The sequence below is a fragment of the Giraffa tippelskirchi genome, chromosome 5 (assembly GCF_054371585.1).
Source record: "Giraffa tippelskirchi isolate mGirTip1 chromosome 5, T2T-mGirTip1v1.2.pri, whole genome shotgun sequence".
NCBI classification, from domain to species: Eukaryota; Metazoa; Chordata; class Mammalia; order Artiodactyla; family Giraffidae; genus Giraffa; species Giraffa tippelskirchi.
This window is the reverse complement of record NC_137279.1, coordinates 105,209,585-105,487,572: the sequence shown is the minus strand read 5'-3', so window position 1 is coordinate 105,487,572 and position 277,988 is coordinate 105,209,585. Positions and strand designations below refer to the sequence as shown.

Below are 277,988 nucleotides of genomic sequence, written 5' to 3'. Positions count from 1 at the left end.
TTGCTTGTAGTTCTCCATTGTTGTTGTTTAGTTACTCAGTCGTGCCCAAGTCCTTTGCGACCCAATGGACTGTAGCCCACCAGGCTTCTCTGTCCATGGAATTCTCCAGGCAAGAATACTGGAGTGGGTTGCCATTTCCTTCTTCAGGGGATCTTCCTGACTCAGGGATTGAACCTGCATCTCCTGCATTGGCAGGCAGATTCTTTACCACTGAACCACCTGGGAAGCCCATAGTTCCCGGTGGGAATGGACAAATCCAGCATACCTGGCAGGCTGCTCAAACCACAGGGGAGAGACCTGGAGGGCTCCAGGGCATGGCCAGGGGCTGTGAGCATGCACAGAGGGAAGAATGGCTCAGGTGCTTGGCTTGCAGTGTTGGGTGAGGAGGTGAACACCGGTCCAGCACCAGCTCAGACGATCTGGTATAAGAATGTGGCCCCTGACCTGAAAGAGAGTTTGGTTCTGTTCTTTCTCAGCCAGTCAGGCAGCCACAAATGATGTGCCCAAGACTGGGATCTGGCCTGCAGTGACTGATGGGGCCCATGAGGGCTTCATTGTGGTTGAAAACTCTTTGAAATGCTGCCCAACCAGTGCTTTGGGTGATACTTAAATTCCCAGCAAGGATGGAAAGGAATTTGGAAAGAGATGCTGGGAATTCCCTGATGGTCTGGTAGTTAGGACTCTGTGCTTTCACTGCAGAGGTCATGGGCCAATCCCTGGTTGGGGAACTGTTAATAAGATTCCACAAGCTGGGCCCTGTGGCCAAAATATTTTTTTTAAAAGAAAAGAAAGAGATGCTGTGGTACTTGATATTCGTGGTGCTTGGTATCTGAGGGTCTTAGTCCCCTTGTAGAAATGCAAATTTGCCTCTGCTCACTGAAGACTGGGAGCTGGATCTCTTCAGAGCATAGAAAAGCTGCTCAAGTGAGCAGGGCTTCATGACTTCACAGGGCATAGTCCACAGTGGGTACGGCTAGGATGCAGGAACCCAGCACATGAAACACTCAGGCAGGAAGGATGGAAACATTGAAAATAGCCTTGACAGGATTAACTCTCTTTTGAAGAGATTTTTTAAAATGTCCTAAAAGTTATTTTGCTTAACACTATCTGCATAAACCAGAGGTCATTGAAATGATAGATAGTCCCCTACCTCTCAGGCAACAGATAAGGACTATTTTAAAGATGCCCCATTCTGTGGACACTACTGTCTTGAATATTTTATAAATTCCTGATGAATTGTATATTGGAAAAGTGCTTCTATTTCCAGTTCCTTTCACAGACATGGAAGAAAATAGATCAAGAGGAAGGATTTAATATTTATGCAGTACCTAGTATCCCCCTTTTTTTTCTTCTAGAAAATATATGCACCCTCATTTTTTTCTCCCAAATCCAATTCTTTTGTCAGTGCCATAAAAGAATTCATTATTTATAGGAGTTACAGGGAAGCATGCTGTAACATAGTTCTAAGAGGTGATATTGTGTGGTTGTTCAATTGCCAGGTTTTAGAGTCAAAGAGAACAGAGTTTCAGATCTTACCTCACCACGCCGTAGATGTGAACTTGGGCAAATCGCTGAACCTTTCCAAGCTTAGTTTTTCACAGCTATAAAATGAAGCTAATATGAGGCTTTACCTCAGAAGACTGTTCTAAAAATCAAATGAGTTAATGGACATAAAATACTTAGTGAGTGCATATTAAGTGCAAGAGTTGGACACGACTTAGCAACTAAACTACTACTATTAAGTGTTAAACCAACGTGTGTGCAAAGTTGCTTTAGTAGTGTATGACTCTTTTCAACCCTATGGACTGTATGTAGCCCACACCAAGCTCCTCTGTCCATGGGATTCTTCAGGCAAGAACACTGGAGTGGGTTGCCATGCCCTCCTCCAGGGGATCTTCCCAACCCAACAATCGAAGCCACATCTCTTATGTCTCCTGCATTGGCAGGCAAATTAATGTTAGCTGTTGTTAAAATTTCCTCCAATTTAACTCTTTAAAAAAAAAATCCACATTTTAAAAAGTGGCATTTCCTTAAAGTGGTATGCCTTACTGAAGATGTGCTTCAGTTTCTGGAGGAAGAACATGGAAGAGGTAAATCATTCTTACTACTTTACAAGGCTCGTGTATTGGGGCTTCCCCTAAAAGCATCACAGGGAAGGCGTCCGAAGACTCAAGGGAGTTTCAGATTCGGATTGACCTGCAGGGTTTCCTGAGTTGGAGCAAAGTGACAGGAGCTTTACACTTGCTACTGATCAGTCACTGGTTGTGAGCTAACCCCAGAAAGGGGCTCTCCTGAGTGGGGAGACTCATTGCAGGGGTGCAAGAGAGGGTGACCAGCCAATAGCATCTCCAGCAGCCAGCCAGCCATCCACTGAAAGGGAAGGGGCACCTGATGGCAAATCCCAGTTTCCACTACAACTCAGTTGGACTCTTTCTGTCTTTAAAAAAACAAAAAAAAAGCTGTAATTTTCTTCTAAAGAGCTCTCAGCACTTCACAAACTAGCGTATTTTTCTCATCCATTTGCAGATGGCTCTTGAAAAAGTGAGGGGCTCCCTGCCCTGCTCAGGCCATTTTCACAAAATGAGAAGTGACCATGGCAAGCCAGGAACAGTGATATCAAATGACACACCGGAGTCCCGCCGTTCAACAAGGGTTCGGCTACTGCATCATTGCTTGCTTCTTATTTTGCTGCCATATCCAGTTGCCATTAAGGCCCAATCTGAATGTTATTTGGGGTTTCTTTCATGGAGAATGATGACTTCTCAGGGCTCCACCCCGTTTTAAGAGCATCATGAACTTTCTTAAGCATCTTCCACGGCTGTAACTCAGTTTCAGGACTAGGAAAGTGGGAGCGGATGAGGATGCCTGGGACTCCTGCCAATCAAATGAAACAGGGGAGTCTAAGAGAAACAGAACTTCTTGCCCAGACACCCAGGAGCCAGGCCTTCCTACACCTTGCCCCTCACCCTGCTCTCTCAGCTATGTTAGGAATCCGGCTATCTTAAATCACAGTATGCACCAGGGACAGCTTCCAAGAGGGTCAATTACACCGTTCAGGGTGTAACCACCTGGGAAGAGTCTTGATGTCTGAACACCACAGGACATTTCTAAGCTAGCTGACAGGTATGCAATTTCTGGCCCTAGAAAAACTGCGATTTCAGCATTCCTGCAGGATTCACCAATATATCCTTTTTTCCTACATGATAGCAGTTTGAAACATAGTGCATTAATTCCCCTTGGAGTTCAGACGGTCCTTAAGGCTTTGTTTTTATCTTTTGCTATACATCAGGAAAGGAGCTCCTGGAGCCATCAGAGGTTCTCAGATTCTGTCTTCAGAAAAAAAACCGAGTAGCTTGTTTCAGACAAATAGGATTCATGTCAAAAAGCATCAAATGAGTCAAAGAATAACATTTTATACTCAACAAAGGTACATTCTACACTAAAGATCTCATCACTGAAAGCTTTCTATAACAATAACAAAGTATGCTAGAAACATAAGGGGAAAAATACTTGAAATACAGTATTTGTAGGAGACTTTTAAACACACATATCTCAAATTTTGACAGCTGAAATAAACAAAAGTTGTCAAAAACATAGAAAAAAAATCTGAATCATAGATAGAATTTTTCTTTTACAAAGAGAAAATATGACATCTTTATAAGCTTCTGTGGAACATTTACAAAGAGTGATCATAAATAAGACACAAAGATGAACTCAATAAGTTTCAAAGCATAAAATTTATATGAGCCATTTTATCATATCAGAAAGTGGTAAAATAGAAATTAAACAAACAAATAAAACATCCACTTGAGGTGAAGGGCAAACTCCCCAATAGTTATTATGACAAAGTGAAATGAAAGTGACACATATAGGCTATTTTTATTTATTAATTTTTAAATAAAAAGTCAAATTGAGGTATAACTGACATAACATGACATTATGCTATTTTTAAAATAATGAAATGAGAATATTTTTCGTGCACTCATGTAATGAACACTTGAAAGTGAAAGTCGCTGGGTTGTGTTCAATTCTTTGTGACCCCATGGACTGTAGCCTGCCAGACTCTTCTGTCCCTGGAATTCTCCAGGCCAGCATACTGGAGTGGGTAGCCATTTCCTTCCCCAGGGGATCTTCCCAACCCATGGATCAAGCCCAGGTCTCCTACATTACAGGCAGATTCTTTACCATCTGAGTCACCAGGGAAGCCCCAGTTAACACTTAGTGATCACCTATTAGATGCTAGACATTGTCTCATAGCAGGATACACAGCACTGAGGAGACAACTCTGTTCTCATGGGCTTATATTTTACCAGAGTAGGGGAAGATAGCTGATAAAGAAGTACACCAACAAAACAAGAAAATATCAGGGCTGACACTTGCTTTAACACAAGGAAACGGAATGATATGACTGGGAGTGCCTGGCATGGGGGTGGGGAGGATGGTAGTACTTTTGGCTGGGAAAACCCCTCTGAGATGGCATTTAAGCTGAGCTCTGAATGTCAGGAAGAATTTGCCATGTCAGGATCTGGGAAAAGAACATTCCTTTAGAGAGGAATACCTACACACTATGTATCAAAGTTAGGAAATTGGATGCAGCCAATGCAAAAATTGATAACTTTTAAGTTTCCTCATTATTGAAGAAAGAATGAAAATAATTGCATTATTGATTCAATTCAAGAAGTTAGAATAAGGATAAAAAATCCTTTTAAAAGGAGAAGGAAAAATAAAGATAACAAGCAAAATAATTAATGCAAAAACAAAAAAAGCAGAATTTGAGGTGGGAGGGAAGTTTAAGAGGGAGGGGACATATGTATATCTATGGCTGATTCATGTTGACATATAGCAGAAACCAACACAATATTGTAAAGCAATTGTCCTTCAAATAAAAATAAATATATTTTTTAAAAAGCAGTATTGATTTTTTAAATCCAAGACTTATTTATTTTGGATGTGAAGTATAAAAGATAACCATCCAATCAAGTTTTTAAAAATATAAATATAGAAAGTTATCCAATTTTTTAATAGAACTGAGACAACTTTGTGACCCCATGGACCATGTACAGTCCATGGAATTCTCCAGGCCAGAATACTGGAGTGGGTAACTGCTCCCTTCTCCAGGGGGTCTTCCAACCCAGGGATTGAACCCAGGACTCCTGCATTGAAGGCAGATTCTTTACCAGCTGAGCCATTAGGGAAGCCCAAGAATGCTGGAGTGGGTAGCCTATCCCTTCTCCATCGGATCTTTCCAACCCAGAAATTGAACCAGGGTCTCCTGCATTGCAGACAGATTCCTTACTAGCTGAGCTACTAGGAAAGCCCATCTAAAATGCAAATGTATATTAAATGACTCATCCTTCACAACCAAGAAACTTTCATTTTAGAAATTCAAGTATAACTTGAAATCAGAAAATAATGTAGCGTGGGATGTCCTTTTTTTTCCAGTAATTCAACAATTTTTCTGATTAAGAGTTTCCCTGGCAACTTGGAAGAATACGCTAACTTGGATCTCTTCCTTCCTTCAACATGGAGAAATAATAGATAATAGTAGTGGTGTCAGTTTAGACATTGAGTCATGTTCAACTCCTTTGCGACCCCATGGACTGTAACCTGCCAGGCTCCTCTGTCTATGAGATTTCCCCAAGCAAGAATACTGGAGTGGGTTGCCATTTCCTTCTCCAGGGGATTTTCCTGATCCAGGGATCAAACCTGCGTCTCCTGCACTGCCAGGTGGATTCTTTCTGCTGAGCCACAAAGGAAGCCCCAGAATATTTACTACCTGGCTTTTTGTATAAAAAACTTAACAGCCTCTGATCTAGAGCACAATGAAAGCTCCCAAAGGGGAAATATCCCTCACTAAACATCAGCTTATGATAAAAAATTAATGTGTGGCAAAGCTAGCCACAATTTAGGAAAGTCAGTAGACTCGACAATAGTAGATTAAGCAACCTTGCAAATGTGAAATAATGCAAACTGAAGAGACTACACAATGAATATTTTTTAAAAGATTAAGAAATAAAAGGAGGTAGATTTTAAAAGAACTTCTATAAAAGAAAAATCAGTAACTTAAATTAAAATTCAAAGGAAAAATTAAACAGCAGATTTAAAGACAACTGAAGAAGCAACTGTGGAGTGGAAGGTAAATCTAAGAAAATCAAGCAGAATGTAACAAAGTGTTAAAGGAATAGAAAATATGAAAAAGACTTAAAGAGTCAAGAGCAGACTGAGAGCAATTAGCTGTAGTTCCAAAAGAAAATGTTAAAGAAAATGACAGAGAATAAATATTTGAAGAAAAACATTTCTGTGCAATTTTCAGAATTATTAAAAAACATAAACCTTAAATTCAAGAAGCACATTAAGTCTTCAGTGGGAATACACACACACACATACATGCAAAACTACACACATTGTGATAAATTATAAACCACAAAGAAGAAAGAGAAACATAAAAGTAAGCAGAGAGAAGACACAAATTACCACTGTGGCAAAGTGTTTATCTCTAGTTGTATATAATCTAAGAACAAAAAAAATTACATAAAAAATTTTAAACTATTTACGATAATTGTATTATTAGTGGCAGCAATGCTGTTACTGTGTGTGCATTGTGGGAAAAGCAACAAAGTAATTATACTACTGCATTAGTCTGCTAAGACTGCCTTAACAAATACCATAGACTGGGTAGCTTAACAGAAGTTTATTTTCTCAAGGTTCTAGAGGCTGTTAGTACAAGGTCAAGACGCCATTATGATGATGAGGCCTCTCTTTCTGACTTGTGGACAGCTGCCGTCTTGCTGTGTCCACACATGGGCTTTCCTCTGTGCACAATCACTATGAACAAAGCTAGTGGAGGTGATACAATTCCAGCTGAGCTATTTCAAATCCTGAAAGATGATGCTGTGAAAGTGCTGCACTCAATATGTCAGCAAATTTGGAAAACTCAGCAGTGGCCGCAGGACTGAAAGGTCAGTTTTCATTCCAATGTCAAAGAAAGAAAATGACAAAGAATGCTTAAACTACTGCACAGTTGCACTCATCTCATATGCTGGCAAAGTAATGATCAAAATTCTCTAAGCCAGGCTTCAACAGTATGTGAACTGTGAACTTCCAGATGTCCAAGCTGGTTTTAGGAAAGGCAGAGAAACCAGAGATCAAATTGCCAACATCTGCTGGATCATCGATAAAGCAAGAGAGTTCCAGAAAAACATCTACCTTTGCTTTATTGACTATGCCAAAGCCTTTGACTGTGTGGGTCACAATAAACTGTGGAAAATTCTGAAAGAGATGGGAATACCAGACCACCTGACCTGCCTCCTGAGAAATCTGTATGCAGGTCAGGAAGCAACAGTTAGAACTGGACATGGAACAACAGACTGGTTCCAAATAGGAAAAGGAGTATGTCATGACTGTGTCTTGTCACCCAGCTTATTTAACTTATATGCAGAGTACATTATGAGAAATGCTGGGCTGGATGAAGTGCAAGCTGGAATCAAGATTGCCGGGAGAAATATCAATAAGCTCAGATATGCAGATGACACCACCCTTATGGCAGAAAGTGAAGAAGAACTAAAGAGCCTCTTGATGAAAGTGAAAGAGGAGAGTGAAAAAGTTGGCTTAAAGCTCAACATTCAGAAAACTAAGATCATGGCATCCGGTCCCATCACTTCATGGCAAGTAGATGGGGAAACAGTGGAAACAGTGGCTGACTTTATTTTGGGGGGTTCCAAAATCACTGTAGATATTGACTGCAGCCATGAAATTAAAAGACGCTTACTCCTTGGAAGGAAAGTTATGACCAACCTAGATAGCATATTAAAAAGTAGAGACATTACTTTGCCAACAAAGGTCCGTCTAGTCAAGGCTATGGTTTTTCCAGTGGTCATGTATGGATGTGAGAGTTGGACTATAAAGAAAGCTGAGCACCAAAGAATTGATGCTTTTGAACTGTGGTGTTGGAGAAGACTCTTGAGAGTCCCTTGGACTGCAAGGAGATCCAACCAGTCCACCCTAAAGGAGATCAGTCCTGAGTGTTCATTGGAAGGACTGATGTTGAAGCTGAAACGCCAATACTTTGGCCGCCTGATGTGAAAAACTGACTCATTAGCAAACACCTTGATGCTGGCAAAGATTGAAAGCAGGAGGAGAAGGGGACGACAGAGGATGAGATGGTTGGATGGCATCACCGACTCAATGGAGATGAGTTTGAGTGAACTCCAGGAGTTGGTGATGGACATGGAAGCCTGGTGTGCTCATGGGGAATGGGGTCATGAAGAGCCGGACATGACTGAGCAACTGAACTGAACTGTGCATAAGGAGAGAGCGCGCCCTCTTTTATCTCCTACTTTTCTTACAAGTGCCACTCTTATGACCTTCTTTAAGCTTAATTACCTCCCTATGGGTCTTATCTCTAAATACAGGCTCATTGACATTGAGACTTCAACATATAAATTTGGGAGGGACACAATTCAGTCCCTAATAGGTATCCTTGAGAAGTAAAATTTCAGATATGGGAGAAAAGAAATATGGATGTAAGATGATGATAACACCAAATAAAAACTCTGTAGTCCTGAATTCAAATGAAACTCTCAGTATCAGCTCATAATGTATTTTAATGAATAACTTATTTATAATTAGTATTAATTTAATATAAATATGTTATATAACATATATTATTTATTGTATACAATATAATATATATTACATAAATATGTATTCTGTATCCACCCATTGAAAAGACATAGAAACAATCTACTAACAATGAGACCGCTAGTTCCCCAGATTATATCCTCTAAATATCATTTCTCATTAAATTGAACCAGAGCTCCTTAGAGAATGTTGGATTCCAGGCCTGAGAGGGAAATGTACAAGCTGGGCATAGAGTATCTTGTCATTCAGGTAGCAAGAAAGTTGTTAAAGTTATTTCAAAGGCCTCAGGAACAGACTTGAGGGGTCCTCCCTTAGACTAAGATGAGATTATTTGATTTTGAAATTGATTTTGACTACAGAATGTCTGAGCCTGGTTGCCCAATCTTATGCAATTTTATGAAGCATCCAATGTGGCTTTAAGACAGTAATTTGACTCTCTCTCTCTCTCTCTCTATATATATATATATATATCATAGAATACACAATTAGGACAAAAATTTCCTGACAACTTTCCTCTTCAGCTTTAAAACATAGATCAGAATTACTTTTGTTACTTACAACTAAAGAAACCCAACAGATAGTCCAGGGAAACTTTCTTAGCCCAATGTAGGGCATAATAGATATTCAGGAAATGTTGGCCTTCTTCATAGAAGTCAAAAACCTGCAATGACTTCTTTTCAGATGTTAGAAGCTGTACGGGAAATTTCCTCTCTATGCATGAGGGAATTCTGCCTCTGACTACACCCTCTGTAGCTCTCATCAATTCCCCCAACTCAAAGGAAGAATATCTATAAACTTATTTTCTGTCCCGGGTTTTGATTAGAGCCAGTTATTAGGAGGGAGGGTCACTATGTTGACAAGTCAGTACTCATGCCCTGTTCTTTTGTACTTTCTATTTCTTATCTCTCTTTAATGTGCAGCCCTGAGATCTCTTATCTCTCCCTCAACATTGTGCTAGGAAGATATGTGAATTTAATACTCCTCTCTGGGCCTGGAGCTCTCTATCTACCAATATGCCAAAGATTTGGAGACTGTGGTCCAAATGGTCAGAAAGAGTAGGACACGACTGAGCGATTAAGCACACACGCACAAAAGACCCCAACACAGACTTGGAGGCTTAAGCCACAGGCTCAAGCTCCGTCCGTCTTTTATCAGAAAGCCCCTCATTAAGAATTACCAGGTGCTGGCTCAGCAACTGATTCTCATTTGTTGCTCTTCCTTGCCTTGCAGAGATCTCCCTTGGGAAACTAATGGCCAGAAGGGACACTGAAAGAGCAGGGTTCAGGTATTTCTGGGTTCCCTGCATGGAGGGGGAAGAGAAGCAACACCATCAAGTAACACCAAACCCCTCTCTCGTTCTTCCAGTACCACCAAGAGATAGGAAGCAGAAAATGCAAGAGAACACAGTGTGAGTGCTGACATTCAACACAGAACTCTCAAATTTGTAACTAGGGGCTCTGACAAGAGGGAATAGGGTAGATGGAAGGTGAGGAGGAGGCAGGTGGGAGGGGAAAGAAGGGGAATAAGAAAATAGTCTCCTCTATGTTCCCCACTCCTTTCTCCTTACCTCACTTCCCTCCCCCCATTAATTCCCACCCACATATCCAAGCAAGAGAGTGATAAAAAGGTAATGAGGATGAGTCAAGTTCATAGGTATTTTTATTGGCCCCATCATTCTTTTGAGTGTACATGTATTGGAAACTTCTTTTTTGTACCCCTGGTGTGCTAAGAAGGCTTATATTCAGTAGCTTACAATATCTCACTTCCAGATCTTTTGGAAGAAATTTGTTTCTCTCTCCTTTCCTTAACATGCTTCTCCTTGGATTGATCTTTTCTTGCCATCAGAAAGTTAAAATATAGAAGCCCAAAGAGGTATAAACACAGAGGGAAATGTGCCAAGGAGGTCTTTGTTGTTGTTGTTGTCATTTAGTCACTCAGTCATGTCTGACTCTTTGTGACCCCATGGACTGCAGCATGCCAGACTTCCCTGTCCTTCACCATCTCCCAGAGCTTGCTCAAACTCATGTCCATTGAGTCGGTGATGCCATTCAACCACCTCATCCTCATCGTCCCCTTCTCCTCCTGCCTTCAATCTGTCCCAGCATCAGGCTCTTTTCTATTGAGTCACCTCTTCACATCAGGTGGCCAAAATATTGAAGCTTCAGTTTCAGCATCAGTCCCTCCAGTGAATATTCAGGACTGATATCCTTTAGGATGGACTGGTTTGATCTCCTTGCAGTCCAAGAGACTCTCAAGAGTCTTCTCCAATACCACAGTTCGAAAGCATCAATTCTTTGGCGCTCAGCCTTCTTTATGAGCCAACTCTCACATCCATACATGACTACTGGAAAAACCAAGGAAGTCTTGGTCTACTTTTAATGTTGAATTTTGCTTTTCAATTAGGCAAGAAGAACCCTGGCTTCTCAATGGCCTAGAGTAGTGTTTGAGGCCACAATGCCATAAAAAATTTATGTGATTGCCTCGCTCTGTCCTCTGAGCATGATATCCTCCTTGTGAACCACATAGGCAATGAGCATCACTTGGACAAGAGTGGATTTGGTTTTCAGAACCTTGTGCCCAAGGCTGACACCACTCCAAAAGAATGCCATGTCATCCCAAACAAGCATCACAGGTGATGACAGAGCTGCCATTCTAAGACCACTGTGGCCAATGCCCTGGAAAGTGACTCCTCTCATCTGAGCCCAGCTGAGCAGTGGCTGCTCATAGGGATTGGAGGGAACAAACACACAACAGTGAGGAAACCCTAGGTCCTGAGCATTGTTGCTGTGACCTCCTTCCCTGGCCGTGCCTGTTTTCTGCTGTCTCTACCTGTCTCTTCCTGATGGATCTCCTGGTGCTCCCCAACTTTAAGGAAACCTGTTCCCTACAGAAACTCTGAGAAAGGCATAATGATGAAAGGTGATGGCTTCCAACACTGGGACCCCATGCTCTGCCAATGGTGTGGTTGAAATGTGAATGGATCACTTTGCGTTGGAGCTGATCCTCTCAGTACAGACTCCTGGACGGTTGCTGCCTTGTCTTAGGTTTGTTCCCAAGTCTGGACTGGGACCTCGGATACCATCCCAGGTCCTCTGCTTCCCTCTTCTGGTCAATTGGAAGGACTCCTTATGGCCATGTAGAGTTCAGGGAAAAGGTTAACCTGTTAGTCACTAAGTCATATCCAATTCTTGTGACCTCATGGACTGTAGCCTGCCAGGTTCCTCGGTCCATGTGATTTCCCAGGCAAGAATGCTGGAATGGGTTGCCATTTCCTTCTCCAGGGGATCTTCCCTACCCAAGGATCGAACTTGCATCTCCTGCATTGGCAGGTGGATTCTTTACCACAGAGCCACCAGGAAAGCCCCATTGGTAACTAGTAATGATACCAAATCATAATCTCCACATAAACTTCAGACTTTCAATTCACAAAAAGCTTCACCCCAAAAGTGGAGAAATTAAAGATAATATGATTGCAGTTTAAATACGGTCACATTAAGGCAATTGTGACATCTACTCTACAGAGTAGACCTAGAGAGAAGATATAAAATCTGTGGTTCCCACATATAACGAGCAATATGCATTTTTCTCAAAAAGACAAATGATCTGTGATCAAATAAGTATGGAAAATCCTAGGGTAAAGAAAGTTTCACAGGGTTGTGTACTGAAAACATTCTCAGGGCCTTTAAACTAGAAGTTGTGAATCCTTGAGGGAGATAACACATACAGGTTTTGAATAATAGATCCTTTACGGAGGAACATTCCAAGAACTAGTGTCCCATCCCGTAGACGAGTCTGACAATGCGACACTAGACATTCATGAGATGAACTAAGAAGAAGAGGTCCCCTTCCACGTTATGAAATGACAGGTGTTATCTCACTCAAGCCAATACCAGAACCAGTGATGCAAATGACCTCCAATATCTCACGAGTTAACATTATACTCAGTTTCAAACACTAAGCTCAGAGCTGGAAGAGACCCTAAGATCCTAAATATCTCTGGCAATCCAGTCCTTTGATTTTGTAAACAAGGCTGGAGACTCAGAGAGCTATAAAGAAAGTACATATGATCCAGAAATCCCATGGCTTGGCAAACACCCTGAGAAAATGATAATTCAAAAAGACACATGTACCCCAATGTCCATTGCAGCATTATTTACAGCCAGGACATGGAAGCAACCTAAATGTTCATTGATAGATGAATGGATAAAGAAGATGTGGCACATATATACAATGGAATATCACTCAGCCATAAAAGGAACAATATTGAGTCATTTATAGAAATGTGGATGGACCTAGAGTATCTGTTATACAGAGTGGAGCAGTCAGAAAGAGAAAAACAAATATTGTCTATTAATACTGGAATGTGGAATCTAGAAAAATGGTACAAATGAACCCACTTGCAGGGCAGGAATAGAGACGCAGATGTGGAAATTGTTGTGTGAACATGGGTTGGGAGGGAATTGGAATGAACTGGGGGATTGGGATTGACATGTGTACACTGCCGTGTATAAAACAGATGGCCAGTGGGATCCCACTGTAGGGCACAGGGAGCTTGGCTTGGTGCTCTGTTATGACTCTGATGGGTGGGTTGGAGGGAGTAGTTGGGAGGGAGGTCCAAGAGAGAGGGGATATGTGTTTATATACAGCTGATTCATGCCACTGTACAACACTGAAACTAACACAACATTGTAAAGCAGCAATACCTCAATTAAAAAATAAACCAAAAGGAAAAAAAAAATCTCTGCAGCTGCAAAAAAAAAGTATAGTCTCAAAACCCAATGAATAAATACAACCATAAAACCTCCCTGTGGGAGCCCAGGACTTAAGAACATGTTCCCCAGAGGAGCTATCCCTTGTAAAGTGTACACATTTTGAAAAACTAGATCAGCAGGTAGAAAAAAATGCTTAGTTCAAAAGAGTGTAAATCAGGCCATCCCCTTCATTGGAAAGTTGAACACAAGATGTTGCAGCATTTGACAAAACAAGACCAGGCATTATTCATTTATAAACCCACAGAGGGCACTTTTATAAAAGTCATCATCTTCATTCATTCATCAAATGGAAAGTCAAGAAATACAGTGTGTGTTAAACTCTAAAGTGTTCTGATGCTTCTTCATAAATGTTAATACATTTGGGAGAGTGCCACCGCCTTCTGTTTTAGCTAAGACTATTCTGGTAGCTAGTGACAAGAACCAGACTGAACTAACTTAGACTAAGAAGGAGTGAAGGGAATAGCTCTTTGGAAAGCTGTCATTCCGAAAGAAAGAGCTGGGTGTGAGTGAAAGAGACACTGGGATTCTCAATCTTTCTCTCTTTTGTGCTTTTCTCTGTCAGTCAGCATCACTCTGCTTCTGCGATGGGTCAGCCACGCCATGGGGGTTACGGCTGTCATGGGCTCAGAGCCTCATGTGTCCCCCACCAGAAAGGAACAGACTCAAGTTTAAAAAGTCCTTCAAAACAGAAAAAGACTCTGGTGAGCTTCTCTTGTTGAGGTGTTCCTTTCTGAGAAAAGGGATATAGGGTCTTAGGAGAGGCAGATAGCATGGCAGGCAAAAGGTCCAAATATGACTTCCTTACCTGCTAGCTTGTATGATTTGGGAAAGTTCTTTAAGCTCATTTACCTCAGTTTCCTTACATGTAAAATGGGTATAATAATACTGTCTGCTTTAACAGGTTTCATGTGATGATTTAAAAGAGATGAAACATGTACAAATAATTTTATGTATTACTCGCCACAAAGTAAATCATCAATAATCACTAGCTATTATTACTGGTTTAGCTGGCAGGATTAGAAGGCCATACTTAGATCAATCACTGGAAATTTAATGGAGAGATTAAAGTCATCAACTCTGAGGTCCAATGATTTGGTTTCAAATTCTAACTGCCACACTTACCAGCTATACTTTATGCAAGTTATTCAACTATTTTATGCCTTTGGCTTCTTCATCTCTAAATGGCAGTAATAATGGTTCCTATCTTGTGAGATAGTTTCAAGGAGTAAATGAGATGATAAATGTCAATCAGTTAGCATCTTGCCTAGCACAAAGTAAGCATGCAACTAAAGTTATCATTAACATTATCATGAAGGCTGTGTAGGTGGTCTGTGAAAAGATGATAGCTCTCTTTTGAACTATGATTTAGAAAGAGTATTTCATTTATTCATTCAACAGATATTTATTGAGTGCTTCTGCTGTGCTAGGTATTAATACTATGCCAAATGTGGAAAACAAGACCATCAGTGCCTGGTCTCATGAAGCAAACATTCTATTAAGATTTTTAGAGGAGGCCTATCATTCTGACCATGAAAAACAATAGATATCCACCACAATTACCAACTGTTAGACTCCTGACCTCTCTGTCAATAACCAGTCCTTCAGATTTCCTATCTTTGGCCTTTTCTCAAAACATTGTAACCTGCGTCATCGTATCTTTCCATCTCCTTGTAAAGGGCACATCTTCTCATTCTTGATAATTGTTATTTTTATTTTTTGTATATATATGTGTATTGCATATATAAATACTATTATACATAATATATATTTTATGTATAGCTGTATATAGTATCTATTATACATTCTTTTCTATATTTTAAGGACCTGGTAGATTATTACTCTGTTAAGATATTTGGTAGACTTGCCACTTAGATTAACCTCAAATTTAGGATATGTAGAACCAAACATACAGAAGCTCAACATCACCAAAAGAGATGAATCATTTAAGACCAATTAACAAACTCTTATATTAACACTATATACAGATATCATTTCCAGGTAGATCATAAATCAAATGAGAAAAGCAAAACAGTAAAGCTTCTAATAGGTAATATGGGAGAATATCTTTACAAATCCTCTATCAGGAAAAATTTCTTAAACAGGATACCAAAACACTTGCCAGTAAATAAAAGTTTGAAACAGAAGATTGCATTAAAATTAAGAACATCTGTTCATTAAAACATCCCACTAAAAGAGGGAAAAGTCAAGGCTCAAATTGGGAACACTTTGCAATAAGTTTAACCAACAAGGAATTTAACCAAGAGACTATGTAAAGAATTCCCATAAATCTGTAAATCAAAAAGAAGACAAAAATAAACAACACAATAAAAAGTGACTAGGCGACTTGAACAGGCACTCCACAAGAGAGAAACTGAATAAACAACAAGTCCCCAAAATGCTTAACTTCTTTAATTAGCAGGAAAATGCAACTGAAACCACACTGTTATACACTCACTAGAGAGCCATCAACAAGTGTTGCTATGATACTGAGTGCCAAGAACTCTGATAGGCTGCTGGTAGAACCATAAACTGGCACTTTACTATGGAAAAGATTGACATCATCTTGTAAAACAGAAGATATGCATAATTTATGACCCAGCAATTCCCCTCCGAGTCATATGTCCCCATAAAACATATGCTCATGTGCACCAGTATACATATTTAAGAATGCTCATAGCAGTATTGAATAATAGCTCCAAGCTGAAACAACCTAAGTGTCTATAGAGAGTGGAGTAAATAAAAGTTATGGTATATTCATATTATAAAATGCTACACAATGAAAAACTGGGGTGGTGGAGTATAGCTACATGACGCATAGAAGATGAATCTTAAAAACGTGATATTAATTGAAAAGAGCCAAACAATACAGGGCACATACTGTATGGTATAAATTATATTAAAATTTTATAAAGGCAAAATTAAATAAATTTTAGGACAAATTATAAAGAAAAATAAGGAAGTAAACACTGTGAAAATCAAGAAAGTATATACCTCTTGGGAGAGAAAGGGGTTATAATTAGGAAAGGTTTGGGAGTCCTAGCAATATTCTGTGTCATTACACAGGGGTTTGTTTTACAAATTGCTAAATCATATCTTTTAAAAAAAAATACTTTTTTGTACGTTTGTTATATAACACAGGCATGCATGAGTAAGTATACTACAGACATACTGGAGAGAGATAGAAGTTAATACAGCAGGATAAAGAGTAGCAGTGTTCAAGTTCAAAGTCACAGCTATCTAGGAGGGGGCAGAAGGTCAACCATTTAAAGATGATCACCATTCTAGAGCAAGCACTGATGTGAATGGGGCAAATGGTGTCTTGCCCAACCACATTACATATTCTACCTGTGTAACCTGTAGAAAGAAGTTTAGTTATAGAGAAAATATATAGCAAACATTAAATCCATAGGTTACAAATCATAAAGGCTAACAGCCTCCCAGAATCCCCATCTCAGAGTGGATATGCAGCGCCATAAATTTACAGTTGGTGGAGGGGAACTCAGATGATGGATGAAGAGTGCCAGGCATCAGGGCCTCTGCTGCCAACATCCCCTGCTCCCAGCATGGCCCTTCCTTACTGCTTCCTAGGCAGCTGACTGGCTTCTCAGCGGCAACTGCTGCACCAGCAGGGACCACATTCATTTCTGCCTTGACCCTCACCCTTCACAACCTTGTGATGCTGCTGTTTTGTATCCTTTCTATCTTCCCCACAACATTTATGCTCTGAGAGGAGGGTGGAGGAGGCTTATTGGGAAGCTTGTTTGGCTTTCACTGGAAAGGGATAAGTCCCTCTCATGAACATGTTCCCACATCTTCCCCCTAATGGTTCATCCAGGACGCTTCCTACATCACACTCCTTCTGCTCCCACACCCTTCCAGTGCCAGTAGTAGGGCCGTTTCCAAAACTGATTCAGCTTATACAACTTTTAGTCTTTATTATGACCTACACGATGAATGCATTTTTATCCCCAAGTTGGTTAGTATCTCATATTCACATCTCTGCTTCCTTGCCCCTCTGTCCAACAATTTTGAAAATGTCTAGTTTTAATTTTCACTGAAATAATATCATAAAAATATTAAAGGTAATTTTGAAAGTGAATTGAATCTCCAATTAAGAAGCCAGAAACAAAAGAATACATATTCTATAAAGTTAAAAACAGGCAAAAATAACTTATGATGTTGTATATCAATATGCTAGTTATCTTTAGGGAGGAGTTCGTGATGCAAAAGTGTACAAGGTGGGCTCCTGAGTTGCTGGTCTGTAGACCCAGATGATTACATGGATGTGTCCACCTGGTGATAATTCACCAAGCTGTACACTTAGGGATGGTGTAAGGATTTTGAATTTTTCTGCATGTATCTTAGGCTTCAATAAAAGTTAAATTTAAAAAATAGTGATAAGAATAATGAACTCAAGATCTCATTGTGATATCAATAATTATACTTATCAATTAAAAATAATAATACAGGATTGGAGCTAGCCTGAAGTGGTAGGTAGTGAGTTCAGTTTGAATATATTGAAATTGATATGTTGGGAGGATACGGAGGTGAAAATGTTCAGCAAACAGTTGTATATATGGCTCCAGGGCTCAAGAGCAAGAGCCAGGCTGAAGAGGGATGTTTGGGAGTCATAGGTATATTGATAGTAATTGAAACCATGGGAGTGGATGAGATTAACCACAGGTGAGCACAAAGCAATCTGATGAGAGAACTTTGGAGGATCACCAAGACTTAGAGGGAAAAAAGCTCATAATAGAGGTGAAGAGAGAGAGAGAAGAGAGAGAAGACCTAGTAGAGAGCAGTGGTAGGAGCACCAGGGGAGGAGGAAGTTTTCAGAGGAGGGTATGGCCAACAGGGTCAAATGTCAGACACAGAAAAAGGTATTTAGGGACTGAGGGGTCTCCATCAGGTATAATAGCTTGGTCACAAGTGCCTTTGGTGAAAGTAGAATCCGTGGCATCATCAGATCTGAGATGATTTGTCTACAGAGATTATCATTTAGGAAGATGACAGAGTTTGGAGAAGAGTGTGTGTGTTAGTTGCTCAACCGTACCTGACTCTTTGCGACCCCATGGACTGTAGCCCTCCAGGCTCCTCTGCCCATGGATTCTCCAGGCAAGAATACTGGTGGGTTGCCATGCCGTCCTCCAGGGGATCTTCCCAAGCCAGGGGTCCAATTCGTGTCTCATGTGTCCTGCATTGGCAGGTGGGTTCTTTACCACTAACACCATCTGGGAAATCCATCATGAAGGTAGTTCAGCTTGAAATTGAAAAACAAACAGTTCTCTCCACTTGACTGCCTAAGATTTACCTCTTGAGTCTGAATGGTTGTCTTTGTGTGCACAATTATCCTGTGTCCTTAGACAAGAGATTACCCTCTTGTTCCACTCTGAGAACTTTCCCTGTCCGTGGTTATCCAATAACTCTATACTCTGTTTATTGCCAATTTTTTTCTAAACTAAACATTTTTTTCCTCCAGCCCCAAACTTCAGTTTCCTCTTGGACTTCCTATTATATTCTAGAGCCAAATCCAGTTTATCTCTCCTGGGTGAGATTAAGGTATGGTCTATTGACTTATGGACTTATCAACTACATGGCAGAAGTCTGAAGAGACAGAAGCTGCCCCAGGCTCATGGGAAAATTGGAATTCTTGATTGGTCATTGGGGTCCTGACTCCAGACGTGCACTGTATGTCCATGACCATCTATCTCAGAGGTTCCTCTGTTCATGGGACTTATCCTTTCATGCAAATAGAATGTGAATGGGTAGGGGCACAGAAGGAATGGGAGTCAATGTTCTAGTCCTTCTCCTTAAGGCTTTGATTTTATCCTCCACCTTCTGAGCAAAAGAAAAACAATCCCAAAACAACTTCTCACTTCCTCTTTTACTTGGTCACCTTGTTCTCATTCCATTCCTCTTTTTGGGGCTCATTCCAGTAGGTGGCACAAGCTACAGGGAGAATACAGCAAGTCAGAGTGTGGGGAAAGCATAGGACAGTGTCTAACATGACCTATATGTTGGTTTCCTTCTTCCTGAAGCAGAAAATCTGGTATGAGGTCCTATCCAATCATTCGTATGGGCTTATCCTTTGAAGTTTTTGGCTCATTCTAATAAATGATTGACTAAATTAAAGAATCATTTATAACCTATGAAACAGAAACAGAATCATAGACATAGATAATAGACTGGTGGTTGCCAAGGGAGAGGGAGGTAGGAGAGGGGAGAATCTGGGAGTTTAGGATTATCAGATACAAACTATTAAATATAGAATAGATAAACAAAGTCCTACTGTATAGCACAGGGAACTATATTCAATATCCTGTGATAAACCATAATGGAAAAGAATATGAAAAATAATGTATATGCGTGTATAACCAAATCACCTTGCTATACAGCAGTAATTAACACAGCATTGCAAATTTAACAAAAGAAGCATTTATAAAGCAACACTCTTGAGAGTCCCTTGGACTGCAAGGAGATCCAACCAGTCCATCCTAAAGGAGATCAGTCCTGGGTGTTCATTGGAAGGGCTGATGCTGAAGCTGAAACTCCAATACTTTGGCCACCTGATGCGAAGAGTTGACTCACTGGAAAAGACTCTGATGCTGGGAAAGATTGAGGGCAGGAGGAGAAGCAGATGACAGAGGATAAGATGGTTGGATGGCATCATCGACACTATGGACATGGGTTTGGGTGGACTCCAGGAGCTGGTGATGGACAGGGAGGCCTGGTGTGCTGTGGTTCATGGGGTTGCAAAGAGTCGGGCATGACTGAGTGACTGACCTGAACCGATTGTATATATACAACAACATAGGAAATACACAGAAGCAAGTATAGTAGGCTGAATAACATTCCCCAAGATATCAGGAACTGGCAATATTAACTTATTCTTGGTAGATGTGATTAAATTAAGGATTTTGTGAAGAAGAAATTATCCTGAATTATCTGAGTGGATCCTAAATGCAATCACATGTATCCTTCTACATGTACAATCTTATACAGGGAAGATGAGGAAGATTAGACACAGACACACAGAGGAGAAGGCAGTGTGAAGATGCAGCACAGAGATTTGAAGATACTGGCCTTGAAAACTGGATGATGCAACCACAAGCCAAGGAACGCTCCCAGCAGCCACCAGAAGCTGGAAGAGGCAAGGAATAGATACTTCCTGAGAGCCTACGAGGGAGCATGCCCCTGCTCACACCTTGAGTTTGGGCTTGTGGTACTGATTTCAGACTTCCGGCTCCAGACTGGGAGATAATACATTTCTGTTGCGTTAAGTCACCAAGTTCCTAGTATTCAATAATTTGTTACAGCAGCCACAGGAACTAAGACATCTAATAACAGTTCGGAAATAGTTCAATTATCTAGAACAGAGATGAGAATGTTGCTGTTCAATTGTTCAGTTGTGTCTGACTCTTTGTGACCCCGTGGACTGCAGCACGCCAGGCTTCCCTGTCCTTCCCTATCTCCCAGAGTTTGCTCAAACTTATGTCTATTGAGTTGATGATGCCATCCAACCATCTCATCCTCTGTCGTCCCCTTCTCCTCCTGCCCTCAATCTTTCCCAGCATCAGGGTCTTCTCCAATGAGTCGGCTCTTCACATCAGGTGGCCAAAGTATTGGAAGTTCAGCTTCAGCTTCAACTTCAGTCCTTCCAATGAATATTCAGGGCCGATTTCTTTTAGGATTGACTGGTTTGACCTCCTTGCTATCCAAGGGACTCTCAAGCGTCTTCTCCAGCACTACAATGCAAAAGCATCAATTCTTTGGTGTTCATCCTTCTTTATGGTCCAACTCTCATATCTGTAAATGACTACTGGAAAAACCATAGCTCTGACTATACAGATCTTTGTTGGCCAAGTGATGTCTCTACTTTTTAATATGCTGTCTAGGTTTGTCATTGCTTTTCTTCCAAGGAGCAAGTGTCTTTTAATTTCATGGCTGCAGTCACCATCTGCACTGATTTTGGAACCCAAGATGAAAATAGGGTGTGCTGATTTACGCACACACACAAATCAAACCAACAATACAGGGTGAAATCTAATGTCAAATTACTTTAGCATCTTATGGTGCAGATGGTTCAGTTCCTGTGAAATCCTTGATGGTCATTTGCTGGCTCTAACTCAGCACTTGCTTAAAGACTCACCTCACATGTGACACCACTTGTGGTGACAAGGGGCAGCACAGGACCAAGAAGAACCTCAAGCTTAACAAAGACAAGAGTTGTTTTGGGGCTTTGGGAAGGAAATCATTCTCAGAAACATTGCTGGGACCGGAGCTCTTGCCAGGAGTGAACAGAAAAGGAATAAAACTGACTTTTTGTTTGAAAAGCCTACCTGGACAATGTACAATGGCAAGGACTTCAGTAATTTGCTGGCCTTGGGTAGAGCTGGAGGTAACCCAGCAACAGAGAGGCAAGTGGACTCCAGGGGAATGGGCAAGAGACAGGAATTTTGCTGAATGCTGGCAGGTCGTAGTTCTCTAGTTATCATCAGAGCCCTGAGGATAGTGATGACCTATTGCATCTTTAAAAGGTAAGTATTATTCAATTGCAGAAAAGAAAGACTAGATTTAATTTCATTGACACTGTTAGTAAGGATATGAGAAATGCTACACTAGGTCATGAGAATGAATGAATCCTCCCAGCATCACAGATGGAGATGACTGACAAAGGCATCAATGGAAGCTTGTGGACGAACAGTCTCAAATGTTTAGAGATATGTACTTCTCCCCCCAGACACCTCTACCTCTCCTAGAAAACGATCCATTAACACCATTAGCATCCATTCATCTCATGATCTTTTGATTTTCAGATTTAGGACAAGAACTCTGACTATTGTATTTTCTCTTTTGATGTTGCAAAAAGCCAGGCTTCCATTCAAAACTCAAGAATGGCCCATGGTACCTTCATAAAATACTTCAAGCAGGTCCCAGAATAAGGTCTCTCTTAGCACCAGCCCTGTCTCCATGTTGGCTTATTTCCTGTTGCCTTCTGCTATTGAGAACAATGTGAGCTGTTCCGTGACCAGTATATTACACCACCTCTGCTTGTGACCATGCAGCCTGAATTAACCTCCCTGTGATTTAAAAGCTGTTGGGTCTGAATTTCATTATAGATATGATTTCCACACTCTTCTTCTCTGCTGAGGCACAGGGATTCACTTGGAGGCGTGCTATAATTACTATGTAGATTGCTTTCCTATCGTTTGATTGAACCTTCAGGAAGAAAGAAGGTCATTAATGTAACTTCTTCCTCAATTTCTCATTTGAGAAAACCTGAAAGCAGAGCCAGGCATAATTCAGCGTAATTCAGCCCACTGAGCCACTGTCCTCGGAAAGCATAAATAGAGCATGGGAGTTCTGAAATGCATTGCAACCACAGAGTCAGAGAAATTCTCAAAAGACCCATTTCTTGGAAATAAGTTTGCCAAGTGGAGCAGAATCCACAGCTGCTCCTCAAGGTCTGTATTCATCAGGGGACTGTTCTCACAACCTCACCTGCTTTGTCATTCAGCCAGGGGTGTTAGGTACAAGGAGATCTTTCTCCATCTCATCGTTGGTGAGAGGGTGAGCACAGCAGAGGTGAGTTCATGGGTCCCTCTATGGTTCTCCTTAAAAAGAGAGCTGCTGTCTGTGTTAGACCCATGGGGAGAAAAACAGGCATTTCTAATGCACTGCCCACATACTTCTCTCCCCAAGCCCCACTCAGCATCAGCCACCAACAGTAAGTCAAGTCTGTAGAAGACTAGAGATGTGTCAGGTCAACTTCTCCACTGCAGCTTTTGGTTTCAATGTCCTGAAGTGGACATGACACTGTGATTCCATGTCATTCTCCTTACCTAACTAATATATCAAGAGGGATTTTAAAGACATTTACTGAAATATCAAAATGGTAAGAGATCAGAAATTGGACTTCCCTGGTGGCCCAGTGGTTAGGAATCTACCTGCCAGTGCTCTAGACCCAGCAAGGTGCAACTGCTGAGCCCTCGTGCTGCAACTACTGAAGCCCATGCACCCTAGAGCCTGTGCTCTGCAACAAGAAAAGCCACCACAGTGAGAAGCTTGCACACCACAATGAAGAGTAGCCCCCACTCACCGAAACTAGAGAAATCTTGCATGCAGCAACAAAGACCCAGCACAACCAAAAAATTAAAATAAATAAATCACTAGCTCTAAAAAAAAGAGAGAGAGAGAAAAAGGAAGAAAGAAAGAATCTAAATATCCAATAACAAAAACTGGCTGAACAGAATGCATCTATGTCATGGGATACCATATAGCCAGTAAAATAAGAAGATGGTTAAGCTACACTGATATTAAATTACTTCAAAATACATTAAGTCAAAAATGTAAGGTGCAAAAAGTATGTGTTATAGGGACACTTTATGTAACTACTACACATGCTAGTACATTCATAAAAATTTTTTTAGAATGTTCAAGAAAGTGTTGATGGTGGTTTCTTTTGGTGAGATAAGAGATTTTTACTTTTATTTCTTTTCCTTATATTTTTTAATACTAAGAATATATTGCTCTTAACTTTATAATGTTTCCCCAGCCATCCCCCAGAGGATCTTTCCAGACTCCTTCTGTCGACTCCAGGGCAACCTTCCAGGGTTGTACAGTCTGTATCCTGAACACAAGCACTCAGTCCAGGGGACAAATAAGGGCTGAAATCCAGCCTGGGGTATGTTTGTCTGGCTGCAAACCCCAGCACCAGGTTGCATATACACAGAGACTCATCTTTCCTTAAATTCTAAAATGCACCATACGTGCTGGTGGCAACTCTGCACAGCTCTTTATTTTACCTTTCATTGCTGGTGACTCTTTGCAGCACAGTTTGATTTGGTTCTCGCTTCCAACCTGTCCCCCTCAACTTACCTCTTCAGACCATCTTTCACATCCCAGCCACCTACTGCCTAGTCTAGGGCTCAGTCTAACTCCAGAACTACCCACTGCTATGCCCAGCCTGAACTCAAGTAGCATTCAGGGCTGTAAACCTAGCTATGTACACAGAATGTTCTAGGGAGAAAGCTACTCCAAGCACATGCATATCTGAGCACAGTGGGAGCAGAGGTCTGGGGCTTAAGGTGGGACCGAGTGTGGCAGGCAAGGGTACGCATGTGAGGACATACAGGGGAAGGGCTTGGGAGGTGGCAGAAACATTGCTGGGGCCACCTGAAGGCTTCGAGCAGCTTGGATGGGTGGTCTCTTGACTTACCTGAAATGAAGTCAGCGAACAATTTCATGTTGCCCCAACTTCTGCATGTGAGTGTGTCAATATTTATTATGCACAGAGTCAGTTCTTAATCAGCCACACAAACGGCAGTGAGCATTGGCACGAATCATTCAAAATAGCACAAAATTAGGGCTTTGAAGAGCTGTTGTTGGAATGTAATTGTTGATTCTTTTTAATGTAGATGTTTTCCCACCATAGATTTGCTTGAATTACCATTAATGTGTATTCCCTGTTTTATATCTACTGAATATAGTAGGACTGAAGGAAGTTAGAGCAAACCTACCAGAGATTAAAGATTTGTTTTGGATAATCTGCATGAAAGGGCTGAGTTCTCTCTATTAAAAACATACTTAGGTTTCTCTCTCTATTATAACATAGCAGCCTTTCTGCAAAACTAAATATTCAACCCAAGGGCAAAATAACATTTCTTCGAAATGTTTTTTTGTTTGTTTGTGTTTGGGCTGTGCCCTGTGGCTTGCAAGATGTTTTTTTAAAACAGCACTTTTCATTTCTTTTTTTTTTTAATTTATTTTTAATTGGAGGATAACTGCTTTATAATATTGTATTGGTTTTTGCCATACATCAACATGAATTAGTCATAGGTATACATCTGTCCCCTCCCTCTTGAACTTCCCTCCCACCTACCACCCTATCCCATCTGTCTAGGTTGTCACCAAGCACCAGGTTTGAGCTCCCTGCTTGAAGGATCTTAGTTCCCCGACCAAGGGATCAAACCTGTGCCTCTATGGTGAAAATGCAGAGTCTGAACCACTGGACCACCAAGGAAGACCCTCTCCAAACCGTTTTCTTATCTTTAATAAAATTCTTTTGTGTGTGTGGTATTAGTAAATATGATTTTACAAAGCATCCCAAACCTTCTCTTATTTTAGCTGTATCCACTTGAATTTCTAAGTCTCGTGGAATCTCAAGCCACTTTCTCCGGTCTAATCTTCAGAGGGAAGCATCACTAGCTTATGAATTTTTCAGAATGTTGGCACCAGATACCACTAAGTAAGACTTGCTGCATTGTCATAACTAAATATAAACAAAACTTCACATTTTACCTGTGGATTTTCAGGCTTAGGGTGTCAGAAGAGTGGGATTTTCCAATATATTGATTGTGTGCACTAGCTCTGTGTATGTGTGTGTGTGTGTGTGTGTGTGTTTACTCATCTTTTGTGAAAGTTATGTCTGACCTAGAAGATCGGCATATTTTCTCAGGTAACATACCCACAGACCAATAACTGTTCCTCACATGACAAAATAAGTTCACATATGAATGAACGGGCCTATCAGTATGACCCCTCCTCTAAAAGTATAAAAGCTCATTGCTCTCTAACTATCAGAGTATTACTGCAAGTGTTAATTGCTCAGTTGTGTCCAATTCTTTGCAACCCCATGGAATGTAGCCCACCAGGCTCCTCTATCTATGGAATTCCCCAGGCAACAATACTGGATGGATAGCCATTTCCTTCTCCAGGGGATTTTCTCAACCCAGGGTTCAAACCTGTGTCTCCTGCATTGCAGGCAGATTCTTTATCCTCTGAGCCACCAAGGAAGTCCATCAGAGCATTGAGAAGCAGTAAGTTTTCCTTCTTTCTCTCTCATATTTTCATGGGGCTTCCACTGCTCCATACCCAGCAGTCTATTTACTACAAGTGACCCCAGGGCTTATACCTCAGGAAGGGATAGGTAGTGTCAGCCTAGCCCAGATACAGGCACATGACTTGAACACAAGCTGCAGCTTGGGGCTCACCAGATGAGTTTCTCAGGATAGAAATGTCAATTTGAGCAGATGTGTTTTCTGTTTTCATAAGACAATTTAGAGAAATGGAATGATTGTCATAGTGTAGGAGTTTTAGTGAGAGTTTTAAATTCAACAGAGAAGGAACCAAGAGGTACCTACACAAGCAAGGAATGAGAAAGGCATTGCAGAATTTAGCAAGAAATTGATGCTTCTCCCTCATTCTTCACTGCGTGAATTTGTAAGAAGCAGTGATAATCAATTCAATTGTTAACAGCAAATGCCTTGCAGAGGTGACCAGAGTTGCTTTTTGATTAGAGGAGATTGGCTTTTTACCAGCTTACTATTTCATAATTGAGGCTACGAGTGGCCAGGTCAAGTTTGGCTGGGTTTAGAGCCAGAATTGGCTACTTACTGGATATGTGATCTTGGACAAGAGTCCATTTCCTTGCCTATAAAATGGGACTAATAATAGTGCCTATCTAATAAGGTGTCTAAGAGGATTAGGGATAATAATGCATGTAAAGAGTTTTGCATGGTGCCTAAACGCATAGAAAATGCTCAATAAAAATTTGCTTATCAATATGCGTATTTGAGGGCTTCCCAGGCAGTGCTAATGATAAAGAACCCACCTGCCAACTCAGGTAGACGGAAAAGATGCAGGCTCAATCCCGGGGTCAGGAAGATCCCCTGGAGGAGGGCACAATAACCCACTCCAGTGTTCTTGCCTGGAGAAACCCTTGGACAGAGAAGCCTGGCAGGCTGCAGTCCATAGGGTCGCAAAGAGTCGGACGTGACTGAAGCTACTTAGCACACACGTGCATGCGTGCATTTTGAAGAGAGTACTTCCTCTTAAGTAGGTTAATCCACCTTGAATCTTTTTCATCATATGCTGTCTTCATAGAATATACACAAGTAAACTCCAATCAATCCCAGGTGAAATGATCATAAATTCCATGTTAGTGGTGGCTTACATAACTGTGGTGTCGCTGTTTTCTATTATCTGTGTTAACACTTCCCTCTATTTGTACAGATAATTGAGAGCTGAATGCAGTCTCAATAAAATGTTAAAGCTGTAATGCCCAAGTGGAACTTATTTAAGGAGTGCTTATGGCTTGAAAATGGCCTGTAAAAATAGCTCTCGTCCTTACATCACATCACTTGTTTCCAGCAGCGCCTTCAAGCCTGTCTGACAAACAGGCCTGCCCTCCTGCAGACCCGGGATTCTATTCTGCCTCACACATCCCCAACACAACTGCCAGCTGAGTTCTAATTGCAGAATCTTCATTACCAGGGATGATTGAAACTATAAAAAGAACCCAGCTGAATTTTTCACATCCTGCTGGGTGAGCACAAGGACCGGCCCTCTGGTTTCTGCCTCCTCCTCCCCCCAGCAATTATCCTTGGTACATGTGTGGTCCTGACTGCAGGAAGCTCCTAGCAGTTGATAGATGTTACCTCCCTTCTGCTCTGAACCTCCCTCCACAGAATGCAAGCTGATGACCATGATAGATACGCCTGGCTATCCTTCACAGCTGCAGACAGGATCTTCATTTCTTAGCCTTCGCACCTAAGTATCTTGCTTGCGTGCATGCATGCTCAATCACTAAGTCATGTCTGACTCTTTGTGACCCTATGGACTATAGCCTGTTAAGCTCCTCTGTCCATGGGATTTTCCAGGCAAGAAAACTGGAGTGGGTTGCCATTTTCTTCTCCAGGGGATCTTCTCAACTCAGGGAATGAACCGGCATCTCCTGCATTGGCAGATGGATTCTTTACCACTGAGCCACCAGGGAAGCCCAAGTATATCGCTTAAAGTCACCTAGAAGTGTCAGACCAGAGGGAGATGAGGCATTTCTCCTGTCTCCATAGAGCTTTGTGACAACATATCAGTAACTCTATCTGTAAACGAACATTTTCCAATTATATCCTTTCTTTCTGTTAGTCTATCAACAAGCATGCACAAGGCTCCAACTCAGGGCTCAGTACTGAGTTACTTGCAATATGAAGGGAGATATTCAGAATCAAGAGGCCACCAGGGAATTTTAAATCTAGTTAGAAGGCAGAACTAGACAGGACTGCTCCTGCTTCTGTAGCTAATAACTTCAAGAATCAAGGGAGTGATGTTTGCAAATTTTATATGAAGTTGATGCAAAACTTTCTATCTACATGAGTGTGTGTCTGAGACAGAGAGAGTGGGAGGGAGAGAGATGACAGAGCACCTGTATCTGTATACCGAGAAACAGAAAGACAGAAAAAGAAACATCTGCAAGGATGTTGACCAAAACATTAAGTTGCATCTCTAAGACCTGAGTAGTGAAATACTTCAGAGTGTAGTCTCTGAAGACACAAGTTATGTTTAAATTGACATCCTGCCACTGACTGTTACCTTGTCCACGTTCTATTTAGCCGCTCTGAGTTTCTGTTTTCTTAAAGCCAGATGATAATTGTTGTCTCTCATAGGGTTCTCCTCAGGATTAACTAGAGAGTTGCCTGGCATTTAACTAGAAGTGCTCAATAAATGTAATTGTTTACAGGAGAGGATGGGAGGGGGTCTTAGAAAATGAAAGACTTAACAGGTCCTGGAGAACAATGAAGATGTGGTGAGCTAGAAGATAGGGCTGGGAGTGTTAAAGGTTAGGGAAACATTCTGAGCAGAGGCAGAGGCAGGAAGGAGTCTTGTTTGTTCTCCAAGAAAGAAGAAGATTGTGTGAAGTGAGAAACAAGGCTGCAAAAGAAGGGGACCTGATCACAATAGTGTGATCACTCTCCTAGAGCCAGACATCCTGAAATGTGAAGTCAAGTGGGCCTTAGGAAGCATCACTACAAACAAAGCTAGTGGAGGTGATGGAATTCCAGTTGAGCTATTTCAAATCCTAAAAGATGATGTTGTGAAAGTGCTGCACTCAATATGCCAGCAAATTTGGAAAACTCAGCAGTGGCCATAACACTGGAAAAGGTCAGTTTTTATTCCAATCCCAAAGAAAGGCAATGCCAAAAAATGCTCAAACTACCACACAATTACACTCATTTCACATACTAGCAAAGTAATGCTCAAAATTCTCCAAGCCAGGTTTCAACAGTATGTGAACCATGAACGTCCAGATGTTCAAGCTGGATTTAGAAAAGGCAGAGGAACCAGAGATCTAATTGCCAACATCCGTTGGATCATTGAAAAAAAGAGAGAGTTCCAGAAAAACAACTACTTCTGCTTTATTGACTATCCCAAAGCATTTGTGTGGACCACAACAAACCGTGGAAAATTCTGAAAGAGATGGGAATACCAGACCACCTGACCTGCCTCCTGAGAAATCTGTGTGCAGGTCAAGAAACCACAGAACAGGACATGAAACAACAGACTAATTCCAAATTAGGAAGTAAGTACGTCAAGGCTGTATATTGTCACCCTGCTTATTTAACTTATATGCAGAGTACATCATGAGAAATGCTGGGCTGGATGAAGTGCAATCTGGAATCAAGATTGCCAAGAGAAATATCAATAACCTCAGATATGCAGATGACACCATACTTATGGCAGAAAGCGAAGAAGAACTAAAGAGCCTCTTGATGAAAGTGAAAGAGGAGAGTGAAAAAGTTGGCTTAAAACTCAACATTCAGAAAACTAAGATCATGGCATCTGGCCACTACTGAGTTTTCCAAATTTGCTGGCATGTTGAGTGCAGCACTTTCACAGCATCATCTTTTAGGATTTGAAATAGCTCAACTGGAATTCCATCACCTCCGCTAGCTTTCTTTGTAGTGATGCTTCTTAGATGGGGAAACAGTGGAAACAGTGACAGACTTCATTTTGGGGGGCTCCAAAATCACTGCAGATGGTGACTGCAGGCATAAAATTAAGAGACGCTTGCTCCTTGGAAAAAAAGTTATGACCAACCTAGACAGCATATTAAAAAGCAGAGATATTACTTTGCCAACAAAGTTCCGTCTAGTCAAAGCTATGGTTTTTCCAGGAGTCATGTATGGATGTAAGAGTTGGACTATAAAGAAAGCTGAGCACTGAAGAATTGCTGCTTTTGAACTGTGGTGTTGGAGGAGACTCTTGAGAGTTTCTTGGACTGCAAGGAGATCTAACCAGTCCATCCTAAAGGAAACCAGTCCTGAATATTCATTGGAAGGACTGATGGTGAAGCTGAAACTCCAATACTTTGGCCACCTGATGCAAAGAACTGACTCATTAGAAAAGACCCTGATGCTGAGAAAGATTGAAGGCAGGAGGAGAAGGGGACGACAGAGGATGAGATGGTTGGATGGTATGAGTTTGAGTAAACTCTGGGAGCTGTGAAGGACAGGGAAGCCTGGCATGCTACAGTCCATGGGGTCTCAAGGAGTCGGACACAACTGAGCGACTGAACTGAACTGAACTGAACTGAGATACTGGAGGGCCTCGGGGATTTTGGGTGTTGTCCAATAAGAAAAAGAAAGCTAAACTCTTGAATGTATTTGAGCCAGAAAAAATCTCATCAGTTTAGTGTATCAGAAAATTGCCCTGTCATTGAGATGAAAAAGTGAAGCTAGAAGTGGACTAGAGGCAAGATGGCGGCTAAGATGATGTGATCTTTAATTTTCCTGACTATCCCCCCACAACAAAAATAGAGATGACCTCTAGATAGCAAAACAGACACACTACCAGAATGGAAGGCAGCAGAGGGAAGACAGTTCTAAGAGCCAGAAAACCTAGAGATTACTAATAAGTACCCATCTTCACCAGGAGGGGATTTCACAAAGGTGTTAAGTTTGACAGACCTGTGAGGGGAGCTTTCAGACTCCAAATGCCAGCATAGATGGCATGTGGCCAACTCTCCCTCAAGAGGAAGAATCAAAGTGAAGAAAATTTTCCAAAAGATTTCAAAAGAGAAGAGCTTTACTGGATTGTTGCTCACCCCAACATTATTGAGAGACAGGAAAATAGAATCTCAGGCCAGCAGAGGTTTGGGGAATTAACATTATGTGAGTCTAGAAGCCTGGTGTGAGAAGGAGGGAATGGATGGCCATGGGAGAAAAGTTTAGACCAAAGGGTCCATTCTTCCTGCCCTCCTGTCGAGAAAGTAAAACTCCTGTTAAAGCAAAAACAAAGAAACAAACAAACAAACCAGTGCCAAGGACAGAAGCGTGAGGACTCAGACTATGGGGACAAGATCACCTTATTAGAAGGCAGCAGTCAAAAATAGTCAAACCCAGGCTCCAATCCACTGATTCTCTTCCCTAGGGGGCCATCTCATCCTCCTTTAAATCTGCAGGAATGACATAAATGAGAGGCTGAGTTTAGGCTTCTCTCTACTAAGGGCACATAAATGAAGAGCTGATACCTAGAAGGTAAATGAAAAGTACCCAGATAGACAAGGAATGCATCCACTAATCAAAGAAAAATAATAAACTAAATTATTCATACTAGATGAGATAGATTTTAAAAATTGAAGAGAGTATAATATATACAAAGAGGGACAAATAATATAATAACATGAAGTGAATACGGTAATTTTTTTAAGATCAAGTAAAAATACCAGGTAGGAAATTAATACCAAGTAGTTTAATTAAGAACTCAAAGAGATTAAAAAAGAGAATGGATACAGACAAAATTGAACAAGTGAACAAAAGATAAGGTTGAGCAACTATCTCACAAGGCATTAGGAAGAAATGAAATGAGGAAAAATAAGTTAGAAAAGGTAAGAATAATGGAAGCAAGAAGTGAGGATTTTAACTGAGTTCCAGAAGGAAAGAAAAAAGTGAATAGAAGGAGATGTGGTAGGTTGTGGGCCTCCCCACTGGTTCAGCAGAAAAGAATCTGACTACAATAGAAGAGGTGTAGGAGGTGTGGGTTCGGTCCCTGGATTGTGAAGATCCCCTGGAGGAGAGCATGGCAACCCACTCGAGTATTCTTGCCTGGAGAATCCCATGAACTGAGGGGCATGGCAGGCTACAGTCTGTGGGGTTGCAAAGAGTTAGACATGACTGAAGTAACTGAGCGTACATGCACACGTGGTAGGTTGTAACACTGTGGCCCTGATTGAACCACACCTCCCACAATGTAGAATTAGTTTCCTGTCACATGGATGCTGAGCTTGATCATGGGCTTTACTTTGACAAATCGGATATCAGTAAAGCAAGTAGAGATGTAAGAACCTGTGCTAGAGCACATGTGATCATGTGACTTACCCTGATTTACTTTGACTAATTAACATCAGTACACTTGAAGGAAGAGGAGACTTAAGAAGTGCTTGTGCATACTGCCCAGACTGTGTGAGGAAGCCTAGCTGAGCCTCCTTAAGGATGAAAGATCCCATGATGAGAGAAGCCTAGTCAGCACGGCTGACCAGAGGAGCCTTGTCCACTGGATTGCCTTCAGTTGAAGGCAGACACAGGAGTATGATCCATAAAACCAATAGAACCACCTAGACAACTCAGAACCTTAAGAAATCATTGTTGTTCCTTTAAGCCACTATGTTTGAGGGTAATTTATTGTACAACAATGGATAACTTGTATAGGAAGTATAAGTAAACAGTGATTGAAAATTCCCAGGGTAAAAGATTTTAGACTGAAATAAAAAATATTTCAGACTGAAAGGCTAGTAGAGTGCCAAAAGGATAAGGAAAAAAAATTATCATCTAAGAATTATAGCGAGATGTAGTAACTTCAAATTCCAAAAGGCAATTCTAAGAGCATATAGCAAGAGAATATATATCTTACAAAATAACTTGAATTCACTTGAAATAATGCTATTTGTGGAAACATGGATGACCTAGAGATTTAGATATTAAGTGAAGTCAGTCAGTCAGAGAAAAACAGATATCATATGTTATCACTTATATGTGGATTCTAAAAAAATAAAAGATACAAATGAACTTATTTACAAAACAGAAATAAACTCACAGACATAGAAAACAAACATGCTTACCAAAGGGGGAAGAGGTGGGAGGGATAAATTAGGAGTTTGGGATTAACAGATACACACTACTATATATAAAATAGATAACCAATAAGGTTCTACTATATGAGACAGGAAACTATATTCAAAATCTTGTAATAACCCATAATGGAAAAGAATCTGAAAAAGAATAAATACATATATGTGTCTGTGTATATAACTGAATCACTTTGCTATATACCAGAAACCAACACAACATTGTAAATCAATTATATTTCAATAAAAATAATTTTAAAAAAGCTATAACAGTAAATACATGGATACACTGAAAAAAGAAACCTCAGTGAAGGTAGACTGAGAACAGTGAGATCAGCTGCAATCTCGGGTGATTGCAAGAGAGCAGGGAAAGAATGATGAGGGTTGGCAATATCCTGCTGGAACAGCAGTGGGAACAGCATAGCAGGGTGGCTATGAGGTATATGTTGTAAACATGTCAGGAGGAATTTCTGACTGGATGGATGGATTTGGGGGTTAAGGAGAAGAGAAGAATGAGTTGTGATGGGAATAGAGGCTGGCCAGATGGATCAGGGATCAACTGTGTAGATCCTTTATGAGTTAATCTCTGGTTAAGTGTAGGGGCAGCAGAAAGGATGATGAATCATAATAGAAGGAGACCAGTTAGGCTAACTGGAGAAGCACCCATTAAACTATTATGATAGTCAGGTGGAAGGACTGAACTAAGATGGTCGGAACTGGAAGGGGAAGGGAGAACTAAAACGTTGAATCTGAATGTATTGGTAGTTAGTTGAAAGTGGATGGTGAAGGAAGGGAGGGATTTAAGGAAACTGAGTTTTCTAGTTTTGTTAGGAGGTAAGTGGCAGCAGTGTTAACCAAAACAGGAAACTCAAGAGGCACTGTTTTCGCTAGAAATATCTAATTTTGAATCAGTAAGTATGTATGCTTCCAATTACGCATGTCTAGTAGGTAATTAGAAATATAGGCCTGGAACTTAGAGAGAGGTTAGGGCTAAGGATATAGAATTGAGAATCACTAGAGTTTAGGGATGTAATTAAAGCCATGGATATGCCTAAGATTTCACAGAAAGTGAATATAGAAAGCAAATGTCAGGTGGTCAAGTTCTCTGAGTGTCTGTGGTCCAAAGACAGAAATTAGTTCTGTCTTTGAGAGGCGCAGGGAATGCTGGGAACAGTGAGAGCCACATTTGGCAACTGTCAGATCACATCTGCTTTCTGTGGCGTGGTTTCCTCACTGACTGACAATCAGAACACAAAAATATATGCAACACATCAAATAGACAAATCCACTCTGCATGGATCTGCCTAAATATTTAGACACAGCCAGGAAGTGACAGAAATTATTAAGAAATTGAAATTCCAATCACTAAAGATGATCAGTGAAACAGAAAACATCTCTCATTGCATCCCGACTCTCCTCATCAGACCAGTGGTTGATTTGTCACATGGAGAATGGGGAAAGGACAATTCAGCAAACAGGGAAGGCTCTCTATTGAACTAATACCTCATCCCTTAATTTTTCCTTTGGTGAATTTTCTTCTTAAGACACCCCTACATGAGAAGGTAGCCTGAGAAAGTGAATATAGGTAGAGTTAAAAGGATATTGAATTTGGCATCAGAAGGTTGAGTTCAAGTTCCAGCTCCGCTGGTTACTACCTGTGTGACCCAGCCTGCCTGAACCTTATCACGAAAAGAAGAATATTAATTCCTGACATATTTACTTTATAGGGCACATGATAGTCAAGAGCTAATGTAAGCCAATTTTTAAATTTCATTCTTCTGGGTTCCAGGCTTCCTGAGTGGTCCCTCAGAAGCTATGGTTTAATAGGAGGATGGGGCAGTTGGAAGGGAGGAATTATCCTCAGGGAGAGAGCTCTAGTGTCTTGAGGTCTGGCTCACCAGAGCAGCTCCACTTTTATCTGCTTTATATTATGAGATGCTAGAGGAGATTTTGCTTGATACTATATATCTGCTGCTAAAAACATCTTTGAAACACACTCATACCTATGATATATGACAGGTCACACATAAACATGAACTATTATCACTAGAGAGTAAATTCACTGCCCTGGATAAATGTTGGATGATAAAGAACATGTATCTGAAATTAGCTTTTTGGATTATCTGTGCTTTGCAGTTCTGGTATCCTCTCTTGAACTTCATTATCAGATAATTAAGAATTCACTGTGTGTGAATTTTTATTGTAATAATTATAACTTGGCTCCTACTACTACCCCGAATTACATCTCCTATAAGACCCCTGACTTACTTATCTTGATTACATCTGTGGACTTCTGAGCAGCCAGGCAAGGACTGCTACCGTCTTCTATGTTCCTGGTTTAATCACAATCCTCCATCCTGCAGCCCAGGAATTGTTGGGAAGAGGCAGTGTGTCAGCCTTTCTCAGCTGCAGGCACCACTCAGGAGAGAAAACCTCCCCCCACAGCTCAGAGCTCCTGTAGGAGAACTCAATTTCCCCCCAAGATCTGGCACATCATTGCACACCATTAGACAAGGCTCTATCCCAAAGGAGGGTATCAGGGATGAGAAGCAGAACTTAGGTTTTCTGCAGGCAGTTCATTAATGACTTCCCTCTGGTGTGTCTTAATAGAATTCCCAGGAGCTCAGAATCTGAATGGTCTGTAGTGCTGATCTGCCGAGAAAAGGGAAATGGGTTAACAAAGGAAAATTTTCAGAGCTTCTCTGGTTTTCAAAAGAGTGTTATAAATCCTGGTTGGGTATAGTGACCCTGGAAGCCAGAGGTAGTTAATTATTATTCATGGATAAGAATATTGTTACCCACAAGTCCCCTCCTTTTCAGCAATAACATCCAAGAAATGCCAGTCAGAAATAAAGGGAACATTTAATTTAAGAACGCTCTTAAATTCTTAATTATCTTAGCCTCTGAAGACTGCAGGTCTTTCAATCAACACCTCTCTAGGCAGCAACTTTTGTAGTCAACTTTTTCCAAAATCTGCTTCCGCCATCTCGAGGATGTGTCACACAGCATCTTGTCTCTCTCTAAGTGTTGCTTTCTCTAATGGTACCTGGACATCCAGTCAAGACACTAGGAGGAAGGATTGCAGAAAGCTGAGCACTGAAGAATTGATGCTTTTGAACTGTGGTGCTAGAGAAGACTTTTGAGAGTCCCTTGGACTGCAAGGAAATCAAACCAGTCCATCCTAAAGGAAATCAGTCCTGAATATTCATTGGAAGGAATGATGCTGAAGCTGAAACTCCAATACTTTGGAGTGATGTGAAGAAATGACTCACTGAAAAAGATCTGATGTTGTGGGAAAGATTGAAGGCAGGAGGAGAAGGGGACAACAGAGGATGAGATGGTTGGATGGCATCACTAACTCGATGACATGAGTTTGAGCAAGCTCTGGGAGTTGGTGATGGACAGGGAAGTCTGGTGTGCTACAGTCCATGGGGTTGCAAAGAGTCGGACACTACTGAGGAACTTAACTGAGCTGAGAGAAAGGGCAGGATTGGAACAGTGTTTCCTACAGTTGTGTTTAAGGGCTACGTGACCTCTGCCATGGTAGGAAAATGAGAAAAATTTGGAGTCTCTAAATGGGAAGCAGAGAGATCTTATGTGGACTGAAGGGAAATCCAGAATTCTTCACTGTAGGAAAGAGACACAGAGCCCTGTTGGGCCCTAGGAGAGCCATAGGATCCCAGCTCCATCAGCTTCTATCATAGAGGTGAGAACAATGTTAACTGAATTCTGGGACCAAAGAAATATGGTCCACACTGTCAGAACTCATTTGGGAACTTTCAGGCCTTTACCAGGAACTGCTGATTGCTTCCTTAGATAGCTTAAGAACTGCCACCTGAACCCCAAACATGGTCTGCCCAGCCTGGAAGTTGCTTTATCATCAAAACTCCAGAGATGTATATTAGGGGAGAACATGTGGCCCCAAAGCCTTTAACCCCAGTGTTTTCAGTGTCCAGCATGAGTATCTCTAAGAGCTAAGTCTCCATAATTCAGAAGAGCTCTTGTGCAGTGTAGGTTGAGGAAACAAGAAGGAAGTAGGGGAGAAAATCAGTCTTTGTACAAAGCCCTCTGATAGGTGCTTTAACACTAAGCACCTTAAAGGCTCCCAACAACCTTACAGATTAGGTATTACTACTCCCAATTTTCTAAATGAGGAAACTGAGAATTGGGATGGTCACGTACTGTATCCAAGGTCATGTCAGTAACATGGGATGGAGCGGAGTTTCTCTCTCTCACTCATTACATTCAATTACTAATTCTTAAATCCTATTGGTTCTGCTTCTTAAATGAATCTCAGATCAGTGTCCTCTGACCAGGCTTATAACCATGAGTCTAGTTCAGTCTGGACCATTGCAATGACTGCTTAACGGGTTTTCCTATTTGTTTTGTAGGAAACAAGACCCTTACCAGGAATCAGCAGTTCCTGGTAAGGGTCTGGAAGTTCCCAAATAAGTTCTGACAGTGCAGAGCATATTCTTTGGTCTCGTCTGCCTGTTCCCCTGTCCCCACCTCCAGCCAGCCCCCAACATTGTCCTCCACTGGCCATGTTTTACTTTCTAACCTACAGAGCTGGTCTTATTACTCTATGCCAGCTCCTCCAGTCTCTTCTCTGGCCACGCCTATTCTAACTTTAAACTCTACATATGTTAAACCCTCTTGCAATTCTCCAACGTTCTGTTTCCCGTCTTGGTATATGTCCTTGAATTTTGGTGCCCATCTACCCGAGACTGTCTTAGTAAAATCATTTTTCTCCTTTCAATTCCAACTTGGGAGATCACATTCTTTGTGAAGCCTGCTGTGATACTTAGCCATAGATGCTCCTCCTCCAGGGCAGTAACTTGTAAATTAGTCCTTTATAGCAATGGTGACATTATATCATATCATAATTGGCTTTTTAAGGATATGTCTGTATCCTCACCAGCCTAAGCTTTTTGTGGACAGAGATTATGTCTTTTCATCCATTTACTGCTTGCATTTAACAGTGTCTTGCCCATAGTAGGCACTAAATAAGAACTTATTGAATACAATGAATTGATTAAGTAATAAGTGAAATTTTAAAAAACTCAATGAGTGAAATAAGTGAATAGGTGGAATTAAAACAGGTATCTCTGACTCAAAAGCTGCACTAATAAAGGAATTCTGAATCATTACTAGAATGTTTGACTTCTTTTATAAACATAAAAGGAACAAGAAAAATAATTATTGAATAAACTTGATATGTAAATTTTGAATTTAGAATAGACAAGATAATATTATTACTTATTTCAGTTCACACAGAGTATACACAGGACTATGATAAATTATATCATGTAAGATTTCATAGTCTTCAAAGGATACTTTAATATTCTACTTTATTTGAACTTAATGGCAACCCATGGGGTAAAATAGAGGAGGTATTTTTCAGGTGAGGAAACCAAGAATCAAAGAAGAACTAAGGACACACCTAGAGTTGTATAGAGCCAGAGAGAGGACAGAATCCAAGAATTCTGAGTGCAAGTTCAGGGTTCCTCCCTCTCTATGGGTGACGTCTGATAGCAGGCTTCAATTATTTGACTGACAGTGAAAATGTACTATGAGTTTTATTTCCTGTCTGATAGACTTCCTAAATCCCTTTCTGACAACAGGTAGTAGGGTCCCAGGTCTCTCAAGACCCAAAGCAAGTAACCCCCTTCAGACTCAAGATTCCATTTCCTTAATCTTCCTAACAAACAATTGGCCCAAAAGATTGATTCAGAGACCTCACTGTCTCAAGTTTTACAGTCACTTTTCCGAAGACTGTAGCCAGAGAGGGTTTAGGCAGGGTGGGGACAAAGCAGGGTGGGGAGAGAGATAGTGTGAAGGGGTACAGACAGAGGCAGACAGACCTAGGGTCAAATTCTAGCTCTGCCTACTCACTTTTCCAAACAGATGTCCAGTTATTCCAGCATCAACCATTGAAAACAATTCTCTTTCCTCACTGGACTGTTATAGTGCCTTTACTGAAAATCATTTGACTGTATAAATGGTCTTATTCTTGGGCACTCTGTTTGGTTCCATTGATTTATTTTTCTCTCTTAATAGTACTCTGTCTTGATAGTGTAGCTTTATTCTAAGTATTGAAGCCAGTGTTAAGTCCTTGAACTTTTTCTTTTTCAGCGTTTCTTTGGCAATCTAGGTACTTTATATACAAATTTGAGCTAGTTTGAGAATTTCTATGAAAAACAGCCTTGGTGGGGTTATGAGTGGAATTGCTTTGAATCGATAAATCAATATGGGGAGAACTGACATCTTAATATTAAATCTCCAATTCTTAAACATGGTACAGCTATCCATTTATTTAGGTCCTTTAAAATTTCTCCTAGCAATGTTTTGTAGTTTATATTGCAGAAATCTGACACATCTTTTGTTAAATTTACTCCTAAGTATTACATTACAAAAGCTAAGTATTACAGCTTTTGCTGTTATTGAAAATGGAACTACAAGTTTTTAGTTTTTTTCATTTCCCAGTTCTACATACTAAGAATAAATGTGAATTTACCTTGGGGTTAATTACAGCTAAGCTTCAGAGTCCTCCCTTACAAAGATACTTAGACTTTTGGAGGTACCTTAGCAGTTTAGTTTCATAATTATAATTTGTATATTTTTCTTAAATAGGGTACTTTCTTAACTTTTAAAAAATTCAGACTGCACAAAACTTAGATTCACCCCCTGTCTGATGGCAATTTCCTTGATTTCTCTTAGCACCTCAGTCTTCTTATCTGTTAAGTTGGGATAATGAAACCTACCTCCTAAGGCTATATATGTTTTTTATTGTGATAAATGACATGTAACAAAATGTACCATTTAAACCAGTTTAAAGTGTATAGTCCAATGGCATTAAGTACACAATGTTGTGCAACCATTACCACTATCTATTTCCAAGAATTTTTCATCACCCTAAAAGTAAACTGTATCCATTAAGCAATCACTCCCCATTCTTTCCTCTTTTTAGCTTCTGGTAACCACCAGTCAGTTTTCTGTCTCTATGGATTTGCCTGACTTCTTTCACTTACTGTAATGTTTTTAAGGTTTATCCACGTTGTAGCACATATCAGTATTTTATTCCTTTTTATTGCTGAGTAATATTCCATTATAATAGACCACATTTTGTTTCACTGTCCATCTGTTTATATACACTTGGGTTGTTCCCACCTTTTGGCTATTGTGATGGTGTTGCTATGAACATTTGTGTACAAATTTTTATTTAAGCACCTGTTCCCAGTTCTTTTGGGTATGTACCCAGGAATGGAATTTCTGGGGCATATGGTAATTCCAAGTTAAACTTGTTGAGGAAACACCAAACTATTTTCCCTTGAAGGGTTATTTTCAGGATCAAATGAGCCAACACATTTGTAAAGTTTTTAGTATAGTGCCTGGCACATAGGACTCAATAAATCACCGCTAAAAGATGAAATTCAAATTGTTAACAAGTTATTGGCAATAGAGTACATCTGTTGTAAAATATGTTATGTGTTGGAACAATTAGTCCCTGCTCTTCATCTTTTTTGTGTGGAGGGACTGCCATAAGGATAACATACCAAGTCTTTGCTCCATCCCTTTTCTTACCCCTTCCAGGAAAATAGGCTTAACTTTCTATCTGGCAGACCAAACCGGGTGTGCTTAGGTCAGTCCTTTTCCCTCTTCCTAGGGATCTACATGTCTGCAGAGAGCAGGCACTCAGGCTCCTGTAGTCTGCCATAAATTTTAAGGGGCAGGCCCCTGTGACAGAGATCTGAGGCTGTTCGGTTTTGACTAAGGCTGTCATAGTAGGGTGATGGGCAAACTTAATCTGGGGCATAGTCTCAGCAAGCACACTTGTTAACCGACCTAAGTACCTTTTCCAAACACCTTCCTCATGAGTAATAAAGATTTTATTTTTGACTACTTGGCCATAAAAAGGAATGAAATAATGCCCTTTGCAGCAACATGGAAGGACCTAGAGATTAGCACACTAAGTGAAGTCAGACAGAGAAAGACAACCACCACATAATATAACTTATATGTGGAATCTAAAATAAGACATAAATGAGTTATTTATGAAACAGAAACAGACTCACAGACAAAGAAAACAAACTTCTGGTTACCAAAGGGGGAAGGGAGTGGATGGAGGATAGATTAGGAGTTTGGGATTAGCAGATAAAAGCTACTATATATAAAATAGATAAACAACAAGGTCTTACCATATACATAGGAAACTATGTATAGCTGAATCACTTTGCTGCATACCAGAAACCAACGCAACACTGTAAATCAACTATACTTCAGTAAAGATAAGTAAATAAATACAGATTTTATTTTTTATTTACATTTGCCTGACCCTCGTGTGTCTCACACAATTTGTTCTTATGTCAGTGAAAAGGATAAGGGTTTTATATATTTCTCACCAAAAAAAAAAAAAAAAACTTGAACATATCCAGAAAAATTAACAAGCCTATTTCTAATTCCTGTGTTCTTCTACCTCAAACATAAGTAGGTTAAAAGACAAACTTTAAATTGAGATCAAATATAATGAGTGAATATTTGTGCTTTTCAGAGAGTTTTTATTCTTTGATCTTGGAAAATTGAGAATTAAAATGGAAAGCCTTTGGACTATTCTGTGGTATTGTTATAGTAAACCTTGATATAGAAAATGCTTTGCAAGTAATTCTCCATTGTGGAGAGGTTTCATTTCAGAGTCCCCACATTCTTAAATTAACAACCTTGAGATGGTATTTGTTTTCATTTTTGCACTTAATAGAGCATAACATCACATTTATTCTTTTTTCTCTGGGGGTGAGTATGGAATTGATAAGTAATGAATGTTTTTTTTAATTCAATTCAATAAGCATTTATTGAGCACCTGCTATGTGCCAGGCAATGTGCCAGGCATTTAGCAGGAGACCAAGATGAGTAACCTTCAGTGTTATATGCAAGGAGCTTTTAATCTAATGGCAAATGAAGGAAGATGCTTACATAAACAAACATGAGGCAAAATTTAGCTGATCTGGCTTTCAATGGGTTTCAGCCATTTGGTTTAGATGATTAAAATCTAATACATCTTACCAAGGGAAATTGGATTCAGAATTTTTATTTTATTACCTATTCCCATGTTGGTTATCCTCCCTTCTGTCAGGCTACATTTCTCTCTCCCTTTGGAAAATGACATATTTCCTATAGCTGCAGACATACCATGAACAGTTCAACAAACAGTTTATCATTATGAGCCATCCTTTAAGTAGCTTAATTGTTTAGTTTTTGCTGCTGCTTCTCAAGGAGGTCAGAGGCAACATCAGGCTGATGAACGAACAAACTAATAAATAAATGGAATCCTGAACTGAGACTCAGAGACTGTGAATTTTAATTTCATCTCATCTATATCCCTTACAAATTTCTTTCTTGAAAGCCACTTCCCAGCCCATACTGCCTAACTTCACACAATGGAAAGGAAGAGAGAGCAATGACATCCAGAACATCTATGTCCAGGCAAAGCTATGCGTGAATGTATCCTGAAGGACAGACATAGGTAAAGTTAAGGTCCCAGAGAGAGGCAGCTGAATGATTTAGGATGAGGTTTTGAAGCCAGACTGCTCAGCCTTAATGCTTGGCTTCTTTGCCTATTAGCTGTGTGATCTTGGGCAGGTGAGATGACTTGATTTTTTTCATCTGGAAAATAAGGATAATCATAGTGTTTACTTTATAGGTTTGTTGTGGGGGATAAAAATGAGTTAATATTTGTATGCATGGGGATTGGCTCCTGGCACAAGGTAAGGACCCAGAGAGATTACCTGAAACACAGTCACATGTGTGGAACCCAGGAGGAGGGATGAAAACAGAGCCCCCAAAGGACACCGAGAGGGCAGAATGAGGTGGAATGAAGTGAAACAAAAGAGTGGGCAAGATGAAGGGAAAGTTTTAAGACGGAAAAGAATATGAGACAAAGACAGGGTCAGAGTGAGGTGATGACCCCATTGCGGAGTGGAGAAAGAAAAAATGTCACCCTTCTGCTTCCTGTTCCATGGCATCTTGTACAACTCAACCTTGCTACACTTCTGACTTTTTCTCCGCAAAACATATGAGAGGCAGTGCTACCCTGGTGGCTCAGATGGTAAAGAGTTTGCCTGCAATGCAGGAGACCCGAGTTCAATCCCTGAGTCAGGAAGATACCCTGGAGAAGGGAATGGCTACCCACTCCAGTGTTCTTGCCTGGAGAATCCCATGGACAGAGGAGCCTGGTGGGTTGCAGAGAGTCAGACACGACTGAATAACTAAACACGATAGTGATTAAATGCCAGTATCAGCACTGACCAGCTATGTCAGGAGTCCTCACCCCCAGGGTCATGGACCAGTACTGAGGACACACAGCAGGAGGTAAGCAGCAGGTGAGCAAGTAAAGCTTCATCTGTATTTACAACCATTCCCCATCACTCAAATTACTGCCTGAGCTCCCTCTCCTGTCAGATCAACCATACCATTAGATTCTCATAGGAACATAACCCTAATCCTAAAGTCAAAGCAGAATATCCTGAGATTGCCACAAAATCAAATAAAGTGCACAATAAATGTAATGCCATTGACTCGTCCTGAAACCATCTCGCCAACCCTGGTCCAGGCAAAAGTTATCTCCACGAAACTGGTCCCTGGAGCTAGAATGATTAGGGATCGCTCAGCTATGGAAACTTGGGCAAGTCACTTAATCTCTCTAGGCCTTAGTTTCAACTGTTCCATGAGGATACTAATAGTTCCTACCTTTACAGGTACTATGGGATTGGGAAGTGTGTGTTTAACTCGAGGTCTCAGGATATGTTTGTATGTAAAGGCATTTTATAAACTTCAAAAGAGCTCATCCCCATAAGTGTTAGGAATTATGATGGCCTTCAAATTTACTTCCTAGTTCTCATTTTGAAAGCTCTATGGTCTAAATTTTCTTTCTCTCTTCATCCAAGTGATTTTTTAAACTAGTTGAGAATCTTGGTCAGTAGAGAGATTTCATAGCTTCCTTCTCCTCTCTGTGGGCTGACTTCCTAGCTAATTCTCTCCCTCTGGATAGCTGTAAAAGCAAGAAGTACTGCCAGGACAGCTCTTATCAAAATATTTTAGCACTTCTGCATCTGGTCCTGGCCATGAAATAGAAGTGAAGAAACACTTATGTAAAGCTTTCAGAGCTGTGAAGGAAGAAGAGAGCTCTTACTTTATTGGCTTTGGTTCATATATCTTCAGGACAAGAAAGAAAAAAAACAACTTAAAGATTTAAAGCAAAAAGGCAATCAGTGAAAGAAACTTAAAGATATGACATGAGCACTAGTAGCTAAGATAAACAAGAAAGGAAAAAAGAATGAATGCTATTGAGTGAATTATCTTTCCCCTGGGCTCTGTTCAGCTTTGTGTACCAAGTAAACTAATGAGCTGGGCCCCGTGGGAAAACTCAGCAATCCATATGCTAACAAATCAGCTTTCCATGCCAGCCTTCCCACCCTTGCCCACCTGCTGCACTGGCGGCCCACATCCATCCCAACCAGTCTCCTCGGCCCCAAACCTTTTCCTCCTATTTTCTTCTGCAGCCCAATACTTTCTCTCCCAGCTCTTCCCATGATCAAATAGGAAATGGGTAAGAAAGACAGTATTCATTTAATGTTTATTAGGCATCTACCATGTTCCAGACACTGAGCCAGAATCTGGGGTATGAAGATGAATAAGGCAAAGCCCTACAGTCAGAGTTCCCTAAGTGATTGGAGAGACATGTGCAATGTTCATGGCAAGAACTAGCCCTGGGGGCTGGGCGATGCCCTCGGGCACATTGGGGTATTAACACTCTCTCTGCCGACCTAGGAAAGACAAAAGCTTTCACTTGGCATTTCTCATATCAGTTGTCTTGTATAGTCCTCATATCCATTTTGTGGGAGGCACAGGTTTTGTTTTTTTGTTGTTGTTGTTCTATATTACTTTATAGATTAGAGAACCAAGGCTCCATGTAATTAAGTAACTTATTCAAGGTCACAAGTGACTAAAACTAAACACAACACCAAAACCTCTGTTCCTTCCAATAACCTTATGTCATTGGCATCAAACAGGATGATAAGGCTGTTGAGATTTGGAGAACGGGGAGGAAACCCTAGGTGAACTTGTGGGTAACACGTGGCAGAGAGGGAAGCTAATTGCACAAAAGAGGGAGGGAGGGAGACTGTACGCAGGAAGAGAGAGGAAAGCGATGGTGTACTGAAGCCTGGTCTTACTGACTCTCACGTTCAGGAATTTTGCTGGCAGAATCTGCCATAGTGGGAGGATTTATAGAACAGAAATTGCCAAGTGTTACAAATGAGTTCTTTTTTTCCCCAAAGAAGCCAGTTTACCAGCATATCACTGGAAGGAAATCATGAGAGAAAGAGTGACTGGTCATTGGAGAATTTACTGTAAATGTCTTTGTCACAGAAACTGAAGTCTCAAATGATACACATCCCATCTGTTCGCATACCCTATTTCTAGTGAGAAAGCCTGGAGAATGTGTGTAAATGTCAACAGACTTTCCTTTCCCCTCTTTAATATACTGTAAGAGCCAGGATGGGCTTCCCTGGTGGCTCAGTGGTAAAGAATTCACCAGGAGACTCAGGTTCGATCCCTGGGTTGGGAAGATCCCCTGGAGAAGGAAATGGCAACCCACTCTGGTATTCTTGCCTGAGAAATCCCACGGGCAGAGGAACCTTAGCAACTAAATAACAATAACAACAGTAGTCAGAATTTTTTGGTTTGCGAGTGACAGAAACCAAATTCAAACTACTTTGAGCAAAAAAGAGACATTTATTTGATCAGGCCCTCCAACCAGGAAGTCTAGGAAGAAGTTGGCCTCTGAGATAGTTAGGAAGTGAGGAAGTGTGTCAGTTGCAAGCTCTAAATCTTTTTCTCCCTCTCCATTTTCAGCTTAATTCTGTGTGTTCACTTTATTCTTTCCAATTACATAAGTGAGTCTATGCAGAGGAGGTGAGAATAGGAGAAATCTTGAGTAGGAGAGGGAGGAAGTGGTCACAGACGTTGTCAAGCCTGCATCATCCCTGTTTGGTGACCCCAGAGGATGGAGACAGTTTTTCCCATCCAGCATCCACCTGTATTAGGGAACAAATGTGATAGTTCTAGCTGAAATCATATACCCCTGCCTGGGCCAGTTCCTGTGGCCAGAGGAAGGGGACCCTGGTCGGCCTGACCTAGGTAATATGTGCATACCTGAGGCCAGAGAGAGTGAGGTTCTGTTTAGTAGATGTCCCTGGTTTGGGGTAGGCCAAGAGGCTACAGTTACCAGAAGAAATGGGAAAGGTTAGTTACGTGGATCGAACAAGAATATGTCCTCTCTACTTGCTAATTTTTTTTTAACTTTTATTGGAGTGTAGTTGCTAAACAGTGTTGTGTTAATTTCTATTGTACAGCAAAGTGAATCAGATATACATATTACTTGCTAATCTTATTTCCAGGCCCTTACGCTACATGAGGCAAAGGCACAATCATTTGATTTCAGGCTTATTTCTCTATCAAAGTTGACTTCCAACTACACTTAGAACAAAATTCAAAATCCTGTACGGACCTATAAAATTAGGCCACCTGCTCACATCTGCGTGTCTAATTTTCTCCCCTATCATCCACTGCTGCTGCTGCTGCTAAGTCGCTTCAGTTGTGACTGACTCTGTGCGACCCCACCAGGCTCCACCATCCGTGAGATTCTCCAGGCAAGAACACTGGAGTGGGTTGCTGTTTCCTTCTCCAATTGGAGTGGCACTAGCCACTCCAACCTCTTCTTCATCTACTCCATTCCAGTCACATGAACTTTCTTTCTGCTTCTAGAGAAAGCTAAGTTCATTCCCATCTCCCAGATTTCTAAGTGCTGTTCTTTCTGCCAAAAATGCTCATCCCCTATGCTGGCTCCTTCTCCAAATATCACCTTTCAGAAGGACTTACTTTAACTATCATAGGTAAACTAACTTTCCCCCCAGTTTAAACAATATCTACCTCTATTCTGTCTAATTTAACTCACATCCATCACCACCTCACACTTTTTTCTTTTTTCTTTTTTTGATGACTTGTTTCCTTGTTAAGCAACTGTCTCTCTAGTAAAAGGTAAGCTTAATGAGAGCAGGAAACATGTCTGTCTTATTCACTGCTATGTTCCCATGCCCTGGCACAGTGCCTCATATATAATAGTGCTAAATAAATACCTGTGGAATGAGAAAATGAATGAAATTATTTTTGTATTATTGTATTCTAACCAGCAGAAAGAACACAGAGCAAGAAAAGAGGTTCAGGCTTTGTGTGGTGTTAACTCCATTTCCTTGGTACAATCCCCACCCATCACTTCTTCTATCCTTATTTCTGCTCCACTTAAACTGCTCAAAAGTAAATGATGCTCACTTTCTGATGAAATCTAATGATGTCTCTTTGATTCATTCATCTTGTTCTTTCTGCTGCCTTTGGCACCATTGCCCAACGACTCACTTGATTTTTCTCTTTCTAATTTAGACTCCACAGCTTGATTTTACTTTCCTTTCCTTCCTGCCTCTTCTGCCCTTCCTCATCTCTCATTTGCTGAATGCAAGTCTTCCCATTAAATCTGAACATCCATCAAATCTCAGTCTGTTTTATTTGCATATTCATCATCATGTGACACAATTCAGTCCAAAAGAGACTTCCAGAAGCCAAAAGATTTACAGGAACCAAAGCTCAGTAAACCAAGTAAGAGCAGGAACCGGAATCCACCAGTGTCATTGACATGAGCCTGTAACAATTCTTCCAGGAACTTTAATATTGAAATCATTTATATACTGACTAGAATAGATTTAGGAGTATTACTAAGAGAATGTCAATCTAGTCACAAAATCTGACATCAGAAAATACGACCTTAACACAAAGAAAAAAAATCAGAGATGAGCACAAGTATTTATGCCTAAAATTCTGCATAAAAATCTTATTCATAATAAGAAAACACTTGTAAGAAAAGTCAGTATTCAAAAAAAGGGGGAAGTAATAAAAATGTTTTTAAAATCGAAATTGTTTAAAAACATGCAATGCATGGGAAAATAATCATGTTATATTATTGAGTGCAAATGGACACAAAAAATGTAAAAATATATATGTACTTATTCTTATATTTGGTATATGTATGTATACATCTATCTATATATATATACACACATCTATATGTATTATATATAGAGAAAACAATGAAGGGTAGATTTATTTACGGGTGATTTTCAGGTATGTTATTAGATTTTTAACTTTTAACATATTTCTAAACTGTCTATAATAAGTAAGTGTGATTTTATGATACCATTAATTTTTGAAAGAACAAATCAGTTTTCTGTAAATACCTTATATACATTTTTTCATATACAATATATTTCTCAATGTAATTTTTAAAACCTTGACTTTGGCTCATTTGAGAGAACTGCTTTTCCTTTTTTTGTTTTTTAAAAATGAAACACACGTAAAGTTTTGCAGGACTGTGGCCAACACAGAGGTCAGGGGGTTGTCTGTGCTCATGTAAACAGGGTAGAGTAGCTATAAGGACACTAAGGCATAGGCATCAAATGTCCAGGTATAGGAGGAAATAGCAGGGTTAACAGAGAATCAACTTCTGTTTCCATCAGTGAAGACCGGCCTTGTTTAATTAGTGAAGGAAATTGTTTGTCAATAGTAGTTTCCTGAGTCTCATAAGCAAGCCTCATGATTAGAAAACAACTAAAATTACAGATGATGGGATGAATATTTAAAAGACAAGAAGAGCTGATATGTAGAAAATGAGATGCTGATTCATAAGTTGAAATGAATAGTTTAATTATTAGAGATAATCAGTAAATCTATATCCACTAATGGAATAAAATACGAATTACATAGTCAGTACAACTGAGTGCTTACAAGCTATGAGGATAATGCAAAACAATAAAGAACAGCTGCTAAGTTAATTGACCATTTCCATTTTTATTAATTGGAGAACTATATGGTAATCATTTAAATGGAAAAGAACTGTGTTTTGTGGATAATACGTTTAACCATTCCGGATACTTTCTTCAGTGCATTATTTATTTTCATCCTGTTATCAGATTATTTTTATTTTGGGGATATTTCATGTTAAAAGCCCAAGCAGTTTTACACAACACCTATAGGCCTTCATTTCCTTATTAGAAAAACAAGGGTGTTGGACATTGGTTCTAATACTTCATTCTATGGCAGTGGCGCTACAGGGGCTACAGAAGTTAACACTGCATGGAAGTTGATGCTACCTAAGAATGTGATGATCATCCATATCTTTGGAGTTCTAATTTTTCTTAATCAAGCATCCTGAGTGAGAAAGTGAAAGTCGCTCAGTCGTGTCCGACTCTTTGAGACCCCATGGACTGTAGCCCACCAGGCTCCTCCATCTATGGGATTCACCAGGCAAGAATACTGGAGTGGACCATTACCCAGAGGATCTTCCCGACTCAGGGATTGAACCTCGGTCACTTGCATTGCAGGCAGATTCTTTGCTGTCTGAGCTACCAGGTCAAGCAGCCTTAGTGATCTCATTTACTCTGATGTTTTAAAATTGTTTTACTTACTGGGTAGAGATCCACATAAGATTTTGTTGGGGGAAAACATGGATTTACTGTTTTAACAATTTTGAAAACTTATGAGCTAGAAGAGTTCAAGATTATATGTAAGAGCATCCCAGCCTTCTGGTTTCAGAAAGTATTATTAACAGATCCAGGCCTTGCCCTAACCTACCTCACCACCTAGCACTAATACCCTTGCAGGACCAGGGTCCATTCCCTACACTACTTTTCACTTTAGAAAAATCACTCAAACAATCTTCTGGTCTCTTTGCACTTTTAAAACTTTCACACAAGGAAAGAAGTTCATGTAATGTCATTAAATGAAATAAAACAAGCTACAAAGAAAGAGGAACACTTCCTTCTCACTTAATAAAAATAGATAGCTGAATCTAGATAGATAAATGCTAATTAAAAATGAGAAATATTATTTTTTACAGATCTTACCATGCAACATCACTATTCAAAGCACTTTGTGTATATTAACTCACATTTTGCCCTCACTGTATGAGGTAGATCATATTACTGTTATCTTCATTTTACAGGTGAGGGAACTGACATACAGCAATGAATTACATTACCTATTTGAGATTATACAAACACAGAGAAAGAAATTTCTGAAAGTATTTGCTTTAAAAGTTGTAAGACTATGGGTAATGTTTGCACTTTTGCCTGTGTGTAATTTCTAAAAAAGAATTTGTATTATTTATGTAACAAAATAAGAGACTGTCAGAGTTCCCATGCTCATTTTTCTTGGAGAAGCTCGCATTTGGAGTCTGGGTGGTAGCAGAAACCCCGAGATCATAGACCTGCTCTATTTGGGAATGGGGCAATGATGGATTAGGATCTGCAGACAGCTCTTTGTTCTGCATATACAGAATGGTAGCAATTTTTATTTAGTTGGCAGGAAACGGTTATGATAAAACGTCCTTGGAAAGAAAAGTTACTCTTACAGGCTGTCTCCCTTTCAGTAAGAGGGAGTCTTCAACCTGCGCTACCAGGCTTCAGTGCCAGCCCCAGATAAACCAACTAGGCTTGCAGAAATGATGTCTTCATACACTTGGCTCCATGAAAATCGGGCATCTGGCGCCAGCTTGCACCAGAACTGTGTTGAACTGCTTATTTTTAAATTGTATTTATTGGTTTTAAGTCTCTGTGTTTAATTTCCCCAGTGAGACTGTGAACTCTTGAATGTCAGTGATGCTCTGGGAAATACTTTCTTATTTTTCCCAGAATGCATTACGTGCAGAAAATGTTTGATAAATGGTAGCTGAATGAAATAGAGTCAAATATATTAATCTATATGTATATATGTGTGTAGATTTTTGGCATCCTAGAATATTTATTTTCTATTTTGAACCAATGGGCAGCACATTCTTAAGTAAATTCATCATTTCAAATAATACCCCATTCAAAAAAGGTCACTTGGATATGTGTCCTAAAAAACAACACAAAGCCCTGGTTGAACTGACTGGGCTATGCCAGGTCACACTGTAGTGCTGTCAGCTCTCTTGTTGGTGTGTGTGTCTGCTCAGTCACTCAGTCGTGTCTGACTCTTTGTGACCCTATGGACTATAGCCCGCCAGGCTCCTCTGTCCTTGGGAATCCAACTGCAAAGGTGGATCACTCTGATGCACACTCAGTAAACAAACAGAAATAAATAAACAGAAAGGTCTTTTCTCCTTTTCCTTTCCTCTTCTTCTTCTTCCTTTCCCTTTTCTGAATAATTCAGTCCTAAAGCCATCATATGGGGCAAAGCAAGGTAGACATCGATTCAGATGTACAGCCTGTTGTTAGGTATCAGAACTCAAGTAGGATGAGAAGGGCTCCATTCAGAGAAAGGAATAGCCAACATACTGTGAAGTTGATCAAATAAATAAATATATCAAAAATAGTGAAAAAAAAATAATGAGAGCCGTTTCTCAGTGTCATATGAGAGACTTAAAGATAAGGTAAAGGAGAAAGAAAATAAACACTGTGGTGTTGAATTGATATTGGAGGTATCAGCATTAACTCACAGATTTCAATAAATATATAGATATGGAAATCAATTTAAATGTGTATATTCATATACCTTGGGGGCCTCCCGGGTGGCTCAGTGGTGAAGAGTCCGCCTGCCAATGGACGTGGGTTTGATTCCTGCATTGGGCTGATCCCCTGGAGGAGGAAATGGCAATCCACTCCAGTACTTGCTGGGATAACCCTATGGACAGAGGAGCCTCGTGGGCTAGAGTCCATGGGGTTGCAAAGAGTTGGACATGACTGAGCAACTGAACATACACACACCCATTCATATACATATGTGCATGTGTACTAAGTTGCTTTAGTCGTGTCCAACTTTTTGCAACCCTATGGTCTATAGCCTGCCAGGCTCCCTCTGTCCAGGGGATTCTCCAGGCAAGAATACTGGAGTAGGTTGTCATACCCTCCCCCAGGGAATCTTTCTGACCCAGGGATCTAATCCACGTCTCTCTATGTCTCCTGCATTGACAGGTGGGTTCTTTACCACTAGTGCCACCTGGGAAGCCCTCATACACAGCTATGTAAAAGACCCTAATGTTGGGAAAGATTGAGGGCAGGAGGAGAAGGGGACAACAGAGGATGAGATGGTTGGATGGCATCACCAACTCAATGGACACGGGTTTGGGTGGACTCTGAGAGTTGGTGATGGACAGGGAGGCCTGGAGTGCTGCAGTTCATGGGGTCGCAAAGAGTAGGACACGACTGAGCAACTGAACTGAAATGAACTGATGCTTATATACATACGTATTCCTTATCTAAATATTTTTCTGACGTTTTTATATTTTCAATTTCACATTTGCTTTATCTGAAATTTATTTTTGAATACAGTGTGAGATGGGGTGCCACATTTTTTTGACCATATAGCCAGCCAGTTTTATCAACAATATATATTGAATAATTCATCTTTCCTCATTGATCTGAGATACTTCCATTTCTATATTTTATGTTGACTGTAAACATCTTAGAAAAGCGACTTTGATCATCTCATTAATGAAGGAGGAATACTGATGCATCTCTACTTCTTCTGACATCTTCTTGGATATCAATGCCCTATTTCCAACTGAGTGTCCAGAAGACATCCTTAAATTCAACACTTCCCTGACCAAACTGACCCTGTTTGTCTTCCTGTATTTCTGACCTCAGGAAACATCACTTAACTGCCTAACAAACTCTCAACTATTCTGTGCTCCCATCACTTTTCATCTCTTCCTACTTCCCCATTCCTTGGCAGCTCTTGAGTTTAGACTGTGAGGACATCTCCCCTGAGTTATTACAACAGCTTTTAAAATGCTTACTCCTACTAATTCATCTTTGCACCGATTTCTGAATAATGAACACAAATAATGAATAAGTAAACTTAATAATAATCTGTCCCTATGACTCAGCAACTTTAAAACCTTCAAGTATGTGAACTGTCAAACACTACAGTGGAACACTCAAGGTCGCCATGACTGACCTTCTGCCGGGAGCCAGCTCACGAGATCCCACCCATGACAGAGTCATGAGAAAGAGGACTGATTGAGCACTGCTTCTCAGGCCTCAGGGATTCTCGGAAGGCTGCCTCAGCACTCACCTTAAAGATGGTATCTGTCTTTCTGATGTTTGCTACAATAAACCTCTTCTTATTTTCTGTGACTTAGAAAAAAGGCTTTTCCTGATTCTCTTGTAAAATAGATCAATCTGAAAACTCAATCAACAAGGCCCCTGAACGGTAGCACCCTAAATAAAATTATCTGGGATATAGAGTATGCTGATCTAAATTCCTTTTGCTAACATATTGGTTTGTTTAATAAATGTACCTGTGCCTTTGGAGCTAATGTGCATAACTGCTCCTTAATAATAAAACAGCATTGAGAGCCTCCGCACAGAAAGCCCCTATGGGCACAAAACCCTTAGCAGGAAAAAAGACTTGTTAGGAAACATAAGAAATATTGCTTTATGAAACTGTTACTTAGTCTATATTTACTCACTATGTTTTTACTCTTAACGTATTTAGCCTATATAATGAAAGCATAATAGTTAAAAATTTATATAAAAAAAGTTTAGCTTTAATACAAATAATAAGACAATTGTTGATTTAACTGATGATTCTTACTTAGAGCTGACCTTCAGCTTGCTGTTCTATGACTTTATGGGACCACATTCTTTTCTGTTAAGCTCAAGGTGTAGAGTAAATTACCAAAAACAGGTTTTACCTTAAAACTTTCTATTGATAAATTCTTTCCTGCTGTGCCTGATACAAAAGTGTTCTGACTGACCAACCCTTATCAATGGAGAGTCACAAGATGTTAGCGGGCCCCCAGGCTGGAAGATGATGTAAACAAAATGAGGCTTTTTGTAACTAAAGACATGCAAACGGTTTCGATGAGGGTCAAAACTGCTGGCCCATTAAGCTGAATTCATATGCCCATTAAGCTAAATTGGTATGCCCACTAAGCTGAATTGGTATGACTCTATACTTTACATTTGTTTCTATGTACCACTAAAAATATAAAAGCTGTCTTAAAAATAATAAAGTTGGAAAACACTTGGAAACACTGAGACTCGCTGTGTCTTCTCATTCGCATCGCAGACGCCGTCCATCCTGAGGGAACCCCTGGACCTGCTGGAGCTGGACTCCGGCAACCTTCCAGACACTCTTTCTTCTACCAGACTTGCACTCTCATTACACTAAGCTCTGGTCCTGGAATATGCCAAACACTTACCTCATTTTGTGTTTTACTTTCCCCCTAGCCTAGAAAATCAAATCTCTTTTTTAAAAAAATCTATTTTCTTTTAGGGTCCAACACAAACACAGCCCTCTTCCATGAAATAGTTCCCTAAACCTCCAGTTGAAATTCATTATTTCCTACTTGCCTCCAAAGCACTTTGTTGCTTCCCTGATAGCTCAGTTGGTAAAGAATCTACCTGCAATGCAGACCTTGGCTTGATTCCTGGGTTGGGAAGATCCGCTGGCGAAAGGATAGGCTACCCACTATAGTATTCCAGGGCTTCCCTTGTGACTCAGCTGATAAAGAATCCGCCTGCAAAGCGGGAGACCTGGGTTCGATTCCTGGGTTGGGAAGATCCCCTGGAGAAGGGAAAGGCTACCCACTCCAGTATTCTGGCCTGGGGACTCCATGGATAGAGAAACCTGGCAGGCTACACTCCATGGGGTCACAAAGAGTCTGACACAACTGAATGACTTTCACTGCACTTCACATGTGATATCGTGCATTTTGTTATGTTTCATCAGTTCAGTTCAGTTCAGTCGCTCAGTCGTGTCTGACTCTTTGCGACCCCATGAATTGCAGCACGCCAGGCCTCTCTGTCCATCACCAACTCCCGGAGTCTACCCAAACCCATGCCCATCGAGTCGGTGATGCCATCCAACCATCTCATCCTCTGTTGTCCCCTTCTCCTCTTGCCCCCAATCCTACCCAGCATTAGGGTCTTTTCCAATGAGTTAACTCTTCTCATGAGGTGGCCAAAGTATTGGAGTTTCAGCTTCAACATCAGTCCTTCCAATGAACACCCAGGATTGATTTCCTTTAGGATGGATTGATTGGATCTCCTTGCAGTCCAAGGGACTCCCAAGAGTCTTCTCCAACACCACAGTTCAAAAGCATCAATTCCGCGGTGCTCAGCTTTCTTCACCATCTAACTCTCACATCCATACATGACCACTGGAAAAAACATAGCCTTGACTAGATGGACTTTTGTTGGCAAAGTAATGTCTCTGCTTTTAAATATGCTGTCTAGGTTGGCCATAACCTTCCTTCCAAGGAGTAAGCGTCTTTTAATTTCATGGCTGCAATCACCTTCCGCAGTGATTTTGGAGCCCAGAAAAATAAAGTCTGACACTGTTTTCACTGTTTCCCCATCTATTTCCCATGAAGTGATGGGACCAGATGCCATGATCTTAGTTTTCTGAACGTTGAACTTATATATGCTTCATATATAAGTGCTATACACCTTAGCTTTTAGATCCAGATTCTAACCTCAGAAGGCAGGACCACATTTTTATTACCTTTGACCTCCACTTAGAGCTAACAGTTTTAGCTACTTGCTAATTGCTCTTACTCCTTTCCTTCCATCCATCCATCCTTTCTTCCTTCCTTCTATACTGATTTAATAAGTGGCAGTTGCACACCAAGCACTGTCCTGGCATTGGGGATAGATACTGTGATTAATAAGACAAAGTTCTTGTCCTCATGGAGCTTGCAATACACAAGGATCCATAGGGGCTGTCATTCTCCCCCTTTAAGTTATTCCTCAAGAAAGTTCATGTACTTGGTAAGTGGAAGAACTAGAATTCAAACTCACGTCTGCGTGGTACCAGTTGTCCCAAACACCATAACTTGCTGAAATATTTGGGGAACCAAAAAGGTGAAGCTTGATACCTCAAGAGGATTAAATAAGATACCTGAAGAATCCACCTGCAATGTGGGAGACCTGGGTTCGATCCCTGGGTTGGGAAGATCCCCTGGAGAAGGGAAAGGTTACCCACTCCAGTATCCTGGCCTGGAGAATTCCATGGACTGTAGTCCATGGGGTTGCAAATAGTCGGACGCAAATGAGCGACTTTCACTTTCTTAAGCACTGACCAGAAAGGAAAACAATTACATGTCATTGTTGAAAAAGCCATGACCCTTTTGCCACGACTATGTGCTCAGGAACTAAAGAGAAACCAAATCTAAGACCCCAATCTGATGCTTGTTCTGAGGGCCCACATTGCTTTATTGTAGAAAATTGAACGGAAAGAAATTCTGATTTATCCATAGAAGCATCTACATATTTTGCACTTAAAATCTTCACAAGACTGGTGCAAGGTAATGTTGTCTTGATTTTTATAGGTGCGGAAACAGACTGAGGAGGAGCATTTAAACAACTGTCCACAACCACATAGCTGTTTTGGACATTATGTTTTAAAAAAGAACTTTTATAAATGCGTATATAGAGCTTATATAAATTGAATCATATTAAAATGTACATGGAGAAGTTTGCTATTTAAAGGACTTCTTTAAAAGGTAGATTATTCAATAAATGGTAATCGGATTGAATGACTTGCCATTTTGGGTGGGTGGGACAAGTAAAACTGGGTCCCTATCTGAGTTCTTATACCAAAATAAGTTCCAGATGGATCAAAGATATACATGTAAAACAAAATCACAGACATCCTATAAGAACACATGGATGCATATTTTTGTGATTCTAGGATGGGCAAGATTTTTAAAAATATAACACAAATCCCAGAAGTTACAAAGGAAAGATTGATACATTTGATTACATAAAACTTAGAGTTTTATATAGCAAACTTGGGTCCCTTAAAAGAAGGCAAAACACAGATCTCATCAAGGAACTGCAACAGCATTTGAAGCCCAAATCTGCTATAAATACAGGACTGCATGGCCTGGCATGTCTTCTGTACATCAGTCTTGCTTGACAGCCTCAAGTGATGGGGAATCAAATTTGGCCCACAGCAGTGAAAGTGCTGAATCTTAGCCACTAGACTACCAGGGAACTATATCTACACACTTATAACAAGGACTAAATTTCCCTTCTAAGAACTAGACGGAACTAGATGGAATTGGTAATTGGAAATGGCAATGACTTTGCAGGAGATCTCAGTAGGTGTGCATTCTCTGTTTGTTTGTGAGTGCCAGTGAGTAGTGAGAAAGTTGACATTAAAAATACCTGACATTAAAAATGCCCATCTTCTTTAAGGATCCTGGAAAGGGATAAAGTACTTGGCAAGTTTCTCAGAAAGGAAGAGGAAGTAAATGTAGCTTTGCTCGAGCTTAATTATTTTGCACCCCTTGGAGAGATAAATGTTGGAAAGTAGTCTTTCAGTCCTCTCCTCTCTACTTTAAATACTGAATTTCTGTAGAGATTGAGCTTATTCCTGGATCAAGACATGCAGTAGATGTCAGACATGACCAGAGTCTTTGGATAGAAAGTTGACCAATGGATTTAAAACCCAGTAGGACCACCTCCCACCATATGTGTATAACCTCATGTTCTGGGACAGACAGTGATGGAGTCCATGGGGAATGGGGACAAAAGGTGGCATGTTCCTCAAGAGTATTACCATTGCACTGGGGAAAAAAAAAATAGACTCTGGCTAGGGAAAACCATTTAGACACTGCAAAAATGGCAGGTGTCAGAAGTGAAACAGTAAGAGCACCAAATACAGTAAATGTGACAATAGCTCACATTTACTGATTACTTATTAAGTGTCAGGCATTGTGCAAAGCACTTTACAAGCATTACCTCATTTAGGAAATTGAGTAACGTTAACAGAGAGCATTCAAAGTTTGACAGTTGAAGTTCATAGACAAATTAAGTCATGTGGTACTTTGGTAAGACTGCCTAATGTTTGAGAACTTGAGCAGGTATTTGGGAGTGTTATCAACTGTCGAGTTATGCAGGCAAAATTGCTAAATTATCGGTGAGCCAGAAAGGGGGGAAAAAAGCTTACTTATTAAAATTGGAGACCCTATGACAGTAATAAAGAAGATATAGATCAGGCTCTCTGTGAACAAGTAATTATTTGGGCTGCCTTGAAAAGACTGCATCAGTCAAAACTCCAGCTGCCAGTCTAAGAACAAGCTTCTAATTCCCTCCAGCTGCCAAGAGTAAGGACAGGAATCCAGGGATCACCCAAATCAACTGGGACAGATACTGAACTGCCAGGAAAGGAAAGTCTTGACCTCAGATCTAAGGCTTCTGAGAAGACCTATAGGTGGCCCTTTGCCAGTCACAAGGCTCAGTCTTCAAAGAAAAAATGCAAGAAACGGTGCTCAGAAATCTACAAAACATAGTTGCCCTTTAAAGGACTATCACTGTAGGGAGTGAGGCTACACTGCAAAGACTGTGATCAGGAAGAAAACCCATCTTTAGTATTCCCAAGGTAAAAGCATCAGAGAGAGTCAGACATGGCAAAGCAGCTAAAATGAGAACTGGCCCTACCCCTCACCAGAGCAGTCATTAGACGTGCAGAGATTTAAAGATATCAGAGTAGACGCAAAAGAACAAGGATGGATTTGGTATCAAGTGGTGTGGGACAGTGGACCACAAGTAATTATTACCTTGCAATCACTCCATGACCTACACCCGACCCATTTCCTTTTACAAGAATTAGGTGGATTATGGTTTTAACATAAAGGTTTGACCTGTACCTACTTTGGAACTGTGAGGGCAAGGCCTGCCTTTTTTGGGAGAAAGGAAAAGGTGGGTGTGGATGGCAGGGACTCTGTGCCTGAAATGAGAAGGTGGGACAAGGAGCAGCTGCATAGATGCCAATCTGGTCTGGTTTATTAAGAGAGCTTACTCTACACTGGGCAGCAGGTTGGAATGGAGATAGGGAAGTTCTCTCCCAATGTCTGCAGATTGAAGCCCACCTAGATATTTTCAGGGGGTGCCAAAGGCCTCTGCTCTTGAGGATGGTCCAACTGGACCTCCAAGAATAAACTTAGACATCTTAGAGAGTTTTTCTGCTGGGTGAAAAGAGAGGTGGAGGAGAACATTATTCTCTAAGACCAAAATTTTCCTTTCTGTAGATGAGATTGAGTAGTCTTCAAAAGACACACAACCCTTTTCTCTTTAGAAACACTGCAGAGTTTGCATTGCTTGGGATTAGTGAGATCACTGTGAAGAATTCTTAATAAATGTCAAAGTCTTAAAGTCCTATGGCTTTATCTTCTGCCTCATGGCAGAAGAGGAAAGATGGTTTGTTTTTTTTTAATAAGTACAAATTGTAGCACTCTGAATAGATTAATTAAACCAGAATATTTGCCCTAGTCTGCCAAATGGAACATCAGTGATTTTCAGTGTCTATTTGAAGAGGAGCTTGTCAAAACCCTATGACTAAAGGGAACGTGAAGTCAAGTGGGCCTTAGAAAGCATCACTACGAACAAAGCTAGTGGAGGTGATGGAATTCCAGTTGAGCTATTTCAAATCCTGAAAGATGATGCTGTGAAAGTGCTGCACTCGATATGCCAGCAAATCTGGAAAACTCAGCAGTGGCCACAGGACTGGAAAAGGTCAGTTTTCATTCCAATCCCAAAGAAAGGCAATGCCAAAGAATGCTCAAACTACCACACAATTGCACTCATCTCACACGCTAATAAAGTAATGCTCATCTCAATAGAACCAATTCAAATGTATTTTTTTTAATGGCTGAGTAATATTCCATTGTGTATATGATGAAACTGGAGCCCATTACACAGAGTGAAGTAAGCCAGAAAGAAAAACACCAATACAGTATACTAATGCATATATATGGAATTTGAAAGATGGTAACGATAACCTTATATGCAAGACAGAATAAGAGACACAGATGCATAGAACGGTCTTATGGACTCTGAGGGAGAAGGTGAGGGTGGGACGTACTGGGACAATAGCATTGAAACATGTATATTATCATATGTGAAACAGAACACCATTCCATGTTCGATGCATGAGACAAATGCTCAGGGCTGGGGCACTGGGATGACCCAGAGGGATGGGATGGGGAGGGAGGTGGAAGAGGGGTTCAGGATGGGGAACACATGTAAACCCATGGCTGATTCATGTCAATGTATGGCAAAAACTACTACAATATTGTAAAGTAATTAGCCCCCAACTAAAATAAATAAATTTATTAAAAAAAAAAAAAGTAATGCTCAAAATTCATCAAGCCAGGCTTCAGCAATACGTGAACCATGAACTTCCAGATGTTCAAGCTAGTTTTAGACAAGGCAAAAGAACCAGAGATCAAATTGCCAACATCCGCTGGATTATCGAAAAAGCAAGAGAGTTCCAGAAAAACATCTACCTCTGCTTTATTGACTACGCCAAAGTCTTTGACTGTGTGGATCACAATAAACTGTGGAAAATTCTGAAAGAGATGAGCATACCAGACTACCTGACCTGCCTCTTGAGAAACCTGTATGTAGGTCAGGAAGCAACAGTTAGAACTGGGCATGGAACAACAGACTGGTTCCAAATAGGAAAAGGAGTATGTCAAGGCTGTATATTGTGACCCTGCTTATTTAACTTATATGCAGAGTACATCATGAGAAATGCTGGGCTGGAAGAAACACAAGCTGGAATCAAGATTGCCAGGAGAAATATCAATAATCTCAGATATGCAGATGACACCACTCTTATGGCAGAAAGTGAAGAGGAACTAAAAAGCTTCTTGATGAAAGTGAGAGAGGAGAGTAAAAAGTTGGCTTAAAGCTCAACATTCAGAAAACTAAGATCATGGCATCTGGTCCCATCACTTCATGGGAAATAGATGAGGAAACAGTGTCAGACTTTATTTTGGGGGGCTCCAAAATCACTGCTGATGGTGATTGCAGTCATGAAATTAAAAGACACTTACTCCTTGGAAAGAAAGTTATGACAAACCTAGACAGAATATTAAAAAGCAGAGACATTACTTTGCCAAAAAGGTCTGTCTAGTCAAGGCTATGGTTTTTCCAGTAGTCATGTATGGATGTGAGAGTTGGACGGTGAAGAAAGCTGAGCACTGAAGAATTGATGCTTTTGAACTGTGGTGTTGGAGAAGACTCTTGAGAGTCCCTTGAACTGCAAGGAGATCCAACCAGTCCATCCTAAAGGAGATCAGTTCTGGGTGTTCATTGGAAGGACTGATGTTGAAGCTGAAACTCCAATACTTTGACCACCTGATGCAAAGAGTTGACTCATTGGAAAAGACCCTGATGCTGGGAAGGATTGGGGGCAGGAGGAAAAGGGGACAACAGAAGACAAGATGATTGGATGGCATCACCAACTCGATGGACATGAGTTTGGGTAACCTCCGGGAGTTGGTGATGGACAGGGAGGACTGGCGTGCTGCGATTCATGGGGTCGCAAAGAGTCAGACACGACTGAGCGACTGAACTGAACTGAAATGAAAGGGAGTTAAAAGAGACCATGATGTAATCAGTGTATAATTTCAATTGGAGAAATTCAGAAGTAGAATGATTTGTGTCTAGACCTTGATATTATTAAGAAGTATGCTTTGAAAACGAACTATAATTCTGTAAAGCAAGAAAAAAGTAACAAATGTTAATGGAGTGATTCTAAGCCATTATCTCCCCAACTTTAATTGTTCCCATGCTACCACCCTTAATATTTTTTTCCATTTCTTTGTGCTTACTTCATTTAATGTTTTTCTTTCAACCATTCTGCACTTTAAACTTACATATACTCTTTAAAGGGCTTCCCTGGTGGCTCAACAGTAAAGAATCCGCCTACAATGCAGGAGATGTGGGTTCAGTCCCTGGGTTGGGAAGATCCCCTGGAGAAATGCATGGCAACCCACTTAGTAGTCTTGCCTGGAGAATCCCATGGACAGAGGAGCCTGGTGGGCTATAGTTCATGGGGTCGCAAAGAGTCGACTGAAGCGACTGAACGTGCACACATACTCTTTTAAAGAAGAGACTTTATATCATGAATGTAAAAAATAAAAAACAAAATTTGCCATAAATAGGAGGTAACAAGAAGAACAAGTACATATTTATGTAATTAAAAACCAAAACAGTCCTTAAAAAAAAAAACTCTAGCTAGGTACTATCGCATGCCACAGGCTTTCAGCCAGAGGCTTGCTCTCTCTTAAAATGGGAGATTAGGAAATGATAGATGGACAGAGACCGAATGGAAACTTTTCCCTTGAAGTAATCAGCAAGACTAAGAGAGAACTGGAAAGGGAACAACTTGGTCACTGTGTGACTCAGTGTCACTGAATGTCCACGTCCGGGTATGACTGATCGTTGTCTCCAGGGCCACTTAAGCCCACATAGAGTTTGTGTGCCGTGTGCTTTGGGAAACACAGTTCTTGACCCTCCCAAGATGACGTAAACCACATCCACCTTGAATGGAGTAGAAATTAGATAGGGAATCAGAGAAAGAAGGTATAAAAACGGTCTAGGAAGCAGATTAGGAAAATTATGAAGCAGAAACAAAGCAGAAGCAAAAAATGAACAACCTTAAGGCAAAGGATAAAAGAAACTGGGAGGATAAACTCATTTGAACGCAAGCAAAGACAACTAACAAAAGGAAGATGGAAAACTCTTTGAAGACTGAAAGCAGCTACCAAGTGACATCACATCTAACCAACATCCAACCAAGATGAGCAAGAGAAGAAATTATCCAAATAAGCCTGGGGACTGACTCTGTTGGCCACATCAACTGTCATCCGTTGCCCTCCTTTCTAGTTTTTTCTAGATTAATTAACTACTATTATTCTATTTTTATTTTTTGTTGGGGGTATAGCAGCTTTACAATGTAGTGTTAGTTTCTTCTGTTTAACAGAGTGAATCAGTTCTATGTATACATCCCCTCCCTCTTGAACCTCCCTGCCACACCCTCTTCTCACTCCTCTAAGTCGTCACAGAGCACCAAGCTGAGCTCCCTTTGCTATACAGCAGGTTCCCACCAGCTCTCTATTTTATACATGGTATTGTATATATGTCAATGCTACTATCCCAGTTCTTGCTACCCTCCCTTCCCACCCTGTGTCCACAAGTCCATTCTCTCTATCTGTGTCTCTATTCCTGCCCTGCAAATAGGTTCATCTGTATCATTTTCCAGATTCCATATATATATGTTAATATAGGATGTTTGTTTTTGTCTTTCTGACTTATTTCACTTGCTCTCTTTTCTTGAAAGGGAATGGAGGTGATATTGGTGAGATGGCCCACATACCACTCTGACTGTCCACTGGTATTTTTTCTTTTCTGGCTGTGCAACATGGCTTGTGGGATCTTAGTTCCCTAACCAGGGACTGAACCTGGGTGTCAGGGGTAAAAGCACTGAGTCCTAGCCACTGGACTGCCAGAGAATTCCCTGCCCACTGCTACATCATCTCAAGTAACAGGACCAACTGGTAAGTCAGTTATTTCAGCTACTTCAAAACAAACACATTCTTCATCCCTCTCCCCCTTCTCCCCACTTCCATTGGTGGGAAAAATGGGAATTTGTCCAGCTGAGTCTTACTTCTCAGTTTAGACATTTTGCATATGGAATGTGAATTGCCCATCAGTTAATTTGTTTTTTTAGAAGATAATAAAATGTAATTTATAACTGGTAGGCCCAATGGCCAGAGAAAGTGATTAAATTCCAAACCCAAAACATTGGTATTCAGTACCTTTAGCTATTCTGCTATATAATCAAGTTTACAGCAAAGCAAAGATGGGTCAGTTGGGGCTCCTGTAGTTGTCATTTATGCCTCAGAAAATAATTTCTAATGATTTGGGCAGGGTAAATAAATAGAAGACCAATAAAGCTCAAGGTAAAAGATATGTTTCTATCAGATCAGAAGCTGCACGTATGCTAACTAACATAAAACTGTGTTTTGTTGCCTAAAAATTCCATTTGGGTTATAACAGTGACTCAACATAATAACCATAAATATGTAATAATATACTTAATATATACATAAGAAGATGTAAATATGTGTATAGTTTTAAAGCTTCAAAACAGCGTTTCTCAAGTATTATTCCAAATGTGATTTTCTGAATTTTCAAAGTTCCTTTTAAAGTTGGTTTGACCTCACACTGACAGAATGAAGCAGAATGATAAGAATTCCTAGATTTTAATGTAAATTTTTAAAAAGTAATCAATTACACTTATACAGTGCACTGCAGTCTATGGAATGTTTTCACCACTGATCTTCACTGTGACCCTGTGAGGTAGGTAGACTGTGCAGAGAAGGTAACTGGTCCAACAAGGTTTAGTGACTTACTCAAGCCCACACAGCCAGTAAATGAAACTGCCATTCAAAATGAGCATGGATTGAAGCGGGTGCATTCCCTAGGGAGAAGAGTCTGTCTGTCTCCTTAGAGACCTCACAGGTGTCCTGACTCCATTGAGTCAGCAAGTTGTAAGATCTGTCCCTACCTTGTCAATGTCCCAGAATTGTGCTCTCAAAGTCAACTGAAGTGCCTGGACCAAACCCATGAGGGACCAAAATCTACACCAAAGGGCTGATCTATTATTGTGAGGAATGTTACTACCATGTGAACCAAATAGAATGCAGTTGCTGGCAAACTACCATATCCTCTCCCTGTGGCAGCATCACATGGGGTGACAAACTGCAGCCGTGAGGTTCGATGATGGGCATGAAGGGAGGGGAGGATGTTGAGAAATGGGCAAGGAGAAACATATACCCACATGTCCTGACACAGTGTGCCTAGCATTATTTCTAGTTTCATCATTACCAGTATTTATTATCATCAACTGTTCCATTCTAGGAAGGGGGAAGTTTAGACACGGGTTAATTAACCTGCCCATAGTCACACAACTATTATGAGAGACAGGTTCAAACCCAGGTCTATTTGCTTTCAAGACTCTCAGACTTTCTAGAAGGGAATGTGGTAGTGATGATAGGATGGTGGTGATGGTGTAGGAGGCAGAAGAAGAAGGAGAGGAGGTAAAGGAAGAATGAGAAAGGAGGTGAAGGGAAGGAAAGTGGGGAGAAGGGGGAAAGGGAGGAGAGAGAGAGAAAGAAAGGGGATCAAGAAAGAAAGTGGACTAAGAAGAGACAGAAGGGAAAGAGAGGAAGGCCAGGATACAGCCTCTAATGGATGTAAATATCAACATTTCCAGTGGCATCTCACAGTAACCCAAGTGTGAGCAATTGGCTGGACAGGATGGAGAGAGTATACCTCTGTTAGTCTAGGGAGCATGGCTGTTCTTCTGGGGGCTGAGATGGGTGAGGGGATTAGGGGAGAGAGGCAGGTAAGCATTGCAGGAGGTGATGCCAGTGTGCAGACCTTCCTCCCATTTGGAGAGAAGACTGGACTAATCAGCCATTTAGGGATGTGCAGAACAACCAGCGACAAGAACCAAATTGTAGACCATCTCCCTTAGAAGTAACTGTACTATATCTCTATACTACTAATATGAGATTCTTGCCTCATTATTTTCTAACTTAAATACATCATCACTTCAACTCTCTTAGCCTCAGTTTCCCCATCTGTAAAATGGAACTAAAACTATTTGCCCAGTTGTACTTATTGTACCTAGCATTTCAGAAGCCCTCACCGGGGCCAGCACTACACTCAGTGCTCTCTCTACAGGCATCACTGTTCTAAATACTTGGAACAATCTAGTGATTCATAAAATAAATTATGATTTACTTGTTTTATAAATGATTAAAATGAGGCTTAGTGAGGCTAAGGATCTTGACGAAGGTAGGATTAGGGTATCTTTGTTAGGAAAATCTCAAAGATTTAGCCTGAATGATTTTCTTTACTTTTAAGCATAACTTAAAAAAATTCTAGGACTTCCCTGGTGATCCAGTGGTTAATACTCCACACTTCTACTGCAGAGGGCACAGGTTCAATGCTTGGTCAAGGAAGTCCTGCATGCCTCATTGTACCGCCAAAAACTAAACAACAACAACAACAAAATTCTAGTTCATGGGACCACTGGAACCTCATGAAGAATAAGACATTTGTTTGATCTCGATTCTAGGTACTGCCTCTCCAGATGGTGTTGTCATACTGGAGCCAGAAGCACTTTCTCTGAACTGCAGCAGAAAAAAGTCAGGAAAGGGCTTTTCCTAGAGCAGGTTGGGGCCTACAAGCTTGCAAGGAGTAGGTCTGTCTATGGGTAAAACCCCCCATGTTAAGGGCCAGGTTTATTCCCTTTGACTCTCGACTCTTTGACTTGGAGCATCCTTGGATTTTTTTAGTAGAACTCTTCATACAAAGGGCTTCCACAAGTAGCTCAGTGATAAAGAATCTGCCTGGCAGTGCAGGAGATGCTAGAGGTGTGGGCTCAATCCCTGGGTCGGGAAGATCCCCTGGAGGAGGAAATGGCAATCCGCCCCAGTATTCTTGTCTGGGAAATTCCACAGACAGAGAAGCCTGGTGGGCTACGGTCCATAGGGTCACAAAGAGCCGCACACGACTGGACAACTGAGCGCGAGCACACTTCACAGAAAGCTGGACGCTTACATGATGCCCCCCGATGCGGCGCTCTCTGGGAGGGCCCGTCGGCAGTGAGGCAGGCAAGAAGAGGTTCAGGATTTGGATTTAAAGTTTTAAGAAAAACTTCTTGACATTCCTTTTTAAAGAATGACATCAATACCTTATTACCAACATAAAATTTGATGAGCAGTAGTAGGGAACTCTGATCCCTTCTCCTTTTGTAATTTTATAGCTTCCACATTGTTTTCAAGAAGTTTAAATATATCATCACTTCGAGACTCTGTAGACTTTAATTATCAAAGCAGCTACATCCAGTTTTTGCCAAAAGCAGAGTGACCTTATTTTATAATGGAAACAAAGTCCATAGCCTGGTCCCAGCAGCAGGCAGTTAATAGGTCATTCCATAAAGATTTATATATACTTTGTGGACAGAGAAGAATTTCAAATAGGTAAGTCAAACTTCTGGACTCACTTATATTTAATCACTTTAGGCAAGTTAGATTTACTTCAGTTAGAGTCTTACAGCTTGGCTAAATGAGGTTTGTTTTGTTAAAGACTCCCCAAAACACTTGCCATTAAACAATTTAGAGAATAGGAAATTCAGCAACTAATTTTAATATAACTACGGGGAAACAAAAACAACAGTCACATTTGTTGTTGTTGTTGTTGTTTTAGTATGGAGATAGCCCCACTGTGGGTTACAGAAATGGGTAGTGTTTCATAGGTGGATTTATACACCTGCCATAACAGTTAGAACCGGGCATGGAACAACAGACTGGTCCCAAATCGGGGAAGGAGTACATCAAGGCTGTGTATTGTCACCCTGCTTATTTAACTTATATGCAGAGTACATCATGTGAAATGCCAGGCTGGATGAAGCAAAAGCTGGAATCAAGATTGCCAGGAGAAATATCAATAACCTCAGATATGTAGATGACACCATACTTAGGGCAGAAAGCGAAGAAGAACTAAAGAGCCTCTTGATGAAAGTGAAAGAGGAGAGTGAAAAAGTTGGCTTAAATCTCAACATTCAGAAAACTAAGACCATGAGCATCTGGCCCAATCACTTCATGGCAAATAGATGGGGAAACAATGGAAACAGTGACAGACTTTATTTTCTTGAGCTCCAAAATCACTGCAAATGGTGACTGCAGCCATGAAATTAAAAGATGCCTGCTCCTTGGAAGAAAAGCTATGATCAAGCTAGACAGCATATTAAAAAGCAGAGACCTTACTTTGCCAACAAAAGTCTGTCTAGTCAAAGCTTTGGTTTTTCCAGTAGTCACGTATGGATGTGAGAGTTGGACTTTAAAGAAAGCTGAGCGCCGAAGAATGATGCTTTTGAACTGTGGTGTTGAGGAGACTCTTGAGAGTCCCTTGGAATGCAAGAAGATCCAACCAGTCCATCCTAAAGGAAATCAGTCCTGAATATTCATTGGAAGGACTGATGCTGAAGCTGAAACTCCAATACTTTGGCCACCTGATGCAAAGAATTGACTCATTAGAAAAGACCCTGATGCTGGGAAAGATTGAAGGCAGGAGGAGAAGGGGACGACAGAGGATGAGATGGTTGGATGGCATCACCGATTCAATGGACATGAGTTTGAGTAAGCTCTGGGAGTTGGTGCTGGACAGGGAAATCAGAGATATAAAAGATGCAGGTTTGATCCCTGGGTTGGGAAGATCCCTAGAGGAGGGCATGGCAACCCACTCCAGTATCCTTGCCTGAAAAATCCCATGGACAGAGGAGACTGGTGGGCCACGGTCCATAGGGTCGCAAAGAGTCAGGCACGACTGGTGACTAAGCTGGCACACACATATGTAAGAAAATGCTCCTCCAAAGTGAAAGCAAAAACTTGAACAGAAATAGTTGGAGGGAGGTGGGTATGTGTGTAAGAGAGGGTGAGGGCACGCTTTTATTACCTTCTGGATTCAACAATGTCAACCTATCTTTCTGCTCACTTTAATGCTGTGAAATTCTGGAAAAAAAATTTAAAATCTGTGTTTCAAATCCTCAATCTCCGCATCCTTATTCTCACACCTGCTATCCTCTTTTCTTAAAAAAAAAAAAAGAAAAACGACTGCCAGTGCTTTTGCTGTGATCCTTTCTTGTGTGGGTGTTCTCTCTGGAATAGCAGCTAAATCAAGAAAGGTCTTGGCCACAGCTCACTGCACTGGTGACTACCTTGAGGCCAGCCAGGGACTGACAGTCTCAGACTCTGGCCAACTGCTACAGATGCAATTGCTTTGAGAAGCAAGGCTCATCAACACTAACCTCATGCAGAAAAATGAAAATGGGAAACACAGTGATATTTTATTCAGCTTCCTCCCGCTCATTCTAGGAAATAGAACCAAGGCAACGTAGGATTGGAATGAAAAGAGGTTTTTCTTAGCAAAGAAACAATCCACATGCAGAATCAGTACAAAAATGTGGCTTAGAGAGTTTTCTCAAAAATATTAAATGACCGTTCTTCATCTTCCTATCAGTGAAGGTGGGGGTGGGGTGAGGTGAGGGTTGAGCATGGGTCTTAAGTGGTTGACACTTAGAGAATAAGCCACGTTAATCTTGTTTTTGAAAATAGCAAGTCAAATGCATATAAGCTTTACAAATTATAATGTAGTTATTACAGATAAAAGTATCCTATAAACATGATTTGGGTGAGACATGAGGAAATGTGGTTGTTATGATATTTTGAGATCTCTTAATTAAGACTATTAGAACTTTTTGCAAAACAGAATATTCTTCATGTGCAATGTGAAGCCTGGAGCAAGGTCAAGAGTCACTGGGCCTCTAAGTGAGAAAGACACCCAGTGCAAATATGATGGAAGTGACAGTTTGCTACCAACTACAGTCCACAGTCTTGTAGCACTGACTCAGTGAATGCATGTCCCTAACAACCTTATTCCTGGCTCTCTTTCTCCCCTAGAGCTCATGGTGTTGGTTAATAGACTCTTTCATCTACCTGAGTGGCTGTGTCCCCTCAGTAGGGGAGCATGCTGGAGACTGCTTGCCTAAATAAATAAGCAGAGAGAGGAGTTACCCAGTGGATCCTGCTATGAAATCACAGCATTCTCTTCATCATGGGAAGGGTAAGGGCCAGTCTTCCTACAATTCAGATGTGTCATGAACCTGCAGTAAATATCAGACAGATTCGTCAGACTAAGAGAGATATTACTAAGCTCAGGGACCAGAAGAGCTCAGCCTCAGGAAGACAGACACCAGAATGAGATAGGAAATCAAAATGGGGACCAGACCTGCCCGGCCAGTTGTGGAGAAGGCTAGTTTCTGATAGGGCAGTTCAGTGCAGTAGGTAAGAGTCTAGGCTGTGTGTGTGTGGAGGGGGGTGTGGGGACAGGCTGGTTCCTATTAACCAAACAATCTTGGGCACATTTCTAAACCTCTACACTTTCAACAGCGGCCCTGAGCTTCCTTATCTCTAACATGGAAATAACTGTGTTCCGACAGTTATAAGAGAGAACATATAAAAATAGTCTGTAGTAAGCACTCATTAAATGCTAGATATTATTATTATCAAAGGCAAAATGGATTTGCAATATCCAATAGTCAAACCGTTATACCATACACCTTAAACTTACACAGTGATGAGTGTTGATTATAACTCAGTAAAAATGGGGGGAAACTGAATAAATAAATAATGATGCATTATTTAAAAAAAAAAAAAAAGCAAAACAGATAAAGATTTTTCAAATGACATCTGATGTGTGATTGATGATTCTTTTGTCCCTGACCCCAGATTCTTGAATGGGGAAGAGAGACAAATTCAGCTGAGCTTTAAATTATGTCTTATAGTTGAGTTTTGCAAATGTTGATTTTCTGTTGGATTAATTTCTGTGCAGAGGAGCTGGCATGAAAGTAGGCTGAGCTCTCAGTTGGCCATTTTCCTTTTATGCTCTACCTGGTCTCTACAAGTTGTTTAATGAATATTAATGAATCAGAATTCATGAGTGTCTACTTGAGAGAATTGCAGAGCAGTAACCTCTGACCTTTCATCCTGTCTCCCCTGTTTTTTGGGGTTTTGATGGTGACAATTATGGTTGTAACATCCATTTTTATTAAATAAGGAAAGAGACAAAATAAGGAAAATAAAAGCCTTGGGTGCACTTGGCTGTGCTGCTTTTCTAAATATGTATTAACTATTAATATTAACTTTGGTCTGGGCACTGTGCCAGCTGCTTTTCTTATGCTCTATCCTTTAGTCATTGCAAGAACCTACAAGGAAGTAATCTTAGCTTGACTTTCCTGAGGATCAGAGAAGTCAAATAGCCTGCTCCAAGTTTCACAGTAGCAAGTGGCAGAGTTCTAAACCGTCAATACTGGAGTGGGTTGCCATGCCCTCCTCCAGGGGATCTTCCTAACCCAGGGATCAAACCCAGGTCTCCCACATTGCGGGTGGATTCTTTACTGTCAGAGCCACCAGGGAAACCCAAACCATCAATAGCTAGATTTAACTATCTATTTCCTCCTCAAATTTTTTGGAGTGTTTGCTGTATAAATTCTGGAAGATAAGCCATGGCTTCATTCTCTGGCAATATATAGAATAAAACCGTTTATAGACAATTTTGTAAATAAATTACCACCACCCACCCCACCCTGAATGCTTTTGACTCATATACCCTACACCTTCATCAAATAATAGGGCATTTGTAAAGCTTGTACTTTCAGAGCAGCAGTAACCACCCAAAACTTGGCTCCTCAGAAGTGAAAGGTGTCTGCAAGAGTGTGTCTTTTGCACCCAACCTGGAATCCTGGTTCCTCCTCAGGAGCTCCAGAAATCCTCAGTCTAAGGCGAATGGCAGTGTTGCAGGAAAGACCCAATTCTGACTCCTTATTGGATCTGTTTCTTTGACTTCAACCTTTGCTTTTCATTCCTTTCGTTATTATAATCATACATAATGCCTTGCTTCAGGGAACCCTGTCCTTCTGGCTGACTGTTAAACTAAAAGTGCTTTTGTTCAGCTCACAGGGAGATAATCTGACCCTGCCCACCTGTGAATGACTGCAAGAAAGAAGAGATTAACACATCCCCTCCCTGAGGTTGGCCATTCCAGGAGATATTTGCAAGATAATGGCCTTTTCACTTTACTTCCTCAACTCTTCCCCCTTTCTGTTCTATAAAAGAACCCAGCATACAGACCTCAACAAGATGGCTATTTTGAGACATCAGTCTGCCATCCTCTCAGTCAGTTGGCTTTCCAAATAAAGTTGTATTCCTTGCCTCAATATCTCATCTCTGATTTTACTGGCCTGTCATAGCAGAGCAAGCTTGGACTCAGTAACAGCAGGGATGCTGCAAAAGACTTTTGTTCCAGGGAAGTGTTTTAGTGTTCATTACATGACCATGTCCTGCCCTCAAGCAATTCTCATTTAGTGGCTCAGGGAAGGAGGGCCTTGCAGATTAAAATCACCTCTATCAGTGATTATGACCTACAACTAGAATTGAGAACCCATGGAATTGCTTAATAAAATGGGAGTCATTAATCTCTCTGGTTAAAAGAAAAAGGTGAAGAATGCTTGACACTAGTGATGGTGAGGATGATAATAATAATAGAATTAGTTGAATGAATGAATGCTTCAGTGATATCTTGGGATTTAAGTGCTCCCAGACTATTTGGTTATTTCATTAGAAATAAACATAGTTCCCTACCTTTACTGTGCCACAGTCTTGCCAAGAAACCCATCTCATTTTCAGAAAGTTACAACTTGGGGCTTCTGTGTCTCTTACCCATAATTGACTTGCAGCTCTATGCCCTTTGGTCCATCTTCCCTCCAGGTCTTATTTAGATTGCTCTCTGCTATTCTTTTTGCTATATTTGTGCAGTACTCAGTTTGATTGCTTGGGGTTAATGGTTACTCCCCAGCTCTGCTTTTATCTCTATGAGGAATTTCCACTTCTTGTTACATCAACCTAAATGAACCTGATACCCGAGAGATGCTGTGACTATCATTTTCCCCATGGCCTATAGGAATCCCTGGTAGAGAAGTTAAGACAGGAAAGAATTTCAAGTTAGATGCACAGAACAGTTTTGTAAAAAAGCAAGACAGCCATTTGAGGGGTCTTCATTTTCTTCTGATTCATGAAAATCAGACAGTCAATGTCTTATGGGGACACTGTACATATTTTGCTGAAAAATGAGAGAAAGTACTAAAGACTTTTTTCAGGTTCTTTGTCATTACGTTAATATAATGATTAACATTGCTACTGTGAGAATGACACAGTTAGTTTTTGTCCTGTTAGGTTCTGATACTATCTTCAAATCTTGATGTAGTTGTAGAGGTAGTAGTAATTGTTGTGGTCTGGGCCTGGGTGGAAAAGAATTTCCAGACATGAGACAGAATGAGAGGAAAATTAAGTTTATTAGAATGGGAGATGCTGTTAGAACAGTAGGCCAGCTCAAAGGAGAACCGATCTTGAACAGGGTCCTTAGTCCACTTTAATACCAAGGGTACAAGGAACGGGGTAGGGGTCTTGTGGGTCATTTGCTGATTGGATGAGGCATGTATACTGGGTGGGGGAAGAGTAAGGCAAATATCTTCTCCCTATGTGGTAGGAGGGGAGAAAGATTATACTGCTCAGGAGGATCTGAAATCTGTTAATAGTTACAACATGGAGGAGGGAAAGACGATAGGTGTCTGGTTTTTCCATTCCTGCATTCCAAGACTCTCCTTGGTTTTATCTGCTTTTTAGTCCTTGGGTCACCACATTCCTCCCTCTCTTTATTTTTAGGGCCAATTCTTTGGCCCCTATTGATATCCTGCTCATGTTTAACTATCTACCTATTTCCCTTCTCAGGTATTTGGGAATCCAGTCTCAGGGGAAAGGGCGCACTGACCGCTCTGGCTTCATCAGGCTGTACAGGGGCATCGTGGGGCTCTGGGTTCCCTTTGCCTGCTCTCTGTCACGGTGCATTTAAGCAGGGAGATGAGAGTCCATGGAATGATAAGGTGACTTGTTTCAGCATCCTCTAAGTGTTGGTCAGGGAATATCCTTGTTGTACTACCACTTGGAGATTTGTTGTATTCTAGAAGAAACAAACTTAACAAGAAAGTTAAAGGTTCAGTTCAGTTCAATTGCTCAGTCGTGTCCAACTGGAATTCCATCACCTCCACTAGCTTTGTTTGTAGTGATGCTTCCTAAGGTCCACTTGACTTCACATTCCAGGATGTCTGGCTCTAGCTGAGTGATAACACCATCGTGATTATCTGGGTCATGAAAATCTTTTTTGTACAGTTCTTCTGTGTATTCTTGCCACTTCTTCTTAATGTCTTCTGCTTCTGTTAGGTCTACACCATTTCTGTCCTTTATTGAGCTCATCTTTGCAAGAAATCTTCCCTTGGTATCTCTAATATTCTTGAAGAGATCTCCAGTCTTTCCCATTCTATTGTTTGCTCTATTTCTTTGCACTGATCACTGAGGAAGGCATTCTTATCTCTCCTTGCAATTCTTTGGAACTCTGCATTCAAATGCGAATATCTTTCCATTTCTCCTTTGCTTTTCGCTTCTCTTCTTTTCACAGCTATTTGCAAGTCCTCCTCAGTCATTTTGCTTTTTCCTATTTCTTTTTCTGGGGATGGTCTTGATCCCTGTCTCCTGTACAATGTCATGAACCTCTGTCCATAGTTCATCAGGCACTCTGTCTATCAGATCTAGTCCCTTAAATCTATTTCTCACTTCCACTGTATAATTGTAAGGGATTTGATTTAGGTCATACCTGAATGGTCTAGTGGTTTTCCTATTTTCTTCAATTTAAGTCAGAATTTGGCAATAAGGAGTTCATGATCTGAGCCACAGTCAGCTCCCAGTCTTGTTTTTGCTGACTGTATACAACTTCTCCATCTTTGGCTGCAAAGAATATAATCAATCTGATTTCGGTGTTGACTATCTGGTGATGTCCATGTGTAGAGTCTTCTTTTGTGTTGTTGGAAGAGGGTGTTTGCTATGACAAGTGCGTTCTCTTGGCAAAACTCTATTAGCCTTTGCCCTGCTTCATTCTGTACTCTAAGGCCAAATTTACCTGTTACTCCAAGTGTTTCTTGACTTCCTACTTTTGCATTCCAGTCCCCCATAATGAAAAGGACATCTTTTTTGGATGTTAGTTCTAAAAGGTCTTGTAGGTCTTCATAGAACCGTTCAACATCAGCTTCTTCAGCATTACTGGTCAGGACATAGACTTGGATTACTGTGATATTGAATGGTTTGCCTTGGAAATGAACAGAGATCATTCTGTCGTTTTTGAGATTGCATCCAAGTACTACCTTTTGGACTCTTTTGCTGACTATGAGGGCTACTCCATTTCTTCCAAGGGATTCTTGCCCACAGCAGTAGATATAATGGTCATCTGAGTTAAATTCACACATTCCAGTCCATTTTAGTTTGCTGATTCCTAAAATGTTGATGTTCACTCTTGCCATCTTCTGCTTGACCACTTCCAATCTGCCTTGATTCATGGACCTATCATTCCAGGTTCTTATGCAATATTGCTCTTTACAGCATCAGACCTTGTTTCCATCACCAGTCACATCACAACTGGGTGTTGTATTTGCTTTGGCTCCGTCTCTTCATTCTTTCTGGAGTTATTTCTCCACTGATCTTCAGTAGCATATTGGGCACCTACAGACCTGGGGAGTTCATCTTTCAGTGTCCTATCTTTTTGCCTTTTCATACTGTTCATGGGGTTCTCAAGGCAAGAATACTGAAGTGGTTTGCCATTCCCTTCTCCAGTGGACCACATTTTGTCAGAACTCATCACCGTGACCCGTCCGTCTTGGGTGGCCCTACACAGCATGGCTCATAGTTTCATTGAGTTAGATAAGGATGTGGTCGATGTGATTAGATTGGTTAGTTTTCTGTGATTGTGGTTTTCAGTCTGTCTGTCCTCTGATGGAGAAGGATAAGAGGCTTATGTAAGCTTCTTGATGGGAGAGACTGACTGAGGGGGAAACTGGGTCTTGTTCTGATGGGTGGGACCGTGTTCAGTAAATTTTAATCCGATTTTTCTATTGATGGGTGGAGCTCTGTTCCCTCCCTGCTATTTCAGTTCAGTTCAGTTGAGTTGCTCATTCGTGTCCAACTCTTTGCAGCCCCATGAATTGCAGCATGCCAGGCCTCCCTGTCCATCACCAACTCCCAGAGTTTACCCAAACTCATGTCCATTGAGTTGGTGATGCCATCCAGCCATCTCATTCTCTGTCGTCCCCTTCTCCTCCTGCCCTGAATCCTTCCCAGCATCAGGGTCTTTTCAAATGAGTCAGCCCTTCGCATCAGGTGGCCAAAGTATTGGAGTTTCAGCTTCAACATCAGTCCATCCAATGAACATTCAGGACTGATCTCCCTTAGGATGGACGGGTTGGATCTTCTTGCAGTCCAAGGGACTCTCAAGAGTCTTCAACACCACAGTTCAAAAGCATCAATTCTTCAGTGCTCAGCTTTCTTTATAGTCCAACTCTCACATCCTTACATGAATACTGGAAAAACTATAGCCTTGACTAGACAGACCTTTGTTGGCAAAGTAATGTCTCTGCTTTTTAATATGCTGTCTAGGTTGGTTATAACTTTCCTTCCAAGGAGTAAGTGTCTTTTAATTTCATGGCTGCAATCACCATCTGCAGTGATTTTGGAACCCAAAAAAATAAAGTCTGCCATTGTTTCCACTGTTTCCCCATCTATTTGTCATGAAGTGATGGGACCAGATGCCATGATCTTAGTTTTCTGAATGTTGAGCTTTAAACCAACTTTTTCACTCTCCTCTTTCACTTTCATCAAGAGGCTCTTTAGTTCTTCTTCACTTTCTGCCATAAGAGTGGTGTCATCTGCATATCTGAGCTTATTGATATTTCTCCCTGCAATCTTAATTCCAGCTTGTGCTTCCTCCAGCCCAGCGTTTCTCATGATGTACTCTGTATATAAGTTAAATAAGCAGGGTCACAATATACAGCCTTGACATACTCCTTTTCCTATTTGGAACCAGTCTGTGGTTCCATGTCCAGTTCTAACTGCTGCTTCCTGACCTGCATACAGATTTCTCAAGAGGCAGGTCAGGTGGTCTGGTATTCCCATCTCTTTCAGAATTTTCCACAGTTTATTGTGATCTGCACAGTCAAAGGCTTTGGCATAGTCAATAAGGCAGAGGTAGATGTTTTTCTGGAATTCTCTTGCTTTTTCGATGATCCATCGGATGTTGGCAATTTGATCTCTGGTTCCTCTGCCTTTTCTAAAACCAGTGGTGGCCAGGGGAAAATGGTCTCTTTTGCTTCAACCACTGACACGGTGTACAGAAGTTGTATTGCTAGGGGCAAGACAAGCCCTTTGGCCTGATCCGTTCCGAGTCCCCCTCATCCTCACACGGGAGTCGTCAAGTGGCAGGCGCCCTAATGGATTTTCAGTGCCTGACCCATGCCCAGAAAATATTGGTTGGCCTAGTCCTCAGCTGGAAAGAAGTCAAAAGGCGAGACCCTCACCCATTCAGATGGTAGCTACTGGGGTGCAATGAGCAGTGGGGCCTTTGGAACACAGTAGATGGTAACCCTGGCCAGAGTTCCTCAGTTGCTTCCACAGCACTTGCCTTTTTGCAGAGGGTCCCTATGAAAAAGGAGAAGTGAAAAGGTGGGGGAAGAGACCCCAAGTTCCCTTCATGGGCCACCAAAAATGTCATGGTCCAGGCGTGGGATGGAAAAGAATTTCCTGACATGAGACAGAATGAGAGGGAAATAAAGTTTATTAGAGTGGGAAACGCTGTTAGAACAGCAGGCCAGCTCAAGGAAGAACCGATCTTGAACATGGTCCTTAGTCCACTTTTATACGCAGGGTACAAGGAGTAGGGGTCTTGTGGGTCATTTGCTGATTGGATAAGGCACATATACTGGGTGGAGGAAGAATAAGGCAAATACCTTTTCCCTATGGGGTAGTCAAGGCTATGGTTTTTCCAGTATTCATGTATGGATGTGAGAGTTGGACTATAAAGAAAGCTGAGCACTGAAGAATTGATGCTTTTGAACTGTGGTGTTGGAGAAGACTCTTGAGAGTCCCTTGGACGGCAAGGAGATCCAACAAGTCCATCCTAAAGAAAATCAGTCCTGAATATTCATTGGAAGGACTGATGTTGAAGCTGAAACTCCAATACTTTGGCCATCTGATTTGAAGAACTGACTCATTTGAAAAGACCCTGATGCTGGGAAAGATTGATGGCAGGAGGAGAAGGGGACAACAGAGGATGTGATGGTTGGATGGCATCACCGACTGAATGGATATGAGTTTGAGTAAACTTCAGGAGTTGGTGATGGACAGGGAGGCTTGGTGTGCTGCAGTCCCTGGGGTCGCAAAGAGTCGGACACGACTGAGCGACTGAACTGAACTGAATTGATGGGGTAGAAGGGGAGACAGGTTATACTGTTCAGGAGGTCCTGAAATCCGTTAATAGTTACAACATAGGGGAGGGAAAGATGATAAGGGTCTGATTTTTCCGTTCCTGCATTCCAAGACCCTCCTTGGTTTTATCTACTCTTTAGTCCTTGGGTTACCTCAGTGATTTCTGTGTACCACGTTTAAATCTCCAGCATTATTCACATCTACTGGTGCATGAATTCTTTCCCTCTCTCCTACCTTGCATATGCATTTCCAGGAAGTATAAAGGTTAAAAAAATTACCACTAACACAATAACAGAAATGAAAACTCCATTTAATTTTAGTACATATCTGGCTCAGCTAGAAATATAAAGAGTTATAATTTTATTGATGTGGCGCCTAATTTTTTATACTGTTTAAAACTAACAAGTTACTATAATTTTAAATAATATTAGGAAAGCATAATACATTTGTTCTTTCAACTTCCATGATAGGGAAGAAACTTATAACATCTTGCTAGTGGAATCTCTGATTATAGCATTCCTCCATCAAGATAGAGATGTCTATATAGCATGATGGTAACCAAATTATGTTTTAAGTAGAGTGATACAGCAATTGGCCCAAAAGGAGAAGAGCCTAGTTCACTGTTTTGCTTGCACTGCCCCTGAATGCAGAGTGCTGCAACTGAAGAAGCAATGTGGTCTGAACTGAAACTAAAATGATAATGGCTCAGAATAAGCAGCAGAATCTATGTGTGAAATTTAATTCAATATTAGCATTAATTAGCTCAAATAAGTGTTAACTTTAAAAACCAGACACAAAAAGGGTTTTGTCTTTTCAAAATACATCCTTGCCATCACTTAAGAGGCAATACTGGAATCACATATCTCCTTATGGGTCTAGTCCTACCAGGAATCTTCCAGTCTGCAGACTTTCAGGCAGATTTCCTGTAAGGATCCAAAGCGTTTCTCAACAGTTCTAATAGTCCTGTTTCTGTATTATAGGCTCACACTTCACTCCATGCATTAGAACACTACGCTGAAATTGCATAGCACATTTGGAGCTCTGAACTTTATTTGCACTTGGAATGACTGTAGAAGAAATACAAAACCTTAAAATTCATAATTGGAAATCTGTAAGTTCTTTAAACTTTTTCATGCTTGTAGATACTGAATAAAGTGCCTTTGGAAAAATAGCTCCTTAATTTCCAGCATTTCTAAGTAACCTCAGTTTGGCTGTATAATATGTACACCCTTCCCAGCTTCAGTCAGTGAAGAATCATTGTTCTCTGAAGGATAAACACACACTGTAAACTTGGAATTAGTTTAAGGTAATTAAGAACAACCAGGAAAAGAAAAGGAGTTATGTGCCATGAAATCTATGACTCTGTAAAAATTCACAGGTCAACAGATTGGAATTCCTTGTTTATAATACCAGCTGCACACTAAGGAAAGCCCTATCAACTGTATAATACTGTGATAGTTGGGCAAGTTAAAGTCTATTATGTACAGAAAAGCATGAAAATCTGCAATAAAAATATAAATAATCTTAAAGGACTATTATTATTTGAAAAATGATTATTTCAAATATACACATAGTTTTCTAATATTGTTAAAGTATAATTTTTGCCCAGATTAGTGAAACATTCCATAAGCACCAATAATTCAAAATAGTATATTTTTGGTAGACACCTTTTAAAATCAACTTGTATACTGCTTGTATATTGAATATAATTTACCCCTCCCCCCTTTTTTTTTGTCCCCATGCAGCCTGCAGAATCTTCCCCAATCAGGGATCAAACCTGTGGCCCCGGCACTGACAGTGCAGAGTCTTAACCACTAGACAGCCAGGGAAATCCATAATTTAACTTTTTAAAAAAATTTATTTATTTTGTTTATTTTTGGCTGTGCTGGGTCTTTGTTGCTGCACATGGGTTTTCTCTAGTGGCAGAGATGGGGGCGCTACTCTCTAGTTGTGGTGCTCAGGCTTTCTCTTGTTGCAAAGGCTGTAGGGTATTCAGGCAGTGCAGGGGCTTAGTTGCCCTGTGGCATGTGGAATCTTCCCAGACTAGGGATCGAACCCGTGTCCCCTGCATTGGCAGGTGGATTCTTAACCACTGGTCCACCAGGGAAGTCTCTAAAATTTAACTTTTTAATGAACCAGTTTGAATGTCAAAATTGACAGACTGAGAGTTAAGCAGCATAATCAAAAACAAGGACACAATATCTCCACCTTTCCCTACCACCCCCACTTCCTCCCTCTCCCCCTGGTAAAACCCTGCTCCTCCTCTTCCTTGCTATGTATCAGGTTTTGTAGAACACAGATACAGATGTTGTCTTTGATCCTCCTCCTCTGCCATTTGATCAACAATGCCATCTGAATGTCCCTTGAAATGTCTGGGACATTTCACCAATGACTTTTTCCTTCACCAATGAGTCTATTATAGTTCAGGTTAATATCTCTTGGCTAGAGGGTAGGAAGAGTTTTCTAAAATAGTCCTCTTGTCTTTATGTAGTCTGATCATCCTGAAGTCCATTCTCCATTTTATAGCCAGAGTGATCCTTCTAAAAAAGGACATCTGATGTAATCATTACTCTGTTTAAAATCCTTTAATGGCCTCCTATTGCTCTCAGAATAAAACCCAACTCCTTAATGCAGCCTCTTAGAGGCCCTTCATGATTCAATCCCTTTTACCTCTGGTTTTTTTTTTTGGTCCGCTTGATCTATTAGGTTGGTGCAAAAGTAATTGCAGTTTTGCATTGTTGAACTTTGGCATTTCATATTGGAATACATTCTTAAATAAATGTGCTTATGTTAGACATAAATTTTAATGTACATTTCTCGCTTTTTTTTTTTGCTAGTGATATTACTTACTATTTATTTTATATTTATTTTAGACTAGGGAAATGATGTTGGGCAAAAGCAAATTTGAGCGATTTTGTTATTCAAATTCAAAATAGATCGTAAAGCAGCCGAGATGACTCGCAACATCAACAATGCATTTGGCCCAGGAACTGCTAATGAACATTTAGTGCACTGGTGGTTCAAAAAGTTTTGCAGAGGAGACAAGAATCTTGAAGATAAGGAGTGCCATGGCTGGTCATCAGAAGTTGACAACCTCAGAGAGGATCATAGAAGCTGATCCTCTTACAATAACATGAGAAGTTGTTGCAGAACTCAATGTTGACCGTTCTATGGTTGTTTGGCATATGAAGCAAATTGGAAAGGTGAAAAAGCTCAATAAGTGGGTGCCTCATGTGCTGACCCAAATCAAGAAAATTGCTGAAGTGTCATTTTTGTTTATTGTATACAACAACAAACCATTTCTCAATCAGTTTGAGCAATGAAAAGTGGATTTTATATGACAGCTGGTATTCCAGCTCAGCGGTTGGACCGAGAAGAAGCTCCAAAGCACTTCCCAAAGCCAATGTTGCACCAAAAAAGACCAGGGTCACTGTTTGGTGCTCTGCTGCTGGTCTGTTCCTCTACAGCTTTCTGAATCACAGTGAAACCATTACATCTGTGAAGTATGCTCAGCAAATTGATGAGGTGCACCAAAAACTTCAACACCTGCAGCTGGCATTGGTCAACAGAAAGGACCCAATTCTTCTCCATGACAATGCCCGACCACACGTCACACACCAATGCTTCAAAAGTTTTACAAATTGGGCTACGAAGTTTGGCCTCATCTTCCATATTCACCTGACCTCTCATCAACCGACTATCACTTCTTCAAGCATCTTGACAACTTTCTGCGGGGAAAATGCTTTCACAATAAGCAGAGGCAAAAAATACTTTCCAAGAGTTCATGGAATGCTGTAGCATGGATTTTTATGCTACAGGAATAAGCAAACTTAATTTCTTGTTGGCAAAAATGTGTTGATTATAATGGTTCCTATTTTGATTAATAAAGATGTATTTAGGTCTAGTTATAATGATTTAAAATTCACGGTCCAAAATTGCAATTATGTTTGCACCAACAAAATAGTTGTGTCTGATAGATTAAAATCTCCCACTCAGACAGTGGACTTGTCAATTTCTCTTTGCAATTCTGGTGGTTTTGCTTTCTATAACTGGAAACTGTGCTAGGTACATTCAACTTCTTGGTACTGATACTCTTAATTAATACATATGATCCAAAATACTTTTTTGTCTCATATTAATAATGCTTCATCAACTTTCTTTTTGACAGTATTTTGATAGCTTCTTTTTTTAAATCTCTTTTTATGTAACATTTCTGTGGTTTAGTTTTGTGTTTTTTTCACTAGTGTTATATGTCTGAATAATATTCCAAACAATCTGATAATCAGTCTTTTAATAAGTAACTTAAATCTGTTTAGTTATTGTACTTGCTGATAATAGGATTTAATTCTACTATTCTATTTAATTTGTGGGTTTTGTTTGACATGCTTTTTTCTTCTTTTCTGCCTTCTATAATGATCAGTTTTCCTTATTAAATCTCCCCATCCCTTGCTACTCTTTTTTCTTTGCAGGTTTAGAAGCTCTAGATCAGTTTTTTATTAATATAAAATATCTTATAGACAAAGTATTCAAACACAATAATTTATATTCCTCTTCCAAACATGACAAAGGCCTTAGCATGTTTTAACTACCCATTGAAAACATTTCTTCCCTTCTTTTTCAATACTAAAGTATCATTTTTAATTACAGTATAGCTGATTCACAATATTGTGTTAGTTTCAGCAAAGTGATTCAGTTATACATATGTATTTTTTCAGATTATTTTCCATTATTGGTTTTTATAAGATATTGGATATAGTTCCCTGTGTTATATAGTAAATCCTTGTTGCTTATCTATTTTATGTGTAGTAGTCTGTGTCTGTTAATACCATACTCTTAAAGTAGTTATTTTCAATTCTACCATCACATTTTATTAATTTCTTCCCTCACTAGAATTTTCTGTATCCTATGTTTTCCCTCTGGGCTTAATTTTCTCATTGGGGGAAGTACATTCTTTAGTAGTTCTTTTAGTTTAGGTCTGTGGGTGGAAAACCCCCTAGTCTTTTATGATTGAAAATGTCTTTGTTCTGCCCTCTCCTGAAATGGTAGTTTATCTGGAAATCAAATTCTTGGTTGATAGTGTTCTATTCAATACTTCTAAGATACTCAATTGTTTTCTTTTTTCTGTTGTTGCTTTGGAGAACTCTATAGACTCTTTGAAGGTAATCAGTATTTTCCTCTTGGTAACTTAAGATTTTATCTTTATCCTTAGTTCTCTGTAGTTTCACTATAATGTGACAGAAGTGGTCATTTACTTTTATTTATCTTGCTCAGTACACATGGTGTTCTGATGTTTTGATTAGAAAACCCTCAGTCTTCATTTTTAAAGTATAACTTGTCCACTCTTCCCTTCAGTTTTTAGTTTTTCCTTCTGGAATTCTTAAGAGACATATGTGGAAGCCATTCAATATGATCCCATGAATACCAATTTTTTTCACATTTTTAAATAACTCTATTTTTCTATATAATGTTCTGGGTGAATTCTTCTCTACTATGTTCTGGGTGAATTACTTTTTCTCTTCAATGTTGGCCAGCTCCAGGGTTAACCTGTCCATTGATTTTTTTTAAAATCTCAATGATCATATACTTCTTTTCAAGATTTCTATTGTCTTTTCCCCCCATATTTACCTCATTTACCTGTTCTTCATGGACCTTGTATCTGTTTCCTAATTTATTTTCCTTTTAAAATGAGTGCTGGGCCTTCATTTATCACTTTGATAATGCAAAATATTAATTTAAAAAATCTTTGTCACACAATATCATAGTGTAATTTTATTTGGAGTAAGTTCATATTCTGAGTGTTCATTCTGTTGGCCATCTTTCTTAGAATGAGACTTCTGTATATCTTTGGAATTTGGTGGTCAGGCTCATTTTGAGTGAAGTTTTTATTTGCTTTTTTCTGTCTTATTTTAATTTAGTATGCTTCCCCCTCCCCTGCCCTCTTTGTGCTCACTCCTTCAGGCTCAGTGATTTTTGCTTCCAGATGCCTTCCTGAACTTTTGTTCTAGAATCAGGATTACTGTTGGCATTTTGTACTCCTACCCCATAGTGGTGTTGGGGATATTGCAGAACTAATCACTTGGCCACCCTCTTGGCTTAGCTCCTGATTCCAAGACTGTGTCTTTTTTTTCCTTCTGCTTCCCTAGGCAGTGGGCTGGCAGCAGTTTATTTTCAGTATCCTCTCACAAGTTCCTGACTTCAACAACTAAGACTGTCCTCCACCTTGTTTGGAGCCTATTTAGTTGCTGTCACTTCACAAGAGACACAAATTTTGGGTTTCAAATTTTCTACCTCAGTGGGTCTGTAGCTTCAGACTTGCTAAGTGCTTTCTGTTTCAGTTCCATTTCTGACCTAAGAAAAGAATTATTTTGTTATGGAGCTTGGTTACATCATTTTGGCTTCCTCTTTCTATATTTTCACTATCATTACTATTTGTGTGAAGTAAAGTTTGTAGATCAAAGCACGACTTTACTGTACCAACTTGAGCAGAAATCTTTCCAATATTTAACCTTCTGGCTTTCAGTTCAGTCCAGTTTAGTTCAGTCATGTCTGACTCATTGTGACTCCATGGACTGCAGCACACCAGGCTTCCCTGTCCATCACCAACTCCCAGAGCTTGCTCAAACTCATATCCATCCAGTCGGTGATGCCATCCAAACATTTCATTCTGTGTTGTCCCCTTCTCCTCCTGCCTTCAATCTTTCCAGCATCAGGGTCTTTTCCAATGAGTCAGTTCTTCGCATCAGGTGGCCAAAGTATTGGAGTTTCAGCTTCAACAGCAGTGCTTCCAATGAACACCAAAGCAGAAAAGAAAGAAAGAAAGAAAGTGAAGTTGCTCAGTCGTGTCCAACTCTTTGCGACCCAATGGACTGTAGCCTGTCAGGCTCCTCCATCCATGGGATTTTCCAGGCAAGAGTACTGGAGTGGGTTGCCATTTCCTTCTCCAGGGGATCTTCCCGACCCAGGGATCGAACCCTGGTCTCCCGCATTGTAGGCAGACGCTTTTACCATCTGAGTTCGATTCAGTCGCTCAGTCGTGTCTGACTCTTTGCAACCCCATGAACCGCAGCACACCAGGCCTCCCTGTCCATCACCAACTCCTGGAGTCTACCCAAACCCATGTCCATCGAGTCAGTGATGCCATCCAACAATCTCGTCCCCTTCTCCTCCTGCCCTCAATCTTTCCCAGCATCAGGGTCTTTTCCAATGAGTCAACTCTTTGCATCAGGTAGCCAAAGTATTGGAGTTTCAGCTTCAACATCAGTCCTTCCAATGAACACCCAGGACTGATCTCCCCCAGGATGGACTGGTTGGATCTCCTTGCAGTCCAAGGGACTCTAAAGAGTCTTCTCCAACACCACAGTTCAAAAGCATCAATTCTTCTGCTCTCAGCTTTCTTTATAGTCCAACGCTCACATCCATACATGACCACTGGAAAAACCATAGCCTTGACTAGATGGACTTTTGTTGGCAAAGTATTACCATCTGAGCCACCAGGGAATTCAGTAAAGCAGAAGTAGGTGTTTTTCTGGAACTCTCTTGCTTTTTTGATGATCCAATGGATGTTTGCAATTTGATCTCTGGTTTCTCTGTCTTTTCTAAATCCAGCTTGAACATCTGGAAGTTCACAGTTTATGTACTGTTGAAGCCTGGTTTGAAGGATTTTGAGCATTACTTTGATAGCGTGTGAGATGACTGCAAATGTGCAGTAGTGTGAATATTCTTTGGCATTGCCCTTCTTTAAGACTGGAATGAAAACTGACCTTTTCCAGTCCCGTGTCTGCTGCTGACTTTTCTAAATTTGCTGGCACATTGAGTGTAGCACTTTAACAGTATCACCTTTTAGGATTTGAAATAGCTCAACTGGAATTCCATCACCTCCACCAGCTTTGTTCGTAGTGATGCTTCCTAAGGCCCACATGACTTCGTATTCTAGGATATCTGGCTCTAGGTGAGTGATCACACCATCGTGGTTATCTGGGTCATTAAGATCTTTTTTTGTATAGTTCTTCGGTGTGTTCTTGCCAGCTCTTCTTAGTATCTTCTGCTTCTGTTAGACCCACACCATATCTGTCCTTTATTGTGCCCATCTTTGCATGAAAAGTTCCCTTGGTATCTCTAATTTTCTTGAAGAGATCGTCTTTCCCCTTCTATTTTCTCTATTTCTTTGCATTGATCACTGAGGAAGGCTTTCTTATCTCTTCTTGATATTCTTTGGAACTCTGCATTCAGATGGGTGTATCTTTCCTTTTCTCCTTTGCCTTTAGCTTCTCTTTTCTCAGTTGTTTGTAAGGCTTCCTCAGACAACCATTTTAACCTTTTGCATTTTTCTTGGAAATGGTCTTGATCACTGCCTCCTGTACAATGTCACGAACTTCTGTCCATAGTTCTTCAGGCACTCTATCAGATCTAATCCCTTCAATCTATTTCTCACTTCCTCTATATAATCATAAGGGATTTCGTTTAGGTCATACCTGAATGATCTGGTGGTTTTCCCTATTTTTTCAATATGTCTGAATTTTGCAATAAGGAGATCATGATCTGAGCCACAATCAGCTCCCAGTCTTTTTTTTTGCTGACTGTATAGAGCCTCTCCATCTTCAGCTAGAAAGAATATAATTAATCTGATTTTGGTATTGGCCATCTGGTGATGTCCATTTGTAGAATAGTCTCTTGTGTTGTTGGAAGAGGGTGTTTGCTATGACCAGTGCATTCTCTTGGCAAAACTCTGTTAGCCTTTGCCCTGCTTCATTTTGTACTTCAAGGCCAAATTTGCCTGTTACTCCAGGTATCTCTTGACTTCCTACTTTTGCATTCCAGTCCCCTATGATGAAAAGGACATCTTTTTTGGGTGTTAGTTCTAGAAGGTCTTGTAGATCTTCATAGAGCTGTTAGACTTCAGCTTCTTCAGCATTACTGGTTGGGGCATAGACTTGGATTATTGTGATATTGAATGATTTGCCTTGGAAATGAACAGAGATCATTCTGTCATTTTTGAGATTGCACCCAAGTGCATTTCAGACTCTTTTGTTGACTATGAGGGCTACTCTATTTCTTCTAAGGGATTCTTGCCCACAGTAGTAGATATAATACTTTTATCTGTGGCTTGATTTCTCACCAACCCTCCCTCTACCATCTATGTTATAGCCATAATTAATTATTTGAGAGGATCAGTAAATTGCATGTCCCACCCCTTTCCCCCACTGATTTCAAATGAAGACATACAGGATAGTCAAGTGGAGGGTTGTTTTTTTTTTTAATGTCAGCTCTATTATAATTATCTATATTTTAGATTATCTATAATCCAAAAAAGCTTCAGACACTCTCAGCTGACCCCTCACTCCTACAAAACTTGGCCTCAGGACAGCCCACCAAAGGGGAATGCTGGGTCTGCCAAGCAGATACGTTCACAAAAGATCATTGCACTAGTTCCAGGGCAAAAAGGGAACAAAAGAATGAATCCTCAGTAACTGGGACTTTTTAATAGATTAGTTTCATTCAGTCAAAGCCTGTGAGTCAATGAACGTAAGAGTACTCACCAGTCAGGTAGCTTACTCCTGAATGTGAAGGGGTGTGATATAAGTACCCAGGTGGTGGCAGTGGTTTAGTCTCCAAGTCGTGTCTGACTTGCGACCCCATGGACTGTAGCCTGCCTGACTCCTCTGTCCATGGGATTTCCCAGGCAAGAATACTGGAGTGGGTTGCTATTTCCTTCTCCAGGGGATCTTCCTGACCCGGGAATTGAACCCATGGCTCCTGCATCTCCTGTGTTGGCAAGTGGATTCTTTACCACTGAACCACAGTTTTGCTCAAAGTTTTCACTTTTGTCTCAGGTTCAAAGATTCTGTTAACAAAATAAGCCCCTCATTGTGTGCCGTGTGCTTAGTCGCTCAGTCGTGTCTGACACTTGTGAGCCCATAACTGTAGCCTGCCAGGCTCCTATGCCCATTGGATTCTCCAGGCAAGAATACTGGAGTGGGTTGCCATTTCCTTCTCCAGGGGATCTTCCTGACCCAGGAATCGAAACTGGGTCTCCTGCATTGCAGGCAGACTCTTTACCAACTGAGCTATGAGGGAAGCCCAAGCCACTCATTACATATATTAAATAATCCAAATACTTATTAGAGAATTATCTAGCTTACTTTCAATATACTAACATTAAAAGAGAAAATAGAAAGAGCAGAGGATACATCACCAAATCAGGTTTTGACCAACATCCAGATTTAAACAGCACTGGGAAGTCCTGTGTCATAGCACATCCAGAGTCCAACTGGGAAAAGGTCCCAGGCAGCACATCCACTCCCTGGGTGAGACTTCAAAGATTGCAGTTTGGGGTTCCCACTTATAGTCCCACAAATTAATATAATCATCAGTCTGTGATCAAATTGCAAGCCTGGTTTCATGTTAATGCTGTTTGTTTTGTCTTGTGAAAACAAGGCTCTTCCCTGGTGGCTCAGATGGTAAAGAATTCACCTGCAATGGGGGAGACCTGGGTTTGATCCCTGGGTTGGGAAGATCCCTTGGAGAAGGAAATGCTCCAGTATTTTGGCCTGAGGAATTTCATGGACTGTACAGTCCATGGGGTCACAAAATTCAGACAAGACTGAGCAACTTTCATTTGTCTTGTAAAACTTGGAATGTTGCTAAGCCTGGGGCTTGCTTGACCAGACCCTGTCCAGGGGCTAAACAATCTCAAAATGAGTTCCCTATCTTTTCTATGGTGCTGCCAGTCTTAAACTCACAGCAGGCAGTCACCCACAGTCACTCACAGTTGGAGCAATGTCCAGGCAGGTTAGAAGCAAGATCAGAGGCCTACTCTGCTTTGTTTTTGAAGCTTAAACAAGACTATTTATTTAATTTCTCTAACAAGCAACAAGGAAGCCCAGGAGCTCCTATGGAGATAGTCCTATCCATCTTTATAAAGAGCAATCTGATGCCAAAGGAGGTTAAGCGTTCTTTGTAAAGCCTCATATTAAAGCTGTTTTTAATCCACTCAAGGCAGTTATCTTGAAAATATATGTCACTGATTTATATATTCACTCATTAAATAGTATTGCACATCCACTGTCAGTGCTATACTACATTCTAGATATCAAAAGATAAAGGAAATATGGAAAGCAGCTGCATATAATGAAAAAAATCCAGGCTCTGGAACTGGAGAATCTTGGACCTAATCCTGCCTTTGCCATTGACCTGTGTGAACCTGGAAACATAGGAAAACTTTATTCTTATTTCTTCATTTGTAAGATTAAAATAAAAATACATACCTCATAGGGTTGTTACGGAGAGGGCAATGGCACCCCACTCCAGTACTCTTGCCTGGAAAATCCCATGGATGGAGGAGCCTGGTAGGCCGCAGGCCATGGGGTCGCTAAGGGTCGGACACGACTGAGCGACTTCACTTTCATGCATTGGAGAAGGAAATGGCAACCCACTCCAGTGTTCTTGCCTGGAGAATCCCAGGGACGGGGGAGCCTGGTGGGCTGCCATCTATTGGGTCGCACAGAGTTGGACATGACTGAAGCGACTTAGCAGCAGCAGCAGCATAGGGTTGTTATGAGAATTAAATGAGATCATGTATCTCATAGTGCTTCCCCCCATAGCTGGGAATCAGTAAATATGAGTGAGTTTTTACTATAGGCATCAGGATGAGTAGGAGTTGGCAGGTGAAAAAAAGTGGGAAGAACCTGTGAAAAGGTTGGAGGAAGGAGAAAGAACATGACATGTGCTAGGGGCAACTCCCTTCCTTTGGCCCCACTTTTCCCATGGTAGGGGAAGGGTGGGTAGGAGTGTTTCATTAGAATACAACTCCCTGGTGTACAACACCCTGCAGTACTCTTGCCTGGGAAATCCCATGGATAGAGGAGCCTGGCGGGTTACAGTCCATGCGGCTGAAAAAGAGTCAGACACAACTTAGTGACTAAACAACAACAATAGGGGCTGCTAGGTTTGAGATACCTTCGCTGTCACTTGTGTTCAGCCCTTTCCATTTTAGGCCTCCTCCCCACTTTCATCCCTGACCCAAGTCTGATGGTTGCCTAAGAGTGATTTCCTTCTGGTCCCTTATCCTTTATACTTGTGGAACTATTGATGCTTCACATACTAGAGAGAGCCACAGCACCTCCATGCAAAGACCTCCTGGGTATTCTTTACATTGTGCATCACAGAAACTAATCATGACTGTAAAAGAAATTTACAGGCTTGTGTAACTCAGAAGTTCAAAGGATGAACTAGTCTTAGGTATAGCTGGGTTCACAGAAGAAGCAGATTTACTATGTGGCCAGTGATGCTGAAATGTCTGGCTTCCTCATTGCTTGGCCCTGACTTAGGCACCAGCAGAGGCCCTAGTCGTGTGTTTACATAGTCACATGTTTTTCTAAAATTTGAAAATTTCATTTTCCCTCTTCAAGAGTATTGGGCTTCCCAGGTGGCTCAGTGGTAAAGAATCCACCTGCCAATGCAGGAGACACAGGTTCAATCCCTGTGTCAGGAAGATCCCCTGGAGAAGCAACCCATTCCAGTATTCTTGCCTGGGAAATCCCATGGACAGAGGAGCCCGGTGGGCTATAGTTCATGGGGTTGCAAAGAGTTGGACATGACTGAAGTGATGGAGCAAGTATGCATGGTTCGAGAGTATTGAGTGTTTAAGTCAAGCAACATATTTACTGCAATAAAGCAGGGAAGTTTCTGGTTAAACAGTAGTAACAAGCAACTCTAGATGCCTGTGCATGTTCTGCTTCCTATGTTGGAACACGAGCCTTCTTCCCTGCTGGTTAAAGGCTCAGCTCAAACATTTGATCTAGAAACCATACTTGACATACTTCCAGTCTCCCTCCCCTCACTTTGGTGCCCTTTCAGTGAACCCATGACCCCTTGAGGCTTTAGTTTGTCAGGTAATTGTCAATGCTCACCTATCTCCCCACACTGCACTGTGTGCTCATTGAGACAGGGATTCCAAGTTAATTCTCCAAACCTCTAGCACCTAGTAGAGGCTATATAACATGCTAGTCCTTCAACAAATGTGTCTTTCATAAGCAAATGTGCCTCAAGTATTTTGGCTCAGACAGGTGAAGTTTTTTGGGCTTTCCTGACTTGTTTAGTCACCAGGTTGTGCCCAACTCATCTGCGACCACTTGGACTGTAACCCACCAGACTCTTTTGTCTGTGGGATTTCCCAGGCAAGAATGGGAGTGCGCTGACATTTCCTTCTCCAGGAGATCTTCCCAACCCAGGGATGGGATCCAATTCACGTCCCCTGTATTGGCAGGCGGATCGTTTACCACTGAGCCAGCAAGGAAGCCCCTAACCTGACTTATAGAGAGCTAACCAGAGTTTCATAACCTTGAACTTCAGCTTATCCTTGACCTCTAGGAAAAAAACTTAACAGAAGAATGTTAAGAGTGGAACGAACTGGCCAAAACTTGGTAATTCTTCTACACATTTAATGGTGATGTCGTAATTTCTCCTATAACATCTTCCTTGGGAACCAGTTGAAACTAAGAAGGAACAGGTTATATAAGTAAATCAAAAGCCTCTTTTTGCATTTCAGCTATATTTTTTCTCTCTAGTATGTGACTTCAGTTTCACTGAAAACAGAGCTAGATAATGTATGCATGTGTGCTAATAGATATATGTGTCAATAGATGTCAAATTGTTACAATAATGGAAAAGGTATGATTGAACAAACAGCTGTTCCACTGTAATACATAAGTGGATCTCAGTAATAGTCCTATAAATCTGAACTGTTGGGATAAATTTTGTTTTATTATGAACTTGATAATTCCTATTTCCTAAAATATTAATTTATATGGATTTATAAAAGGGAAATTCATCTGCCATTTTGGAATCTTGTCTATGTCTGGGTGCATGCTCAGTCATGTCTGACTCTTTTTGACTCCATGAATTGTAGCCTGCCAGGCTCCTCTGTCCATGTGATTTCCCAGGCAAGAATACTGGAGCGGGTTGCCATCTCCTTTTCCAGGGGAATCTTCCTGACTCAGGGATTGAACCCGGGTCTCCTGCACTGCAGGCAGATTCTTTACCATCTGAGCTATAGGAAAATGCCACCTGGAAAGCCTATATGTATTTCATGTAGGCTCTGCTTCCTGTTGATTGCCCTCAGATGTGTGTCCATCTTGATACAACTGTGTCCGCTTATTTGAAATTTGACCTTAACTTTCTCAAAATCAGTCTATTTAAAAAATTTTATTTAATTATAAAAGTAACACAAACAGCACATGTGGAAAAACCACATATAATACCATCTTAACACAACAGCTATAGTCTTTTTCACATACTCCCTTTAAATTTTTTATACACATAATTTTATATACTTGTAGTCATAATTTATGAATATATTTTGACTTGCTTTTAAAGGTCAACAAAACAAAACAATACTGATTCTTTTAAAAATCATTTCAGGGACTAGTCTCTAGAATGAACACACACACACTTTTGGATGCTTGTGTAGGATTACAGTAAGATAATCAACAGCATCATCAATGGCCTTAGAATTGCAGACTGTATTTGCAATAACCTCTAATTTAAGTAATGATGTTTTCACTCTCCTGAAGGAAAAGTGAATTTTGCAAAACAGGCAAGGGCAAGAGAGAGGGACACAGATAAGTCTTCTCCATCAGCTATGAGTCATACTTGTCTACTAGGTTAAAGCAGGTGTCATGATTGATATGTCTGTGGTTAACAATTTGGTGTTGATCTAGATAATATTTATCCTTCAAGGATTATATAACTTGCTATTTCATTTAGAAATCATTTATTTCCCCTGATCTTTCCATGGAAAATAATGACCTCAACAGTTGGAAACCCAGGTGTTTCTTTTCCTTTGGCTTACAGAGAGGCTCAGCATTAGAAACTTATTCATAAAATTGGCACACTTTATAAAGACACATTGGGAAGGCAGGGAATTTCTTACATCTACTTTTCACAACTGTCCAACACAAATCTCACTTTGGATTGGGCTGCCAGCCTGAATGGGTGAGAGGTGGCACATAACATTTTTATGTCTTTCATTTTGTGAATCAATGACAATGACTTCTTTTGTCATATGGTAGGTAGTTAGATATGCAGAACTTCTGGAAATAGTGCAGACTGGAATGTACTTTGAATTGTGCCAGTGAATGAGCATTTTTTGTTTGATTTTTAGCTAAAGCTGACATTTTGTCCCTGCTACTTAAGGGACTCCTTTCCAATTCCCAGTTATCACTAAGGATGTGTAGAGGGAATGACATCTTAATATCAAACACAATCTCAAAGTTGGAAGTAAGAGTATTTGTGTATCATAGAAATTTTTTGTTCTTAATCACAACAAGGGGGCTTCCCTCATAGCTCAGTTGGTAAAGAATCTGCCTGCAATGCAGGTGACCAGGTTCAATTCCTGTGTCGGGAAGACCCCCCTGGAGAAGGAAACGGCAACCCACTCCAGTATTCTTGCCTGGAGAAACTCATGTACAGAGGAGTCTCGCAGGCTACTGTCCATGGGGTCGCAAGTCGGACACGACTTGGCGACTAAACCACCATCACCAATCACAACATGGTTCTTAACACTATGGATAACAGAAATCAACTTAGGTTGCTTTTCAGGCTTGATTTAAACAATATTGTTGTCTTTTGGGGTTCTAGCCCCTCCTCCTTCATACTTATTATCTGTTTTGCAGGAGCGGTGGTGGTGAGGAGTGTGAAAGAGATGATGGGAGAATGTCTTCCAGAAACTGAACGACGACGAGGCTGCTGTCCTGTGGGGTCATATGGACTGCTGCTGGAGACTCCTAAACCAGGACACCTAAACGAAAGGTCGCCATTTTAAACACAGAGCCAAGCACTTGGTTGATGCTCAACAGAGATGACTCGAGCCTCGGGTGCCCAACGACGTGCACAGGGGCTGCAAAGAAGTTGAAGACCCAGTCTTTGGGCCCTAAGGGATTCAACGGTCCACAACTGAAGACATGATTTCCACAGAGCAAGATTAAATGTTAACCTTGGCCGTCAGATCCTTTGAGTCCCAGTAACTTGATTGCAGCGAAGCCTTGGTGACCTGAACACTCCCCACCCCCGCCCCAAACGCTAGGTCAGTCCCACGAGTGACGATGGCAAAGCCCGGCACGGGTGAAGTTATCACTGAAGCGCGGACGGGAGACCTTCTACAAAGCGCCCAGACGGCGGCGGTAGGAGGCTTCCAGGGGGCGCGCCGGCGGCTGGCGGGAGGGCGGCGCTGGAGCCCGCAGCGGCGCGAGGCCGGAGCGCGGGCCGGGCGGGGCGGGGCGGGGGAGGGGCGGCGACGGGGCCGGGAGCGTGCGCGCGCACCTCACACTCCGCCGCCCGGGGACGCCCACTCGCGAGTCCGGGCCGGAGGCCGGCCCGTGCCATCTGTCCCACCCCCACACGCCGGCTCCTCTCAGGCGTGTGCCCAACGGTGAAGGCCCCGGTTGCTCCGCACCCTCGGGGCCTAGAGTGCCACAGGGCGAGGACCGGGCCGCAGCCCCGCACCGCGTGGACGCGCTGCCTCTCCCGCAGCCGCCGCCACCGCCACAGAGAGTAGCTGCGAACGACCCGAGGCTGCGCGGCGAAGGCCCTCACGGCGGCCGGCGGTCGGAGAGGAAGGAGACGGAACTGACCTCTGCCCGCCTGAGGCGCGGCTGCTCCCGCGCGCCCGGGGCCGCCGCCGCCCCCGGGCAGAGGGAGGAATGAGCAGGCGCCTGCCCTGGGCTCTCGGACCTGGGGGCTGCGGCTCGGCTGCTTCTTACGCCTCCGGACCGCGGAGGCGCGGTCGCCGAGCCCGGGTGCGGCGGGGTCAGCGGTGGCCTCTCTCGGGGAGTCGGCGCCGGGGTTAACTTAACCGGCCGCCGAGAGGAGGAGGAGCCGGGCGAGGGCGGGCGACGCACCTCCCCTCCCCCAGCACACGCCGGGGCTTCTCAGTGGCCGCGGAGGAGGAAGTTCCGCTCGCTGACAGACCCGAGCGATAGCAACAGCGGCCGCGGCTGGGAGGGCGCAGGTATTTTGGACGCGAATGCCCTTCGCGCCGACTGTCGAGGGGGCAGCATCGGAGCTGTCCCCTGCCCTCGGAGCCGGGGGACAGGGTCGGGAGGCGCGGGCGTAGGAGCCCTCTTTCCTGCTTTTCACCCAGCGTCGCTCTTTTGGCTTCGCCCTGAGGCGGGAGACCCCTCCTCTCGGCTGGCCGACTTCTGAAGAGCCCCTTGGTTTTTCACCACTGAGATTAAGAAATTCTCCAATCGAAGCATCAGAGGAGCCCAAGTGAACCTTCTACAATTCCTCGGATCACGTCAGTCTCCCTTTTGGGGCGGAAGACCACGTTGGAGCGTCTCCCAGAGGTGCAGGGATGGAAGAGCCCACCTTGCATCCTTTCTGCGGTGTTGCTTGCCTGATCTACCCTTGGGAATGAAGAGGAGACTTGTAATCACCCGGTGAGGTACCGAAAGCCAGATGGCAAAGAAAATATCACAGGACTTAAACTAGTGATCGTTTGGGGGCCACACGCGTTTCTGCATGTAATTGAATGAGCGTGAAAGAGGTGCCCTGTTGAAAAGCACAACAGTCCTTTAAGAGGAGAAAAATTGAATTTCCCCATTTTTGCCAAGATTCCGAAGCCGGTTCAATGTATCATACGTTTGATACAAGATGAGAACTTTATAAAATATTTTGCCCAAGAGCTTAAACGATGACTACCCCAGCGCTGCTACCCCTCTCTGGACGAAGGATACCACCTCTGAACCTGGGGCCGCCTTCCTTCCCGCATCACAGGGCTACCTTGAGACTTTCTGAGAAGTTTATCCTCCTCCTTATTCTAAGTGCCTTCATCACCCTGTGTTTTGGGGCATTCTTCTTTCTTCCAGACTCTTCAAAACACAAACGCTTTGATCTGGGTTTGGAAGATGTGTTAATTCCTCATGTAGATGCCGGCAAAGGGGCGAAACACCCTGGAATCTTCCTGATCCATGGACCAGATGAACATAGACACAGGTTTGTTTATTTCAGAAGTTCTGGTATTAATGCTTGGCAGAGCGAGGTATGGTTTATTGCATCAGATCTGTTATTTTTTGGCAGTGAAATGTATCTTTCCCTGAGTTGTGAGAGCTGTATTGTGATTTCACAACTAGTTAAATAGAGAACCACAAACTGGAAGGACTCCAGAGACCCATCCAAAGTCCAGCTCCTTCGTTTTATGTAGGAGGAACATTTGTGTTCAGGGGTGTTGGGTCTGATGTGAGCAATTGGGAATGGAGGTATGAAAACTTAACCTGAAGAAGTAGTGAAATAGGCCGTGCCTTCATTTATTAAGAAGGTGTTGCTTTATGTCATTGTGCCACCCTGTGAAATAGATCCATGGAATCCTGACATCTATGGATTTGTTGTCTCTCAAAGGGCCCTGGTTCTCTGGCTGGTAGTTAACGTCAGTAGTGAAACTTAGCATTTTAGCAGGATAAGCACAGGCACAGTGGATGTATTTTGGTGCTCTGTGTGGAATCAGTTAAGTTAAAGAACTCAGTGAATCTTAAATCACTCACTTTGTGAGTCTTGTAGACAAGATTTGGTTATGTTTTTAAATATAATTTTGTTCTTTTTTTTTTTCCCATGTGGAAGGTGGTGTGTGTCAAGTAACTCTTGAAATTTGCTTAATTAAAGGGTTCACATTCTTTCCAGTCACTAAATCTGAAGTGAGCTCTTGGGAGAATGTATCCAAATTAGGATAAAATGGGAGCTCTAGCTCTCTTTAAATCTTTTATTATATCAAAAGAAGAATCTGGGAAAGTAGTTTGCTTTCTTCAGACCTACAGTTTTGTTCTTTTTTCCCCTGCTCCATCTTTCCCCCTTTTGCTCCATTTCTTAAATTAATTTTTGAGTATGTTAAAAAAAAAAAAGGCTTATAGTCTGTTCTCAACTGATGCTAGTTTTAACTTTTCCTCAAGCACAAAGTTTTTGAAAAAGCTTGTGTTCAAATGTTATCCGAAGTTAAATACTTTAGGAAAATGGACTGTTGTAATGAGAGCTGATTTTTCCTTTTTCTCAGTCTAGTTCTTTGCTTGCTGTTTCTTTGACTTTTGGCTGAACCTTATGGAGTAGTTACTTCTAAAATTGTTTCATACCATTGGTCTGTAACCAAATTAATTTGAAATTTTTGCCATCATCTTCAACTTTTGTATTCTTTTCATTTGTTTCTTTTATTTTGTCCTTTGCTCTTCGTGACTTCGAGAAAAATCTAATGTGATCTGTGAAATACGTTGCTCAAAAATTAACACTGAAAGTACTGCTTTCCTTGAAAATCTTATTTCCCATGGTATTTATAATGATAAGTATTTTTTTTTTAAAAGATGCTAAGACTGACTTCAGAGCTCTTTGAAGCCACAAATTAACATTATTTAACTCTCTTATAGTTGTCTGTCATATACTTAACAGTTTCCTTTATATTTTAAATTGATTTAAAGGTTAAGAAATGTGGCACATTCTAGTTTAAAAATGTTCACATAGAAAAATTCTGTTAAGTGGAATTTAAATTTCAAATTTGAATGAAAATACATATATGTGCAATATGTGCATTTTCCCCACATTTAAAAAACCTATTTAAATCTCTTAAAACAAGAACTCTTAAATTTATATAGCCCTTCAATACATATGCTTTTTGATTCACTGTACAAAACTTGGATTTCTGAGTTTGGAGTGAGAGATTGGTTATTGAATTCTCTTAACAAGGTATGGCGAGTGAGCCAAATCTTAGATTTTGGGTAGTAAGAGTCTGGACAACAAATCATTTATGTGAGACACTCAAATATGTTGGTTCTTGAGTTTTGGAAAGCACGAATTGGAATAGAGTTCAGGTGTTGAGGGATCCCTTTATTATCTCTGAGCATATTTTATGTGGTAAATCAGTTTATTTTTATATTGATTGTCACCGTATCTGAAAACAGTTTATAGTTATAAGTAATTTTTCTCATTTGAGCAGCAAAATACATTCCAAATAATATATCATTCAAATCATCAGATTTCAATGTAAAATATGAAACATTAATGTATAAACATTAACGTTGTCGTTTGGTGACTCAATTGTGTCCGACTCTTTGCCACCCCATCGACTACAGCACCAGGCTTTTCTGTCCTTCACTGTCTCCCACAGTTTGCCCAAACTCATGTCCGTTGAGTCGATGATGCCATCCAACCATCTCATCCTCTGTCTGTTAAAATGCTGTCTTTCTGAATTAACATTAACATATTTAAAAGTAATTCAGGAAGATGACATTTTAACAGATACATTTGGTACTAAGTTCATGCCTATTTTGGATGTGGTCAAAGTATCATCTTTCTTAGTTGAGGAAATACAAATGATGACTTATCTTAATTTTGGGTGTATGGAGAAGAGTGTAGGATAGAGGGATGAGGAGCCTTACTTTAATGGAGAAGTAATGAAAAATAAATCTTGGCCATTATTTCTTATTCACAGTACTTAACGGATACTTGTTGAATTGGCTTTTCTTACTTAGTTTAGTGTGGTGGTTAGGTGCTTAAGCTCTGGAGTCAGACTGAGCATGGATTCATATCCTAGTTTGTCAGTGATTAGATATGTGATTTGGAACAGATTTGCAAACTCTGTGCCTTAGTTGCTTCCTCTGGATTACAGATTGTTATATTGAACGAGATGCAGTGCGTGCAAAGTGCTTAGTGTGGTTCCTAGCATTTAGTAAATGCTCAGTAAATATTAGCAATTATTATTAATAATTATATTTTGAACATTTTAATTCTGAGTCTACTTACATGTACCTTTAAATATTGTACATGTTGCTGCAAAGTTGGGTGCAGATTAATTTTTAAAAGTGCACCAGAACCTTATTATCTAAAAGAATATTATATCATCAAATTATTTAGCAATAAATGTGTATTGCATGTCTGCTGTGTATTGGGCCCTGCTTTTATGGCACTTCCTACCTAGGGGGAGGGGTGGGAAGGGATGACAGACATTAAATGAACAAGTTTATTTTTTGGGTGTGATGAGTGTTACGAGATGTATTCAGTGCTGTCAGAGCACGTAATGATGTGAGTTAGCCTGTGGAGTGGGGGACAGACAGTGGGAGGAGAGAAGGCTTTTTGAGGAAACAACTGCTCAGAAGCTTACAAGTAGGAGATTGCTAAGTCAGGTAGAGTTGAGGGGAAAAAAAAGATCGAAGCAGAGAACATGACATGTGCAAGAGCCCTAAGTAGTGTGAGAGCCCTAAGTAGTATCACTCTCAAACCCAAGTTCATGTGCCTGATGCACTATGAGGCCGAACAAACTTTGGAGTGGAGAAAAGTTTATTGCAAGGGCCAAGAAAAGAGAATGGGACAACTCATGCTCCAAAGACTCAAACTGCCTGGTAATTTTCAGGGAAGAGTTTTTATAGGCAAAAGTTCTGGGGAGAGGGCTGCAGGGTGTGTGACTTCCTCTTAATCTATTGGTGGTGAGGTAACAGGGTGGTGTTCTAGGAATCTCAGTCATCAGCCTTCTGATTCCAACCAGTTAGGGTTGGAGCCAGAACATGCTTGTGTTCAGCCTGAAGGTACTGTCTTCCACCTGGATGGAGACCCTAGTTCCTGTCAGAACTGGGAGATATGTGTCATATTGTTATGCACCTCCCTGAGGAGGATCACTGCTGTGTTGTTTCTTTCTGCTGTTCCCTCACTTCCCTGGTTAGTAACTGAATCTGCCCTGTGGACTTAGGAAAGGTTTTGGAGGTGGAAAGCCTTTTTGCTACAAACAAGGAATGGGACACAGAAAAGAGTTTTGTGCCCTGGAGGGCTATGCAGGATTGTGGTTGGTTTCAGCATTGTTGAGGATCTGAGAAATACTCAGTGTGGCTGGTATGGCTCGTATAGAGATTAGTGGTGTGGGGCTAGATGAAGAGACGAGGTGAGGAGTCATATTCGGCTTCCTTATTGTTTGAAAAGTTTGAATGAGTTGCTAGCATTGACGTATCAGGGAAATTTCACACGAAGTCTGGATTTCGAATTTCTCTTGAAAAAGTAGAGGATATAGCAACATCCACGTCTGTATTTTCAGATGGCAGTGCTCAGCTGGATCCAGGCAGCTGCTACTCCCTCTAGAGGGGCGTTGGCTCCTCGTTTTGTGCCACTCAATTAAGTTGCCAGATAAGTGAATTTAATGAATCAATATTTAACCTGGTTGTTGTTGAGCTCGGAATCCCTAGGCAGAATTCTGTAGAGTTTTTAGTCAAGTATTTTGATCTTAAGTACTGTGGGAGGTCATTGAAGAGTTTTCTTTGAAGCAAGGGAGTGTCATAATCATTTAGTATTTAAAAAATATAAATAATCACTTTGGTTGCAGTGTAAACACTGGGTTTGAGGGGAACAGGAGGAAATGTAGTGAAATCAGTTAGGAGAGCATAGGTCACAGAGGATATTGGCTTAGACCACAGTGGTGAAAGTGGAGGAGAGAAATTAGTGGAGAAAAGTACTTGATTCAAGAGACGTTCAAACTGTTAAGTTGCATGGAAGTTGGTGGTTGGTTGAATATGGAGTCTAAAGGAGGACGAGGAGGTAGTCTAGGATAACTCAGTTTCTGAGTGACATGGTTATGGATTGCTAAGAAATATACACTATATTTAACTAATACTTTATATAATTGATATTACATGAATTTAAGATAAAGTGTTTTCCTGAGAAAACCTATATGTTCCCTCCCATTAAATGGTTCATAAATAATACAGTTTTCGAACAATACTTTCCAGATGACAATGACATAGAATGTATCACTTGATGTTCATGATACATGTTTAGCATCTGTGATTTTAGTCATGTTTAGCATCTGTGATTTTAAAGTAACCAAAACATTTAGCTAGTGGTTATAGTATACATGAAATATGATAAATATACACTGATATACATAAAGTATCATGTTCATAATTTGTGTACATAACAGGCCTATCTAATAAGAATTTTACTTATTAATTTTCACTTTTGACACTGACATTTGTTTTATATGTTGGCATTATATAAATGGGCTTTGTGTTTTTGTTTTTTGAAATATTTCTTTGAACAACGAATAAATTTCAACCTCCAGTCAAAATTTTGCAAGTATAAATTGAATTCTTGGGGTTGAGTGTATGTTAACTTCTGATAGTTTGCTCAAAAGGAAAGAACACAAGATCTGGAGTCAGAAGGACTTAAAGTTGCATCTTGGTTTTACTAACTAGCTGTGTGACATTGTACTAGACAGAATCACTTTAATCCTGTGTTGGACAGTATCGTAGTCACTAGTGTCATGTGGCTTTTGAACGTGACATATGGCTAGTCCAGATTGTAGCATGCTGTAGTGAGAGTTCCTCAAGTTTTTCATCTTATGTTTGAAGTTTTGGCTTGATTCACTTTTCTTTTCTGTTGCAGGAGTAGAGATTTTATATCTCACCATTAAGAGTTTAGCTTTCTTATTACCTTTCCTCATCTCCCATGCCTCCTCTCCCTGCATCCTGTTCTTTATTTAGGGCTTACTTGCTTCTGTTTTAGAGAGGTTGCACATTTATTTTATCCTGTAAGTCTGCTGGGTTTCCCCTTGTAATATATTTCCCTAATTGTCTTGTGTTTATTTTTTCTACTGCCCTTTTTTTTTAGCTGTTGTTCAGTCACTCAGTTGTGTCTGACTCTTTGTGACCCCGTGAACTGCAGCACGCCAGGCTTCCCTGTCCATCACCAGATCCCTGAGCTTGCTCAGACTCTTGTCCATTGAGTCAGTGATGCCATCCAACCATCTCGTCTCCTTCTTTTGCCTTCAATCTTTCCCAGCATTAGGGTCTTCTCTAATGAATCGGCTCTTCAGATCAGGTGGCCAAAGTATTGGAGCTTCAGCTTCAGCATCAGTCCTTCTAATGAATATTCAGGACTGATTTTGTATAGGATTGACTGGTTGGATCTTCTTGCGGTCCAAGGGACTCTCAAGAGTCTTCTCCAACACCACAGTTCAAAAGCATCAATTCTTCGGCGCTCAGCTTTCTTTATAGTCCAACTCTCACATCCATACATGACCACTGGAAAAACAATAGCCTTGACTAGACAGACCTTTGCTGGCAAAGTAATGTCTCTGCTTTTTGATATGCTGTCTAGGTTGGTCATAACTTTCCTTCCAAGGAGCAAGCGTCTTTTAATTTCATGACAGCAGTCACCATCTGCAGTGATTTTGGAGCCCAAGAAAATAGTCTGTCACTGTTTGCATTGTTTCTCCATGTATTTGCCATGAGATGATGGGACTGGCTGCCATGATCTTCATGTTTTAATTGTTGAGTTATAAGCCAGCTTTTTCACTCTCTTTCACATTGATCAAGAGGCTCGTTAGTTCCTCTTTGCTTTCTGTCATAAAGGTGGCATATCTGCATATCTGAGGTTATTGATATTTCTCTCGGCAATATTAATTCCAGCTTCTGCTTCATCCAGCCCAGCATTTCACCTTATGCACTCTGCATATAAGTTAAATAAGCAGGGTGACAATATATAGCCTTGATGTATTCTTTTCCCACTTTGGAACCAGTCTTTTGTTCCGTGTCTGGTTCTAACTGTTGCTTCTTGAGCAGCATACAGGTTTCTCAGGCAGGTCAGGTGGTCTGGTATTCCCATCTTTTTAAGAATTTTCCACAATTTGTTGTGATCCACACAGTCAAAGGCTTTAGCATAGTCAATGAAGCAGAAGTAGATGTTCTTCTGGAATTCTCTTGGTTTTTCTGTGATCCAACAGTTGTTGGCAATTTGATCTTTGGTTCTTCTGTCTTTCCTAAATCCAGCTTGAACATCTGGAAGTTCACAGTTCACCTACTGTTGAAGCCTGGCTTGGATAATTTTGAGCATTACTTTACTAGTGTGTGAGATGAGTGCAATTGTGTGGTAATTTGAACATTCTTTGGCAGTGCCTTTCTTTGGGATTGGAATGAATTCTGACTTTTCCCAGTCCTGTGGCCAGTGGCTGAATTTTCTAAATTTGCTAGCATATTGAATGTAACACTTTAATAGCATCCAGCATCATCTCTTAGGGTTTGAAGTAGCTCAGCTGGAATTCCATCACCTCCAGTAGCTTTGTTTGTAGTGATGCTTCCTAAGGCCCACTTCCCTTTACTCAGATGTGAATAAGGTAAAATCAGTTTATACTTGACATTTATCAATAATCTGTGGTGTAGATGTCTTTGATGCTTTTTTTGTTTTTAGATCTGCTTATATATTGAGTGAATACCTGTTTCAGCTCCATAGTTGGAGGACAGAGTGATTTATATAGCTTTCAGTCTCTTTTCTTCTGTTCTGATATCTTTAGTCCTCTCAACTTGTAGCACTAGAGTAGATTTCACAATTTTGGGTACAGTTGACATCATAGACAGCTACTGAGATTCTTCTTGTTCTCTTACCAGCTAGAATATAGAATACAGTTTTTCATTCTGCTTCCCTTATCCTCCAGAAGTTGTTCTCTGATGTAGCTAGCTAGTTAGATAATAAGGAAAGAATTGGGAAGATACTGCGGGGAAGGCAAGTTGAACAGTGCTCTGACGACATGAAAGTTTCTATCCCATTTTATGGTTAGGTCTCTGAGATAAGTTACAGTTGCGGTAGTGTAGTTTGGACATTTTTTGTATAATGAGTAAGATATGGTTATAAGTTTCTGAAGAATTCTTCCAGATTCTGACATGATGGCTCTTATTTCTTTGATAGCCTGAGTTTTATTCTTTTCTGCATCTTTCATAAGTATTAATAGTAATTTGGAAGAGACTGTATTTGGGGGCTGCTTACCAGATGACATTTGTGTACTCTTATTTAGAGTCTAATTTTGATCCTAAGCAAAGTGACAGTGACTTTGCTTTTGCATTATAAAGTCACTGTTATAAAATCAGTATGTTTTTCATTTTTCTCAGAAATGAATGAAGAACTAGTATGGTATGATTAAAATGCAGAATGCCAAGGTGTAAGTCCTGATTTTCTTTTTTTTTTTTTTTTTTTATAAATTTATTTATTTTACTTGGGGGCTAATTACTTTACAATATTGTAATAGTTTTTGCCATACATTGACAAGAATCAGCCATGGGTTTAAAGTCCTGATTTTCATGTTGGTCAGCATGTACTAGAAATTGCTTGCTGTTCAGTGCCCCAGAAGTTGAATGTTAATAGGTAAGCATTATTTATTAGATGAAGTTAAATGTTTTAAGGAAATACAATTTGTTCAAATATAGTTTATTTGCTTTAAGCTATAATAACCGTTCCAAAGTTTCTTTTGGGTTTTATAACAAGTGTTTTAGGGTTATGAAATGTTTATTTACTCTTATTTATTAATATTTCTTTTGATTTTTCTTACTAATGGATCAAACATACAATCTCAGAATATTCCTTCCGTATTATTAATATTTACATAGACTTATGTAGCATCTATAATATTAATATGTAGTGTAAGGTTAGATTTTGTCATCATTATTTAGTATTATAAATATGTGCTTGAATTACTTTGATTTGCATTTAATCTTATTTCATAATAATGCTCTCTGATCTATAGCTTTCTGGTTAATATTAATTTACCCATTAACATCTGAGATTGCCAACACCCAAGACTGAGTGACTTTCACTTTCACAGACAAATTGATTCCTTTACTTTTCCTGTCTTAGGTAGTCTTTTCCCCATGTACTTTTATCTTTCTCATATATTGTCTGTGATTGCATATTTACAGTCATTTGCTTACTTGTTGCTCCCAACGGAACATGGGTTCCTTGTGAATAGATGATTGTCTTTTAATTATTTTTGTCTCTCCAATGCTTAATGTTCATTTGACCCTTAATGAAAGTATATATATATATTTTAAAAATTGAATTGTAGTTGTGTTAGTTTAGTTTCTGGTGTACAGCAAAGTGACTCAGTTTTTTATATATGTATTCTTTTCTATTATGGTTTATTACAGTATATTGAACATAGGTCCCTGTGCTAGACAGTGGGGCCATTTTGTTTATCTATTTTATGTATAGTAGTTTGTATCTGCTAATCCCAAACTTCTAATTTATCCCTTCCTCACCCACTTTCCCCTTTGGTAATGGTAAGTTTGTTTTCCATGTCTGTGAGTCTGTTTCTGTTTCATATATAAGTTCATTTGTATCATATTTTAGATTCCACATATAAGTGATATCATATCTTTCTCTGACTTACTTCACTTGGTATGGTAATCTCTAGGTCCATCCATGTTGCTGCAGATGGCATTGTTTCACTCTGTATTTTATGGTTTAGTAATACTCCACTGTGTAAATACACCACGTCTTTTTTATCCCTTCAACTTTTGATGGACAGTTTAGGTTTCCATGTTTGGCTTTTGTAAACAGTGTTAGTGTAAGCACAGGGGTGTGTGTATCTTTTCCAGTTAGAGTTTTATACATGCCTGGGAACGGGATTGCTGAGTCATATGGCAGCTCTAAGTTTAGTTTTTTAAGGGACCTCCATACTGGAGAAGGCAGTGGCACCCCACTCCAGTACTCTTGCCTGGGAAACCCCATGGACGGAGGAGCCTGGTAGGCTGCAGTCCATGGGATCGCGAAGAGTCGGACACGACTGAGTGGCTTCACTTTCACTTTTCACTTTCATGCACTGGAGAAGGAAATGGCAACCCACTCCAGTATTCTTGCCTGGAGAATCCCAGGGTCGGAGGAGCCTGTTAGGCTGCCGTCTATGGGGTTGCACAGAGTCGGACACTACTGATGCGACTTAGCAGCAGCAGCAGCAGCATACTGTTCTTCATAATGGCTGCATCAGTTTACATACCCACTGACAGGGTAGGAAGTTTCCCTTTTCTCTCTTTCCAGCATTTGTTATTTGTAGATTTTTAAATGATGGCCATTCTGACCAGTGTGAGGTGCTACATCATTGTAGTTTTGATTTGCATTTCTCTAATAATTAGTGATGTTGAGCTGTTTTTCATATGTCTGTTGGCATCTGTATGTCTTTTGGAGAAATGTCTGTTTAGGTCATCAACCCATTTTTTGATTGGGTTGTTTGATTCTGAGTTATATAAACTGTATATTTTGAAATTGAAGCCCTTGTCCATTGCGTCATATGCAAATATTTTCTCCTAGTCAGTAAGTTGTCTTTTTGTTTTGTTGAAGGTTTCCTTTGCTCTGCAAAAGTTTGTTAGTTTGATTGGGTCCCATTTATTTTTATTTTTATTTCTATTGCCTTGGGAGACTGACTTAAGAAAACTTTGGTACAATTTATGTCAGAAAATGCTTTGCCTGTGTCCTTTTATAGGGGTTTTATGGTGTTATGTGTTAAGTCTTTAAGCCATTTTGAGTTTGTATGGTGTGAAGATATGTTCAAACTTGATTGATTTACATGCAGTTGTACATCTTTTCCAGTATCGCTTCCTGAAGAGACTATCTTCTCTGTTGTATTTTCTTGTCTCCTTTGTTGAAAATTAATTGACCAAAGGTGTGTGGGTTTATTTCTGGGCTTTCTATTCTGTTCCATTGATCCGTATGTCTGTTTTTTGTGCCAACACTGTGCTTTTTTCCCGCCTTTTTGGCCACACCACCTGGCGTGTGGGATCTTAGTTCTCCAACTAGGGGTTGAACCCTGTCACAGGAGTAAAAGCACTGAGTCCTAACTGGACTGCCAGGAAATTTCCAATACCACACTATTTTGATTGCTATAGTTTTGTAGAATCGTTAGAAGTCTGGGAGACTTATGCCTTCAGCTTTATTCTTTTTCCTCAGGATTGCCTTGGCAATTCTGGGTCTTTTATGGTTCCATATAAGATTTTAGGATTATTTGTTCTAATTCCATGAAAAAGTCATGGATAATTTGATAGGGATCATATTAAATCTGTAGATTGCTTTGGGTAGTATGGCCGTTTTAACAGTACTAATTCTTCCAATCCAAAAGCATGGGATAGTTTTCCATTTTTTTTTTAATCATCTTCAGTTTCCTTTATCAGTGTTTTATAGTTCTCAGCATATAAATCTTTCTCCAGTTTGGTCAGGCTTAAGAAATTCTTGTGTATATACGTATATATAGATGTAATTTTAAAAGGTATTGGTTTTTACTTTTCCTTTCTGATATTTCATTGTTAGTATAAAGAAACTGATTTCTATATATTAATGTTACATCCTGTTCCCTTGCTGAATTTATTAGTTAGTGCTAGTAGTTTTATTGTTGAGTCTGTAAGATTTTCTGTATATAATATCATCTCATCTGCATATAATGACAATTTTACCTGTTCTCTTCCAATTTGGATACCTTTCTTTCTTTTTATTGTCTGATTGCTATGACTAGGACTTCTGATACTGGAAGTGGGCATCTTTGTTTTATCCTGGATTTTAGCAGGAAGGCTTTCAGCTTTTCACTATTGAATATTATGTTAACTGTAGATTTGTCATAGAAGAAAGTTTTAGTCGCTCAGTCATGTCTGACTCTTTGTGATCCCATGGTCTATCCATGGAATTCTCCAGACAAGAATACTGGAGTGGGTTGCCATTTCCTTCTCCAGGGGATCTTCCCGATCCAGGGATCAAACCCAGGTCTCCTGCACTGTAACCAGATTCTTTACCATCTGAGCTACTAGGGAAGTCCAGATTTGTCATAAATATGTTGAGAATGTATCTCAACATAATAAATGCTATTTATGACAAATCTAAATAGCATTTATGTTGAGATACATTCTCTTTATACTCACTTTGGTAAGAGTTTTTATTTATAAATGAATGTTGAATTTAACAAATGCTTTTTCTGCATCTGTTGAGATGACCATGTGATTTTTGTCTTTTCTTTTATTGATGTGGTGTATCTATTGTTTGATTTGTGTATTTTGAACCATCCTCATGACCCTGGAATGAATCCAGTGTGTTCGTGGTGTATGATCTTTTTTATGTCTTACTGAATTTGGTTTGCTAATATTTTGTTGAGAATTTTTGATTTTTGCATCTATATTCATCAAAGATACTGTCCTGTAGTTTTCTTTTTTAGTGGCGTCTTTGTCAGGTTTTGGTATCAGGGTGATGATGGTGGCCACATAGAATGACTTTGGGAGTGTTTCCTCCTCCTCTTCAGTCAAGAAGTAGAGAAAGATCAGTATAAGTTCTTCTTTGTATGTTTGGTAGAATTCTCCATTGAAGCCATCCAGAATAGTATGTATCTTGAATAAATGATGTCCATGGCAAAGTGACAAATTCCACAAAAGGAGATATAAACAATGTAAGACAATATTGAGAGATAAGATGCAAAAGTAGGATGAATAATGTCTTAAAGTGAGGATACAGTGTTTAATAAAGGCCCTTTATTAAAAATAATTTTAAAAAACTTGCAAATTATTCACTTTGGCCCTCTCTAGAAAATACTTACCCATACACATGTATCTAAGTTATTTTGCATGTCCTTACATTGAATTTTTCCTTCTTTAGGGAAAAAAGATAAAATAATAGAGAGTATATGATGAATATTTTCACATATTTAGCATTTATTCTTTACATCAGACCTGTAAGTTAGGTATTACTAACCCTATTTTTACAGATATAGATACTTTAAAATTTAGATCATGACAGGGTTGGAAAGTTGGTATCACAGAAACTAAACATCTGTATGAAATCTATAGTACATGGTAAACATTAATTGATTAACTGGGCAAATATTATGTTTACTATTGTTTGAAAGTTATGAAAAGTATTTAAATTATGGTTCAGGCTGACTATATAGTATTGGCTAGGTAAATCATTTTGCTATTTTATTTTTCATAACTGTGCATATTGTGTCAAAAAAGTTTTTTTTTAACTTCAAATATCTTTTATTTATTTATTTTTTAATTTTAAATTAGTTTATTTATCTATTTTTTAACTTTACAATATTGTATTTGTTTTGCCATACATTGACTTGAATCCACCATTGGTGTACATGTTTTCCCCTTCCAGAACCCCCCTCCCACCGAATCTCCTGTCAGAAAAGTTTATTTAGATTACCACTAAATTTTTGCTGGAATTTTTTCCTTTTGGAACATAGTTAAAATGAAGCATAGATGGAGATTTATATACAGATTGGCTTTTAGGATTTATTATAAAGGAAAAATCTCCTTTAAAGGCATTCGTTCCAATATCTATCTTGGAATTTTATGTAGTCCAGAATGAAGACATCATTGTATATTTAAAAGGGCATTGGGCTCAGTGTTAAGAGATAGGGGCTTTAGTTTCAGTGTTGTCCTTACTTATTGAATGCATTTCTTTAAGCTGTTTAACTTCTTTGTACCTTGTTTATGAAATAAAGGAATTGATTGAACCTTCAAAGATTCCTTCCAGCTCATGCATATGAAATACCAGTAATTTTATGAAGTGGGGACTGAAGAATGTGTAGTAATTTAGTTCAAGGCATGACAAATACTTTGAAAATAAAGTGCATTCTAAGTAGGAATTAGTGTCATTTCTATATATAAAAAAGGTTTGAAAAATAATTTTATAAATGACTAATTCATTTATAGATATTATGGTTATTTTTATAATGAAATGTGTGCCAGTTTAAAGAGTGTAAATGACTGAAATGGTGTTTTTATGCATTATTTCTCATAAGTTTAAAAGTATGACTTACTGAACATTTTTTTACACCAGCTTGAAGGTAATAGATGTGTTTACAAAAGTATTTCCAGGTGTCGTTTTTGAGCTCAGTTAACAGTTACATATAAAGTTTTATATAACAGTTTAATTTGTTACATAAAACTTTAAGATAGAGTCTGTGGAAAACCAGAGTTCTTGAATAATTCAGGCCTCAGACCCTGTAGGGCTCTTATTACCCTAGTGCAGAATTTTCTTTGAGATAATAATTTCCTAACCTTAATATGGAAAGATGCCATTGAAAGTGTCTGTTCTTTTGTCTTCCATATCAGTAAGAACTTTAGAGATAAGTTATATAGTTTTAAAAAAGAAAGGATATGATGTAATCTGGAGACTGCAAAGAACAATGTGTGTCTCGTTTTTCCTTTTCCTTTTTGACATTTACATATTTATGATATTAACCTCTATTACTTGTGCAGATCTCTTGGCCTCTTCATAGTGATAATACATTCATTTATTCAGCAAGTGGTTTTTTTGAGTATTTATGATGTGCCAAGCATTACACTAAGTATTGGGGTTATTGGAGAATATTATAGAAGATAAACTTTTAGTTGGACACTACTGAAAATGTTCAACTTGAGAAGATTAAAATCTTAACATTGTCTTCAAGCATAAATTATCATCTCTGGAGTCAGATTCTAGGGATCTTAGGATACTTTTTCACCTAGGTGAGGCTCAGGTATGCATTTAGGTCATTGGTATTTTTTGAGAGTTCAGATAAGTTGTTGTCTTTCTTCCTTTCTTTTTTCTTGTAATAAACATTTGTGTCATTAATTTTTGCATTTCTGGCATATGGACTGGGTTATCTGGAAGTGAGGTCCAGTGTTCTGAAGCTTTTTTCAATAAGGAACCAGACCCTGGCATCTAAAAAAGTATGCCAATCATTGTGCAAAATTGGGATCTCACATGATTATATGTCTTCAGGTATCTAAAACTATTTATATATAGCTGTATAGATTTATATTCATAAGTTTATTTAAAAAGTTTTTGTATGTACATGACTTCTTCCATAACTTTGCAGTAAGGTGGCATCTGATATAAAGTTTATATCTTTTTGGCGTGTATAATAAATATAAATTATTTTTCTATTAATTTGTGATACTATTAATCAACATTTACCTTTTCATGACCTAGGTTTTTTTTCCTCTACTTAAAAAGATTGTTTATACCTAGGGGCAGTGTATATTGAGCAGCTGGCTCCACTTGCGCTTACACTGTTGGTGCAGGTGTAAAGTAATAGAATTTTTGTAATGAACAATTTAGTAATCAATTAATTTAATAAATACCAACCAATTTAATGTACATATTCTTTGATTTAGAAATTCTTCTAAGAACTTATCCTAGTAAATCTTTACATCAGTGCACAAAGAAATGTTTAAGAATGTCCCTGGAAGCTATAACATGACATGGTGAATGATCCAAATGTCTGTCCTCAGGGAATTAGTTAAATAAAAAATCATATATCCCAAGGACTTCCTTGGTGGTCTGGTGTCTGGGACTCTGTGCTCCCAATGCGGGGTCCAGGGTTTGATCCCTGGTCAGGGAACTATAATAGATCCCACATGCTGCAATTAAGAGTTCACATGCTACAACTAAAAAATCCTGAGTGCTGCAACTAAGATCCAGCAACCTCATTAAGTAAATGAACAAATACTAAAAAAATTAAAAATATAATAAAAGATAATATATCCCAGAGTATACAGAGTTCTTTTTTTTCTTTAAACCCCATGGATCTTTCTGATTACTCCCCAAAGTAACCACCATTTGAAGTCTTATAGTATGTTTTGATATCAGGTATAAGTCCTCTCATTCTTTTTTGTTTGTTTGTTATAAGCATACATAAAAGTCTTTTAACAGCTAACATTGTCACTGTATCCACTATTTCAGATCTTAACATTTTTCTGTTTTAGCTGAAGATTTCCCTTCTTGAGATAAACGTCTATTCTGAGTTTGATACTGTCTTTTTCAAAACATGGTTTTATACGTATGCTCCATATATATTGATATGTTATATATACAAAAAATTGTAAAATATATAATTATATTCTGCATGCTCTTAAACATTGTATATCTCATTCAGCAAGTTTTTTTTTTTTTTTTTTTTTTTTAATTTTTTTTTTTATTTTTTTTTTTATAAATTTATTTATTTTACTTGGGGGCTAATTACTTTACAATATTGTAATAGTTTTTGCCATACTCAGCAAGTTTTTTTAATTCAACATTTTAAAAGTGATTTATATATATTATCATATCGGATATATTATCATATTGGGCTCTCGTTTAGTTACTCATGTAGATATTCTATTGTATGATTAAACCTCAGGTTATTTATATATGCCCCTGTTGATAGATTTTTTTTTTATGTTAATTCCATATTCTAACTGCAAAAGCATTCTTGTACATGTGTACTTGGGCACATGTGTTTTTTTCTCCAAGGTAAAAGCTTAGTAATACAATTATTGAGTTGTAAATTATATGCATCATTGACTGCATGTTTTGCTGCTAAGTTAGTCTCTAGAGGGGTTGTACCAATTTACCTCCCACTTGCATCTTTGTAAACCATGGCATCGTTAAATTTTAGAAATCTTTAGCAATTTGATACAAATTTTAGTTTTTATTTCTTGATTACTAGTAAGATGGAATTTTTCTTAAACATATTTATTGGTTGCTTCAGTTTCCTAGTCTTTGAGTTGCTTGTTCACTTTTTTTTTTTTGGCCAATTTTTCTTTGAGATTGTTCTTTTTCTTATTCATTTGTAGGAATTATTTATATATTCTAGATGAATTCTTCATTACTTATATGCATTAAAGATAAATTCTTGCAATGGATGTCTGATTTTCATGCTTCATTTATTTTTATACTCCAGTTTTATAGAAGTTTTAAATTTTAATGTGATAATATTTTCCTTTATGATATTTTGCTTTTTGGATTTTTATGTAGTTGGTGTTGCTCAGTTGCGCAGTCGTGTCCAACTCTTTGCAACCCCATGGATTGCAGCACACCAGGCTTCCCTGTCCTTCATCATCTCCTGGAGCTTGCTCACACTCATGTCCATTGAGTCAATGATACCATCCTACCCTCTCACTGATAATAATTTTTCATATTATTATCTTTGTTTCTGGTTTCTCTATGTCCTTCTGTATATTTGTTTAACTAGCATAGCATACTGTTTAAATAATAGAAACCAACGTGGCTGCATAGCAGGAGGTAAGGAGCTGGCAAGCAAGTGAAGCTTCATCTGCAGCTCCCTATTGCTTTTGGCATTACCACCTGAACCATCCTTCCCCCTCTCCCCTGCACCGCCCCAGTCCATGGAAAAATTGTCTTCCATGGAACTGATCCCTGGTGCCAAAAAGATTGGGGACTGCATTTAAGAGGCTGTCTTTGCTCCTTCTCCACTCTGCACACTATACTCTAGTGGTCATACCAACTCCATAAAAAAAAATCTATCAACAGGGGCATATATAAATAACCTGAGGTTACTTCATTCTTTCCTGGCATCAGAGTCTTTTCCAGTGAGTTGGCTCTTTGCATCAGGTGGCCAAAGTATTGGAGCTCTAACAGTAGCCCTTCCAATGAATATTCAGGATTGATTTCCTTCAGGATTGACTGATTTGATCTCCCTGCCATCCAGGGGACTCTCAAGAGTCTTCTCCAGCAACACAATTTGAAAGCATCAATTCTTCGGTGCTCAGCCCTCTTTATGATCCAACTCTCACATCTGTGCATGATTACTGGACCATAGTTTTGACTATATGGACCTTTATTGGCAAAGTGATATCTCTGTTTTTAATACACTGTCTATGTTTGTCATAGCTTTTCTTCCAAGGAGCAAGCATCTTTTAATTTGATGGCTGCAGCCTCTGTCCACAGTGATTTTGGAGTTCAAGACATTAAAATCTTGCTGCTTTCACTTTCTACCCTTCCATTTGCCATTAAATGATGGAACCAAATGACATGATCTTCGTGTTTTGAATGATGAGTTTTAAGCCAGCTTTTTCACTCTCCTTTTCACCCTCCTCAAGAGGCTCTTTAGTTCTTCTTCACTTTCTTCACACCTTAGGTTGTTGATATTTCTCCTGGCAATCTTGATTCCTACTTGTGATTTATCCAGCCTGGCATTTTGCATAATATACTCGGCATATAACTTAAATAAGCAGGGTGACAGTATACAGCCTTGTCTTACTCCTGTTTCAAATTTGAACCAGTCAGTTGTTCCATGACTGGTTTTAGCTGTTGCTTCTTGACCCACATACAGGTTTCTCAGGTGATAGATAAGGTGGTTTGGTAGTCCCATCTCTTGAAGAGTTTTCTAGTTTGTTATGATCCGCACAGTCAAAGGCTTTAGGGTAGTCAATGAAGCAGATGTAGATGTTTTTCTGGAATTCCCTTGCTTTCTCCATAATCCAGCAAATGTTGGCAATTTGATCTCTGGTTTCTCTGCCTATTCTAAATCCAGCTTGTACATCTGGAAGTTCTTAGTTCATGTACTGCTGAAGCCTTGCTTGAAGAATTTTGAGCATAACCTTGTTGGCATGTAAAATGAGCACATTTGTACAGTAGTTTGAAATGTGTGCTTATTAGCAAATGCCTGTACTTTTCTGTGGCTGTCTTACCTCTTTTATCTAACCTATGGTCCCCTGGTACTCCACCTGTAGTTATTTAGTTCCTCTGCTGTGATCTACCTGTTTTGTGCTTGTTTTGTTTATGTATTTATTAGATTGTGAACTCCTGTGGGCAAATAATTTGTCTTCTTTTTCTATATTCCCTGCACCTAGCTCAATGCCCCTCACATTTGGTAAATATTTTTTGATTATCAGTGAGTTAAGCTGAAGTTAATTCAATGACCAATAACTCTTTAACCTGTGGGTTGTGGCTCAGATGCTCTGTTGTGTCCAACTCTTTGTGACCCCATGGACTGTAGCCAGCCAGGCTCCTCTATCCATGAGATTTTCCTGGCAAGAATACAGGAGTGCATTGCCATTTCTTCCTCCAGGAGATCTTCCTGATCCAGGGATCGAACTCTTGTCTCTTATGTCTCCTACATTGGGAGGTGGATTCTTTACCACTAGCACTAGCTGGGAAGCCCATTTAACCTGTAATTGGGCTTCCCTTGTAGCTCAGTCAGTAAACAAGCTGTCTGCAGTGCAGGTGATCCAGGTTCTATCCCTGGGTTGGGACGATCCCCTGGAGAAGGAAATGGCAACCCACTCCAGTATTCTTGCCTGGAAAATCTCATGGACAGAGAAGCCTGGTGGGCTGCAGTCCATGGGGTTGTGAAGAGTCTGGCACAACTGAGCAGCTAACACTTAACATTTTACCATAATTTAAACTAAAATCCCCTAAAACCCAAGTTAGATTTATCTAGAGCAACTCTCTATGTAAATAAAACCTTTTTAATACCCATATAAATGACCTGTATCTAACTAAAATTAAGGTAAAGGCAGTGAGTTTGTGTTGATGATTCATGAACTGCTGTATTAAAATGATAACACTAAAGAAGTTGGTATTTTGTGGGAGCCACACGATAAAGTAATTGATTTGGTATAGAAACTAGAGGATCAGTAAGTTTCACCATGCTATGCTTTGAATTGCTTTCATCCTCTTTCAGGTGGCTAACAGTTACTCATATTGAGAAACAGCTGGACTTTTCCATTAATATGTTTTCTTAAGAATGGGATTCACTCTTAAAGAATTTGTGAGCCCAAATGTGAGCGAATTTGTCCTATTTGGTTCTTACCTATAAATCAGTATACCAGAAGAATACACGGTTTAGCTTAAAAGAGTAACATTCAGAAAGTTCTTTGTCATATATATGACAGTGTTATTCTGTTCAAATAGAATATATTAATTTGCTGTTGTAGATCACCTTAGATTGTATTTGTGAACAATTCTCTTAAAAATAGTTGGTGCCTGCTCAGATGATAAAGCGTCTGTCTGCAACGTGGGAGACCCGAGTTTGATCCCTGGGTGGGGAAGATCTCCTGGAGAAGGAAATGGCAACCCACTCAAGTATTCTTGCCTGGAAAATCCCATGGACGGAGGAGCCTGGTAGGCTACAGTCCATGGGGTCGCAAAGAGTCAGACACGACTGAGCGACTTCACTTTTACTTGGTTACTTTGAGTTTAAAGAGTTCTTCATGATGTTGAAGGAGTGGCGTTTCTCTTAATTCCTTTAGGCACTTGCCACTGACCTCTGTTGAATACTGTTAACTTCAGTATTTTCTGTACTAGTTTCTGACCCTCCTATGTTGTTTCCTAAAATTATTTTTAGCCTGTACTTGTACATAAGTAGCTATTTGCATAATTGCTTCAGCTGTTTTTGTTGTGCTTGCCTGGATCCTCTGAAATATTTTTGAGTATTATTAAAATATATGGTGTTTGAAGATGTTGCTTAGTATCTAACTTTGTACTAAAAACAAGGGCCACTATATATTTTGTCTTTTATCTTTTAAAAGGTTGAATTACAGTGTTGATTTACTCAGCAGTTTTTAAAAAAATTGGTTCATAAGGGCTTTGGTGAGTTTTCATAAAATTTGGAGATTAGTTAGGGTCAATTTAGTAAAATTCCCTTATAAATGGTTTGAGGGTAGTTATATGCCAAAATTTTTAAGGGCTCTCATGTTTCTTAAATTTAAGTCAGAAGAACAGAGCCTGGAAATCTTAGCAGTGAAATAATGGATATGAATGAAAGCTGATGTAAATAATGCTACTATTAGTATTAGTAAAGAATGTATGAGCAGAAGTTTAAATGCTTGTAGTCTAGAAAGATGGATCCAATGAATAGGAAGAGAAGGAAATTACTGAGTACCTTCTGTCTGTTAGGTTCTTGCCCTTCCCTGTTGCACTTTTATTTATAATAACTTGTAGCTTGTTTGGATTTTATATAGACATTTTGGGGGAAGTCTAATTTTTTCTTATATTTTAATCTTATTTTCATCTTATTTTACTTTGCTGGCTAGTGTGCGTGTGCTTAGTCACTCAGTCGTGTCTGACTCTTTGTGACCCCATGGACTGTAGCCCGCCAGGATCCTCTGTCCTTGGGAATTCTCCAGGCAAGAATACTGGAGTGGGTTGCCATGCCCTCTTCCAGGGGATCTTCTCAACTCAGGGATGGAACCCAAGTCTCCTGCGTTGCATGCTGATTCTTTACTATCTGAGCCACCAGGGAAGCCCAAAGCTAGACATGCAATCAAATAGAAGTGTGATAGTGAGCATCCTTATTTGTTTCTCTCATTTTGAAGGGAATGCTTCTTAAGTTTCACTGTGAAGAATGATATTTGTTGGAGATATTGGGAGATATTTTTTATGAAATTGAAGTTCTCTTTTATTCCTTTGCTGTAAAGTTTTGAGGATGGGTGTTGAATTTTGTCAGTTTTCTATTTCTACTTTATACAAGTTCTCCTTAATAGTAAATTACATGGATAGAATTATCTGATATTAAATTATTTTCACTTCTCGGGTAAGTCCAATTAGTTATGATGAATTTTTTTTTTCTATTTTTAAAATTAAAAAAATTTTCAATTTATGTATTTTAATATTGGCTGTACTGAGTCTTTGTTGATTTGCATGGGCTTTCTCTAGTTGCAGCAAATGGGGGCTTTTCTTTGTTGCAGTGCATGGACTTCTCATTATGGTGGCTTCTCTTATTGTGGAGCACAGGCTCTGGGTGCATGAGCTTCAGTAGTTGCAGCATATGAGCTCAGTAGTTGTGGCTTGAGAGCCCTAGAGTGCATGGGCTTTAGTAGTTATGGCATACAGGCTTAGTAGCTCCGCAGCATGTGGAATCTTCTTGGACAAGGGATTGAACCCGTGTCCCCTACATTAGCAGGTGGATTCTTTTATCCACTATACCAACTATTTTTCAAAATGTTGCTAACTTTGCTAATATTAAAAACACTCTGTGTTCATGAATGAGCTTAGCCTCTGATTGTCCTTTTACCATGGTAATCCTTTAGTTCTGTTTTGGACATGTTAAATCAGAGGTATTTGGCAAGTGTCTTATATAATGTTAGAAATTTGGATCTGGAGTACTTAGTCATGTGGAAAAGGCTGATCATATATGTTGCTGTTTAGTTGCTAAGTCATGTGCCACTCTTTTGTGACCCCATGGACTGTAGCCCACCAGGCTCCTCTGTCGTTGGAATTTCCTGGGCAAGAATACTGGCGTGGGTTGCCATTTCCTTTTCCAGAGGTCAAACCTGCATCTCCTGCATTGGTAGGTGGATTCCTTACCACTGAGCCACCAGGGAAGCCCTGACCATATATATTTTGATATTTAGTTGAAGAAATACAGATGGATAATGTTGAATAGGAAGAGTATATAATAAGAACAGAAGTGAAAATGGAACACAACATTTTGGGGGTGCATTGATGGTGGTAAAGCCAGTGATTAGAGACTTGTTGGAAAGGCAGGTGGGATAAAGAAGGAGTTTAAAGGAAGGAAAAACTTAGCTATCAGTTTTTAATTTTGGTGGCTAGAAGGGTGATCTGAGATTAGGGAAAGTGGAAATAGCAAGTGTGGTGCTCTTTGAAAAAGTGTAGTGGTAAAAGGAAGGAGGTGGGGACACCAATGAAGGTAGAGGTGGAGGCAGTTTTGAAGGAAGTTTTTATTTAATTTTTTAAGGTGGATAAGACTTGATGTTTGTAGGTAAAGAGTAAAACTCTAGTAAAGAGGGATGCAATGAATATAAAAGGAAAATGTATAGCTACTAAATCTTTGCTGAACAAGATTTCAGTGTAATTTTCTCTGTTCTTCTGTAATCTAGGATTGTATTTGTCCTTCAGAATGTTTCCAAACATGATTTATTTAAACACTCTAATTGGAGAAGGAAACCAATTATTTGGTTTTAGTGAGTTTTGTGAGTCACAAAACTTGGGTAGTTAGTTTATTTATGGCAAGTCAGCCCTCAGATACTAATGAGTATCTCAGGGAAGGAGAACATCGAGGACAGAGAGTGGCTCAACAAAGACTAGGTCATTTACCAGCCATAAAAATCATGAAATAACAGTGGCTTAAGCAAGACAATACTGAAGTGGTTTGCCATGCCCTTCTCCAGTAGACCACATTCTGTCAGACCTCTCCACTATGACCCATCTGTCTTGGGTGGTCCCACACGGCATGGCTTAGTTTCATTGAGATAGAAAAGGCTGTGGTCCATGTGATCAGATTAGCTAGTTTTCTGTGATTATAGTTTCAGTGTGTCTGCCCTCTGATGTCCTCTCACAACACCTAAGATCATGGCATCTGGTCCCATCGCTTCATGGGAAATAGATGGGGAAACAGTGTCAGACTTTATTTTTGGGGGCTCCAAAATCACTGCTGATGGTGATTGCAGCCATGAAATGAAAGATGCTTACTCCTTGGAAGGAAGGTTATGACCAACCTAGATAGCATATTTAAAAGCAGAGACATTACTTTGCCAACAAAGGTTCGTCTAGTCAAGGCTATGGTTTTTCCAGTAGTCATGTATGGATGTGAGAGTTGGATGGTGAAGAAAGCTGAGCACCAAAGAATTAGTGCTTTTGAACTGTGGTGTTGGAGAAGACTCTTGAGAGTCCCTTGGACTGCAAGGAGATCAAACCAGTCAGTCCTCAAGGAAATCAGCCCTGAATATTCTTTTGAGGGACTGATGCTGAAGCTGAAACTCCAATACTTTGGTCACTTAATCTGAACTGACTCATTTGAAAAGACCCTGATGCTGGGAAAGATTGAAGGCAGAAAGAGAAGGGGATGACAGGATGAGATGGTTGGATGGTATCATCGACTTGATGGACATGAGTTTGAGCAAGCTTTGGGAGTTGGTGATGGACAGGGAAGCCTGGCATGCTGCAGTCCTTGGGGTCACAGAGTCGGACATGACTGAACTACTGAACTGAAGAGGAACTAAAGAACAAACAGAGATAAACAATACAATAACTGAAATGGAAAATACACTAGAAGGAATCAACAGTAGAATAACTGAAGCAGAACAGGTAATTGACCTGGAAGACAGAATGTTGAAAATCACTGCTGAGGAACAGAATAACAGAAAAAAGAATGAAAAGAAATGAAGACAGTATAAGTGACCTCTGGGACAGCATTAAGTGTACTACCATTTGCATTATAGAAGTCCCAGAAGGAGAGGAGAGAAAGGATCTGAGAAAATATTTGAAGAGAAAATAGCTGAAAATTCACCAGCTGGTAAATGATCCGCCTGCAATGCAGGAGACCCCAGTTCAATTCCTAGGTTGGGAAGATGCCCTGGAGAAGAGATAGGCTACCCTTCCAGTATTCTTGGGCTTCTCTGGTGGCTCAGATGGTAAAGAATTTGCCCACAATGCGGGAGACTTGGATTTGATCCCTGGGTTGGGAAGACCCCCTGGAGGAGGGCATGGCAACCCACTCCAGTATCCTTGCCTGTAGAATCCTCATGGACAGAGGAGCCTGGTGGGCTATAGTCTAGGGGTTGTGAAGAGTCGTACATGATTGAGTGACTAAGCAAAGTACAACGTTTGAAAGGAAACAACCACCCAAGTTCAGAAGGCGCAGAGAGTCCCAGGTAGGATAAACCCAAGGAGGAACATGCCGAGAGACACATAGCAATCACATTGACAAAAATTAAAGACAGACTTAATAAAAGCAAGGAAGGAAAAACAACAGCATACAAAGGAACTCCCATAAGGTTATCAGTTGATTTCTCTGCTGAAACTCTTCAGGCCAGAAGGGAGCGGCTCAGTGTATTTAAATGATGGAAGTGAAGAACCTACAATGAAGAATACTCTACCCAGCAAGGCTCTCATCCAGGTTTGATATAGAAATCAAAAACTTTCAGACAACAGGAGATGAGGTAGCTCACCACCAACAAAATCACCTTTGCGGCAAACGCTAAAGGAGCTCTTTAGCAGGAAAGAGACCAGCAACTTAAAACAGCCTTGTGCTACATATATAGATTGCTATATCAAAACCTCACATAAACAGCAAACCCAAAAACTATATACACACAAAAAAGAAAAAGCAGCCCAAATACAACACTAAAGATGGTTATCAAACCACAAGGGAAGAGAACATTCTTCTGCATTTTAAAACAGAGATGAAAAGATTTGGTATAATTAATGGCTTACATTTGTATAGAAAATTACAATTTACTAAGTCCTTATACTTACCTTGGATATCACTAGCCAAGTGTTCAGTTCAGTTCAGTCGCTCAATCATGTCCGACTCTTTGCGACCCCATGAACCGCAGCACACCAGGCCTCCCTGTCCATCACCAACTCCCGGCGTCTACCCAAACTCATGTCCATCGAGTCAGTGATGCCATCCAACCATCTCATCCTCTGTCGTCCCCTTCTCCACATGCCCTCAATCTTTCCCAGCATCAGGGTCTTTTCAGATGAGTCAGCTCTTCACATCAGGTGGCCAAAGTATTGGAATTTCGGCTTCAACATCAGTCCTTCCAATGAACACCCAGGACTGATCTCCCTTAGGATGGACTGGTTGGATCTCCTTGCAGTCCAAGGGACTCTCAAGAGTCTTCTCCAACACCACCGTTCAAAAGCATCAATTCTTTGGCGTTCAGCTTTCTTTATAGTCCAACTCTCACATCCATACATGACTACTGGAAAAACCACAGCCTTGACTAGACGGACCTTTGTTGACAAAGTAATGTCTCTGCTTTTTAATATGCTGTCTAGGTTGGTCATAACTTTCCTTCCAAGGAGTAAGCGTCTTTTAATTTCATGGTTGCAGTCACCATCAGCAGTGATTTTGGAGCCCCCCAAAATAAAGTCAGCCACTGTTCCACTGTTTTCCCATCTATTTCCCATGAAGTGATGGGACCGGATGCCATGATCTTAGTTTCCTGAATGTTGAGCTTTAAGCCAACTTTTTCACTCTCCTCTTTCATTTTCATCAAGAGGCTCTTTAATTCTTCTTCACTTTCTGCCAAGTGTATTAGGATAGTATTACCTGTCTTGCTATCTTTATTGAGGAAAGTACTGGTCTTGGAGGTTTTTGAGTGATGTATGTCAGGTTACAGAGTGAGTTGAGGGCAGAGATGGAACCAGAATCCTTGTCTCCTGACTTTTTGCTTAAGTGCTTTTACTGCAGGTAACTTTTTTCCAACTGCATAATGATTGGATCTGTTCTCTAGGCCTAGGCACAATGTCTTCTGTTGGTAAGGAGAGGGAGAGGGATTGGAAGGCAGTTTGGTGGTGCCTGCATATTTACCATAGTTATCTTATCTTTGGAGAAGAGAATGGCAGCTCACTCCAGGATTCCTGCCTGAGAAATCCCACAGACAGAGGAGCCTGGTGGGCTACAGTCCATGGGGTCCCAAGAGTCAGGACAGACTGGAGCGACTATCACTATCTTATCTAAGATTTCATTCAGTGTTTATCTGCTGCTGATGCCCTCATTTGCCTGAGACTCCTAAACAGATCAGCCCAGAATTACCCTTGGATGCATACTGGGGCCAACCTTGTTTCTTCTCTGCCATACTTTTCCTGTATCTAGTCCGTCTGCAGATGGATTTTTTTTCTTGCTACCCGGATGACCTTGTTTGTTCCCGATTGTCTGGCTCTGCTGTGATTCCTCCTTTTTTCTCTGTTTTTCTCATTAGCCATTTTTCATAGTGAGTTATCCAATTTTATTTTTCTCTAAACGTTTAACATTTTATTTTTAATACTAGGCTGTGAATTGTTTTTTTTTCCTCTCAATATACAGTTCTGTGGTTTTCAACACATGTTCACATTTGTGTAAGCACAGAAATTAGAGTATGTAACAGTGCTACAATCCAGAAAAACTGTCCTGTATTATTCCTTTATAGTTAACCTCTCCCCTTTCCATAACTCCTGTCATCCACTGATATATATAAATATACATATTCATTATTCCTCTGTTTTTGTCTTTTTGAGAATGTCATGTAAAAGGAATCATATAGAATGTAACTTTTGATACTAGCTTCTTTCACTCACATACTACCTTTGAAATTCATTCAAGTTGTATGTTTGAATAGTTTATTTCTTTTTTATTGCTGAGTAGTATTCCCATAGTGTGACTATACCACAGTATAAACAGTGGTTTGTTTAACCATTTACTTTTTGAAAGACATGAGGGTTATTTCCAGTTTTTGCCTGTTACAAATAAAGCTGCTATAAACATTTGTGTATAGGATTCCACCCTCCCCCCAATTTTTGAAATTGTGGTAAAATATGCATAACATAGGGGCTTCACAGGTGGCATTAGTGGTAAAGAACCCCCTTGCCAATGTAGGAGACATAAGAGATGCAGGTTCAATCCTGGGCTGTGAAGATACCCTGTAGGAGGACATGGCAACCCAGTCCAGTATTCTTGCCTGGAGAATCTCAGGGACAGAGGAGCCTGACAGGCTACAGTCCATGGGGTCGCAAAGAGTCAGACACAACTGAAGTGACTTGGCACACACATACATACGCATAACATAAAATTTACTACCTTAACTATTTTCACATGTACAGTGCAGTGGTATTAATACATTCATATTACCATGCAACCATCACCACCACCCATCTCCAGAAATCTTTTCATCTTGCAGAACTGAAACTGCTTATCAATTAAATAATAACTTCCCATTTTTTCCTTTCCCCAAGCCTCTCCTAACCATCATTCTGCTGTTTTTCTGTTTTTAACCTACCCTAAGACTCTGACATAAGTGGAATTAAACAATATTTTTCTCTTTGTGACTGGCTTGTGTATAGGTTTTTATATGAACATAAGCCTTAATTTCTCTGGGTTAAATGTCCAGGGAATTGCAGGATTCTATGATAGTTACATGTTTAATTTTTAAAGAAACTGCTAAAGTTTTCCAAAGTGGCTGTACCATTTATTTTACTTTCTCATCAGCAGTGTTGTAAGTCTAGGGTTTGAATTAAATTTCTAGAGAGATAACTCTGGTGACCCCTTAGAGTAGTCATCATTGGATGATTTGGAAAATAGTAACTGACACTCCTATGTTCATTCATGTGAATTGTGGTGGAGGTGGAGAAAAGATTCAGAACTGGGTAGAAACCCAGTAGGTATCTACTGCAGTAGTGGTTTCTAAACTTGTATGCATACCAGAATCATCAGGGGAACTCTTTATAATTCAAATTCATGGATCTCATACAGAGGTGCTAAATTGGAATCTGTATTTTTAACAAGGGTTAAAGCGAATTTTAAGCGGTCATGCCCACATTAGTTGGACCATTGTGTTATAAGGTCTATGGAATTTCTAAAATGTAAAAATTTCGGAAGCCTATGGGGCTTCCCTGGTGGCTCATTGGTGGAAGAATCACCTGCCAATTCAGGAGATGTGTGTTTGATCCCTGGGTTGAGAAGATCACTTGGAGGAGGAAATGGCAACCCAGTCCAGTATTCTTGCCTGGAAAATTCCATGGACAGAGGAGCCTGGTGGGCTACAGTACTCCAAGGGGTCACAAAGAGTTGAACATGACTTAGTGACTAAACAACAACAACGTAATGTATATTTAACAAATAAAAAATTTCCAACCCTCTTATTATCTTTTTTCCTTATCTCTCTTTGACCCTATGTTTATATCTCCTTGTCTCTTTTTCACATCAGTTTATGAAGTGCTCTTATCTATTTAAAATTTTTTAAAAATTGAAGTAACGTTGATTTACAGTGTTCTGTTAATTTCCAGTGTACAGCAAAGTGATTCAGTTATACACATATGTATTTTTCATATTCTTTTCCACTATGGTTTATTATAGGGTGTTGAATATTGAGACGCCTGGTGTGCTGCAGTCCATTGGGTTGCGAAGAGTTAGATGCCACCTGGTGACTGAACAGCAGCAACAATTGAATATAATTCCCTGTGCTATACAATAGGACCTTGTTTATTATATGGTCTCCTCTGATTAATTCTATTTTTTCAGTTACAAATAATGTCACCTTGGATAAACCTAATTGGCTGTGATACTACCACTGTGCAAAGCTTAATTCTATATTTTATTTTCTCTTCCCCCATCTAGTTTTTCACTGGTCTTTCTTTTTTTTTTCAGTGTGTCTACCAATAGGTTATTGATTGCTACTTTCTCTGTTTTCACTTGGCCCTTAAATTGAAACTTACTAGGTTCCCTCTTCCTACTGTGGAAAGTGTTTGCTGCTCAGCATCTGGGGCTTATTTTCTTTCTCATACAAAGATATATTTATCCTACTCTTGGGGCTTCCGTCATAGCTCAGTTGGTAAAGAATCTGCCTGCAATGCAGGAGACCCCTGTATGATTCCTGGGTCAGGAAGATCTGCTGGAGAAAGGATAGGCTACCCACTCCAGTATTCTTGGGGTTCCCTTGAGGCTCAGCTGGTTAAGAATCTGCCTGCAATGCAGGAGACCTGGGTTCGATCCCTGAGTTGGGAAGATCGCCTGGAGAAGGGAAAGGCTACCCACTCCAGTATTCTGGCCTGGAGAATCCCATGGACTGTATAGTTCTGCTGCTGCTGCTAAGTCGCTTCAGTCGTGTCCGACTCTGTGTGACCCCATAGATGGCAGCCCACCAGGCTCCTCTGTCCCTGGGGTTCTCCAGGCAAGAATACTGGAGTGGGTTGTCATTTCCTTCTCCAGTGCATTCATGCATGCTAAGTCGCTTCAGTCGTGTCTGACTCTGTGCAGCCCCAACGACAGCAGCCCATCAGGCTCCTCTATCCACGGGATTCTCTAGGCAAGAATACTGGAGTGAGTTGCCATTTCCTTTTCCAACTGTATAGTTCATGGGGTCTCAAAGAATCAGACACAACTGAGCAATTTGCACTTTCACTTGGGTAGGTAGATCCAAGTCTCTCTCATGGGTTGTTCTTTCTTTTCAATGGCAGGAGTAGAAAACAACTATCAAGGTTTGGTGAAGGAAGCTTTTAAGTTTTGTATTTATTTTTCTCCTCTGCTTACAGGGAAGAAGAAGAACGTTTGAGAAATAAAATTCGAGCTGATCACGAGAAGGCTCTAGAAGAAGCAAAAGAAAAATTGAAAAAGTCAAGAGAGGAAATCCGAGCAGAAATACAGACAGAGAAAAATAAGGTAGTCCAAGAAATGAAGATAAGAGAGAAAAAGCCACTGCCAGCAGTTCCTATACCAAACCTTATAGGAACACATGGTGGAGACCCAGAAGATAATGACCTAAGAGAGAAAAGGGAAAAAATTAAAGAGGTAATAAGCTGAGATTTGTGATATGGGGTGGTTAGGGATATGGATATGCATTTGACTGGGTGTAAATTTATTTGTCTATCTGTATTTATGCCATCTGTGGTACAAACTTTGCCATACTTTGATCAAATTGTTTGTTTTGAGGTCAGAATTGTAGTTCAGTTTGCAAGATGGCAGCAAGTACTAAAACTCTCTCTTAATATCAATCATAATTATAGGATACTTACAATTTTTGATATGATGTTGTTTGGATAGTTATGCTGCTAATCTTGTGTTCAGAGAACTTTTGATACTCAGTATTTTATAAATAATGTAGAATAGACCCATAAACAATTTATCTTTTAATAAGAAATTTCATAAGTACCTGTTTTCAAGGACCTCTGCTAGTTACTAGTTTCTGAAAAGTTAGCAAGTTTCTGAAGAGCTAGCTTTATATGTACCATCTTTCAAGGAACCCATCGTGATACCACTTAACCATATTGCAGATTAAGAACACATCATTCCAAAGAGTCTCAATGGATTAAATAGGGAAGGATTGATTTCAACATTTTTGAAATTTGTTTGGTCTCAGGAGTCTTTCAGGTTTGTTGTTCTAGGGGTTCTTTGGAGATAAAATACCAAACTGAGAAGAAATCTAGTGAATGTTTCAGTAGAACTTTGTTAATTAGAAATCCTGCTAATGCTGAGTAGAATTTTAGTTTTACTGTTGTGAAGAGACAGATTTTGTAACAGCATAAACAGTATTCCATCCTAAAGGAGATCAGTCCTGGCTATTCATTGGAAGGACTGATGTTGAAGCTGAAACTCCAGTACTTTGGCCACCTCATGCAAAGAGTTGACTCATTGGAAAAGACCCTGATACTGGGAAAGATTGAGGGCAGGAGGAGAAGGGGACAACAGAGGATGAGATGGTGGATGGCATCACCGACTCGATGGACATGGGTTTTGGTGGACTCTGGGAGTTGGTGATGGACAGGGAGGCCTAGCGTGCTGTGGTTCATGGGGTCTCAAAGAGTCGGACATGACTGAGTGACTGAACTGACTGAACTGAAACAGTATTTCAAACTGATTATTTATCATAATATAAGACAATAAGTTTAGTTCAAATAGATATCTATTAGGATATATTCTAGTAATGAATATGCAAGATTTGCAGGTATTTTAAGCATCCTTTATGAATGAGTATAAGATATGTACTCTGATTTTACCTTACTCTGGATTCTATGTTTTGTGCTCAGGCTGCTTGAGGCACTTTCTTTGGGCAGTGTTGAGGAAACTTTGATAATTTTTTTTTTTTATGTTATTAGAATTTATTGAAATACTTTTTGATGTACATAATAATTCACATAGATAACACTGTGTGTTTCAGTTCAGTTCAGTGGCTCAGTTGTGTCCGACTCTCTGTGACCCCATGGACTGCAACAAGTCAGGCTTCCCTGGGGACCCAATACAACCCACAAGCTCAGTGATTCACTGGAAGTACTCACAGAATGTAGCAAACTGTTATATTCATGGTTTATTCATCAAAAGCATACAGATTAAAATCAATAGAAAAGACATATAGGACAAAGTCCAGTAGCGAGCAGGCAAAAGCTTCTCACTGTCCTCTCACAGTGGAGTGTTATGGACAGTGCTTGATTCTCCCAGAAATGATGTGTGGCAGTGTGTGTGATGTATTACCAACTGGGGAAGTAAACCTGAGCCTTGGTGTCTAGGTTTTTGGTTTCTTTTATAATTATTTTTTTATTCAGTTCAGTCACTTAGTTGTGTCCGACTCTTTTTGACACCATGGATTGCAGCATGCCAGGCTTCCCTGTCCACCACCAACTCCCAAAGCTTGCTCAAGCTCATGTCCATCGAGTCAGTGATGCCATCCAGCCATCTCATCCTCTGTCATCCCCTTCTCTTTCTGCCTTCAATCTTTCCCAGCATCAGGGTCTTTTCCCGTGAGTCAGTTCTTCGCATCAGGTGGCCAAAGTATTGGAGTTTCAGCATCAGTCCCTCAAATGCATACTCAGAACTGATTTCCTTAAGGACTGACTGGTTTGATCTCCTTGCAGTCCAAGGGACTCTCTCAAGAGTCTTCTCCAATGCCACAGTTCAAGAGCATCAATTCTTTGGCTCTCAGCTTTCTTTATAGTACAACTCTCACATCCATACATGACTACTGGAAAAAACATAGCTTTGACTAGACGGACCTTTGTTGGCAAAGTAATATCTCTGCTTGTTAATATGCAGTCTAGGTTGGTCATAGCTTTTCTTCAGGGAACAAGCATCTTTTAATTTCATGGCTGGAGTCACCACCTGCAGTGATTCTGGAGCCCTAAAAAATAAAGTCTGTCACTGTTTCCATTGTTTCCCCATCTATTTGCCATGAAGTGATGGGACCATATGCCATAATCTTCGTTTTTTGAATGATGAGTTTTAAGCCAGCTTTTTCACTCTCCTCTTTCACTTTCATCAAGAGGCTCTTTCGTTCTTCTTCACTTTCTGCCATAAGGGTGGTGTCATCTGCATATCTGAGGTTACTGATATTTCTCCTGGCATTCTTTAACCCAGCTTGTGCTTCATCCAGCCCAGCATTTCTCATGATGTACTCTGTATATAAGTTAAATAAAGAGGGTGACAATATACAACGTTGACATACTCCTTCCCCAATTTGGAACCAGTCTGTTGTTCCGTGTCCGGTTCTAGCTGTTCCTTCTTGAGCTGCATACAGATTTCTCAGGAGGCAGGTCAGGTGGTCTGGTATTCCCATATCTTTAAGAATTTTCCAGTTTGTTGTGATCTACACAGTCAAAGGCTTTGGTGTAGTCAATAAAGCAGTAGATGTTTTTCTAGAACTCTCTTGCTTTTTCTATGATCCAGTGGAAATTGGCAATTTGATCTCTGGTTCTTCTGCACATTCTAAATCCAGCTTGAACATCTGGAAGTTCACAGTTCACATACTGTTGAAGCATGGCTTGGAGAATTTTGAGCATTACTTTGCTAGCGTGTGAGATGAGTGCAATTGTGCAGTAGTTTGAACATTCTTTGGCATTGCTCTTCTTTGGGATTGGAATGAAAACTGACCTTTTCCAGTCCTGTGGCTACTGCTGACTTCCAAATTTGCTGGCATATTGAGTGCAGCACTTGCCCAGCATCATCTTTTAGGATTTGAAGTAGCTCAACTGGAATTCCATCACCTCCATCAGCTTTGTTCGTAGTGATGCTTCCTAAGGCCCACTTAACTTTGTACTCCAGGATGTATGGCTCTAGGTGAGTGATCACACCATCGTGGTTATCTGGGTCATGAAGATCTTTTTTGTATAGTTCTTCTGTGTATTCTTGCCACCTCTTCTCAGTATCTTCTGCTTCTGTTAGGTCCATACCATTTCTGTCCTTTATTGTGCCCATCTATGCATGAAATGTTCCCTTGGTATCTCTAATTCTCTTGAAGAGATCTCTGGTCTTTTCCATTCTATTGTTTTCCTCTATTTCTTTGCATTGATCATTGAGGAAGGCTTTCGTATCTCTCCTTGCTGTTCTTTGGAACTCTGTGTTCAGATGGGTATATCTTTTCTTTTCTCCTTTGATTTTAGCTTTTTTTCTTTTCTCAGCTGTTTGTAAGGCCTCCTCAGACAGCCACTTTGCCATTTTGCATTTCTTTTTCTTGGGGATGGTCTTGATCACTGCTTCCTGTACAAGGTCACAAAACTCTGTCCATAGTTTTCAGGCACTCATTCTATTAGTTCTAATTGCTTGAATCTATTTGGCACTTCTACTGTATAATCATAAGGGATTTTTTAAAAGTCATACCTGATCTAGTGGTTTTCCCCACTTTTTTCAATTTAAGTCTGAATTTTCTAGTAAGGAGATCATGATCTGAGCCAGAGTCACTGCCCATCTTGCTTTTGCTGACTGTATAGAGCTTCTCCATCTTCAGCTGTAAAGAATATAATTAATCTGATTTTGGTATTGGCCATCTGGTGATGTCCATGTGTAGAGTAGTCTCTTATGTTGTTGGAGGAGGATGTTTGCTGTGATCAGTGTATTCTTTTGGCAAAACTCTGTTAGCCTTTGCCCTGCTTCATTTTGTACTCCAAGGCCAAATTTTCCTGTTACTTCAGGTATCTCTTGACTTCCTACTTTTGCATTCCAGTCCCCTATGATGAAAAGGATATCTTTTTTGGGTGTTAGCTTTAAAAGATCTTGTAGGTCATCACAGAACTGTTCTGCATTAGCTTCTTGGGCATTAGTGGTTGGGTCATAGGCTTGGATTACTGTGATATTGTATGGTTTGCCTTGGAAACGAACAGAGATCATTCTATCATTTTTGAGATTGTACCCAGTACTGCATTTCAGACTCTTGACTATGAGGGCTACTCCATTGCTTTTAAGGGATTCTTGCCCACAGTAGTAGATATAATGGTCATCTGAATTAAATTTACCCATTCTGGTCCATTTTAGTTCACTGATTCCTAAAATGTTGGTGCTCACTCTTGCCAGCTCCTGTTTGACCACTTCCAATTTACCTTGATTCATGGACCTACATTCAAGGTTTCTATGGAATATTGTTCTTTACAGCATCAGACTTTACTTCCATCCCTAGTCACATCCACTACTAGGCATTGTTTTTGCTTTTACTCTGTCTCTTCATTCTTTCTGGAGTTATTTCTCACTCTCTTCCAGTTGCATATTTAGCACCTATCAGCCTGAGGAGTTCATCTTTCAGTGTCGTTTCTTTTTGCCTTTTCATACTGTTCATGGGATTCTCAAGGCAAGAATACTGAAGTGGTTTTCCATTCCCTTCTCCAGTGGACCATCTTTTGTCAGACCTCTTCACCATGACTTATCTGTGTTGGGTGGCCCTAAATGGCATGGCTTATAGTTTCATTGAATTAGACAAGGCTGTGATCCATGTGATCAGTTTGGTTAGTTTTCTGTGATTGTGGTTTTCATTCTCTCTGCTCTCTGACGGATAGGGACAAGAGACTTATGGAAGCTTCTTGATGGGAGAGACTGTTTGGGGGGGAAACTGCGTATGATCAGTGGGGCCTTGCTCAGTAAATGTTTAGTCCAGTTTCCTGTTGATGGCCAGGGCTTTGTTCCCTCCCTGTTTTTTGGCCTGAGATGAAACTGTGGCATAGGTAATGATGGTAATGGTGGCCTCCTTCAAAGTACTTGTGCACGCCTTGTTGTATTCAGTGTCTCTGTCCCCAGAGCAGGCCAGTGTTGATCCACGCCTCTGCTGGAGACTGCTGGACACTCACAGGCAAGTTTGCTCCTTATGGAGACTCTGTTCCTTTCTTCTGGCTCCTGGTCCGCTAAAGGTTTTGTTTGTGCCCTCCACGAGTCTGTTTCCCCAGTCCTGCGGAAGTTCTATAATCAAATCCCACTGTTCCTCCAAAGACAAATTCCCTGGGGGTTCTCAGTCCCTTTGCCAGATGCCCAGGTTGGGAAATCTGTTGCTCGTGTTGTGCTTAGTCGCTCAGTCGTGTCTGACTCTTTGTGACCCCATGGACTATAGCCCGCCAGGTTCCTTTGTCCATGGGGATTCTCTTGGTAAAAATACTGGAGTGGGTTGTCATGCCCTCCTCCAGGGGATCTTCCCAACCCAGGGATCAAACCCAAGTCTCCCTAATTGCAGGCAGATTCTTTACCATCTGAGCCACCAGGGAAGCCCATGTAGCCTTGGTTGGTCTTAATGCTCCAGTCCCTCCAGAGATCAGGTTGATTCCATGTGGTTCAAGGTCCTCACCATAAATCACATTATTAGCATAAACTGTCTGACATGACTCAAGGCTTTAGGTAAACAAAAATGCTCTTAACAGGCAGAATAATAAAGGTTTAGAGGTCATTTTCCAGGAATCTGGCTTAGGCCAAATCTTTTCTGAGGATGTGCAGGGTTTGGACAACCCAGACCTGCTGAGTGAATCCTTTAGAGAACATTGTGTTATCTAGTGTTCTCACAGATTAACAGAAAACTTGTTAAGAATCCCTGTGTAGGGTCCTGTTAAAGATTATGGTTTGTGTCTTAGCAAGGAGAGAAAGTTGAGACCTAAACCTGCAGGGGAAGATGCTAATAAGAGGCAAGGTGATGAGCATTACCTGCAGAATATCTGAAAGTTTCAAGAATTAAAGCCCCATTTACCTCTGCAGGCAGGGGTATACAATAGAGCTGGAAAAGTATTATTTGAAAGTTTTAAAAGGAGCTTTTAACCCCTAAATCTCCAGTTCTCTAGCCTAAGCATCCTGGATACTGTCCTCCCTTTCCCAAAAGAAAACCAGAAGTTTACTTTTGTATGGATAAATTAGAGAAGATCTAGATTTGGGAAATACCAGGTATGGTATGGCTGAGGGGAAAGGGCAGAAGTTATTCTAAAAAATTGAAGAGAGTGTTGGAGGTGGAGAGCATTAAGTGAAAAATGGATTCTGAATATTGAGACAGCTTTATTCTGCTAGACTTTTAAAATTCTGCTGCTGCTGCTGCTAAGTTGTGTCAGTCGTGTCTGACTTTGTGTGACCCCATAGATGGCAGCCTACCAGGCTCCCCTGTCCCTGGGATTCTCCAGGCAAGAACACTGGAGTGGGTTGCCATTTCCTTCTCCAATGCATGAAAGTGAAAAGTGAAAGCGAAGTTGCTCAGTCGTGTCCGACTTTTAGCGACCCCATGGACTGCAGCCTACCAGGCTCCTCCATCCGTGGGATTTTCCAGGCAAGAGTACTGGAGTGGGTCGCCAATGCCTTCTCCGTTAAAATTCTGCTAGTCAGATTTATTTTCAATAAGCAGGAAAATGAAGCATTTTCTCTGGGGAGGTCTGACTATGACTGGCACAAGAGGAAAGAGCTCCTCTGTTCTTCAGTAAAATGCCCCCTGGGTTTCACCTGATCTCCCTAAGATGAAACTCAGTCAACAAGTCTAGCCTATTCATTGACAGCCTTTGATTATTTTTTAAGTGCTTTACTCATATGTGAAGAGCAAACCAAAGAACCACCTGACATGTAAAGAGAGTTTGTTACATGAGAGAAATGGAAGAAAAGAATTTAGAGGTTACAGAAACAATGCAGGGACCAGAATACATATGTCTAAAAAGAATTAACATCTTTAGAGTGCCAAAAATTAAATTTATAAAATGCGAATTAGTTATAAAAGGAACATTTACAGAATAAGAAAGAGTTCTTAGAAAATAAAAATGTGATAGTTTAAAAAATTCAAGAATTGGAAGATAAAATTGAGCCTCTCTCTCAGAAGGACAAAAGATTGAGAAAATAAGAAAAATGATAAGATCAGTCTGCAACATCTAAGAAATGATTAATTAGTGGTTTTGAAAAGAGAACAGGGAAAATAGAGGGGAAGAATTCAAAGACACAATTCAAAGGTTCCTACTGAAATTTTAGAAAAGAAAAGGAAGTTTTAGAAAATTTTAGAAAAAGTGACATAAACAGATCCTTAAAGTTTATAGAGAAAAAAAAATAGTTCCACCCAAAAGATTGGGATTGTGTGTAGTGGCACATTAGATTCTTCAACAGTAATATTAGAAACTGAAAGAGTGTGGAGCTAAGGCTTAGAAAGAATTATGTATCAGCCAAATTATGACTCAGATCTGAGGGAAAGATATTTTTAGACATTTTGTCAGATTGCTACTAGAAAATATGCTTCAGCATAAAAATAGGGAGATAAAGTGATTTTGGAAACAGGTGATCTGTCACTAGAGAGAGAAAGCAAGGGCACTGTGAAGATTGTGAAAACGGGAATCCGTAGGATGATGGCTGTGCTTCAGGTAGAGAAAATGGAACTCCCCTTTAGAGTAGGAGGAAAGAGAGCCTCAGAAAGGATTTATCAGAGAATAAAGTGAAACTGACAGTTTTCTGATGTGTTTGATTATTTTGAGACAAGTTTCAAAACTCAAGTTTAATTTGGAAGTAAATTAATAATTCTTACTAAAACTATGTCAACAATAAACCCACCAAACTTCAGACCAGTAGTTAACAGCAGGGAAAACAAAAGTTGAACAAATTAATATATCGATAGTAATATAAGAAAAAACTGTTAACTATATTGAACGAGTGTGAGACAGGGAATATAAATGGAGAAGTATGTATAGGGGTGGGTTGATAGTTTATAAGAAAGCTAAATTAACTACAGGGGAATATAGTAAATAGCTAAAACTTTTTTTTAAATCAAGAAATTGCCCTGTAAACTCTACAGTGGTAAATAGAAAAACAGGTGGAAGAGTTTAAGTAATTGGCTCAGGAAAAGGGAAAGTTAGGAAAGTGGGGAAGATAGGACAGGCTTTTAGATTTTTTAAAAATTCAACATTATTGAGACATATTTTATGTACCGTAAAATGTGTCGATTTTAAGAGTTCAGCTTGATGAGTTTGGACAGTTGTACACACCTGTGTAACAATTGCAATCAAGCAGTGAATACATCCGTCATCTCAAAATAGTTTGTGTCCTTCTTCAGTCAGTTCACCCAATTCCTTGGCCCCAGGCAACTACTGATCTGCTTTTAGTCATTATAGATTAGATTTGTCTTTGCTAGAGTTTCAATCAAATGGAATCATAAGGATGTGATATTTTATTTCTGGGCTTTTGTTCAGCATGTTTTTGAAATTCATTCCATAAATCTCAAATAATACAGTATTATTCCACTGTATAGATATACCATGATTTGTTTTATTCATTCACTTATTGACCATTTATTTGTTCAACATTTGGTCCAGTTTTTGGCTGTTAGGAATAAAATTGCTATGTACATTTGTATATAAGTCTTTGTGTGGATGTGTTTTAGTTTTGATATTTCAGTCTGTGATCTGTTGTGAGTTCATTTATTTTGTTTATTATGTGAAGTAGAGATTGTATTTCATTTTTCCTCATAGAGTGGGCATTTTAGTGTTCTAACATTATTCTTTGAAAGATTATCCTTTTTTGATTGAATTACCTTGGCCGTTTTGTTCAAAATTGGTTGACAGAATCAGATGTTATTCTTTCTACTCAATAATCTGTATGCCTGTTCTTAATGAGAATATGACACTGTGTTGATTACTATAACTTTTATAGTAAGTTTTGAAATCAGGTAAGTCCTCCAGCTTTGTTCTTTTAAAAATTTGTTTGGTCATTCTAAGTCCTTTGCCTTTATAGAATTAACTTTTCTATGAAAGTAAAAGGTTGCTGAAATTTTGATTGAAATTCATCTACAAATTGAATTTGTAGATGAATTGGAAAAATTGTTATCTTAACGACATTAAAGAAAAAGAAAACAACATTGACTCTTTCATTACCTGAGCATGTTATATCAATCCACTTAGTTCAGTTCAGTTCAGTCTCTCAGTTGTGTCCAACTCTTTGGGACCCCATTAACTGCAGCACACCAGGCTTCCTGTCCATCACCAGCTCCTGGAACTTACTCAGACTCATGTCCATTGAGTCAGTGATGCCATCCAACCATCTCATCCTCTGTCGTCTCCTTCTCCTCCTGCCATCACTCTTTCCCAACATCAGGGTCTTTTCAGATGAGTCAGTTCTTCACATCAGGTGGCCAGAGTATTGGAGTTTCAGCTTCTGCATCAGTCCTTAAAATGAATATTCAGGACTGATTTCCTTCAGGATGGACTGGTTGAATCTCCTTGCAGTCCAAGGGACTCTCAAGAGTCTTCTCCAACACCACAGTTCAAAAGCATCAATTTTTCAGTGCTCAGCTTTCTTTATAGTCCAGCTCTCACATCCATACATGACTATTGGAAAAACCATAGCTTTGACTAGATGGACTTTTGTTGGCAAATGTCTCTGCTTTTTAATATGATGTCTAGGTTGGTCATAGCTTTTCTTCCAAGGAGCAAGTGTCTTTTAATTTCATGGCTGCAGTCACCATCTGCCATGATTTTGGAGCCCTAAAAAATAAAGTTTCTTGCTGTTTCCATTATTTCTCCATTTATTTGCCATGAAGTGATGGGACCAGATGCCATGATCCTAGTTTTCTGAATGTTGAGCTTTAAGGCAACTTTTTCACTCTCCTCTTTCACTTTCATCAAGAGGCTCTTTAGTTCTCCTTCACTTGCTACCATAAGGGTGGTGTCATCTGCATATCTGAAATTATTGATATTTCTCCTGGCAATCTTCATTCCAGCTTGTGCTTCTTCCAGCCTGGCATTTTGTATGATGTACTCTGCATATAAGTTAAATAAGCAGAGTGACAATATACAGCCTTGACATCCTCCTTTCTCTATTTGGAACCAGTCTGTTGTTCCATGCCCAGTTCTAACCGTTGCTTCTTGAGCTGCATACCGATTTCTCAGGAGGCAGGTCAGGTGGTCTGGTATGCCCATCTCTTGAAGAATTTTCCAGTTTGTTGTGATCCACCCAGTCAGCTTTGGTGTAGTCAGTAAAGCAGAAGTAGATGTCTTTCTGGAATTCTTGGGCTTTTTCGATGATGCAACAGATTTTGGCAATTTGATCTCTGGTTCCTATGTCTTTTCTAAATCCCCCTTGAACATCTGGAAGTTCATGGTTCACATACTGTTGAAGCCTGACTTGGAGAATATTGAGCATTACTTTCCTAGCGTGTGAGATGAATGCAATTGTGCCTCTTGATGAAAGTGAAAGAGGAGAGTGAAAAAGTTGGCTTAAGGCTCAACATTCAGAAAACTAAGATCACGGCATCCGGTCCCATCACTTCATGGCAAATAGATGGTGAAACAGTGGAAACAGTGGCAGACTTTATTTTGGGGGGCTCCAAAATCACTGCAGGTGGTGATTGCAACCATGAAATTAAAAGATTCGTACTCCTTGGAAGGAAAGTTATGACCAACCTAGACAGCATACTAAAAAGCAGAGGCATTACTTTGCCAGCAAAGGTCCGTCTAGTCAAGGCTATTGTTTTTCCAGTGGTCATATATGGATGTGAGAGTTGGACTATAAAGAAAGCTGAGCGCCGAAGAATTGATGCTTTTGAACTGTGGTGTTGGAGAAGACTCTTGAGAGTTCCTTGGACTGCAAGGAGATCCAACCAGTCCATCCTAAAGGAGATCAGTCCTGGGTGTTCATTGGAAGGGCTGATGTTGAAGCTGAAACTCCACTACTTTGGCCACCTCATGCGAAGAGCTGACTCATCTGAAAAGACCCTGATGCTGGGAAAGATTGAAGGCAGGAGGAGAAGGGGATGACAGAGGATGAGATGGCTGGATGGCATCATCGACTCGATGGACATGGATTTGGGTGGACTCCAGGAGTTGGCGATGGACAGGGAGGCCTGGCGTGCTGCAGTCCATGGGGTCGCAAAGAGTCGGACATGACTGAGCGACTGAAGTGAGCTTAGGAGTAGGGTCTTCTGCCATTACGTATGATGACTGCTGTAGGTTTTTTTTTGAAGATGCCCTTTCATAAGTTGAGGATGTTGCCTTGTAGTTGTAGTTTTCTGAGAGTTTTTTTTTTTTTATCATGACTGTGTGTTGAATTTTACAGATGCTTTGTTTACATCTAAAAAAGATGATTATATGTTTTTTTCCCTTTTATTTGTTAACATGATGAAATATATTGATGGGTTTTTGAATGTTAAATTCCACTTATATTCCTGACTTAAATTGCATGTGGTCATTGTGTAGTATCTTTTTTATATATTGTTAATTTTTGTTAAGGAATTGTTAAGGAATTTTGCATCTGTGTTTTTAAGATATATTGATTTTTAATTTCCTTGCAATATTTTTGCCTAGTTTTGGTGTCTCAGTAATGCTGGCTGCAAAAAAATGTTGAGAAATGTTTTAATAAATATTATGTTTGATAAACCATAAGCTACTATTACATAATTCAACTGATATTTAACTAAATACCCTGCTATTGTATAGCTTAGTACTCCCTTGATTGTAAGAAACTCAGTTCAAACTAATTGAAATACAAGTATTAGCTTAGGGACTCTAAACCAGGACTTCAAATTTGGCTCAGTCCAACCCTATAGATGTTATTGTCAACAAGTATGTATATCACTGTCTATTTTCTTTTGTTAGTTCGTTTCTCCATGTTGGGAGAGTTAGCCCCCATCAGCTCCAGGATTATTTATTGCATAGGTCTTGAGATTGCAAAACAAGAGAGTCCTTTGTCTCATGGTCTATAACAATATGTGTGAAAGGACTTGATTGCCTTTACTGAATCACATGTACCCAATCACTTAGTGTAGTTCAAGGATTGGCAGGCTACAACCTGCTGGCCAAATTCTGCCTGCTTCCTGTTTTTTAAAAATACAGTTTAATTGGAACCCATTCATGCTCATTTGTTTATCTATTTTCCAGGGCTGCTTTTTGCTGCAATAGCTGAGTTTAGTGGTTAGCATATATACCGTATAGACTTCAAAGTCTAAAATACTTACTTTATAGGAAGAGTTTGCTGATCTTTGGTCTAAAGATTAGGGATACTCTAGCCAGGCTGTGTTCATTGGTTGTGGAATCAGAGCCCGTTTTTGACAGCTCTGTCATGGTCACAGTGAGGGAAAGGGAGCTGTTTCTGAAAGGATTGGCAGTTCCTAAAAGGAAAGAATGCCAAATAGACACTTTGCTCCCCAATAAAAAGAGCTTCTTTATTACACCTGATTTTTTGTTCTGTTGTGTTTGTTAAATATGATTATGTATGTTTTCATATTGACACTGATGTTAACAGAATAATATACTAATGTAGCAGATACAGGAGAATGTGTAAGGATGTAGTAATAGAATCTTTAAATTGCATGAAATATAAGGATTACAGTCTGTGAAAAATGTAAATTGATGGGTTATAATTTTTTTTTCTCAGATGATGAAACATGCCTGGGATAATTACAGGATATATGGATGGGGGCATAATGAACTCAGACCTATTGCAAGGAAAGGACACTCCACTAATATATTTGGTAAGGTTGCTTTTTTACTGTTTTCATTTTCTAACTTCATTTTAAAAATAGGATCTAACTTTTTAGTTACTTTCTAAAACCTGAGTACAGTAGTCCCTGCTTATCTAAGCTTTTCTTTCTATTCATTTACTTATAGTTAATCTCAGTCTGAAAATACTAAATGGAAATTTTCAGAAATAATTCATAAATTTAAATTTTGTCCCTTTTCCATCCTAGGGTATAAACCATCTCTTTGTCCAGTGTATCCTGCTTGTTAGTTAGCCATCTGTCTGGGTTATCAGATGAACTGTGGAGATATCACAGTGCTTGTGTTCGGGTAGTCCTTATTTTACTTAATAATAGGCCCACAACACAAGAGTAGTGATGCCAGCAATTTGGACTTGCCAAAGAGAAACTGTAAAGTGCTTTCTTTAAGTGAAAAGATGAAAGTTCTTCACTTAATAAGGGCCATATGCTGAGGTTAAGATCTAAGGTAAGAATAAATATTCTAATCATGAAATTGTGAGGAAGGAAATTTGTGCTAGTTTTGCTATTGTGCTTCAGACTGCACAGGTTGTGGCCGTAGTGCAATTAAGTGCTTAGTTAAGATGGAAAAGTCTTTATATTTGTACAGTAAGATCTTTTAAGGAAGAGAGAGAGACCACATCTACATAATGTTTGTTGCAGTAAATTATTATAATTATTCTATTTTATTCTTAGTTATTGTCAATCTCATACCGTGCCTAATTTATAAATTAAACTTTATTATAGATATGTATGTATAGGAAAACAACATATGTAGAGTTTGGCACTCTACAGGGTTCCAGGTATCTGGGCACCTTGGAATAAGGGGGACTTTATTTCACATGGGCTTCAGTCCATGGGGTCACAAAAGAGTCGGACACAACTTAGTGACTAAACAACAGTAACAACTGTATTTGTTTGGAACTGTAATTTGAAGCAAGGTGTAGTTTTTTGCAAGTTTCAGTCAAGATTTAGTTATCACAGATATGTGATAAATTTTGTATTTGCATACAGATGTTTTAGTCATTTATTTGTATTTTGAAGCTTTTTCGGTGCTGTTTTTCTTTAGTATAAGAAAGGTAGGTACCTATTTGTATTTCTTTTTCTTCAACATAGTCCCAATTCTGATACTCACACATTGCAGAGGAGGGAAAGGATAGGAAATACCAGTAGTGTTAGCTATGTATATTAAAAAAAAAAAAAACGAACATGCCCAAGGTGATTCAGTTGGTAAATTGAGTAAATGTACAGTATATTCACAGTTCCAAGGGAGAAATTGACAGTGTGTGTGGATGAAGGTTTGGGGAAGAGCTTTTTGTTTAACTTGAATTTAATAACTTTCTACCTCATTTGAGTTCAGTTCACTTGTTAAATTTCTCAGTTTAAACGAGTGTTAACTACCTTAACAACTTTTACTTAACCCAAGAATAAGTCTTAAAAATTATCAAGTTGTTTTTTAGAGTCTTCACATCTTTCTCTCATTTTAGGTGCTTCTTGATGTGATGGATGTCTTTTAAATAGCAGTAGGTGAAGGCAAGAAAATACTGATGGAATCAGAAAGCACGTTTGTCAGCCACATGCAGTGTAGTCATCTTCACTAATTGTAATGCAACACCACAGTAACAACTATTTTTTTTACTGTGACTGTGGAAGAATTTTTCTTGTGCAGTGATACCTCATAATTTTTTCAATGCTTGATTGTTTCCTGTCAAAAAAAAATGATTGAAAAGATAATTTCTCCTGGGTTTGAGAGATGTTGGGATAGAGGAATAATGGAAAAAATTTTTCTTTAGGTAATGAAAGACACCAGAGATCTCACATATGACATTTAATTTAGCATCTATCACTTAATGAAGTACAGTTTATTTCCTTACCAGAGGTTACAGAATTAAGAGTTACTGTTGCTTTGTGGAGGCCACAGTGAGACATTAGCACAGTAAAAGATATTTAGTGATTAATTAAAATTAGATCCTCTCTGCAGCTAACCATCCGTTTATATTAAACTCAGTGGTAAACTCTGAGCCCTTTGAAAATGAGTTGGATGTTAATTTTCTGTTTAGTTTTTTAAATCTTATTTCTCAGAACATCTAATATAGTAAGTAAGACTTATCAAATAGAATGGTCCTAGGCAAGATAGTAGGTAAAGAATATACATTTATTTTACTTAATCATGACAATAACTGTAAGGAATGATTGTTTGCTGAATTTAAAGATAAATGAGCTTTCAGATAATTTCTTAAAATTTTATTCCTCATGAGTCAATATAATTCATTCAGTGAGCAAAATGGTTGTTTCTTTTTTTTAAATCCTGAAAGTGTTAGTTGCTCTGTTGTGTCAAACTCTTTGCGACCTCATGGACTATATAGCTTGCCGGTCTCCTCTGTCCATGGAATTCTCCAGGTAAGAATACTGAAGTGGGTAGCCATGCCCTTCTCCAGGCAATCTTCCCGACCCATGGATCGAACCCAGATCTCCCGCATTTCAGGCAGATTCTTTACCATCTGAGCCACCAGACAAGCCCATTTCCTTCTTAAATGAATAAGTTTTGACTTAATGTTTTCTCTTTTTATAAATAGCATTTTTATGAAAGGTAGTTTTGCTATTTATTTATTTATGGCTGTGCTGCACGCCACGTGGCTTGTAGGATCTTAGTCTCCTGGCCAAGGATTGAACCCAGGCCCATGTCAGTGAAAGTTTGGAGTCCTAACTACTGGGCCAACAGGGAATTGCCTTATGAAAAGTGGTTTTAATTTGTGGTACTTTTTGTCAGACTTTTTCACAAGTGGCCTTTGTAGATCACTGTTTGGTTGGGCAATGACAGGTTCAGATTATTGTCAGGTGAGTTCTTACTGGCTGGTCATTAGGAGCATTTACCCCTGGACTCAAGGAGATCCAACCGGCCCATCCTGGGGGAGATCAGTCCTGGCTGTTCATTGGAAGGGCTGATGCTGAAGCTGAAACTCCAATACTTTGGCCACCTGATGCAAAGAGCTTACTCATTGGAAAAGACCCTGATGCTGGGAAAGATTGAGGGTGGGAGGAGAAGGGGACGACAGAGGATGAGATGGTTGGATGGCATCACCGACTCGATGGACATGAGTTTGGGTAAACTCCAGGAGTTGGTGATGGACAGGGAGGCCTGGTGTGCTGTGGTTCATGGGGTCGCAAAGAGTCAGACACAACTGAGTGACTGAACTGAACTGAAACTGGTTTACTGGATAAACAAAGTTATTTGTGAGATCATAGAAATTAAAGGAGCCTAGAGTTGGAAAGGGTGACTTTACAAAATTAGTCTTTTCACTTGGTACAGAAGCAAGATTTTGTCAGTTTTGGTTTACTATTTCTGAGGGATCATCTTGTAGTGAGTATCAGTTAAGTGTTTTCCAATAAAATTTTTACCTTTTTATTGAGGCATGAGGTCAGTTATTTGCTTTAGAGATTCTGTAATTGGGTTTGTGAATAAAACTATATTTTCCTTTGTATGTATGTATGTTACATACACATTACTAGTTACATTACTAGTAGCAATAGTTACATACACATTACTAGTGGCAGCATCAACAGTATTCATACAGTGCATACTCCTGTAGGCTGAATCTTGTGTCCCATAAATTCCCATATTGCAGCTCTACCTCCCAATGTGACTGTATTTGGAGATAGAGTGTTTAGGAGGTAATTAAGATTAAACTAGGGGCCTTAATCAGAAAGGGATGGAACCCTTAAAGAATATGAAGAAGCACCCAAGCTCTTTTCTCCCTCTGCATATACACTAAGAAAAGGCTGAGTAGGTATGATAGAGCAAGAAGGTGGACATCAAGCCAAGAGGAAGTTGTTCCTCTAGAGACTGGAAACTTGCTCTTGGTTTCTAACGTCCAGAACTGTGAGGAAAGAAATTTCTGTTGTTTAAGCCCCGTAGTGGATGGTGTTTTGTTATGGTAAGCTGAGCAGAATAATAAACATACTATCTACCAAGGACTGATACAAGTGATTTATGTGAGTGGGCTTATTTAGTACTCAGAACACTATATTGCAGGTACTATTATTAATATTCCCATTTTACAGAGGAGGAAACTGAAGCACAATTAGGGTAAACTAACTTACTCAAGGTTGTACAGCTAGTAAATAATGGAGCCAGATTTTGATTATAGGCAACTTCATGCTGAAGTTCATGCTTCTAATTCTGCTTCAGCTAACTTTAAAGACAGAAAAAAAAAAAAAAAATACCAGCACATGGGAAAAATCTATTATGACAAAATTGTACTGAAAAGGTAGAAAAAATGAAAATGCAATCTATATTATTTTCAGTCGTCAAAATTAGGTGCTTGTATTGATACTTTTAGAAAAATATTTGAGTGGTTACATTTTTCTTCCAGCGGAATAAGCTAAGTGGGAATGGATCCTTTATTGTTTGTTTTGTCTGATAGTTTTAGTTATGAAGTTAGTTTACTAAAGGATTAATAAAAAGAGTTTGACTTTTTCCTACTTTGTTCCTTTTCTGCATCTCATATTCTTGCTAGTGAGTATTATTTGGGATTTTTTTTTTTTTTTAATCTGTTTTTACCTTTTTTTTGAAGATCCTTCTAAGGGAAGGATCATAGTGTCTCATTTGATATCCCAGATTCCATATGCCTTTATAAAATCAGAATTGTAAAAGTTGGAAAAAACTTTAAAAATCTAACCTATTACTATAGGAGCATATAGGCAGGAATTGAACCTTCTTGGTGGCTTAGATAGTAAAGAATCTGCCTGCAGTGTAGGAGACGTGTGTTTGATCCCTGGGTTGGGAAGATCCCCGGAGAAGGAAATGGCTACTTGCTCCAGTATTCTTGCCTGGAGAATTCCATCGACAGAAAAGCCTGGTGGGCTACTGTCCATGGGTTTGTGAAGAGTTGGACACGAGTTTGACCAGCATTTTCGCTTTTCACTTTTCACGATGTTCTAGATTATAAGGAAATTTAAAATGTGTCCATTTTCTTTATCTTAGCCTTGATTATTAAAACATTCTTTTATATGGTAACTGAAATCATATTCCTCTGAATTCTGTCTAGTTTGTACTTGGTTGGCGTCAAGATTTCTTTTTTGTACAGATAACAGAAAATTCATTTCAAAATGGCTTAAACTAAAAACGAAATTTAATGAGCTCAGTGATGTTCTAGAGTAGATTTATCTCTTTCCACTGTTTTCCTCTGTGTGTTTATATCTTCAGACTGACTTCTTAGCAGGATAGATTGGTTTGATTTTGTCTAGTTAGGGCTCAGCCCTGGACTTTGTGAGTGAGGAGAGGAAAATGTTGCTGGACATAGATTACCACTGATAATAATTTTTCCAACAGTGATTAATTGTCACAATGAATTAGGTTTACTTAGATACTTTGGAGAATGGAAAGATTTTTGTTAGGGATAGATCTTCTTACATATGAAAAAATTTTGATTTGGAAAAGAATATTGTTTGTTTTTACAGTGCTTTTTTGAAATGTGCCTTTTATCTTCCAGGTCTGTATAAATTCTTTTTGATATTTCTAACTTGCTAATTATTTCTAATATTTTGTTGGGAATTTTGCATTCATATGTAGGGAAGGATGTTGTTTTGTATTTTTCTTGTACTGTCTTTGTCTTGTTTTGGTATCAGTGTAATAAAATGAATTTGGAAGTTTTCTCTGCTCTTCATTTTTCTGTACTGTTGATTTGATATTCTTAAGTTTTTGATATAATTTGCCAGTGAAACCATCTGCATGTGGAGCTTTTTTTTCTGGGAGATTTTCAACTACAACTTCTACAATGTCAGTTTCTCTATTTCACATCTGCTATAAGGGCCATTCAATATCTGTTTCACCTTAGGTTAGTTTTGGTAATTGATGGTTTTGAGGAATTGGTCTGTTTCATCTAAGCCATTGATTTTATGTGCATAGAGTTGTTTGGAGTAATATTATCTTTTTGATATCTATGGCAGCTGTAGTTATAATCCCCTTTTATGCCTAATATTGGTAATTTATGGGGTTTTTTTTTCCTTTGTCAGTCTTGCTAAAAGTTTTATCAATTTCAATGATACTTTCAAAGAAGCAGTTTTGGTTTCATTGATCTTATGTTTCCTTTATGTTTTCATTTTCTTTGATTTCTACTCTTTGTTATTTCTACTCTTCTGCATGATTTGGATTACTTTTGTTCTTGCTTTTCTAGTTTCTTGAACTAGAAGCCTACATTATAGATTTGAGATCCTCTTTTCCAATGTAAGCATTTAGTGCCAAATAGTTTTCTGCTAAGTGCTGCTTTATTTGCATCTGAAATATTTTGATATATTGTGTTTTCATTTTTACTCAATTCAGTATGTTTAAAAACTCACCTTAAGTTGTTTAATTTCTAAATGCTTAGAGATTCTTCTTTTGTCTTTCTGTTATTGATTTCTAATTTAATTCCATTATGGTCAAAGAATGGACTTCCTGAATGGCACAGTGGTAAAGAATCCACCTGCCAATGCAGGAGACACAGACTCAATCCCTGGTCAAGAAGATCCCCTGGAGAAGGAAATGGCAACCCACTCTGGTATTCTTGCAGGGAAAATTCCACGGACAGAGGAGCCTGGCAGGCTACATTCCATGGGGTCGCAAAATGTCGAAAGTGACTGAGAGTCTGAGCTCACACACATACTCATGGTCAGAGAATATACTTTGTGTGATTACAGTTCTTTAATTCTTTATTTAAGACTTACTTTTTGACACAGAATGTGGCCTGTCTTGGTAAATGTTCCATTTATGCTTGAATAGAATGTGTATATATGTATTGACTGTTGCTGGGTATAGAAGGTTCTATTAATGTCAGTTGGATCTCATTGATTTATGGGGTTGTTCAGGCTTCTTCTATCCTTGCTGATTTTCTATCTAGTAGTTTTATCGATTACTAGGTGAGTGGTGTTGAAGTTTCCAACTCTATATTGGATTTCTTTCTTGTTCCTTTCAGTTCTGTCAGCTTTTACTTTATATATTTTGAAGTGCTCTTGTTAGGTATTTACACCTAACATATATATCTCCTTGGTGCCACCACCAAATCTCTAATACCAAAACCAGACAGTGGTATTACAATAAAAGGAAACTTATAAGCCAGTGTTCCTCATGGTTCCTTTATGAACCATGTTCATAAACCATGATTCCTTTATGAACATGGACATAAAAATCTTTGACCAGATTAGATTTATTTTAGTAAATTTTACTCAGCAATATGTAAAAAGAATAACACCTCATGACCAAGTGGGGTTTATCCTGGGAATGCATGGTTGGGTTAACATTTGGAACTTAGTCAATATAATTGAAGATATTAAGAAACTAAAAGAGGAAAATTATGTGATCATCTCAGTGGGTATTGAAAAAGCATTTAATAACACTTCACATCCATCCATAATAAAAGCACAATAAAAACTCTCAGCAAACTTGGACTAGAGGGGAACTTTCTTTGCCTGATAAAAAGCATTAAAACACACCTACTCTCACTCCCCTGACACATACCCCAAACCAAACAAATAGAAGAAGAATCCCCACATACTTAATGTTGAGAGACTAGACACTATCTCTGAAGACTGTGAACTAGGCAAAGATGTCTCTGCTCTCCAGCTTCTATGTAACATTATGCAAGGAGCCCTGGCCAGTGCACTAAAGTAAGAAAAAGACAAAAAAGTACAAAGGTTATAAATGAAGAAGTACAACTGTCTTTACTTGTAGTCAATATGATTGCTCATGAAGAAAATACTAGGGAATCTGTCAAACAATAACAACAAAATACTAGAATGAAAACAAATTTAGTAGTGAGGCCATTGGATACAAGTTCAATATACAAAGTAAATTCTATTTCTAGATACTAGCAGTAAACAGTTATAAGTAAAATAAAAAATAATATCATTTGCAGTATCATAAAAACGTGAAATACATGTGGATGAATTCAACATACTATGTGCACAATCTGTACACTAAAAACTGTGATCATTGAGAGAAATTTAAAAGAACTTAGAGACATGCCATGTTTATGAGTTGGAATACTCAATATTGTTGAGATGTCAGTTCTCTTGAAATCCATCTTTAGATTTAAAGGAATCCAAGTAAAAATGACTTCTCCATAAAAATTGATAGGCTGATTCTAAAATCTGTATGAAAACTCAAAGCATGTACAATAATCAAAATAGTTTTTAAAAAGAGCAAAGTTGAAGGATTTATGCTACTTGATTCTAGATTTACTTTGGAGCTTCAGTAATGAGGACAGTATGGTATTTAGTGTAAAGATAGACATCGAAATCACTGGAAAAGAATAGAAATAGTGCTACACATACATTTTTAATTGATTTTCAACAAAGATGCTCTCAATGGGTTATAGGAAAGTCTTTCTAATAAGTGGTGCTGGGACAGTTATATACTCCTACAGAAAAAAACAAAAACATTGACTCTTCAACATTGTGCAAAAATGAACTTAAAATGGATCATAAATCTAAACATAAAAACTAAAAGTTTAAAATTTCCAGTAAAAAACGTTTGAGAAAATCTTTGTAACTTTGAGGTGAGCTGAGAGTTTTAAGAATACAAAAGGAGTAAACCATTAAAGAAAAAAAATCGATAAATTGGACTTCATGAAAATTAAAAATTAAAAATCTCTGCTCTCCAAAAGACATTAAGGAAATGAAAAAGCAAGCCCCAGAATTGGAGCAAATATTTGTGGTACATGTATAAGCATGTATTCAGAATATAGAAATAATACTTCACCAAAGAAGATAAATGAATGATGAATAAGCACATCAGTCATCAGGGAAATTAACATTCAAACTACAATGCAAAATCCTATTATTCATACCCACTAGAATGAGTTCAATTAAAAAGGCCAACAATGTGTCAAGCATTGAGAAGGATGGTAGGATAACCAGTGCGTGCGTGCTCACTTTAGTTGTGTCCCACTCTTTGCGTCCCCATGGACTGTAGCTTGCCAGGATTCTCTGTTCATGGGATTCTCCAGGCAAGAATACTGGAGTGGGTTGTCCTGCCCTTCTCCAGGGGATCTTCCTGACCCAGGGATCGAACCTGTGTCTTCTGTGTCTCCTGCATTGCAGGCGTATTCTTTACCCACTGAGCCACTAGACTTTTTATATTACTTTGGGAGTATATAATGTTACATTCTGGAGAGCGGTTTGTCAGTCTCATAAAATTAAACATAAACTCACCATACCAGCTAGCAAGTCCATACCTAAATATTTCCATGATGTTCACAAATGAGATCAGACAATAGTTTTATTTTTGTTACTAAGTTATATTTTTGCATCAATGGTATGCAGAATTCATAAGTTTTTCCCCCCATGTTCTAACAAGATTTATGTAGTATTTGTCATCCTTAAAATTAAAGTAGAATTTATTCTGTGAAACTTCTACAGTATAGTTCTTGTATTGTGGGTAGCTCTTTGAAAATTTCTCAATTTCTTATTTCTTGGTCTATGTTTAGATTTTTCTGTTTCTTTTTTCATAAGCCAAAATAATGCTCATTTTCTTAGAAAATCGTCAGTTCCGCTCATTCTCAAATTTATTTGGAAGATACAACAAAATTTGTTTTAAGTTTTCTTAATTTCTTTTATATCTGTCTCTTGTAGCATTCTCAGTTTCTTTTTCGTGTTTATATATTCCCATTTGTTGTTCAGTTGCTGAGTTGTGTCTGATTCTTTGCAACCTCATGGACTGCAGCACTCCAGGCTTCCCTGTCCTGCAGTATCTCCCAGAGTATGCTCATACTCACTTTCATTGAGTTGGTGAAGCCATCCAACCATCTCATCCTCTATGGGCCCCTTCTCCTCATGCCCTCAATCATGGTCTTTTTCCAATGAGTTGGCTCTTTGCATCAGGTGGCCAAAGTATTGCAGCTTCAGTATCAGTCCTCCCAGTGAATATTCATAGTTGATTTCCTTTAGGATTGACTGGTCTGATCTCCTTGCAGTCCAAAGGACTCTCAAGAGTCTTCTCCAACACCACTGTTCAAAAGCATCAATTCTTACGTGCTCAGCCTTCTTTATGGTCTAACTCTCACATCCATACATGATTACTGGAAAAACCATAGCTTTGACTATATGGACCTTTGTCAGCAAAGTGATGTTTCTGCTTTTTAATATGCTATCTAGGTTTGTCATAGCTTTTCTTCCAAGAAGCAAGCATATTTTAATTTCATGGCTATGGTCATCATCTGCAGAGATTTTGGAGCCCAAGGAAATAAAATCTGCTGCTGTTTGTATTGTTTTCTCCATCTATTTGCCAAGAAGTGAGGGGACTGACTGGATGCCATGCTCTTAGTTTTTTGAATGTTGAGTTTTAAGCCAGTCTTTTCACTTTCCTCTTTCACCTTCATCAAGAGGCTTTTTAGTTCCTCTTCACTGTCTGCCATTAGAGTGGTATCATTTGTATATCTGAGGTCTTTGATATTTCTACTGGCAATCTTGATTCCAGCTTGTGGTTCATCCATCTCAGCATTTTGCATGATGTACTTTGCATATAAGTTAAATAAGCAGGGTGACAATATACAGCCTTCATGTATTCCTTGCCCACTTTTGAATGACTACATTAAAAAGTCAGTTATAAATCTATTGTATAGTTCTTTTCATAGAATCATCTCTTGAATTTATTATTCTGATAGTTCTTTATTACTAATTCATTTACTTCTGCCTTTAGCTTTTCTGATTCTTCTACTTTGTTGCTCGAGTTTATCATTCTTTTTCTTACTTTGGTAGTGGAACATTCAGAGTGCAGTTGTTTTCATTTGTTCTTATTAAATAGTACAGAATTTTCAAGTTATGAGTTTTCCTCAGACCTGGTTGATTCCTGTGTTCTCATGTGAAAGTGAAGTTGCTCATTTGTGTCCGACTCTTTGCGACCCCATGGGCTGTAGCCTACCAGGCTCCTCTATCCATGGGATTTTCCAGGCAAGGGTACTGGAGCGGGTTGCCATTTCCTGTGTTCTCAAAATAAATCTTTGTTAATGTTTCTATAAGATATATAATGTTTATAAGATATAAACATATATCTTATAATGTTTATAAGATACAAAATATCTTCTGTAGTGTCATACTTTAACTTTTATTTGACCCAAGAGTAGTTTTAGACCCTTTAATTTTTTCCAATTGAAATCTTCAGTTGCCTAGGTAAACAGCCAGCAATTTCAATTTTGCCTTTCACTTTTTTGTGCTGCTTAGCCTGTGGCACAAACCTCTCCTTGTGGAACCAACCAAAATCAGTACAGATATGTGGGTCAGCCCTATTCCATTTCAGAATAGTCAACATCTTATAGGAACATGTACCTAAAGGACTAAATAAATAACTAGAGAACTAAGCATAGCTACCTATAAAAATTGAAAAAAGAACAAAAACAGGGACTCTTAAGGGTTTAAAATATGCATGATATATATTGTGGACAAAATGCTAAAATAAATAGAGATACATATTTGATTCAAGTGATTATGCAAGTCAGTCAGTTCAGTTGCTCAGTCATGTTTGACTCTTTGCGACCCATCGACTGCAGCACACCAGGCCTCCCTGTCCATCACCAACTCCTGGAGCTTGCTCAAACTCATGTGCATCAAGTCGGTGATGTCATCCAACCATCTCATCCTCTGTCATCCCCTTCTCCCACCTTCAATCTTTCCCAGCATCAGGGTCTTTTCCAGTGAGTCAGTTTTTCGCATCAGGTGGCCAAAGATTATGCAAGAGATAGTGATATATGAATGATTAAATGGCTTGATAACATTTTTATTATCTTAATGGGAAGCTGAGGAACAAAAAAGAAATGGAAAGTGTGTCTGTAATAACCCAGAACAAATGTTATAGTTGATATCAACATGAAGGGAAGTGAGTGGGGAGAAGACCAAGGAATTGATCAAGAGTGTGGTGGAGTACTCATTTTGTTAGTAGAAAGATATCCTTCTTGGTAAGTTGAAGAAATAGTTAGGAGCACATGAAGAAGAAAGTGTGACGTAAGTTAAAAACAAGCATTATAAGAACAAATTTGTGTAGCTTTAAACCATCATAAGAAAACACTTGGGGAAAAAAGTATGGAATTAGGAAAGTAAAAGGCTTCCCTGGTGGTCCAATGGCTAAGAGTTTGAGCTTCTACTACGGGGGGCATGGGTTCGATTCCTGTTTAGAGAAGTTCCACATGCAGTGCAGTGTGGCCAAAATAAATAAATAAATAGAAGGAATATTAAATGGAAAATATGAACCTAAATAGGCTTTAGTGGTAAAGAATCTGCCTGAGCCTGGTGGCTCAGTGTTAAAGAATCTGCCTGCCAACGAAGGACATGCGAATTTGATCTTTGGGTCTGGAAGATCCTCTAGAGAAGGAAATAGCAACCCATTCTAGTATTCTTGCCTGGGAAATCCCATGGATAGACAAGCCTGGCAGGCTACATCCCATGGGGTTGCAAAAGAGTTAAGACATGATGAGTGACTAAACAACAACAGTGAACCTGAGTAGTATTGAATACAGATTCCTAAAATAGCACCAAGGTAACTTGTTGATAAGACAAAGCGAAAGTGAAAGTTGCTCAGTCGTGTCTGACTCTTTGCGACCCCATGAACTATACAGTCCATGGAATTCTCTAGGCCAGAATACTGGAGTGGGTAACCTTTCCCTTCTCCAAGGGATCTTCCCAACTCAGGGATTGAACCCAGGTCTCCTGCATTGGCAATGGCACCCCACTCCAGTACTCTTGCCTGGAAAATCCCATGGACGGAGGAGCCTGATAGGCTGCAGTCCATGGGTGTTGGGAAGAGTCGGACACGACTGAGCGACTTGACTTTCACTTTTCACTTTCATGCCTTGGAGAAAGAAATGGCAACCTGCTCCAGTGTTCTTGCCTGGAGAATCCCAGGGACGGGGGAGCCTGGTGGGCTGCCGTCTATGGGGTTACACAGAGTCGGACACAACTGACGCGACTTAGCAGCAGCAGCAGCAGCAACCATCATTTGATACTTTCTGTTAAAGAGTTGATGGATCTTTGAAGAAGTTCCTGGAATGAACAGTAAACTTATTTTGCAGCTTCTGTCTTTCTGAGTATGTTTCCTGTAAGAATAAACTCATTGATGAAGACAGTGTAATAATGCTGCTGCTGCTGCTGCTAAGTCGCTTCAGTCGTGGCCAACTCTGTGAGACCCCATAGACAGAAGCCCACCAGGCTCCTCCGTCCCTGGGATTCTCCAGGCAAGAACACTGGAGTGGGTTGCCATTTCCTTCTCCAACGCATGAAAGTGAAAAGTGAAAGTGAAGTTGCTCAGTTGTGTCCGACTCTCAGCGACCCCATGGACTGCAGCCTACCAGGCTCCTCCATCCATGGGATTTTCCAGGCAAGAGTACTGGAGTGGGGTGCCACTGTGTAATAATAAACTTATGTTAATATAGGCAGTAAGCTGTGTGGGAAGTTTTCATTCTCAGAAGGTAGAAATAATAATTTCATTCCTAGGGGTCGGGAGAACCCAGTTGCTCCCTGTTATTTGTTCTTTTACTGTGCTACCAGATTTGTCTTACTAGTATCTTATTCAAGGTTTTTGCAGTTATATTCATTAGTAAGATGGGCCTGTTCTGTTTTCTTGTGTGTCCAGTATCTGGTTTTGGTAACAGGCTAGCTTTGTTGAATTAATTCCTCCCTCCCTGAAACATTTTCTTTAAGATCAAGATGATCTCTTTTTGAAGATAGGCAGATCTTAGTACTTTGATTTTCTCTACTCACAATTTATGACTTCCTTTTTTTAAAATATGTTCTATCTGCTTTGTGATTGTTAAGGATTATTATACTTTATATTCCCACTACAGTTATATAGCCTTGTTATACTTTTATTATTATTTTAAGTATATTTTTTTGCCCTTTCTATGAATTTGTTCCAAAAGAGCATGGTTCATGGTTGTCTTATGACTTAGCTTACCATCTTGAACTACCCTCCCCATTTCTTAAATTAATCTTCGTTTTTTTTTTGTTTTTTTTTTTTATCTGTCTCTGTTAAGTAGAGAGAGCTCATTTTCTGAACCAGGAAGAAAATTAAGGAGAATTACAGTTTTAGTTTTCCTTTATCTTCTTGTTAGTTATCAATGTGTCTCTTTAGAAAAACGTTTTAAACAATGTATATTGTCTATTCTAATGGAAAAGTAGATGATGTTGGATATTTTTTTAATCCCTATATTCCTACTTTGGTTTACTTTCTATGTATATGAAAAATGAAAATAAGTCTTGGGCAGCCCTGGCGGTGGGAGCCGAGGCGCTGGAGCAAGATGGCAGCGCAAGTGCTGCGCGCCGGCAGAGCGGTCTCAGCCAGCGGAGCGGCCTCAGCCAGCGGCTTCCTGCGGCGGGCCAGCCCCGGCAGCTTCCTGCCCGGGCTCCGAGTGCAGAAAAAGGAAAACTCGCTCCTTACACCCCAAGCCCAGTCACATAGCTCAGATGTCCTCACTGTTCGCATTTCACTCTGTGTGTGTATTTATGGCACTGTTGTGGGCCTCCTTTCGCCCCGGCACTCATCTGAGATACCAACATGTCAGTGCGTTGAAATTGACATCTTCCAATAACAGACCTCGAGAGGACAGCTGGTTAAAATCCTTGTTTGTCCGGAAAGTTGACCCAAGGAAAGATGCTCACTCTAACCTCCTAGCCAAAAAGGAAACCAGCAGTCTGTACAAATTACAGTTTCACAATGTTAAACTGGAATGCCTAGAAGCATACAACAGAATTTGTCAAGAGGTGTTGCCAAAGATTCATGAAGATAAACATTACCCTTGTACTTTGATGGGGACTTGGAACACGTGGTATGGGGAGCAGGATCAAGCTGTTAACCTTTGGAGGTATGAAGGAGGCTATCCAGCCCTCATGGAGGTGATGAATAAAAAAAAATCAGAGAAAATCAGAGAAAATCAGGAATTACCCAGAGAAAATTACCCAGAGAAAATCAGGAATTTTCGGAATTCCTTAAGGCAAGAAGCAGCATGCTTCTCTTGAGAAAGAATCAGCTGCTGTTGGAGTTCAGTTTCTGGAATGAACCCATCCCACGGTCAGGACAGAACATATATGAACTCAGATCCTACCAGCTCCGACCAGGAACTATGATTGAATGGGACCAATTACTGGGCTAGTGCCATTCACTTCAGACAGGACGGTAATGAAGCAGTTGGAGGGTTCTTCTCCCAGATTGGGCAGCTCTGTATGGTGTACCATCTTTGGGCTTACGAGGATCTTCAGACCAGGGAAGATATACGGAATGCAGCATGGCATAAACATGGCTGGGAAGAACTAGTATATTATACAGTCCCACTTATTCAGGAAATGGAATCCAGAATCATGATCCCACAGAAAACCTCGCCCCTCCAGTGAAGCGATGGAATGGAGATGTGCCTATAGAAGTTTATGTGACAAGTGCTTGTCATCAATCAACTTGAACTGTGTTACAAGTGAGAGAGAAACACTGAAGTGTAAACTGCTGTATATAGCTTGTAAGAGACCTCTTTTCTTTAAAATTTACATAATCACAAGACAGGAAACTATTAGTTTGGCTGATTGTAACACTGCGCTGTAGTCCTCTGAAATATCCCTAGGTTTGTCGAATGTACCGTATAATATTAACACCAAGCCACCTCTCCCCACTCCCCCAGGAAAAGAGAGCCCAATTGAAAATTGGAGTCATCTCCAAGTAAGAATCTAACCATGGGAAAAAAAGTTAGCCATTTCTTTATAAAGAGCAAATCTGTTTTATAATTACAGATTTTTTAGACAAATTTCTTGTATCATGAAGAAATATAAATTTCATCATGTTTCTGTAGCATTTTTTTCTGAGTTTCAGACTAGGAACAAATTATAAGTGTACTCAATACTTGGAAATGTTTTACTTCACTCTCATTTTTAATGTCAGCATAGTAAACTGTGTCATTACTGAGGGGGAAGTGGTTGATCAGTAATTCAGTCTCCACTTTGTGTATTGTGATGTCTTTATATGCAAGGAAAAGATGTCTTGAACCTGTGTATCATATGTGATTTTGAAATGGACACCTTGAATAGCACTAATTTTTATTTGTAATATTTTTCTACAACAAAACGAGTAGCACTAGGAAAAGAGGTTTTATTTTGTATACAGTCATCTGTGACCTGCATTTTAGTAAGCTCACAGCAGATTCTTCCAAGATCATGAGTGGGGGGAAGGGGGGGTGTACATGTTGAGATTTACATTGGCATAAAGCTGCATACTTTGTCTAGCTCTGATTTCATTTTTTAATAGTGCCAATTTTGTGACTGTAATCATGTGAAAGTCCTGTTGAAATGAAAAATTATGTCTGATCCTCAGATCAAAGAATTTATGTTAAAGTGTGAATAAATCTTATATCAAATGTCAAGCTTTTACATGTGAATGGTTTTCTCCAAGAACATATAAAAGTTAATAAAAATCCTCTTAATTTTCACATAAAAAAAAAAGAAAAGTCTTGTATGAAGAGTATCTTTGTAATGACACTTTTCTCTCCAAATATAGGAAGTTCACAAATGGGTGCTACTATAGTAGATGCTTTGGATACCCTTTATATCATGGGACTTCATGATGAATTCCGAGATGGGCAAAAATGGATTGAAAACAACCTTGATTTCAGTGTGGTGAGTATACAGTCATAATTTATTCAGTTGACTATAAAGAAAAACACGGTCTCTAACAATAGTTTTGAGTATTATACTGAGTTTAAGGAAATCCCAAGTCTCCTTCTTTTACAGTTGTCAATTGTTTAGTTTTTGCATAAAATAGACACCTTTTCTCACCATTTTCCTTTTACTTTTCTTACTCTTATCATTTAAGGTGACGTTGAGTGTGTTAAAGCAAGAGTTAGGGGAAAAAAGCACATTGAACTGGAAATATAAGAAAATCATAAATTAATGTTAAAATAAATATTTTATTGCTTTTTAAAGATACAATGATTTGGCACCGTTTTTTTTAACACCTTTTAAATATTTTAGTTTTTAAATTGAAGTATAGTTGAACCGTGTTGTGAATATGGCACAGTTTTGATGAGACTTCATAGGCATGTGCTCATCATCCCAGAATTTTGGCATAGTTGTTAAGTGGTACTGCTTAGGTTTGAAGCCCAGCACAGCTACATTCTAGTACTCCTTGGGAAATCTACTTGTAAGAAAGTGCTACTTTCTAAACCTGTCATAAAATTGCTATCCTGTTGCAGTATTGTGAGGATTATTTGAGATAATCTGGTACATAGTCAGTGTTCAGTAAATGATAGCAGTTATTTTCATTGCTACCCATCTTCACCTAAAAGATGTGTGGGCTATTTCATCATATTCATTATTATCTTTCATGATATTTCCACTTGCTGTTCCTTCTGACTGTAGTGAGAAACCACTCCTTTATGTGTTTTTCTCTTTGGCAGACTCTGTATCATTCAAATTATGGTTTAAATCCATAATTATTTCTTTCCTGATGCCTTTCCTGATGCTAATTAGACAAAAACCGATTACTTTCTTTTGTATTATTTTAGCATTTTGAACATATATCACACCAGTTTTTATTATCAGGTTTAGGTTTGGCTGTGCATAACAGAATATCTAGTATGAAATAGCTTAAACAAGAGAGATAATTTATTTCTGTTTCCTGGAAATCAAGTGCAGAGATACGCTGTTTAGGGCTGATTTGGGTAGCTCCTCAATGATCGAGGATCCTTTGTCTTACTGCTCTGTCAACTGCAGTATAAAGCTTCATCTTCATAGATGATTCCTCAGGGTAAGGTGGATAAATGCTCAGTGGCAGAAAGGAGGAAGGAAGGGATAGAGAAAAGATATGTGACTGTTCAGAAGTTGGTTACCCCATTTTTGATTGTGTATTAGTGAATGAATCTTACTCATGTGGCCACATCTTATTGTAAAGGGGGTTGAGAAATATAGTCCATCCACCCCTCTCCACACCACCCCCACTCCCCACCCCGTATAGTTACATAGCCCTTAGAGATTATGCTTTTTGTATCTTATTTAAGAAATCCTTACTTCATGGTCATGAAGATATATTCCAATGTTTAATTCTAAACTTCTGCATTTGAGTCTTTAGTCCTTATATAATTGAATTTGTAGGTAGAAGATGATAGGCAATTATCAGTTGATCAACAAATGGTTGATTCTATTTATTAATATTTCCCTGCTATTTATACATGCCACATTAGTCATGTATTAGTTATAGTCTGTTCTTTTCTACTGGCTCTTCTCTTTATCCCTACATCAATATTTTAGCAGTCTAAATATTTACTGAACTCTTAGCTACAGTATTTTTATGAGACAACTTGGTATCTATATTTGAATATTGGTATTATTTATTCTACTAGGAAATTATCTTAGCAGTTCTCAGTTCTTTGTTCTTTTAAGCTCTGGAAAACCCTGTTGAAATTTTGATGAGGATTGCATTCAGTTTATAGATTAATTTGGAGAGAATTGGCATTTGTGAATCTCAGATACTCCTGTTTGTTAACATGTCAGTTTTATTATGCCTGATAACTTGTTGGTATATTATTGTGTCAGTTGGCTCAATCAAGAACAAAAACTGTACAGTTTTTTAAATGAGAGGATTTATTGTTTAGAATTGTTAACCAAGTAATGGGGCACTGAAAAGACAAAGTGTAGAACGTTATTGTTATTACAAGAGATGGTATTAATAACTGCAATAAATAGCTGCCGTGCCTGGAACTCTGAGAACAGTCAGAAGAGGTTGAGATCATTAAAATTTAGTAGCTTGGGGCTCTGTTTTTGATAATTTAGGACTTCTTAAAAGGATCCTCTTGGAGCTAGGGCTCAGACATCTGAGGACGGGGTACCTAGCTAGAGCTTGGTATCTCAAAAGGGCATAAAGAGGCCGATTTGGGGAATGTGTCTGTGACAGGGGAACTGTAACCTGGAAGCAAATGCCAGGGTGAAGAATCATGGCTGGTTTGACACTGTCAGAAAACAGAATTAAACTAGAAGGAATAAGTTCCTTTTCCTTCCTTCATCCTTGTATTATCTTTATAGCACTTCCTGTCTTTAGCAGGTCCTCTTAGGGAGCCCACTGGCAAATGAGAAATGCATTTGAAGAGTTCTAGTTTCTGTATACCAAAGTAGAATGTTAAAGGATGGATTTGAAGCTGAGGAAAAAACAGCTTAATAATCAGCAGTTATTTTTCATTCTTTTACTTTTAGCCTTTCTGTGTCATTTGTTTTAGCTGTGTATTTTACATATGATGTGTACTTAGATTTTGTTATTTTTACCCAGTCTTGGACTCTCTTAACTGTTAAATTCGAAATATTTACACTTAGTATGGTAACATATTTTTTGAGTTGGATCTTCCATCATTATTTTGCTACCTATATTATTATTGTGCTTCTCATTTGCCTTTACTTTCTCTCTTTCTTATTTTGGATTAAATTACTTCATGTCTGATTTTTCCTCTATTAGTTTTTAGTTTGTATCTCTTTTTACCTCTACTAGTTTGATTATATACTTTCCATTTCTGTTTATCTTGGGGTTACTCTTGAAATTTTAATAGGTGTACTTACCAAAGTTTAAAATTAATCAATTTCTCTTTCTTCTGAAAAATATAAAGATCTTAGAATGTTTTAATTTAGCTCATCTCCCTCTTGTCTTATGTGTAATTGTTGTCTAGTTGGTCCCAGCTTGCATTTGAAGTAATGAATAGAAAAATTAGGTAATGAATAGAAAAATTAAGTAATGAATAGAAAAATAAACATATTTATTGAGTTTTTATTGAGTGCTTTCTCTGTGACAGACACTGTTCTGGATCTATGGATACAGGAATGAACAAAACAGAGTTTTATCTCTAGTTTATACTAGTTTATATTCTAGTTATGGGAGAAAAATAGTAAATGTGTATTCAAGTTATATATAACATATCAGGTAGTGATAAGTTCTTACTCTTAAAGAAGAGTAAATAGGATTGGTGAGTAAATAGGAGTAAGCAGTGGTGAGAAGTTGCTGTTTTTATATCTGGTGACTATTGAAGGTAATAACGTTTCTGAGAAGACACCCAAGGGAAGCCATGTGGATATGAGAGAGCCAAGCTTTCTCCTAATAGAGATTATAGCTGAGTATGAAGTTAGAGGTTGATGATTATTTTCTCTTAACCTTTTAAAGATACAGTCTCATTGTCTTTCTAATATGCTGTTGAAAAGTATACTGTCAGTTAACCTCCTTGTTAATATTTTCTTTCTTTGCTTTGTTTTTCTATATTTTCTTTACTATTCTGTATTTAGATTGTTCCATAAAGGACTCATAATATTCTTTAGTCTGAGGACTTTTGTTTTCAGCACTTTAGGAAGATTCTGTCTTTACTCCTGTAAATAATGTTTCTTCCTCATCCTCTCTGTTCTGTTCTCTAGACTTTCTCTTCTGTCTCATGAGAGGAAAGGTTTAAATTTTACAAATAAAGAATTATACCATATTAAGATGATGATAAGTGTTAATTGGAGAAATAGTACAGAATAAAGAATATTAGTGATGAGGGATTACTTCAGTATTTTATATTGTGTGGTCAGAAAAACTTTCTAAGTGAAATTTGCTCATAGAGATGTGCAAGTAGTATAAAGACTGACACAGAGGTGAATTTGACAATTCTCAAATGGCAGGTAGACCCATTTGGTGTAATCATAAAGTGAGTCAGAGGGATATTTGTTAGGAGATAATGTCAGAGAGGTTGTGGGGAATCTGATTATGTTGGTTCTAATAAGTCCTTTTACCCTCAGTGTAACCAGAAATTGTTGTAAAAGTTTGCACAGGGTGGTAATCTATGCTGATTTAAGATTGAAAAGCTACATTATGCTTTAGCTATACGGTACTGAACAAATAGAGTGCTGGGAAGGATGAAATCAGGGAAACTGGTTAGAAGGTATTACTGTTCTAGTGAGTGATAGAGGCCCTCTCTCCCTCTTTCGCTTCCTCTCTATATTTAGTGAATGTCTACTATATATCCTGCAGTATGCTTTATATTGGGAATATATGAAGTAATATAAATGCTTTGCTTTTGAGGATGGGATAACAGTTTATGTTATTAAAATAATTATATTGTGAAAGTTCTATTTTAGAGAATTATGCTTGTGTTAGCAAACGATGTCTTCTGCTTGTGAATATTGGAAAGACTTCAGGGTAATATATATTTCTTTTTAATTTTTATTTAAAAGTTAATTAGAAAATATTATTTTTCTATTAGTCAATTTTGTATATTCTGTGGATTCTTTGGTCATGTTCTTTGCTACTTCTTCACTTTTCTTTCCATGCATTAGAATCTTTCTCAGAAATATCTTTATCCATATCTAAATACAAACCTGTAGACTCTATGTGATAAGTTATGCTATATTTGTGGCAGATATCCTTCCGTTTGTTTCTTGCGTTTTAATTTTGTTCATGATTTTTTTTTTTTTTTTTTTATAAATTTATTTATTTTACTTGGGGGCTAATTACTTTACAATATTGTAATAGTTTTTGCCATACATTGACAAGAATCAGCCATGGGTTTACCATGATTTTTTTTTATAGGTAATTTTCATTATGGGGAAATTCAAGTCTTTCTATCATTATTTATTATACGTGCCATTGATTATATGCTTATAAAGTACCTGCTTTCTCAAGGGAGTATAGATATATTGTCACATTTTTTCCTACATTCTTTTGTGCTTCTGAGTTTACTTCTAAATTATTTTGATTTCATTTTGATAAATATGTATATATCATATATATGAGACTCAAATTAATTTCTCATCTAGGAGTCAGTTTTTCAACATTATTAATTGAAAAATCTATCATATTGTCATTACTTTTTGGTACCTCCTTTAACATTGATTAAGTTATACATACTAGAAAAGTATTTAAAATTCATGAGAAGAGATAGAAGTAAAAATGGACATACAGTTTACTGAATATATATTATAGTGTAGTGAGTATAGTATAGAACCAGAAAGGGACCAGTAGATAGAGCACTATTTCAAAATTTAAGAAATGGAGGCTTTCATGAGGGAGAATAGTCAACAGCATCAAATATCTTGCTAATTTCATAATCATATGGCATATGAAAATGGCCCGTTTTTTATGGCAACTAGAAAGCTGTGCTGAAAGCAGTAGAGGAGTTTCAGCAGCATTAACAAATGGGAGGTGAGGTTTCAGTTGCATGAGAAATGAAGATGCAGAAAGTGGGAAAAAAAATTCTCCCCGGTGTGTTTGTGAGAAACATATGAAGTATTGAAGATATTTTGAAACCTTTACAGCTTTGTGTATATGTGAGCATTTTCAATATGTTTTCACAGAATTCAGAAGTGTCTGTGTTTGAAGTCAACATTCGATTTATTGGAGGCTTGCTTGCAGCATATTACCTTTCAGGAGAGGAGGTGAGCAAAATCAAGTAATAAATTGTTTGGGGGAAAAGGTTGTGAATGAAATTTAGTAAAATGAAAGATTTCCCTAGCAGCGTGTCAACTTTTTAAATTGTCTAATATTGAACTAATCTACAGGTTTGCTGAAATAACTACATCTGCAGATTAGAGCTCTGTTCCTTGGGGATAATGATTTTTTCATTTTGAGAGTATCAGTAAGACAAATTTATCACAGAGCTTAACATTATGTACACTGTGTCTCCTCTGTAGGAGTAATCCTCTAGAATTTGCTGTTGCAGTTAAATACATGGTTGAAACAAAAGGAGAAAATGAATTAATAAGATTAGAATTAAGGAATGAATCAGTAAGAATGAATGTGGATCCTCCTAAGTCCAAAAATTTTTGTTAAAAGTGCCTGTTTGGAAACTGAATGCAATTTATTGCTGTAAATTGAAAAAATAAAACAGCAACAACTCTAAATTCTCCTTTTTGGAAGTCTTGGACTGAAATTCGGTTGCTTTGAAATAGAGACCATTATTTATGTTTTTAAGTACTCCTCGTTAAAGGTGTACTTACTTGTTAAGGATGTTTCAAGTACTCCTTGTTAAAGGTGATTTTTGGAAATGATGATTCTGTACTTTGAGAAAGTCTGACCCAGCTTTTAGAGTTTAGAGTTTCTCAAAGTACAGAACCATCATTTCCAAAAATCACCTTTAACAAGGAGTACTTGAAACATGCTTAACAAGTACACCTCACTTTTATCAATAAAATCACAGTAAGTTATTAGATAGGATTTTTTTTTTGTCAGACTTATTGAAATATCACTTACACAGTAAAACTCACCCACTTTAGTGTATACTTATATGAATTTTGACAGTGCATACAATCTAGTAAGCACAAGTAAGATATAGAGGAATTTATCATCCCGTAAAATTCCCTTTTATCATTACCACCAGCCTCTGGCAACAATTGATAGGTTTTCCATTCCTACAGGGGGAAATACTGGCTTCTTTCTGTAGTACAATGCATTTGAGATTTATTCATGTAATTAGTAGCTTTTTTTTTTTTTTACTACTGTATTGCATTGTGTGACTCTAAGGTAGTTTATCTATTCACCAGTGGATTTGTTTTTAGTTTTGGAGGTTATGAATAAAGCCGCTATAAATATTTGCATTAGGTTTCTGTGGGATCATAAATTTTTATGTCTCTTAGGTAAATATCTAGAAGTGGGATTGCTGGATCAAATGGTTAGTAAACTTTGGAAGAACTCACCAGACTCTCTTTCCAACAGTTGTCTTCTATCATGACTAGTACTTGCTATTGCGAGTTTCTTTATTATTTTTAGCTATAGGTGTGTAGTATTATCTCATTGTGGTCTTATTTTCCTTCTCTCTAATGACAAGTCATGTTGAGCACTTTTTCATGTGCTTGTCATTCATATATCTTTTTTAATTGTTCAGTCTTTGGCCATTAAATTGTGTTTGTTTTCTTATTTTTGAATGTTGAGAGTTTTTTTTGTATATTCTGTATATTCTGACTTAGGACTTTATAACCTGTGTGTTTTCAAGTATTTTCTCTCTGTGGCTTTTCTGTGACTTAACAGTATCTTTTGAAGAACTGAAGCTGTCACATCTTGAATTAGTCCAGTTTATCACTTTTATCTTTTATGGTTCATGTATTTGATATTTTAAGAAATGTTGGCCTAATCCAAGGTCACAAAAATTTTCTCTGATTTTCTTCTAAATGTATTATAGTTTTACTTTATTATACTTTTGAATCTATAGTCCATTTTGAGTTAAATTTTACATGCTGTGAGGTAGAGATTGAGATTCATCTCTTTCCATATAGATATCCAAAAATTCTAGCACCATTGCTAGAATTTGAAAATCCAACCATTGTTGAAAAGACTAGTCTTTCTCTATTTAATTGATTTTGCACCTTTTTTGAAATTAATTGACCAAGTGTGGGTGTACTTCTAGACTCTGTTCTATTGATCTGTATGTCTGTCCTTTTGCCATTACCATTCTGTGTTCATAATTATGGATTTATGGAATTGAAATCATGGTCTTTATGGTCTCATAATTAGGTTGTATGAATCCTACAATTTTGTTCCTTTTCAGAATTATTTTGGCTATTGTAGTTTTATTTTCTATATAAACTTTAGAATCAATTTCCTGATTGCCACAAAATAATCTTACTGGAATTTTGATTGGAATTATATTGAGTCTGTCAGTAAGTTTAAGGAAAATTGGTATCTTCCAATGCATGAACATAACATATCTCTACATTTATTTAGTTCTTTAATTTTGTTTGTTGGTGTTCCTAGATTTTACAGATCTTATATATATTTTGATAGGTTTATATTTCATGTTTCTTGATCCTGTTAAAAGTGGTGCTGCATTTTTAAATTTTAATTGCTGATTGTACAGTGTCAGTATATATAAATACGATTGATTTAAAACAGCTTTTAATAACAGCTTAAGTTTGCAGCAGGCTCAAGACATTTTTTTTTCTTCTCTGGATAACTTTTCTGATGCTATCTTTTTTTTAAAAAGTGCTAAAATGTACATAATAGAATAGCATTCACATTGTTGTGCGCTGTGCAGTTGATCTTTACATTGACCTTGTGGCCTGAGATTGTCCTATATATTCTAGTCACTTTTAAATGGATTTTAATAGGTTCTTTGGGGCTTCCCTGGTGGCTCAGCAGTAAAGAATCTGATTGCCAATGCAGGAGACATGGGTTTGCTTCCTGGGTAAGTGGCAACCCACTCCAGTATTCTTGCCTGGGAAATCCCGTGGACAGAGGAGCCTAGTGGGCTACACACAGTCCATGGGGTCGCAAAGAGTTGGACACAACTTAGTGATCTTTTCCTTCCTTCCTCTCAATAGATTCTTTGGGAATTTCTTTTTAAAGAATCATGTCATCAGGGAACAGAGGTGTTTTATTTCTCTACATAGAGAACTGTTTTATTTGTATAGTTCTTTTATTTTTTCTTTTTCTTGCCTAGAACCTACACTACATTCAAAGTTAAATGGGAGTGATGAGAGTGTATTCTTTGTCTGGTTCCTGATACGAGGGGAAGAACATTTAGTTTTTCACCATTAAGCATAATGGGTTTTTTGGTAGATGCCCTTCATCATCTTGAAGAGATTCCATGCCATTCCTTTCTGCTGAGATTTTAAAACTCATGAATAGGTATTGAATGTTGTCAAATGTTTTTATGGCATTTAATTAGATGAGTATATGATATTTCTTCTTTATTTGTTGATAATATGAATTATACTAGTTGTTTTTTGAAATCACCTTGCATTTTGTGGAAGAAATCCCACTTGGTTATGCTGTATTATCCTCTTTAAATATTGCTGGAATTGATTTGATAATGCATTGTTGAGAATTTTTTGTATGTATGTTCATATGAGATATTGATCAATAGGTTAAATATCTTTTTGTATATGTATGTGTTTGGTATAAGAGTAATGCTGACCGTGTAAAATGAGTTTGGAAGTATTTCTTTCCACTGGAGAAGTTTGTGTATTGTTGTTTAGTCTCTCAGTTGTATCTGACTCTTTGTGATCCCATAGACTGTAGCCCACCAGGCTCCTTTGTCCAGGGGATTTCCCAGAGGATTTCCCAGGCATGAATACTAGAGGGGGTTTCCATTTCCTGCTCCAGTGTTTAGTAGAACTTCCCAGTGAAACCAGGTGAGGTTGGAGTTTTTTGTTTTTTTCCCACTAAGTTTTACAATGTATGTATTCAGTTTCTTCGGTAAATATAGTACTATTCAGGTTTTTTCTTCTTAGGTGGCTTTTGTAAGTTTGTGTGGCTTTTGTTGTTTATTTCAGGGAATGTGTTTCCTCTAAATTGTGGACATAATGTTGTTTGTAATACTTTGTTATTATTTTTCATATCTGTAGGGTCTTTAGTAATGTTCCCTGTTTCATTTTCTCTTTGGTTGTCAGTCTGGCTACAAAGTGTATTAATATTATTTCAGGCTTCCCTGGTGGCTCAGGTGGTAAAGAATCTGCCTGCAATGCAGGAGACCAGGGTTCAATCCCTGGGTTGGGAAGATCCCCTGGAGAAGGGAATGGCAACCCACTCCAGTATTCTTGCCTGGAGAATCCCATGGACAGAGGGGCCTGGTGGGCTACAGTCTATGGGGTTTTCATCTTCTCTTTGGCTGTCACTCTGGCTATAAGTGTATTAATATTATTATTTCAGAGAATTAGTTTTTGTTTCATTGATTTTTCTCTACTTTTGTGTATTCAGTTTTATTAATTTTGCTTTTATCTTTACTTCTGCTTTCTTTGGGGTTAAGTTGCACCTTTTCCCCTATTTTCTCCTTCCCAGTTTCTTATGGTTGAAGCTTGTTAGATCATTACTATGACACCTTTTCTTATTTTATTTGTTTTTATCTTTTTACTGAAGTAGTATTCACTTACCATATTCTGTTAGTTTCAGATGTACACATAGTAATACATATTTTTACAGCATATACTTCATCAAAGTTATTTTAATATATTGACTATATTCCCTGTGCTGTACATTACATCCTTGTAACTTAATTTTTTCCTAGTAGTCTATAAGCATTAATAATCAAAGATTTGCTTCTCAGCAATGCTTTAGTTGCATCCTGTGAATTTTGATATGTTTTTGTTTTCCTTTTATTCAAAATATTTTCTCATTTCTCTTCCTTTTTATTGCTGAGTTGTTTAGAAGTATGTTGTTAAGTTTCCAAGTATTTGAGAATTTTCCACATATCTTTGTTACTGATTTCTAGTTTGTTTAATGGACAATGAATAGAGAAAAAATTTGTTGCGTTTGTTAAAGCTTGTTTTCATGAGCCAGAATATGGTCTATCAAAAAAATGTGTGCTTGAAAAGATGTTTATTCTGCTGTGGTTGGGTTAAAATTTCAGTTAGGTCAAACTGGATAATTATGTTGCTCAGAACTTCTATAAATTTACTAATTTTCTGTTTACTTGTTCTGTCAAATACTAAGTTGAGGAATCTTGAAGTCTCTGACTAAAATTATGGATTTGTTTGTTTCTCATTATCAGTTTTTACTATATGTATTTTGGAGATCTGTTCTTAAGTGTGTACGTATTTAGGATTGTTACGTCTCCTTGGTGAATCTGGTTTTTTATTGTTTTACAGTTTTTCTCTTTATCCCTGTTCATATTCTCTCTTATCTTTAGTTTGTCTGATTCTGTTATAGTTATTCTTACTTTCAGGTAATGTCACATGGTGTATCTTTTAACCTATGTGATCTACTTTTGAGCATGTTGGAGGTATTTTGCATCATTATTTTATCTTGATTTTTGAAATTATTATTTCTAATATTTCATTTGACCTTTACAGTTTTCATTTCTGTGCTAAAATTCCTCATTGTCTTTATGCATGTTTTCTACCTTATCTACTAGGTCTTTTAACATAGTAATTATAGTCATTTAAAATTCTTTATGATTATTTCAACCTCATTGAGCCTGGATTGTCAGTTGCTTTGTCTCTAGAAAGTGGATTGACTTTTCTTGCTTTCTTTACTGTTTAATAATATTTTGTTTAATGCAAAATACCATGTATGGATGGGACAGCAAAGACTGAGTTTAATAATATTTGTGCTGGAATAGCATGTCTGTGTTGCTAGTGTTAGGAGCTGGGTAAGTTTAGTCTGAGTTGAAACAGGTTTGGGACTTTTATTGCTAAGATTACCTGCAGTGTACCACTGGCTTCAAATTCCTCTCACACTACCTTGTAATTACAGTGAGCCTGTTTTGCAGGCAAGTTTTTCTTCATGCCCTTGCTCTGCCCTCTGCTTCAGGTGTTCTCGCATGCCTGTGCCTCAGAGAGGGTCTGCCTCCGCAGCCTGTCCCTCTCCCAGCCATGAACCACTGTTACTTGCTACTCCATTCTTCTTAGTCTTTACCAGGTTAAACATTATATGATATCATTGAGATAGAGCATGTTTTTCTTATTTCATACTTGACTGACTGTGTAGAGGAAATACTAAATTTTTTGTGTGTAGTTGACTAATTTTTATACCAAAAGGTATATGATTCAAAATTAATTATGAACGACTTATGTAAAAGAAACCTCGACCTCTGTTTCATTAGGCTTTTTATCTGATGGTTGAACCAAAATGTTGAAATTTCGGTTGCTGTTGTCACAGGAAAACACTAAAATGCTGAAAAAGTATGCAGTGTTACCAGTATTTCCATTTTTGCTGTTTTAATACCTCAGACTTCAGGAAGAAACATTGTGAAGTAGAGGGAAGCACGAGTACTTTGGAGCTATAGGTTTGAGTCTCTACTCTGCCTCCCTTTCATAATGGTTATTTGTCAAGCTGTTTACCTCCTGTGATTTAAGTTTTGTTATCTATAGAAGAATGAAAGAGTTCACCTGAGAGTTGTTGTGGGGATTAAATTATTCAAAAGTGCCTAACAATATTATCTGATACTACTTTATTTTTCCTCCTCCTTGGATTTTTTCCTGTATGGTAAATATACTGTTTGGGAAATCCTTTTACTTAATTGGTCTTCCCTGGTGGCTCAGAGGTTAAAGCGTCTGCCTCCAATGCGGGAGACCTGGGTTCGATCCCTGGGTCGGGAAGATCCCCTGGAGAAGCAAATGGCAAACCATTCCAGTATTCTTGCCTGGAGAATCCCATGGACGGAGGAGCCTGGTAGGCTACAGTCCACGGGATCGCAAAGAGTCGGACACGACTGAGCGACTTCCCTTCCCTTTACTTAATTGAAAATAGATTGTTGTTGTTTAGTCACTAAGTCTTGTCCAGCTTAGTGAGAAAATTCTTTTACTTAATTGAAAACAGATTGTTAGCGTTTAGTCACTACGTCGTGTCTGATTCTCTGTAACCCCATGGGCTGCAGTCTACCAGACTTCTCTGTCCGTGGAATTTCCCATGCAAGAATACAAGAGTAGATTGCCATTTCGTTCTCCAGAGAATATTGCTGACCCAGGGAGAAATCAAACCTGTGTTTCCTGTATCGCAGGCAGATTCTTTACTGCGAGCTACCAGAGAAGCTCCTTGAAAACAGATGAAAGTGAAAGTGAAGTGGCTCAGTTGTGTCCGACTCTTTGCGACCCCATGGACTTAGCCTACCAGGCTCCTCTGTCCATGGGATTTTCCAGGCAAGAGTACTGAAGTGGGTTGCCATTTCCTTCTCCAGAGGATCTTCCCAACTCAGAGATTGAACCCTGGTCTCCCACATTGTAGGCAGACTCTTTACTGTCTGAGCCACCAGGGAAGTCTGATATCTGAAAACAGGTATCATAAGTTAATTTCTTTGGATAGAGTTTACTGTCCATAAAAGTAAGAACATGCTTTACTTTTCTTTCTCATAAAATCAAATTTTACTGACCATTTTACTTTTCTACTTCATCATTTTACATTGAAAGCTCTGATCCATGTCTATTCCAGGAAACAAACAATAAATTCTTGAGATCTGTTAATAATAAACAAAACACTGAATATAAGATTATTCTAATACTGGATAAATAATAAATCCCTATATCTCACATAATACAGAAAATTAACTATAATTTATAACATGCCAAAGTACCTTTATTATATTTAGGAAGAGTGTAACTAGAATAAAGAACATTTTGCATACATTCTATTAATATGTTCTTGTATGGTGAACTACATGAGTGTTATATGCTATCCTAACAAAGTGGTCCTCTGTCCTATGATTTAATTAATATTATAAATGTGAAGCTTTATCGTTTTATTTTCTCAGAATAAGACTATCTATTTTAAATATTCACAAGTTAAAAAATCTTGATGATTTATTATGTTTACTTGATGCTAGCCTCAAATATATGACATTTCTTGAAGAGTATTGTCTCTTCTCATTTTTTAATGGTTATCAAAGTGGCATCCTTTCCTGAGTAAGATAATAATGTAATTTATGTGGATAGCAATATCTGAAATCTGTCAGATAAAATAGAGAAATGGTTATGTAGAGTTTAATACATGTTTCACAGAATATAAAAACAAAATAGCATCAACAGCCAAATTTTTCTTTACTAAAACACGAATGTGTACTTTGTTGTCTGCAGGTAAGGTCATTTCTGAAAAAGTTCAGGGATATTTTCTAAGGCAAATAGAGGTCCCTTTTTTTGCCCTAAAGTTCTAAATAAAAAAAGAGAAACATCAGAGTGTTAATTTTCTTGGTTTAAATGTTAGCCATCCTTGTCCTTACTGCACTAATTTTCATTTTATTTTTGCTTTAGAAGTTACTGCAATTTCCATTCAAAATTTGACCTCTGCATTTTCTCTACATGTGTTGGTAGTTGGACAAAACATTCCACCAAGCTTTGGTATCCCACTTTAAATATACTCTCCAACATTTCATCTTATATGTGTGAGTTCATCTACACATTTATATACATTCTTACATGTTTAAAGTCACAGTAGTAATACCAGTTCACATTTGATTACGGTTATGATTACCGGTTTGATCAGAAGATAGAGTTTACCACATGATCATCCCAGTAGATGCAGAAAAAGCAGCTGGTGGAATTCAGCATCCATTCATAATAGAAACTCTCACCAAAATGAGTATAGAGGGAACATACCTCAACGTAATAAAAGCCATTTATGACATCTATAGGCAACATAGTACTCGGTGAAAAAAATTGAAAGTCTTCCTACTAAATTCTGAAACAAGACAAGGATGCCCACTCTTACCACTTCTATTCAGCATAGTATTGCAAGTCCTAGCCATAGCAGTCAGACAAGAAAAAGAAATAAAAGGTGTCTAAATTGGAAGGGAAGAGGTAGTAAAATTGTCATTACATGTAGATGGCACGATAACTCTATATAGAGAACCTTAAAGTATCCACACAAAGACTATTAGAACTAATAAATGAACTCAACAAGGTATCAGGATACATGATTAATACAAAGAAATCTGTTGCATTTCTTCACACTGACAATGAAATATCAGAAAGTTAAAAATCCTGTTTAAAATCATGTCAGAAGATAGAGTTTAGAGGTACTAGAAATTTAGGCATAAAATCCAGGACAGAAGAGAGCTACAGAGAAGCCCCAAATTCTGCATGCATTTAACTGTGTGTTTAGACCACATTATTTTATTTCCCTATGTGGTTTTAGAGCTAAACCTTAATTTTTTGCCTGAAAAAGACTCTTAATCTTCCACATTCTCTGCCTGGTAAAGCACTTAAAAAAGCTTAAGAGCTTAAACTTAGAAATTTGGTTATGTTAAACAGCTCTATTGAAGTTAATTTATATACAATAAAATGCACTAAGTTTAAATATATAGTATATAATTATTTTTAAATTTTGACAAATGTCTGATATACTTTTGGAGGGAATACAAATGATACAAACTTTTTGGAAAATAATTAAGCTTCTGTCAAATAAACATTTAAAATTCTGTGACCCAATAACCCACTTTAGGACTCTTGTTATCTGAAAGTAACAACAGGGATACATAAGGTATACTCAGAAGTGTTCTTTCACTGCATTAATGTTTCTTACAAATTGTTCCAGTAAAAATAACTGGGAGATTTTACATAATGGGTGATGAATACATAAAAGTTTTTTCTGTAAATAAATATTTTGGAAATCTTCATTTAAACGTTGTTGAAACTCTTACACACTTTCTTCATCTTACTAGTCAAGAGTTGTAGTTGCAGAAAACAGTCTATTTTATCTAGTGATTTATTAGAAGGTACTGACCAGCTAACAGAATCTTTGGGAAGGTCATGAAATCAGATACTTTTGTTATATAGCTTGAAAACATGCAGCCAGGAGAAATGCTCAAACTTCAGTTCACTTCAGTTGCTCAGTCATGTCCAACTCTTTGTGACCCCATGGACTGCAGCATGCCAGGCCTCCCTGTCCATCACCAACTCCCAGAGTTTACTCAAGCTCATGTGCATTGAGTCTGTGATGCCATCCAACCATCTCATCCTCTGTCGTCCCCTTCTCCTTCTGCCTTCAATCTTTCCCAGCATCAGGGTCTTTTCAAACGAGTCAATTCTTCACATCAGGTGGCCAAAGTATTGGAGTTTCAGCTTCAGCATCAGTTCTTCCAATGAATATTCAGAACTGATTTCCTTTCAGATGGACTGATTGGATCTCCTTGCAGTCCAAGGGACTCTCAAGAGTCTTCTCCAACACCACAGTTCAAAAGCATAAACTCTTTGGTGCTCAGCTTTCTTTATAGTCCAACTTGCACATCCATACATGACTACTGGAAAAATCATAGCTTTGACTAGATGGACGTTTGTTGGCAAAGTAATGTCTCTGCTTTTAATATGCTGTTTAGGTTGGTCATAACTTTTCTTCCACGGAGTAAGGGTCTCTTAATTTTATCCCTGCAATCGCCACTTGCTGTGATTTTGGAGCCCTCAAAAATAGTCTGTTGCTGTTTCCACTGTTTCCCCATCTATTTGCCATGAAGTGATGGGACCAGATGCCATGATCTTAGTTTTCTGAATGTTGAGTTTTAAGCCAACTTTTTCACTCTCCTCTTTGACTTTCATCAGGAGACTTTTTAGTTCTTCTTTGCTTTCTGCCATAAAAGTGTTGTTATCCGCATATCTGAGATTGATATTTCTCCCGGCAGTCTTGATTCCAGCTTGTACTTCATCCAGCCCAGCATTTCTCATGATGTACTCTGCATATAAGTTAAATAAGCAGGGTGACAGTATACAGCCTTGACGTACTCCTTTTCCTATTTGGAACCAGTCTGTTGTTCTGTGTCCAGTTCTAACTGTTGCTTCCTGACCTGCATACAGATTTCTCAGGGCAGACAGATTGAAAACCACAATCACAGAAAACTAACCAATCTGATTACACGGACCACAGCCTTGTCTATCTCAGTGAAACTATGAGCCATGCCGTGTAGGGCTACCCAAGACAGATGGCTCACAGTGGAGAGTTCTGACAAAATGTGGTCCACTAGAGAGAAAGGAATGGCAAACCACTTCAGTATTCTTGCCTTGAGAACCCCATGAACAGTATGAAAAGGCAAAAAGATGAAGCACTGAAAGGTGAACTCCCCAGGTCGGTAGGTGCCCAATGACTACTGGAGATCAATGGAGAAATAACTCCAGAAAGAATGAAGCTGCTGCTACTGCTAAGTCGCTTCAGTCGTATCCGACTCTGTGTGACCCCACAGACGGCAGCCCACCAGGCTCCGCCGTCCCTGGGATTCTCCAGGCAAGAACACTGGAGTGGGTTGCCAGTTCCTTCTCCAATGCATGAAAGTAAAAGTGAAAGGGAAGTCGCTCAGTCTTAGCGACCCCATGGACTGCAGCCTACCAGGCTCCTCTGTCCATGAGATGTTCCAGGCTAGAGTACTGGAGTGGGTTGCCATTGCCTTCTCCAGAAAGAATGAAGAGACGGAGCCAAAGCAAAAATAACACCCAGTTGTGGATGTGAATGGTGTTGGAAGTAAAGTCTGATACTGTAAAGAGCAATATTACATAGGAACCTGGAATATTAGGTCCATGAATCAAGGGAAATTGAAAGTGGTCAAACATGAGATGGCAAGAGTGAACACTGACACTTTAGGAATCAATGAACTAAAATGGGCTGAAATGGGTGAATTTAACTTGCTGCTGCTGCTGCTGCTAAGTCGCTTCAGTCGTGTCCGACTCTGTGTGACCCCATAAACGGCAGCCCACCAGGCTCTGCTGTCCCTGGGATTCTCCAGGCAAGAATACTGGAGTGGGATGCCATTTCCTTCTCCAGTGCATGAAAGGGAAAAGTGAAAGTGAAGTCGCTCAGTCATGTCCGACTCTTAGCGACCCCATGGACTGTAGCCCACCAGGCTCCTCCGTCCATGGGATTTTCCAGGCAAGAGTACTAGAGTGGGGTGCCATTGCCTTCTCCGAATTTAACTTAGATGACCATTATATCTACTACTGTGGGCAAGAATCCCTTAGAAGAAATGGAGTAGCCATCATAGTCAACAAAAGAGTCTGAAATGCAGTACTTGGATGCTTAAGCATACCATGTGGCTTTTATGGTATGATTCAGACCCATTCCCTCCATTGCCCACATGTTATCTTTGGAACTCGGGACTAGTCATTAGAACTTCTGTCAGAGCTACCATATAAGAATCAGGCACCTGTGCATGAAAGACCACTGCTTCAAATTGTTTACTTCTTCCATCCAGATATTGCTTATTTATGTATATTTACCAATGCCTAGGCCTTATCTTGAAGCTTAGGTGGGATGGAATCTGGGAAATGTTATGTATAGTTTTCCATCCTCTGCAGTGTCTAAATTTTGCTTGAAAAGATAGTTGAGTGAGTGTTGAATATTACCACATCGTATTAAAAGAAATGAAAATAAAATTGACAGTGAAGTAGCCTTTTTCAACTCTCAGGTTAGCAGCAATCAAAAGTTTGACAACTCTTACGTTAACAAAAATACAGAGAAACAGCTGGTTGTAAATTCTGATAGAAATGTAAATATGTGAAAGTTGTGAACAAGTTGGCATTAATTATTGAAATAACAAATGAATGTATCCATAGCTTCAATAATTCCACTCTTATAGTTTCTTACAGAGGTACATAGTTTTGGAAACGTGTCTATGAATAGAAGACTGATTAAGTAAATTACAGTATTATCTATACAAGGATAAATTCTGCAGCCACTAAAGAGAAAGAGGTGAAATGATATGGAAAGATCTCCAATATACAATAAATGAAAGAAGCAAGTTAAGAATAGAGTATATGATATTCTGTGTTTGAGAGAGAGAGAAACGGAGGCAGAAGACTGTGTGTGTATAAACTAATAGAATTTCTATTCTGAGAAATGGAAAATGAGGATTTGATGTGACATGCTAGGAGTCATGTATACCTTGGAACTGATTTTAGCACAAATATTTACTAGGTACTTAAGAAATTAATAGCTGTTTGCATTATAGAAGGAATTGTGTGATCAAGGGTTAGGACTAGAAGAGAGACTTACCTTTTACTTTGATACTTTTTAGATTTGTATTATTCACCTGCATTGCATACTAGCTAATTTGTTTTAAATTAACCATTGCTGTTGTCTGCCGAAATGTTTCTGAAAATAGGAATTGTAAGGCTGTGGTATATTTATTGTTAAAGATTTTGTATTTTCCTGAATAAATTAAGCCTTCTAGGTAAGGATTTTTTTTTCTCAATGACATTGGGCTGGTGTTTTCATTGAGTTGTGTATTATTATTTTTGGTACTATATATGTTAACTGACATAGGTAGTTGAAAATTAGAAAATATGTCAATAATTACTTCTGAAAATGAAATAAGGATGCTTTCTATTTAGAAAAAAGCTTATGTTTGTAAGTTATTTTACCATTTGGAATATTAGTTTTACATGTGAAAGATATGATCAGCAAACACACGTCTTTAGTGTTAGTTCTTAGTTAAGAATTTGGTCCCGTCGTCCCCCTGGTAAAGTGTGAGATAAAGAAGCAGTGCTGTTCACTAATAACGTGATGTCTCTTTGTGCATGTGAGTCACTCAGTCGTGTCCGACTCTTAGCGACCCCGTGGACTGTAGCCCGCCAGGCTTCTCTGTGGAATTCTCCAGGCAAAATATTGGAGTGGGTAGCCATTCGCTTCTCCAGGGGATGTTCCCAACCCAGGGATCCAACCCGGATCTCTCTCACTGCAGGCAGTTTCTTCACCATCTGAGCCACAAGGGAAACCCTCAATTCCTCTTTACTAATGTATAACTGTTAGTAGTATTTATGTAGGTATTCAAGGAAGTGGTAAATTGTAGATGTATAAGAATATCTAATTTGAAATCCTGCTAAAAATTTTGTTATTTAAGAAACTTGGCAAAATATATTAATGTCATATTGCTTTGTATACTTGCACATACTCCTCTCTAGTTTATACCCCCAATAATGTAGGTGTGCTTTGTTTAATATCATTTCAACTTAGAACTTTGATCTAGGCCATGCTTTCAACTACTTACTTATTTGAAAAATCCAATAATGTTTTATCAAAAGCACTTGAACACAGTGAAAAGATGGAACCTTAAATATCAAATGATTTTGAAATGAATTTGAGAGGATAGCCTTCTATTTGAGGCATATAGAAGAACATGCCACTTTTCTTAGCATGGTATTTTGACTCTCAGTTTTGAGTCTCTAAGTCAGTACTCTCTAAAATGAGATACATGTTAAGAATATTAGAAATTGTACTATAAATGTCTTGGTAATAGTACCTTGGTTTTAAAAGTTTGAGAACCATTGATATTTAGGCAGCTTATTGTTTTGTATACCAAAAAAAGCAGTAATTGGGACCAAGGGGTGAGGCATTTATAACTCATAAAATAAGTTTGGAATGTGAACATAAATATTTTCTTTTCTCTTTGATGGAGAATGTCAAGATATAAATGTGTAAGATATAAACATGCTTATAGTAATTCAAGGGCATTTATGAAATTGGGTTGCATCTCTTTCGTTTTAATATGTTTACTGAGCTTGATACCACGGATGAATTTCATAGCCTAGTGTTTTCTCTCAGATTTTTTGCCAGCTGAAAATACAGATATTAACACCAAAACTAGTCCTTCCCTTTCAATTAATTGTAGTTTCAGGCCATTTCACTTTCAGCTTTTTCTTCACTATCCATCCACTTTACAACAATTTTCTCTGATTGCTGTATACTCCATGGTACCAAGAGATGCCATTTTTCCCTCTGTACTTTCATATATCCAGTACGTTGTAGTATGCATTGTAGGAGAGATCAGGAAATTTTATTGACAGCAGTAATCTCATAATTTATGAATGTTTGTGTTTTTGTCCCAGATATTCAAGATTAAAGCAGTCCAGTTGGCTGAGAAACTCCTTCCTGCCTTTAACACACCTACGGGAATTCCTTGGGCAATGGTGAATCTGAAAAGGTAAATTCTATTTTTATATGGTTATTCTTGTTCTAAATATATTAGATTAACTGATTTTTTGAGCCTTCACCATACTTTTTAAGACTTAAAACTGTTTTTCTCTGCATGTACAGAAGCATATTTCTTTAAAGCATTGCCTGATTTTTAAAATACATTCTATGCTTTGAAACAGTAAAACTGTATTTCATTTCTACTGCTTGTTTCTGTAAGTCTAGATTTCTCTCCCACACCTTTATTGTTACAATATAGTTATTTCTTTAAGATTGCTTATTTTTGTCTACTTAGTGCTGGAATGGATTCAAAGTGCTTTCCCTCTCTTCCTTTTTTGGACACTACCTGTTGGTTTTTTTCTAAGTCAGAATAGAACACAACATACCTTAAAATCAGGGCTTCCTGTTGCCGAATGTCTTACTAATGATAAGGGAAGACATAACTCATGACATCAACTGTAGGGTCCTTTTTATCATACCCAAATTATTGAAGTTCAAAGTGAGGCATGCTTCTCTGACAGCTTTATTTGGGAAAATGAATCTATTTTAGTTATTTATTTTTAATGGAGAACTTGATGAGGTTTTGATTTTCATCAAGAAATCATTATTTAATACTGAACATGAAATCTAACATTACTATTCTTTGCTGTCATACACTATATATAATGTAAACTAACTCTTTGCGAGGAAAAAGCTAGCTAGAGTTCCATACCAGCCTCCACAAAAGGATATGGCCAAAGTTGTTGAGCACATACCTGTTCTCTTTTGTTCTTAGTTTCATTACAGATTTCCTGTTGTTTCCTTTAGTAGCATTGTCAGTCATATAACTTTCTTATATGATTAGAATTTTAATTAACTTATAGTTTAAGTCTGCGATGAAGAAATATGCAGGATATTATTATTATTATTATTATTATTATCACCTAGATAAAAAATAACCAAAAATCCATCATTGCAAAACTTCAAATTTAGATCGAGACAAAAAAAGTAGAAGAGTTTTCAAGGACCGTGTCTTGAACATAAGCTTAATTTTCATACTGCATCTTTGTATATATTCATACAAAATATGTATTTTACTTGAGTTTATAGAGCACAGGTGTATTTACCTATTTTTAAAGGTTTTTGCTTTTGTGTTTTGATTGAATTATACATATCTTTCACATAGACTTTATTCCAGTCTTGATGTCTGAAATCCAACCTATGTTAATAATCTAGCATTATTTATCTCTTGCAATATGATTAGCACACAGAAGCACATACATACATACTGGTGGAGCTTTTAAAATTTTATATGGTTTGTTTGGATACTTGTTTTTCTTTCTTATTCTTACTTTCTTTCTACTTCTTATTTTTCTCACTCAACAAAATCTCACAGAAATACTCTTTCAGGTTATGCTACAGAGCTTTAAACAAACTTTGTGATAACTACAGAGTAGAACATAGGATATACTGTAAATACATAGGTTATACCATGATTTATTTAATTATTCCATATCAGTGGTATTTGTTTATTTCCATTATTTTGCTACCATAAACATTACAGTAGCATCCTGTTATATATGTCCTTCCCTTGTAGCTCACTTGATAAAGAATCTGCCTGCAATTCAGGAGACCTGGGTTTGATCCCTGGGTCAGGAAGATCCCCTGGAGAAGGAAATGGCAACCCACTCCGGTATTCTTGCCTGGAGAATCCCATGGACAGAGGAGCCTAGCAGGCTACAGTCCATGGGCTCACAAGAGTCGGACACGACTTAGTGACTAAACCACCACCATATATATATGTCCTTGTAGAGTGAGGAAGTTTTTCTGAAAATGATTCTTAAGAATATGATTGCTATATCAAAGGGCATATGTCTTTTTTTTTTTGTAGGATAGATTTCCCAAGTGTGGAATTGCTAGATCAAAGGCTATATGTATTTTTGAGTTTAGTAGTTACTCCCCACATATTTTCCAAAAGGCAGTAATTCATCATATTTCCACCAACAGTATGTGAGAGTACCAAAATGTCTATAAGTGTATGTTCTATTTAATTTTCGAGAGAATGATGGCTATGAAATATTACTATTATTATTTTCATTCGTATTTTCTGCTTAGTGAATTCAAGCACCCTTTCATAAATTTATTGGACATCTAGATTGTTTTTTGTGAATTGTCTATTCCTAAATGTTGATTGAATTGTGTTTTTCTAGTTAGCTTATAAAAGAGCCTTACAGATTATAAAATTACTTTTTTCCCCTGTTCTACTACTTGTTTGTTGTTTTTTGTTTGTTTTTTTTACATTTGAATAGAAAATTTATTATTTTCATTCTCCAAGTGTTTTCTTTTTCTATCAGGGGAAAAAAAAGAAATCTTAAGGACAGTTGTCACTTGCTGCCAAATTGAGGGTAGTCTTTCTCTAGTGGTTTAGTCACTAAGTCGCCTCTGACTCTTGTAATCCCATGGATTGTAGCCTGCCAGGCTCCTCTATCCATGGGATTCTCCAGGCAAGAATACGGGAGTGGGTTGCCATTTCCTTCTCCTTGTTTGTTGTTTTTATAATAATTTTTCATCCTTAAGTTTTGATTTTTTTATATATTCAAATATGTCTTTTATAACTTTGGGGTTTTCAATCTTGGTTGAAAAGATTGTCTTCACCTGTATTTTATAGTCTCCTGGATTTCCATAAAATGTTTTTATAATATTGTTTTTTTTTTAATTATCAGTATGATGTCGGCTGTAGCTTTTTTTTATCAGTTGCCTTTATCAGATTGAGGAAATTTTTTCTCTAGATAAACTGTTAAAATAACTTAGAATAAAATTATTCAAAAACTCATTAGATACTATTCTTACTAGGCTCTTTGTGAGGTGTTTTCACAATCTTAAATGTCTTTAATTTTCCTAACAGTCATGTGAACTAGTTATCATAAATTCTTATATTATGGATGAGGAAGCTGAGTCTCAGAGAAGGAAAATATCTTGCTCAAGGTCCTTCAGTTCATTAATGGCAGGACTAGGAGCCTATCTGCTACATCAGTATTAAGGTTATATCCTTATCTTCTACATGTACTTCAACTTCTCTACCAAATCACGTATTACTCTTTTCTGCATACATTTTAGTGGTAATTTTAAGATTCTTGTCTCTAAAAAAGCTCATATTTATTCTGTATTTGTCATTTGACTCACTTAATTTAATATTAACAGAGTTTAAGTTAAAATCAACTAGTGCTAAAAGAGCTGAAACCAAAAATGTCCATCTTTCTATGAGAGACAGATTTATATTTTTCACTTCCTCCTAAAAGTAGAAAAGACCCTAGAGAATGGTTTAGAGTTCTAGTGGGAATAACCATGACTTTCTTGAATAATGAATCTAGACTTCCAGTTCCAGCCCTGAGATAACTTATATCAGGTTAACTCTCCCATCAAAAGTAATCATAAAAGCCCAACAAAATGGTTTGAAGGGATTGGAGAGGAACACCTAAGGGAGAACCCCAAAGGGCGTGATCCTACTTGAAGCTCATGTCGGTAGAAAGCTGGCTTTTTCCCTAAGGGTATATTCTAAATTGAGTGTGATTGAGGCCAACCCTAAAACAGTGATCATGTAGAGCAAAGAAAACTGTGGTCAGGTCTTGGAACTGCCAAAAGGGCTGAGATACAAGGGATGAGTATCTCAAGTCAGGAAGGAATTGCAGAGGAAAAGCCCCAAAATTTATTTACAGGTTTTCCTCCTATTGTTGGCTGATTCTGTGCCTGCACATGCACGGGACAAAGAAATAAAGAAACTAGAAAACAGCATTTGAAGGCTGAAGGGCAAAGGAGAAAATTTAACAGCTACTTAGTATTGGGAAGACAGAGGTTAATGTCTAAGCCTACCAAGGTGGAGGGCCCTGTGAGGTTGTATGTAAAAATGTGAAAAAATTTATTTAGAACTTAGTGTTTTGATAGTGCTTAAATGCACTATGAATGAAACTTTCATTTGGGACTTTGAGATAGAAAGCTTTTACATGGAAATAAGATTTTGTATTTATACTTGACTGCACTATAATCCATTCACCTTGCTGACACCCAGGTAATCTTTCTAAATGGTATGCTTTATCCTTTAAATATTATGTTACATTCATTAAAATTCTATATGATGTTCCTTCATACTTAAATTTTAAATTTCACCATAGCCAACAGAATTTCTACACAGTCTGGATTATACCCAGCTCTCTAACCTCATCCTATATCATCATTTCCCCTTCCTGAGCTCCAGCCAAACTTCACTGTTACTGTTCAGCCAACTCTTCATGACCTCATGGAGTGTAGCACACCAGGCTCCTCTGTCCTCCATTATCTTCTGGAATTTGCCTAAATTCATGTCCATTGAGTTGGTGATGCTATCTAACTATTTCAACCTCTGCCACCCATTTCTCCTTTTGCCTTAAGTATTTCCCAGAATCGGGGTCTTTCCCAATGAGTTGGCTCTTTGCATTAGATGGCCAAAGTATTGGAGCTTCAGTTTCAGCAACAGACCTTGCATTGAATATTTAGGGTTGATTTCCTTCAGGAAATCAATCTAGCCACACTAACCAACTTTTTTCCTCAGGGTCATTCCAATTGCTATTTCCTCTACTGAGAATTCTCTTCTTCCAGATCTATTCATCACTGGCTCCTTCTCATCTTTCAGTTCTCAGTTTAAATTGTGTCATTTTAGAAACTCTTTGAACATTATACATAAAGTCTTTGAACTCATCCTCTGTCACTAGTACTCAGTATTCTATTCTATTCAACTCAGTATTCTATGTTTAATTTTCTTCATAACAATCATCATTATGGGAACAGGAATGTTATATGTTAGAGAAGAGAGGTCACTTAGTCATGTCCAACTCTTTGTGACCCCATGGGCTGTAGCCTACCAGGCACCTACGTCCATGGGATTTTCCAGGCAAGAATACTGGAGTAGGTTGCCATTTCCTTCTCCAGGGGATCTTCCTGACCCAGGGATCGAACCCAAGTCTCCTGTGTTGCAGACAGACACTTTACCCTCTGAGTTCACTGTTATATCTCCCAGATAAGAGTAGGTACTTGATATTTGTGATATGAATGACTATCCTACATAGTTACTGTATCCATATTTATTCTTTGATTCTCATGTCTGGCTTCAAAAAAATCTGTTAGTGGTATTTGCCTTTCATAATTTCAAAACAGTACAAAAATAGCACCAAAAAATTAAAGAACTTTAAGCAAGGTAGTGGTATATATGATACCTATTTTAATGTTTTCTCAACATGGATAAATACAACATAGCGTATTGAATTGCCAGTATACAAGTAGATATAAAGAAGAAAATTTAACAACTATATGGTACTGGCAACTACATGGTACTGAGGAGACAGAGTTAGTATTTGAAGCTGCCATGGTGAAGGGCCCTTGGTAAACACCCCAGGCTTTTAGCTGAGATCCCATAGGGCCACTTCCTGGAAGTACAGGTAAAACTAGAATAGTTTTAACCCTTAACAAAGCTTAGAGCCAAGGTTATCTGCCTGTACTCAACCTATGTTTCAGAGGAAGCTTAACCTTCTGGGAAAGAGGATGACATCCAAAGAGTCTGTACTTTTCATTTATATTTTTGGCTTCCAGTAAAAAATTTATAAGGCAGACTGGAAAAAAAAAAAGAAGATATCCTAGAAATACATCTGCACAAATGAAGTGCACACAAGATTATTCACTATAAAAGTTTTCATAATAGCAAAATACTAGAAATGTGCCAGAGGACCACTAATAGAGTATTGATTAAAATATATCTATTAGTGTATGAAAACTACTACATTATACAAACAGCAGTGGAGGCAAGACAGTTCTTTGTCATAATACTGTCCTGTGACATCTTTGGTCCCAGCACAATAAATGTGAGTTGTACTTTCAAGGTTTGAAACAACTTAGAATGCTCTCACACATTTGTGTGTGGGTGAGACATTTCAATTGAAAATCATTAATGTCATGGAATTCTATGCATTTGTAAGTAGAAAATATAAGAAAGTTGTTTATAAACTTTGAAAAGCCTACTGAGGTACATCTTAATAGTTGAAATCTAACATACAGAGCAGTAAGTATACTTTGCTATATTTTAAGAAAGGAGGGAAAAGAAGAATATGTATTTGGATTATTTATTTATGCATAGAAATTTCTATGCTAACACATAAGAAGCTAATGAATGATTATATTTGGGGCCTGTAAGGGGAAGAGAGATGAGAGTGGGGTGAAATACTTAACATATACTTTTTACATTGTTTTGATTTTTTAGGACATGTGAATATTCTATTCAAAAGAATTTTAAAATAGTAAGATTTTAGGTACAATAATCTATTGTGTTTGCGGTAATAATTTCTGAGAGAGGTATTTAAAAGTTATATACTCATTAAAAAATGTTTTGGTCTTTTCCCACTTCTGTCTCCTTTTACCTTTGCTTTTATCCAGTGGAGTAGGGCGAAACTGGGGCTGGGCATCTGCAGGTAGCAGCATCCTTGCTGAATTTGGCACACTACATATGGAGTTTGTCCACCTCAGCTACTTGACAGGAAACCCAATTTACTACAAAAAGGTTAGTTTTCTTGCTTTCTTTTCTTTGTTATAAGAGAATCCTTTAGGTTTTACCCCAAAGATTTGATTAATGCTTAGAAAATATTTGTCTTTTTAAAAATTATGTAAAGAAATGTATCTTCTATTTAGAACAGATTTGATATATTTTCTGTTATCTGAGAAGATACAATCACTAGTAGGTTTTCAAGAAATTACATTACAGTCTCTATTTAGCATTGTGCTGAAGTTCCTAGTCAGTATGGTAAAATAAGACAAAGTGAACAAAAAGGTAAAGATTGAAAAGGAAGAAAGAAAACAGTAATTACTCACAGATTCAATGATTACCTAAAATATTAAGATAATCAGAGGAACCTTGCGGGCTACAGTCCATGAGGTTGCAAGAGTCGGACATGACTGAGCAACTAAGACTTTCACATTTAAATTGTTAAACAAGAGCTTAATTTATATCTTGAATAAAAGATCAACATGATGTGCTGTGCTCAGTCGCTTCAGTCGTGCCCAACTCTTTGCGACCCCATGGATTGTAGCCTGCCAGGTTCCTGTGTCCATGGGATTCTCCAGGCAAGAATACTAGAGTGGGTTGCCATTTCCTCCTCCAGGGGATCTTCGCAACCCAGGGATTAAACCTGTGTCTCCTATATCTCCCCCTGCTATCTCAGTTGGTAAAGAATCCACCTGCAATGCAGGAGACCCTGGTTCGATTCCTGGGTTGGGAAGATCCCCTGGAGAAGGGATAGGCTACCCACTCCAGTATTCTTGGGCTCCCTTGTGACTCAGCTGGTAAAGAATCCACCTGCAATGCGGGAAACCTGGGTTGATCCCTGGGTTGGGTTGGGAAGATTCCCCTGGAGAAGGGAAAGGCTACCCACCCCAGTATTCTGGTCTGGAGAATTCCATGGACTGTATAGTCCGTGAAGTCGCAAAGAGTCAGACATGACTGAGCAACTTTCACTTCACTTTCTTATATCACTTTCATTGGAAGGTGGTTTCTTTATCACTAGCGCCACCTGGGAAGCCAAAAGATTAATATACATATTAAAAATCAGTAGTATTCCTCTATACCAGCTGCAACAGACAAAAATGTGTCACACTTATAAAAACATATCTTATGTAGTAGGAACAAAAGTATAAGTTTTCCACAAGTAAATCTAACAACAGATAAGCAAAGTTCAAAACTGCTAAATGACATTGAGTTGGCCCTAAGTAAATGGAGAGATGTATTATATTCATGTATAGGAAAACATACAAATTTCACTTACCTCCAAATTTATCTATAGCGTCAATTCAATGCCAGTCTGTTACCTGGTGCTTTTTTTTTTTTTTTAATGGAACTTGACTAGACATTTCTAGAATTTAAATAAGAGAGAAACATTCAAACTACTTCTAAAGAAAAACATTGTGGATGGATTTGTATTACTCAGTTATCAACACTGCCAATATTAGTGTTGGTGCATAGAGACAAGTAAAACCGATAAACAGAATAAATAGCCCTTAAACAGCCCCACATATATGTGGAAGTGTGACAATGGTACCTTTGTAGATTGTAACAATTCTAGGAGCATTAAAGACTTAAATTTAAAATACAAAATCTAGTAAAGCTGAAAATACATATACTCTATGGCCCAATAATTCCAGTCTTTGGTATGTACATTTACATCATACATATAAAACCATTGTATTAGCAGTTTATATGATAAGATTCAATACAGCAGTGAAAATAAATTAATTATGGCTACATTCATCGATCAAAAGAGTATATATAATACAGTTCTTAAAAAGTTCAAAAGAAGCAGAGCTGAACAGAATATTGTTTAGGGATTCAAAAGTGATTTTAATAGAATCAAGATAGTAACAAACGTAAAATTCAAGACTGACCACATCTCAGAAAAAGTCAGTAATATGTGAATGTGTAATGGTAAACAGCAAAGGTTATGTCATGTTGTATTTTTTAATTGAGTATGACTAGAATCTCTCTATATATTCCTTTCTGTGTATGAAATATTTTATTAGTTAGAAGAATTTTCAGGTAAAGATAGCAAAAGGGAGCCAAATCACAGAATTTTCCCTTTCTTGATTAAATTAGCAATAACAAGAAAAATAATAAAGACCAGCAAAAATTAATCAGTAACAATGAAAGAAGGAAAGGCTGAAACCTTATGTCATAAACATGTGATAGCCATAAAAAATAGAAGATTTCTGCTGTGATATCTTAAGTCTATCTCTTGCCCTATCCTGAATCCTTACTGGACAGAGAAAGAAAGTCAATAAATTCCTGATATTCCCTATTAATCTTACAAGGGAGACCAGTGCTACAGTATACAACTGCCCACAGCTCCAAATGTGTATGAGCTAGTACACTAGTATTCCAAATCTTAGTGTATCTTGGAGGGGAGATAAACTCCCCCCCTCCTCCAGCCCCCACCCCCCACCACATACACACAATAGGAAGGAATTTGAGGACAGTTCAGCTCCATTGTATCAATCTGAAGTTCAGGTCAGAGTTGACCCAGTTAAACATGAACAAGATGAAAGAGAAAGCATGGCAATTATGCAGACATACTGCAGGAAACAAAAGCAGAGTGCTAAATAGCATGTAAGAGACTGACAAATAACCCAGTTTGAAATTTTATACGTCTATGAGCAGTTCATACTATAATTGAGATTAAATTCAGTAAAATTAAAACTCAAAACCAAAAATAAAATAATACAGTAAGATAGTAGAGCTAAAAAAGCAAATTGAGACCTTACATATTTCTGTAAAATAAATGAAAAATAACAAGTAACCTGTACATAGTTGAAAACTGAATTATTGGCATGAAATAAAGGCAAGAGATAATCATTGTCAAAATAAGGAAAAACATAAAGAGACTAAAAAGATGATAAATTTGTAAAACAGAGATAATCTAGCATATGATATTTCTTAAGTGAAGAAATCTTAACCTAACGCATAGAAATCACCTAAAAACAACAAAAGGAGAAATGGAACTATTAACTTGTTTTTAACAAAATTGAGATACTTGATATTTCATGTAACAAAATAGGAAGAAAGGTTGGCATAAGCAATCAAGGTCAAAGCGCGGTTTGGGTAACTGAGGAGAGGATATTGGTGGCTGTAGATTTCAAAAATAAAAGCTCATAGAGTAGTTCTTTAAAGTAAGTGATACATCTTGAGGTACAAAACCAAATCCTCATTAGCAGCAGTGGGAACAGATTACAGACTGATAATAGACTCTTCTTTGGACCCCACTAAGTATGACGTGTTGAGAAGCTAGAAAAACAATTCAGTTAAGGATCTCACTGACAAGCTATATTTGTACTTGTACACTTTAGTGACAGAAGAGTAATGAATAACAGTGATTCTTTAGTGCTGCATTGCTGGTTTCAGTTGCCTGATGAGAAACAAAGGCTTAAGAAACCATATTCACATCTGGAGTTTACTTACCCTTTTACGTCAAAACCCTTGTGAATTGCTGGTTCAAGAAAAATAGTAATAAGTCATCAAAAAAAACCACATATAGAATTTATACAAAAATATTACCAGAAAAAAAGGGAAGGAATGTGAAAAATAAATGATGGCCTAAAGATATTTATCAGAAAATAGCAATTGAAGACCTGACCAAGCATCACCATGAGAGAGAAGATAATGAAGCTCTCATTTATGTGAAACCAGAATATAAACAGAGATACAGGTGCTCAGAGATAATAAGATGCCATATCAGTAATAGAGTGTAAGAAAAAATTAAATTATAGTCAAAATGAAGGACAAAATGGAAGCAATACAAAGAAAGCATTCAAAATATTGTACATAGATTTGGTCTCAAACATGGAAGAACACAAGTAATAAGCATCCCTGAGCCAATTTCTAAAACTCCATGATGACAGAATCCAGCTGAATAAAAGAAGATTGGAAACTGTGAGTTAAAAGAGTTAGTGCTATGCTCAAGTCCAGAAAATAGTGAAGCGTATGTATAAGGTCCTGTGAATGAAAAAATGTTTCCTCAAGTCATTTATGCCAACTAGGTTATCGTTCAGATGTGATGATGACATTCTGAAATAAGAATACAAGAAAGAACACGTTTGTGCTAATGGTAATCTAAATAAACTTTTCTTACAGGCGATTTGGTGGGAGGGGGGTTCTGGAAGGGGAAAACATGTACACCCATGGTGGATTCATGTCAATGTATGGCAAAACAAATACAATATTGTAAAGTTAAAAAATAGAAAATAAACTAATTAAAAAAAATTTTTTTAAGCACTTAAAAAAATCCATCATCCAATCTAGAGATGAATCAAAATGAAGTCCCTGGAAAACTCTCCAGCTTCTTAATATTTCATGATTTTACCCCCTTAACTTCAGGAATATCTTTTAGGAATTGGAAGTTTAGAAATTCTAGGAATTTAGTGATGTCTATTATGGGATCAATATTTAAAGTTCAGCAATTTAGTTTTGCTTTTTCATTTATTAACTTCAGAGTGGTTTCATACTTTTTGTTACGAATATTCTATTATGATTATATTTTTATTGTTTCTGTTCTTAACATTTAGTAATGTACATATTGACTATGTCTAGAACAATGTTTACCAGCGATGTTTTTGATGACTGTTTCTGGAGAGTAGAATGTTGATATTTAAATTGGTTTCTATGCCCTTTTCTTTGTGCTTTATTGTTGCTTATTTATTATTTTTAATGCTCATATTCTATCTTATAAAAATAATGAGTCATTTAAAAAAGAGAAGTCTTTTCTTATCGTCTGTCTCACACACACACAGTGGTGGGTAGGAGTGTAGGTTCTGAGTGAGGGAAAAAAAAACAAAGCCCAGATTAATATAAAACTTTGGTGATTTTTTTTTCATGATTACATTCTTTATTTTGCTTAGGTCATGCACATTCGGAAACTACTTCAGAAAATGGAGCGTCCAAATGGTCTTTATCCAAATTATTTGAACCCAAGGACAGGTCGCTGGGGTCAATGTAAGTATTTCTATTACAGCTGATGATCTGTTGAAAGATAGTCTGAAAACTTGTGCTTGATGTAGTGATAAGTACACTACATGTAGTATTAGAAACCCCAGATTGTGTATAACCCTATGATCTGCTAGTCCTGTAACCTTTGGCAAGTTTCTCATCTCTTGTAGTTTCAGTTTTTATACATTTAAAATGGAAGTATTAATAACCCATCTCACAAGAGTATTTTATTTCATGTATGTGTAAGTACTTTGCTAAAATATAGTATGGCATTTGCAAAGGGTTATACTTTTAAGCCCTTATTTGTAAACTATATCTTGGTATAAATAAGAGCGTTGCTTGAGATAACTATTTAGTTAAGTAATATGAAGAAGAGTTGAGGGTGTTAAATGACTGGAAAATAGTGTGATTGCTCTTGGACAAGCCACGTCTGATCATTCATTTTAAAAGGTAACAGTGACAGACTTTATTTTCTTGGGCTCCAAAATCACTGCAGATGGTGATTGCAGCCATGAAATTAAAAGACACTTGCTCCTTGGAAGAAAAGCAAGCGTCTATGACAAACCTAGACAGCATATTACAAAGCAGACACATTTCTTTGCCAACAAAATTCCATGTATTCAAAGCTATGGTTTTTCTGGTAGTCCTGTATGGATATGAGACATGGACCGTAAAGAAGGCTGAGTGCCAAAGAATTGATGCTTTTGAACTGTGGTGTTAGAGAAGACTCTTGAGAGTCCCTTAGGCTGCAAGGAGATCAAACCAGTCCATCCTAAAGGAAATCAGTCCTGAATATTCATTGGAAGGACTGATGCTGAAGATAAAGCTCCAGTACTTTGGCCACCTAATGCAATGAGCCAACTCATTAGAAAAGACCCTGATGCTGGAAAGATTGAAGGCAGGAGGAGAAGGGGGTGACAGAGGATAAGATGGTTGGAATCACCAACTCAATGGACATGAGTTTGAGCAAGTTCTGGGAGACGGTGAAGGACAGGGAAGCCTGGTGTGCTGCAGTCCATGGGGTCACAAAGAGTCGGACATGACTAAGTGAACAACAGCATCAGTGTCTGTTATTTACCAGGCCCTTGGATGAGACTGGAGATTGGGAAAGAATATATAGGAGTTTGAATTCAGGCAGCTCTCAGGCTAGCAGGCAGGGTTTATATAATGAAATAAATATTGTAGTAGAGGAAATGTACCAGTTGTTAGGTGAGACTGTGGTAGAAGTGATTTCCTGTGTCAAGAGACTGTTTTGTTTGGGAAGGGGGTGATGATATCGCATTAGAGTTTTAGAACTGATCTTTGAAGGAACTGATTTTTTAATAGCATTAAATAAAGTTTTCATGAAAAACATGAGACTAATCTCTTGTAGTTAGTTTATGAAAGAGCAAAACACAAATGGACAGTATACAGATGTTCATATTTAATCCTAAGAGTGGTGCTAACGAAGGTAAGTGACACGTGGAGACAGTGTGCTCCTTCTGTGCTACTTTAGTAGAATGTACAGAAGAGTACTATGTTTAATACCATATTTGTAGCATCTCTGTAGATTGGTCATCAGAGACCTTTGTTGCTGTCTTTCCACTTTACTGTGTCCCTAATCAAATCAGTGAAGCTTTTAAACAGAAGATGCTGTTCTTTTTCTGTTAAATTGATAAACAGAATGGACACATCCCAGTATATCCAGTGCTTCAGAAAATATGAAAATTTGTATGACCTTTGACGCAGTGACTCATTTCTAGGCATTTATTCCAAAAAATTTTCAGACCTGTGTGTGTGTGTGTTTGTGTTTACACAGACACACACATATATATATATAAAATAGGGATAATTTGGAAACATTCTAAAGCACTCCTGTTCAATGGAACTTTCTGTGATGAAGAAAATGTTCTATTTAATTAGCTATTTGTGACTAGAGCCTACCACATTGGACAGTGCAGTTTTTAAACTTCTTGTGGAAGAGATTTGGTTAAGTTTATAGTCCCTCCAGGGGTGATATACTATATAGACATTAAAAGTTATGTTATTAGAATACTTGACATAGATAAATATGAAGTATTTAGAAAGATATTTAGGAGAAGGAAATGGCAACCCACTCCAGTGTTCTTGCCTGGAGAATCCTGTGGACAGGGGAGCCTGGTGGGCTGCCGTCTGTGGGGTCGCACGGAGTCGGACACGACTGAAGCGACTTAGCAGCAGCAGCAGCATTTGAGAATTGCCAGCCTTTCAAATGACCAACAGTATCTCACTGATGGCATCTTAATTAAAATTATAACTCTTTCTCTTTGTCAAATGGTATTGTGAAAACTGGATAGCCACATGAAAAAGAATGAAGTTGGGCCGTTACCTTATACTAGATTCAAAAATTAAGTCAAAATGCATCAAAGACCCTAAATTTAAGAACCAAAACTATAAAACTCTTAGAAAGACAAATCTTCATGACCTTGGATTTGGCAGTGACTTCTTCAAAAGTACAAGCAATGATAGAAAAAATAAATTGGATTTCATTAAAGTTAGAAACATTTGTGCATCAAAGGATATTGTTATGAGATTGAAAGACAACCCACACAATGAGAGTTTATTTGCAAATAAATAATAACTTGCAAACCATATATCTGATAAGCGTTTAATATCCAGAATGTATAAAGAACTTTTCAAACTCATGTTCAAACTCAACAGCAAAAAAGACAAACGCTCAATTAAAAAGTGGATAAAGAACTTGAATAGTTTTCTCCAAAGAAGATATTCAAATGGAAAATAAACACATGAAAAAAAAGCTCAACATCATTATTCATTAGGAAAGTGCAAATCAAAGCATAATGAAATGTCACCTCACAACTACTAGGAAGATTGTAATCAAAAGGACAGATAATAAGTGTTGGTGAGGATGTGGAAAAATTAGGACCCTCTCATACTACTAGTGGGAATGTAAAATGGTGTAGCCACTGTGAAAAACTAGTTTGGTGGTTTCACAAAAAGTTAAACATAAAATTCCATATGATCGAGCAATTCAACTACTAGGTATATGCCCAAAAGATTTGAAAGCAAAAACACAGACAGATATTTGCATGCCAGTGTTCACAGCAACATTATTCACAATACGGTGGAAACAAGAAAGTATCCTTCAAATGGATAAATAAAATGTGATGTATACATACAATGGTATGTTTTTTAGCTGTAAAAAGGAATGACGTTCTTATACATGCTACAACATAGATGAACCTTGAAAATATTATTCTAAAATGAAAGCCAGTTGCAAAATGACAAATATTATATAATTCCAGTTATAGCAAATAGCTAGAGTAGTCAAATTTAGAGAGACAGAAAGTGTGTTGGGGGTTACCAGGGGCTTGGTTGAGAGGAGAATGGAGTTATTGCTTAATAGGTGCAGTGTTTCTGTTTGGGGTGATGAGAAAGATTTGGAAATAATGACAATGTTTGTACCACATTGTGAATGTAATTAATGCCACTGAATAGTACACTTAAAAAATGGTAAAAATGCAGCATTCATGTTATATACATATATTTACCACAGGGAAAATTGCAATAAAAAACAATTCGTTTATTCATACTTGTTTTTTCCCCACAAAATGAATCCAGATTACTTCTTTAGAATTTCTTCACCCACAGCAGTTATTAATTTTGAGAATGTTATAAAAAGAGCTATTCACTGGTTGTGTTGCCAGAGGTCTTTAAAATTTTGGGGGAGCTACCCTGATATCCCTTTAGCAGCTGCAGTCCCTATTAAATTGTCCAATTTGTTCCTTTTAGTATTTCTGTATATTTCATAACAGCTTCTGAAAAGTATATCAAATTCCATTATTATCTTTGAGCAGTATACATCTGTCATAACTATAAATAGTCTGCAAAATAAACAGTGAATTGAACTGAAATTTAACAATTCAGCTTTGGCTAACTGTATTATAATTAGAGTAATGATAATGTCTGTGACATGCACACAGCAATCACAGAGAAGAATTATGGTAATTACCTTCAGGAAAAGTCTTAGCAACAGGTATAAAAGAATGTAGTAAGCAACCTAGATTTAAAGGCACATCATTAATATCTTTTTATTTTGCTTCATTTTTTCACTAGTTTTCTAAGTACAGTACTTAACCTATGCCATTTAATGACTTAAGTGAAGAAGATATAGGAAACTTATCATTACTGATTCATTAAATTTCATACTACTGATTTAAAATGTGAAAAAAGTGAGAATGGGTATAATATTTGGAGTTGAAAGACTAATCCAGGTTTTTATGCCTAATAATTTAGATAAGTTAATTAACCTCATGCCTTTATTCCTTCATCTGTTATTTGTACTTACTTTTTTAAGACAGTTATGTGAATCATATTTATGAGATAATGAATATATTTAAAAATACTTCATAAACTGTATAGCATATGATACAGATATGTTTATTCTAGAATTTCCTATAAGAACACTTCAAGAATTAGCTTCTTAGAACCTCATTAACTTTATGACATGTTAAGACAGATAATGTAACCGTTGGTATTTAGTAGTCCTTTCTAATGTGTTACCAATTTCTGAATTTCAAAAGGATCTTGGAATGACATGATACATCAAATTTGACACCAAGGCGGGCATGGGTTAGTGGTTCAAATAAACTCAGACTACTGGGCAATAAATTCCATAGTTAACTAAGGATCTCAGGCTTCTGCTGTGCATTTATTTATTGAGTATATAAACATCTACTGAAATAACATTCTAGAAGAGCTGATGAGAACCTGTTAGGCAGGACTAGGACTGCATCCTATAACATAAGTAACCTGTAACTAAATCTGTAAACCCTGGCAATAATTCACATATCTAAAAATCATTGCCTCTAAACTGTGATGACAAGATGTTTACCTTTCCAAAGTTTTTCTCATTATTTCATCTACTTTAATTTTTTATGTTTTCTTCTCCTGCTCATTTGTTAATCCTTAGATCTACAATATATTGAGAAATATATGTGTGAGGCCAAAGTGCAAAATTTTTAAATGTCCTACATATTATTTTAATGACTTTTATAACTGTTATGTTCCAAAGGACTGTTTGTGTCCTTTAATCATGTCTTACATTCTGTCTGAGTGAACTCCACAATGGCTCAGATACATTTTTCTAAATCCCAATTTTATAACTCCCAAAGGTATACCGCCAACTTATCTCTCTGGATTTCCATGTTTGTTATACCCATTTAGATATCCATTTAGTCCATCAGATTCATCATGCCCAAGATTCAGACTTCTTCTACTTTAAGTCATTTCCCCCTCTAGTATTCCCAACTTCAGGGAAGAGCGCCACTGTTCGTTCACTCATTTACCCCGACAAGAAATCTAGACTTCATCCATGATTTCTCTTTCTTCATCTTTTCAGTAAATACCTGATAGATGTCAAACCAAAAGATTATGGTAGAGTCAGGAAAGATTAGATTATTTTAAAGTGTTAATAATAAGAGGTAGTTTCAGTTGACAGGTAGAAGTTAAAGATAAACCAAGAGAGAGATTCCTGAAAAGGAAACAGAAGTGGTTAGTGTCCAGAGCTAGGTAGAGTATATAGAGTAGAGAAGGAACATTTTTTCCTCTTTAACAGGCAAAAGAAACAGATAAATTGATAGATGGGGGTACAGATAGTTGAAAGATGCATTTTTGGGGTCAGTGATCTGTATTTTTTTCTATGAATTTGAAGTCTTGGTTGTCTGCTGAGATTAAGGAAAAGGTAGAGCTGTAGAGGTCTTTTTTATTATTATTTTTCTTTTATTTAATTTTCCATGTTGGGATTTAGTTGCAGCACGCAGGATCTTCGTTGCAGAGCAGACTCTCTAGTTGTGGCACATGAGTTCTAGAACATACAGGCTCAGTAGTTGCAGCACACGGGCCTAGTTGCTCCGTGGCACGTCGATCTTAGTTCCACAACCAGGGATCAAATGCACATCCCCTGCATTGCAAAGCAGGTTCTTAACCACTAGACTGCCAGGGAAGTCCTTTAGAGGTCTTTTGAAAAAGAGATTTAAAATCTCTGCTTTAGGGAATAGGAAAGAGCACAAATCAAGGGGTCATAGAAAACTTGACAAGCAATGCTGAGGTTCTCATTGATGGTGAAAATTGTGAATTTGGGGAGTAAAGTAGACTCTCAGGTGGGCTGATGTTTTACTGGCTGGGTGCAATAGGTGAACAGTGAAGTAAAGATCACTTGTTGCTTCCTTTCCTATCCAGCCTAAACTGCATAGTATCTGAACCAATGTGAGAATACTCCAGTACCTTTAGTCTGTGTTATCTGTCCTACAAATTCAATGCTTGTTATCAACCCAGCCGTGTACCTTTTCCAATCATCTGTAGTCAGCTGAGCATTGCTGGTGAAAATCATCAATAATAAAGGTTAAAGTCACTACAAATTTATAACAAAACTGGGCCCTTGTGTCTCAGACAGTAAAGAATCTGCCTGCAATGCAGGAGACCTGAGTTAGATCCCTGGGTCAGGAAGAGCCCCTGGAGAAGGAAATGGCAACCCACTCCAGTATTCTTGCCTGGAAAATCCCATCTACAGAGGAACCTGGCAGGCTTGCAAAGAGTCGGACACAACTGAGCAACTAAGATGACTGCAAATTTATAATTTCCAGTTCTGATTGGATCACCAGTACCCCTGACAGCTCTAACTTTGATCAGTTTACTTTCTTTTTCTTTACTCTCCTTAAATCTTCTGTATAAAAGTCCTATCTAACCTCATCTGTCTTTTCACCATTTCTTTTTAATTTCCTGCACAATTTTAGTATTTATGTATGTCTTTAGTAAAAAGTATTTATATAGATTAAGAAGATAGAATTTAAAAAAATTCCAGAGTGAGTCTTAGTTTATTTTAAAAGATGAATTAAAACAAATTAAATTTGTCGATGTTACTGATGGATTTGGACTGATTCCAAATATCCTTTTTATTTTGTTTATTTGCTTTTGTAAAAACAGTTTTATTAAGGTAAAGTTGACATACAATAAGCTGTATGTGTTTGAAGTATACAGTTCAATAAGCTTTAAAATAAGTATATACTTATGAAAACTATCACTACAATCAAAATAATGAACATATGTTCACCATATGTTCACTTCCTCATAACCCCTTTATGATCTTTTTTCCTTACTACCCTTCTCACTCCTTTCTCAAGCAACCAGTGATCTGCTTTCTATCATTATAGATAGGTTTGTATTTTTTAGAATCTTATATAAATGCAATCCTTTATATGTACTCTTATTTTTTCTGGCTCCTTTAACTCAGCATAATTATTTTGAGCTTCATCCATGTTGTACGTATCAGTAGTTCTGAGTGTAATCCCACTTTGTGGAATACCACAATTTTTTATCCATTCACCTGTTGATGGACATTTGGGTTATTTTCACTTTGGGGCTGTTACAAATAAAGTGCTGTGAGCACACAAGCCTTCGAGTGGATGTATGTCCTTTTTTTCTCATGAGTAAAAATCCAAGAGTGGAATATTTGTATTTTATGATAGGTATATATGTTTATCTTTTAAAGAAACTGCCAAATTGTTTTCCAAAGTGGGTATACCGTTTTACATTCCCATCAGTGGTGTTCTTCCACGGACTCATCAGTACTTGAAAAAGACTACTAACCATGTAAAGTATCACATCCAGCAGAAAAAGATTTTCTAGAAAATTGGGTTCAGATGTAGAGAAGAGTGATTATGCTACCCTCCCACTGGATTAAATTTGAAGTATGTTGGCAATAGGGCTGTCAATATAATGTTTAAATTATTGATATGTAATATAGTCATTGTAATTAAAAAATATTATTTTTTGTCCTCTATCTTCTCTTTCTTCCACCTCCATCCTTTTCTTTTCTGTTGCAGATCATACATCAGTTGGCGGGCTAGGAGACAGTTTTTATGAGTACTTACTAAAAGCATGGTTGATGTCAGATAGAACAGACCATGAAGCCAGAAAAATGTATGATGATGCTATTGAGGTAATTATTATCGGAACATTTACCTGCTTAACATCTCAAATATATTATGTATTTGATAGAAATTGATGAACATCCTGTACATATTTTATTATTTGCATTCACTTAGAGTTCGTTAGTATTTCAATATAATAGTCATATATTGTTTTCCTTTATTGTAGTACTTTAAATAATTGTTGAAGAATTTAGTGTAGCATATTTATGTATGAAAATTTATTTCAATTATTTGTAGCTATCTTCTGCAAAGCCTGGAAAAACTTCTGACTTAACATACTTTTCCATAAACATTTCTATTTTGAAATGACCAATTAAACCTACACATTGAGAGCCTTATAGGTGAAATGTAAGGATAAAACACTTTTATAGTATTTTTTAGATTTTATAGTATTTGCACTGTTCTGATTCCTTTTACATAGGTGAAATCATTTGATCTTTTCTGCTGTTTTACTCATGAACCTCAAGGTGCAGAGAAGTAAAGCTTGCATAGCTTAGTTAGTGATGGAACCCATATCTGAACAGTCTAGGTCCAGAGCCTGTACTCATAACCACTATTCTATATCATTTTATATTTATGTAACCTTGTGCTACAGTGTTTTGGCCATTTAAAATTGGGACAGATTTCATTCTTGGAAACACTTATATGTGGTATTTCTCAGTGTTAGTCACTTTGTAAATTATTTGCTTCTGATCTAGTATAAACCCATATTCCTTTAATAATTTAATCACTTTTAAAAGTTGTATACTTTATATATAACAACACCATTCTGACTCTAGTCAATGACCCATACTCTGAGTTATAGTTCTTTTGTCTTTAAGTTAAACCAAGGATCTTATTACCCATATATATCCCCACTTTTTAAGGACTAATCTCTGTAGTTTTATAAAAATGCACAGGAGTTGAACTAATATGTTACATTGTACTGGTTTGCCTACTGTAGGTATAAATGTTTCTTGAAGGAGTATGTTGACTAAGAAAATGAACTAAATTATAATCAGGAATCTGCACTTTAGTAGGGGACTTCTAAAATTCTTTATGAAGACTTACATTTTGAAAAGTTGGAGAATTTTATTCTGTTATTAAACTTTAAACCTAGAAATTTTTATGATGCAGGAAAAGTTACTATCTAGGAAGAATGTAGTATTTTTAGTATCACAGTGTTGAAAATAGCCACCCATATCATTCCCACTAGATTGTGGCTTCTTGGAAGACCGACTAATTTATTTATTATTGTCTTTCATGACCTGAAACCATAGGTATTCAGTAAGTATTTGATAAATGAGTATATTTAATATTTTTATTTTTGATGAAGTGTGACATGCATATTGTGTAATCATTTTTTTCTTCATAGTTTGCTGCTTTCTTATAATAATTTAAATCTGAAAACATTTTCTCTTTTATTTTTCATAATTTTTCCTACAGGGAAAAGAACATATTTGTCATTTTTTTAAAATTATATATATTAATACTTTGAAAAGCATGATGCCTGTTTTGAAAGTTAATCTCATAAATTAAAATTTATTTTCCATGAATCATCTGCTATATAAGTTATGTGTCCTAATTTTCTTTCCAAATTTGTTTTCTGTATCCTGTTTTTATTAGTCCTTAGGTCGAAAATGGGCACCTATAAGAGTGTTTAAATAACCAATTAGCTAACTTTCATTTTGAGACATGTATGCAGTTTTTGCAATGTTAATTATCTTGATAACAGAATTATGTTAGAAGATAGAGTATATACAAATAGTAAAATAAATGACATGTTGTATGCATGGAAGAAGTAGGAATGATTCTGAATTTTAAGATTCATTCTGCTGCTGCTGCTGCTAAGTCGCTTCAATCGTGTCCGACTCAGTGTGACCCCATTGATGGCAGCCCACCAGGCTCCCCCGTCCCTGGGATTCTCCAGACAAGAACACTGGAGTGGGTTGCCATTTCCTTCTCCAATGCAAGATTCATTCTAATTTAAGATAAATCTTTTGTAAATTTGTCTTTCTAAACTGGTGTATTTAAATTATTCCATCCTCATCTGGCCTTCCTCTACACTTATAGGTATCCATATCCCTGGTTCTTACATCTTAGCTTCCTTTTTAAAAATTGTGTAATTATGGATTTTATATTCTGATCAAGTTTATATTTAGTCTTTATTTGAAATAACAAAAGCTATACCTTTTATTTCGGTCCTTTTAGAGCATTACTTTCTTGCTCAGACTTGTTCAAAAAATGTCAAACTTCTGAATGGCAGTTACTCTTAAATTGAACTCTTAGGCCTTTGTCATATTTTTAGAGAAAAGGGAGCTGTGCAAGAAATTTTAGGAGTCTGTAAGAGAATTGTTGGTAAAAAGTCCTGTCTTTACCCACCTTCTACTTTAATCCCAGTAGGTCAATGGGGATATGTTTAGATATCTTTTACTCATAACATAGTAAGATTTATATTACTATAAATAGTAACTAACTATAAATTACTATAAAAATTAACTATAAATATATTTTTATTACTATAAATATATTACTATGTTGAGCAGAAGTAACAAAGTGATAAAAATCTCACACAAAGATTTAGAATATCTAAACTATGGATATTGTCCTTTAGGCATTTATTGGGTGCCTTATACATATATATATATATATATATATATATATATATACACACACATATATATATATATATACACACACACACATATATACACGGGCTTCACTGGTAGCTCAGTTGGTAAAGAATCCGCCTGCAGTGCAGGAGACTCCAGTTCGATTCCTGGGTTGGGAAGATCCACTGGTGAAGGGATAGGCTACTCACTCCAGTATTCTGGCCTGGAGAATTCCATGGACTGTATAGTCCATGGGCTCACAAAGAGTCAGATACGACTGAGCGACTTTCACTTTCAGTTTACATATGGAAAACATGCTGGATACCATGAGGTCCAGAAGGATAAAAAACATTGTCCATGTATTCAAAAGGAAGTAATCTTTTCGTTATAAAAACTAATTTTTCATTTGTGCTTGAGTATTACAGTTAAAGCAACAGTAAACATTTATTATCATTTTGCTTATCAGCTACCCCTCTTTGCTCTAACAGGCTAAATAAAATTATCAAAGAGTACCATTTATTTATAAAATGACTTATTAAACATCCTGCAGGGCTTGTGGAGTGTAAGATGACGAATAAGGCACAGTCCTTGTGTTTCTGTAAAACAAACATTATTGTGACAAAGAATATAGAAAAAAATTTGAAAGCTGATCATTATTGAGCTTATCAGAGAACAGCCCCTAATAAATATGAGTTGAGTCTTAGTACCTTTTATTATCAGAAAAGTATAATGTTTAATCATATATAATAATTTCTACTAAAGAGAATTAAATTAATGCAGTTCCTTGTAGTTTTACAAAGAAGGTGAAGAATTAATCTTTAGCCCCTCTCAGCAAAATCTAAGAACATGATCCAAAGGAACAAAGCTCTTAAAATTTTTCATTTTTAAAATTAAGCATGATTGTTGGACTATATCTCGTGTTATATTCAGATTTAACTAAGATTTCTCTCATCATTCCCATTCCTTTAAGTAAAGTTGACATTTCAGAAGAAGTAAAATTGACATTTTTAGGAGAGTGGATAAAATTGATATTTTATCATGGCCTCTATTAACCATGGCACAGCCTCCAAAACAAATGCCTAAGTTTGTGAAGTAAGGGGCTAAGGAGTTATGTTTGAACTTTCAATTTATTTTTCTAAGTTTTATAACAATAAGATATTTCACCTACTAAACCATCTTAAAATACTTGAACAATTATGTGAAAAAAAAGCCATTTTAACTAATTATCAAAATCATATTTTTCTGTTTAACTTGAGTGTTATTCTTCCTATTCACTTTTTGTTGTATGAAATAGAAAATAAATTAGCAGGGTCTCTGAGTTACAACTTGTCATCCTGACCTCAACTGACTGATTATTATGCATTTCATTTAGAGCAAGAAGAAGAAAAACAGTAATGTGGGTAATGTTATGTTGAAAGGTAATCTTCAGGCCAGTCTCCTGTCTCCCACCTTGTCTCATTATAGTAGTGATTGAAATATTTGTTTAAAATTATATGTAACTTGTTCATTCCCAAACTTAATTATTGTAAGTTAAGTCTTTCAGTTCAGGATAGTTACTGCTTTGTAGAATATTGTGTTACTAAGGTTTTGTGCCAGAAGGATGTAGCAAATCTGAATACTAACACTTTGCCTCTAAAATTTTGAATATATACTCTTTCTTATAGGCTATAGAAAAACATCTTATTAGGAAGTCTCGTGGAGGTCTTACCTTTATTGGAGAATGGAAGAATGGGCACTTGGAAAAGAAGATGGGGCATTTGGCCTGCTTTGCTGGGGGAATGTTTGTACTAGGAGCAGATGGTTCCAGAATGGATAAAGCTGGACATTATTTAGAGCTAGGGGCGGAAATTGCACGTACATGTCATGAGTCCTATGACAGAACTGGTAAGAATGTTAATAATGCTAATTGTTTAGTTTAAAATAATCTTAAGATAAAAATATGTCTAGGAATTAGAAGGAAAATAAATAGGCATTTTCACTTCAAAATAATTTATTCTAACATAGTAAATTATTTTTTTAAAAACTTGAATTTTCATTCTAAATACATGTTCCTGAATCTTTTTTAAAATTATTATTCTGAATTCTATACTTTTAAATAAAGATTTTGAAGAAGTTGTTTTAAAGATAATAGGTAGGGCTTAATGTATGGGATAACATTATTTTAATACAGAAGAATTAGTTTATTTTCACTTCTATAAAATCAGTTGCTTAAAAGAATATAGAGTTGATTTAGGTTACATGCCTTGCCTATCTTCTTGTGAAAATAGGAATAGCCAAAAGATATTACTTAAATTGAATGTATAATTGGTATCTAGATAACTGATAGTTTGTCTCTTAGTTCACCAATAATTTTTAAGTTGTTTGTGCCTTTAAAAAGAAGCTTTCATGTTGCTTTAGGGAAATAAGTGATATTTCTGGACTTCAGTGTCCTCACCTAAAAAAAGTGAGATGATTCTCAGTTTTACAGGTGACAAAAGTTGGTTCCTGAGGGTGAAAAATATTGTTGTGTGTGTGTGCGCATGCACATATACACACATGCATTTAGTCATAGGTAGATAAACAGTATTTATATATATTTGTTAAATATAAAATTTCATGGAAGGAAAAGGCAATTAGATTTAAATAAAAGCCTGAAGAATAGCGTTGAGAAACACTGAGCAAGGTCTTCCAAGTTTTTCCTCTGGATTTAAAATGTATGTTTCTATATGAAGTAATGGATAATGGGCTCCCTGAAAAACTGAAAGCTAGGAATTTCTGATTGTGATTTCAGAAGTTGAATTGTTGCTTTAGTTAAATAACTAAATTTGTGTTTCAGGGTTAATTTATCATCAAGTACTATGAAACTGATATGATTGGCTTAAAATTTATCCTAGTTTATTAATCTGTCAAGTTATTTTTATATAACAAGGAATTGAACTTACTGTGAAATTGACCCTTCAGTTTATCTCAGTAACTAAAGCAAAGAGTGCATTTTTTGACAAAATATAACTAAGTCAAAAGGACATTGAAGCAGATACCGTTTTGTGGGGATTTAACTTAGTACATAATGCATCTGAAGTCAGTAACCTGAGTTACAAATTGAAGTTAAAAGATATTGTAGACCATGGCTGATTCATGTCAATGTATGGCAAAAACTATTACAATATTGTAAAGTAATTAGCCCCCAACTAAAATAAATAAATTTATAAAAAAAAAAAAGATATTGTAGAATATCAAATATATACTTAAAATGTAGCTGAAATGAGTATGACATCGAGGAACAGAATGGATATTAAATGTTTATACTAGGACCCATGATAATAATACTTGTTATGCAAATTTTGACCACAAATCAAATACTAAATCTAAAATAGTAGGATTTCATGCAACAGACGCATTAAAATTTGGTCATTATGGTTATCATAATTAATCATTCATTCCATTAAACATTGAGCACATATTTTGTGCCAAGCATTATGCTGGATTCTTACGGGTTAAAGTGTGAACAAGATGTCTTCCTTGCCGTTGAAAAATTCATAGAATACCAGAGTTATGAAAGGATTCCTCATATTACTGTACAGTTCTGACTTTCACATTTCATAATGATATTGCCAATGCTGATTTGCAACACTGATACTATGAAAAGAATGTGTGAACTAGGTTGAAAAATCCCATGTTCCACTATTTAAATCGATGAGTTTTAGGCAAATCATTTAACCTTCCTAAGCCTCAGTTGCTCCATCTGCAAAAAATTGGGATAATAATATCCAACCTGTCTTCTACAGAATGTTTTGAGTTTATATGAAATTTTTAAAAATGCAGTCTATGGTTGTTGCTGTCATGCTTGTTCTGATGTCGTTTTCACATTGCCAGTCAATGAACCTGTGGCTCTCTTTCCCATGGTATACCCCAAAAGATTACTATTTGATTTGTATCCTGTATTTTCAAGTCTTTCACTGTTTTTACTTATCTTTAATCTCCAGCTTAGATCTTTTAATTAAAAAGTACAGTCCTAGTTTTGCTTACTTCCCGCCAGGTTATTACATCTTCTGCTGTATTTTCTTATAGCTGTGCTATAATTTTTGGCTAACTTGTTTAAAAATATATCCACTTCTTAGTAGTTATTTGGGTTAATTTCATGCAGTAATTACTGCCTTGGGATTTCACTTCAGTTTGTTGGAATTAGAATTAACATTATTTCAAAATATGGTATTCTTCATATATTCCACTTACTGATAAACATGGCCTACTGCTTAATATTTAGCTAGGTTTGTCGGAAACATTGCTGAATCTTCATGAAACAGAGCAGTAATTTAGCGGTGTGTGCTAGGTTGCTTCGGTTGTGTCTGACTCTTTGTGAACCCATGGACTGTAGCCCACCAGGCTCCTCTGTCCTTGCGAATTCTCTAGGCAAAAATACTGAAGTGGGTTGCCATGTCCTCCTCCAGGGGATCTTCCCAACCCAGGGATTGAACCCACGTCCCGTATGTCTCCTGCATTGGCTAGTGGGTTCTTGACCACTAGTGCCACCTGGGAAGACATTATATCTGCATGGGAAGCTAGATTGATACATTGTTTTAGTTTATTCATACCTCAGGTATGAAAAGTGAAAGTGTTGGTCACTCAGTCATGTCCAACTCTTTGCAACTCCATGGACTGTAGCCTGCTGGTTCCACTGTCCATAGAATTCTCCAGGCAAGAATACTGGAGTGGGTTGCCATTTCCTTCTCCAGGGAATCTTCCTGACCCAGGGATTGAACTCGGGTTTCCTGCACTGCTGGCAGATTCTTTACCATCTGAGCCACCAGGGAAGCCCATATTCTGAGGTATAATGCAAAATAAATGCCAAACCAGATCTTAAGAATTCCAGAATATAGTACTTTTTCTATCTGGGTTTCTAGATTAAAAAGACAAACAAACTGCTGAACATTATTAAAATAATTACTATTATATAACTTAATTTACTTCATATTGAAATTGGATAAAACCTTCCTTAGACTATGTGCTGTCACATCTGGGGGGGAATTTAATCTGTTTAGATATAACACATCCAATGGACAAAAAAACATCCATTGAACATGGAGAAATGGACATAATTTAAGAGTTTTTACAGCTATTATTTCCTTAAGAGAAGTTGATAGGAAAGAATATAGGAAAATAGTTTAAATTCTTCTCTTGCTATTAGACCATTCAAAGTGTAGTCAGATTGCCTGTCCAAGAATATTCTTTGTGCTTTTTCAGTTTAGTTCAGTTCAATCATTCAGTCATGTCTGACTCTTTGTGACCCCATGGACTGCAGCATGCCAGGCTTCCCTGTCCATCACCAACTCCTGGAGTTTACTCAGACTCCTGTCCATTGAGTCAGTGATGCCATCCAACCATCTCATCCTCTGTCATGTGCTTTTTAGCTTTTGTTAAATATCTTTTGTTGACTTAAGTGTAGTTATTTTTCCATCTCTACAGATTCTACCTGCCTTGAAAGATGCATATGAATTTTATTTCCCATGACTTTACAAACCTGTGCCTGCTTTAAAATTATCTCTTACTGTCTTACAACTGACTTTTTATTGCATTTGGTATTTTACTTTATTTTTTAAATTTGTGCATGTCTCTTTCCTTCACCTTCATTATATGATTTTTGCATCCTCTAGAGTTCTTTTTTGGAGAAGGAAATGGCAACCCACTCTAGGGACAGGGGAGCCTGGTGGGCTGCCGTCTATGGGATTGCACAGAGTTGGACACGACTGAAGTGACTTAGCAGCAGAGTTCTTTTTACTCAAGCACTAAATTATTTATGATTTTGACTCAATTTTTACTTGTTGGATTAAGTTATTTTCCTTTTAGAAATGATGTATCAATTGTAAGTGGGAAATTTTAGGTAAAGAATAGAAATTAAGTGCAAGGTAGAATGTTATGAAATTATTTTTTACAACATTGCTTAAGCAGAAGAGCACCTGAAAAGTAATACCCTCAGAAACATGAAAGCAATGATTTGGCAAAAATGGATATGGTATGTGTATTAGACTTTATGTTTTTACTCACCAATTCCTTATGAAGTTATGAATGATTAATCAGTGAAATAAAAATTTTATTAAGAAGTCTAAAATATTAGTTCCACACAGCCAATGTCTACTTTAATTCAAGTGATATCATTATGATTATGGGATTATTATCTAATTTAAAGTTAGCCTCAAGGTTAACATTTGAAAACTCCATATGATCACTTAACACTCCTAGTCGTTGAGAAAAGAAAAACATGAAACCCAGACTAAATGACTTATCTTCCTGTTTATTGGATTATTATCATTTCGGTGCCTATGATATTTGTTTGACTTTTCTTATTTTAAAAACATTTTTAAATGACAAACAATATTTGATTGTATGCCAGACCTTGTCAGTAAACTGCGTAGAAGTGTTCTTACAATATATTGATAATTTCTTGGTTAGTCCTTACCTCACATCCCATTGAGGAGGTGGTCAGAACTATATGAGCACACATAAGGTTTTGCATGCAATTTCAGAGGCTTCTTGGACATAGCATTATCTCCCTCTTCCAAAGCCTACCGTAGAGTTACGTCCTCAGGTTAAAAACGCCTGCTTAAGTTCTGCTTTAGTTCTCCAAGACTTAGCAGTAACAACTGGTTTTTAGCTCTCTTCTGGATCATGGTTTGCTTTTAATAGAGCTACCATCGCTACAGTGTTTTTTGGTTTGTGTTTTTTCTTCGGTGTGGGGAGTGGTATGAAATGCTATATTTTAATTGTGATTATTTGGAGTTTATGGTGTCACCCTTACAATGCTAAAATTTGGCCACTGAGAACATCATGCCAACAACTATGGCATGCTTTTGTTTTGGCATGGTTTTTATGCTACCTTTTCTGAGAAAATACAAAAGTATCTAGCATTTCTTGAAAGAAGTGAGAGACCTTGAAATTATTTGGCACTGATACAAACTAGTTAAAAGAAAGAAAGATGACAGCTGAGAGTGGTAATTGTGTGTGACTCCAACGTCCCAGTGGAGGGTGATTTTATATTGCCAAGGTTTAGAGTGCTGGGTGTGATTAGAAAGAGGTTCTTTAAAAGCCCTTCATGTAGTACTATATTCCAACCTGAGTGGAAATCATATCATTTAAAGTATTTTATGTAACATTGTATATGTGTAATGGCCATGTTTCTTTTAAGCTTTTTCTTTAACTGTAGTTGATTTACAGTATTGTTAGTTTCAGGTATTTATTCAGACTGATAATGGGCAATTTACTGATGAAATTCTTAGTGGTTGGTGATTCGAACCTCTTCCTAGCTGTATATACAGAGGTTATAGAAGAGAGATGAATTTTAAAACTAGCTTAAGTTTTAAAATGTATTGCTTCTTAACATACTGTGGTATACTTTAAAAGAGTATAATCTTCAACTAAATCTAACTCAAAATCTGAGCTCTGAAATGTTTTTTTACATGTATGTGTTATGTTAAAAAGACTTAAATTGTCTTGACTTTTTAAAAAATAATTTGCACAATACAGTTGTTTATCTGTTTCGTTTGATTTTGGACCAAAACAGAAATGTAATGTGCTTATGTCTAGCCTTACATTTGTTTCTAAAGAATTACTAGACTCTTGTCATTTTAGTTAGATGTAGCAGTATGTTAATATACATTATTTATGAGAAATATTTCATGTCAGAATAATAGGAATATTTATAAGAAAATCAAATGTGGATCTTTTAAAGTCACTGATTTTGCAAAACAGCAACAATAAAACAGCTATAAAATTACTTCATACTGTATTCTTTCAAGGGAGGAGAAATCTCTGGCAAACCCAACAAAAATGGTTTATTGTGCTCATTTATTTCTTTTGTCATGTCACAGCATTAAAGCTCGGTCCTGAATCATTCAAGTTTGACGGTGCAGTAGAAGCTGTGGCAGTCCGGCAGGCTGAAAAGTATTACATCCTCCGTCCAGAAGTCATTGAAACCTATTGGTACCTGTGGCGATTCACTCACGATCCAAGATACAGGGAGTGGGGCTGGGAAGCAGCACTGGTAAATAAGCCAGTATTTCACTTGATGTGCAAGAGTGTTAAATTAAGCCTCCTATAGTGCTGTGTGTCCTCATCCATGTTACTTCATGTTTAGAATCATTTAAATGGAAGTTTTTCACTATGATTATAAAATTTCTATACTTGACTATTAATGCTTAACCTCTAGAATAAAATAAGATCATTGTAAAATTGCCCAGATTCACAGCCTAGGTAGATTAACCCCCATTCACTTCAGTTTGTGTTCAGAGTAATTCCTTAGTGGCACCACAAGAAGGATTATTGAATTGTTAAAATTTTTCTACACTGAAAGACAATGCCAACACACACACACACTCTCTCTCCATATATGTGTGTGTGTTGTGTGCATGCTCAGTCATGTCTGACTGCAACCCCATGGACTGTAGCCCCTAAGCTCCTCTGTCCATGGGATTTTCCAGGCAAAAATACTGGAGTGGGTTGCCATTTCCTACTTCAGAGGATCTTCCTGACCGAGGGATCAGACCCACCACCTCTCTTGTGCCTCCTGCTTTGGCATGCAGATTCTCTACCACTGTGCCACCTGGGTGTGTGTATACACATACATATATTTGAAATGAGGAATTTTTAATGGTTAGTAAGTAAAGTAAGCAAATCGTTTACTTATAAAATGCTAACCTTTCAGAGAATTCCATTGTCATCAGTACCTGGGAGAAAGAAAAATCATTAAGACTTTTCATGAAAGTATAGCTTATCACTGGAAGTGAGGAAGTGTTTTATTCTCTGAGACATACTAATTATGATAAATAGTACTAATTACAATGGATATTCATATTCAAATTATTTACCTTAAACTTGCAGTCTAGATAGAACTAAGGACATTCTAGGTGAGATAGGGTTAATAAGTTGCACAGACAAGAATGTGTAACATGTATTTTAGATCAGAATGTAGACCAATTTATGTAAAAAGAAGGTTTCACGGGTCAACTAGACAAACAAAAGTGTGGAGCCATTATGTAGATAGCCTTCCATGTCAGGTCAAGGCATGAATACTTTACTCAGTGTTTCAGACATCATACACACACACTTTTCTCATGTACTATGCAAGTGTTTCTCATTTGCAAAGTAGAAGTAAAAAGTCCTTTGCCTAGCTCACAATCCCTCTGATCTTCTTTTTCTTCTCCATCTCTTACCCACTAAAACTCCTTAACTTTAAGAATCCATCCTGGGACTATTAAAAGGTTTTTGAAAGGGGAAGGAACTGCTGAAGACTTTTTAGTGGGGAGTAACACAACAAAAGGATCTGATTGTAATCTGCAAGTTGGTGGGTTTTGGAGACCACTGCAGTAATCTAGAAATGATGTGATAAAGACTTGAACTAAGGTGAGGACACTTATGTGTCATTTGTCATTCAGACATAGACGTTCTTTATGGAGTTTAAGAGACTGTTAATAGCAGCAAGGTGATTACAAATAACAGAGCAGGAACAGACAAAGCGTTTATTGTTGCTGCTTTTGTCTGCCTGGGTCCAAAATTGGGAACACAGCTGCTAGGGGAACTTTGTGCAGGAGGGTCCTGCCACAGTTGAGACAGAGACAAAATGTTGGCACAGTGGTTTGAGAATAGGACACACACATACTTCTATTGTGTAGTAATGGCTTACTAATGCCGAGGTAAATCAATATATAAGAGAAGTGAGTGTTAGTCGCTCAATTGTGTCCAACTCTTTGCAACCCCATGGACTGTAGCCCGCCAGGCTCCTCTGTCCGTGGGATTCTCCAGGCAAGAATACTGGAGTAGATTGCCATTCCATTCTCCAATATAGGGGAAAGAGATAAAGTAATCCTGCAATGAATATAACTTGAATGTCCCCTAACATTTAATGCTTCTTATTTAGAGGAATTATGTGAAAATGAATAGTTTAAGTGTTAATTAGCTCTTCTTCAGAAAGGAGGAAGACCAGATAAATAAGAAAAGTAGCAAGGCTAGAAACAGTAAGCCACAGCATAATGATGATAACCATACCTTCATTCAGTTTCTCTGGGTTTGGTGGAATAGAGAAAGAAAAGAACCATACGTGCTTTTCAACTTTTTCTGTATGGCTTAATTGTAAAGTGTAATATACCTACAAAAGCAGAATGTTTGATAGTTTTGAATTAACAAGGTTTTGAATAGATTCTGTTTAATTCAGAATATTTTATTTAGCCATGTTCAAAGATGAAGAAAGATAAATTAAGAATATGAACTCCCATTTGGGCAGTAGAACATAGTAGTTAATAATAATGTGGAGCAAATTACTCTTTGCCTCAGTTTTCCCATCTGAATAGTAAAGCTATTAAGATAGCCTCATAGGGTTGTTCGAAATTTAATTGTTCATAGATTTAAAGCTCTTAGAAGAGCCTTCAGCACATAGTAAATTCTTAATGATTGTTAGCTCTCAATATTTGTGATTATTATTGTATAGGTGTGAGGGTGGGCTCTTCCTGCCAGTTTATACCAACTATAATGCTTAATTCATAGGATTATGATAATACACTGTCTGGCATATAGTATGTTTGCAGTAAATATCATATTGCTGTTGCTGTGGAGAGCTCCTTCAGTAATACACTTTTTAGCATGATTTGGATTGTTGTTTATCCTTGGAAGTGATAAAATTGAGTTTAAAATTTTTAATTCAAACTGACTTCCCTCTTGATTTGTCAGAATTAATGAGGTTTTATTGTACCAGACAGATCTCTAACTCAGTGTGACTAGACTAAATTTGACTCCTAAGTTGGGAAAATATAAAATGTCTTAAAAAGATTAAAGAGTTTTGGAGAGAGAGACATTCTACATCAAACAGGATGCTTCAGTTAATTTTTCCAGTGCAAGGCTGTTTCCATTTGATTAAAAAAGTCTTATTCTGAAACTATAAAATTCTCATAGAAATTCTCTGAACTTTTGACTATGGTTCCTTAACTTGTCCTTCAAAACTTGAAATTCTATGGAACTGACTCTTGTCTGATCTCTTTCACAGGCTATTGAAAAGTACTGCCGAGTCAGTGGTGGATTTTCTGGGGTGAAGGATGTGTACTCCTCTACTCCCACACATGATGATGTACAGCAGAGCTTCTTTCTTGCTGAAACATTAAAGTAAGTAGATGCTGTAAAATTTTTTTAAACTGTAGGCTGGTTTTGCTGTGTGGTCACTATATGATCAATTGTGACTATGTTTTATTCCAGTAAATTTTATTCCAAATACATAGTGAAGTCTTGTGTAGTTGAGTCTTCAATTTTTAGTTTCATCTCATGGAAGAATGACTTAGACTCTTATTTTGTCAAATAAGAGTACCTTTATTTTGTCTTTAGCCCTCTACTATTCATTAACATTGTCTTCTTAATGAATTTACTACTAAAAAAGAAGTGCATAAAATCACGACCAGCTTACTATGATGTGTCTGTTTTCACTGGTATCAGAATCTCTGGGGCAGAAATTGTTTTGCATGTGTGCGCCTGTATATCTTGCTTGTCTGCTTTTTTGCCTTATCTATCTTAAAATTCAGAATTTGAATATAATGGCAGAATTCTGGAAAGCTATATAAGAATACATCAATACTCTTATATAGTCAAGGCTATGGAAAAAGATTTATGTACATGAATGTTTATAAAAAGTTACTGTTGGGTTAATATTAGTTGGAAAGTTAAATAAATTATTGCACATCCACAATGGATATTATAGACTCTTCACAGTATAATATTAAGTAGGCTATGAAGTGCACATATACATATATAGATGAATATCTTAATATGTATTTCAACAACATCAAAATGTATACTGTGATGTACCTTAATTGGTGTTATTCTTTTAGATCCTTCTCTGGTTTTGCTTTTGTTATCAGGTAAAAATAAATTAAACTGCTTATTTTCCTGCCTCAAAATTCAGTTGCTGTCTTCATGCTTAGAATCAAAAGAAATTTTTTGAGCTGCAAAAAATTTAGAGATCCAGCAAACACCACTACAGTCCATTCCTCCTCTCTACATATGGACATTCCCAATGCTACAAATCTCTTTACAACAAAAAGAACAGTGCGTCATAAGGTGTTTTGTTGATCTCATTAGATGATAAAGCACATCACTGCCTTATAAGGCTAACCCATTGCATTGTTCAGAAGCTTTTATTATTAATATTAGAAGCACATTCCTGTTTTTAATTTTATTTTTTTAACACCAAAACATTTTGTATTGGGGTATAGCTGATTAACAATGTTGTGATAGTTTTAGGTGAACAGCAAAGGGACTCAGCCATACATATATATGTATCCATTCTTCCCCAAACCTACCATCCAGGCTGACACATAACATTAAGCAGAGTTCCATGTGCTATGCAATAGGTTTTTGTTGGTTATCCATTTTAAATATAGCAACGTGTACATGACCTTCCTGAAGTCCTTAGCTATCTCTCCACCCCACCCCTCGCCCCTGCCCCGCCAGCAACTATGAATTTGTTTTCTAAGTCTGAGAGTCTCTTTCTGTTTTCTAAGTAAGTTGATTTGTATCATTTCTTCTTAGATCCCAGATATAAAGGATGTCATATGATATTTCTCCTTCTCTGTCTTACTTCACACAATATGACTCTCTAGGTCCACGCATGTTGCTGCAAATGACCTTATTTCATTTTTAGTGGCTGAGTAACATTCCGTTGTCTATATGTACTACATCTTTATCCCTTCCTCTGTCGATGGACACTGAGGTTGTTTCCGTGTCCTGGCTGCTGTGAACAGTGCTGCAGCAACGTTGAAAGGCATGTATCTTTTGGGCCATGTTTTTCTCTGGATGTGTGCCCAGGAGTGGGATTGCAGGGTCACATGGTAGTTCTGTGTTTAGTTTTTTAAGGAACCTCTGTACTGTTCTCTATAGTGGGTATACCAATTTACATTCCCACCAACAGTGCAGGAGAGCTCCCATCTCTCCACACCCTCTCCAACATTTGTTGTTTGTGGGTTTTTTGATGATAGCCATTCTGACTGGTGTGAGATGATATCTCATTGTAGTTTTGATTTGCATTTCTCTAATAACTAGCAATGTTCAACATCTTTTCATGTGCCTGTTGGCTGTCTGTATGTCCTCTTTAGAGAAATGTCTATTCAGGTCTTCTGCCCATTTTTTGAGTGGGTTTCTTGTTGTGATGCTATTAAATGTAATAAGCTGTTTGTAAATTTTGGAGACCAATCCCTTATCAGTCACATCATTTGCAAATATTTTCTCCCAGTCAGTCTGTGGGTTGTCTTTTCATTTTGTTTATTGTTTCTTCTGCTGTGCAAAAGTTTTTGAGTTTAAGTAGACCCCATTTGTTTATTTTTGCTTTAATTTCCATTATTCTGGGAGATGGATTAAAAAAGATGTTGCTGTGATTTATGTTGGAGAGTGTTCTCCCTGTGTTTTCCTCTGAGAGTTTTATAGTGTCTGGTCTATTAGGTCTTTAATCCATTTTGAGCTTCTTTTTGTGTATGGAGTTAAAGAATGATCTAATTTCATTTTTTTTACATGTGGCTGTCCACTTTTCCCAGCACCATTTGTTGAAGAGACTGTCTTTCCAACATTGTATCGTCTTGCCTCCTTTGTCATAGATTAATTGACTGTAGGTGCATGGCCTTATTTCTGGATTTTCTATCTGATTCCATTGATCTATATTTCTAGTTTTATGTGGTACCATACTGTTTTGATGACTGTAGCTTTGTAGTATAGTCTGAAGTCAGGGAACCTGATTCCTCCAGCTCCACTTTTCTTTTTCAAGATTGCTTTCGCTCTTCAGGGTCTTTCATGTCTCCATACAAATTTTGAGGTTTTTTTGTTCTAGTTCTGTGAAAAAAGCCACTGGTAATTTGATAGGGGTTGCATTGAATCTTAGATTGCCTTGGATAGTATAGTCATTTTGACAATATTGATCTTCCAGTCCACAAACATGGTATATCTTTCAATCTAAACAGATTGATATAAAAACATAAGATATATGTTACATAAAGATATAAACATATCTTCTTTGATTTCTTTCATCAGCATCTTATGGTTTTCAGAGTACAGGTCTTTTGTCTCCTTAGGTAGGTTTGTTCCTAGATATTTTATTCTTTGTGATGCAAAGAATGATGGTAAATGGAATTGCTTCTTGAATTTCTCTCTCTGATCTTTCATTGTTAATGTATAGAAATGCAGCAGATTTCTGTGTATTAATTTTGTAACCTGGAACTTTACCAGATTCATTGCTGAGCTCTGATAATTCATTCCAGAGCTCTGAGCTCTGATGGTAGTTTTCTGATAACATCCTTTGGATCTTCTATGTATAGTATCATGTCATCTGCAAACAGTGACAGTTTAACTTTTCCAATTTGAATTCTCTTTACTAGAAGCATCTTTCTTCTATTGAGTTAAAAATCTGTTTCACTGTGAGTTCCATTCTATGTGCATGCTTTACCCTTTGGAAATATGGAGTCTTCTTCATGGATGTTAATGAAAAATATTTGTATATATTAGGCTAAAGATGACCAGTTTCTGAATTATTTGTTTCTGGTACCATTCTGGTTGGTTTCTCTGGAGAATGATTCCATGGTTTCCTAGACTGAACACTATATCAGATGTGAATAAACCAGTGCAGAGTACCAGTCACTGAGTTGCTCATTATACCTTCATTAGTGCAAGATACTATTATATTCTTTCTTAAAAAAACATTTATTTATTTAAACTTTTTATTTTGTATTGGAGTATAGCTGATTGACAATGTTCTGATAATTTCAGGTGGACAGCAAAGGGACTCAGCCATACTTATATGTCAAGATAGTATTGTATTCTGTTTTATGGTACCCATGATAATATATCTTGAAATTTTGCTCTAGGTCTTTTTTCTTTTAAACATGAACTAAGATAATTATTTTCTCTCTTACATTGGTATGATTAGCTTTTCTGAAATTTAATTACCTTTTCTCTTCATTCATCATTAAATTTTATTTTAGTAGATTGAACATATTCTAATTTATTGAAAATTTTTTGAATCCTTGAGTTTTTCATTTAATGTATTATCTATTCCAGCTTTGTGTTATGCACAGATTTAATAGGGATGTCTTTTCTGTATATACCCAAGTTAATCAAACATTAAAGACATCTAATCATGTATTCTTAACCAGTTCATATTTATCTGTTTTTTCCCAACTCTCTCTCTTAATAGTTGTGTGACTTTGGACAAATTACTTCATTTCTCTACCTCAGTTTCATCATCCGTAAAAGAGGAATTAATAATAAGTATCACCTAAAAGGGTTGTTATGAGGATTAATACAGCAAAGCCCTTAGAATTATATCTGGCACAAAATACAAGGTGGAAGGTACAAAGTGGCTATAGGACAGTGTGGCTAGGAGCTGGGGAAAGAAAGGCAGATGTGAAGCAAAGGAGAATGAGGACAAGCTGGAGAACTCACAAGGACAAACAATCCCACATCTGTCTCACTTCCTCCAGTGTTGATAAGCAGGTGACTTGCAGAAGTACTTGGCACCTTCTGCCATGGGGCTATACAAGCCTGTCTTGGAAATTGGAGAAATTGATGAGGAGCTCCAGTAGGAACTGCAGAAATTGCAGGTCTGGCACCTGCCCCACACCCCCAACGTGAGCCAGGTAATCACTGACAATATGCATAACTTTTAACAGCACGTGGCAACCCTGCACTGCCCCTGAGAGCATAATGGCTCATGCTTTTTCTTCCTCCACATCATATGTGTGTTTTTTGTAGCAAACCCTAACTCAGAATTGTACAGAGAAAGTAATTCTGACAAATATAGTTCCAGCTTAGCTTTGTTGACAAAGCATGATCACCACAGGAGACAAATCTTGCAGATAATGAAAAATATAACCTACTTCATATCACATAGTATACAATATTTGTATATAAAATAGATCATTTTTAAAGTGTATTATAAAGCTATGCTAATTGAAAAGGTTTAGAAGTGATGTAAGAATAAATTAAACAGTGGAACAGGATAGATTTCAAAAATAAGCCCACTTATATTGGAAATGTCATCTTTGAAAAAAGGCAGTTCAGATCATTGAGGAAAAGTTAAATAATTTAATAAATGAAGTTAGAAAAATTATCCTTTGGAAAAAAAAAACTGGATTCCTGTAAATACTAAAACTGAAACTATGTAGAACGTAGCTTTAAATATTAAAAATGAAATAAAATTCTAAAACAAATCAAAGGTTTTTTTTCTCCCCAGCTGTTGGGATGAAGATGGCATAACATACAACCCAGAAACCATAGAAGAAAAGATTTAAATTTTTGACTGCAGAAAAAGAAACAGCATCTGCAAGGGCTGGGGTGGTGGTGGGGAAGAACATCAGACAAAGTAAAAGACAATTAATACACTGTCGTTTACAGTGTAGATATATTTGCAATACTTTTGCTTGTCAATGGGTACATTTTCTTATAAGGAAAAACTTAAGGCAGTTCACTGGAAAACAGATGGGAAATACCATAAATACATGAAAAATACATATTTGACCCACTCATAAATGAAATGAAATTAATAATCAAATACCATGTTTCACTATCAGTTACTTAAGATTTAAAAAGTTCACATTCTGGTGTTAATAAGAACGTATGGATCTAGTCACTTATAAACACTGGAAGTGACAGTGTACGTTGTTTGTTGTGGGTAGGGAAATCTTTTACAAAGAACATGTTGAAATATTAAGAGCACATTATTTTTGCCTCAGTAATCCTACTTCTAGACATTATCCTACAGGTATACTTCCACAAGTGAGAAAGATGGACGAAAAAGGTTGTTTCTTATTTCTGTGTTTTTTATATTCTTTGCTCTTTTACTGAATGATTAAGATTGAGTTCTGCATGTACCTTTTTAATCACATCTCCTACTACACCACTTTCCCCCTGCATTTATTTGATCCATACCTGCCTACTGTATGTTTTCTCTTCTATACTATTTAATTCGTTTTGCTATATCTGCATACTGTGTTTATGTTTTAGAGATATCTGTATTAAAAACAATTAACATTAACCTTGATTTCTTAGGAGCTACACAAGCAGAGGAAATATATGTTTATCTGACTAATTTTAATGTGACAGGTGCTATGCTGTTCATTCTGTACATTTCAACAAACATTTGTTGAGTGTGTGTGTCTTTACTCTTGCTTTCACTTGTGCATGACATTTATCATTTCTTTTTTATATCCTTTACAAAATCCTATTACTTTTTCAAGGTCAAGCTCAAATATCACTGTCTCTGGGAGTCCTCTCCAAAACTAAGACAAGATTAGGCCATCTTTAGATATACTAACAGTGCTTCCTTTGTTTTGATAGTCTGCAAATATTAATATCATCACTGCTTCATGTTTGGGATAGAGTATACATACACTCACCAGATGTTTGTTGAACTGTACAGAATAAAGAGCATAGCACTTGTCACATTAAAATTAGTCAGTTAAACATCTGTTTCCTTTGTCTCATGTAGCTCCTCAGTAATCAAGGCTAATATGATTGTTTTTAGTACAGATATTTTTAAAATATAAAAATAGTCTGTTGTTGTTGTGCAGTCACCAAGTCATGTCTGACTCTTTGTGAGCCCATGGACTGAAGCACACCAGGCTTCCCTGTCCTTAACCATCTCCTGGAGTCTGCTCAAACTCATGTCCATTGATCGGTGATGCCATCCAACCATCTTATCCTCTGTTGCCCCCTTCTCTTCCTACCCTCAGTCTTTCCCAGCATCAGGGTCTTTTCCAGTGAGTTGACTCTTCACATCAGCTGGCCAAAGTATATTGGAGCTTCAGCTTTAGCATCAATCCTTTCAATGAATATTCAGGGTTGATTTCTTTTAGGATTGACTGGTTTGATCTCCTTATTGTCCAAGGGATTCTCAAGAGTCTTCTCCAGGACCAAGGTCGAAAGCATCACTTATTTGGTGTTCAGGCTTCTTTAGGGTCCTTCTCTCACATCTGTACATGACTACTGGAAAAACCATAGCTTTGAGTTGACAGACCTTTGTCAACAAAATGATGTCTTTGCTTTTTAATATGCTATCTAGGTTTATCATAGCTTTTCTTCCAAGGAGCAAGTGTCTTAATTTCATGGCTACAGTCACTGTCCGCAGTGATTTTGGAGCCCAAGAAAATAAAGTCTTTCACTGTTTCCACATTTTCCCCATCTATTTGCTATGAAGTGATGGGACCAGATGTCATGATCTTAGTTTTTTGAATGTTGATATTTTTAAAGTATAAAGATAGTCTGTGGATATAGCAAAATGAATCAAGTAGTATGGAGCAGAAAAAATAAAAAATAAAAGTTTTTCTGTATGCCACATCTAGTTTCACTTCCCAAAGATAATTATAGTTGACCCTAGAATAACTTAGGTTCAGCTGTGCAGATCCACTTATATATAGATTATTTTTAATAAATATATTGGAAAGTTTTTTGGAGTTTTGTGGCAATTTGAAAAAACTTGCAAATGAACCATGTGACCTAGGAATATTGAAAAAATTAAGGAAAATAATCAGGTACATCATGAAGTCATAAAATAATTACATACTAGTCTATTTTATCATAGACTACCATGAAATATATACAGATCTATTATTAAAATTTCTCAAAACTCACACAAACACAGACTATACATGGCACTGTATTTGCAGTCCAATGATTTGAGTATATGCTTAAAAAGAAGAGTGATGCTAATCATCTCCATAGGAACAGTTCATCTCTCTAGTAAATTGTGTTATCAAGGAAAAAGTGATCTCTTGCAGTTTTTAAATATTTTTCATCATGTTTAGTGCAATATTGTGAACTGTAAATAACACCATGGTACCCCTACAGTGCCACTAGTGATGCTGAACATGTTCCTAAGAAGTAAAGTCATTGACATTGCAAGAAAAAATTGAATTGCTTGACATTTACTATAGATTGAGGTCTGCAGCTAGGGTTTCTCACTGCATGATAAATGAATCCGTGTAAGGATGATTGTGGGAAAGAAAATGAAATTCATGGATTCATTGCTGCAGCTACATCAGTAGACACAAAAACCTTGCACTTTTTGCAAAATACCCTTTATCTTGTCTTGAAAATGCAGCTTTTTATGTGGGTGCAGGATTGCTCTAAGGCATTCCTATAGACTATTATAATTTGAGAAAAAAAAATCATTATAAGACAAATCAAAAGGAAGGTGAAGGATCTGAAGCTGGAGGATTTAATGCCAATAAAGGATGGTTTGCTAAATTTTACAAAGAGATTTGGCTTTAAAAAATGTCAAGATAACACAACAAGAGAAGCAGCTTCTGCCGACCAAGAGGCAGCAGATGAGTTCCCAGACACCACTGAGAAAATCGTTTAGGAGAAAGAATATCTGGCTAAACAGGTTTTTAATACAGACAAAAGAGCCCTATTCTAGGGGGGAAAAATGCCACAGAGGTCATTTATTAGTAAAGAAGAGAGATAAGCACCAGGATTTAAGGCAGGAAGAGATAGCTCTACTGTTAACTGCTAACTCTGCTATTTCATGCAAATGCAGTTGGGTTGATCAGAACTGCCTTTATGTACAAAGCTGCTAATAACCCTTGAGCCTTGAAGGAAAAAGAAAAACACCATCTTTTGGTTGCACAATAAGAAGGCCTGGAGGAGAACCCTTTTCTGAATTTGTTCCATCCTTGCTTTGTCCCTGAAGTCAGAAAGTACCTTGCCAGTAAGAGACTGCTTTTTAGAATTCTTTCATTATTGGTCAATGACCCTGGCCACCTAGAACTCCAGAGTTTACCACCAGAGACATCAAAGTGGTCTACTTGCCTCCGAACACAAGATCTCTAAGTCAGCCTCTAGATCAGGGGGTCATACAGATGTTTTAGGCTCATTACACAGGGTACTTACATAAAAGACTTAATACTGTGGACGAGAACCCCAATAGAGACATCATGAATTGAAGATGCGTTATTGTTAAAGGGAGAAGGCAATGGCATCCCACTCCAGTACTCTTGCCTGGAAAATCCCATGGACAGAGGAGCCTGGTAGGCTGCAGTCCATGGGGTCGCGAAGAGTCGGACACGACTGAGTGACTTCACTTTCACTTTTCCCTTTCATGCACTGGAGAAGGAAATGGCAACCCACTCCAGTGTTCTTGCCTGGAGAATCCCAGGGACGACGGAGCCTGGTGGGCTGCCGTCTATGGGGTCACTCAGAGTCAGACACGACTGAAGCGACTTAGCAACAACAGCAACAACATTGTTAAAGAAAAAGCCATGAAAACCGTCAAGCCCAAAACAGTAAATCCTTGCTGGAGAAAACTGTCCAGATGTTATGCGTGACTTCACAGAATCTACAACAGAGCGAATCAAGGAAATCATGAGAGAAATTGTGGATATGGGGGAAAAAAATAAAGAAGGAGGTGAAGTGTTTCAAGATATGGATCTTGCAGAAATTCAAGAGCTATTAGACACCACACCAACAGAATTAACAGACGATGAGCCCTTCCAAACCAGTGGCAGATGATGTGGAAGAAGCAATTCCAGAAACAAATTGACCTTAGACTACCCAGTAGGAGGGTTCTGATTATTTAATACAGCTTTTGAATTCTTTTATGACATGGACCTTCTATGATATGAGTAATTGGTACCACATAGAAACATTTTTAGAGAAATGCAAAAGCAAAAAAGTCAGAATTTATGCTGTATTTCCATAAAGCTATACTGAGTACCTGCCTCCCTTTCCACCTCTGAGACATCAAGACCAGCCTCTCCTCTTCCTCTTCATCCTCAGCCTGCTCGATGTGAGGATGATGAGGATGGAGACCTCTACGATGGTCCACTCCCACTTAATGAGTAGATCATCAGGCCGTATAGTTACCAAACTTACCTGTTGTGCCTGTGCTTGTCTCCGTGTGAAAATCTAATAACTATATAGCAAGAACTGTATGGAATGAGCTGTTCTTATGTCATCGTCATCGTCATTTAAGTATTCTTTGTGTGGAACATTGTGTGCAAGACTTGTACTGCATTCCCACCAACAGTTCACAAGGGTTTCTTTTTTCTCCCCATCTTCACCAGCACTTGTTATTTCTTGCCTTTTTGGTGACAGTCATTGAAACAGGTGTGAGGTGATATCTCATTATGGTTTTGATTTGCATTTTCCTAATGATTAATAATGTTGAGCATCTTTGCATATATAGCTATTGGCCATTTCTGTGTATTTTGTGGAAAATGTCTATTCAATTCCTCTGCCTGTTTTTAATTGGGTTATTTAGTTTTTACCTATTGAGGTGTATTCTTTATATATTTTGGATGTTAACTCCTGCCAGATACATGACTTGCAATTATCTTCTCCCATTCTGTAGGTTGCCTTTTCATTTTTTGGATTCTTTTGCACTGCAGAAGCTTTTTTGTTTGATATAGTTAGACTTATTTTTGCCTTTGTTGCTTGTGCTTTTGGTGTCATATCCAAAAAAATCATTGCCAAAACCGCTGTCAAGAAGCTGTTTCTCTGTTTTCTTCTAGGTGTCTTATAATTTCAAATCTTACGTAGTAGTTTTTAATTGTATCACTTCATTATTTCTAACCGTATTTTTTAAAGCATTCCTGATTTCCTATGTAAAATTTCAAATTGTCCCCTTATTCTCTCATTTTCTCTTACTTTAATTTTCACCATAGCATCTATATTCTAACATAGTATATAATTTCTCTAGGGATATAAAAATATATGCCTTAGAATATGAACCAACAAGGACAGTGTTTTTGTGTACTTTAGTTATTGTTGTATCCCCAGCATCAATGGTGAAGTCACATATACTTGTTTCAGTATTAAATATTTGTGGGATAAAGGATTGGAATCATTTGATTCCAAGAGAGCGAGAGCGGAAAAACAGCAATTTTATAAGATCTTGCCAAAATGGGAGTGGGAAGAAGAGAATAATAGACCTATTTTATTTCCTGCTTGAGGCTCAGGGCGTGAATTCAGTTAGTGCTAGAATATAGCTAATAATGAGTCAAGAAATTGATAAAGCAAGAAGAAGAAGGCAAGATGTGAAAAGTGAGGGCAAGAAAGTTGATCTGTTTTCAGTAGAGAGTCACAGATTCAGATGCCAACATGAAGGAGAAAAGCAAAAACAGTACAAACTAAGTGGTGTTAGAAGTTACAAAAATTAGTAAACTTGGGCAGTGGTTCTTAAACTTGAGCATGCATCAGAGTCACTTGGAAAGCTTCTTAAAACACAGATCCTGGGCTCCCTCGCCAAAGTTACTGATTAGTAGGTTGGAGTGGAGTCGGAGAATCTGCATTTGTAACAAGTTACCAGGTGACGCTGATTCTGCTGTCTGGAGGATCACACTTCGGGAACCACTGACATCTGTGACTCAGGAAACCACTTAATGGAAGCAATTAGGGATCAAGGAATTACCTATCCTGACAAGGAATAGCTAGTATACCATGAGGTCAGGTGGGCAAATTATTGCTCAAGTGTTAAATTTATTTAGTCTAGTCTCCTGAAGTGGTATACTGAAGGACCACAGCCATGGTCTCCACAATTTTTAGTCCCTCTTAGAGAGGACTTAACCTGGGGCTTCCCAGGTGGTGCTAGTGGTAAATAACCCACTTGCCAGGGCAGGAGACATAAAAGATGCAGGTTTGATCCCTGGGTTGGGAAGATTGCCTGGAGAAGGAAATAACAACCCACTCCAGTATCCCTGCCTGGAGAATCCCATGGGCAGAGAAGCGTGGCAGGCTACAGTCCATAGGGTCGCAAAGGGTTGGACATGACTGAAGCGACTGAGCATGCAGGACTTACCGCAACATCAGTGCAATCTAAATGTTAGACACTAGGGGACACACACGCACACACAGAATGGACTTTACTCGCACTGTTTAATATGAGTATTTTTTCATTTTCCAAACCGTATTTTGAAATGTCCTTGCCAGTTTTCTTTTCCTGCAGTAGAGGGAGCTACAACTCAAATTGTACTTATGTAGCAATAACACATAATAAGATTATTTTTCTTTTCCATCAATCTTTTTTCTTAACTTTAAAAATTGGCTTTATTAAAGTATTCTAAGTGTACAGTTCATTGTATTTTGGCAAGTATATAAGCCTGAGTAACTACAACCACAGGTGATATGAAACATTTCTATCCTCATCTTCGAGTGAGTCCCTGAACACATAGCTGCTTTGTGTCACTGTAGGTTGCTTATTCTGGAATTTCATATAATTGCAATCATACATTATGCACTTATTTTTGTTTGACATTCTTTTTAGCATAATATTTTTTTTAGATCAACTGGTGGTGTTGCATGTATCAGTTTATTCCTTTCTCTCGATAAGTATTCTGTTATATGACTGGCTAACCACATTTTATTTATTCATTCACTTATTGGTGGTCCATTAATCATATCCTTTTGAAAGGAATCTAGAAAAAAAGGAATTATGTTTGATTACATATAAGTGTTTTAATCTTAGTTTTCCTTTGCAAGCAATTTTTTTTGATTGATTAAATTGTTTAATTAATTTATTTTTGGTTGCGCTGGGTCTTTGTTGCTCCATGTGGGCTTTCTCTAGTTGTGGTGCACAGGCGTCTCATTGCAGTGGCTTCTCTTGTTGCAGAGCATAGGCTTTAGGCACACGGGCTTCAGTAGTTAGGCCATGTGGGCTCTAGCCACATTCCAGCTTCAGTAGTTGCAGCACGAAGGCTCAGTAGTTGTAACTCTCACGCCCTAGATCACAGAGGCTCCCGTAGTTCTGGTGCGGAGGCTCAGTAGTTGCATGAGCGTTAGTTGCTCCATGACATGTGTAATCTTCCCAGACCAGGAGTTAAACCCATACCCCCTGCACGGGCAGACAGATTCCTATCCACTGTACCATCAGGAAGTCCTGCAAGCAGTTTTACTGAGTATGTTTTTCTTGATACTTAGCTAAGTTGAATAATTAGATGCTTTTTCTAGAAGACTATTTTAGTAACACATGAATAGAGTAATAGATTTGAGATAAGGAGATTACCAGAATGTTAATTGTGATATCTAGAAAGGGAATGTATATGGTTTTCACTGTAAAATTCTTTCCAAATTTCTGAAGGTTTGAAAGTTTTATAATATTGAGGTGGGGGGGGGGAGATAGTAAATTGTTATCCAGAAGCCAGATATTGTTGCTGATATTGTTATCATTTCCTGTAGTAGTTTCAGTTAATTCTTTTTATAGCTACTGTTATCTTCCTTTGCCTGTAAAGTTATTCTCCATATACATAAATGAATGTATAGTTAGCCAGCTATCAGACTACTAAAAGTGTCTTTGAAGTAGGTTCAAAGACAGTTTTGATAGTGGTTTTGTCAACAAAGCATCAAGAGTAGTATTAAAGTTTGTTATCAGAAGTGTCTTAGTAATTTATTTGTGAGAGAGGAAGAATCAATGAGATAGATTATTGGGGTGAGGATTCTTACACAGGAAAAATAGTTCAAGAGGGAAGACTGAAAAAACAAAGCCACTATTCTCTTCCATTTATCCTTTATAAACTTATCTTTAACTGTATCTTAAAGTTAGCTTTCTAACATGAGAGAACTATTTTTCCAGCTAGATGAGAAAAGTAGCTTTAAATCTCCTGTTTTCTGCTATTCTCTGCTCACTTAACCCTTGAAAGCTGATTTATAAACTGAGTCAAGTCAAAAAGTATTTATTAAGTAGCCGCTCTCCTCTCAGAATTGTGCTATTTGAGGATTAAATATATGAAACATACACTATACTCATGAGCTTACAGTCTAGTTAAGAAATCTCTTCTGGTCATGGGCAAACTCAGTAAAAGTATAAAATGTGTGTGTGTGGACGTGCGCGTATAGTGCTCAAGAGAATGTAAATGTTTTGGAAATTCAGAGAATGGAACTTTGGTGTGAGCTGGAGTAGTCATGACAAAAGATTGAAATGATGGTAAGTAATAAATAAGGTATTAATAAGTGAGGTAAAGCAGAAAGTCATTTCATGGATCCAGCTTGAGAAAATAAATGCTACCTTTCTTTAAAAATACAGGAAGAATACTAGCCCGACTAAAGAATATTCACTAGAAGTAATGGGAGTTAGGATTCTAGAATCAAAATTAGGGAGGCAAGAATATGGATGAATGCTGAGGACAATATGTAAAGTGAAATAAACCAGTCACAAAAAGACAAATACTGTTATGATTCCACTTACCTGAAATATCCGTAATAAGATTCATAGAAAAAGAAAGTAGAAGATGGCACTTCCTCCAGGAACTGGAGGAGGAGGAAAAGAGAAGATGTTGTTTAAAGGGTATAGAGTTTCAGTTTTGCAAGATGAAAAAGTTTTGGAGCTCTGTTTCACAATAATGTGATCATACATAACACTACTGAATTTAAAAATGGTTAAGATGGTAAATTTTATGTTATGTGCTTTTACCCTGATGAAAACTTAGAGAATCAATGGCATGCTGCCAAGGGAACTTTAAAAAAAAAAAAATTGCCAAAGCATCTGTACTTTTAACTGCATTCCCTATGGCTTACCCTGGTATGTAATGAGAGGAAAACAGATAATGACAGAGAGAGCCCAAAGGGAGAAAGGTAACTTGTTATTTTAAATGATTGCAATTATCCAAAGAAATTACATGCCAAGGTACTACTACAAACATGATTTTGTAATCAGTATTAATGTTCTTTCTGGAATGATGGAGAGAAGCACAACAGATATATAATTTTAAAGAAGGGAAAAGTTGGATTGAGAAAAATGAAGATAGATGAACTTAATGTCCATTTTCACAAAATTCTAGAAGGTCATGGTATGAAGTCTTTAGAGAAGAATCAGTGATCATGAAGAGCCAGAAAGTGTTCCTAACAACAAGTTCTTGCTGGATAAACTCTAATGATCTTTTTTAATTGGGTTAATAACAGAGAGTAAGGGATTCCATGAGCATAATTGCATGGTATTCAGCAAATCATTTAACAAAGTATTTTAAAATGGAAGAGTAGGACTTCTGCTTCCTCCAAGGTGAGATAACAAGGGTCATATTTGCCCTTCCCCTTGAAACAAGCAGATAAACTATGTATGAAACAGTGGTTTTCAAAACACTAGACAAAAGGCAATGAAGGACTGAGATCTCTGAGAGATGGGACAAAAACCAGGTTAGCCCAGTGTTTGTCCCAGCTTGCTGTCTAATGGTGGTATTTCCAGTTTACTGCACAGGAAGGGGGACTTCTGAGGCAGAGTGCAGCAGACTCCTTGAGGAGATGGAGCTGTGATTCCAAGGAAACTATAATAGCTAGTGTTCACAGGAAAAACCAGAGAGGAAAGAGCTGTACAGAGATCCCAAGAGTCTGTAGATCAGTCCTGGGTGTTCATTGGAAGGACTGATGTTGAAGCTGAAACTCCAATCCTTTGGCCACCTGATGTGAAGAGCTGACTCATTTGAAAAGACCCTGATGCTGGGAAAGATTGAGGGCAGGAGGAGAAGGGGATGACAGAGGATAGGATGGTTGGATGGCATCACCGACTCAATGGACATGGGTTTGGGTGGACTCCAGGAGTTGGTGATGGACAGGGACGCCTGGCGTGCTGTGGTTCACGGGGTCACAAAGAGTCAGACACGACTGAGCGACTAAACTGACTGAACTGAACTGAAGTGTTCAGCAGGATGAAGAAACTACCTGAATTGAGGGAGAGAGTCATCTATGAGGGATTAAAGGGAAGAGTTTGTGGTGATCACACAGGACCAGGAATAGTGTCTGGTTTCAGTAGCCTGACTGGAAAAGCTCCTGATTTATGGGACACCAAATCGATTACTCAAGAAAGTCCTGCCTCAGTTGTTGTTGTCCAGTCACCAAGCCTTGTCTGACTCTTTGTGACCCATGAACTACAGCATGCCAGGCTTCCCTGTCCTTCACTATTTCCCGAAGTTTGCTCAAGCTCATGTCCATTGAGTCAGTGATGCCATCCAACCATCTCATCTTCTGTCACCCTCTTCTCCTCTTGCCCTCAATCTTTCCCAGCATCAGGGTCTTTTCCAGTGAGTCACCTCTTCCCATCAGGTGGCCAAAGTATTGGAGCTTCAGCTTCAGCATCAATCCTTCCAGCATCAGTATTCAGGGTTGATTTCCTTTAGGATTGACTGGTTTGATCTCCTTGCTGTCCAAGGAACTCTCAAGAGTCTTCTCCAGCACCATAGTTCAAAAGCATTAATTCTTTGGCTCTCAGCCTTCTTTATGGTCCAACTCTCACATCCATACATACATGACTACTGGAAAAACCAAAAATCCATATTTGACTATATGGACTTTTGTTGGCAAAGTGATGTCTCTGCTTTTTAATACACTGTCTAGGTTTGTCATAGCTATTTTTCCAAGGAGCAAGTGTCTTTTAATTTCATGGCTCCAGTCACTGTCCGCAGTGATTTTGAAGCCCAAGAAAATGAAATCTGACATTTTCCACGTTTTCCTCATCTGTTTGCCATGAAGTGATAGGACCAGATGCCATGATCATAGTTTTTGAATGTTGAGTTTTAAGCCAGCTTTTTCACTCTCTTCTTTCACTTTCATCAAGAGGCTCTTAGTTCCTCTTCACTTTCTGTCATTAAAGTTGTATCATCTGCATATCTAAGATTGTTGATATTTCTCCCGACAGTCTTGATTACAGCTTGTGATTCATTCAGCCCAGCATTTCGCATGATGTACTCTACATGTAAGTTAAATAAGCAGGGTGACGGTATACAGCCTTGACGTACTCCTTTACCAGTTTTGAACCAGTCTGTCCATGTCCAGTTCTAAGTGTTGCTTCTTGTCCTGCATACAGGTTTCTCAGGAGGCTGGTAATATGATCTGGTATTCCCATCTCATTAAGAATATTCCACAGTTTGTTGTGATCCACCCAGTCAAAGGCTTTAGCATTGTGAAGCAGAAGTAGATGTTTTTTTGGAATTCCCTTGCTTTCTCTATGATCCTGTGTATGTTGGCAATTGATCTCTGGTTCTTCTGCCTTTTCTAAATCCAGCTTGTGCCTCAGTAGAGGGGAATAATCTACAGCTTTGGATCTACATAACAAATCATAAAAACAAGATCTGAAAGGATCAAACTGTTTCCAAGTAACTTAATGATATTCCTGAACAAAACTTAAGATTTATAGTAACAGAAAACTATCTAGAAACAAACATGGAGGTTGTCAATTGAAATTAACTTGGAACTCATAGACATGTTAGAATTAGCAGATGATATCAAAACAGTTATTATAACTGTATTCTGTGTATTCCAAACATTAAGTATAGATGTGGAAGATGTTAAAACCCAAATCAAACTTCCAAAAATGAAAACTACAATGTCTGGATTGGAAAATAAATACACCAAATAGGATTAATAGCACATTAGACATTGAAGGAAAAAAAAGTTAGTGAACTTGAAAACATAGGAATAGAAATCAAAATGAAACAAGAACAACAACAAAAGAAAGAATCTTACAGAAATGAAAAGAGCATTGTGAGCTGTGTAACAACTGCACATAGTTTAAAATACGTGAAAGTTGAGTCTCTGAAGAAGAGGACAGCGGTATGGATGAAAAACTGATCCCAATCTTTTCAAACTTGTTGCACATACTATATTCACAGACTAAACTTCAAGGAAAAGGAACATAAAAAATGCTTCACCCAAGGCACATTGTAATCACATTGCTTAAAAATAGTGATAAAGAAAGAAATCTTAAAAGCAACCAGAGGGAAAAGACAAATTAGGCAAAAATGAGCAAATATAACAATGACAGAGTCCTCATTGGAAGCAAGACTAATGTCCCTCATGAACTTAGTTAACTATAAAATAGCTGATCAAGATTTTAGCAAATCAAGTCTAACAACATATTAAATAGTTAATACATCATGACCCAAGTGGGTTTATTCCAAGTATGGAGGCTTGATTTAACATCTGAAAATCAGTCAGTGAACTGTAAAACAAAAACTATATGCTTTCCTCAATAGACAGAAAAATCACTTGACAAAATCCAGTATCCATTCCTGATAAAACTCTTAGCAAACAAAAAATAGAAAGGAACTTTCTTAACTTGATAAATGGCACGTAGGAAGAATGTATAGTTAGCATCATACTGAAGAACTAAGATCCTCCTAAGATTAGGAACAAGACAAGGATGTCTGTTCTCTTCACTGCTATTTAGCTTTGTAATGGAGGTTGTGTCTACAGCCAGACAAAAGAAAAGACTTTTTTTGTAGAGGATGATTGTCATCTTTGAAAATCTTATGGAGTTTCTCAAAATGTTACTAGAACTAGTAAGTTAATTTAGCAGGGTTGTGGACAGAAGATTAATATATTAAAATCAATTATATATACTAGCAGTGAGCAATTGAGAAATTGAAAAAATTGCCCCTTATAATAGCATATGAAATGATATGAAATTTTAGGGATAAATCTTGCCAAAACACATTAAAGACCTGTACACTGAAAACTAAAAATCATTGCTGAGAGAAATTAAAGATCTAAATAAATGGAGAGATTCACTTTATGGTTCTGAGAATTCAGTATTGTCAATTCTCCCTCAATTATTCTGTAGTTACATAATCCCAATCAAAATTCCTGGAAGTTCTTTTGGGTAGAAAATAATAAGCTGTTTCTAAATTTCATATGGAAATACAAAGAACTTAGAATAACCAAAACAAGTTTCAAAAAAAGCAAAGTTAAAAGCCTAATACTGCCTGATTTCAAGACTTACTATAAAGCTATCATAATCAGAACAGTGTGGTATTGGTGTAATAGACAATAATAATTGATGGGCAAATATTTGAAACAGAGGATCTAGGAAGTGGTAGGAAGACATATTTTTGACAAAGGTACAAAGGCAGTGTAATGAGAAATGGGTAGTTTCTTGACAGCACCATTTGCTATACATAGTTTATTCTGAATTCATAAGGTAACTGGTGAGGCCATGTGTGTTAATTCTCTTTATCCAAAAGAAAAATAATACTTCTATATTTATGACAAGGGGTTAATTAGAGCTTAGAGAAAGTCACCTAAGCTAACCTCACAGTAACAGAGAGATTGGGGTGCTATCTTCCTTGATGCTTTTATTTCAGAGGCATGGCTCCCAGGCCTTTTAAGAAAAACATTCCTGGATTGTAACACTGGCAAGAGGTTTATGAAGCTTTAAAAAAAGATTTACATACGTATCAAAGGGATAGTTAGACGTTTTCTCAAGGCAGTGACCTAAGAAAAGGGAAAAAGGGAGAAGGCCTTTTGGCACCAGGAAAAAAATTAATATTTTTTCATTAATCTTTAACCAAGATTACCATCTACCTCTGGGCTTTTTGTTATACAAAATAATCCCAACTGTTTATGTAGCTTCAGTGTCCTCTGACCTATAGGAAAGTCACCCTAAATTATTTGACCCCTAAAGGAGAGGAAGATGAATTTTTCCCAGCCCCTTTGTGTCTTAAGATCACAAATGTTCCACTTCCAGTTTATCTTTGAAAAAATGGATTTGAATCCACAATACTGCCATGTTTGTTTCAATGTTTTTTCCTTCCCCACCCACCCTTTCCCACCAGGAAACAACTTTAAGATTTAAGAAAGGCAGAGAGGGGCAGATCTTTTGGAGAGGTTAATAATTGTATATTTTAATGTATCATCTTTTAGAATGTAATTTCCACTGCATGTCTTCAATTTATCCATCCTAACACATTAAATAAACATTTAAGAGTATAAATTAAATGAAAGATTTAAGTAAATTATTTTTCAAACAGTCTGAGGTTTTCTTGTGAGTTAGTTGTAGTCCCTGATGCAAGCCTTTAGGGTTGTAGCATCTATCCATAATACCCTGAACACTGCCCCTGGTAGTTGTGGAAAAGAAGAAACAAGTCAGCAAGGCTCATTTGATAAATGTAAAGAATTAAGTAAAGAATACATTAGCTTGGTAGTTGGTTCTTTTTTAGCCTTAGCATTTCTCCATAGACACTTAAATGTTTCTTCTCAGATTTGGTTGACTGTTCTTTCCTGTTTGACTGTAAAACTTTCCTATTTGGTGAATACGACCAACACTTAGTTGAGATTACTTCTGGTACCATCACCTCCTCTGAATGTCTTGTCTTTATAGATAAAAGAAAGATAAAAGGGACATATGTAAACAGCATTTTAAAATAGTTCTAAAAAGTAAGCAAGACATCCAGTAAAACCGAGGTACTTAATAGCCCCTTTTTATATACTTACAGGCCTTTGGCAATGCCGTCTGTCATCTGTTATCTCCAACTTTGAACTGTAGTCATAAAAAAATTCTTATTAGAGGAGAAGGTATCTAATAGTCTCATAGCTAATTTGAATTAGACTTTTCTCAACTTTCATAGCAAAGATCACACTTCTCCAGTTCTGTATTTAAAATCCAAGTTAAAATCACTGTCAGTAATAATGTACCATGGCCTTGACATGAGTTGTTTAGCTATTTTACTTTAATTTCAAACATTTATTTTGCTATAAATTTTTAAATATATATCTATAGTCTAGCTCCTGCTGTCTAGGGCCTATTTGACTCTCCAAGTAGTTCGTCCAAACCCCTGCTTAAGGTCCAGAGGAATCCTCTGGAGGCTTGGCATGAAAGTTGTATTAATTTCCTAGAGCTGCAGTAACAAATCACCACAAACTTGGTCGCATTACAGAAGTTTATTCTCTCACAGCTCTGCAGGCCAGAAGTCTGAAATAATTTTCCTCTGAAGGTGTTCCTTGGATGGTGGGAGCTTAACTTGAATCTTTGCTTCTGCCTTCACATGATTTTCATGTCTCTGGGTCCAGATCACTCGCTCTCCTTTCTCATGTAAAGATAGAAGCCATTGGTTTTAGGGCCCACCCTAAATCAAGGATGGTTTCCTCTTGAGATCCTTGACTGATTATATACCAGAGACCCTATTTCCAAATAAAGTGACATTCTGAGGCACCAGATGGACATGAGTTTGGGAATAGGGAGGCTACTCAACACACTACAGTTTTATTAAGATTGTTCATGCTTGTTTAAAAATAAAATACCACTTTTTGTTATCTAAAGCTTTCACATAACTTGTGTATTTACATAAGGTACTTCTATAGCACTTCCCAATGTAAAGAAATCATTTTACAAGAAACTGCATTTTCTCTCTATTCCTTCACCTGCTCCTCTCCCAAGAAGTGTTGCAATTAGAATGAGCCTGCTACAGTAGCCCACATTTAGCCAAAAGACATGGAACTGCACAGAACATAGCTCTCCTGGACATGTTTGTGCCCAGAACACAGAGAGCTTGTGCTTCTCATCTCCATACAGTAAGCAGACCCAGCAGAGTCTCTTGCTGTGTCCATCGAAGCCTTTTTCTTTTTTTTTTTTTTTTTTTTTTTTTTATAAATTTATTTATTTTACTTGGGGGCTAATTACTTTACAATATTGTAATAGTTTTTGCCATACATTGACAAGAATCAGCCATGGGTTTACATGTGTTCCCCTTCCCGAACCCCCCACCCACCTCCCTCCCCCTCCCATCCCTCTGGATCATCCCACTGCCCCGGCCCCGAGCCCTTGTCACATGCATCGAACATGGAATGGTGCTCTGTTTCACATATGACAATACACATGTCTCAATGCCATTCTCCCAAAACGTCCCACCCTCACCTTCTCCCTCAGAGTCCATAAAATTGTTCCATGCATCTGTGTCTCTCATTCTGTCCCGCATATAGGGTTATCGTTACCATCTTTCAGATTCCATATATATGCATTAGTATACTGTATTGTTGTTTTTCTTTCTGGCTTATTTCACTCTGTATAATGGGCTCCAGTTTCATCCATCTCAGTAGAACCGGTTCAAATGTATTTTTTTTAATGGCTGAGTAATATTCCATTGTGTATATGTACCACAGCTTCCTTATCCATTCATCTGCTGATGGACATCTAGGTTGCTTCCATGTCCTGGCTATTGTAAACAGTGCTGCGATGAACATTGGGGTACACGCGTCTCTTTCAATTCTGGTTTCCTCGGTGTATATGCCCAGCAGTGGGATTGCTGGGTCATATGGCAGTTCTATTCCCAGTTTTTTAAGGAATCTCCACACTGTTCTCCATAGTGGCTGTACTAGTTTGCATTCCCACCAACAGTGTAAGAGGGTTCCCTTTTCTCCACACCCTCTCCAGCATTTATTGCTTGTAGACTTTTGGATAGCAGCCATTCTGACTGGTGTGAAATGATACCTCATTGTGGTTTTGATTTGCATTTCTCTAATAATGAGTGATGTTGAGCATCTTTTCATGTGTTTGTTAGCCATCTGTATGTCTTCTTTGGAGAAATGTCTGTTTAGTTCTTTGGCCCATTTTTTGATTGGGTCATTTATAATGAAAGAGAATAATCTACAACCCAGATTACTGTACCCAGCAAGGATCTCATTCAGATATGAAGGAGAATTCAAAAGCTTTACAGACAAGCAAGAGCTGAGGGAATTCAGCACCACCAAACCAGCTCTCCAGCAAATGCTAAAGGATCTTCTCTAAACAGGAAACACAGAAAGGATGTTTCAACACGAACTCAAAACAACAAAGTAAATGGCAACGGGATCATACTTATCAATAATTACCTTAAATGTAAATGGGTTGAATGCCCCAACCAAAAGGCAAAGGGTTGCTGAATGGATACAAAAACAAGACCCCTATATATGCTGTCTACAAGAGACCCACCTCAAAACTAGGGACACACACAGGCTGAAAGTGAAAGGATGGAAAAACATATTCCATGCAAACGGAGACCAAAAGAAAGCAGGAGTCGCAATACTCATTTCAGATAAAATAGACTTTAAAATAAAGGATGTGAAAAGGGACAAAGAAGGACACTACATAAAGATCAAAGGATCAATTCAAGAAGAAGACGTAACAATCATAAATATATATGCACCCAACATAGGAGCACCACAATATATAAGGCAAATACTAACAAGTATGAAAGGGGAAATTAACAATAACACAATAATAGTGGGAGACTTTAATACTCCACTCACGCATATGGATAGATCAACTAAACAGAAAATTAACAAGGAAACACAAACTTTAAATGATACAATAGACAAATTAGATTTAATTGATATTTACAGGAGTTTCCACCCCAAAACAATCAATTTGACGAAGCCTTTTTCAATTACAGCTTCTCTGCCTGTTACCTGGTGAATAAGTCAGCCAAGCAGATCTCAAGATCTGGGATCAAAGAGTGAAACTAGAGGCTCTGTTACTCTCCATTCCAGCTTTACTAGTTATACAGTTGATAAGCAGCCTCCATTTACCTCAGTGCTATATGGTTTTACTCTGTCATCCAGAACTATAACAGTAAAATGAAAAGATGTTAATGTGCCTATTTTTAAAATAAAGGAAATTTAGCTAAAATACTGTGAAGGAATTCTTCACCAAAGCCTTAAGTAAAACCCAGCTACTTACTGCTAAGATCAAGAGTTTTAACCCAGATTGCTAACTCTGCATAGTTGTTTTATGCTCACTTTGATAATCCCCTAATAGAATTCATATTGGAATTTGCCCAGTTATATAATGTGATATACATATGATATTTTTACCTATCATGGTAAGAATTGTTGTGTAAACTGTTTTAAATTTCTAAGTTACCCCTGTGCCCTGCAGTGTTCATGGAGAGGTGTAAATATATATGTCTTCATATAAACAATGCTATTACCTATTAAGAGAGACTAATAAATGATTAACCCTCCTGTAAATCCATAATGCTTCTAGAACTTTTTTTGAACAGTTTGCAGTATCTGTTCTAAGAACTATAAAAATTAATGTATTAGGAGTATATAAAGTCATTGCTGTGTACAAATAATATGCTTTACTTATTTCCTTTAGTGTTTATTAATAAATGTAGATGCTTGCAATGCAGAAGATCTGGGTTTGATCCCTGGATTGGGAAGATTCCTTGGAGAAGGGAGTGGCAACCCACTCCAATATCCTTGCCTAGGAAATCCCATGGACAAAGGAGTCTGTCAGGCTAGTCCATGAGGTCCCAAAGAGTCGGACAAGACTGAGCGACTAACACACACACACACACATTAATTTGTAGTTATACTGCGATCTCAGTAAGTTGCCAAAACATATGATTGATATTATATCTGAATTTTAAAAGAATGTCTCTAAAAAATAATGGATTGGTTTGTTTTAAGCCATTTTACAGCATTATTGTTTTATGTGCTTCAGACAGGTATGTGGAATTTGCTTTTTAACTGCCTTCTTTCAGAGGTCTAGTTGTTCATCTTACTGGATTTTATTATGCACTTTTCTGAAATACATTGCTTTTGTGTTTTTAATCATTTGAATGACTGAGGTTCATTTTCTGATGTGTTTTTCATCAAAGTTGCTCAAAATAGGTTACTGGTATACTCTCCCATTATAACTGAGATCACCTGATCTTCTTGTTGAATTCTAGTTGAAACTCATTTTTTTTTTTTTTTTTTTTTAAATTTTCAGGTATTTGTATCTGCTGTTCTCCAGTGATGACCTTTTACCTTTAGACCATTGGGTATTTAATACAGAGGCTCACCCCCTGCCTGTGTTACATTTAGCCAACACCACACTTTCAAGAAATCCTGCTGTTCGATGAACGCAGCTCCAGAAAGACCATTCTCACCTGTGTTTTGTTTACATGGACCACTACAGAAATTAGTCTGGAGAGGGGCCTTTTGAAAACCTGGACCTCTTAAGTCAACATGGCAGGGTGAAACATGACTATTCCCTGCAAGACTTTTCAACTTGTAGATATTTCAACTTTGAAATGATTCCATTTTATACCTGACCAAAACATATTCTGGTGTATGTAGGACAGAGACCTCATGTGCTTTGATTCTTAACAAGATGGTCACTTGAGAAATTATGCCTGTTGCTGTTGTTTCCAGAGTCCTGGAATCTGGAGGCTATCCTTCCTAAGAATAAGCCAACAATGTGGAGCACCTGGCAGGAGTTGGAGACGGCCTTTGGAACCAGTTACACATTTGTTTCCTCCCAAAGTGGAGCAGCTCTCAAGTCACAATATTTACACATTGTTTGTCCTCTTTTCCTCTCCATTTTTAATAATGGAATGGATTAAAATAAACAAGAGCAAAAGAACAATGTAACTGCATCAGCCGCAGGAAGACTCGAAAAAGAAACAGAATACCTGTCCCTCTCTGAATTTTCAAGTTCCCATTAGATGCAGACTGGCAGCCATTTCAAATCGCAGTCTAGTCCATTGATATTTCTTGGTTAAATTTGATTTCTCTGGGGACGTGATTCACAAAGAATACTCTTCAAGTCTTTGTCTCCATATGGAATCATTGAAACTACTATTTATCATCACCACTACTTACGAGCCTGGGTTTGGAATTCTGTGCATGTTGTTCAGTCTCGTGTTGGTAGCATGGCAAAAAGTGGGGGAAATGCTACAGTTTGTTGCCTTGAAACCTGTTCTAAGAGAAAGCCTTGGTTTTGTTGGTAGGAGATTATTTTTTCAAACCAGCAAATCTACCAAGTAAATTTCATTCACTTTGACCTTAGTAGACTCCCTCAATTTTCAGCTCTTTGTGTGGCTTGGCAAAATTCACTGCACTGTTATGCAGCTCTGAATTTACCTTGATGAGCCAGATTACTTTCACAATTTATTAAATCAAAAACGAAATGTAGTGAAACTTCCTTAACTGTTTTTGGGATAGGGGATCCTTTATTATCCCATCAGATGAGTGAGCTTTTCATAAACATTTTATGTAAAAAATAAATTCAACTTTTTTTCTCCAAGGATATTTATATAAATCCAAAGAATTAATCAGAGTAGTTTCAAAATGATATTTAGTAATTAAAATGTGGTATAATTTAATGATATTACACTAAATTTGAAATATATCTAAGGGGCTTTCTCTTACCATCAATAGATTTTGCAATATTTCTTTATATTTGTGGGGGAATAACTTCAGGAATTAAAAGATAAATAAGACTTATAAATTTTCTGCCCCTTGAATTTATGTCACAGTGCAAGATGCTTTTCCTTCCTTATACTTAATACAGACAGCTTCCATTGGCAGTAATAGTTGGGAGTAGTATTATTAGTCTAATATTTACTATGAATTTGAAGATTTCATAAAACAATGTGTAGGAAGCCCACTTTAGAGTTCTGAAGGTTTACTGTCTTATTTTGATAGGTTTTTTTATTGTTTTATTAGCATGTGGTAGATTTACATTGGAAAAAGATTTAGTAAATTAATATGATTAAATATTTTTAAGGGTGTTCATCTTATACCACAAATAGTCAAACAGTTCACATAGTTCAGAAGAGGATCCATAAATGATAACCACCTCAAGATTTTCAGTATACATAGAAAGTAAGGATGTAGAGCCAGTTGCATTATTTAAATCTTTAGGAGACTTATATTTTAGTACATATTTTGAAATTGCAATATCTTTTACTAGTTGAAAAACTAAAAATTTTAAATGAAAAGCGTAGATGACTAACTTGAGAAGAGAAAGGGAAAGTGTTTGGTTCTCAAAAAACATTAGCTTTGCTCCTAAAAATAGCACAAGCCCATTTATGAGTCATTTAAAAAAAATGAAAAACTTGACTTGACAAAAGACCCAGAACAGCTTTGTAGATGGCAGTGAACACTTCCTCACTTCATTTAGAAGAATGCAGAGTAAAGGAACCTTCTTGATTCCCCAGGAACTTCTCAAGGAATGAGAAGACAAAACCCCCACACCAAGTGCTCTCTTTGTATTTCTGGAGCTCAAGAGAAGACAGAGAGGTATATGAGCATGGCTAGTTCTAGTACAAGCAAAAACTCTTAAGAGGGACAAAGGAAGAGTCTTCATCATCTCCTTATCTTCCTTGTGATGGTGAGAAGACTAGAGCTTCTGACAATGCTTCCTTTTTCTTTTTTTTCTTCTCTGAATACCAAAGGCAATTACATTTAAGTCAGCTACGAGTTGCCAGTGTCATGTTTTATTTTTTTTAAGGATTTAAAATTTTCTTTTCTCCAATCCTTATCCTATATTGTTCCCATATTCTGCTAATTTCTGAGAGTATTCTTTACTTTTTTTCTGTCCTTTACAGTCCTTTGCATTTTGTAGACCTTATGACTCAGGTTAAACATTCATTAAATTTTTAAGACCTTCTGCAAAGAGCCTAGAAATGCTCCTTTCCAGGTGCCTCCTCAAAAGCAGACACATTACTTTATGCCTTTGGCACAAATGTGCAGAGTAGATAGATCATTTGGTATACAAAAGAAAAAAATAGATGTTGAACACCCTTCTACTTTCTATATTTTTTTTCTTTCTTTTAGAATTTTAGAATCACGTTTTTGGTTCAAACCAGTATTAAGTTGTTAAAACCAAGAGAACGTGGTCCCAAACCAAAAAGAAATCTCAGTGCAGAAAAATAGGTACCCAGTCACAGGATTCTTACTTTCTGGTGGGTTGCAGAGATGTGCTGTCTTATGTCTGACACCAACTTATTCTTATCTTTGAGCAGATATTTATGTGTAAAAGCAAAACCTGGGTATTGAAGGAATATATTCCTGTTGTGAAATATTGACCCTGATTCTCTGTGATGTTCTCTAGGACAACCCAGGGCTTCAGTTGGTAGATTTTAACCAAGCAGTTTGAAATTTTGATCATTAACGTCTCCTCTCCCATTCTCCATTGCCAAAGTCTTTGTCAAAACTTCAAATTTGTTGGTAAAATTTGTTGTGCTTGCCCTTGGAGTTTCTCCTTAGGTGTGGATTCCTTATGAATGAGTGAGTGAGTGAATGAGTTAGTAAACAAGCACAGCATACCTAATGTGTGCCAAGCATTGTGCTCGGCACTTTCAAGTATTAGAACACTTTGTGATTCCAGTGGCATTTACTGTATAAGAGTTGTTCATACCATTTTAAGTGTTTTTCAGTATGATTCATGTTACAAAATCCTTAATTTTATATTTCCTTTAAATTAAAGAAGAAATGGTTTATAATATATTTTAAACAATGTGCTACTATATAATACTAACAGCTATAATTGTAGTTAATAACTAAAGTCTCTTGAAAAATGTCAAAAGAAATACTTGATTTCTGATGCAACTTTGACTAAAATATCTACTTTAGAAATAAAAACATTCTTATTTTGCTATTATCACTTTAATTACATAATTAAAAGTTAAGTTTTATAGAAATGCTGGTTATTTTATATTCAAAAAATTTTGTCACATAATTAAATGGGTAAAATTTGCAGTTAGTTGTAAATTGTTTATGCTCTGCTGTGGTTCCTAGTGATGGTCTCATGCTGTTAAATATAAAAGAAGAATATACTGAAATATTTCTAAGTCCCTAATAACAGTTCCTAGTAATGGTATTTTGAGTTCTTATTTTTCTTTAGGTTTCCTTACGCTCAGATTGGCTAGCTCATATCTTAATCTACTCTTTATGTAGATATATACATAAATACAATGATACACAGAAAGGTTTTTAGTATTGTCTCTGTTAATTAACGAACACCGTTGTTAACTGCTTTTGGCTGCACAAATTCTAAGCAGAATATTTGAGTAACCAAATATGATCTGGAGATATTTTAATGTACTTGGTTCTAGAACATTGATGAAGATGATTTTCTGTTCCTTCAACTCATTCAAGTCATGTTCTCTGTGATCTATGGATCAGCAAGCTTTCCTCCAGAGAGCCAGATGGTAAATATTTCAGGCTTTGTGAGCCATACAGTCTCTGTCTCTACTACTCAGTTCTGCTGTTGAGCCATCAAAGCAAGTATAGACAACATGTAAAGGAAGGGGTGTCGGTGGCTGTTTTCCAATAAAGCTTTATTTTCTGGAACATGGAGGACGAGATTTGGCCCATGGATCATAGTTGTTAACCCTTGATCCCAATTTTAATTTGTGTAAGACCCTATAATCTTTGATTTGCATCTTTTATCTGTGTTTTGAATACATAATTCATTTTTAAAGCAAAAAGAAAAAGTCGTGTATGTACGATCATATGTATTTGTGTAACCTAAAGCTATATATTTGTTGTCTTGAAAATAGCTATACTCTGGAGGCTGTTCAGGTTTCAGTATGGTACAACTATCTTGAAAGAGGCATTTTGTTTATTTGTGGGGTATGCTGTCAACCCTTACCATTTCTTGTCATTTAATGCCACAATTCCAGAGTCTCCATGTAAAAGGAAGGGTCTCTGTGGTATCAAAATTAGTATATTTGCTCTAGGTTCTGCCTGCTCATTGACCTTTGGGCCAGGACTCTGGATGGCTGGAGCTGCAAAAATTCCTCCACTTGAATACTCTTAGGACCCTATGACAAGAATGTGAAATTATATTTCTGACCTTTGTGCTACAGAAGTCAATCTCCTGAAAAAATTTTAAGCAACAGGAAATGGATTATGTGCCTCAGTTGCCTTGTGGCAACCACTATTTCTTTTCTTAGACTGCAGAAAGGTACTGTTGCCCTTGTTACCTCTGCAACAGCCTAAATCTGAGGAATGCAGAGAAAAAGATGTGTCCAAAAGAAGAGTTCCCTTTCTCTTCTTGCACTTGCTCAATCTTTTTCAAGTCAATAGTATTTCAGAATGTCAGTGTGCATCATATTTAAATTAAAGCATCCTCAGCCTTTTAACTGTTTAACAACTAACCCACTTTAAACTTTGAACCCAGCAGAACTCATGAAATTACACGATACCACATTGCTAGTACGTATGTACATTGCAGTGCACCGAGCTTCCTGAGGATAGCTTTTTTCACAAAGAAGTTTACCAAATATTTCACTATATTTGGAAATCCTAGAAGAGGGGAAGCCTGTACTCAGAATGACAGGGGGGACACACACCATAAATGAATTACCTTTCTAGGTCCAGCATACAATACAGGTGGCTTCGGCTCAGCGTGAATCAGTGTGAATGTAAGTGTGAGTACACAGACATGTACACCCACATACATACATGTTAATATGCAGAGGATTTTAAATAATTAAAAATGTGTTACAGCTATTTGAAAGCTACAGACTTCCACTGCAAATTATATACCAGAAAAATCCATAGAGATAAGCTCACTTCTTTCTTGGGAAAAGTTATTTTTTAGAAAATTTAAAAACTAGTTTTTGTTGGATAAAGCATCCCCAGTTTTAATACTGGATTCAGAAGTTGAAATGCCATTTCTCAATCTTACTGGTCTCAAATTCACTGGTATAATTTTTCCCTAAACTAATAAGTGGGGCAAGTATAACCTCCTAAATCGGTACCCACTGGCCACTCCTGAACTGATTTCCAGTTATGTCCTCCATACGTAATTTTTATAAAGTAAAGGTAATATTGTATATTAAAGATTAAATAAAGATGTTCTTTAAGTGAAAAGTCTGTTTATCCTTCTTTTGTACCCACTGATGACAGCACAGTTCAGTCTTCCTATTTCTAGAACAACTTGGACTTTAGTTGGGAGACTGTGGGAACATTCAGAGAGTATTTCTTTTGGTTCAGCTAATCTTAGTATTCCTCAATGTTATAGAAAGATGAAGAGCTTGCCAGATAAAATTTTCATGCCATCTAATTTTAAGAAAACAAACTGTAGGCCTGTGTGTTTTATCTAGTCCAACCTCTGAGACCATCAAGCTTAAAAATTATATAATCACTGGATCTCTTTCTGTTGCCTGACTCTTCTTAATTGGTTCTTGAGCAAAAACAGGCCTATGGGACTTGAGGAATAGAATCAGCTATAATATAGACAGTGGTTTAACCTATCAATACTGTAAAAGCACAGGATATTTATAACTGTACCCCTGAAGCATCAAATAGGGTAGTATAAAGCCAAAATAACCAGTTTACATCCCTGAAGTCGTCTTCTTCCTGCCACAGTGGATTTTAATGATCAAAATTTTAAACTAGGAAATTTGAAGTATAGATATATTAAAATTAAGGGTGGACCTATCTTTTCGGAAGCTTGAGTGACTATTATTTGATAAAATCTAAGCCTCTGTCAGGTATCAGATTTTCATCATTATTTCATTGGGTTACAAAACACTGTCAACGTGTAAATAGCATTCATGTTAAAGAGTATTGGTTCATAGAAAGTACAATGGTGATTGCCAGAGTCTGAGGGGTGGGGAGATGTTGGTCAAATGGTACAAACTTCCATTTGTAAGATAAGTTGAAGGGATGTAATGTATAGCATGATGGCTATAGTTAACAACATGGAAAGTTGTTAACAGCATGGAAACATACTTGAAAGTTGCTAGAAGGTTTAACACTGTCTCACACCAAAAAATGTATGTGAGGTGATAAATGTGTTAGTGACTATTGTAATCATTGCACAATGTATGCATATATCATACCATATACAGCTTCAATTCACAGCATGTTATGCCAGTTGTACCTCATTAAGGCTGTTAAAAAAAAAAAGGAGAGTCCTGTTGGCTGACCTAACAAATGTCTTAAAAAAATTTTTTTTGTAATTAAATACAAAGTTTGCCGCTTTAGCCATATTTGTATACAACCCAGTAGCATTAATAATTACACTGACAGTGTTCAACCATCACCAGTATCTATCTCCAAAACTTTTCATCACTCCAAACAATCTCTGTAACCATTGAGCAATAATTCCACATTCTCTCCTTCCCTCAAGAGAATTTCGATTTCTTAACCCTAAGAAAATCTTAATTTTTTCTCTGTAAAAGGAAGATAATACAGATTTTTTAGGAGAATTAATTATGAAAAATCCATGTACCCAGGCTGAAATAAGCTTACAATGTTAGTTGCTATTTTTTAATTAAGTTCATTAGCAACAGATTGGAGTAATAATTCCAAAAGAAGTAGAAAAAATTTAATAAAAGAGGTTCAGGGCAGCAAAGAACCAAGAAAACGAGTTCTACTTCCTTGTTTTATATGTAAAGAAATGAAACCAAAAGGGGGTAAAATTAAGGCATTGGATGATCCCCAAAGTAGTTTTTCAATTTCATCATGTAGCATTTCATGAAGTGTTTCGTGCAGTTTTGTTATTGTTATTGGTGGTGGTTTAGTCGCTTAGTTGTGTCCTACTCTTGCGACCCCAGGGACTGTAGCCAACCAGGCTACTCTGTCCACAGGATTCTCCAGGGAAGAATACTGGAGTGGGTTGCCATTTCCTTCTCCAGGGGATCTTCCCAACCCAGGAATCGAACCCAGGTCTCCTGCATTGCAGGTAGAGTCTTTACCTACTGAGCTATGAGGGATCTGTTGTTATTAATGACACACAAATATATTAATATATATGAACCAATCAGTTTTAAAACTGTATGGTAGAACATTTTATTAAAACAGAGGAAAAAAAACTGAAAGTTAACAGCAGTTATCTCTTTGTGGCAAGGATATAAGAGAACTACTTTTTGCCATTTGCTTGTTTAACTTCTTAAAATTAACAGCTGTATTGAGGTATGATTTACACAAAATAAAGGTTTCCCATTTTAAATGGGAAGTTCAGTGATATTTAGTAAGCTTATAGAATTGTACAACCCTCCCACAATCCACAAAGATCCTCCATGCCCATTTGCAGCCAGTTTCTGTTCCTACCTCAGCCCTTGAGAACCATTAATTTGCTTTTTGCCTTTATGTTTGCCTGCTAAGTCTCTCAGTTGTGTCAGACTCTTTGCGACCCCATGGACAGTAGCCTTCCAGGCTCCTCTGTCCATGGAATTCTCCAAGCAAGAATACTGGAGTGGGTTGCCATTTCCTTCTCCAGGGGATCTTCCCAAACCGGGGATGGAATCTGGGTCCTCCTGCATCGCAAGTTGATTCTTTACCAACTGAGCCACCAGGGAAGCCCTGGTCTTTATAGATTTGCCTTTTCTGGTCACTTCATGTTGTCTTTTGCAGGTGGCTTCTTTAACCTAACATAGGGTTTTCAATCTATAGTTATGCTGTAGCAAAGTATCGAGTTTGTTCCTTGTTATTGCTGAAAATATTTTATTTATATGGATATTCCATATTTTGTTTATCCATTCACCAATTAATAGACATTTTGGTTTTCACTTTTGGCTACTATAAGCAATGCTGTTATGAACCTTGCATACAAGTTTTTGTGTGGATATTTGTTTTCATTTCTCTTGTGTATATACTCAGGGGTTGGAAGTGATAGATAACATGGAAAAATTATCTATAACTTTTAAAGAAATTACCATACTGTCTTTCAAAGTGACTGTTTTTACATACCCACCAGCAATGTATAAGGGCAAGAGTATCTGTTTCTCCACATCCCCACCAACATTTGTTATTGTCTGTTACAGCCGTTCTAGTGGGTGTGAAATATCTGAATACAGCATTCTTTGGCATTTTCCTAATGACCAATGATGTTGAGTCTGTGCTATTAGCTGTGCAGATGTCTTTGGTAAAATGTCTATTCAAGTATTTTTCCCATTTTGAAAACTGGACTCTCTTATTGAGTTGCATGAGTTCTTTATACTGTATCTATTTTCTCTAAGGTTGTGGTTTGTCTTTATTTTTTAATGCTGTATTTTGAATGCAACCTACTTTAATTTGGATAAAGTGTAATATAGCAATATTTTCTTTCCTGGATTTTCCTTTTTTGCCTAATCCAAGGTCACAAAGACTTTACACCTGTGTTCTCTTCTAAAAGTTTTATAGTTTTAGCTCTTAAATTTAGGTGTATGATTTATTGCAAAGTAATTCCTTATATATGATAAAGGTCTCATTTGTGCATGTTGGTATCTAATTATCCCAGGAGTATTTATTGAAAAGACTATCCTTTCCCTATTAAATTGCTTTGGCTCCTTTGCAATATATCAACTGATCATAAATGTAAAGTTTTATTCCTGGATTCTCAAGTTTATCCCTTGATCTGTGTCTTTCTTTATGCCAATACTGGATTTAGAAAAGGCAGAGGAACCAGAGATCAAATTGCCAACATCCGTTGGATCAACATCCGTTGGATCATTGAAAAAGCAAGAGAGTTCCAGAAAAACATCTACTTCTGCTTTATTGACCATGCCAAAGCCTTTGACTCTGTGGACCACAACAAACTCTGGAAAATTCTTAAAGAGATAGGAATACCTGACCACCTGACCTGCCTCTTGGGAAATCTGTATGCAGGTCAGGAAACAACAGTTAGAACTGGACATGGAACAACAGACTGGTACCAAATAGGGAAAGGAGTACATCAAGGCTGTATATTGTCACCCTGCTTATTTAACTTATGTGCAGAGTACATCATGAGAAATGCTGGGGTAGATGAAGCACAAGCTGGAATCAAGATTGCTGGGAGAAATATCAATAACCTCAGATATGCAGATGAACCACCCTTAGGCAGAAAGCGAAGAAGAACTAAAGAGCCTCTTGATGAAAGTCAAAGAGGAGAGTGAAAAAGTTGGCTTAAAACTCAGCATTCAGAAAAGTAAGATCATGGCATCTGGTTCCATCACTTCATGGCAAATAGATGGGGAAACAGTGGAAACAGTGACAGACTTTATTTTTGGGGGGCTCCAAAATCACTGCATATGGTGACTGCAAGCATGGAATTAAAAGACACTTGTTCCTTGGAAGAAAAGTTATGACCAACCTAGACAGCATTTTTTAAAGCAGACATTACTTTGCCAACAAAGGTCCATCTAGTCAAATCTATGGTTTTTCCAGTAATCGTGTATGGATGTGAGAGTTGGACTATAAAGAAAGCTGAGTACCAAAGAACAGATGCTTTTGAAGTGTGGTGTTGGAGAAGACTCTTGAGAGTCCCTTGGACCGCAAGGAGATCCAACCAGTCCATCCTAAAGGAAATCAGTCCTGAATATTCATTGGAAGGACTGATGCTGAAGCTGAAACTCCAATACTATGGCCACCTGATGTGAAGAACTGACTCATTTGAAAAGACCCTGATGCTGGGAAAGATTGAAGGCAGGAGGGGAAGGGGACAACAGAGGATGAGAGGGTTGGTTGGCATCATCACTCAATGGGCATGAGTTTGAGTAAACTCCGGGAGTTGGTGATGGACAGTGAGGCCTGGCGTGCTGCAGTCCATTGGGTCTCAAAGAGTCGGATACGACTGAGTGGCTGAACTGATGCCAATACCACATTATGTTGATTACTGGTAGTTTTAGAGTAGTGGTTCTGAATAAAGGGGTAATTTTTTCCCTGCCTCCAGGACACATTTGGCAATGTCTGAAGACATTTTTTGTCGTCATGACCTGGGAATTGAGGGCTGGTGCTACCAGCAGCTAGTGGGTGGAAGCCAAGGATGTTTATTAGCTATTTATTTTTTTCATGAAATTAAGTCATTGTCCTGTTTCTTTGCGTGTCATATATATATATATATATAATTTTTTTGATTGAAAACTGGACATTTTAGACAATATCATAGCAACTCTGGATTCTGATCTGATCTCCTCCACCCAGGAAGGTGGTGATTGCTGCCACTGCCATTTTTCTGTTTGTTTAGTGATTTCCCTGGACTAATTCCCTTATAGCTCAGTTGGTAAAGAATCCGCCAGCAATGCAGGAGACCCCTGTTCGATTCCTGGGTCGGGAAGATCCACTGGGGAAGGGATAGGCTACCCACTCCAATATTCTTGGGCTTCCTTTGTGGCTCAGCTGGTAAAGAATCCACTTGCAATGCAGGAGACCTGGGTTTGATACCTAGGTTGGGAAGATCCCCTGGAGAAGGGAAAGGCTACCCACTCCAGTATTCTGGCCTGGAAAATTCCGTGGACTATAGCCTATTGGGTTGTAAAGATTCGGACACAATTGAGCGACTTTCACTTGTCTTGTCTGGACTAATTCTATAGAGATCATCTTTCCTGGGCTTCATGGTCACTGATATCTCTCCTCAGTGTTGTATGTTTTGAAACTTATTTGTATTTTTAAATACGACTTCCTATGAGTCACCCCTGCATCAGCATAGCTTAGTGGTCAGCCAGTGATCTGTCAGAAGTTTTACCTCAATATATCTTTAGCCAGTAAGGTCTTCCATCCTTTGCCAGTGGATCTGTGTGGAGGCTGTGGAACAATTCAAATTGTGTGCAGCTTACAAGTTCATATAGCTTTCACTTTACCTTGGGCCCTCATTAGTGAGAGCTGCCTGTGTCCAAGGCCTCACATTCAGCCAGGAATGTATGCAGATAGATAGGGCTCTTTCTTTTGAACTGCAGTTCTGGAGAAGATTCTTGAGAGCCCCTTTGACAGCAAGAAGATCAAACCAGTCAATCCTAAAGGAAATCAACATTGGAAGGACTGATGCTGAAGTTGAAGCTCCAATACTTTGGCCACCTGATATGAAGAGCCAACTCAGTGGAAAAGACCCTGATGCTGGGGAAGATTGAGGGCAGGAGGAGAAGGGGGTCACAGAGGATGAGATGGTTGGATGGCATCACTGACTCAATGGACATGAGTTTGAGCAAACTCTGGGAGACAGTGAAGGACAGGGAAGCCTGGTGTACCGCAGTCCATGGTACAAAGAGTTGCAAAGAGTCAGACACAAGTTAGCAACTGAACAACATCAAGGCTCTTTCTAGTCTCCCCTGAATATATATTCTGCCTTGCTCTTGCTTGCAGCCTTTCCAACCACCAGGGATATGTCTAGGTACACTATGGTGGTGTCATTCCATAGACCTCTCAATCACCCTGTTAAATTTCTGGCTAGTCTGCCAATCTGTTGCTTGTCCTAACCAGAACCAAAATCTCAGGCTAGCTGCATTGATCTTTCCTGTTCTTTTGCCACTAAGATTGCTATTTCTAACAATGCCCAGAAGAACGGAGCTTTTATGCACTCCCTCCACCCCAGCTGTCCTGCCTGGGAGACCTGCCATGCTGATAGGCGAAGCCCTAGGCTGAAATACTATAGACACACTGTTCTTACCTGAAGATCAGTGATATTTTCTTGAATAACTGCTTCTTGATTTGTTGTATGCCCTTGCTCAATTTCTGGAAAGTTTGTCTATTTTATTCTTTTTGGGAGAAAAGAGTCGCCCCTCACTCTGCCATCTGCCATTCCAGAAATAAATAAAGGATGGATGGATGGATGAATAAATATTTTTATTGATATTCTTCATAAATCCCTCCAGAAATTTTAGCCTTAAAGTTTACTCTTCCCAGCTGAAAGGCCTTTATCCACATCTATCAAAATTCTACTCATTTTGTGTTCTCACTGAAGCATTTACAGGACCTTCCCTGACATTCCTAACTGAGTAATTTCTTCCACACTGTACATCCATTGTTCTTATTTTCAACTCTCTTTTGATTTATTATATTCTGTCTTAACATTTATTTGTGGAAATGCCTTTATATCCTCAACTAGCTTGACAGAGGCTTAAGGACAGAGTATGGTAATCATCTTTTAATCTACTTAACAACTTCTTTATCTGTCAAATACCCAGTTCTCAGACCTCAGTGCCCTCCATCAAGCCAGGGTGCCCCAGTTAAGGGTCAATTTATCTTGATTTGGAGTTTTCCTAGCAATAAAAACATTGTCAAAACCATATACACTAAGAAAAGTCTAGGTATTAGGAAAGGGATTTGTCATATATTGTGTCCTTTTTATGCAAATATGGGAAATACACTGTGCAGTTGGTGCACAGAATGTCAGAAGGCCTAATGGGATAAACAGAGACCTCTGACTAGTCAGGGGTCCAAGATTGTTGTCTGTTATCTTCCTCTGAAAGACTGTAAAATCTTATGCAAGTTATTCAACTTCTCTGGCTCTCCATGTATTTTCTATAAAATGAGGAACCTGGACTAGAAAATTTGCATGTGATTCATGACATAATTAACATGGTTATAATATTGCACAGACATTTATTGTACTTTCACTTTCTGTTTCCAGAATCTCTAATAAGCTTCAAGTATATAGAAATCAAAATAAAATCTCTATTCCCAAACAGGGTTTGGCCCACTTAATATTATGACAAATGCTCTAACAGAGGGAATGCATTCATATTATAGGGGAGAGTAGGAGGAGCATCTCATCAAGCTTAGGACAGGTTTAGGAGGGGGGAAAATAATCAAGAAAGATTCTTTAAAAACCTAACATTTGAATTGAGTTTTTCAAGGAAGTAGATAGAGTTTGAGGATAAGGAGGAAAGGAGCCTATTTGATAAGGCAGAGGTACCTGAGAAAGGAGGGGATATGAGATCCAAAGCACAAGTAGGAAGACTAGCCTTGAACTTGAGCAAGGACACCCATTTCACTGAGACCCATAAAACAATCCTCTCATGCAGACCTTTTTAGTCCCTGAGACCACATTGTCCATGGTCTGGGGTAAGCAAGCAGGGGCACTCACCAAGATCCCAGGAGTGGCTATCCCTTCTGAAATGCTGGGTTTAGTCATCTCCCAATACCAAAGAGCCCATGAGATACACAAAACGAACGTTATTTAGGAAAAGGTTTAAAGAAGTCCCCTAGAAGTATCTGTTAAAAATACTCATCCAACCTTCTGATGACTCCAAAACAAATTAGCATGGGCACAGTATTTTGAAGCAATTCAGCAAGAACATATGCCATCAATGAGTGATAATCGTAGTCATTCTAGGAAAAGAAATATAATCTTTAATATGATTATATTTAAGATGCTGAGGCAAGTTGAAGATTATACTTTAGAACAACAAGTCCTTCCAAGCAGGGCTGCATGACATGTTTGCATGGAAGGGGAGGGGACCCAAGAGGAGACACGGGCCCAGTCACTGGCTTTTATGATAACTGAGACAGAAGCCCTTGAAAGACTAAGGGAGGGGCAATGTGGTTTGCTCAGTGCTTGTAAAGGGTCGCTCTGGCTTCTGTATGGAGAGCAGATTGTTCAGGGCCAGAGTCTGCTGAAATAATCCAGGTGAGGAAAGGTGGTGACTCACATCAGTGGCAAACACAGTGATTGGGTCTATGATTTGAAGATTAAAGCTCACGTGATTTGTCCCTGGGTTGGATATGACTATGAGAGAGAGAGAGAAGGTAAGGTTGACTCCAGAGTTCTTGACCTGAACAACCAGCAGAATAGAGTTACCATTTACTGCATGGAAATGATTAAGACTTAGGAGGCCTGAATTCGAAACTTGTTCTTGAACACACTAATTTTGCAATTCCTATGAGAGAAGAGCTGCAGAAAGCTCAAGGCATGGGTTTAGAGAAGGGGTGGGAGCCAGGGACTCAGGAAGCCAGGACACAGAGAGCCCCGGGCAGGAGGCCACTGTCAGACACAGCCTCCATCATGGAACCATCACAGACCTATTCTTAGTAGCCACTTGCTTTGCGGCCTCGGGCAAGGTTTGAAGTTTGTGTTTTTGGTGAACAGTGGTGCCTGTGTGCTAAGTCGCTTTAGTTGTGTCTGACTCTGTGTAACCGTATGGGCTGTAGCCCACCAGGCTCCTCTGTCCCTGGTATTCTCCAGGCAAGAATATTGGAGTGGGTTGCCACGCCCTCCTCCAGGGAATCTTCCCAACCCAGGGATCAAACCCACGTCTCTTACATCTACCTGCATTGGCAGGCGGGTTCTTTACCACTGTTGCCACCAGGGGAGCCTGGTGAACAAAGGAGATGGATCCAGTTACTCACTCTGACTGACAGGGGCAAGGAGCTTTCCTCCCACTGAACTCACATAGTAAGGGATTCCCCAAAACTTAGAAGTTCTGAGTGCTGGCAAGAAATAACAACAGAAAAGACAGATATTCAATAAAGTCAAACATCACAGGTTCAAATCCCAGGTCTGGTGCATATTCACTTGGTGACCACCAGCCACAAATCCAACATCTCTAGGTCTCAATCTTCTCATCTGAAAAATGGGATATTACATACCTCTCTCAGGGTGGTGGGGAGGATTAAATAGCTTGTCCCATGTGGCACCACCAGGCTAGACCAGCTGAGGCTCAGACCAGCCTTGCTTCCTGAACAGCTGTTCTGGACGGGAGCCCAGATCAAGGAGCCAGGGCTTCGCTCACAGACCCACCGCTTGACTTTAGCCTTGCTCAACAACTCAGACTAACACAGCTTTTGTGGACAGAGGGTGGTTGCTGTACATCCTGTAATGACTATAAATCCCTCTATAATTCAGGCTCTCGTCATTCAGCTTAGCAATAATGCCCTTGTATTCCAAGCCCTTCTAAAATGCCAGGTACCTTGCTAGGACATTGAAGATATCATCTCATGGTGGGAATGGTTTAGTCTCTCGGTCATGTCTGACTCTTGTGATCCCATGGACTGTAGCCCTCCAGCTTCCTCTGTCCATGGGATTTTCCAGGCAAGAATATTGGAGTGAGTTGCCATTTCCTTCTCCAGATATTATCTCATATAATCTTCCTAACAACATGGAGTGTAGGGACTATGATCACTCCCACTTACCGATTAGGAAATGGAGCCTCAGACAGACTAAGTAGCCTTCCCATGGTCATTTGAAACGAGTGAGTTGTGCTCCTAACCACTAGCCACAGCACCTCTGATGAGGACAGAGGGAGTCCTCCTGCGGGCCCAGTGCTGGCCGCCTTAGCTTACAGCATGAAGCCAATCTTCCCTGAGGGCCCCCTGAAAAAGGTACAGGGATCTTGCAGTCTCCATCAGAGTCAGGTGGGCCGCTTCTTCCACATCGTGGTCCTGGCGTGTTGCTTGGCCTGGATGAGTCTAGCTGGAGTGCTGGGTTTTCCACCAGGATCTGCACCTAACAGATCTCAGAAGCCTGGCCAGCCTCCAGCCTCAGGGGCTCCGAGGGGTGGCCCGAGTGGCCCTGAGTTCCTCCTTGCTCGGACTGTGGCTGACGGGAGCTGTGTTGTCCAGGGTGCAGTCCCTGAAGAGCTCCGGAATGAAGAGAGGACTAGAGACTGCGGGAAGCTTCCCAGGCATGCAGAAGACTCTCTCTTGAAAAGGGCAGTGATACCGTGTGTGCCATTGCCTCTGGGCATTCCAGGCCCAGCAAGCTTCAGACCAAATACTGGGAAATGGGCCCTGTTTATGGAAGACAGAGGGAAGCAGTTCACACCTGGCTCCAGCAGAGTTGGTGCATTTCATTTGACCTCTTTCGTGAAATGTTTCTAAGAAATGCAAAATGAGACATTCTGAGAGCTGGGTATTTTTCCACTTGGCAAACATCTATGATTTATAGGGCCCCTGTGACACCTCACTCACTCTAGTCTTTTCCTTCTTCCTCCACCCACACTCCTTGTCAACCCGGCTCAGGATAAGGGCTTAAATTGGCTGTGCACACTCGACTCACAAGGCCTTGCCCCCTTTGTATGAGGGGAAACCATGGGAGACCACCAGAGAGAGGAAAATCCCCGCATTCACCCAGAGCTTGCATCATAAGCTCCTAGGCCAGCAAAGGTTCTTAAAAAGTAAGAGCAGGGAGGCAGAGTCCTCCTTGGCCTCTCCAGGAACCAGGAGATGCCAGAAGGGACCTCAGTTGACATGATTCCTGGTTTCCCAGCAACATTAGCAGAAAAGAGGATGCAGAGGACAAATCCAGCACGCCTTCCCTGCACATTGAACTTCCCTTAGCTTTCTCCTTCTTGACTTAAGAACCATCAACCTCCTCCTAAAAGAAGCTGGAATTTTTTTTAATGTTTATCTTTATTTATTTGGCATTTTACACATGATAGTGTATATATGTCAAAGAGAAGTCAGAATGTTTAAAAAACCTAGCTTGAAGGGATCCTAGATACTGCCCTTGGAGATAATTTGCAAATTAGGAAACAAAAAAAAAGTGGGAGAAAGAGGAGACTCTTCTAAAAATTCATTCATGCAACTTTTGTTTACTTACAAAGCACATTCGGTGATCATCAGTGCCAAGCTGCCAGAGTGTTTACAAAGATTAGCTATATTTAGTATCTAGCCTCAAGGACCTATCACTCTATTGTCATTTCAACTTTCTTCTCAGGATTCTTCGAATCAGGAAAATTGCCCCAGAAAGGGCTTCATTCCATCTAGTCTTTTTGTTAGTAAAATTTAAATCTGGAATTTTTTTTGGGCAAAAGTGACTCAACTAACAATTAGGATAAAGACATTTTAAATTAAAGTTTAGCCAATATGGTTTTAATTCAACTTAACAGCATTGACTGAGCATCTGTTATATGGCAGGTACTGGGCTAGGCATCAGGGATGTGGGAATGAGTAAGATATAGTCCTTGTTCTAAAGGAGATCACAGTCTAAACATATCCAAACTACAAGGTGGATTATATGCCATTAAAAAGGCATGACATGCAGTGGCAGAGAGAATAAGACCACAAGGCTGGACATTCTGAAGAAGGTGTCTTTAGAGAGTTAAAACATCCCTCCTCGATATTGTACCTTCTGTTTCCTATCCTCTCTGTCTTTTCCCAGCCAAGTCTATTCATTCATTCATTTAATCACTCATCCAGACTTTCACCAAATATTTATGTCCCAGGCACTGTTCTAGACTGGGAATACAGCAATGAGTAACACAGATAAAGGCCTAACCATTTGCATACACTCCAGTATGGAAGAGACGGGTGACAGATGCCAACAAATGAATGCATAAATATATCACCATGTCAGTGATGATGAGTGCTGTAAATTAAAAGAAGGTGGAGGAGACAAATAGTACAGATAGGGAAGGCATGTGTGTTCCATATCAGACACAGTGTTAGAGAATGCTTTTCTAAGGTGAGGACTTTGGAGCAAAGAGCTGAATGAAGTGGCACATAAACTTGCGAGCTCTGGGGGAAGAGTACCCCAGGCAGAGAATGTTCGATGGCCAGGTGGCAGGAGCGTCATGAATGAGGAGAAGAACAGTGAGGGGACAAGGAATTGGGAGGCAAGCAGAGGCCAGGTAGGAAGAGCCAACTTCGGAGCTTGGGTCGTGTCCTAAGGGGAATGGAAAGCCGCTGGTGGATTTGGATGGAGACTCAGATGATCCAGTTTGTGTTTTTAAGAGATGATTATGGCTGTGGATTGAGAATAAACTTTAAAAGGTCAAGAAGTGAAGCAATGAGGACTTGTGAAATATTTTCAATTTGAGAAACAAAAATAAGTTGACCTTTCTGATAAAGGAAAATAGCAACAGGAGCAAGGCGAAGGGCGGGGACTTCAGGGGCTCATGTCTGAATGTGGCGTGTGTAAAATGCCATTCGATCGCCGAGTGGAGATACTGAGCAGGCAGTTGGGATGCTTGCATCTGAACTTCAGGGAACAAGGTAAATAAAAAAGAGATCCATGTCTGGACACATTGTAGAGAAAGGAGAAAACATCAAAAATGGAGAGAAGACCTTAAAAGCAGCCAGAAAGAGATGACAGATCTCTTTAAAAGGACAATCAGAATAATGCTAGCATGGAAGGATTTAACATGAGACTGATTCATCAGACTTCTCAACAGAACAACAGAAGCCCATAAAGGACTGAGTGAAAATAGCTGTCAACTTAGACTCGTACACTTTGCAAAAGTATTGCTCAAGAATAGGGCAAAGTATTTATAGGAAACAAACAAAATTGAGAACATTTACCACCAAGAAAACTATTTAAAAAAAAAATAAATTTCAGGGGCTTCTCTGGTGGCTCAGTGGTAAAGAATCCACCTGCCAATGCAGGAGACACAGGTTTGATTCCTGATCTGGGAAGACCCCAAATACCACAGAGCAACTAAGCCTATGCACCACAAATACTGAGCCCATGCACCCTAGAACCTGTGCTTTGCAACAGGAGAAGCCACGGCAATGAGAAGCTCATGCACCACAACTAGAGAGTAGCCCCCGCTCACCACAACTAGAGAAAAGCCCACACGCAGTACCAAAGACCCAGCACAGCTAAGAATAAAGATAAATAAATAAACATTAAAGAAAAAACTTTAAGGAAGAAAATGGGAAGGAAAATGGAAAGCAAATAAATAGTAATAATATCAATAAACTCAAAAATGTCTTTGCTGAGTTAAAAAATATTCAAACAGCACTATGTGAGTTCAGAGAGGGAGGAAGGGAGCTGAATTCTAGGAGAGGAAGGAAGATGTCAGTTCAGTTCAGTCGCTCAGTCGTGTCCGACTCTTTGCAACCCCATGAACTGCAGCATGCCAGGCTTTGTCCTCCACTATCTCCTGGAGTTTGCTCAAACTCATGTCCATTAAGTCGGTGATGCCATCCAACCATCTCATCCTCTGTCGTCCCCTTCTCCTCCTGCCCTCAATCTTTCCCAGCATCAGAGTCTTTTCCAATGAGTCAGTTCTTCACATCAGGTGGCCAAAGTATTGGAGTTTCAGCTTCAGCATCAGTCCTTCCAATGAATATTCAGGACTGATTTCCTTTAGGATGGACTGGTTGGATCTTCTCCAACACCACAGTTCAAAAGCATCAATTCTTCGGCGCTCAGATTTCTTTATAGTCCAACTCTCCCATCCATACATGACTACTGGAAAAACCATAGCTTTGACTAGATGGACCTTTGTTGACAAAGTAATGTCTCTGCTTTTTAATATGCTGTCTGGGTTGATCATAACTTTTCTTCCAAGAAGCAAGTTTCTTTTAATTTCATGGCTGCAGTCACCATTTACAATGATTCTGGAGCCCAAGAAAATAAAGTCTGTCAAGATTTCCATTGTTTCCCCATCTATTTGCCATGAAGTGATGGGACCGGATACCATGATCTTAGTTTCTTGAATGCTGGGTTTTAAGCCAGCTTTTTCACTCTCCTGTTTCACCTTCATCAAGAGGCTCTTTAGTTCCTCTTCACTTTCTGCCATAAGGGTGGTATCATCTGCATATCTGAGATTATTGATATTTCTCTCGGCAATCTTAATTCCAGTTTGTGCTTCACCCATCTCGGCATTTTGCATGATGTACTTTGCATATAAGTTAAATAAGCAGGGTGACTGTATACAGCCTTGATGTACTCCTTTCCCAATTTGGAACCAATGTGTTGTTCCATGGCCAGTTCTAACTGTTGCTTCTTGAGCTGCATACAGATTTCTCAGGAGGCAGGTCAGGTAGTATGGTATTCCCATCTCTTGAAGAATTTTCCACAGTTTGTTGTGATCCACACAGTCAAAGGCTTTGGTGTAGTCAATGAAGCATAAGTAGATGTTTTTCTGTAATTCTCTTGCTTTTTCTATGATCCAATGGATGTTGGCAATTTGACCTCTTGTTCCTCTGCCTTTTCTGAATCCAGCTTGAACATCTGGAAGTTCACCCTTCACATACTGTTGAGGCCTCTCTTAGAGAATTTTGAGCATTACTTTGCTAGCATGTGAGATAAGTACAACTGTGCAATAGTTTGAACATTCTTTGGCATTGCCTTTCTTTGGGACTGGAATGAAAACTGACCTTTTCCAGTCTTGTGGCCACTGCTGAATTTTCCAAATTTGCTGGCATATTGAGTGCAGCACTTTAACAGCATCATCTTTTAGGATTTGAAATAGCTCTGCTGGAATTCCATCAGCTCCACTAGCTTTGTTCGTAGTGATGCTTCCTAAGGCCCACTTGACCTTGCACTCCAGGATGTCTGGCTCTAGGTGAGTGATCACACCATTGTGGTTATTTGGGTCATTAAGATGTATGATAAACTTTGAAGGTAACCACTGAAAGAACAAAAACAGCATGCAAACATTCAAATGTGTAAAGAAAGGGGGGGAAAAGAAATATAGGAAGTAACTTGACGAATTGTTTTTAAAAAGCAAAAATGGAGAAAGACAGAAATTGTTGCACTTAAAAAAAAACAGTGATATGCTGTTAATGACAGGCAAGAGTGAGTGGATAAGGACAGGGAAAAGTTAAGTGCCCCGATTAAGGGGTTTGACATAAAGAGAGCGTGACTCATCTGACTTGTGCTTTAGAAAGATGAAGTGGCCTGTACCGCGGAGTGTGGACTACGGATGAGATGGGAGGCAGGAATAACCATTAGAAAGCTTCACCATCGTCTAGGCTAGGAAGGTCTGAGCTGAGGCTGTGGCAGTGACAACAGGGACAGGCAGGGTGGCGATGTAAAAGACATTGTCAACTATCCTAGTGGCGGTTGCTCAGTGTAACCCCAGGGACTGCAGCCCACCAGGCTCCTCTGTCCATAGGCTTTCCCAGACAAGAATACTGGAGTGGGTTGCCATTTCCTTCTTCCCAACTCAGGAATCCAACCCAGGTGTCCTGCACTGCAGGTAGATTCTTTACCTTCTGAGCCACCAGTGGTTATCCTAAGATAAGGTCAGAATGACAACCTCAAGCCTGTGATCTCATTGTACCAAAACCAGGCCTGAATTCTGAGCTCAGTGTCAAGGCCTCTGGAACTGCGAGAAGCTGACCTTTTTTCACTTACAATTGACATCATAAGTACTCTAAGTCGTCCAGGCCTTCTTAGCCTGCTGTCAAGGGAGGTGGTTGTCAAATTGTCAAGTTGAAATCCTGTCTCTGGGATTGTCATTTGTGGCTCTGCTGTCTCAGCAACTAGAAAAACATTGAGAAAGAGAGAAACACACACACACACACACACACACACACACGGTATCTTAAAACTACCAACTCTAATGTTACTGCAATAAATTTTTCTCCTGCATGAACAAAGCTTGGATGATTTCAAACTCTGCTGTCACAAGTCCCTCACCCTTCACCATGGGAGGCAATATTATTTTACTAGGCTGGATGGGTTACTATTTTTCACATTTCTTTTTACTGATGAGGAGACACCAGTCTAAAATTGATGTGGCTGGCCTCAACAGTAAGTGGTAAATCTGAGAATGGAAACCAGGTTGTCGGGTGTGGGGCCAGCTTCTCTTTCTGTTGTCAGGTGTGAGCTTGTTTTGGTGACAGGAGGGAGCCGTGAAAGAGAAACTGGCCAACTCCAGCTATATTTCCATCCACATCCACCCACTAGTCTTTCTTCTTTGGTTTGCTTTTTTCCAACAAAATAAGGAAAATTTTTAGATAAATATAAAACCTTTCATTTGGGCTTTAACAGATTTCTCAATTCAAGAGGTGGAAGGCAGCTCCTGAGGCATGGGAAGGACAACATCCAAATAATAGCGGTTCCTGTGAAAGAAAATAGAGGAGGAAGTCATCAAAAGATAAAGACAGTTGCCTCAAACTAAAAAGCATGCATCAATACATTGGGAGGACTCTGAGTGCCCATCACAAGAGATGAAAATAGACCATGTATGTGAAACTGACATTTCTGAACAGTGTGAACAAAGAAGAAAATCTGAAGAGTTTCTGAAGAGGATCAAGTGGATAAAGGTCAGATAAAAAGTTTAGGAACAGAATAGATTTGATTTCTCAACAGTAACCCCAGAAACAAGAACATCTAGAGCATTACTTTCAGTATCTGGTGGGAAAATTATTTCCAACCCAGAATTTTATATTTGCTCAAGCTATCAAGGAAGAGGCTAAAATAAAGACATTTTTCAGACAAGCCAGCTCTTAAAAAATTTTACCACTTAAGAAGAGATGCTGAAGAATGGCCAAGCTAAATTGGTTATTGGCTGAAGCCAAAAGTCACCATTTGTTGAATGAACTTCTGAGATACATGACTAAACCAGTAGTTTTATTTTTAGAGTTTACTTAATTTTTTTTTTTTTTTTGGCCACGCCATGCAGCATGTGGGATCTTAGTTCCCTGACCAGATATTAAACCCATGCCCCCTGCGTTGGAAATGTGGAGTCTTAACCACTGGACTGCCAGGGAAGTCCCAGTAATATAATTTTATTATTAAAAGTCAATTTTTAAAGTTTGACATTATAATGCAGAAATGAAATTTGTCAGCTCATTAAGATGCTCGATTACTCCTATGATCATTATATATGTCATGTAAACAGATGCTCACTTTCAACTAAGGTTGGGTGGAACAGCAGCTATTTTTAGTGTCTCTTTGCCAGCATCATGGTACCTCTGATGGTAACGATGCTCCCAACATATTAATCTTTCCTTGTCTCTGTTGCAACTAAGATACTGCTTATTTTAAGACCTACTTGAAGATTTAGTTGCTGATGAAGATGCCATCTGATTGAAGCAAACTGAAGTTTTGTATTGTAGCTATATTTTCATAAGAAAACTTCTGATTTTTGTTCTCACTTAGATTTGTATTTCTTTAAACCGAGGATAAACAAGTGTGGAAATGAAGTAACATAACTGGGTTTCAGAATAATAAAATCTTCTATAAATTTTCATCTGGGAAATTCCCTGGTAGTACAGTGGTTGGAGCTTGACACTCTCATTGCCAGAGGCCTGGGTTCAATCCATGGTCACAGAACTAAGATCCCACAATGCAGCCAAAAAATTTAAAAATAATAAAAATAAACATGATGCTTTGAAGTTGTTAAAATTTTTTTTTCATCTGGGTCTAAGATTTTATTACATGCCTACGAATTTTGGCATCTTCCCTAGAAAAAGATGAAAGAATTTCAACAGGTACAATTTAAGAAAAGATTGCCCTCTCGAGGTTCATTATTTTGGTTATTTTTTCCAGCAGATTCCAACAAATGAATTATTTCTTTGCATCTAACCTTTGAGTGTTAGCGGCTTCCTCGGTGGCTCGGACAGTAAAGAATCTGCCCACAATGCAGGTAGACCTGGATTCGATCCTTGGGTTGGGAAAATCCTCTGTAAAAGGAAATGGCAATCCACCCCAGTATTCTTGCCTGGAAAATTCCATGGACAGAGGAGCATGGTGGGCTAGGGTCCATGGGGTTGCAAAGAGTAGGACATGACTGAACGACTAACACTTTCACTTTTGGGTTGTTAACAAATCTCACTAACTTATTGTTACCTAACATATAATATTAAGTCATTTTAAAAAGTCAAGTCATTTTTAATATGTAATAACTGCAGTTCCATCTTGGTTGACCATCTCATATCAGTAAATGACAGATCAATTTTAAAGTCACATAGTTTCTCTTTTACAAAGGAAAATGATGAAAATGGCCCACTATCTTTTTGCTTTAGCCTGAAATTCTGTTAAAACATACTGTTAACAACTCTAAATACACAACTTAAGGATGTGAACAAAATTTTTTGCTTGTAATTTCTCCTCTATGATTTTCCTACTGTCATTCTAAGGATTGATTTTCTGTTCAGTGACTGTCTTCTATCAGTTTCACCATTCTCTTGGTGAGTCCTCCTTTTCCTACACCCACTCCCCAGTCTTACTCCTGGCAAACATTCATCATTAATCCACTGTGGTGACCATTTCCGAAAAAAAAAATCTTCTACTTGGTTCTGCTTGTCTAAATGACTGAAGAACAGACTACAGAAAGAGCACACTGAATTACATTATTAAATAGTAATGGTGGGGTGTTTTATTGCATATCAACTCTTCCACCAAGAAAAAGTATAAATAAATAAGAGCAAGACAAAATACAAACATGCATCCTTTGACAGCATCACAGAGTTAGATTGAGGTACCTGGGACCTGAGTTGCCAGATCCCTGAGAGAAAAAGATGCATAGAGATGAACCCAGCATTCTGCAGTGCCTTTCTTTGAGACATTTGCCTGTTTGCCAATTAGGAGCAACACAGAGCTGAGACGCTAGGGAGCTAAACAGAGTTTTCTGTAGTCTAAAAAGTCTAAGGGAAAAAAGTAAGTCCTGGGGTCACCAAGAACAGGCCCTAATAAACACCCTAGGTTTCCATTAGGACCCCCAAGAGCCTGACTCTGGGACAAGGGTAAATCAGAAATAGTTGGTACTCACCAATGACTGAAACCCAAGTACAACCCTCTCCCACTGGATTAATATAATCTTTCCTTCCTCTAACTCTATCAAAAAGCAAAAGTATTAACAACTCCCCTCCAGAGAAATATGACATCATCCAGAGCCTCAAATTCTCTCTACTATTTTTTATACATAGCAGTTCCCATTCAATACCAGGCTAGATAGGATATAGAACTACATAACTAAAATCCAAGAGGAAAAAAAAACTTAAAAACAGTCTCACAGATGATCCAAGTATTGGAGTTTATCAGACATGATTTTTAAAATAATTGATTAATATTTTTAAGAGAAAGTGACAAGATGGAGAATTTCACCAGAGAATTGGAACCCATGGAAAGAGTCAAATGGAAATTACAAAATGGAAAAAATAAAGTAATTGAAACCAAGCATTACACAGATTAACTGCAGCTTAAAATAGAAGATGAGAGAATTCATGACTAGGAAGACAGGCTAATAGAAAATATATATACTGAAATGCAGAGAGTAGGAAAAAAAGATTGAAATATAGAGACAAACATGAGACATATGTGAAACATTGGAAGGTCTAATATAAATGCAACTAGAGTCGCAGAAGAAGAGGAAAAAGAGAATGGGACAGAAGAAATATTTTAAGAGCTACTGGCCAAAATTTTCTAAAATTCAGACAATAGATTTAAAGGTTCTATGAAATCAAAAGAGCAGAGCTATAAAGAAAGTCACATCTTGGCATATCAGAATGAAAATGACCAAAATTAATGACAAAAACAGTCAGAGAGGGAAAAAAAAAAAAAGACATCTTCAAAGGAGCAACAAAAATACTGATAGCTGAGTTTTCTTTCCGACAGAGACCATGGAGGATAGGAGATACTGGCATGATATTTGTAAAGTGCTGGAGAGAAAACAACTGGAAACTTAAAGTATCCTTCAAAAATGAAGATGAAATAAAGACATTTTAAGGGGGACAAAGCTTGGGAGAATTTGATGCTCACTAAAACAAATACTTCCTTAGGAAAAAGAAAAAATATCTCATGTGGAAACCTGGGAATGCAGGAGGAATGGAGAGTAATGATCAATGAAGCTAAATCTAAATGAATATTGACTGTATTAAACAATAATAGCAATAATTTATGGGTGGGTCAAAGATATATGTATATATGTTTAAAATACATAAAGAAAGGCACAGAAAGCAAGAGGTGGTCAAAGAAATTAAAATGTTATCTGATGAAAAGTAAAAGCACTACAACTCGCACCATACTTGATCACCAAGTGTGTGGATTTTCTTTGACACCAACCAATTCTCCAGTGCCAGCTGGGTGTCCTACAGTTTGTTTCTGTTCTGAATCTATCTGCATGGAGTTAGCATCATACTCCACAGATTAAGGCCTCAGCCCCACAAGACTGTCCCCATTGCATATGCCAATCACAACTGTGGGTCCCCCAGGTTACCCACATTTCTATTTGTCTTGGCCACAAATGGGGAGTTCCCATGACCCCTTTCTCAGGTTCAGTAATTTGCTATAAGAGCTCACAGCACTCAGGAGAACACTTGTGTATTCTCAGTTTATTACATAATAAAGGACATGATAAAGGAGGCATATGAACAGCCCGATGAAGAAATCCAGAAGGGTCCTGAGAGCAAGCAGGACCTTCTGTCTGTGAGTTGGGGTGTGTCACCCTCCCAGCACATAATAAGTCTTCATCAACCTGGAAGCCCTCTGAACCATGTTGTTCAGAGATTTCTACAGATGCTTCATCATGTAGGCATGTGAAAGCGAAAGTAACTTAGTCGTGTCTGACTCTTTGTGACCCTATGGACTGTATAGCATAATTGATCATAAAATCAGTCTCGAGTCCCTCTTTCCTCCCTGGAAGATGGAGTTGGGGCTGAAAGTTCCAACCTTCTAATCATTGGTTGGTCTTTCTGATGACCAGCCCCTACCCTGAAGCTATCCAGTAACCCACCAAGAGTCACCTCATTGGAACAAAAGATGCCCCTATTGCCAGGAAATTCAAGAGGTTTAGGAACTCTCTGTCAGGAACCAGAATCAAAGACCAAGTAATAGGTGGAACAAAGATGTACCTAGCACCTCTATTACTTAGGAAATTACAAAGAGTTTTAGGAGCACTAACCAGGAACAGAGGATGAAGAGCAAACTGTATCTCTCATTATATCACAATATTATACCATATCTGGAAAGTAGTAAAAATATTAATATATGGTAGACTTTCATAAGTCAAAGACACCTGTTGTAAATTCAAAGGGTAATCATTAAAAGAAAAATAAAAGTTAATGGAATGGAAGAAAGAAATAATTAATAAAAATTTATGAGAGAAAAAGCCACATAGATAAGGTGAGACAAATAAAGCACAAATGATGAGATGACATTTAAATCCAAATGCCTCAACATTAAATATAAATGAACTAAATGTTTCAATTAAAAGCAACTGTCAGCAGCAGGATTAAAAAATGAAACAAAAACCCAAAAAAGCTAAGTTATATGATGCTGTCAAGGAATTCATTTGAAATACAAGGATAAGAAATGTTATAAACAATAAAATAGATAAAGGTTCACCATGAAAATACTAATCAAAAGAAAGTTGGTGTTATTATATAATATCAGAAGCATTACTAATATTGTCCTTTTTTTAATAGCAGATATTAGGAGTAGGTTTTCTAGTATCATAATGTGCTTTTTTCTTTTTGACCTGGAATTCATAGCTTGACCAAGTCTAAAAAATGTATCATCTTTAATTTCTGAAAATTAATGGCAGTTTACTCAGTTCTTATTTATTTATTTTTGGCTGTGCTGGGTCTTCTTTGCTGCCTGTGGGCTTTCTCTAGTTGTGGTTCCTGAGCTTCTCACTGCGGTGGCTTCTCTTGCAGGGCATGGGCTCTGTGGCACATGGGCTTCAGTGGTTGCAGGACATGGGCACAGTAGTTGAAGTGCATGGGCTTAGTTGCAGTGCATGGGCTTAGTTGCCCTGCAGCATGTGGTACCTTCCTGGACCAGGGATGGAACTGGTGTCCCCTGCATTGCAAGGCTGACTCTTAACTGGACTGCCAGGAAAGCCCTATTCAATTCTTTCACCAAGTATTTTGTTTACATTTTTAACTTCTTATGACTCAAAACAATGAAAAATCATCTTAAAGTACTCATGTGATGTCTATTACTTTGAAATCTGATCAGTGAGAAGAAAATATGTTTTGTTTACCACATTTTTTCCTAAAAATTTTCTTTTTTAATCCCTTATTTATATATGATATTTAGTTAAATGATGATTTATCATGAATGATGGCATACATAGTTTTGGAGTTTTTTCTTTCTTATGGAATGTTGAAGGGGCAAAGTATGTCCTCACAAGCCATGACAAATTTTATAGAAATATCTTTGGTCTAAATGAAAAAAGCTAAAAATAGATCTTGAAGTTTAAAATAAACTTCAAATAAACTTCAAAACTAACTTTGTTAGTTTAAAATAAACTAACAAAATGTTAGTTTCTGATTGCTAATATATCAAACCAGTCTGTTAATATAATGATTCAAGTCATGCTATAAACTAACCTGTATTATTCTTTTTTGTAATATTAGGCCTTTTTAAAAACATTTTTGGTTCAAAAATGTCTTCCTATAGCTATTTTTCTAACCCACTCTTTCTTACCCTTCATGTCAACTGACACTGTTTCTTATATATTTAATTATTAAAAAAAAAAATTTTTTTTTTGCCATGTCAAGCGTGGCTTGAGGAATTTTAATTCCTCGATCAAGAATTGAACCCACAGTGAAAGCATGGAGTCCTAACCACTGAACTGCCAGAGAATTCCCTGTTTGAATTTTTTAAATAATTGTTACTATACACAAAATTACTCTTTAATTATGGTGGCATTTCAATTTTGGAATAATATTTATATTTAAATAATTTGTAGAATTAAAACAGAAGGAGGTTCTCTTTCCAAAATACATCTCAAGGGATTGCTTATATCTTAAGATTAATAATTTAATTTTAACAGTAACTTAGGGACTTCCCTGGCAGTCCAGTGGTGAGGACTCCATGCTTCCACTCAAGGGGCATGGGTTCACTCTCTGGTTGGGGAACTATTAATAAGATCCCACATGCCTTGTGGCTCAGGGAAAAAACCCAGTAATTTGGATGCCATGACATATTCATATCACTGATATTTTTGCACTAATTATGTATCATAGTTACTCTCAAGGTCACATGATTATTGATATTACAAACTCATGAATGCAAGGAATTATGCTGAAGTATGCATTTGGCTCTTTGGTCTTTTTAAGGCTGAGGCTTCATAGCAAGGCCAAAATCAAACTAGTATGCACCTTATGCATACTATACCCCATTTCTTAGGGGATTGTCTACCAAAACAAAGGTGTAAACCAAGAAAGAAGAAAAAATGAGATTCAGGAAACAGAAGTTCCAACTGAAGAGAGGGAGGAAGAAAATCCCCAAATGATGGTGAAAGGAGATTTTAGGATGGTAGTTGTGCAACAAGTATAGCTAGCAACCAGTCCCAAATAGAGCAGGTCAAAAGCATCCAGAGACAGAGCTCCAGGAAGTCGAAACTTACAGAAAACCTGATGGTTTGAGTGATCAAGGGAGTTCTAAGTGGACAGATAAGAGCTGGGCTTGCGTTAGTAATAAGTATATGGAAAACTGTATCAGACTCAAACTCTGTGAGCATTTTCTGGCTATTCCTGTAGCTGAGCCAACTAGACTCTCCCCAGAGTTTGTCTCCTCCCATCACTTCCAGTGTTGGATGAAACACCACACCACAGGGCGTGGGGTCTAGTATCCCCAAGTGGGCAGACCACTAAAGAACTAGAGAGTGCAATTGGGAAGTACGAGGGAATAAATTAACATGGCGTGAATTTTACCAAATGGGAAACCAGAGAGGAGAAGGAGACAGGCAGATAAATTCTCCCTTATTTTAAATAGAGGACACTGGGCATGGCTAAGCTAGAGAAATGGCAAGTGCAGGTGAACATATCTGCTGAGCAACCCACTCTGTCCCTTAGTGGTTCTTGTGTTGCCAAGGCTGATGACACACCACTTTGTATTGCCCCCCGCTTTCCTTGTCTCCCTTCCTTCTCCCTCCTCCTCACACACCTGAATTTGCATCTCCCAAAGGAGGTCTATGCACTTAAATCCCTACTTCCAACTCTACTTTTTGGAAGATCTAGGGTAAGATTAAAACTGAACAAATGATTAAATGAGAAACTTCGACAAAAACTGAAAGTAGTGTAAGAAAGGAAAAATAATACTAGTATAGTACACGGCTCAGCCATTAATAGTATTTAGTCATAGCATTATGAGTACTAAATATCCAACAAAAACCAAGATGTAGCCACCCTGGAAGGATGGTAGGGGAAGAGATATTGGTATGTGTGGTGGTAGTAGTAGTAGTTTAGTCACTAAGTTGTGTCCAACTCTTGCGACCCCATGGATATTAGCCTGCCAGGCTCCTCTGTCCATGGGATTCTCCAGGCAAGAATACTGGAGTGGGTTGCCATTGCCTTATCCATGTGTGGTAGTGATGGTTAAAGAGACCTAAATTCTCATCTTCCAACATGAAAAGTCAGTTAGAATGAAAAATATGAAAAACTGAAAAGAAAAAAAAAAAAAACTAAAGGAAGCAACAAATAGAATTGAGAAAATGATAACCCTCTTGGGAAAAGGAAATGGGGAATTGAAGACAATTCTTTTTTTAAAATTTAATTTATTTATTTTAATTGGAGCATAATTACAATACGGTGATGGTTTTTGCCATACACCAACATGAATTAGCCATAGGCATACATGTCCCCTTCCTCCTCCCTCCCGATTCTTGTTTTTATCTTACTGAGTTACTTGACTCTTCAGCCATTTACCTTTATAATTCCAATTTCAAAAGATACATTTTTAAATACATTTCAAAGGCAAGGGTATTGTTTTGTTATTGTTCTTCATAAAATAGAGTAACTGTATGTTTAGCTTTTGAAGAAGCTTCCTGTTTGCTGAAGTAGTTGTATCATTTTTTAATTCCCTCTAGCACATGAGATTTTTTTCGCCTTGTCTCCGCAAAGGCTGCTGCTGCTGCTAAGTCGCTTCAGTCATGCCCGACTCTGTGCGACCCCATAGAAGGCAGCCCACCAGTCTCTGCCATCCCTGGGATTCTCCAGGCAAGAACACTGGAGTGGGTTGCCGTTTCCTTCTCCAATGCACAAAAGTGAAAAGTGAAAGTGAAGTCGCTCAGTCGTGTTCGACTCTTAGCGACCCCACGGAGTGCAGCCTACCAGGCTCCTCCGTCCATGGGATTTTCCAGGCAAGAGTACTGGAGTGGGGTGCCATTGCTTTCTCCATAAAGGCATGGCCCTCTTATTGAAACCGTGTGGCAAATGGCAGTGGGTTAGGAGAGGCTGTGGGGCCTTGCGTCCATCTGTAATGATGCTATGAGCCCCAGGCTGGTGCCATGTGAGTCAGACCTAATCTGTACCCCTCCTTCCAAGGCTACTCTTCGCATCAGACTCCAGGCTTCCACCTGTCCCAAGTGGATGTCTGTGCCTTGCAGGTAGCAAACTGCTTGCCAACTCTGGCAGCCAAGCCAATTCAGAAGCTAAACAAAGGCAGGGAACAGTAACTTGGAAGCAGTCTCTAGTAATAGCCTCTCATGTGCCAGCTAAGAAGCCTCATGGTTTCTGAGGATGGTGTTGTCCAGGCTGGTGCCCAGGATGGTGTGTGAGGGGGAGAATTGTGTTAGATTGCAAACCAGCAACTGTGGAACAGGAGCATGAATACTTGTGATGCACCTAATATATGCCCAATCCTCTGCTGGGTGTCGTATGTGCACTGTCTCTGAGCCCCTTAACTCTTCAGGGTTAGCCTTGCTGTTCCATCTTGTAGGAGAGGATCTGAGGTTCAGAGAGGTTAAGTAATCGGCCAAAAGGCACACAGCACTAAGTGGAGAATCAGGATCCACCTACCTTCAGAGTCCCATGTTTCACCACGAACATGCTACTGGCCCCTTATCAGAAAGAAGCCTGAGGTGGGCAGCTGCTAGAGGCTGAGAACTACCAGTTGGTGTGGAGGTTCCCAAGGAAAAGTGTCCCAGAATCTGTTTGTTCTCAGATCACTTCCACGAGACTGGATTAGAGGATAACGTGGCCCTACAGCAACACGTGGAAAGATTCGGCAGATGGATTTCACCATCACCAGCATCACCAGCATCATCATTATGCTTTTTATGCTGCTGAAACCCTCGCACAGCCCTTCTTGGATTTTAGCCTACAATACCATGGGCTGGAGGAGCTATTAGTGTACCCATTTTTCAGATTAACCAGTGACACTCAGAAATCCTCTCACCTGGAACCCTCCTTTCTGGGAGCTACCTTTGGCCCACAGGGCTCTCAGGGTAGCCCCTCTGAGGGATGGGGTGGGAAGGCTCCCCATCCCGGGCAGTGAAGGGCCCTACCAAATATTTGTGGGTGAGTCCTCACCCAGGTGAGGGAGGAAGAAACCAGGCTAATGGATTATTGAGCATTTGAATTCAGCCTCAGAACAGCAAATATTGATTCAAGAAGCTGCCCAAAGAAGCTGACATTTTTATAGTCAACAAATAAAGCTGAGCCCCTCCCAGTCCCCCTTCGTCAAAGGCCCTTTCTCCCTGCCACTGCCAGGGTCCATTTCTGTCATCAGCACCTGTGAAGAGGAGGAAGAGCCAGTGGGAAAGGTGCACAGGGCCCTGGCTGATGTCACCACTTCACCTTTATAGAGAACCCCAGGTCCGAGGCCCCAAGGGTGGGACACTGGGGAACCAACCGACCAGCCCAGCCCGACAGGTGTCAGAGTCCCCAGGGGCAGATCAGAGCCTGGCACCAGAGCCCCCAGGGACAATGGACATGCCTCCCACACACAGCTTTCTCCTGTGGCGGCTTAATGCATCTCAGGGCCCTCATTTACCAGGAGGAAGCTGAGGCCCAGAGGGATAGATGGGTCTCCAAGGTAAACAGCCAGAGAACAGTGAGAGTTGTCCAGGGCTTCCGCTTCACCGCAGCGGGGAGGGTCAGCTTTCACCAGGCTAGCAGGGAGAGGCAATCCTCTGCCCTCCTGGCTCTGCCTACGTGACCTGCTACCCACCTGCTTCACTCAGGCAGTCCCCTCTACCTGCATCCCTCCCTTCCCGTATGGACCACTCATCATGCAGGGCCTTGCTCACCTGTCACCTCTTCAGGACATCTTCTCAGCTCTCTCTTCATCCCCCACCTCCAGGCTGCAGATGTGTTTGCTCCTTCCCTGTGCTCCCGGATCCTTGCTTGCTTCCTGTCCTCTCTCGCTTGCTTGCTCAGACAGTTTCACCTTGGGTGGCTCCTTCCTTGGCACCGTCTCTCAGCTCTTCCAGGCCAAGAGCCCCAGCCAGAGCAGGAGTTGTGCAGGATCCATTCCTGTGGCCCCAAAGGGCCCAGAAAGGGCCTGGTGTCTGGCAGAGGCTCCATCCATGCCTGTGGAATCAAATCAATCCAAGATTCAGCTGCAACTCAGAAACCTGAGGAGCAAATTCAACTCTGTCTGGACTCTGGAAAGAAGCAGACAAGCCCTGGGCAGGCCCTGCTGCAAGAGGGAGGTCTAAGCTTTACTTGCCACCATGCCACTCAGCCTTCCCTTCATCCACCCACCCATCACCTAGGGCTGAGTGTCTGTTCTGAGTCAGGTCCTGGTTGGGTGTTGAGAAGGCAAAGGCGGGCAGGGGCTGGGGGTGGGAGGGCTGGTACCCAGCTCTGCACTCACCTGGTGCTTCTGGGCATTCCAGGGTACGTGGCCCACGGAACCCAGGAGGCCTTTACTCTCCCACGCTGATCTCTGAGTCCGTCTGTGAACCGTGGCTCTAGAGGCTGTGGCTTTTGGACTTCATGGAGTCGAGGGCAGCCTTTTTCTGAACCAGCCCAGGCAGAACTGTACAGTAAGCTGTGGTGCTCACTACTGCTATTCGCCACAGGCTCACCACCTTCCAGGCACGTGGTAGGAATTGATTTCCAGGCGCCTTGTGGTTGGGCGAACGCATGGAGCTAGCTTAGGGCTAAAGTGACACTGACTCCTTCTGAGATGCACATTACAACACCTGCATGAGCACATCAAGGACTCTGTTTTCTCCTGAGGAGACCCAGAGGCCACTCAGGGAGCAGTACTGGGGCAGCCTGCTACCCTCTACATCCGGTCTGCCCCTCATGTCACTATTTTTTAGGCAGCAGGAAGGGGACAAAAGGGTGTGAAGCTGGTCTTTAGGGAAGTGATCTTGAGTTGTTTTTGTTGACATCTCTCAGCCTAAGCTGTCACATGGCCATGTATTCCACAAAGGTGCCTGGGAAATGTAGTTGTTTCTAGTGCAGCAGCCCTGTCCCCAGCCGAAACTAAGCAAGGTTTATTATTCAAATGGAAAATGCATGAGGCAGTGGGAGCGGGGTGGACTGCGGGGGAGACGGGACCTCTCTGATAGTCGAGTGGTTAAGACTTCGCCTTCAAATGCCGGGGGTGTGGGTTTGATCCCTCATCAGGGAGCTAAGATCCCATGTGACTTAAGACCAAAATACTGAAACATAAAATAGAAGCAACATTGTAACAAACTCAATAAAAAACTTTTAACATGGTCCACATCAAAAAAAAGAATAACAAAATGTTACATGGTTACCTGGATGTTTGGGGTAGTTAGTGATCCACTCAGGGTTCCATCTAAACAGCTCCTGGACAGGCCCTGGCTATCCACAGCCCACCCCTGAACTGGCTGGGTCTGGGCCCACTCCTCATACTTCCAGCTCTGAATTTGTCATTCAGTTGCTCAGTCTTGTCCGACTCTTTGCAACCCCATGGACTGCAGCATGCCAGGTTTCCTTGTCCTTCACTATCTCCTGGAGTTTGCTCAGATTCATGTCAATTGAGTCAATGATACAACCAACTATCTCATCCTCTGTCACCCGCTTCTCCTGCCCTCAATCTTTCCCAATATCAGGGTCATTTCCCATGAGTCGGCTCTTTGAATCAGGTGGCCGAAGTATTGGAACTTCAGCATAAATATCAGTCCTTTCAATGAATATTCAGGATTGATTTGACACCATTAGAGTGATGTCATCTGCATATCTGGTTCTGAATGACCTGGTGCAAAACAAATCTCTTCCAGCCTTCCTTTTTCTCCTTTGTAAAAGAAGGGTCTTCAATCAGTGATCACTGAGGTTAAATACTGACATTTGATGACTGTGGTTTGGGGCAAGTTATTTAACCTCTCTAGGTTTCAATTTCCTCATCTAGAAAATAAAAATAAAAATAGTTCTTACCTCAAAGGGTTGTTGTGAAATCATCTGTGGTTATGCCTGACATATAAGAAACAATAAATGTTTGCTATAATCAAAACAATCTGAGTTCCACTTGTCAGCTCCTTAGAACGAATCTGATGCCCTTGTTCATGCTAAGGCCCAATACAGAGTCAGTGAGTATTTGGCACAAGACATCTCTCCATAACAGACATTACCAATCAAACAAGAAGCTCCCTACACAAGCCAGGGTACAGCCCCATGCTCCACAAAGCAGCCCTTCCACAGCCCCCATTCAATCCAAGACACTGTCCCCTCCTTGGAGAAGCCTTCCTGTTTCAACCCTACACCTGTTCCCAAAGCAGGCTTTCCTTATACTGTGTTGTGATTTTTCTTTTTGTCTGTCTGTGCCCCGATGAAACTTGAGTTCTATGAGGCAGGGACTGAAATTGATCTCTCAAACATCTAGCCCAGTGCCTGCAACATTGTATTTGTTAAAAAATGAATTCTAAATAACATGGGTGGACCTTCTATGTGGCACTAGTGTTAAAGAATCTGCCTGTTAATGCAGGAGATCCAAAAGACACAGGTTCAATTCCTGGGTCGGGAAAATCCCCTGGAAGAGGTCATGGCAACCCACTCCAGTGTTCTTGCCTGGTGAATCCCTGGCGGGCTACAGTCCATGGGGTTGCAAAGAGTCAGACATGACTGAGCATAGCACAGCAAGCGACATGGATGGTCCTAGAGATTGTCATATTGAGTGAAGTAAGTCAGACAGACAAGGAGAAATATTGTATGACATCCCTCATATGTAAAATCTAAAAAGATATGATACAAATGAAATTACTTACAAAACAGAAAGAGACTCACAGACTTTAGAGAACTAACTTAGGGTTAAGGGAGAAGAGTGAAGGGAAGGGATAGTTAGGCAGTTTGGGATGGACATGTACACAATGCTATATTTTAAATGGATAATCAGCAAGGAGGGAACTTGCTCAGTGTTATTTGGCAGCCTGGATGGGAGGGAAGTTCTGGAGAAGAATGCATGCATGCGTGCTCAGTCACTTCTGTTGTATCTGACTCTTTGTGACCCCATGGACTGGACTATAGCCCACCAGGCTCCTCTGTCCATGGGATTTTCCCAGCAAGAATACTGGAATGGGTTGCCATTTCCTCCTGCAGGGGATCTTCCCCACACAGGGATCAAACCCAGGTTTTCTGCATTGGCAGGCAGATTCTTTACCACTGAGCCACGAGGGAAGCCCTTGGGGGAGAATGGATACACATATATGTATAGCTGAGTCCCTTCGCTCTCCACTTGAAACAATCACAACATTGTAAATCAGCTTTACTCCAATACAAAATAATTTTTTTTTTAATAAAAAGGAAGAAAACTAAAAAAAAAAAAAAAGAATGAATTCTAGATCCTGTGGCGCGACAGTAGGGGAGAAGTTTGGGGAAGGGCAGTGGGCTATGGGACTGCCTTACCAATGGCCACGTTCCCTGCCTCTGGAAGCTCCTGCAGGGCTGAGGGTGGGTCTCTAGCCAGATCTCCCCTGAAGGGCTGACTGGACCTTTCTGAGCAAACTGATACACCCAGTGCACGTGGAGCTAGAACAAGGTCAGCAAACATGCAGGCCTCCAAGACCTGCCCCACCCCCACCCCTAGGGTGCACAGTGTCTGCCTACACCTTAGGCTCCAGGCTCCAGGGCACTTCCAGCTTAGTGACTAATGGATCTGGGAGAGCTAAGACACCTGCTTTCTGCTCTCACAGACCATGCTCAGCATCACCTTGGTGACACAATGGAGAATGGACGGGGGAGGTGTGGGGAAGGGAGGGCCAGGGAGAGCTACCATCTGCCTGGGTAGCCCAGAGAGGTGCTGACTGTGGGTTTCAGGCAGGCTGGAGTGGGACAGCAACCACAGCTGTCCTCAGGAGACCCTGTCAAGCTGCGTGGAGAGCGCATAGAAGGGGCAGAGGCGTGGCAGCTCAGGACGAGTTCGCAGTCCTGGCTCAAAGCCATGCAGCACCATCTGAGTTTAGAACATGGGTCCATGGGGAAGCAGTGTGTGATCTGAGGGGACTGGGAAGACCTGTGGAAAACCACACATCTAACCCTCCTGCCTGGGACAGGTCTTGAAATGCCAGAATCAAAATAATGCCGGTCATCTTCTAATACCTCCGGGCTACCCAGTCTACCATTGCAGCCATTTTATAGATAAGGAATCTGAGAAGGGAAGCTAAGTGACTTCCAAAGGTCATATGGTTTGGAATCCAGGTCAGGTACCTCCAGGCACAGGGCTGGTCTCGCCTTCCTGCCTTCCTGCCAGCCTCTGTCATGAGGACTTGTTCCTCAAACAATCCTTGGTGCCATTGTCCTGCAGCTGAACAGATCTGACAGGCAAGGGTCACTGAAGGATAGCTAACAATTATTAAATATTTAACATTTTCTGTCCCTGACCTCTGGTGATCCAGATAGCATCAGGCCAGGGGCTGGGATTAAGATAGGAGCAAGCCCCAGACCCTGACCTCCAGGACTTCGGAGCCAGAGATGGACTCAGGATTGCTCCACTGGAAGCCTTGGGTAATAAGAATAATCATGCATACCTATACCTATTATGCAAGGAGTTTTTGTTCAGTTGATCAGTCATGTGCAACCCTGAGATCCCATGGACTCCAGCATGCCCGGCTTCTCTGTCCTTCACTATCTCCTGCAATTTGCTCAAACTCATGTCTCTTGAATCAGTGATGCCATCCAACCATATCATCCTCTGTCACCCCCTTCTCCGCCTGACAGTGTTTCCACTCTGTTTTACAGGGAGACACATGTTAAACTCCATTTGTGGGCCCTCCCTCTCCACCCCACTTCCCATCATGTCTGCCTCCAGCCCTCCCCTGGCTCAACCAGGGCTGTCCATTGCTTCTGGGAGGGTTGGATTGTTACAACAGGAACTGTACATGGCCCCTGGATGGTTACACAGTCCTGGACTCCAAGAGGTGCCAGCCACACCCCTAGACTTGGCTCAGGGCCTCTGATTCCACATGGCAACCCCTAGTCTTCTATGAGCCAAGATACTTTGGCATATTCCTCATCTTCCTGAGTCCTTGTTTCCTCATTTTGTGAAATGGGGTCAGGATTCCGCTTTGTTTCGAATGTCCCGTGTCCTCACCTGCACTTATTCCTCAGAACAGTGGATGTCCTGGGTCAAAGGGTATCTGCTAGTTAAGGCAGGCACTACATACTGCCAAATGGTTATCCAGAGAGATTATCCAGAGTTGAAAATTCCACCAGCAGTGGATGAAAGCATTTCTTTCCCCAGGTCCTCTTCAACAAGGAAAGTTAACTTTTCCAGAGTGTTTTCAATGCGATAGGTAAATCCATCCCCCCGCCTCATGATTCCACATGCTATGCTGGTTTAAGTGCAGGTTCTCGGGGCACACTGGTGGGCACAGTCACAGCTTTGCCCCTAGTGCTGCACAACCCTGCTCACACCAGGCCACACTCCTTGGTCTTGGTTTCTTTATCTGTAGGATGGGGCTACACCATGGAATTGTTGAGAGGCTTCCATGGTGGCTCAGATGGTAAAGAAACTGCCTGCAATGCAGGAGACCTGGGTTCAATCCCTGGATCAGGAAGACCTGGGTTCAATCCCTGGATCAGGAAGACCCCCTGGAGTAGGAAATGGCAACCCACTCCAGTGTTCTTGCTTGGAAAATTCCATGGACAGAGAAGCCTGGCAGGCTGCAGTCTAGGAGATTTCAAAGTCAGACACAACTGAGAAACTAATACACACACACACACACACCTTAATGTAAGCTATATGGAACATGGTAGATGCTTAATAAATATATTGTCCCCACTTCTTCAGCTAGAGGTAGAGTTGAACTTTCATATTTCTTGTCTTTCTTCTCTAATAAGAGAAGATAATGTATTTGCTATTTGTCCACACTTCTGCTGCAGTACAGGACTTTTTCTTACTGATCTTGTAATAAGTCTTTATCTGTTAATTACATGAACACTAGGTCCTCTAACATTTAATTCTAGATGCCCATAACCTATGACCTTTTAAAACTTAAATCCCTCTTTGTGGGCGGGTTCTGGGCCTGTGAATTGTTCACTTTCCTGAGACTGTTCTCCTATATAACCAGGATTGGGTTATGGTAGTCTATTTTTATGTCATCATCTGCTTACTAATTTTGTTGACATGCAGGTTGAGGTTCAGTCAATTCCCAAGTGGCTCAGTGGTAAAGAATCCACCTGCCAATGCAGGAGACACAGAGAATGCAGGTTCGATCCCTGCAGGAAGATCCCCCTGAAGAAGGAAATGGCAACCCACTCCAGTATTCTTGCCTGGAAAATCCCAGGAACAGAGGAGTCTGGTGGGCTACAGCCTATGGGGTCACAAAGAGTTGCTCATGACTAAGCACACAGCACAGCTTGAGGTTCAAAAGTTTAATGTATGAACCATGTTCATCTTTCTTTTCCTTTTTGATTTCTTCAGTATCTTTCACGTTTAAGGGGTAACTCTTGTTCCTCCTGGCTTGCCTTTCCTATTCAGATAGTCACGCATCTTTACTGTTTCTGCAGTGGCTGCACCTCTCACTTCCTGTGCGATCTTGGCAGGGTGCTGAACCCTTCTGGGCTTCTGTTTCCCCAAAATGAGGGGATTGGGCTAAATAAGACTTTCCCAAAGTCATCCAAGATGCTTTTTGGAAAAAAAAAAGGTTTCCTGGACAAGTAAGTTTGGAAAATGCACATTATGTCAAAAAGTTCTGAGAAATGGCACAGTAAAGCAGGGTGACCCAGCAGTTACTCTCCTGGGTGTATGCCCAGGAAAATTGAAAACGTGTCCACACAGGACTTGTGCACAAATGATCGTCGTGGGATTGTTCATAATAATTAAGCAGTGAATACAATCCGATGTCCAGGAACTGAAGAATGAATAACCAACATATCCACACAATAGAATATTATTCAGTCACAAAAAGGAACGAAGGGCTGATTCATGCTCAACATAAACAAACCTTGAAAACATTATGCCAAATGAAAGAAGTCAGTCATGAAAGACTATGTAGTATAATTCCAGTTAAACGAAATATCCAGGTTAGGCCAATCTCTAGAGACAGGAAGTAGATTAGTGGTGGCCCTGTGCACAGGGGCTTGGGGGGAAATGGGTAATGACTGCTGGTAGGGACAGAGTTTGTTTGGGGGGGAGTGATAAGAATGTTCTGAAGCTAGAGTGTATTGATGGGGGTACAACTATGAATACACTAAAAACCACTGAACTGTACAGGTTAGAGAAGTAAGTTTTATGGCATAGGTATTATGTTTCATAAAACTGTTAAAGAATTTTTTTTTTTTTTTAAATAAAGGATTTCTTTGATGGTCCAGTGGCTAAGACTTCACCTTCCAATGCAGAGGACGCTGGTTCAATCCCTGGTCGGGGAGCCCACATGCCTTGTGGCCAAAAAAACCAAAATACAACACAGAAGAGATAATGCAACAAATTAACTGAAGACTTTAAAAATAGTCCACATTAAAAAACTCTTAAAAAAAAAAAAAAGAAAAGAAAGGTTAGGACTGTGGAAGAGCTGGTGCTTCCCAAATTCGTGTCCACCTCACCCCAGGACATGGAGCAGGATTTTTTTTTAAACCTTTTCAAGCCTTAGTTTCCTCCTTTGAAAAGCATGGCACAGAGCAAGGTGCTGCACTTCCCAGATGAAAAGACATTTCCACATCTACTCCTCATGACAGAACAGGCTGAAGCCATAGAAGTAGAATCTGAGACCCCACGAGGCTGGCTTGCAAGGTTCACACTGCCACTAAGTCCTGGTGTTGGGATCTGAATTCGTTTCTCTCAAGCTGGGCACTTGGAGTGACGGTGGTCCAGCCGGCCTCCTGGGTTGCAGACTGATCTGTGGCAGTAATGCATCGAGTGTGCTGTGAGAGCTGACAGGGGCTACACAGATGGGGGTGCCAGCCAAAGAGGATGGGAAAGGCATGTCGGGGAGAGTCACACCAGCACCCACTCCCTCTGAGCCCAGATCGGCACTGTCCCAGCCTGCAGCCTCTTGTGCTCCTTCTTTTTGAAATGGAAGGCTAGCCCTTACCTCCCAGGAGCTGCTGGGAGCTCCTGATAATGGCAGCTCCTCTACTGAGCACTTAACAGGTGGCCTGTGCTCTATGGGGTTCAAGGCCTCGCTGGGTGAAGCCTCGGGGGAGCCCTTGAATTGAGTGTGGTCACCCTCCTTCACAGAAGAGCAAACGAAGGCCCACCAGCCTGTGTGCCATTGTTAAACATCCCTGGAGAGTCAGTGTGTGCACTCAGTGATGTCCGACTCTTTGTGACCCCATGAACTGTAGCCCACCAGGCTCCTTTATCCATGGGATTTTCCAGGCAAGGATCCTGAAGTGGGTTGTCATTTCCTGCTCCAGGGTGAAGAGATTATTAAAGGCTTTAATTTCCCTTCATGTCCAACTCTTCACAACCCTATGGGCTGTTGCCCACCAGGCTCCTCTGTCCACGGGGATTCTCCAGGCAAAAATACTGGGGTGGTTTGTCATTTCCTTCTCCAGGGGATCTTCCCAACCCAGGGATTGAACCCGGGTCTCCCACATTGCAGGCAGACTCTTTACCCTCTGAGCCACCAGGGAAGCCCAAACACATCTTCCTTGACTGGGAATCAAACCTGGGCCGCAGCGGTGAAAGCGCCGAATTCTAGCCACTAGACCACCAGGGAACGGAGTTAACTTCTCTAATATTTGACATTTTATTTTAAAATGCAAATGATGCTATGATGGAAAAACTTGCACATAAATTTTTGTGTACCTCTCTGCTTGTTTCCCTGAGGTGGATTCCTGGAAGAGGAATTACTAGGTGAAAGGGTAGAAACTCATTTACTGTTTGTGTGTTGCCAAGCACTCTTCCAGAAAAGAAAGGCTGAGACATCAATCCATCTGTGAGCAGTGCTGGCAATGCCAGTGGAGGTAGATTAGTAACCAGCTTGGGCGTCCGTCTGGCTCGTCCATTTGGATGATCCCCCCAAAACTGGTCTTACTTCACACTTGTTAAAACTCATCTTAACTAGTAACTGGATATATTCAATTCCATGAATCTTTTCTATGGGTTTATGAAAACCCCCAGGGCACCTTCCAATGGAAGCCTAATTGGTAAGGTAGATAATCAATCACAAGGGAGTTACCCATCCTGCAGACAGTCTCCCATCAGAAGATTTGTACTGAGATCTCAGGTGCCATCTGCTGCTTGAAAATGCCAGTCCTCAGGAGAAATACAAGACTTTGAGTCATCCAACCAGCCATTCATCACAATTCCTAACATGTATTGAATGCTTACTCAATAAACTGTGTGCATGAATCAATTTAATCCTGGTAAAAATCCCATGACATTGACTTTGTTATTATGCCCATCTTAACAGTATGGTAAGGAAATGAAGGCCCAGAAAGGTTGAGTAATTGTATCTAAGGTCACACAGTGAGTAAGTTGGTGGTGAATTAGGGATTCGATTCCAGATAATCTGACTCTATGGGCCACACCCTCACCTACCACACTGTACAGCTGCTGTACTGTCTGGCAGTGGGCAACAGGTGCTATTGGTCAGTCAATCTGGAATTGGCAGAGGGGTGCAAATCCTGAGACCCCATGGCTGGGGCCAGCTCTGGTCAGCCTCTTTGAGAACACCATTCACGGAGAGATTCAGCAACACTTGAGACAACCTAATGAGGGGTTGGCCTCCATCAGAGGAGGCAAGGTATAAAAAACAGGTGGAAGTCTTCTCTGGTGGTCCAGTGGATAGGAATTCACCTGCCAATGCAGGGAACATGGGTTCAATCCCTGGTCTGGGAAGATTCCACTTGCTGTAGAGCAAATAAGCCTGTGTGCCACAACTACTGAGCTCATGTGCTGCAACTACTGAAGCTCTAGAGTCTGTGCATCCCATCAAGAGAAGCAACAGCAATGAGAAGCCCATGCACTGCAAAGAAGAGTAGCCCCCACTCACAGCAACTAGAGAAAGCTTGCTCACAGCAACAAAGACCCAGAGCAATCAAAATTAAAAATTAATTAATTAATTACTTAAAAAAACAATAAAAGTGTTTTAGAACACAAAAAATTAAAAAAGAAAACAGATGGAAAATGGCTTTTATCTATTTTCCTTTATGTTCAGTGAAGGGGGATGTTTCCTTGTACCTCTTCCCTGGGGTACCAAGAGTGATCAGTACTAAGGAGGAATGTGGACACCAAGATTATCTGGGGTCCTGCCCAGCCATACCCACTGCATTCTGTCCCCTCCTCAGCAGGGCTGTGAGAAGTGTGGGGGCACACATGTGTTGGTGTGTGTGGCTTGTGCTCATAACCTCCTGGTTTGCTGATGTAGCGCTGAGCCCTGGGCCTGGCCTGGGGAGGAAGCACTCTGTTGGCCTGGTGTGGCTCTGGGCCCAGCATGTGCTCACAGAAGTGACATGTCCAGAAAGGGCCTGATGGGTGCCTTGAGAGTGAACAGTTGTTGTTGTTCTTCTTCAGTCACTAAGTTGTGTCCGACTCTTTGGGAAACCATGGACTGCAGCATGCCAGACTCCCCTATCCTTCACTATCTTCTGGAGTTTGTTCAGATTCATATCCGTTGAGTCAGTGATGCTAACCATATCATCCTCTGTCACCCTCTTCTCCTTTGCCTTCAATCTTTCCTAATATCAGGGTCTTTCCAATGAGTCAGCTCTTTTCATCAAGTGGGCAAAGTATTGGAGCTTCAACTTCAGCATCAGTCCTTCCAATGAATATCTAGTGTTGATTTCCTTTAGGACTGACTGGTTTAATCTTCTTGCAGTCCAAGGGACTCTCAAGAGTCTTCTCCAGCACCACAATTTGAAAGCATCAGTTCTTCAGTGCTCAACCTTCCTTATAGCCCAACTCTCAAATCCATATGTGACTACTGGAAAAACCATAGCTTTGACTAGGTTGACCTTTGTCTGCAAAGTGATGTCTCTGCTTTTTAATACACTGTCTAGGTTTTTCATAGCTT

General features: G+C 38.8%; 1 protein-coding gene and 1 pseudogene across 3 annotated transcripts; both read left to right on the top strand.

Annotated features, from left to right (window-relative positions):
* The first annotated feature begins 94,511 nt into the window (after positions 1 to 94,511).
* MAN1A2 (mannosidase alpha class 1A member 2) lies at positions 94,512 to 239,454 on the top strand. Of its 2 annotated transcripts, none has more exons than XM_081492966.1 (13): positions 94,512 to 96,175; positions 125,687 to 125,942; positions 138,702 to 138,798; positions 155,300 to 155,418; positions 161,101 to 161,181; positions 175,972 to 176,066; positions 182,492 to 182,615; positions 187,493 to 187,586; positions 195,443 to 195,558; positions 199,806 to 200,025; positions 205,983 to 206,155; positions 209,147 to 209,262; positions 233,576 to 239,454. In XM_081492966.1, the coding sequence occupies exons 1-13, from the start codon at positions 95,874 to 95,876 to the stop codon at positions 233,706 to 233,708; spliced, it is 1,926 nt and encodes a 641-aa protein (XP_081349092.1). In that variant the 5' UTR covers positions 94,512 to 95,873; the 3' UTR covers positions 233,709 to 239,454. The 2 variants fall into 2 exon arrangements, with proteins under 2 accessions (XP_081349092.1, XP_081349093.1); XM_081492967.1 differs by having other exon boundaries at positions 234,001 to 237,235.
* On the top strand, positions 153,063 to 154,338 carry LOC145507120 (protein NipSnap homolog 2-like; annotated as a pseudogene). The gene is made up of 3 exons (XR_014054600.1): positions 153,063 to 153,166; positions 153,327 to 153,674; positions 153,725 to 154,338. The product of XR_014054600.1 is annotated as a protein NipSnap homolog 2-like (transcript).
* Positions 239,455 to 277,988: the final 38,534 nt, after the last annotated feature.

What these genes read in the sequence shown, in the direction of transcription:
- MAN1A2 (XM_081492966.1), top strand. Translation starts at nt 95,874, where the DNA reads ATGACTACCCCAGCGCTGCTACCCCTCTCTGGACGAAGGATACCACCT. An exon ending in GCAATGGTGAATCTGAAAAG is followed by an intron (nt 176,067 to 182,491) that starts GTAAATTCTATT and finishes GCTTTTATCCAG; the next exon opens with TGGAGTAGGGCGAAACTGGG. An exon ending in GACAGGTCGCTGGGGTCAAT is followed by an intron (nt 187,587 to 195,442) that starts GTAAGTATTTCT and finishes TTTCTGTTGCAG; the next exon opens with ATCATACATCAGTTGGCGGG.